The 244491-nt window shown below is 40.6% G+C and overlaps 12 protein-coding genes and 3 long non-coding RNA genes across 42 annotated transcripts; 7 read left to right on the forward strand and 8 right to left on the reverse strand.

Annotated features, from left to right (window-relative positions):
• Positions 1–3504: 3504 nt before the first annotated feature.
• LOC141777071 (potassium/sodium hyperpolarization-activated cyclic nucleotide-gated channel 2-like) lies at positions 3505–44533 on the reverse strand. Its single transcript, XM_074651008.1, has 8 exons — positions 42216–44533; positions 38822–39245; positions 36020–36181; positions 26312–26530; positions 12753–12899; positions 11320–11560; positions 11058–11222; positions 3505–9565 (listed from the first exon to the last, which is right to left on the reverse strand). Exons 1-8 carry the CDS (start codon positions 43514–43516, stop codon positions 8613–8615), a joined length of 3612 nt encoding a protein of 1203 aa, XP_074507109.1. The 5' UTR covers positions 43517–44533; the 3' UTR covers positions 3505–8612.
• Positions 44534–47266: 2733 nt separating this feature from the next.
• On the reverse strand, positions 47267–55677 carry rnf126 (ring finger protein 126). 2 transcript variants are annotated; one of them, XM_074651036.1, is made up of 10 exons: positions 55486–55677; positions 51659–51717; positions 51496–51556; positions 51170–51408; positions 50616–50684; positions 50460–50529; positions 49948–50041; positions 48982–49056; positions 48548–48663; positions 47267–48388 (listed from the first exon to the last, which is right to left on the reverse strand). In XM_074651036.1, exons 1-10 carry the CDS (start codon positions 55558–55560, stop codon positions 48236–48238), a joined length of 1011 nt encoding a protein of 336 aa, XP_074507137.1. In that variant the 5' UTR covers positions 55561–55677; the 3' UTR covers positions 47267–48235. The 2 variants fall into 2 exon arrangements, with proteins under 2 accessions (XP_074507137.1, XP_074507138.1); XM_074651037.1 differs by lacking the exon at positions 48982–49056 and having other exon boundaries at positions 55486–55661.
• Positions 55678–58134: 2457 nt separating this feature from the next.
• On the forward strand, positions 58135–68369 carry sugp1 (SURP and G patch domain containing 1). Its single transcript, XM_074651005.1, has 14 exons — positions 58135–58291; positions 59554–59722; positions 59933–60030; positions 60473–60724; positions 60874–60997; positions 61092–61192; positions 61764–61887; positions 61973–62286; positions 63254–63360; positions 63564–63741; positions 63880–63986; positions 65358–65503; positions 67584–67713; positions 67910–68369. Exons 1-14 carry the CDS (start codon positions 58273–58275, stop codon positions 67934–67936), a joined length of 1896 nt encoding a protein of 631 aa, XP_074507106.1. The 5' UTR covers positions 58135–58272; the 3' UTR covers positions 67937–68369.
• A 1762-nt stretch (positions 68370–70131) lies between these two features.
• stk11 (serine/threonine kinase 11) lies at positions 70132–90985 on the forward strand. Of its 3 annotated transcripts, none has more exons than XM_074651033.1 (11): positions 70135–70359; positions 73353–74305; positions 80568–80651; positions 80837–80926; positions 81264–81396; positions 82158–82294; positions 83179–83306; positions 84700–84757; positions 84903–85096; positions 88218–88462; positions 89216–90985. In XM_074651033.1, exons 2-10 carry the CDS (start codon positions 74022–74024, stop codon positions 88424–88426), a joined length of 1317 nt encoding a protein of 438 aa, XP_074507134.1. In that variant the 5' UTR covers positions 70135–70359; positions 73353–74021; the 3' UTR covers positions 88427–88462; positions 89216–90985. The 3 variants fall into 3 exon arrangements, with proteins under 3 accessions (XP_074507136.1, XP_074507134.1, XP_074507135.1); XM_074651034.1 differs by lacking the exon at positions 70135–70359 and adding an exon at positions 72617–72761; XM_074651035.1 differs by lacking the exon at positions 88218–88462 and having other exon boundaries at positions 70132–70359.
• Positions 90986–92377: 1392 nt separating this feature from the next.
• On the reverse strand, positions 92378–105431 carry cbarpa (CACN subunit beta associated regulatory protein a). The gene is made up of 11 exons (XM_074651009.1): positions 105273–105431; positions 104910–105085; positions 100854–100925; positions 97100–97245; positions 96854–96915; positions 96593–96755; positions 96325–96505; positions 95894–96037; positions 95008–95206; positions 94669–94873; positions 92378–94584 (listed from the first exon to the last, which is right to left on the reverse strand). The coding sequence occupies exons 3-11, from the start codon at positions 100899–100901 to the stop codon at positions 92775–92777; spliced, it is 2958 nt and encodes a 985-aa protein (XP_074507110.1). The 5' UTR covers positions 100902–100925; positions 104910–105085; positions 105273–105431; the 3' UTR covers positions 92378–92774.
• Positions 105432–110491: 5060 nt separating this feature from the next.
• LOC141777078 (midnolin) lies at positions 110492–118733 on the forward strand. Its single transcript, XM_074651032.1, has 8 exons — positions 110492–110571; positions 110691–110942; positions 111820–111907; positions 114901–114963; positions 115700–116254; positions 116439–116544; positions 117286–117522; positions 118068–118733. Exons 2-8 carry the CDS (start codon positions 110695–110697, stop codon positions 118229–118231), a joined length of 1461 nt encoding a protein of 486 aa, XP_074507133.1. The 5' UTR covers positions 110492–110571; positions 110691–110694; the 3' UTR covers positions 118232–118733.
• A 2296-nt stretch (positions 118734–121029) lies between these two features.
• Positions 121030–126672, forward strand: cirbpa (cold inducible RNA binding protein a). Of its 5 annotated transcripts, XR_012595841.1 has the most exons (8): positions 121030–121172; positions 121878–121984; positions 122127–122233; positions 123055–123193; positions 123289–123457; positions 123540–123598; positions 126156–126247; positions 126331–126672. XR_012595841.1 is itself a non-coding variant. In XM_074651046.1 (7 exons), exons 2-7 carry the CDS (start codon positions 121885–121887, stop codon positions 124141–124143), a joined length of 588 nt encoding a protein of 195 aa, XP_074507147.1. In that variant the 5' UTR covers positions 121031–121172; positions 121878–121884; the 3' UTR covers positions 124144–125064. The 5 variants fall into 5 exon arrangements, 4 of the variants coding, with proteins under 4 accessions (XP_074507147.1, XP_074507148.1, XP_074507149.1 ...); XM_074651046.1 differs by lacking the exons at positions 126156–126247; positions 126331–126672 and adding an exon at positions 124130–125064 and having other exon boundaries at positions 121031–121172; XM_074651047.1 differs by lacking the exons at positions 126156–126247; positions 126331–126672 and adding an exon at positions 124130–125064 and having other exon boundaries at positions 121032–121172; positions 123055–123181.
• On the reverse strand, positions 122267–122663 carry LOC141777090 (uncharacterized). The gene is made up of 2 exons (XR_012595843.1): positions 122605–122663; positions 122267–122497 (listed from the first exon to the last, which is right to left on the reverse strand). It is a non-coding gene; the product is annotated as an uncharacterized LOC141777090 (long non-coding RNA).
• Positions 126673–127532: 860 nt separating the features above from the next.
• On the reverse strand, positions 127533–133480 carry ndufa13 (NADH:ubiquinone oxidoreductase subunit A13). The gene is made up of 5 exons (XM_074651052.1): positions 133329–133480; positions 129223–129301; positions 129044–129115; positions 128858–128927; positions 127533–127762 (listed from the first exon to the last, which is right to left on the reverse strand). The coding sequence occupies exons 1-5, from the start codon at positions 133420–133422 to the stop codon at positions 127643–127645; spliced, it is 435 nt and encodes a 144-aa protein (XP_074507153.1). The 5' UTR covers positions 133423–133480; the 3' UTR covers positions 127533–127642.
• A 1130-nt stretch (positions 133481–134610) lies between these two features.
• On the reverse strand, positions 134611–155315 carry LOC141777073 (transcriptional repressor p66-alpha). 16 transcript variants are annotated; one of them, XM_074651019.1, is made up of 11 exons: positions 155059–155315; positions 145154–145695; positions 143218–143347; positions 141979–142107; positions 141780–141857; positions 141557–141676; positions 141053–141235; positions 137501–137756; positions 136626–137038; positions 136270–136528; positions 134611–135810 (listed from the first exon to the last, which is right to left on the reverse strand). In XM_074651019.1, the coding sequence occupies exons 2-11, from the start codon at positions 145690–145692 to the stop codon at positions 135671–135673; spliced, it is 2247 nt and encodes a 748-aa protein (XP_074507120.1). In that variant the 5' UTR covers positions 145693–145695; positions 155059–155315; the 3' UTR covers positions 134611–135670. The 16 variants fall into 16 exon arrangements, with proteins under 16 accessions (XP_074507120.1, XP_074507113.1, XP_074507126.1 ...); XM_074651012.1 differs by having other exon boundaries at positions 141053–141259; XM_074651025.1 differs by having other exon boundaries at positions 136405–136528; positions 141053–141238; positions 155059–155314.
• On the forward strand, positions 141146–160703 carry LOC141777089 (uncharacterized). Its single transcript, XR_012595842.1, has 3 exons — positions 141146–141308; positions 147617–147732; positions 158096–160703. It is a non-coding gene; the product is annotated as an uncharacterized LOC141777089 (long non-coding RNA).
• Positions 160704–162819: 2116 nt separating this feature from the next.
• Positions 162820–169480, reverse strand: mau2 (MAU2 sister chromatid cohesion factor). Its single transcript, XM_074651054.1, is given in 14 exon segments — positions 162820–165142; positions 165993–166083; positions 166200–166254; positions 166256–166303; positions 166414–166569; positions 166794–166879; positions 167454–167522; positions 167678–167935; positions 168076–168093; positions 168096–168224; positions 168461–168505; positions 168507–168617; positions 168729–168754; positions 168851–169480. Coding segments are annotated over 14 exon segments (1464 nt in total). The 5' UTR covers positions 168858–169480; the 3' UTR covers positions 162820–164777.
• A 1174-nt stretch (positions 169481–170654) lies between these two features.
• Positions 170655–174268, forward strand: armc6 (armadillo repeat containing 6). Its single transcript, XM_074651055.1, has 7 exons — positions 170655–170816; positions 171836–171912; positions 171997–172567; positions 172689–172834; positions 172929–173060; positions 173233–173370; positions 173476–174268. The coding sequence occupies exons 1-7, from the start codon at positions 170696–170698 to the stop codon at positions 173686–173688; spliced, it is 1398 nt and encodes a 465-aa protein (XP_074507156.1). The 5' UTR covers positions 170655–170695; the 3' UTR covers positions 173689–174268.
• A 180-nt stretch (positions 174269–174448) lies between these two features.
• Positions 174449–183450, forward strand: slc25a42 (solute carrier family 25 member 42). 4 transcript variants are annotated; one of them, XM_074651056.1, is made up of 8 exons: positions 174449–174842; positions 179470–179628; positions 180415–180526; positions 181458–181483; positions 181774–181940; positions 182070–182186; positions 182600–182751; positions 182878–183450. In XM_074651056.1, exons 2-8 carry the CDS (start codon positions 179554–179556, stop codon positions 183201–183203), a joined length of 975 nt encoding a protein of 324 aa, XP_074507157.1. In that variant the 5' UTR covers positions 174449–174842; positions 179470–179553; the 3' UTR covers positions 183204–183450. The 4 variants fall into 4 exon arrangements, with proteins under 4 accessions (XP_074507157.1, XP_074507160.1, XP_074507158.1 ...); XM_074651059.1 differs by having other exon boundaries at positions 174450–174842; positions 179470–179616; XM_074651057.1 differs by having other exon boundaries at positions 174478–174573.
• Positions 183451–203413: 19963 nt separating this feature from the next.
• Positions 203414–223274, reverse strand: LOC141777096 (uncharacterized). 3 transcript variants are annotated; one of them, XR_012595847.1, is made up of 3 exons: positions 223041–223274; positions 211603–211691; positions 203414–204218 (listed from the first exon to the last, which is right to left on the reverse strand). It is a non-coding gene; the product is annotated as an uncharacterized LOC141777096 (long non-coding RNA). The 3 variants fall into 3 exon arrangements; XR_012595845.1 differs by lacking the exon at positions 223041–223274 and adding an exon at positions 218659–218973; XR_012595846.1 differs by lacking the exon at positions 223041–223274 and adding an exon at positions 214177–214412.
• Positions 223275–244491: the final 21217 nt, after the last annotated feature.

Raw genomic sequence — 244491 nt, forward strand, 5'->3', positions numbered from 1 at the left:
CGCAAAACAATCACAGCTGAAACAGCCTAAAGACCACGAGGAGATTAAATGTTTTGCAAACGACACAAAGTGCTCTGAGAAAAAAAAGGGTAATAATATCTGCCTGGAGCTTTTTTTTTTTTCTTTCTCCATGAATCACATTTCCTGTCGCTCGCATATCACTGCTTTACTTTCATCCTTTTTCCCTCGTCTTCTCTTGGCCAGAGGGTTCATGGACGTTTCTGGGTCGTCTGTAATGGGAAGTGTTTAGCAGAGCAGATGTATGGAGAGCTGCTCAGGCCAGCTGCTCACAGAAAGCCTGCAACCTTTCAGCTCCCCCTCTCTCCTCTGCTGCTTTTCTTACTTTATTTTCAAGAAAACATTTAACAACAAAACCCGTTAAGTTCAGAGGAAACAGTTGCTGCATTATCATTTCACTTTGAAAACAGTATTCAGGGACTTTTCTCAGGAAGACACATTCAAGCGGTCCATAATTTACATAAAACATTGTATGTATGAGCTGCATACTGCATGCAGGATGTGCCCTTGTTACTGCTGTTGCCCTCTTCCTCCTCCTCCTCCTCCTCCCCAAGAGACACACTGCTCATTACATAATTTGTTGCTGTAAGCACATTTACAGCGCTCGATAAAAAATGTTACATTGCCGACTTTAGCCGCCAATTTTATACCTTAAAGCTTTGCATCACTAGTCACTAGTCAGGAACAATATAATGGATTGTGTAAATCTAAGGTGTATAACTTGCACTGAATTATACAATATTGATGAGAAAGTAGCCATAATCATGAAATAGTTAATAACAACGGAGCTCGGCCACATTTTATAGTTGGTTAGAATCTTTTAATGAGTTGTTTGTTGCCCCAATATAAGAAACTATATTAAACCTGCAGTAGGCAGAATATTTTTGGCATCATTGGGCAAAACTTCCATAATAACCATAACCATAAAAAGTGTTCTGAGAGAAAACGAGACCTTCGCACCTCCTCATGGCTCTGTTTTCAGGCTTTAAAAATTCTAGCCAGGGACGGGAGACTTTGGCCAATCACAGGTCAGTTCAGAGAGAGCGTTCCTATTGGCTGTGCTCCGGCTGGCGGGCGGTGCTTGGTATTTCCTCAACTGATCTCAACATGGCTGACGGGTCACAAACTTTCTCTTTTTACAGCTAAACAGTACACTACAAGATGTTTCTGGAAACATTTGAGGAGAGAAATAGGCATTACAGTAACAGAATATTGATTCATATTTGATCAGCGCTGCCTAGTTTGACCGTTTGATCGGAGATCGCGAGTGATTGGCAGCTGCTCAGAAACGGCAGGCTCCTGCTCGGCTCTGATTGGTTGTTTTCCTCCGGTCTGTGAAATCTTGCAGATGCCATTAGGAGCACCGTAGGACACAGAGGCACAGGATTTTTTTTCAGATTACCTGTCTCATGCACTACTGTCAGGATATAGTGACTGTTCATATTTGCTCCATTTTTACCCACTGTGGCTTTAACTATACAAAACAATCATAACACAGTTGGATGTACAGTATATGTATAGTGGTTAAAAAATGTTGCCAATAAATGACCAGAGGTTGTACATACACACGTATGCTAATCATAAATTCTTGGATTACTGGACTCTTTGCCATTTTGATGTATGTGTGCAGTAAGTGTGCCACTGAATGGCGGACTGAATTACAGCCGGGTTGGAGACACGTGATTTATAGGCCATGTGTCCTTGGGTGAAGGCTGCATTGATCACTCAGAGGAACATCTCTCTTCTTCTTTTTTTCTCAACGAGGAATAAAAGTCAAACAAACCCCCTCAGGGACCACAGATAAGAGGACCAACAAATGAAATTTAAATAAGATGACATAGCTTGTGGAGGATCACGTGACCCTTCCCTCCTGTCTCACACTGTGTGTTTTTCTCTTGATCATTTAGGCCTGACGCACTTCTCACATCCTCCCCAGCCCACTGTCCAGCAACTGTGATATTACTGAGGCCGCCTGCGGCTGTAAGATGATTTACTGTATCCCTCTCTCTCTCTCTCTCTCTCTCTCTCTCTCTCTCTCTCTCTCTCTCTCTCTCTCTCTCTCTCTCTCTTTCTGTGTCTTGCTCACTGACTCATTCATGGACTCAGAGCTTGGACCAAATGCTAATCCTGGCATTCAGATGTGAGCTGTGCTCTCTAGATGCTCCCTGGTTCAGGCAGACGTGGCCGAAGCGGCTTCAGCAGAGAGGAAAATGTTAGGGCAGCATCTATCTTCTTTCCATACACACACACTCATAGAGTTTCCTGTGCACATCCACACCTGCAAATGTTACAACAAAAACAAACCACACCTGTGCTCATGAATCACAGTTGCTGAATATGCATGATTTTGCTGGGGGGAAAAAACCCGGGGGACACAAATGTTTAGCTTCTAATGGGAAGTTTTGCGTCCAGTCAAGGAGCGGCGCGAGGGGAAGGAGATGGATGGGAGGGGGGACGAGGATCCCAGTAAGCAGCTAAATAAGCAAATTGCCCTCTAGAGGTAAACCTTGGGGGTAGTGCGGGAGATGCTGATATGATTAATTGAAGTAGGACAGCCAGGGACACAGTAGAGGTCCGGCACTGCAGAGGAAACCAGGTAGAGGACAATCCTCGGCCATATACAGGATGAAACTATATACTCAGACTACATATAGCTTCACTACTTGGTGTAGTATCTGCCTGCAGCCACTACCAGTACATTGCTTCCTCATTGAATTACAATGAAATGGATAGAGAGAGCGAGAAAGAGAGAGAGAGAGAGTGTGTCAATAGAGAGAGAGGACATTATGTCACGCCAAGGTAAAACCACGTACGCGCACTGCGGATGGCCTCACCCACATTTGTACCGGCCGCATGTAGACCTGCAACATGAATGGTGTGAAGCTCTGTGTCGAAACCTCACCTTGCATGTGATTTTAATCTTTCTATCTCAGTGTGCCATGCATAATCACTGAGGATCCAGACAGCAGTGTGTGTGTGTGTGTGTGTGAGGGAGAAAGGAAATAGGAACGGGTGGTTGCTGCTCCCAGGCTGCCAGAGGAGTGTGTCCTTGGACTGCCCTCATCTCTGACGCACACACCCACCCACCCTTTCACACACACACACACATACACTCCTGCCACTGGTTCATTTACTCTCTCTCCGTATCAGACAAATACAAAACTAGGGCTTGCATGTCCACGCACGCGCTCTTAGGTACAGGAATAAACACACTTGCTGTGCTGTGTGTGTTCACGTACACACAGACACAGTGGAAAGCTCTTAGACTGAGCTCAGACATCTCATCAGGGATGCAGCAGAGCCCCTGTCTGCAGAGAGAGAGAGAGAGAGAGCGAGAGAGAGAGAGAGATCTCATCTGATGTGGGGAAGAATGATGGTGGAGGGGTTGCTGGCTGATTTACAAGGTTGAGGTGTGTGCATTAAATGTTCCACAGCGTGGCGACCAAACAAAGACACGCCGATGAATAAAAAGTCCACACACAGATGTTAAGTATGCCAATGCGCTCATCTTTTTATTGCACAACAATGTATCGTCTTTTTACGAACGCTTAAACGACATTGCCACTGACTGACAGACCAGCTTATTGAGAGAGACCAGGGTGTGGCTCTGTGTTCTCGGGCCAGCAGAGGTGGTGGACAAGACAGCCTTTTTGGACGCAGGCTCAAATCAGCCCCCCCGTCAGCCGCCAGCTGTGCATCTCAGTCTGAAAGGACTGGACGGCGACAAATATCGCCAGCATCCCAAGTTAAACCCCCCTTGATCCTTTTTAGATCGTTTTGGAAGCGCTGCGGCTCGGCCCGGGGAGCTGATTTGTCCCCGGATTGTAGACATCAACTTAGACAGAGCTGGAGTTCTGAAATACTTATTCGTTAAGAGCAGAAGCAGAGCACAGCCTGAGATGGTTGCAGATTGACCTCCAGAGAGAGAGAAAGAGAGAGAGAGGACACGTGCTGTGTCAGATATCTGTGCTGTTGTCTACATGGTGCTGGTAGAGTGTGTCTGGATGCCCACACCGAGCTGCTCGTGCAGGCTGTGGAATGCTACTAAGTCTAGGGATGTGCCTTTTCTAGGAGCATTACAGTGTTTTTTAGAACAAGTGGAGTCGTGACCGTGTAACACTTTTCCAGCTTGTGCTGGCGTCTCTCTCAGCCTCACATGGTGGGTTTCAAACCCCTAAAATGGCATCATATTCTCAAGTGGGACCAACATTATAGAAGGAAAGGCACAGGAACACACACACGCACACACAAACTCAAGCACACAATTACACAGAGTCCTGAAGCAGAGAGAAGGCTTAGGTAAGCTAAGCAGGCTACAGTAGCTACGACACAAAGGTTTAACTGTTAGACTAAATAAAATCATTGTACAGTAGTTGGTACACAATAATGTCTACGTTTGAAGGTCCCACTAAGAATCGCACACAGAACTCTGCTTAGATAAGAAAAATACAAGCATGCACTCTGCTGTTATCTGTCAAGTAACTCGACCAGGGAGTTGTGACTGCTGTGGCTCGTGAGCCAAAATCAGCCTTGGAGAGATCTTTTTTCTTTTTTTTTTTTTTGTAATGGCAAACCAGATCAGTGTGCAACCAGTATCAGAGTTTAAAGACCTGTGCAACATTATGGTTTGAGAGGGTTTCCAGCATGTCTAGTTTTGTTCCTGTGTTTCTATTGTGCAGGCATCTCCACAGTTTTATTTTCTTTTTTTGGCACTGCGCAGCGAGCAGGTCATCTAAGCTAACGTCTAGACTGCCGATATCCACCAGAAGCCTATCAGAGCTCACCCTCTCACTGTAGAAAATGTTTCTTATACAGGAGGTCGTGGTAAAACACAAACAATGTGCCCCACATCTCTGTGTATACCATATGTACAGAACATGAAAGTACAGAGTACAGCGCGCATGGTGTTGGAAGGCTCAAACCAACAAAAATGTGCAATTTTGTGTTTCCCCAAATCAGGGAAAATTATATATACTGACATTGTCATTTTAATTCAGCAATACTAGTCATCTAATGTTTTTTTTTTTTGTTTTTTTTTTACATATATTGCAAGTTGAAAATAAAAACACATATTTGCATTTTTACAGGCACATACATACCACAAAAATAGACTATGTGGAAACTAGATATACTAGGCACAAGGTATATACAGTCCGTGTGCATGGGGCACATTGCAAAAAACAATAACCAAACAAAACATAAATCAAAAGACACTTTTACAAACAAAAAAAGAATACCCTGATTTGCTAACATATCAACACCAAGGCATTCAGTACCCTTAATATCTGGTACAGCGAGAATGAGAGGTTTGAAACTTAGATACTCTCAATACTTGTCAGTCAGTGTCAAACATGTATGAGGGATTTCAGTCCCACTTCACAGCAAGGTCCAGGAGAGGAACCGTTAAACAATCGCACTTTGAACCCCCCGTCATCAGGCAAATACAGCGCCATATCTCACACACACACGACCCGACGGCGGCGGCGGCCGGAAGCCGACTGAATGAACACACTTGTGACACAAGACAGACAGCTGACGGAAGTATGTGCTTGGCCGGGGCTGTATCGGACTCATGGCTGAGGGTTGAAACAGAGTGATCAAAGTGTCTGGTACGCCATCCTTTGAGTGGGAGTGGATTACACACTACAGCATCCTACTGGATGGATGCAATGAAGCAGAGACGGTGCCTGATATTGCCTGAAACATTAGCTCTTTAACTCTCCCTCCCATCTTGCTTTTACTGACTGTGGAGTCATTCAAATAATATCAGCACAGTCCTGATAGCAGCTTAATAGGGCAAACTCTGGTATTAGCACAAAGGAATATAGGGAAGAGGACCAATTGATTGCACTGGAACAGTATTGAAGCACACAACAGCTATTGACTCAAATGGACTTGATTCATTCACAATCGTGTTTTGGCATGTACCTTTCCCATAGGAAAAAAAAAGCAATACAAAGTTTCCGTGTTGCAGCACTGTGACCCGGGTATGACAATGAACGAGGTTTAGAGCATGATGAAATGCAAAGGGGAAATGTGGCTGCTCTACATTACAGTGACAATGAGCCAGGGGTTTATATAATGAAGCCCTTGGATGAAAACAATCACTTACACCTTGTTTCAAGATTTAAACAGCTCTCAAGTGATCAAAACAAAACGGCAGCGAGTTTTGTTAATAACAATCCGAGGGTTACGACTCCACTCGATAGATCCTCGCATTTCTGGGCCAATCAAAATTCAAGGGGAATCTTTCAGCGCGGTTAAATCAACACGTTGATTATGGGAGGATGGAGAAGTCTACATAAATCAATGGACAGCCTAGCTGCGGCGATCAATACATCTCTCTGAAAAGGTAGCAAACCTGAGTGAAATGTCCATCGCATCGACTTTACAGTTTGGCTCCTGACCGATGCTCGGAGCTGAAAAAGTTAGGACGCGGATGTTTGTTTAACACATTGAATCAGCTGCCTGTTTTCTTTCCCAATTGGATTCACTTGTCGTCCTTTACAGTTTAACCAGATAATGGGTCGGGGAGAAGTACCGCACCCGTTTTTTAAGAGAATAGAGCATCGATTTTCATTTTGATTAGAAGGTCGAAGTGCATCACACAAGGTGCTTAAACTGAATGTCCTCAGTGCTCGCTTTGGACCGAGGAGTTCAAAGTGGTCACGACTCGCTCTTGTTCACGCCGGCCTCAATAAATGAACTTAAAAGACGGATCCTCTTGTGATAGATCTGGGGATAGGGTGCGGGGGGGAAGAGGGGGGGGGTAACATACAGGTTAAATACAGCAACGTCCTACCCAGAGAAGCATCATCAAACCTAAAAAGATCACACAGACAGACACTCAGCAACACATACGGCAATGCCCACAACCCCCTTGCATCATAAAAGCCTCTTTAAACCTCCGTCCCTTGATATTTACATGGCAGTTTATATCTGATTAGCTGTCTTCCTTCTCGTATGGCATACATTCAGCAAGAGAAGGCTTTTAGCTTCAACAGGATCAGGATATTTAAAACAAAGCCTCAACCCCAATCCCCAAAATTTGAACAATAGATTTGTTTTGTCGAAATGTCGAGACATTCGTGGGAGTTTTGGGGGCACGTAGAGACTTCCATATGGAGCAAAGAGTTTTTACAAGTGAGGCATTTGTGCCCCATATTGCCCGTTCAATCTTACAATTTAATATCTTCAAATGGGCTTTAAAGTGACGTTTTGGAGGATCTGACTTGCTGAACTGAAAGCGTGGATTCATCCTGTGACTCTGAACCAGTTTGTCCCGTCTGTTTTGTACGAAAAATGACACTCTCATTCCCACCCGACATTTTTGGTTAAGGTAACAACATGGTCACTGGATTACAATACTTCAAGTGAAGCCACAATAGCTGCTGGATTCTTTAAGATTTCACATTAAAAAGAAAACGAAAGGAAAACTTTCCTGTACAGCATATGTATAGATATTTATATTCATATATATTTTTATATATAGGCGGGGTAGAGTATTGCAGAATTATATTGCATGTGTTAATCAATAAACCTAGACAAAAACAAGCAAGTATACAGTATGGGTTGTTCACAAATGTTTCCTTGTCGATAAAGCTCAGATTATTTAACCACCTTTGCCTTCAGGGTTACAATCAGTGCGCCGACCAAAGCTGCTGACCGCCTCCCCAGATGTTTTCGTGAAAACAGGTCAGCATGTCGAACCAACCGCGCTTGACGAAGCAAGTGTAGAGCGTGTGTGAGTCCATTCTCTGAAAATAGAACCGAAACGTACCGACAAACTCACGCGCACAAACTTACACCCACATATATACATACACACGAACCAAATATATGGCTTCTAACGTTGAATCAAGGCAGTTAAATAAATGGCATTTTCTTCTATGTTTCTTTTTTAGTTGATACAGACACAACCAGACTTTGTGTTCGAGCTCAACTTTGGTTTGGGTAGATACAATGAATATAATATCCCTCCGTACTTTTTTCACCAACTATGTACACATCGATGTAAGATCGACCAGCGGTCTAAAACACTATTTTCACTACTATTTTTAAACAATATGAAGAGCAATGTGTTCTTTTGCTACGACAGCTTATACGGAAAAAATTACACTCAAAACACTTTTTGAACGCTTAAAATGTCATTGTCATTTGACCTCAAGTCCCTGATTTTCATTTTTAAGTCCAGCTCCTGCTAGATTGCATTGCATGGATTCTACACAGTATGCAATAGTTACATGAATCATACGTTTCTTCATATCTTTACAGTAAAGACAGCGATATACAGTAGGTGTTTGGAAGCAGAGTGTAAGGGGTGATACTAAGACTAAAGGTGCTGGCGCAGTAGACTAGACCAGTTCAACCTTAAGTTATACTAGTTTAATTGTATAGACTCCTCCTAGCCAAAGTTTCTCAAGACTTTGAGTTGCTCTTTTTCCTTCCGCTGACACCAGCGCACAGTGCATCCTGGTCGAATGACTGGTGGCGCTGGCGGTAGCTGATTGGTCATTTAGCAGGCTGACAGATCAGCTGGACTGACCTAAAACAAACTCCTACAAAAAAGGCCTCGTTCCTGAACTCTACCAGGGTCACAAGTTGGAAGACAGCCGGGATCTGGCAGAGTCTAGCTCTGGAAGGCTGACAATTGAATCTTTCTTGGGAACTCCAGAGTCTGGAGGTCCTGATCCAGCAGCTGCTGCTACTACTGCCCCCATTCCAGCAGGTCCACCGGGAGGGGTTGTGGAGGCAAAGGCCACCCTTTGTTGAGCTCCTGACGATCTCACCACCCCTGAGGGCCCTGGCAGGTTGGGGTGAGAGGGCTGAGGGGGACCGATGGAGTTGTTGGAGGTGCGGGTGGATTGTGGGGGGCTGGGGACTGCAGAGGCAGCTTGTTGTGTTCCCTCCTGGGGGAGCGAAAGCTGGGAGGCAGACATGACCCGGGTGTCATGGCTCAAGCTACCTGTATGAAGGGAGTGGGTGCTCTTGTGTGAGGCAGGCCTCTGCTGGGTCTGTGTGGGGCTGGGTGCATGATGCTGTACTAGGGACAACTGGGAACCAGAGGGTCCTGCGCTCGCCATGTACTGGAAAGTCCGTCCTGAAGCTGCGAGCGGGCTTTGGACGGGCGGGCTGGAGATTGCAGATCCGAACGACCCTCCGAGCGTCTGAGGGGGTTGAGACTGAAGAGGAGACATGGAGACCGGGCTGGCCAGGTTCTGCATCACCTGGAACCTTCGCACCATGCGAGGAGACTGCAGAGTCCCTGGACCCACCAGGGAACTCGCCATTTGAGGACAAAAGCTCATAGCCACAGCCTGCTGGAGAGTGGCGATAGCAGAGCCTGACTGCGCCGGGCCAGGGTGGGCAAAGATACCGCCGATGGAAGGGGTCATCGACATGGCCCGCGGCCGCTGCAGGTCCACCAGCTTCACCATCTCACGGTCGTACTTGACAATCTCCTGGATCATCTCGTTCTCCTGGTTGTTGAAGACGCCAGAGTTGAGATCATGCTGGACCTTGTGCAGCAGGATGGAGTTCTTTTTACCTGCAGAAATAAATAAATGGATTGATTATTAAGGACGGGGCAGAGAGGACGAAAAGCTGAACAAAATGGAAATGGAAACAGGAGGATTTGGAAAGGGAGAACAATATGAGTTAGATATAGCATGTGATGTCCTTCACACCAGGTACATCCTCTAGCAGAAAGAGCCCTGAGGAAAATGGATGTGTCACCCTGTACTCTCATCTACTGTTACAGTGTCCCGTGTCATTTTGAGGGAACAGCACGGCTCATTTTACTGCCTATTTCAACATTAATATTCTGGACACATTTCCTAAGCACAATATTATTTTATTCTCTGTACATGGGGTTCATTTCAGATGTTTTTATATTTAAAAAAGAGCTGTATGCAGAGACTTACAATAATGCAATACAGATGTTACATGCTTTTGTACCGCTACTCACACGTCTGACTGCGTCTCCTGACGTCTAAAACTATCAGCAACTTTTGGTCATGCGGACAAATTATGTATGTCGTTCCTAGAACCTGCAGCGTCTTTGGTGAAAGTGCTTTTAAAGTTTTTGCACTCTCATCTTGGTGTGAGAGTCACTCACACCAAGTCACTTTAAACTAGAGTATTTTAGAAGCATGCACGATTTTAAAAACAGGATTATGGATTATTTGAGCACTGAATGCACATGTCTTGTTACTGAACAACACTGCTAGTTCATTGGTTGATGCAATTTGCTGTTTGTTTGCCGTCTGTTACTTGTTTCTGTTATGATCAATTCAATCAGTCCAAAGGGGCTTATTGGCATGGGAAACATACGTTTACATTAGCAAAGCAACAGTGAACTAAAAATACAAATCTTTTCCTCTCTAGGTTCTATGGTGAAGCGGAGGTTACTCAGGCTAAGCGAAAGACAATGGATGGATGGAAGGTTACTCTGTACACACGACATCTATTGCACGTCTGTGCAATAGACGTCTTATACTAGCTTGTCGGGAAGGAGGCTAAATAACGCTCCAAACTTACGTTAAATTTTGGAGAGGAAAAACTTGCATGGCCATTTTCTCTGGGTACCGACGAGTCTCCCCATTGCAGACATGCCCACCTTATGATAATCACATGCAGTATGGGGCAAGTCATAGTCAAGTCAGCACACTGACACACTGACAGCTGTTGTTGACTGTTGGGCTTGAGCTTCAGCTTATTTTTTTATGCTAAATGCAGTACCTGTGAGGGTTTCTGGACAATATTTGTCATCGATTTGTGTAAATGTATACAGATGTTTACATAAAGCAAACATAATTGCCCACTCCCATGTTGATAAGAGTATTAAATACCTGACAAATCTCCCTTTAAGGTACATTTTGAACAGATAAAAAATGTTATGATTATTTTGCGATTAACTATGGACCATCATGCGATTAATCGCGATACATTTTTTAATCGATTGACAGCCCTAGTTAAATGCAAAATAAAAATGCAACCATATGTCAGCCATTAATCACATGTATGCATGCACTTTTTACCTATGCGGTCTAGACGGTCAATGGCAACAGTCTCGAAGGCGCGTCTCATCATGGGATATTCTTCCAGCACCTCATTGAAGTTGTCAACAGACAGAGAGTAGAGTCGACAGTACGTCTCCGCTCGCACGCTGGCTGTTCGCCGACCCCTCGTTAATAAACAGATCTCTGTGACGAGGAAGGATAAAGTGCATCAGCTTTAAAGAAAAGAAAAAAGAAGCTAAAAATATCACCACCAGAAAAAAAAAACTGAACTGTGACCTACCTCCAAAATAAGAGCCGTCAGAGAGCTTCATTGCCAGAGTGCCTTTAGTGATGACGCTGCAGACTCCATGCTGAATGAAGTACATTTTCTTTCCAATGGTGCCTTCCCTTATGATGTAGTCATGCGGCTGGAACACCTCAAAACGCAGCTTGGTCAACATGGCCGTCACGAAGTACGGCTCTGCGTTGGCAAACAGCGGCATGGATGCCACCAGCTTGCGACAGTTGAAATTTACAATTTCCTAAGAAAAGACACGTTATTTGGTGATAAATATAACTGAAGCACCACACTGCAGTCAAGTGTCTCCTTCTGCATGCATGAATGGTGAGCTCAGGGATTTAAGTATAAAAGTTCATCTTGTGAATATATGTGATAACAAACTACAAAATAAAGGCTAAAAACAAGTGTTTTTTTCGTATTTTCAAGATGTCAAGAACACAAGAAAGGGACTTTCTTAAAAGGGACTGTATGTTACTTTTTACACGTGTAAATCGTTTTTTATTGGCAATGTGTGAACAGGTTGTAACGTAACCTAAAAGAATGAGACCTTTTGCGACTTTCTGGGTTTCCTCTATCAGCCTATAGACTGCTTTTAATGTGAAGAACCCGGACCCGTTTTTCCGGGAAAATCTAAGAGATGTGATGTCATGCGCGTTTGCGAGTGGCCTTAGCTGTAGCTGACGTTTGGTTAGAAATGGAGTCCGCTAATGCATCCACCACAACTCAGACTCCAACACAAACTCCAAGGAAGCACAAAAAAACACAGTTATATCTAGTAAAGCCTGTATTGCAAAACAGGAATGTGACCGATGTCGGGCAAAAACTAATGTTGTGGGAGTGTGTGTGCACGTGGGAAGTGAGGGGTGAAGCAAGAAAGAGAGAGCGGCGGCGAAACAATCCAGCAGCGGAGCAGAAGAGAGTTAGTTTAGCTTTGAGAATATCAAGGAAATGTACAGTAGAAATTGCAGTTTGTGCAGAAATGTGTCTTGTTTCCCTGCTGCAGAGTGACGTGACTGGGCTGCGGAGCGAGTAACGTTATCGACTCCGGCCCAGGAGATCAAAACTACAGTGTCTCCCCTTCGCCTTCTGACCACGGTCGGGAGGTTGAAGCAGGAAAAGTTATCAGCCAGGCCTTGGATTCATGGAAGGATCTTCGTTTGGTAAGCTAACATTACTGCCAAGCATGTGAAATAATACAGTGATGTTGTGGTTTTAGCTTCTAATGTGCCTAATATTCATCAACATGATGCCTGTCAATCACGTTCAGTCTCGTGTGTGTCGCTGGCTGTCGTTGACTTAACGGCCACAGGTGTCACTGTTAACAAGCAATTTCTGATTCTTACGTAGCGTCCCTTTAAGTATCTAAAAACAAAAAAATGATCTTACAGTTAGTCTTCATATGTGGAAAGTCTTTCTGTGCGTTTATGTCTCACCTCTCTGAGGGGCTCGCTGAGTTCTCCCAGAATGCTCTCCTCGTCAAACATCTTGCCCTGGTATCTGTGCTCGTAGTAGTCGTGGATCTTCTGTCGGAAGTCGGATGGCAGCTTATGGAAGGACATATACTGCTCCACTTGTTTGTACTGAGAGGACAGATATAATGTTCTGTTAATGCAGTTCACACAATAATAAGTCTGACAACATCTTGTATACTTTTCTCACTGTAACAATGTTTAATTGTATTTTATTGTCTGTTGAAGGGAAACTCTAGTGTTTTTCTTATTGTCAGAAAAATGAATGAGGAGGATCCCGAACCAACAATGCATTGATCCCACCAACAAGTCCTGTCTGTGTAGTCAAAGCCTGACTCGTCTGTGCCAACAAGCTCCATTGTTGTCCAAAAAAAATATTAAAAACGCATCATTGAGCCACACTGTTGCTCTTAATGACATGTTGCCTCATTGTGATGAAAATGGGCAATGTGGTTTATTTCAACTTAATCCCACAAACACCATCCTGCTGCTGTTAATATCCCACCACAGAACCACATATGTATTCCTCCACAGTTGAAAATATCCCCAAATAATGCATAATTTACTCCTGTTTGAGTAACATTTGCAAAAAACGACAGAGTCCTGCAGTTTGAGGTAATTATTTAGCCTTTTTAAATGAAATTATATTTTAGCTATAAGCGCTATTAGGGGTGTAAAGATACATCGATCTGGATCGATATATCGATTCAATAATCAACGACACAAAAAACATCGATAAATGTCATCATCTGTGTCACCATTTCCGTCCAAGCGCACCTCCTTCCTGAAAAACTCAATAATAAAATTGTCAAATCCTATTTTAGCTGCTTTTTGTGAGTAGTGATTGTGTTTAATGGGCATATAATATTGTCTCATATAAATCACAGGCCCTGAATCAAATCAAAACCATATCTAATCGAAACCCTATATCGTCTTTGTGATATCAGCAAATATCGTATCATTATATAATATATATAATATCGCATCATGATGAAAGAGCTATAGACAGGGTAAAGAAGTAAAAGAAAGTATTGAGAAACAGACACATTCTTGATTTTGTCCCTTTCATGGAATTTGACAATAACAAATATATAGACTATTGGCAGCTTTATCCTTTAAATACACTAACATAAACAAAAATCATTTTAAAAAGATATGAATAAAAGACAAAGTCACCCACCAACCTTGAAAAATATGTGTAAAGTTATGATTCAATTGGTTGCACATGTTTTACACACTTCTGTTTATATACACGGCAGGAATTACAATTCACACACAGATAGTAGTACACAGTATCTTTAGATAAATGTTTGTATGAAGCCACCTCAAATTCACAGCAAAATATATTCTTTGATATGGACATTTATTAAGCCGTTACATGTGTTTTTCAACTACACTGATATCTACACTCAGTTGGCAGTCTAAAGCAACAGCCTGGCAGTAAATCTTCATGAAGGTTATAATGTTCTGTTTATATTGAAACAGTTCTAGAGAGGTGCCTGATTTCAAATTTATGGCCATTTTGGAGGCTGTAGTTCAGGGTGCTCTTCAATTGTATTTTATCCTCACAGGTTTTTCTAATATTTCATCTTGACAGTATAAACACCTCTTATTTTTTGACGCAGTACAATTCAACAGCCACCAAAAGGGATGCAGCTTACAATGAGAATAAACAAGGTGTCTTTCGGGGGATGACGCAACAGCGTTTTACCCGTATATTTCTCCCAGTGAGTCAACAAATACAACACAAAACGGTGCGAGCACATGCCCTTCAGCTGTCCACTGAAATGAACACACTCGCCCTTTTAATCAATGCTACCTAGAAGTTAATCAATGCAAGTGAAGGGTCCAACACGGCAACAGCACAAACAATCAGCTCCTATTGTTGAGATATGCTAATCACAATCCATCCAAAGTGACCACTGAGAAACCAAAACTACGCAGCCGTGGCGAGGGTGATGGTGATGGATGTGGCGGTGAACAGGACAGACGGTAAACTGTGGAGAGAAAAAAAGATTTCTCCTCGTACTTTGCTGTCAGACTGTGTGCACAAGCTCAAATGGAAAGCCTTATAAGATGCACAGCTCCGCCCTGCACCTATAAAGCTGTCCAAAACACAATTTTGGGAGGCAGTGAGTGACAGCTCAGCGGGCAGGAACGTGCTGCGTACAACTCACGACTTTTAAGGGCTGACGTCATCGTCCAAACCGCCTGTCTATCCCATCGGTCCTAAAACTGTGCAGCGGATGAGCGCCACAAAAGTGACATCTCCTGACAATGTTTTCAGCAGGTTTGCTTCAGAGTAGCGAGACCGCCCAACAACTGGTCCCAGTTTCACTTCTGGTGATGTTGCATCCTGTCGGAGGCCCCGAGCTAAAACAACGAGGTCCACCTGCTCACACGCTAAAAGCTCTGGATCCTCAACAGCATCAGATAAACGCCTAAATTGTTTGTACTCTGAGACAGACAGACTGGCTCCAAAAGAGAGACACATTTGGCAAACAAAGATCTCTAGTTGTACATAACTGGATACTTGTGTACACACGGAGAATCCTGCAGTTCAGGGCAATGAAATCCCCACTATCTTGACAGCAATACACTAACCCACAGCTACAAAGCACCCCGCTATAATGTAATTCTACCTGAGACTAAACAGACCTGACCCTGTGTGTACCATTTCATATAACTATGGTCACATTAGCAACCTCAGAATTGACATACAGTGTTTACAGTGCAGTATTACATTTTGTTGCATTGTTTGATTTGATATGAAACTTTAAATGTATTAATTAGTTAAAGAGGTTTGATTTGAGTGTGATTACATTCGCATTAGATGAACTGTGGAGGAACTACAGCGTATTTATGTACAGTCATTCCTTTTTAGGAGACAGAAAGTTAACACAGACTTGAAGAAGGTCTTCATATTTCAAATTTGCTGGCAATGGCTGGCTGGACTCTATGACCCGAAGACATCAGCAGACTCTTGGCATCCTCTGCAGTGATGCTCTGCCAGGTTTGTACTCTCCAGTTCTCGCTTATTTCAGGCACTTTTAAAGTTCAGTCTGGTGTTCAGCAACAGAAACACGTACTCTGGGTTGAGGAACAGTATGTTTGGGAATATTATCCTGGTGCATTGTCCTAAAATTGGGGGAATATAAAAGGCTGCAAGTCCAACATTGCTCAATCCTTACCTAATCAACACCCACCCCTCTTTTGGGGATGGTCGACCTTAATTAAAACAAATGGACCGTTTTTGTTCGTTAGACCCTTGTGATGAATTTGGACAAACATTTTCAAAGATTTAATCTTTCAGTTGAGTTTAGTCGTCGAGTGTGAGATACTTTTGTGCTTTTAAGGTAAGAAGACACCATATTTTAAGTTTTTTCTTACCTTTCATGTCCCCCTCTGGATGATCAACAAGTTCTCATCCCAACTCGTCACATACTGACACTTTGTCAGACCATTTGGCGTCACTTGTCGGTCTCAGTAAACACATGCTTAATGTTGTGATTTAAAACAAAAAACACTTGTTAAGATTTAGGCAACAAAACCACTTAGTTAGGTTTAGGAAAAAACAACGTGGTTTGACTTTAAATTACTACGTTTGTGCCGTGAATAAACAAACGGAAAGCTGATTGTAAAGTGAAACGCACGGGACACAAACAGCGGTCTCCTGGATGAAAGCCTTGTGTTTGTCTGACTCATCTACCTCACCTCCCGCCTGGTGTGTCTCTTTTGCTCTTTATAATACGTCACCACAGCACTTTCCCTGAGCGGTTACTGTTGCCATGGATGGGTTTACATTGTAGTTAATGGAAAGCTCAGTGTGTCTCATACAGGCGCTAAAGGGTGTCTTGTGTGGCGGTATCGAACGCCGATGGCTGTGACAAAGCAGCGGTTTTTGACGCCCTGGTAATGAGAACGGGCTGGGAGGATTTGTAATAACTCAGTATCCTGACTCACCTCCTGACTTTTTCATATTTCTAATATGTTTATGACCAAATACCTGCAAAAGTAATGACATCCTACCAGCCTCAGCTGTACTTCCTCCTTTTGCGCTAATTACTAAATGTTAGCCTGCTAACGTGCCTAAGGATAGCCTCACAGAGCTGCGAGCATGGCTGTAGGTGTGTGTGACTGCTTCCACTGAAAAGCCAAGAGTCTCTCATCCACAAGAAATTTTCATAACACTAGCAGTCTGTAAAAATGCATCTCACATAAGGAACAGTAGGTGGTAAAATCTTAAAGTCTCAGTGTCTCTATTCTATTTCAAATCCAATGTGCTAGATTACAGACAGAGCCAAAACAGTGAAAACAAATACTCTCTGACCTGTATGTAGGTGTTAGAAAGCGTTCATGTCTGCCGTTCCACAGGCTCACCGGTGCTGTTTAGACAACTAGGCACAGGTGAGCTCAATCTACATGCAATCAGTGCTCCTATAACTGGGAGGGGAGGAGGAAGTCTTCATCCAGTGCGTCTAAAGTGAGTCATTCTTTAAGTTTTATCACTTTGATAATGCCATGTCTTTCTCTGTTCACTTTATGTTTAACTGGAATATTGTTTGTGTTCAAATACTATCTGGCTTTCAGTTGACAACTATGATTACAGTGAGTAAATGTATGTGCAATGCTGTTAATGTCATGCAACTGTTCGTGTATCTAATGCACATACACCATTTGATGAGGTTAAAGGGGAAGTTCATATAAAATAAAGTCCTTTTTTGGTGGAATTTCCTGTCTCTCTGTCCCCTGATTCTGGTTACTTCATGTCCGACACTTGAGTGTCCCTAGACTCGCCGATTTGGTCACCTAAACAGTAGGTTTAATGCTACCATGTTCTATTTCTGCAGAGCGGATGTTGATATACAATGACCCCACATGGCAAGAAAAGCATTGTCACTCAGCCCAGAAAAAGCAACGCGTGTTTCTGACTGATACCGTCATCACCCACGCTGCTTCCTTCTGCCATATAACATAAACATAAATAAACCAAACATGCAACATTTGAATTATTCAGCGTCTATGTAAGGAAAAATCTCTGCTAAGCTCCTCTGATGGAGTTACACAACACAATGTCTCACCTGCATGAGTGACTCTGCTTCCTGACATCTGCAGATGGAGAGTGGCCTGAAGAAATGACCTCGTGTCACAACTCTTTACCCGGCGCGTCAAAGCTAACGCTCCAGCTGGTGAGCCTTTCATAGAATAGAAGTGCTGATTGTGAACAAAGTGTAGGTGTGAGACGGCGAGGGGGAAAACCTCGCACTCGCCTGCAGAGATGCATGCGGCGACCACGCAGCTGTGGTTTAGATTGTGGCTCGGCTAAAGTGTGAATGAATGATGCGGCAAAAGCCTAAATGGTGGCATTTGATGACTTGACTTTGAGAGCCATGTCACAGTGCGGCGTATCGATCGTCACCAGGCCAAACCTGAAATCTCTCCAGTGTCACAGAGGAGAGGGAGCGAGCCGGTGCGTCACAGCGCCCGTGGGGAACTGACAAACCCCCAAATGAGAGTGAAAATGACATCCATTTTCTGTGTCACTTTGATGACAGTGTACTTGGCAGCAAAACGCTCCACTGACATTTCGTTTTCTAAATTGCTGCTTCTGTGAACTCTTTGCATTTTGTGATTTAGGCGAAAATTTATGGAGAGTTTTGTCTTTGACTTTAATTATATGTTTCAACTTTTAAGCCCATTAACTGCTAACCTAATATACTGTAGCTATCAGCTGTTTATCATTTCCCCTCTCCTTCCCCTTCTTCTCCTTTCCTTTACCTTCCTCTCCTCTCTTTTCCTCCTGCTCATTCATCCCACAACCTCTCTCCATTGGAAATTCTAATTTGGGTTCATCCCAAATGGCCATGCTGGATGTATAATTCCTACTTAATTCCCTGTTAAATCGCCTCATTATATTATGCAGCACATTCACCAAAGAGAAGAGAAATCAGATAGTGGTAAGTCAGAGCTCGTCTTGTCGTTCTTCAATTCAGAGATGTGTACACAGGGAGGAACAACACACTGTGGGGTCTCACACAGTACAAAGTCTCATTAAATGAAACGAGGCTTCTAAGGAAACACTGATATTCCTACAACTCAGTCAAAGGGAGTGACGACCAAAGGAGACTGATAAGGGGTTTGTTCATCAGACGCACTTTATACCACTAGAGTAGTGAATATCATCTGGTACGACTAAAGGGACGCTGTTTTTTTGTTGTAGACGTTGGCGTAGGAATTTCTTTGGCCACTATCTTTGCAAAGTCTGCCCGGTTCTGGATAATTGGAGGGATAATTGGAGCGATCAGTGACAAGCAGTCTGGCTAAAAGAAGACAGATCACTGTTGTTGATGACAGCAGCGGCACGAAGAGGGAGCGGAGGAGGAGGAGGAGGAGGAGGAGGAGGAGGAGGAGGAGGAGGAGGAGGAGGAGGAGGGGGAGAAGGTAGAAAACAATCTTGTATCCTGTGTTGTGCCACATCATGGCAGAAAGCTCAGACTTATGTCTGCTCTCTGTCTTGCTGAGTGAGATTAGTCTCTATAACTACAAGAGAGGAGAGCTGAATCAATGTGAAACCCCATGTGAGGCCATTAGGAGCTGATTATTGATGCAAAAGGTGTAGAGTTATATGACTAGTCTACTGTCTGCTACATGTTTATCTATTTATGTCACATGGTGCCTTCAAATGAAACTTGTGAGCTCATGTTTACAACATGGGAAGTCGTGTACACAATATGCTTGGCGTTGAAGTGGTTAAGACGTGAGAACAACGCTGCGAAGCAAACGGCAATATTGACGTTACTGTTGGTGTCTAGAAGCCAAAGAGGTTAACAACTTAGCAAGCGGATAACATAATGTAGTAAATGCAAAGGCATAATGACAGAGGAACAACATTATTGGGAATATCAACATTTTCCTCAGACATATTATAAAATGACGAAGAAAAACAATATACAACTAAAATTACAATAAATCAACTTATAAATCGAAAAATGAGCTTCGATGGCCTCCGCCATTTCTGATACAAACAAGTTACAATTCGTGAACTTGGAGCTTTCAGAAACTTTCCACTTACGAGTTTGTGAATACCACAAGAGGGGGGCGTTCATATGGACTCTGCTCGTGAACACGGTAAACACGACCCCATTTGAAGGCACCAACAGTACGAAAAGCACAGGTGTAAATAATATATTTAATTTTGGCTGCTTCAGTTTCAGGGTCCTGGTTTTGTGCATGTTGGCTCGTTAAGTTTATTAGTAACACCTGTGCTTTTCCTGCTACGACAAGTTAATCAACAATGTGAAATCTTCCTAACAGATTTTGTTCACACTTCATCAAAACCACAAGTGGTGTCACATTTTCTAAAGCATTATCATGTTAATCAAACAAGATATCTTGTTTTTTTGCCACCAGAAGTGACACGAGAGGGTGGAGCGAAGTACAACCGAACACTGAATAAGACATTTTTAGGTGACCAAAATGTTACAATTAACTTTCATGAAATGAAAACACACCGTGAAAGGGTTAAAGTTGTAAGACGAAAACACGGATAACTCCCAGACCGGACAACGCCGTGGTAGCGACCTGTCAATCACAAGGTAGCCACGCCCTAAAGCATCCCCTGCTTTATGGTCTATTTGACTCTAAATGGGACCATAATTTACTAAATGAACATCATGCTGTATTGAAGAAGACTTGAAACTAGCGATTGAGACCATAAACTCATGTTTACAATGTTTACTGAGGTAATAAATCAAGTGAGAAGTAGCGTCATTTTCTCATTGACTTCTATACAGAAACTTCTTTTTGCAACCAGAGGAGTCGCTCCCTGTCGTCCACAAAGTTATAAATTATACAGTGTTTGATCAAACTTCATTAACCTCAGTCACTGCAGCCATTCATTGGAGAGCCCCGTGATTCAATCAGATTGAACTGGAAGTGAATGTGTCTCGCCCCGTCCCACACAGAAATGAATGAGGAGCAAAATCTGACTTCACCATTACAAGTGACTGTTAAAGCCTCTGAACACCCACACAGGTGTTCTCAGTTAATCTGGTAGATCAGACCTCTTCTCAGGACTGTGTGGGCATGTATAGACTAATTGATTGGTATCTTCCTCAGTCTGCTCTTAGCTTTGTTGAACCTGTAACGGCGGAACAAATTACACCTTTATCATTCTTATTGGTAGATGAAGATTTGTGACCAAATAAATTGCCATCAAAGCTCCGGCCCACCTTCAACCTGAGCAGAGGTCTAATCAGCCAGGATAACTGAAAACACCTGTGTGGGTGTTCAGAGGATTTAAAGGCCCTGCACACCTACACAGGTCTTTTAACTTATTCAGATTTATTAGACCAAACTTCATGAACCAAGAAGAATTACAGGTTCATCCTCTTCCACCCAAACAGATACAACAAAACTAATGGTGCCTTCGAACGGGGTCATGTTTACCGTGTTCACGAGAAAAGTCCATATGAACGTCTGAGTTTCATATGGACTCCTGAGTCTGAGTCCATATGAAACTCTGAGTTCACGAGTTGTGACGTGTTTGTTGACGTTGTCGGAAAATGGTGGAGCCCGTGGAAGTTCATTTTTGGGTGCATAATAAGTTAATATAATGTAATGTTTGTCGTATATTTTTCTTCGTAATTTTAAAATATGTCTGAGGAAAATGTTGATATTCCCAACGGCCTAATCTTTTTCCTTTGTCATTATGCCTTTGCATTTACTGCATTATGTTATCCACTCGCTAGCTTGCTAAATTGTTAACCTCTGTGGCTTCTAGACACCGACAGTAACATTAATATCGGCGTTGCTTAGCAGCGGTTTTCTTAACCACTTGAAGCATCGTGTACACGACTTCCCATGTTGTAAACACGAGCTCACGAGTTTCATTTGAAGGCACCATAATACAAAGGTCAGAGAGATTTCAGTTAAGCACATTGCCCACACAGTTCTCATGCCCATTCACGTCATACTGTTACACCATAATTGCAAGTAGCCTTCTGGAGTCTGAAAATCCACTAACGTCAGCCTCCGAGTTGGAGATATTTCCTGAATTTCTGACAGTGACGATATCTCCCACTTGGTGAAAAGAGCTACAGAAGTGTCATGTGACTGCAAGCAAAACAGCTGCCTGCAAAACCACCATCCCTGGGTGTTGCATCTAAATAAAATCCAATATAAACATTCAAATGAAGAAAAATGTTTCTTAATAAAAAGGATTTTTATTTCACAATCAGAGTGCCTCGGATGTTTTCCAGACTGCCAATCTATACCAAGGACTTCCTTTCAAAGTAAGCTGGACAGTCAATGTTTTTTTATTGTTATAAACACTAATATATTGGATTCAGCTGATTTAAGAGGAGCTATTCACAGTTTGTATCTGGATCACTAATTAAGTAGCGGTGTCTTGGAATGTGAGCACTCAGGTCTGAATAATGGGAGGTTATCAGGTTTCTTATTATTATGCCGGCAGTGCCTGAATGCAGCATGAGACAAAGCCTAATCAGGCAAAATAAGTGAAAACACCTGTGTGTGTGTCTGCACCATGGAGTGTGAAGGGCCTTTTAATGCTGCATTTTCTAGTGACCTCACACCGGATTACATAAAACAGGGTAATGTCAGAATCACAAAGTCAAAATCACAGAATATAATGCACCAAAAAAGAAGCGTTTCTTTTCTACTGGCCAAACATGCGGGTTTGAAAGGTCAGATATCAACAAACATTAATTCTGACATGCAAATTTCCAAGAGCTGCGATCACCAGAAACACATCATTTGCATTGTTTTCAAAGGTGCATTAAAGGTGGCACAAGTGAGACTGCTTCTATCTATTGTAGGTCTATGTGCCCGCTCTGCTGTGTGTCAGAGTACACTATGTATAAATAACTCATGGGTCTCTGCACCAAAGCCACCAAGCCAGATTCTGCCTAAATTTAACCAGCATGCATTGTGAGTGTGACATTACTGCCAGGCTGAAATGGAAACCTCCACACAATGCTAGCTGGAGCCTCACTGGGGCTGTAACAGACTGCCAGCAGACTTGTTTTCCTAACACTCTCCAAATGACACAAATGTCACTCACAGTCCTATCCGGAGGCGTGGCGAATTCACCCAGCAGCATCGGCATCATTCTCACTGGCATGGCTGGCACTTTTCTGCTATTTTTTCTCTTTTCTTTTTTTAAATAAACTCGACTTCAGCTCAGCTCAAATACTAATCCTCACAGAGCAGCAGAAAAAAAACTTTGCAGCAGGAAAAAAAAAGAGAAAATGTGACAACTGGTCAGAAAAGTGGTTTTGGGGGAAATGTACTTTCCTGCCCTCCGCAGAAAAAAAACATATATTCTGGGATGTGATGAGGATGCATTAAATGTCTAAATATGAGTGAATACGCACAGAGCACATAATTATCAATTTATCCTTAAACTGAATACAAATACAGGCTGTTTGAGGATTACACACACTTATACAACTCATTGCAGCTCTTACTTACAGAACACGCTACTGCTGGTGGTGCAAATTTAACTGGATATTTAAAACTAAGGTGAAAACCATCAACCATCAGCAACAGGAAAAGAAGGCAGAGTAACAGTCTTTTTCTTGTTTGTGTTTTTGTTTTCTTGGACAGGTTATGTGACCCCCCACTGTGGAAGAAACCTATCCTCGCAGATAAAACACAATGGATTTCACTCTATCCTTTTAACTCCCATCATCCAGGATACACACCGTAAAGAACAGGAGCAACAGGAAGCACTCAACTTGCTGAATCGTTGTCTTCTAAAGCATTTATTGGAAATGATTTATACCCAAGCGTCCAGCCACCCTGTGGGGAGTTCCAAACAAAGCTAACCAGACAAAACGCAGACAAAAGCACTCCAAACGATGTGAAAACAGACGGTGTTTAATATCTCGCAGTGCACCAGGACCTGTGTCGACAACAAGGCCCTACCGTCTCCCACAGGTTTCCCCTCCCCCCCTCGCTTTGCTCCCTGTAGCAGACAGTTAGCAGTTAGCACTGCATCTCTCAAGGACACCACCACCAGAGAGGATGGAGAGAGGGGAGGAGAGGAAGACAGAGAATTCAGATCAAGAGGGATAAAGATAAGAAGCAGATGGGAGACACGGCAGGAAATCAGGTGGCGATATTTAAAAGGCGGATGGGGAAGAAAAGAGGGGATGAGATAATGTAAAGAGGGATAGTTAAAGACGCATAACAGATGATACAGAGTGCAGGTAGAGTGAGAGCCAGTGAGTGAGTGATCAGGAAGTGAGAGAGAGATCGGCAGCCATGGTTGCTTACGTCACCTTCAGGATGACATTGGCAGGACACACAGGTCTGCTGCCTCATCAATTCTACTGCTGCCCAAGGGGACATCATATCTCACACACACACACACACGCACACACACACACACACGCTATGTCTCGTTCTCTCTCTCCCACATCAGACACACACACACACACATACGCCCAGCCCCTGGCGACGTGGCTCTACCTGGCCGAACACACCCGCAGCCTCTGATTGGCTGCTGAAAGCCAGCAACACTCCCCCTGCTCCCTAGCCAGCGAGACTCTGCTTGGAAACAGAGAGGCTGCGCCGTTACCACTACAGGCCACTGCTGCAGCACTGCTCTGATCCCCGTCCTTGTTTCAAAAGACGTCTGATTGGCAAAGAAAAACACTATCTAACGACAACACACGAGTGGTTAAACAGTAACGTGCGATGAAGGTCATAACCCGAAGGATAGTGGTGTAGCCGGATTCTACACTGTGCTGCCGCGTCACAATACAGCTACAACTTTTCCACTCATGGTTATCAAATCCTGCATTTTAAATGAATGAATGGATAAGGCTACAATATGATACATTTCCATTTAATCAGCAGCAATAATGTGCAACCAGCTGCAGCCGATGGGTAACAAAGACACATGAGGAGAGAGAGAAATAATGAGCAGTACCAATTGTTTCGATAACTAAGATAATGTTTTTTAATTGACCACTTTAATTGAGCTCTTCAATCGCACTGAGCCGGGTCACAAAACTCCTGAAGCCACACATAGTTGAAACCGATCCAACTGAAAAGTGAAGCCAATGCTGAAGTGCCTTAAACTTGCATTCTTTCTAATAGCCAGCAGGGGGCGACTCCTCTGGTTGCAAAAAGAAGTCTGATTGTATAGAAGTCTATGAGAAAATGAGCCTACTTCTCACTTGATTTATTACCTCAGTAAACATTGTAAATATAAGTTTATGGTGTCAATCGCTAGTTTCAAGTCTTCTTCAATACAGCATGATGTTCATTTAGTAAATTATGGTCCCATTTAGAGTCAAATAAACCATAAAGTAGGGTATGCTGTAGGGCGTGGCTACCTTGTGACAGGTCACTACCACGGCGTTGTCCGGTCTGGGAGTTGTCCGTGTTTTCGTCTTACAACTTTAACTATTCCACAGTGTGTTTTCAATTCATGAAAGTTAATTATAACCTTTTTTGGTCGCTTAAAAATGTCTTATTCAGCGTTTGGTTGTACCTGTTTCCAAAAATGTCCAATCTGTAAAATCCTTTAACATGAGGCTGTAACTACACATCAGTTCTTAAGATACGTTCATAAATCTTTTTAGGCTTGTGCAAGTCATCGTTAATAAGATATAATGTCAGTCCTCGTTTTCTGAGCCTCTCTCCCTCATCAAGCTTTGTTAAACATGTAATAAAATCCACTTCATTCTTGTTGCAACCTTTCAAAAAGACCTAAATGTAAAACTATATGGAGTTCATCTTTGGTAACATTTGCTAACCATGCATGTCACTGTCAACTAGGGCTGTCCTCGATCAAAGAAATTCTTAGTCGACTAACATTTACATGATTTTGTCAACTAAACGATTTGTTAATCGACAAAACTGAATTTCTCCATAAAGAATCAAACAGAAGCACCACTCTAAATTTTTTTTGTTTACCAGAGATGTGCTCATAAGTTTCTTAAATAAGTTATTCAGCATGAAAAAAGCATAAAAAAACAACTAAAGAAATCTTAGTCAACTAAGACCAAAACGACAGATTAGTCGACTAATCGACTATTGGGGGGAGCCCTGCTGTCAACACTTCCAGTAAACACTTATGTTTTTCGTCTTGGCCAAGATATAGTTCAGCACACACACTTTGGTTATACGGATTAAACCTACAAAGATATAACGTGTTAATTAAAGAGCTTTGAAGGTGCTGCTGCTAAGCTAAGTTAGCCAGCTGGTGATGGTAGTTTCATATTTACTTTTCTTTACTTTTACTTTTCTTGCTGAGAAATCAATACAACTCTCATGTCTTGTACAGACATGAGAGTTGTATTGACCACTTAACATCCACTCTTATTTCCCCTAAAAGAAAAAGTTTGACATTTTGGAAAAGCAAATATTTCCCAAAATGTCAAACTTATTCTTTTAGGGGAAATAAGAGTGGATGTTAAGTGGTTAATAGTAAACAGAAAAAGCGTTGAGAACATGGGACAGAAAGGTGATTTAATGAAGTTCCTTACCTTTTCCTGATACTGCCGTCTGGAGGAGTCCAGGGACTGGATGAGAGCTGTTGCATGGCCAATAAAGACAGCATAGCAAGTAGCTCCTACAATCATACTCAGCATGGTGAGCCAGATGTCTGATAGACTCTCTGGGGCCTGTCGGCCATAACCAATGCACAGCATGTGGCTCATCGCCTTGAATACGGCGAAGGAGTACAGCTCTGACCAGGTATCATTCTGTGGAGAGAGAGAGAAGCAAACAGTTAAAGACATCAATGTTACATAAAAAGCCATGTTTTGAAGGAGAGTGGTGGCTCTCTGGTAGGGAACCAGGGGAGAAGCTTTGGGGACAGCGAGGTCGTGGAATAGCACTTATACAAATGAGAACTCCAGAGACGGAGCTGCATTAGAAGGAAAGAGGGAGGAAGTTGAAACGACATCAGCGGAATCCTCCGAGGCCTAATCAGTAATGTAGAGACAGTTTGGAAATTATTTCCTCAGAGAGAAACGATAATGAGAGGTCATTAAATATGCCCTTTCAGAGCTGTGTGAGTAGGAATCCACGACAGGCAGCGGCCACCAGGCTGCTTGTGTTGAGACTCATGAAGGGGCAAACCTCAGGTCGCAAGTTACAAAAACATCAAGGGGCATTAGTCATGTCGTTCGATCGCTTTGTGAACATCTCAGTATACTTTCCTAAATTTAAATAGTGGCTCTGTGTTCTTCCATTGCGGCTTAATGCCAAAACTCCCTTCGTCACAAAAGAGAGGGGTGAATGAGCAAGCCGAACAAGCTCCATTGATCTGACACTTTTGCCCACCAGCTTCCTTTGTTTCCCTTTTTGCTTTCATTAGCTCTAAGTGGTGACTGTGGTGACCTCGACCCGAACAGGCTGCTGATGCCAATTAATTCAAGGTAAAGCCAAAAGCCAGGGTTGAAGCCCAGGTTTTTAGGTTTAATTTAAATCCTCCTACCAGGGGGAACTAGAGTCCTGTGTAATGAAACATAGCTTCTGTCCGTGGAAAAATTAAGTTTAGAACAGCCTCCTGAAAAACCCTTAGAGGCTGGCTTCAAAGGCAACAAAAAACAACATCTTCTATCATGGCTCCTCCTGACACACACACACTCCTCCTCTCTAAACGTGAACACAGAGGTTACAGTCTGCATTCAGCACAGGCAATCAACTATATCCTCTCTAACTCATAGAGGTGCATTAGCAGTCTATTAGTGCATGTGCCAGCACATTATAAAAAACACTTTCCTTTCCCTGGCTTATTTAAAAATAACTAAATCAGCCCCGTCACCGTCCTGTTTAACTTTTCATGAGCTGAGAAAAGTTGCCATGTCATTTTAATTGAGTTATTTTTAGGGTTTTTACACCGTGGGCTCTGGGAAATTGCAACAGGCATTTTTTTTTCTACAGTTTTCTTTTCAATAATTAAATGAATCATCATAGTTGCAACCCTAAAAGAAGTGAACTAGAGCAAATGGACAAAATACATGAACAATAAAACAGCACGTGTCATCTAAGAGACACGGCATTAAAGGGCCACGCACACAGTGATAGATGGACTCCTCCGTCACGAGCAGAGAGAAAATGAAGACTCCAAAAATAAATACAGCTCCACCAAGTGGGCTGAGGCTAAATGGTGTATGTGAAAACAGAAAGAGAAACAGTGGAGTGAAACAGATTGAATAATAGATGAACGATGAGCACTTTGATTCTGAAATAGCACAGGCAACAGAGAGGGAGAGAGAGACTCCATAGCCTCATAAGTCTCAACAGACGTCCCCGGAGACTTCAGTTTGGGAACCATCCTTTGCTTTGTTGGTAATCACCGTCTCCATTAGCTACAGATAGTCTGTTTCAAGTTGGCTGATAACGCAAAGGGATTTTAAATGTATCTTCCAGTGTCCTAAAATGCCTCGTTGTATACACTGCTGCGACCTTGCTGTGCAGCAGGCTTCATATATCTCACATTTATATTGAAAAGTAAATTTCACCTGCCAGATGTTAGTCACGTTTCTTCCAGAAGTGACAAAGTGAACCAGCATTTGGTTTAGGGTGTCTGGCAATTTCAGAGAGTTTATAGCCGCGCTATAGCTCTGAGGCTGTAAAGCTCATGTGAAAGAAAAACAAAATGCTAGATAAAAAAAAAAAAATTGCAGTCGTAGTGAAGTAAATTGAATAATTGGACGGAGGTGATGTCAGAACAAAGGTCTTTGGTAACAAATATCAGAGAGGTTCATCAAATGTTCATGAGAATTAAAGTGTTAAGATAAGTGTGTGGCAGTATTACAAAGTTCACAAAGATGCAATTTGAGATCATTATTTTTATAACAATTATGCATAAAGTGTGTTTAAAATCATCAGTGTTTTCATCCATTTTTCCTACCGTTACCACCTTAGTTTAGCATGTCAGCATGCTAACATGTGCTAAGCAGCACAGCTGAGGCTGATGAGAGTAGAAGGTAACATCTGGTCCAAATTGTGTGGTAATCCATCCAATGGTTGTCAAGACCATAGACTGTATATAAGAAGTGGACATAGTCACCGTGACGTCACCCATTGGTTTGTGGACTGACGTTTTGAGGCCTCAAGTTCGGCATTTTGTCCGTCACCATCTTGTTTTTTTGCAGCCAGAAGTGATTCGAGAGGGTGGAGCTAAGCACAACCGAACACTGAATGAGACATTTTAAGGGGATCAAAAAGGTTATAATTAACTTTCATGAACTGAAATCACACTGTGAAAGGGTTCAAGTTCTAAGACGAAAACATGGACAACTTGCAGACTGGACAACGCCGTGGTAGCAACCTGTCAATCACAAGGTAGCCACGCCCTAAAGCATACCCTGCTTTATCGTCTATTTGACTCTAAATGGGACCATAATTTACTAAATGAACATCATGCTGTATTGAAGAAGACTTGAAACTAGCAATTGAGACCATAAACTCATATTTACAATGTTTACTGAGGTAATAAATCAAGTGAGAAGTAGGCTCATTTTCTCATAGACTTCTATACAATCAGACTTCTTTTTGCAACCAGAGGAGTCGCCCCCTGCTGGATATTAGAAAGAATGCAAGTTTAAGGCACTTCAGCATTGGCTTCACTTTTCAGACCTGGGGGTTGCCCACTGGTCAAGACATTTCCCTCTGAACCACAAATGTCATCCTCATGGTGGCGCTAGAGGAAAGGTCAGGGGATGACCGAAAATCAATGGGATTCATCCTCTGGGGAACAATGAATGTCTGTACAAGATTTCATAGCAATCCATCTGATAGTAGTTGAGATATTTCAGTCTGGACAAAAGTGGTGGACCGACCCAGCGACATTTTCATCCCTAGAGCTAAAAATGACGAAAAGTGCACCCAGAGACCAGCACAAAAGGTGAACTTTTGCCCTGCTACCAGCCTCATCAGTTCACACCTCCCTGGCTGAAGGACTGATGGAATAAATGATAGAGACAGGGAAGAAGCAGATAGTGAAAAATGTCGTTATATGAGACTGAATGACCGATCAGTATGTGTCTGACGGCCGATAAGCTGGACAAATATCAAAAGATAATCGACACACATGTAACAAAGCCTCTGCACCGGCCCTGTCACACACACGCCAGGTTTAGTTTACAATGGCTTATCTGAGTTTATTGTACAGTCAGCTCTGTCTCTCCTGCTTCCTTTCTTCTGGTCTGCCTCAGTGAGCGTGTGAGGGGTGGGCAGGGTTGCTTGGGAATGTGGAAGGAAAGACATCCTCTGCTCCCTAACAGTTCATTTTAAGGCCAAAAGAAAAGTGGCATTCAGTATTTTATCCATCAACACGAACACTGTGTGATGGCTGCCTAGAGTGCTGTAGATGGTTTCGCTTCATTAATTTAATGAACTGCCTAATTCATGTTTATAGTTCAACATTTTCGGAAGTATGCTTATTAGCTTTCTTGCCGACACGAGAGGATTGATACCACATGTCTGTGGGATAAGTGTGGAGCTGCAGTTAGCCAGCTTGCTTAGCTTAGCAAGACTGGAAGCAGGTGGAAACACAACTTGACATTTGTGTAACAAGATGTGACTTGTTAATTAGGCTCTAGCTCCATGCTCTCATCTAACTATCGGCAAGAGAACAAATAAGCATATTTCCCAAAATGTAAAACTGTTCCTTTAAAGGTGCTGTGTAGGACCTGGCGTCATCTTGCGGTGAGGTTGCAGATTGCAACCAATTGAAACTTCTTCTGTGAGGCATGTGTGTATGAGAACTACTGTGGCTGGCGCAAAAACGTGACTGGCCCTCTCTAGAGCCTGTGTTTGGTTTGTCTGTTCTGGGCTACTGTAGAAACACGGCGGCCGGCTCTGTGAAGAGGACCAGCTCCGTATGTATAAATAAACGTCTCATTCTAAGGTAACGAAAACACAACGATTCTTATTATCAGGTGATTATACACTAAAGAAAACATACTTATTAATATTATATTCCATTTCTGCCAATAGATCCCTCTAAATGTTACACACTGTTCCTTTAAAAGCTGTTGTATTCCTTGTATTCACGTCTACTATCAAGCTCCAAAAACATAGTATCCTACATTTCCCATAATGCAACTTAATAGCTTAACTGCTTGGTAGATGTCCATATCTTTCAAACTCCATGACCCCAGTTTCTAACACAGGCTTTTAGTTGTGAATATGCAGTCTCCAAACCCAAGCCAAGATAACCCCAGTGACATTATGGGGTTATGTTTTTTTTAGACTTGACAAAGCAACAGAAAACACTACATGATTGTTTTCACAAGCTGAATAGTAATGACCTTTTAAACCGACCTTTATGTGTAAAATATGTTCCTCTGTTATTTATGTTTGTCTCTGTTGTTACATTTTCCCCTCGTGTGTAAAGTCTGTGAAGATTTTTGATGAATTTGGTTGCATTTGGTTCAGATCTGTTGTTGTGGCACAGTCTTGAATATGTACCACTGAGTTTGCTTGGAACATCTTCTTTCTTATAAGGTGATCTTTGAAGTACATTTCTCACTAAGATGCAATGATGACTACTAGAGTGTCACTTAACTGGAGAGGGCTTGGTTGGCAAGATGTAATCATTTTGAAATGATCTAAATCAGGATGGTGGCTATATGTCACAAAGTCTTCAAAACAGCAACATTTGCATTTCTGCTCGAGTAGTTTTCACTATAATACGCTTACAGCTTGAGATTCTTCAGAACAGAAACACAACGGAGTTCCTCTGGGACTGAGATAATCGCATCCTTTCTCTCATCCTCGCCTGGAAAACAAACACCACCTAATTTCTAGTCCATTTACAGAGGTCAGACAGCAGCAGCAGCTTTCACTTCTCATGTTTACAGTATATGATGTTACAGGCCTAGTTTAAATCCAATTTGCACCGTACAGCAGTTTAATTTGCACCGTACAGCAGCCAGACCTGTAATACCGTTTGGTCAAACGAGGTGCGGTGAGTAAATAAAGTGATTTAACGCCATACGTAGTAATTACGGGCTTATCTTCTTCGAGGGAGCAGACCAGTGTACTGCAAAGCCCCCTCCTGCTGATGGCAGTGGGGGATAATAAGGAAGAGACGTCTCTGTGATGTGGATACAGTAAGGGATGGATACACACACAGTTGTAATTACAGAGTTGAAACTGTACACCCTGTGTCTGTCTGGTAGCGCTGCTGTCACTATTATTACCCACTGAAGCAGCGAGGCTTTGCCACCACTCTACCATGGAGATTAACTATGTGGCTGACAAGGGTGCATGATGCTAAATATAAACTAAATGAAATGAATGTATGGAAGTTGGGGCGCACTGCAAAAACAACCCATGTTCCCTGAGGTATTACAAGTTCCACTGAATCCAATTACTGGTTCGTGGATGTCATCCGGAGTTACAGAGTGTTCTCAATGCCCTCCATGGGTCCTGCTGCCTCTGGGCCCAACACCACCAGTGCCACTCTAGGGTGCGAGGCATGATGGATGGCCTGGCTGCCACACAATAGCTAATGTTACAAGTTGTCAGCCACTCAATAGGGGGGCGGTCTCAGGTGGCTGTAGGCAGCCTGTACCATGCTAGCGCGGCCCTGTAGTTTTGAGAGTGACGGCTCTCTGGGGACCGACTGTCTTTGACTATACAGCGATGGAGAGCAATGGAGGAGTCAGTGGCCTGTCACCCCCAAACTTCATCATCCTGGACTTCAAACTCTGCACGGCACACAGCACAAGGTTGTCCTCTGGTGAGTCATGTCAGTTTATAAAAGCAGAGATATTATCTTGAAGTTAAGGTCGTTGTGCTTGCGGCGCTTTACAGGGAAGGTCGGCAAGGTTTACGTATTTTTTACACTCCATACATGAAAAAAAGGAAAGACCATATTAATAGTTGAGACTATAGCTGCATATCAGTATATTGATATTTATATGAATTATATCCATTTATTATATTCTGGATTAACTGATTAATTGTTTAAAGGTGCTAAATGCAAGATTTCCCTCCACACGGCTCTCAACATGGCGACGGCTGAGCCGGCGGCTTGCAGCTAACGTTGCTAACGGTGCTAACGATGCTAACGGTGAAAACTAGGACAACAGTGCTGACAGAGCTAAAAGTGTTTACCTGAGGGGGAACCGGAGGGTGGGTGCTACATTTCCGCAACGGCGCCTTCGGTCCGGACGACATTATCAGCTGTAACCGCCGTATGAGAGCAGCGCAGAGTGCTGGCCATGAGCTAGCCAGTGATGCACGCTCACATGCACTAAAAGCATGCGCGGGTGGCCCGGCTAATTTCAACAAAGCACAGAGAAGCTCTGATTACAACACACACAGGGAGAGCGACTTCATTCTCTGCTCAGGTAGACTTACTCCTCTATATCTTTACCTTGCTGTTTGCTGCTATATTAATGCTCTGGATATCGTATTGAGCACATTTAATGTACAAAATGTCAAGAAATTGTGAAAAAATGCACAATTTCACAGAGCCAAAGTCTTCAATTTGCTTATTTTGTCTGACCAACAGTCCCAAACCCAAAGATAAAGAACTGGTGAATGTTTGGAAAATGACTGAAACAATTAATCAATTATTAAAATAGTCGACTAATCGATTAATTGATTAACCATTTCAGCTCTGATCACATCAAGATATCTCTCAGCCGTGTGTGTTTTTTTAAAGAAAATACATGGATAGAAGGATTCAGTATTTGCTTTGCTTTGTAACATTCAGAGGTGTTCGTGTGGGTTTATTTCAGCGGAGGGCAAACGGTCGAAGGATGCAGTTGAAGTCAATGCTTGATGGAGCTTTTGATAGTTTATAACATCAAAGACTTGGTTTGGATATGGTCAAGAGTCAGCCTCAGGGAGAGTGGACACACACCGGCTCTGGCTAAAGTCTCTCAATGTCTGCATTCGTATTGTTGTAACATTGAGGTACATGTAGCTTGTACATGTTTTATCACTGTAGTGATGTGAATGTACCCGTCTTGAGTGATAGCACATGCCTCACCTGTTTTGCCACCATAGTTTTTTTTTCTGAGATCATGTCACCCATCAGCTAATTTTGATTAAATATCACACAAAAGCACCATTAATCAGAGCCAAAATACCCCTCATTATTGATACTGAGATCCTGAGCCAAAATTGAAATATGATTTTGTCAATACTGTCCAGCTCTACAAAATAGCTCCAGTAAAACTGCAGTATGTCCGTGTCTGACACATTAAACCTCCTTCCCTTTCAACAAGATGAAAGACAGCACAGTCATTCTCATTACCAACTTGTTTTGACTGGAATTACTTTTGTACAGCTATAAAAACAAGCGCCGTTGCTGTCATCCATGAAATACTTTGAATCTGAAATGAACAAGTAGCCTTGGCGGGCCCTGAAAATGTCGGGGAGCTGGACGCAATCTGTTTAAAACCCCATTTGGACCTGTGCCTCATGTCTGGGTTAGTGTGGTTTCCCCTCACTCAGTAAAAGGCTCACAGACAGGACCTATAAACAACCAGCTTTTATCTCTCTGAGAGAGACATGGCAACAAAGAGCCCAGCTGCCAGGCCGTATCCCCCCCCATCCCTCTGTTTTCCCCTTTTATCTTTCCTGTCATCACCCCACCATGAAGAGGAGGCACGGAGGGATCCAGAGGTGTGCTTGAATCTCTCTGGTTTCTTTTTCACAGCTTCTTCATTGGTATCCTACGGTTGTTTTGTCTGGCACACCGGCTGAATGCTGCTACAAAGGGCAGTGATATGAGTAATTTTCTTGATTCGTTGGAAGGAAATGCTGACTTTTCCTCCCGAACCAGTAATAGCATAATTGCAACAAACATTATAGGATAACAATGGTTGCCTGAAGAGGGTAGTGCACCGTTTTCAAAGTGGACCAAATTGATCCAAATTACAGTATATATATAACTATTATCGCCAACCTAGAGAACCCTTCAATTGCTAGCAGCATGACTCTAAGGATGGAAATGTCGGCCCACCACTTTGGTTCATACTGAATAAAATGAATGAATGTCTTAACAACCGTTGCGTGGATTGCCGTGACATTTTGTACAGACATTCACGGTCTCCAGAGGATGAAGGCTGCAGACTTTGCAGCCCGTTCCCATTCCCAGGGCGTCAAATACCGACACTTTGTCACAGCTGTCGGCGTGTGATACTGCCACATCCTTTAGCACCTGTATGAGACGCACCAGGTTTTCCATTAACTACAATGTAAACCCATCCACGGCAACAGTAAACGCACAGAGAAAGTGTGCCTTTCATCCAGGAGACCGCTGTTCGTATCCCATACGTTAAGTTTCACTTTCACGTTACAATCAGCTGTTGGTTCGTGTCCCGTTTTCATAACGTTCAGTTTCATTTTCACTGTACAAACCTAATTGTTTTAAGCCCAACCATGTAGTTTTTTCCTAACTAAGTGGATTCGGTGCCAAGTGGTGTGACAAAGTGGCGGTTTGTGATAAGTTGGGATGTTGGATGTTCCCCTGACTTCTCATGTACCATAATCAGGTCACAATGTAATTGGTCCAATATTTTGGTTTATGCTCAAGTACCTGTAAAACTAATTGACTGATTATGTTTAGTGCTAGATAGGAAGTGTAAGCATGCTAACACACCAAGCTAATATAGTGAACATGGCAGACATTATACCTGCTAAGCATCAGCATGTTAGCATTGCCACTGTGATCTTGTTACCATGCTGACGTTAGCATTAGCTCCAAGCACCGCTGTGCTGCTTCACAGAGCAGCTAGTGCGGCTGTAGACTCTTAGTCTCAGTTTCAGTGACCAGAAGCTATATTCATTACTGCTTACCCTTGTAAAGAAAGACTCAATCTTTAACAAATTTCCAATCTTTGCTGAATGCCTCCATTATTACAAGAGACTAAGCTACCAACAGATTTAATTTTGTGGCAACAGAGATGAGTTAAGAGGAAAATAATCCCATTTAAATGAAAAATAAAGCTCTTTCAAATGCAAAAGTTCACACAGATTTGAGGCTTTCCACCATCCTTACTAGAGCACTAGGGTTCCTGTTTTAGTAAAGACAAGAAAGAGTTTATCATAGTCACAAAATATTGATTGACACTCAGCCAATATTTTCTGATGGCGGTCAGGAACTTCAATCAATATGTCTGTGACCACCGTTAGCTCTTTCCCAATCAACTCAGATTAAAGATGCAAATCTGTTTCCGGGGTGACATATGTTGACATGATTCCCCGTCACATACCTCCATCTTGTTGAGGGACACCCAGCAGTCTGAGGGGAAGTCCTGCAGCATGGGAACCAGGAACTGTAGGCAGCCGTCCCAGTGACACAGCAGCAGCATCATACCAATCAGGTTAAAGATCCGCATCACCGCACTGGCCAGGTCATAGGTCATATGGAAGATCTGGGGCAAGACGATAAGACAGGGAGGGGAGTTTGAACTGGGCTGAGACATGTGGAGATGTTTGGAATATGAACTCTGTGAATATGGCTTTGCTATATATATGTCACTTCATATCTTAGTGGCAGGACTGGCTTCCCACTCAGCTTCACAGTCTCCTTTGGATTCTACCAAGTTTGATTAATGAGTAGGGGAGACAGGTTCCCATCAGTCCCACATCAAACACAGCAGGAGCTGGCAAGACATTTGTTCCACAGAGACACATGACATCAATCAGAGGCTCAAACATGCACATAGAGCACACGAAACACTCACGCAAGCCTGCAGGCACACTGATACACTAACAACACGTGCAGACTGACATGCCAACACGTACACACAGTCCCAAATTCATACACACAGAGTGATGGACAGGGACCATCATGATCCTTAACAACTGATAGTCCATGTCGTCTCACACATCAATCATTCTGAGTCACTTGTCTGTCACTTAGGCCAATCATCTATCACCTGACTGACCTCGAGAAACCACCCTTTGTCGGTGCTTAATGGCTGCATTTAATACCACAATAATCATTTTAATGTCTCAATATGTCGAAATTAAAAACTGTTCGTACAGTAAGACATGTAGAAAGGTCTGATAAGTGGGTCATTTCTTGCTCAGTACAGCTGAGGGAGAAGTGATACACTGTGATATGGGAGTGATGAGGAATGAGACTGGACATGAATCACACGTGCTGATCTTTCTAAATGCCGCTTTAACCTTTATGGGGTTTTTACTGTCAGTTTTCATCAATCAGCAGCTGACAAAATAGAGTAATTTGACATATCTTTTCACTGAGGATGGATGAGAGAAACTGTACTGTACCCAGGCATGTTGTGCTGGCTGATAGACGTTCAGCACCACGCAACTGTACCAAGCCCCCAGGAAGAGCGCCAAGCTGTGAAGCAAATTTTCATAGCGGCCAAACTGTGGTACTGCAACTTCCACATACGTCACTTGATGCCATTGGGCCCAAAAATACTTTTTCCCCATAGACTTACATTGGGAAAGAGTCATATGTAACTCAGCGGATCATTTTTTGAGGTAAATCTTCCCATTGTGAACACTTGAATAGCCCTTATTTATATCATTAGGTCCTAAAAGTTGTAAAACGCACTAATAGCCGAATCCAGAGTTATTTTTCTTCCTCTGTTCATATGAATGAGACCCAGACCGCGGCTGGAGCGAGGGCTGGGAGGGAGGGCTGGGAGGAGGCGGAGTTAAAGGAAAACCCTACTGCGCCTGCTCTAGGGGCCCAATGGATGCGGAAGACCGCCGTATTTTATCACTCAGCAGTCGAGCCATTTTGGCTTCATGTGCTACTGAGCAGCTCTCATAGGAATGAACAGGAGCCCGCCTGCAACGCAGTATCCAGTTCTCTTTAAACATCCATGGACTGTACACAGTCGTGTTGTGCTGGCTGATAGAGACGTTCAGCACAATGGACAGCTCCAAGAAAGTTACACAAACTAAAAGTAGCTTAGGGTTGAGATTCTTGGATTTTCAAAATAAACCGTGACAGATAACGTCAAACAGACTGGGCTTTTGAAACTGGGCATTTCCTGTGTCAGTGTCTCACTAGTCTCCAACACATCTCCGCTCTTATTCTCCATGCATGCCAAGTATCACTTCCCATCATGCACCACTGTGTGTGTGTGTGTGTGTGTGTGTGTGTATGCGTATCACATCATATCTTCAGAAATCCAATTATCCAAAGGTCAAGTAAGCAGCCGAGCCCCACTGCGCTGCTGCTCACCACTGCAAAATGCCAACACCAGGCTGCCAATACTGGCATGAACGAAAAGTCGAGTGATCTTATGACATTGTTGGACCTCCCTGTCTCCTAGGCTGCTATCCTTCATTCGAGGAAAGAGTCCGATGGAGAGGCTGGAGCAGGGTCCCGACAGAGTGCTCACGGAGTATATAAAAGCTGAGTGGCCAGGAAGGGCAGGACTGGGTCATTGAGTTCAGTGTAACAGAAGCGGAGACTACCTAGCAACAGCACCCATACTCACATCCAAAGTCTTACCAGTCAGGTGTCGGACGAAATGCCAGTTTACCTATCCTCTCCGATTCCTTAAAATGAACAATTAGTGACATATATAATCACAATCAACAGCCCCCTAGTGCTGCATATTATCATCACCCTCTACCCCACCTGCTCCTCCTCTGGCATGTTAATTGATTAACTGTGTTTGCTGTGGTAATAGGCTGCTTATTAGACCGCCTGACGCCGCCTGTGGGACTACCAGGTCAGACAGGCAGACAGAAGGGTAGGGGGGCTTGTGTGACAATAACAGTAATTAGAATGCAAAGTTTGTTAAAGCTCAAACACCCTGCTGACATTATACATCTCTCACCAGGTGGCAGGTGAGAACATTAACATCGAGCCTCCAGGCGGAGGAGAGCAGGCCGCTCGGAGGAGACGGGGAGGCAGATTGTTGGTTTGGTCATGAGCCAACATCAGCATACTGGAGGCAAATCAGTGACCTTTTATCACAGACTAGATTGGGCGTTTCTTCCTCTGTGGCTCTCAGAGTTGTGTGACTAGAGTTAATATAATATTTACTTAGGGACAGTCATGGAACGTGTGCTCTTACCTCTTCCCACTGGTGAATGTAGCGTATTAATCTGGAGAGCCTCAACAGCCTCAGAAGACTTAGGATCTTGGTAAAGCGGACGATCCTCAGGGCCCGAGCAGTCTTGTACACCTCCGAGTCTATCCCTTTCTCCACTATGAGGAATATGTAATCCACTGGGATGGAGGAGACAAAGTCCACAATGAACCACGTTTTTAAATACTTCTTCTTAATGGTTTTAGGGTCCAAAATGATGTCCGAGTTGTCCTCGATGATGATTCCAGTGCGAAAGTTGAGCACCAGGTCCATGAGGAAGAAGGTGTCGGAGACCACGTTGAAGATGATCCAGGGCGTCGTGGTCTCCTCCTTGAAGAAGGTGATGCCCACGGGGATGATGATCAGGTTGCCCACCATAAACAGCAGCATTGTGAAATCCCAGTAGAACCTAGCAGGCATGTGTGTAGTTGTGGTGTGTGCATGACAGTGTGTTAACATGTGTGTGTGTAGAGTACAAGAAGGGGAAAAAGACAAAAATAGAGTCAGATAAGAAAAAGGAGTTGCTGTGGAAAGCCGATAGGCACAAGAGATTTCCTAACTGAAGATGGAAAAGTAAACGTGTGCAGGAGCTCCACTGTGCCTGCCTGAACATGCAGAAAGTAATGAGATGCTGGATTTACATAGTCAACAGAAGGTTCTCCATGCTTTAGCCTTATAATGCAACAAAATTGATCTTATGATTGTCTCTGCTCACAGCTGATGACGTTTGTTTTATTTTTGGGGGGGATTTCTAGACTGAAGTGAATGTAATCTTCAGGCTGCATTTTCAGGGTTTAAATGATGGAAACAACCTTCAACCTCCTTTCTTAACACTTCTGTTTCGTTGACATTGGCTTGACTTACACTTACCCTACTAGTGACAAACTGAAATATTTAATGTTTCCTATGACAAATGGGCCTATGTTTGTTATATAGTATAAACAGTGGTGTAGTGGAGGGTATACGGAGCACCTATTTTCTGGCAAATCAGCCAAAAAGCCATTGGAATATATAGGAGAGTACTTCCTCCTCGATAACGTACTACCCATCTACCTAGTAGTACACCCACCTCATCAATGACCACTACACCACTGAGATATTATCCTACATAGTGATCTTACTTATGTTTAGGGTAAATTAGACCTTATGAACAAACTATTGCAAAGCGTCAATAAGATCAAAGAAGTAGGGCTGTGTATTGGCAAGAATCTGGCGATATGATACATATCATGATACAGGAGTTATGATACAATATATTGCGATATTGCAATTAAAAAAAAAATTAGGAAAACTGTGTGATAGTATAAAGAACACTCCACCATATGCATAAAATCTGAGTAAAAAAAGTTGTCTTTTTTATGCAATCAGAACAGTTGGATCTACATTTACATGAATCTCTGTAACATCACAGCACTACTTTGAGAGAGCACATACACTGAGAGGGAGCATTATATATAAATGAAATAAAGTATTGACTGAGATAATCTTTACATATAAACTATTAATTAAAAATCAATACAGTGTTATTGAGATACAGTATCACAAAACATAATATCGCCATATTTTCTTACACCCCTTACCAAGAAGCTGCATAAAAACTACTGTCAACATAAATCACAGATATTGAGCACAACCATTGTGTTTAACCATGTTTTACTGCCAGGATCTCTGACCCCAAACAGAAGTCATGAAGTATTAAGCTGATAAAAACATGCTAAGTAATGATTCTTGAGCTGTTAAAAGGGGACCATGCAGGGTCTCCAGGACCCCAACCAGAACTCTCATTCATCAGACTGCATTTATCGACCTTGCAGTACACCTGTGGGATACCAAGAAGGTGTTTGTCTTTGCTATTTAGTGCCAGTGTGCTGATGTGGCAGATTGGGTGACTGGGACAGACACCAGGAGTAAAAGTAGTGATGTTTGAGCCCGTCAGAGGAAGGCTCTGCAGGACAGGTGCAGCGCTGAGTCATTACACTGCGACTTATGCAACAAGCTCTGACTCCTCCACTTCACGGTTATAACAATAACCGATGATGATGATGATGTTTGATGCAACTTTACTGCTTTCAAATCATGCATTCATTAGCATAAGAATGGCGGAGGGGTGTGTGCAGCTACAGATTCACAACGTGTCTGTGACCTGTCCTGCTGCTGAAGACATTATTTAAAGTTGTATTGGTCTTCAGACTCCTGCGTTATGTGATACACATGGGGCCAAACATGAATGAATACTTTGGCTTTTGAATGTACTTGAATTGTGATTACTAATTGGCCTTTCATAATGCTCATTATAACAGTCTTTTACTCATGGATTTTATCTTGGTCTCTGTCTGTGGATGTGTGAGATTTTGTGGTCTGCTCTGTTGACCTGTTTTAATTCTGCCTATGTCTGTAAAGCACTTTGGTCATGCTCATGTTGTTTTAAATGTGCTATAGGAATAAATTTGACTTGACTTGAATGAAGGAGGCGCTCACAAAGCTGACTCCAGATCAGCCGAGGAGCTGTCCACTCCTAGTGGTGCTGAAACCGAGCAGCCCAGCCAGCAGAGAGAGAGAGAAAACCTGCTGGTTTTCTGACCCAAATTGCAATTTCAGCCACTGATACATGTCGAAGGGGAGGGGAGGAAAAAAAAAAAAGGCTAATTCATCCATCTTCTAAAATATTTGCATGACAAAATATCTGCTGAATGTCCATCTTGGGTTTCTGGGTGTTTTAAGCCGTGCTAAACGGAGCGCATCCGTCATTAACATGCAGGATCCGAGGAGTCGTACAGGCGGATGTGTCTCCAGTGAGCATGCTTGAGGTTTTCGCACACTTGGCTCAAGGTGACATTCCATTACTGAGTGCATCACACACACACACAGACACACACATGCATATATAGCCTACATCCTGCACGGCTCTTATCGCAGAGCACATTATATATAGCTTATATACAACGAATATTAACCATTATCTTTGAGACATTTTTTTTTTTTTAAATGAATGTTGTTAAATGTGAGCGATGCTGCAACGCAAAAGTGGAGAGATGTGTTAGCAGGCCTGGCTTTGTTGGAGCATCTCAGACATGCTATACTGTATACATGTATAGACTGGAATATATAGGATGTTTGTTTACAACCTTGAGAGGACACTCTTTTGCTCCAGCCTCTATTTGCACGACAAACAACAACAGGTTGTTTAATGGGCAGCACGTTGCAATGCATTCATTCAAAATCTCCATGGCTATACAATCATAAGGGGATACGAGATGGACATTCAGCAAACCTGTATAGCCTTGAACAATAACCAGTGCATGTGGAGTCACAGTGGTTTCCTCACTAGAAAGGAAGTTGTACAATGAGGGATTTCAATGGCAGCCCCATCAGCTCTTACCTGAAATCGCTGTAAGGGTGGATAATCCAATTTCCAGCTGATTTGACCCTCTCCTGCTCTCTCTCCACTGCTTTTTGACTTCCATACATGCGTAAGGAGAATTTGTTAACTCCAGGCTGCAGCATGCTGCTGAATTGCCGCTGCATGAAGCTGGCTTGGCTGTCGCCAGGCTCTCCATCCTCGGCGGCGGGCACAATCGGCGGTCCATCCTCCTCCGGCTTCAGGAAAGTGACAGAGTTCCTCGGCTGGCTCTGGGTCTGAGTCGGGCCGTGCAGCAGCGAGGACGAGGCTTTCCGGCTCGGCGCGTTAGAGAAGGACACCTTGGAGTCCCTTTTCTCCGGGATACCACCGGTCTCTCCTCCTCCTCCGGTCAGAGACCCACCTGGGGTGATGGAGCCGTCCATGCTGGCTGTGGTGGAGTTACAGGCTCCTCTCTTCATGGCGCTCCCTCCTCCTCCTCCTCCTCCTCCATCCTCGGCCCTCCCGGACCCTCCTGTCTGCCTCTCCCGGTTGGAGATGATCGAGCGCAGGCTCCCGGTACCGGAGTCCCTCCTGCATTCTCCGTTTTTGTTGCATTTCATGCTGGAAACTGGAGCTTTTGCGCTTTTGCAACCATCACCATCACCCGCAGCTGTCGCGTTTGAAAGCTCTACTACCGATGACGCCCCAGATCCAGATGCTCTGCTGGTGCTGATGCTGGTGTCGCCGCCGCGCTGGGCAGCATCGCCCGGTCTGGGTGTCTTCTGGGTGTCGGTGGCTCTGATGGAGATGGAGGAGGCGGCAGCAGTGGTGGTGGGCCGTGGAGCTGCAGGAGCGTCCTCTGCGTGCATATGGCAGGTTGGCTCCTTGTTTGAGTTCCTCCTGCTGGAACCCGAGGACGAGGCTCCCCCTCCTGGCGTAAAGTTCTTCATCCTGATACTGCCGCCTCCTCCTCCTCCTCCTCCTCCTCCTCCTCCACCGCTCCCACCAGCTCGGCGCAACCGCGGATGCTGGAACCTGGACTCCTCTTCTCCATCCTCCGTCTCGTCCATCATCTCGTCGACGTCGTTGCTGGCCGCAGCACCGGGCTGCTTACCATTTACCGGAGAACCGGAGTCCTGCACACAGTTCTTCTGGCTGCTGCTGCTGCTTCTTCTTCTCGTGCATTTGTTCGCTGCTGCAGCCTTCGGTGGTGCGCTGATGTTGTAGCCGCATCCACTGCCTCCATCCACCGCCTGCTGCTTCTTCATGGTGGTGGTGGTGGTGGTGGCAGCAGCAGCAGACGCCGGAGAAACCTCATTCCTGTCCATGACATTGAGCATATCAAATTTTGCCTCCAATTATCTTTTGGAGAAAACCAATCAGGAGACGGATGGAGGGGGAGATGGAGAGAAGAAGAACAAGAAGAGAGAGGAGGAGAGAAAGGAAAGGAGAGAGGGACAGAGGGAGGGGTGGACGTGACTTCTTTGCAAAACTACTGCGCTTTTACTTGTCATTGTGTCATAGATGCTCAAGCATCACGCTAAACTGAGCCCTCTGACTGCGTGTCAAATATCATTAAATGAAAATGAGCTTATGCTGCTGCTAATTCAAGTCAAGCTGCTTCTTCCAGCTGAGGCCTCTCTCTCAGTCAGTCAGGACCTGCAGCCTGAAATTGCCCTCAAGTAGCTCTTTTACAAATAATCACACTGGAAATAGACGCTTAATATGTTGTCAATCACGGTGTAGTGACATCGAGTTTAATTACCACGTGCTAATGGGAGACTCAAATGATGTCATGTGTTTCAGAAGGTGCTTTCAATGACAACCTCCCTGAACTGATGTCACACATAGTTGGAGTTTAGCGCACCCTAGTGGCCACACCAGGGAGGCACAGAGGGTGGAAGACAATTGTTCAATGCTATGTGATTCTGACATAACAGAAGTGTCAAATGTTGTGTTCAGACACAGGAACAGGTACATAGTTTAGGTTGATATATTTACAAAAAAAGGTGCAGTTATTGTCCGATATATCGCCTAAAAGGTGCCTGATCCTTTGGGTGCTCGGGGCTGGGTTCACGCCTCTGAGGGAACATAATGTTCCTTCCACTTCTCACGAGGTACATTCTTCACTCTTAGATTTCTGCCCCTTGGAGTCCAGTCTTTACAGAGTCCAAAGGCTTTTTTTGTGTATTGAAAGTGCACAATCCAAGCGACAACAAGAACAATACATTCTTGGTGCTTATTTTCTAAAAGTGTGAGTATATGAGAAGCACCAAAGATTCACTGAGGAGAAATCTGTTTGCTATTCAAGTCAGGTACTGCATAATCTGTGCAGGCACTGCCTGTAACAAGGGTCAACAAGTACAGCAGAGGTATCCATCTGCAGTGATTCTCATGGGTATACCAGGGGTCTGTGGCACTCTCTCAGGGGGTCCACAAATTATTTTGCTATAAAATTGTGCTGTGTCATTAAAAAACTGCATATCTACAGATGGGGACCATTAAAGACACCATATTGTGTCCATTACTTCACACCCACGTTAGCTTTGGGCCAATAGAAACTCGGATATGATTGTGACATACAGCAATAAATTTGTTCTTTTTAAGTTGAAGCACTTACTGAAAGTCAGCTTTAGACTGGTAGGTTTAAAGGTCTGGGTTTATTAGGACTTGCAACTGTTCAATTACTCGAAAAGTATAAATGCTGTCAAGTTGAGTCCAAATGCAATGTGAATAAAATCACCCTGTTTAAAAGGTATAGCCTGCTGTATATAAGTGGTATTAACATTCAGTAATATTGCACATTTTTCCACTGTGGGACTAATAAAGGATTATCTCATCTCATCTTATCATGTTTCAAATTGAAATGTTTCTGTTTATCACTGGGAAACAGGTCTGAAATATTTAGGTTGAAATGTTTAACTAGTTCCAATGGCATCTAAGAGTGCAAATGGTAGTAAGCATAATCTGTCTTACGAGTAAGAGGGGTTCCTTGGAAAATATTCTCCCATATAAGGGGTTCCTAGCCCCAAAAAGTTTGAGAACCTCTGATGTAGTGCAGACTGACGGATGCAGGCTGAACATTACTGATGAATTATTTGGTGCTCTGGTTTAAACTGCATGTGTAGTGCAGTAGTTATTACATTTCTACAGCATCTCTGTTGGAAGGAATTACACTAGTATATAAAATAGCCTGAATGCATGTTTGTGCCAATTACCAGAGCTGTAGAGCATTATCCCAACACATTCAGGATATGGTCCATGATAATCAAGTGTAGTAGTTTCTTTGTTCTAGTATTGGTTGAGTCAAATATTGGTCAAATATGTGAAGGATAGCTTGGATTTTAACACTCACATATATGCCTGCTTAAAAGCAATTTAAAACTGGTGCCAATCACTAAATTTACACATCATCCCTGCTACATACTGAGTTTTCTTCCTGCACAATTCTTACCTTTTGACATCAGTGCTGGGAAGCCATGAGCGTCATCACTCTCTCTTCTCTCCCCTCCCCTTCTTCTTTCTCTCTTTGTCCCTCTCTCTCTGCCATCCTCCCTCCTCCACGTCATTAGACAAAACTCTGCAGCTGCACCAAGGTTCACTTTAATTTCCTGGTGGGGTGACGCAGCGGTTGTGACGCTCTCTAACTGTTTTCAACAAATGACAGAGATCAAGAAGACGCAGCGTTTAACAAACTCCAGACAAGTATGCAAGTGGTGGTGGCATGAGTGGCCCAGAAACATGTTACAGTACTACACAGGAGCTAAAAGGGTTTTATCCATTAGTCAAAAGGAAGAGTGTTAACCCATATAGGGAAGATTAAGTGATGACCTTATTGGTGTGGAGCAAAAGACACACACATTTCCTGAACCAGTAAAAAACAAATGAGAGGAAAATTAGGTGTCTCTTCTCACAGATTTACAACCAATCAGCATTTCTCAACCAGAGACTCTGTTCTGCAAAGTCATGTAAACAAAGCCATTAAAACCAACCTAAGAGCATTTTATATTTGCAGTGGGTGGCAACACCTCATCTCTTTGCTTTGGTAACTTTGGGACCATCAGGAATATGAATTGTTATTCGTATTTATTTGAATATGAAATCATCTTGTCTGGTGACTCAGCCACCACCTGTTTGTTAATTATACTAAACAATTCCTGGGCTCGCTGTGAACGTCTGCGAAACACGATTGGCACGCTGCCTAGTTCCATAGAGGTACTGGAAGACTTTTGAGTAATTTTATCAACATTACTTTTGTCAACAACACATCCACATAGGACAGATTGCAGTGCCTGTAAAAAGTATACACCCCCAGTGGAAGTTTTCATGTTTTGTTTTTTTAATGACTTGGAAATGCCCTTTTATCTGTTAAGCCAGGCTTCGCTCTGGAACTGGCTCACCTAAATGTAATGCGGCCATCAGCATTAATGTTAACAATTATCCTGAATTGACAAGTCAAAATAGGGCTATTGGCTTCACCAGTGGTGATTTAAAAGGTGTGAATACAAACAAGTATTTAGTATTTTATATTTGTAATTTAGATAACTTCGTAGCCATCTTTCACTTTGATATTAGGGAAGGGTATTTTTCTGTTGATCAGTGTAAAAAAAAAAAGCCACATTAAATCTACTTTGATTCACTGTTGTGAGGCCATAAACATGAAAACTTCCAAGGGGGCGCGGGGGGGTTATCCTTTTAAAAGGCACTGTAGACTTTTGTTATTGGGACCTGGCAGAAAACAAGCTGTAAACAAGAGGCTGCGTTATGGTTGATTATCTATCATTTTACTACACGATCAGTAAAAGAAGTAGACAAGGCTACCTTTGAAATATCACGGGTTAGATTTGTAAAAACATTGTTAACGTGTGTTCATCTACTGACCTTAAAGCAAAGTAAGTTTCATCAAGAGAAAAGCAGGCGGAAAAAATATTTGAATTGTTTACTCTTTCCTTGGCAAGTAAATGGCAAATTTGATCCTGATTAAAAACAATTGGGGGTTTGATCGATACTTTAAATGTGTAAAATTAAACGTCCTGCAATAGCACCAATATAACATTTTGAAACTGTTCATTATCAGCAGAAACTCCAAATTTGTTTGTTTTAGCACTTTATTGCGACTGTACGAAAAATCAGTAAATAATATAATAAACACTTGTTTTGTGAAACACATTTGGCCAGTTTCATAGAGGTAAGATGTTCCCATGCCTTTTTTATGTGTCTTTTTTTTTCTTTTACATTGCTGAATTTGTGTCTTGGGCAAGGGTTCAATAAATAAGCAGGTTTGTGGGGTTTTTTCACTTGAGGAATAAAAATGTGTCCACCGTTGAGCTGTGAGGATCTTTACCTTGTCAAGATGCACCACTGGATCAAAATCTAATAAAAAGAGAATCTAATAAAAACAAAAAACAAGTCCTGAAAGACTTATTCAATGCAATTAATATGAAAAAACTTTTTTTGTTCAGTAGTTTTACCCAAATTCACAATCTCAACATCAGACAAAATTTTGTGCAAATTAAAAAAACAAGGTGCAAATAAATTAAAAAAAATCAAATGCATATACTCAGTTTCCTTTCCACAAGGTTTTAGTTTGATCCATTAGCTGTACGGTGGCTGATCGTTCAAAATTAATTTTCTATCTACACATCTATGGACTCTGCACCACCACAGGCTATGTTTTTTTTTTTTTTTAAAAAGAGCATTCTGTCTTTTATATATAAAATGTGCCCCAGCCTTGTGGCAAAGACATGTCTCCATCAAAAAGCAGTCCACTCTGGTTCAAACTCCGCTCCACTTCTGGTCACAACCCCACTTTTATTAATATTCACAGCCTCTCTGGATCCTCCTTCAACACAGCCCAGTCCCACCTCCTCAAATACTCAGCAACAATAGCAGCAGGAGCTGGACCCGGTGTCCGTTCAGCACAGGGGGAGGAATGATGACTTAAAGTCTGCAACAGATTCAGAGTTCAACTCGACTCGTATCGTCCCCTATAATTGAAGTCGTTGGGTCTCGTTTGACGTATGTTGTGAGGTTTTCAGATGTGCGGTGACGGTGAAAATCTATGAGTTTCTGGCAGCATTCTCATTACTAGGGGAGCTGGGGGAGGAAGAGGATGAGGAAGAGGGAGAGAAGTTCATTCCTGATAACCCTGGTGGGTCTGTGGCTGTGTTCTGTCCGCTAAGACTCTTCCTGCACACAGGACACGTATCGTGCTGTTGGGAACAAGGATAACAAGGATACATTAACAAATTCACATGACAGGTTTGGATGAAAAACAATTGCATCCACTTCTGCTACAGATGTAACTTAGAAGAAGAGTCTGATATCAATCTTTTTTATCTGTTTGGGACATCCTTTATAGATATACGTACCTGTTCCAGCCATGGTACTATACAGTCATTGTGAAACAAATGATTGCATGGCAGTTGTCTAACATTCTCCTCAACGCTGTAGTCTTCTTTGCACACAGGACACTCTAAACCAGCACCTGCACAAACACAAAACAACATACTGTCTGTCTGTCTGTCTGTCTGTCTGTTTGAGACACCCACAGTCACATGCATCAGCTGCATGGAAAATAGTGATAACACAGATTATGTTTATTTGAGTGTTGGCCATGTAATATTAAATTCAAGCACTTCACTACCACTAATCTTCCCGCATTAGTCTGTGATGATAAGACAACATTTTCAGTGTCTTCTTGTAACAGAGAAAATACTTTTATTGAATTGGCTTACAGGCCTATGCAAAGAGTCCATCAACTTATTTCACTCAACTAACATGTGCATGTGAGTGTGTTACTCACCGAGAGAAGTGATCCCCAACAGCTTGCAAGATGATGGAACAGTGCTTTCCCTATATTCATTCTTTAGCAGCGCTGCTAAAATTTAACACGATCATTGATATCATCTGCTTTCGGGGCGCGCGCGCACACACGGAACGGAGCAGAGAGGTGAAGTGAAGATAACCGACAACCGTTGTCATTTGAGATGCAGTTAACACACAAGTCATAATTTTGTTTCAATGAAAACTCAACTCCTGATGTACTGTACGTGTTTATTTGTATATAGAGCGGGGAAGTGAGATCCGATCACAAGTGGTCACTTGAGACGCATTCTAATGCCAGGTGTGAACTGACATAGAGCTGTCCACTTGTGATTGGATCACCCAAGAACACCCGGTTATGAACCGGCCCGTTCTCATTCCCAGGGCGTCTATATATAATATCAACGCTTTGTCGCGACCGTTGGCGTTAGAAACCGACACACAAGGCACCCTTTAGCTTCGGTATGAGACGCACCGGGCTATCCATTAACTACAACTTAAACCCATCCATGTCAATATTAAATGCTCAGGGAAAGTGCTGTGGTGATGTAGTTTAAAGAGTGAAATAGACACACCAGACGGGTGGGAGGGGAGGTGGATGGGTCCAACAAACACAAGGCTTTCATCCAGGAGACTTCTGTTCGTGTCCTGTGCGTCACGTTACAATCAGCTGTTTGTTCATGTTCCCTGTTCACAACATTCAGTGTCATTTTCACTGTACAAACATAGTAGTTTTAAGCCCAACCATGATGTTTTTTTCCTAAACCTAACTATAATGGTTTTATTGCCTGAACCTAAGCAAGTGTTTTTGTTTAATTCACAACATGAAGCATGTGTTTACAGCGACCTAAAAGTGACACAGAGGGGTCTGACAAAGCGTCAGTATAGGACGAGTTGGGATGAGAATGTGTTGTATGAACAAGGCCAGAGAGAGACGTGGACTTACCCACATGTTCCTCTGTAATGGTAACGGTGGGTAAACTCTTTATCCTTTCTCTGTCTGCAGGAGGGGGACCCGTGTTTTCAAACTGGTTCAATAACTACAAATGAAAAAGAACAAAATAACAATAAATGGCTGTGAGATCATCTGCATGACAACAAGGCTGTTCTGTAAATGACAACTTAAGACATTCACTACCTAGCTAATCTATATGTCTGATTTAAAGGATGAATTCTTCACAAAGTTTGAGTGCTATTTGTTTAGTGACAACAGAGTACCATCCATAAATAATTCCTTCTAAAAAAAAGGCTTCTTTAAAATGTAGAAATCACTTTTAGGACTGGATCCTGGTATCATTATATTGCTATGAAATAAATTATACTATGGATTATAATATTAGAAATAGCACTATTCCAGGGGATCTATTGAACAGGTTCTTGGGACACTAGACACACTGTAGCTGCCTAATTGATATGCAGTTTTAGCTCCACTGTCATGTAAAACATAACTTTTTATACCTGTGTAATGATAGCATCAAGACCATTGGCACCCCAGGCGTAGTCCATTGGATTGGAATGTAGCATGCCCCTGCAAGACAAGATGGTAGTCAACAAAAATATAATAATTTTACTGAAACAAGTAAGCAAACATGCATCGTGGTTTCTTCCACTTACCATGGTCCCATTCCGATATTTGGCATGGCTGTCGGTGCTATGATTCCATTTACTAGCTGCTGGATAATTCTGTGTCCAGAAAAAACATCACAAACAAAAAAAAAACCACTTTCAACTCTTGAATCAAACTGGGAACTTCAATTTGTCTTCTTATCTAAATGGCACAAATATCTTTACATATTAATAGTTTTGTGGTTATAAAAATATATTCATTCTCAATACAAATAATAAATAAATAATAGATATCTGCTGTTTGGTATTTATAGGAATAGTGTATCTTTGTTATGGATATTTTGTTTTATACTATTTGTACGAGGTAATATGTTTGTATTAAGAGGCATAACAGATCACTTAAGTTAAGCAAAGTTCTACATTATATTTAGATTAATCTAACACATTATGTCACCATATTCTAAAAATGGAAATGATATTAAGTGTTTTTTACCATAACATGTGAAGCATGTATTACACACACAAAAGAAGCTCTTTTTTTTACCCGTATCCTCGTGTCCCACAACAACCTCCAACACACTCTACTGCTGAAAATGTCTCACCCCTCTAATGTGGGCACTCCCTCGTGGCGCGTACCCTGTCTTCGAGGAACATGTCGACCCCGCGGTTGCCGCGCACTGTATCGTTGCCGTGATGCCATTTCCCTTTCTCTCCTGTTTTCTGTCTCGCGGTTGTCCTCTGTGGGTAGTCGCGTTCGAAGGTCAAAGTTCTCATCAAAAATCCCAAGGGCGAACGGACCGTACCCAGAGGGGAATGTGAACAAGTGCTGGTGATCCATGCTCTAGTAGAAAAGAGAGAGACAATGTCAAATCGTGGTGCAGGGTGAAAAATGGATCCTGGATCAGCTGATTTAACAAGTCGCACTGACCTCAAAGGCTGGGCGGTTCTGATCACTGGTGGAGGATGTGGATGCGGACCCATTTTCAGTGCTGCACAAAGACAGTGGTAAAGAAAGTGAAAAGCTAAGACTCAGAAATTCACTTAAACATCTAACTGATCAAATTCATGAGACACAAAATAATTTTCCATACCTTCTTTCCTCAGACAGCTCCTCAATGAAACCAGAATCACAGCGTGGACAGGTGTAGTCCTAAAGTGAAAATATAAATGTGAATATCTAGAATGTATACTAACGTAGACATAGTTGTCTGTTTTATTAGGTACACATAGCTAAAATTAATGCACTATAATTCAACAGCTCGGCAAAAAATGCTACCCTCATGATGGTTATAAAGTTTACTTTATGGTCATTTTGGAGGCTGTGTGCTGCTGTTGAATTGTCTTGTGCTATACTGAGGGGGTGTTTCTAATATTTAGTCCACCACCACTGATATAAATGGGGTGGACAAAAAATAGAACTGCTTCTCGCAATACAATTCAACAGCCCCACAAACGGTTGCCTCCAAAATGACCAAAACACAGTTTCAACAAAAACTGAATATTATCGCCTTCATACAAGTTGAATTTATTGTAGGTGGGGTGTAAGAAAATATCGATACACGATTATCGCAAGATTATGTTGTGTGATACTGTATCGATTGCCGTTAGGCTTGACCGCTATTCGATCTTTCGGAGGTTGTACCAGGCTCAGTTTCAAAGCTAGAGTGAAAATACTGGCATCATATGAAACTAGAAAATCCATTGGTACCAACCACATCATGCTAGCTTGTTGCAAAGGAGACTAAAAATAACGCTCCAAAGTTACACATTTTTATGTTTTTAAACTACATTTTAGTCTCGTCTTTTTTTGTCACCGATATTGCATGTTTGATATCATCACTGTTAGTGTTTAATAACATATTAATAATAATAGTTTTCGTTAACAAAATTAATACTGGTTTAAGCTAACCCCATGCAGTTTGGGGCAAAAACATGCACTTATTTGCATACAGCATACATTTGTTGATTTGCCTATTCTAAAATGGTGTATTTCTGGTGTGTTCTTTATACTATAACAGTTTTCCTAAAATTAAATAAAAAAAAAGAATTGCAATATATCGCAATATATTGAATCGTTACCCCAGTATTATGATACATATTGTATAGCCAGACTTTTGCCAACACACAGCCCTAATTGCAGGGCTTGTATTAGACTGCATTAGTTTTAGCTACAGGTCTATGTGTACCTAATAAACTGGCAACTGAGTTTATGATGTCTAATAATGGAAAATATATACTTCCCTATAAACATGTGTCTATGTAAAGCGCAGATTATGCCAATGTTTATGTAGACCATAAGGTTAATAATCAATACCATCCATCCCAGATGTCTAACTGACAATTAAGTCAGCTTGTGGTTTGTTATATGCTGATAATAACACATTGTGAGCACTTCCAATGGGAGTAACGTTACGCTGTCACAGGTAAGCAGCTGGCTGACTGTCAATAAACCTAGTACTGTAACATTCAAGAAGCTTCCCATGAATGGCGTGACAACAGACTGCTGTGGCAGGCAGGCGGGCAGTTACTACAATAGTAATATTGACTGTCTTTATCTGAGACTTGCTTTGGTTAGATATTGTGAAAGTTGTACTTCTGTTTGCGGTTACAACCGCAATAAGGTAACAGCAAGACTCATGGGAAAGACATTTACAAGAAGAGTTGTTATATTAGCTGACTGGAAATCAAAACCAAAACATTTGGTAAAGTCCTGACCAGGCTCACCATCAATCTGCTTCTTATTTTAGGCTGTGCATATACAGGTTATGGCTTCTTTAGTTTTTCTCTTATTCTCTTATGTTTTAATAAACCATATTTGTTTTTGGAATGGACTTTGAAAGCTGCAAAAAAATGGAGTTCTACACTTTAGCCAGTATATTGTGATATTTGTCCATGTTGCTCACCCCTATTTTGTGCCTACTTGAATCGTATTAAGAATGTAAAGATGGAGTACATTTTCTAGTCCTAAATCGTGCACAACATTGTACATGCAGATTCAAGTTTCACAGTGCAGGCAGTGTATGTGATGGAGCCTCTCTGGGCTTTACATGGTCTTCATTTGTTACAACAAAAGCCTCACATCCATACAGTTCCCCATTCACCACTCCTGTCCCCCTTGCTCCTGACATACGCCCCCCCTGACAGACTCTGATTTAGAAAGTGAACCTTTCCTCTGTTAGCTAACGTTAGCTAGCTGACCGTTAACCGTTACCATTATGAGACCTGCAAAGCTGTTAAAGGTCCCATATTATAAAAAGGTGAGATTTTCATGTTTTTTTATTATAAAGCAGGCTTAAGTCCTATATAAATACTGTGAAAGTATCAAAACACTCAATCCACAGGGAAATACACACAGCCCGTATTCAGAAACTCTGCATTTGAAACAAGCTGTGAGGATTTCTGTCAATTCGTGATGTCACAAATATACAATATTTAGACCCTTTACACAGATTTAAACATAAACATTCTAAATGTGTCCCAGTTTATTCCTGGTTGCAGTGTAATGTGAATGAAATCGGCTGACAGAAAGTACACATGGACCCAAGCTGTTGCCTAGCAACGCAATTCTGTTGCAATTCCGTCACAGTTCCGTTGAAATTAACTAAAACGGAGCGTTTCAGACAGAGGGGTGAATACAGGCATATTCAGGCTGACAGTATGAGGAAAATAAAGTTTTTCTTTTTAACATTACAGCATGTAAACATGTTCTAGTTAGAAACACAAAATACAAGTATGAACCTGAAAATGAGCATAATATGGAACCTTTAAGATGGGCACTAATGTTATGTAGCTACTATTTACATACATATATACAGTCCTTCATGCTGGTAGTCATCAGGCTCCACAACCAAGGCTGACACCCATATGAGAACTATGAAGACTTTAAGAACTTTAAACATGCACTATCTGCAACCATCTTGGACTCTAACCACTGGCACACTTTACACTAACTTTACACTATACATCCTATAAGCCACTTACTTTACACTATACATCCTATAAGCCACTTACTTTACACTATACATCCTATATACCAGTTACTTTACACTATACATCCTATAAGCCACTTACTTTACACTATACATCCCATATACAACTTACTTTACACTATACATCCTATATACCATTTACTTTACACTATACATCCCATATACAACTTACTTTACACTATACATCCTATATACCATTTACTTTACACTATACATCCCATATACCAGTTACTTTACACTATACATCCTATAAGCCACTTACTTTACACTATACATCCCATATACAACTTACTTTACACTATACATCCTATATACCAGTTATTTTACACTATACATCCTATAAGCCACTTACTTTACACTATACATCCCATATACAACTTACTTTACACTATACATCCTATATACCAGTTACTTTACACTATACATCCTATATACCACTTTATAGACTGCACATATGTACATATTACATTTATTTATTGCACATACTACATGTATTTATTGACGGACTGTACACACTATGTTCACCCATTCACTCTACATCTTTTATATCTCTATTATTGTTTTTATATTTATTGTATACCTTTATACCTCTCCTGTGTTTCACTCTGTTTGCTGATGTTGCTGCTTTGACACCTGGATTTCCCTCCGGGGATTAATAAAGGTTCATCTTATCTTATCTTATTAAACCACAATAAAAACTGACTGTATATGTTTAAAACACAAGAGCATAACGTTATTAACGTTACTAACACTTGACTGTCACTGTGGACCGTTTGTTGCCTATGGAGCTAGCTACCTAGCCTAGCCTAGCTAAACAGCAGCAGTGGGTCGACGTTGACTGGCTGTTCAGCCATAAAACACACATAAAAAAACACAAAAGCCCAAATATAAATCCCCCATTCTTCAAGGTAGGTTCATATGTCTCTTACCGGTAAACGCGGACTAATTTCTGCTGAACACCGGTGACAAAAAAACCGGCAGGGCCGTGGAGGAGCTTCAGCCATTTCTAAAGCAGTTAGACCAGTTCAGACGACAACCAACGGACGGCTAGCAACAAGGGACAATACAAACTGAGTTTTTGCAAAAGGGAAAGACTCGGGAAGACTCGGGAAGACTCGGTGAAAAACGGAAACATACGAGCGCCATCCGATTTAACGTTGCCATGGCAGCTAGAAAATTTCCAAGAAAAGGACTTCCGGTTGAATATTTAACTTGAAATAAAAGCGTATGTAATTATTTTATTTTATTATTGGGGTTTTTTTGTGGTAAAACTGGTAAAAACCTGACTTTTGCAAAGGGAAATACTCGGAAAGACTCAGTGGAAAAACGGAAACATACGAGCGTCCGATTTAACGTTACCATGGCAGCTAGAAAATTACCAAGAAGAGGACTTCCGGTTGAATATTTAACTTGAAATAAAAGCGTATGTAATTATTTTATTATTTATTATTTATTTTTAAAGTCATGGAAAAAAAACAAAAATGCTTTGAAACTTCTTAGTATAATAAAAGAATATGAATAACAGGTACAGACTTAGCCCTTAATTTAATTTATTATTATTTTCATGTATAATTTTACATATTTTATCTGTTCTTGTTCTGTATGCATCTTGTCCTTTTACTTTAGTGAAATAATCTATGAGCCATGTTGTTTGTAAATTTTAATTTATTTAATAAAAAAACACTAAAAAAAAAACTTCTCTGACCACTTGAGGTCGAGTTTTTTTTTTGGTTTTTTTTCAACATTCTTCTGTATAACGTGCTGTATGATGGTGTACAGTAGGTGACTCGGAAAGACTCGGTGAAAAACGGAAACATACGAGCGCCAACCGATTTAATGTTACCATGGCAGCTAGGAAATTACCGAGAAGAGGACTTCCGGTTGAATTAACTTGAAATAAAAGCAATATGTAATATTCTATTTTGTCATTGTTGTTATTATTTTTTTTAGTGGTAAAACTGGTGAGTAGGTAAAATACTGATCCACACTCCATATCAGTTTTTATTTTTTTTTATTGCTTTTATTTCACAAACTGGTCATACAGGTTCAATTACAAAGACGTGCAAAACTGTAAAAGGAACAACAAGACAAAATAACAGATACCAGGGGATAAACAGCTTACGAGTACAAAGCCAGGGGAAACAAACATTTAGATAAATATATTAAAGGAGGTGCATAAAGTTAACGTCTTGATAGCTTTTTTGTTTTCGGAGGAGAGAATCAATTTAATGTATTGTTTGGATTCATGTTCAAATACAAAAAATGAAGGTTTAGATTTACTAAATTTGGATTTACGTATATGAAATTTAGCTAAGAGAATAATCAGATTAATAATATAATGTTCTTTGATTTTACTGTTACCTTTATAGAAACCAAACAAAACATTCTCTAGACATAGAATAAAATCAGGGTCAATATTATCAATAATGAATCTACTCAAGTCCTTCCACAGCCTTTTGCTATGGTCACAGTGCCAGAATAAATGAAGAAGAGTTTCTGGGAGTACATCACAGAATGAACAGTTTACATCAATGTCATGTTTAAACTTAACAAGATAATGACTTGCTGGATAATATCTGTGAAGTCCATAATCAGTTGGTGGCGGACGGTAATGCACCATAAAGTTGTTTGCCAATGCCATAAAACACCAAGGAAGAAGAAGAAGAAGAAGAAGAAGAAGAAGAAGTAGCCGTTACAGGCTAAGAAAGTACACAATCTTCTGATTTATTACTTAAAGGGACTATTTGTAACTTTCAGAAATGCTTCTTAACAGCGACACCTGTGGCCGTGAAATCAACGAAAGTCAGCGTCGGGCTCGCGCTTGCTCGCTCTCAATATACCTGAACGAGCATCGCTCAAAACAGTGAGGCGACACACGTCAGCTAAAACCACAATATCACTCTATATTTCAGCTGCTTGGCAGTAATGTTAGCTGACCAGACGAAGGTCTCTCCATGAACATGATTTAGATCTGATCCTAGTGTTGGCTTTTCCTGCCTAAGTGCAGGCTGAGGCAGCGGGGCTCTGCAGCGTGTCTCCTCTGCTCTCTCCGCCCGCAGCCGGAGAGAGCAGAGGAGACAGGCACCCGGTCGGTAACGAGAAGACAACGTAAAGCTCCGTCACTTCACAAGACACGGAAAACCTCTGTTGGTCTGGAGGACCTGCAGCAGTTATTTCTGCACAAACGTCCCCTGTGCATTCACTAGATATTCTCAGAGCTAAACTAACTCTTCTGCAGTGTGGAGTGAGCGCGCGTTCACGTCTAGAGGTGGAGCGAGCTGAGCTGTCTGAGTGAAGGCGAGCAGGCAGAGGAGGAGGGTACAGCGACTACACGCATGTGTGACGACCCGCTACATTTATGCGCGTACAAAGTTACAAATAGTCCCTTTAAGGGCAACAGGAATAATGGAGATAATTTAATTATTTGTATTAGTATTTTATTTTAGTTAGTTATAATTATTATTATTATTATTACTAGTATTATAATTATTATTCCGTTTTATTTTTATTTTATTTATTTATTTATTTTCCTGCCACTGTACTGCTCCACACTCCAGTCCAGTAGGTGGCGGTATGCCCCTTCAACCTGTTAGTGATCTATCATTAATACTGAGAGAAGAAGAAGAACCAGTGGACTCAGCGTACAGATCAACGGAAGGCCTTATTGTAGTCCGTGAGCGTCGTTTTCCCAAATATATTTACCTCCTGCTACGACCATGGAGCCTAGCGATGCAGGTACATCTTTACTGTGAATATGACTGTGATTATAACGTTAAACACGTCGCAGCTGGCCTCAGTAAACACGTGAAGTTAGCCAGATTAGCCGTTAGCTGTTAACAGGAGCGCTCTCTAACTGGCGTCACAACGTTAGCTCGCGGTCTGGTAGCTAAGGCTGGTTAGTTACCAAATGTTACAGTTTGAATTATATATATATATGTAAGTTAACAAATACCCGAGTTTCTTTAAGTTCTGCCAACTGTAACATCCACATTTAATGACATGAATGTCGCTTTTTTGCCCCCCAGTTTCTTAGCAGCCTTTAAAAGTAAAGTTTTCTTGTATGCTAGTCTGCAATGCAAAGTTAGATTATTACATATAATATGTTACCATATTGCCTTTTGGAGATGAACCCTTGTATTGTCAATTATATAATAAACTCAAATTTACTCCAACATAATTTTCTTTTCTTTTAACTTTAGTCAAGTCAAATGTATTTCTATAGCACATTTAAAACAACATGAGCTGACCAAAGTGCTTTACAGACATAGGCAGAATAAAAACAGGTCAACAGTGCAGACAACAAAACCACACACATCCACAGACAGAGACCAAGATACAATCCATGAGTAAAAAGACTGTTATAATGAGCATTATGAAAGGCCAATTAGTAATCACAGTTCAAGTACATTCAAAAGAGGTGGGTCTTGAGCTGTGCTTTTACATCACAAAGGGACTAACGTTACAACTTGCATTTCGTTGTTGTAGAATCAGTTAACCTTGAACCTTAATTGGGTCAAATTTCATAGGATGCATATCAGAAAATGTCACTTGCATTTGCTACCTCAACTGCCAGCTCCACAGCTATACAGCATGCTTATTGTTGTGATGTTTACACTGTCACTAATACTGCATTTATATTGTACATTTCAAGAAATATTCTTATTTATACCATTTTTGCATTTATATATAACACACTTAATAGATCCCACTTCTTAGCATTTTGCCTTTACTTATTTACATTGTGGTTATACAGTATATTGCGTGTCTTAATGCAAATATTTGTACATATTTCTTATTTTCTTATTTTTCTTATTTAGTTATATTTCTCTACATATATTGTAGCATTAATTACAGGTTACATACACCTTTATTTCTATGTTTCTTACATTTCTTTATGTTTATATAAGAGCCGTTGTAATGCCCCAATTTCTCCCCCGAGGATCAATAAAGTATTTCTGATTCAGATATATTGCATTTTCCCTTTATTGCTGTTTTAGGGCGAGGAGGATGGAAGTCGAAGCCTATCCAGCCACAGAAAAACAAGATGAACATGAATATTCTCCGTCAAGAGAAGCTGATAGCTCAGAAGAAGAAGGAGATTGAGGCCAAAATGGCAGAGCAAGCAAAAATGAATGTGCAAACCCCGAGCAAACCCCTGCCTCCAAGGTAACAATATGCTCATTATGGACCTGGTAATATGGCACAGACACAGCAAACTTAAAGCTATGGAAATCATTTTATTTTTAAAGTACAGTGTGAATGTCTGGTCCTGCCAGTCAGTATTGTTATGTTTGAATGTTTTCTTTGACACCAACATTGGCCTAAATTATAACAAAGTATATTTAAACATATTTAATTAATTCTGAATCCCAATAGTTCTCCCAGTCTTCAAGGACCTTCTTCAAACAAGTTTTTAAATGATGGAAGCTTCTTACAGCAGTTCATAAGGATGCAGAAGGACAAACCCAACAATGGTTAGTACTTTGATCTGCACAGTTTTGACCAAAATATTTCTCAAGTTTTTGTCATATCCTCATCACAATTAATGTATTACTGTGATGTTGTATAGTGAATGTCGCACAGCAGCATGAACGCTGGAACACAGAATAATAGCCATAACCTTACTTTTGGCTTACATAAGAGACAGACAAAAAGGCTCAAGGCTGTCTACTATAAGTCCTTGACAGCAGCACAGTTTGTGGGAGGTAGAGGTTTTTAAAGAGGGCATCCTGACCTAAGGAAACTAGTCTGGAATAGGGACCATGAACATTACCTCACATTACATACTTGTGTTGCTTACCAAATGTTCTGGTTCAAGAACAACCCTAACCATCTATAGCAGAAAGATTAATACCCTTTACATGAAGGCTTGTACTAGATTTTTAAAAAATGTGTCCTGTTTTATACTCTTTCTAGGTTCCACCAGTGATACCAAAACTCCCACAACCTCGACTTCATCACCAGGAGGAAATGCACAGCCGAAAAAGAGCATTCTTGTTGGCAAGCGGCCTGGCCTTGGAGTCAGTAGCATGCTCAGTCAGTTCAAGAACTACTCACACTCACACAAGAAGAATCCTGTTCTCAGCCAGAGGCCGAGCGTGTTTTGTTCTCCGGATGATGAAGATGAGGAAGAGGAGACAGATTACTCCAGATTCTTAGAGATGAAAGGTAATTCAAGGCCTGTGTTTTTCAGTGTATCTCTGGACAATTCCATGGCTTGGACATTTTCAGTGCATCTTCTTCATACTCCAGTGCCTTGTGACTGGCATTTTGTCATAGGTGCCCTTAGAGTAAATGTACTCATAGCCTGCTTAAAGTCTCTCCCCCAGAGGACTCAGACACCAGACTCATTATCGACAAGATGGCCTCTTTTGTGGCGGAGGGAGGAGCTGAGCTGGAGCGAAAGGCCCAGGAGGACTACAAGGACAATCCAGTTTTCTCGTAAGTTTTAAAGACAGTGTAGCACATCCAGATGTATTTACTCGTACAGTATATTCACACTAATCTGATTTCAAATGGTATCCTTGCCTTTCAGATTTTTATACGATAAGAGCAGCATGGAGTTTCTCTACTACAAACACAGAGTTGCCATTTTGAGAAAGGATTTGCTAAGACCTGAGAATACGTCGGATAATGGTAAGATTACCTCATCTCACACTCTGTCTTTTGTCTCTAATTTTCTAGTCCAGGTTCACCATCAATCTGCTTCTTATTTTAGGCTGTGCATATACAGGTTATGGCTTCTTTAGTTTTTCTCTTATTCTCTTATGTTTTAATAAACCATATTTGTTTTTGGAATGGACTTTGAAAGCTGCAAAAAAATGGAGTTCTACACTTTAACCAGTATGTTGTGATATTTGTCCATGTTGCTCACCCCTATTTTGTGCCTACTTGAATCATATTAAGAATTTAAAGATGGAGTACATTTTCTAGTCCTAAATTGTGCACAACATTGTACATGCAGATCCAAGTTTCGCAGTGTAGGCATAGTGTTTGTGATGGAGCCTTTACATGGTCTTCATTTGTTACATCAAAAGCCTCACATCCATGCAGTTCCCATTCACCACCCCTGTCCCCCTTGCTCCTCCTCCCTCCTTCCTCTTCTTATCCCCCTATTGGCTCTAGACTGGTGGAGTGTGAGGGCCAGTTAAGTACGGTACAGTAGTAGAGTGTGAATTGAGTCACAGTACTGATAGGCTGCTTAAAGTCTCCCCCCCAGTGGACGCGGAAACCCAGCAGGTGGCTGAGAAGCTGGCCAGGTTTGTGGTGGAGGGTGGCCCCGAGGTGGAAGCCATCGCTGCTGAGCGTAACCGAGACAACCCAGCCTTCAGGTCAGTCACTGGATAATATATGTCATTGTGTTTCTATACACTTTAAGTCTGGTTTTACACAAAATATCTACTGTCCCTCCCTCAGTTTTTTATATGACCACCAAAGTCCAGCCTACCACTTCTTCAAAGAGAAAGTACAGAAGTATCGTGCTGCTGCCTCTCGGAGCTCTTCACCTCCAGAAGCAGAATCGAAGACAGACTTTCAGCGACCAGCTGCTTCGCCATTATCGCTGAATGCCGCTCCTCCACCATACATTCGGGAGGCAGAAACTCCGCCTGTCAAACGGAAGAGAAAGAGTAGATGGGGGTCTGAGGATGACAAAGTCGAGTTGCCCATTCCTCCCATCATTGTTCCTCCGGAGCTCACTGTTCCAGACCATGACACACCTTCTCTCTCTGGTACATGAACTGTTTTTCTACATGCTATAAGTATGTGTGCATACCAAGGTTATAATAGTTTAGAATTTTCAGTTAGTGTTTATTTTATTTTATTTTTAGCTTTGACCTTTCAATTTCATTTTAGTTTAGTTTAAGTTAGTTTTCAGAGTGCATTTGCTAGTTTTAGTTTAGTTTCAGTTATTCAAAAAGGTTTACTTTATATAAATTTAGTTAGTTTTAGTTTTACAGTAGTTTTAGTTTGTTTTTGTTTGGACCAGGTATAATGTATCAGACGTATGTAGCTATATATACATATAAAACAAGTTTTGAGAACTGTACAGGAATGGCCATAATGTTTAATTGTCACGCTACTTTAGTGAAGCAATTGCAGCATAGCACCATTTCCTGGAATGTCAAGTCCGTTCAATTTCTGTGGTTCAATGTCACAAGAGTTGACAACAATTCTTGCAGTCTCGTTTTTTCGGTAATGATATTTTATAGCTAAAAAAACTAAAACTGAAATGAACTTATGTTCATTTTTATTTTATTTTTAGTCGTTTTTTAACAATGCAAAATCATTTTCTGAAAGGATATAATTTTTATTAAGTTTCAGTTTACTAACAATATTTTTCTCTGCTTATTTACATTTTTAGTTTACTACAATAACCTTGGTGCATACACATTTTGTTCTTGTGGGGATTGAAAGTAATTAACAAAACATAAACTTGGTGCAACCTTTTCAGAAGCCAGTGTCAATATGTTTTTGGAGCTGATACCTTTGTCTAACATTTTCCAACCCATACATGCTGATATTTATGTGCACTTTTGGAAGAGTCTTAGAAGATAACAGTGCAGTTATTATTATACGTATTGATAAAATGGCACTAAGTATTGTTTTTTAAATCACATTTTAATTTGCTATTTTGGCCACACCATCAGCCAATGATTAATTTATGAATATATAAGTTTGTGGTAACGTCTGTTTCAGCCCAGGACCTGAGAGGTCTCGGTTATAAGAAGGGAAAGCCTCTTGGTCTGGTAGGAGTCACGGAACTATCTGAGGACCAGAAGAAACAACTCAAAGAACAACAAGAGGTATGAAAGTGAATACTAAATGTACGCTGCATTTTTAACTATACCAATATTTTATTATTCACTCTTTGTCTATTGTTTTTAATTTAATCTGTCTTTTTTAGATTAGTCAGAAGGACCGTTGATAACTCGGCTTGATCGCACCATAAATTCCGGATAATTAGGCTCTAATCTCTTATCTCATCATTTTCTCATGCACTCTGTAGATGCAAGAGATGTTTGACATGATTATGAAGCACAAGCGTGCGATGGCAGAGATGCAAGTGATGTGGGAGAAGGCCATCAGAGACCATCAACATGAATACGACAGTGATGAAGAAGTGGACCAGCAGGCAGGCACCTGGGAGCATCGTCTCCGACAGATGGAAATGGAGAAGACTCGCGGTAAGGCTGACCATCAGTATGGATAGTTGGTCTTGCCTCTGCAACACTAGCAGCTGTCCGTGCTCGATAATCAGTTCTCATAAAGGTGAAAATGATCAACTGTTTAAAAAAAGAACCTTCTCGTCTGTACTTTTCCAGAGTGGGCAGAATCTCTGACAGATATGGGGAAAGGGAAACATTTTATTGGTGACTTCCTGCCCCCTGAGGAGCTGGACAAGTTCATGGAGACCTTCAAGGCCCTCAAGGTTAGTTTGCCTCTGAATTCACTTGTTCCCTCGCCTAATAGGGAAGGATTTCGATGTTGTGCAACTGCTAGGAATGCACATATCCATTAACTTCAGTTTTATAGGACTGCAACTAACGATCATGTTGATTGATCTGTTGATTATTTTCGCGGTTAATCAATTAGCTGTTTGGTCTATAAAATGTTGATCAGTGTTTCCCAAAGTCCAAGATGACGTCCTCAAATGTCTTGTTTTGTCTACAACTTAAAGATATTCAGTTTACTGTCATAGAGGAGTAAAGAAACCAGAAAATATTCACATTTAAGAAGCTGGAATCAGAGAATAACTTTTTTGACCGAATAATTGATTATCAAAATAGTTGGCGATTCATTTAATAGTTAACAACTAATCGTTGCAGCTCTACAGTTTTAGAGGAAATGTAGATGACTCCTCCTTTGAATCGGAGAAGGAGGCACCAAACTAATGTAAATAATTGTTTTTCAGACATCATACAAGTCATTCAATGTTTTGAATGTGTTATTTTAAGAGGTGTTTTGTGTGTTTAGAGAAAATAATTTCACCTATTCTCTGCGGGATCTCTTCAGAGTATTGTAAAACTTGTTTCATACATCTCTAGTGTACTTTGTGGTAGCTTTTAGCCGTTAAATGTCTGCTTTGCCACAGGAAGACCATACACAATTTAGTAGGGCCACGGTCAGTTGGAAGTGTCTGTAAACAGGATTGTAATCATCCATCCATGCCTCTGTTTTCAAGCTGCTTATCCAGGTCAGGGCCTCTGTGGCAACAGCCAGCAGAGCAACGCAGACGTCCCTTTTGCCCGCAAACTCCTCTCGTTCCTCCTGAGGGATCCCCAGGAGGAGACTGTAATTGCCACTTGTCTGTTTAACTCGATTTGGCACTGTTGTGGAAAACACACTTTTTTAAAATCCCTTTTTAAAGGTTGAAATACAGCAGACTATGTCAATAGAGATTTTTTTTCCTAACGCAAATTCTCAGCTAGAGTCATGAAAAGTTAATGGAAAGTCAGCAGGCACGTAAGACCCAGAATGTAACACCGTTTGAGTGTAACGGCAAATGAAACTAAGAGAGAAAATGCAGGTTGTATTGAGTGAAGACCACCAGTGCAGAGTAACACCAACCCCGCTGTACTGAACAGTCTCAGATGACAGGCATCGTTCATTCTTTTCCAGTTAAATCAACTGAATAATAGAAGGTCTTGCCTCACCTACGCTGAATTAGTATTCAATAATCTCCCCCACCCTCCTCCTTTTATTTTTAGAAAGCGACAAAATGGTATTGGAGGCAGTGACATGGTGCAGCACTTCAGTGTGTATGGCATAAATGCACAACTCTTGTCTTCTTGGCTTGCAGGAGGGCCGGGACCCGGACTACTCAGAATACAAAGAGTTTAAGTTGACGGTGGAGAATCTTGGTTTCCGAATGCTTATGAAGATGGGCTGGAAGGACGGTGATGGCCTCGGCAGCGACGGACAGGGCATCAAGGCTCCTGTCAACAAGTGAGCATTCATCTTCAGTACATTTGTCTTTCATTGCATTTCTTTATCATTCAGGGTACACTTGTAAATAACCGAAAATCTTAAATGAAGCAGCACTACAGTTATTTTTAAAGTGTGAAAAATACTTTTTCTAGTTTCCTAAAATAATGACAAGACAACAAGTCAACAAGACAGTGCACAGAAGAGTACACAACAGAAACCGTTTGAGTGTTTATTTCCACCAACAATTGTTTTTTGTCCACTGAAATCTTTTTTTTGTTGGCACAACATGAACATACATTCCTGACTATCTCACACAAGTCTAGCGGTGTTACTAATAACATTGACAACGGCTCCAGCAAGTGTCCCAGTAAGCCATGACGGTGAGCCGGCATGTACAATATCAGGACCCTGAAAGCCTGTGTTCACCCACACAGGTGTTTTCAGTTATTCTGGCTGATTAGACCTCTGAACAGGTTGAAAGTGGGCCACAGCTTTGATGGGAAGTTATTAGGTCTCAAATCTTCATCTGCCAATAAGAATGATTAATTTTTTTAACAGGTTCAACAAAGCTAACAAGAAGATGGAAGTCAGTTAGTCTAATGGCCACACGGTCCTGAGCAGAGATCTAATCAGCCAGATTAACTGAAAACACCTGTGTGGGTTTTAACAGTCACTTGTTATGGCGCAGTCAGACCGGATTTTGCTCCCCATTCATTTCTGTTTGGGACGGGGCGAGACACATTTGCTTCCAGTTGAGTCTGATTGAATCATGGGGCTCTCCATTTGACTTCTCATTTATGAAATATTGTCATATATTGTTGTTTTAGTCTTGTTTTATAACTGTATGGTAAACTAAAACCAGCAGCAGAGAAGGAAGGACTGAGCGACTGAGGTTAATGACGGTGAAAGGTTTGATGAAACGTTTTATAATTCACAACTCTGTGGATGGCTGTTGTTAGCCTGCTAGCCATGTTAGCTCCAGCAGTTTAGGTTTACAACCCTACCCACGCTATTTCCTGTCGCCTCTGCTTTTGGCTACACTCCGCCAGTAAATTTTGTCAGGAAAATTTCTGTGACTGCTGTTCAGGGTGGATAGCTAGTCAGTGCCATTTGAGTTTGCCTGAACAGTGCTTTAGAAAATGTGACACCACTTCGGGGTGTTGATGAAAAGATGAAAGCCGTTTTTCACAGTAGACGTTTTAACTTGTCGTAGCAGGAAAAGCACAGGTGTTACTAATAATATTAACGAGCCAGCGTGCACAAAACCAGGAACCTGAAACTGAAGCAGCCATAATTAAATGTATTATACCTGTACCTGTGGTTTTCATACTGTGACACGTCAACATGTCTTCTGTGGAAAAAGCCTATTGGCATGCTTCTTTTTTTTTAACGATATACATTTTAGATAATCGGACTTCCCTTTAAATCACAGATTGTGCCTTTAGCACGTGCAGCAGACAATAGACTAGTCATATAACTCTACACCTTTTGCATCAATAAAAAGCTCTTAATGGCCTCACATGGGGTTTCACATTGAATCAGCTCTCCTCTCTTGTAGTTGTAGAGATTAATCTCAGTGAGCAGACATAAGTCTGAGCTCTCTGCCATGATGTGGCACAAGACAGGATACAAGATTGAGGTAATTGGTAAGCATTGCTCCCGGGGTTGTGACTCGGGTCATATCTAAATTGTCATGATCAACCCGTGTTCGCTGGCTTGGTTTGAATTGACAAAAGAAGGGTTGAACATGGGTCAGATAACCCTGGTCCGACCCTGGTCATCCGTGTGAAAGAGGTAATAGTCATTTATTAGTTTATTAGTTAGAGGTATGCACGCCGGCACAGTCCAGAGAAGAGGTCTAGTCAGCCAGATTAACTGAGAACACCTGTGTGGGTGTTCAGAGGCTTTAAAATGAAGCAGCTAAATAGGATTCAGACGTTATTTTTATTATTTACACCTGTGCTTTTTCTCCTATATTTGAACTATTATGCTTTATCCAGATGGACTGAAAGTAACACTAATATTGTATTGGCTCTTGAATTACCAAACATGCATGAAAAGAGATTTTGAGCATCTCCTTCTCTCTGTCTCACTCCAGGGGTCAGACCGCTATGAACGGAGCCGGGTTGGGAGTTGACCGTCCAGCCTCGCTCACAAAAAATGACGATGAGTACGATGCTTTTAGAAAGAGGATGATGCTGGCTTACCGCTTCAGGCCAAACCCATTGGTAACTTCTGTTTCACATTGTTTTCTGTTTGTTGTAACACTATTCTGTGAATTTGCATTGAATATAATGTGTAATAGAAATCCATACTCATTGTTTAATATTAGCTTTAGAAACGTAATGTTGCTGATCCATTCATCAGGGTTAAGTGTCCTTTGCTATAATATTTTAATCAAGTATTTCATTTTTGTTTCCACAGAATAATCCACGGAGACCATATTACTGATGTAGAGGACTGTTTCTTTTGTTTATACTTGTTCATGTTTATCATAACTTAAAAAGCTGTTTTCTGCAGCTGCCACAGCTCTGCTCGGTTTGTGAAATGGACTCTTGTTGCAGAAATTTTAGTACGTGTGTGACGAGTAGAGAGATTCTCAATTACGTTTGAAGTTTAAAATGTTTCCTTTAAATAATGGATCACCTGTTTTGTTACATTTCAATTTAATACTGTAACGACTTAAAATATATAAACTTGCATCGCCTGGCTTCCAGAAGGAGTTCACTCTTCAGTTTGTGTTACCATTTTGTTCCCTTTCAGAGCTTGACTCGACTATGCATTTCCAACTATATAACATTTTCCTCACTGTGTTATAACTGATTTTTGATTCCTGTCATTATATGCTTCTGTGATCACAATAAAAAATGGCCACTTGCTGAAATGTGGACAGATATGTCTTTATAACTACTGTACGTATCTGTTTATTCACTTGTTTATGAGGAAATAAGTAGGAGCTAAGTTTATGGTACACTTGTGTGCTGAGTGCAGTTATCTGTTCAATCATGTTCCCATCAGTATTCATTTCTGTACGGCTCTGGGCACCATTGAGCCATTTAGCAGAGCTGACCAGGCTCAAGCAGCCAGTGGCCAGGAGGAGGAGGAGGAGGTTGACAGATCAGTGAAATCAGACCTTCAGTTTGCCATTCCCCAGAGTGGGTTTACACGGGATAAATATAACTCCGAAATCCCAGCTAAGCAAGAGCCACTCTGGTGTTGGCCAAAGCATCAATCAGAGGCAACTTGAGCCATATTAGAAAGGTAAACCAAGATTCGGTTGGTTAGTGGCATGGTAAAGTTTAAAAAAAAAAATCAGAAAATCAAACTCTTGTTTAAAATGTAATCAATTTACAAACTTCTGGAAAAAAATCATTTTTTGAAGACAATGGAGTAGAAGCGCTGCCTCTGTGGTAATCACATACAGGTGCTCTTTGGATCCTTCAGGTGTATTGGGCTCATTCAATCTTGTGAAGGGCTCATTGCATGGGTGGAAAAAAGTCCAAAATGCAAGTCTCCCTCAAAAATAATCCAAAGCAGTGTTTGAACAAAATTAAAACGCCTTTATTTTACATGGCAATAATTGTTTATGTAAATGACCAACGCGTTGCGACCAACATAGGTCTTCATCAGGGTCACTGTGAGCATTCAGCAGTAGCTCGCACACCAACACTACAGTGTGCCTTGGATTATTTTTGAGGGAGACTTGCATTTTGTACTTTTCTCCACCCACTCAATGAGCCCTTCACAAGACTGAAAAATATTTTTTTTTTATTTGAGAAGTCAGAACCTGGGAATGTTGGACATTTTTGATGGGAAAATAATGATTAAAATTGTTGAAAAACTTTATTCAGTTTATAAAAAAAGGTACTATTTTCTCAATTACCTGGTGTATATGACACAACCTTGCTCTCATTCCCCAATGCCCTTAGTGTAGAGTGCATTTAAATTCATAATGTTTGCTTTGAGTTTACTGAACACTGACAAACATGGATCAAGATCGGGACTTGGCCAATTATTTTTCTTCCTATATTATATATATATTACACATTTTATATATATATATATATAATATATACATATAATATATATATAATATATATATAATATATACATATATATTATATATATATATATACATTTTATATATATATACATATAATATATACATATATAATATATATATATATATATATTATATATGTATATATTATATGTGTAATATATATAAAATGTGTAATATATATATAATATAGGAAGAAAAATAATTGGCCAAGTCCCGATCTTGATCCATGTTTGTATATATATATAATATATATATGTTTTAATATATATATAATATATTATATATATATATATATATATATAAAATAAACACCTTGTGGAAGAACTACTGCAGTTGTCAAAGAGTTATGGTGTGTCCCCTCCTGCTCCTGCTCATGGGGATATCCATCCATGGTAAATCCCCGCATATATCAATGGGATCAGACTACTAAATTAAATGTATAAAGCTGAGTAGCTTACAATTTAAAGTATTTATTGTCAGCACTGGTTGCCATGCTGCTTTGCCAGTTCCTCCTTCAGTGTGTGGGAGGAGAAGAAGTCTTTGATTTGACGCAGTAACGCATGGAGCGGAGCGGCGCGGGGCGCGCGGAGCGGCTGTCAGTGAGGAGAGTCTGAGGGGGAGGAGGAGAGGAGGTAAACAAGATGGCGACAACCTGAGTAGCAAGAAGAGAGTAACACGAAGAGGCAGAAAAATTGTAAGTGATATACCAGAAAGACCCCCAAGGGAAACGTTTCGCTTCAGCCCAGGACCAGACACACACGGACGGAATAAAAAGAAGCTGCAAACGGCAACAAGATTCGCATGGAAACAGGTGAAGAACCCGGTAACCAGGAGTTACACAGTTAGCCTGTTAGCTTAGCAATTTACGTTGGAATCTCAACGGCTCAGCAACGGCTAGCTAGCTAGCGGTTAGCATGCTAGCTAGCTAACGGTTAGCTTGCTAGCTAGCTAGCGGTTAGCTTGCTAGCTAGCTAGCGGTTAGCTTGCTAGCTTTTTTTAATTTTTTTTTATTTTATTAAACAAATTCAAATTTACAAACAACATAGCTCATAGATCATTGCATTCAAGTAAAAGGACAAGGTGCATACAGAACAAGAACAAATAAAATATGTAAAATTATACATGAAAATAATAAATTAAATTAAGGGCTATAGGGCTGTACCTGTAATTCATATTATTAATAATAATAATAATAATAAATTAAATTAAGGGCTATAGGGCTGTACCTGTAATTAATATTATTATTAATAATAATAATAAATTAAATTTAGGGCTGTACCTGTAATTCATATTATTATTATTAATAATAATAAATTAAATTAAGGGCTATAGGGCTGTACCTGTAATTCATATTATTATTAATAATAATAAATTAAATTAAGGGCTATAGGGCTGTACCTGTAATTCATATTATTAATAATAATAATAATAAATTAAATTAAGGGCTAGGGCTGTACCTGTAATTCATATTAATAATAATAATAATAATAAATTAAATTAAGGGCTAGGGCTGTACCTGTAATTCATATTAATAATAATAATAATAATAATAAATTAAATTAAGGGCTAGGGCTGTACCTGTAATTCATATTATTAGTAATAATAATAATAAATTAAATTAAGGGCTAGGGCTGTACCTGTAATTCATATTAATAATAATAATAATAATAATAATAAATTAAATTAAGGGCTAGGGCTGTACCTGTAATTCATATTAATAATAATAATAAATTAAATTAAGGGCTATAGGGCTGTACCTGTATTTCATATTAATAATAATAAATTAAATTAAGGGCTATAGGGCTGTAGGGCTGTACCTGTATTTCATATTAATAATAATAATAATAAATTAAATTAAGGGCTATAGGGCTGTACCTGTAATTCATATTAATAATAGTAATAATAATCATAATAATAAATTAAGGGCTATAGGGCTGTACCTGTAATTCATATTCTTCTATTATACTAAGAAGTTTCAATGCATTTTTGTTTTTCATGACTTTAAGGGCTTTTATGTAAGAAATAAACTCGGAATGAAACACATTAAACCTGTATAGGTTTTACTTTCATATACTTGGATTTGTGCAAATAAAATTTTCCAAGAATGAGAATGTTATTCACCAGAAAGTCATCTGTGTTATTGTCCATGACATGACCATAAACAATGTCCTTTTGAGAGAAGTTTCCCAGATGAGAAACTTTTGGGAAAGCCAGTCATGTTTATCATAAAGCCATAAAGCTCCAGAATACATACAATGAAAAGATAAATGATCAGTAGTTTCAGTATCATCACAAAATACACAGTTGTTGGTTTTCAATTCCAACTGGATATTATTTTGCTTTAGGAGTTAAGGGGAATTTTAGATATTTAGTCCGTAACATGTGAATAGTTTCTTTCTGATAGATTTGTGAAATTGAGTTTCTGTAATATACCATTGGGTATGAGATGTGATTAAACATATTTCTAATTGTTTTGTTTGGGATTTTGATTTCCCTAAAGTCACAGCCACCAACTAAAAGTTGTGTGATTTGTTAAAATTCCTCTAATCAAGCATATAATAGAGTTGGGGATGGCTTTAGTTATGGATTTAAATATGTCACGATTGCCAATTAAATTAAATCTGAGACAGAAATTCTCATATGACCTGATACAGCCACTTCTATCAACTAAGTGAGTCACCGACCAAATGCCTTTATCCATCCAGTCCTTGTTAAATAAGGATTTGTTTTTAACCACAACATATCTATTATTCCACATTGGTGTGTGTATACATAGATATTTAGTTCATAACATGTGAATAGTTTCTTGTTTCTAGTTTTCTAGTTTCTAGTTGCTTGCTAGCTAGCTAACGATTAGCTAGCGGTTAGCTTACGTTAGCTGCATGTATCTGGGTTGTTTCTCCGCTTTTAAAGGCTAGTTTGAGTGTTGGATCTGATGTTGATTTGACTATTAGGTGAACATAACGTTAATGCAGTACAGTCCGAGAATAACTCCCGGTGTTGCCGGTGCTCCACCAACCGGCAAAATGAGGTGAGGTTGGCTAATCTTAACGGCTAATGCGAGCTAGCTGCATACCCGCCGTTAGCTACAGTTGTGTGACGACGTTTCGGTTTATCCTCCTCCAGTTAGTCCACAGTTAGTCCATCATCCAACATTAAACTGGTTGTTTTAAAGCAGACTTCTGAGTTAAAACCTGAACTGGTCGCTAAAAGGTGTGTATAAATATCAATGAACAAGAAAGTGTTTGTTGGCAAGCTAGTTTCATTCAAGCAGACTATGCTATGTTAGCTTACCTTCAGGCTAATAGTTGATTTATTTTTTATTTTTTTATTTCAATTGATCAATTTCAGTGTCAATCAGTGCCTCTGTTTAATTAAAGTAGGGTGCTAACTAAATGTGTTCTGGCATAAATTATAATATTTTCGTGTTGATGTGCCTGTGCCTTAGCTTACAAGCTAGCTAATAGTTGATTTTTATTTTATTTATTTTTATTTATTTCAACTGAGCAACTAAAGTGTCAAACTTAAATCACACTGTTTAATTAAAGTAGGGTGCTAAATGTGTTCTTTGCATACGTTATAGTATTTTCATGTTGCTGTGTGTGTGTGTGTGTGTGTGTGTGTGTGTGTGTGTGTGTGTGTGTGTGTGTGTGCCTCACATCACAGATTGGAAACCCAGTAAGGTTAACCAGTCATGTGTTGATGTCTGCACAGATTGTTTACCAAAGAGGGCTAACTTAGGTCAGTGAAAGTCATGATGTGTGCATTTTCATTAATGTTTTAAATGGTTCTTGTTTTTTTCAGGCACCTGGCAGTAGGAATCCGTGCTGTGGCATGGAGGACACCTGAGCACGGTTTTGGACACATTGGATGGCTCAGTCGACCTCCAGGAGCCGGGCTGACACTGCGTTTGGCTGTAGATCTGTGCTTGGATCCAGTCCAGCTCTACACACTTATGCATCCTGAGGAAAGCTATGATTTGAAGCATGGACCTTTGACAAAAATGCTGTGCTGCATGGCCTTGAAGCAGGACTGGTTGCCTCTACCTTAGGCTGTATGGTATTAAATTCCTTTAGAGGATATTGAGAGTTGAGCAGAGAAGAAGAACATTTTAGAATCACAATTTTTCTTTCATTTCTGTCACAGATGTAGTACAAAACGCACAGTATAGAGCACTAACTTGGCACTGGACCCAACAGATCGTTCACCTCTGTTCGCACCTCATTGAGAGAAAAGAGCCCTAATGTTTACAAATTGGGATTGATCCCCCACCTCCTCCCTCAACTCAGGCCTGATTATTCTCTCTCCCATGTTCAGTATTTTGTAATTCATCTGTATTCCCATCTTGTGGAATTGAAACACTCGGCTCAGTGCTGAAAGGTTACCAGTGGATTACTCTCCAGCAGCAATCATAGCTATTTGCGAACGTTTTTTGCACAGGAGGCTTAAGTTGTGACTGCCGAATCATCAGTCATGAGTGTCGGCGAGCTGCATCATCTTGACTATCTAAATGAAAATGAACTGATGGAGATGGATACTTTCATTCACCGCATTGACTCTACAGAGGTGATCTACCAGCCGCGGAGGAAGAGGGCAAAGCTGATAGGAAAGTACTTGATGGGGGATCTGCTAGGGGAGGGATCTTATGGCAAAGTGAAAGAGATGCTGGACTCAGAGACACTTTGTCGCAGGGCTGTGAAAATACTGAAGAAGAAGAAATTGAGGAGGATTCCCAATGGAGAAGCCAATGTGAAAAAGTGAGTTTGTCAACCTGCTTTCTTTGACCCTTTATATCCCTCTTTTCTCTGCACTCTGACAGTTTAACCAGTGTCACTGACTCCTCACCTGTGCAGTGTGAGGGATAGTTTGTTATCATGAGATACAATAGCATTGACTTGACTGTTATGCTTTATGTTATCTTAATATGAGTTAATTCATTTGAATCACCCTAATGAAAATTTAATGACAAAAGTCAACTTGGTTTCTTATGACTGTGCCACAATGAGAAAGGCCCATCATGCCTGGCCCACTTTATTAACCATCCCTCCCTGTGCACAACTCTTAACTTTCATTTCAACCTGCAATTCAAATACTTCACTTGAAATCTCCAGTACCTTAGTTTCAGTACAAATACCCAAATAATACCTTTTTGATGATTTACTTCACTTTCTACAAAAAGCCAAACTTGTCAAATGCATAAGCATTTCACACACTATAAAGAATAATTCATGCAGCCATTCTTCTCTGACCTCTTCTGGTTGAAGTTCTCATGTCTTTTGCACCAACAGCATGGCCGTTGAGTTTGGTCAGAAGAAGCGTGCTCTGTTTCACCTGTCATCACACCCAACAGTGATGTGAAGTTGCACTCAGCAACACACCCTAAATACACTTCTGCACCAATATACGAACTTCAGTCAGTGGAGGTCAACAAAATACTCCTTTAGCTAGTGTTTCAAAAACGTTCCCTAAATAATAACAGTTTTAAATGGACAAAGGATGATTTAAATCAGAAAACATCTCCGCTTTCAATACTCATTGCAGCAGATGCCTTTTAGTCAGTACTCAAAGGTTCAGTACCTATTCTGGGTATGAAACTAATGTGACAACATGCATAGAGTCTTAGCCTTTACACACACGAACGTAGAGCTGTGTCAGTATTTAAATGTACAACAGTGATAATCTGACACAGAGTTAAAATGTCCATAGTGAAGGAGGGCACAGAGGATATACCTCTGCTTCATGCAGTGTGTTTACATGCACTTTAAATGGGTCAACTTTTTGCAACAACCCAGTTTTGTAAACATTGCATTGACAAAAAATGTTGTTGCTGTAATCGAGGTGAAGGAATAAGAGAAACGTGGTTAACGCAGCTAGACATTTACTACAAAAACAGCCACCGTCTGTAGTGACGGAGCGTGTAGCCTTAACCAGATTTTTCTCAATAAGTTGGTTTATTGTTTGCACATTAATGTAGTCAGTGCTACTAAAGATCTTCTTTTAAATTAATGCAACTCAAGAAAAATTACCATGTAAAACCAATAATTTAGGCTATAAGAAAACAGTGATGTTTGTTGCCAGTGATTAACACATTACAAGGAAATGCATCACAATGTATTACTTCATTGATTATTTGTTCTACCTTTTCTTAGTTGCGTGGCTAGTAATACATATCAAAATCAGGCCGTTATCTAATTAAATATCTTAAATAGATTTTTAAAAAATCGAAAATGTTCTTGCCTATTTGTTCCCATCTCTCTGCCCGTCTCTCTTCTGTCTTGATTCCTCTGCGATTTGGCTTTCTAAATATTCAAACTTTTTTTTCTGCATCCCCCGTTTGCTGATGAGTATCAGAAGTTTTAATCACACAGTAGTTTATTAAATATTGCTCCAGCCTTTCGCTGCGGGCCTGTGCTAATTATAGAGGAAGCTTTAGAAAAACTGTCAAAATGAGTTCACACAGAGAGAAAGAAGAGCTGCAAGATGTTTTTAGGCTGCAGAAGAATGATGAAAAGCCTGTGTTGACAGCTCAGTAAGAATCATTTTGTTGGGATTGTAGCAGCTTGTATATTTATCAGATATCCAGACTAACTTTACTAAAGTCTATCACAGAATATTGTGTTTACCATTCTCCTCAGTCTCCAGTTAGTTGGGACTGAAAGCAGCCTGTCAGCAGCTCGATGGCAGCAGCTGCAGTTCTCCATCAGTGTCTACACTGGATCCCTTCAGCCATAGTATTGCCTTGCTTTCAGAAGTGTTTGTTAACATGCTGAAGTTGGGGAAAAAATAGACTTGAAGCCTAAAACGACTCTTCATGTCGTATTAAAGTGTATGCCTAGTGTTGCACTGAATACAACTGAAGTGTATCTCTTTCTTGAGATGGCCTCATAGAAAAATTTAGCTATTTTAAGAAGTTGACCAGAGATGCATTTAATCAAGTAGTGGTTCTAGATTAAATACACTTGCATATGCAAAGTCCAATCGCTGATGTCAATATCCTGGTAGAAACTACATCATGAAGACAAAAGAATATTTCAAGCGTATCTGTAATGTTGTTATGTAAAAATACAAAGGGTGAGAAGCATGCAACAACATAAGCAACACTCTGTAAGGTCAGACATTAAAAATTCCTTGTGAAAAGGCCACTAAGAAGCCTATGACGGCTTGAACGGTGCTGCAGGGCTGCATGGCTGAGATGGTAGACACTGTGCATGCTACTGTTGCCCAGGGTTGAAAAAATCTCACATGACAGCTTGGTTAGTGTTTGCTGGAATTGAAGGCAGAGGGTAAAAGACAGAGAAATCTTGGTGGAAAACCTACTGCTGTTTGCAAGAGAAGTGAGAGTGGGGAGAGGCAGAGCTACACCGAAATTACTTAAAAACAACTATATTAATGTCCTGGAGTGGCCAACTCTAAGACCGGGCCTCAGTCAAAGCAGAATTTGTGGCGGAACTTAAAAAAGACTCTTAAGACACAGTCCCAATGTTACTTGACAGGTTGAGCAGTTTTGCAAAGAAGAATGGCGGATATCTGTCATGTTCAGATGTGGGAGATTAGTGATTAAAAATGTCAAAAATATGGAGACAAAATAAACAATTTTAAGAGGTTGGACACATTGTACTGCAGATTGAAAGTTACTCAAGTTTAAAATCTGGTCCCACTCCCACCTTTTCTTACTGTTGCCATATAATGATACTGAATACCTTTTGTGTATCTTCCTGAAGTTGTCCCAAATATTTCTCATACCATAAATGATTTTTATCTTCCCCTGGGTGACGAGATAGTTAGGCGGGAGCTCTGTTCTCGCTTTTCTTCTTTTCAACGGTGTTTTTTTTAATCCTGGATATATTTTTATTTTTAGGACAAAGCTGCAGCGGTAGACTACATGGTTGTGTCACTCTGTTAATAAGACCACAGCAGTGTTCTTTGATGTGTGAAATTAATTTGTCCTGTGGGTGTTCTTCTTCTCCATCCGTCTCACTTGGTGGAGACCTTATGTTTTCCAGCCTGAGGAAGCTGGATCCTCGAGCCTGTGAAGGCCTGTCTGTGTGTGGATGCCGTAGTAGCTCTTGGCCTCCCCATTCAGCCTCTGTTTAGCATTCCTGTCTGCCAAACACTTCCTGCTTTCATAGGGTTGCCACGGGAATGGGCATGCTCATACTGGCATTGATTGAGCAATTGACCACTCCTGTTTCTACGGCAACACCCCAAAAATGCCATGCCCTTGTTTGGAATGACAGGAGCGCACATGGATGCACATACACACATTCCCTAAACTAGACACAGACTCGGGACCAGCACAGTGAAGATGCAGATTTGGATCCGTTGTTAATGTTGCCACTGTGTGCCAGAGTAGCTGCTATATCGCTGAGTGCTGAAATCCTTTCAGCTCTGCAGCCTGCAGGCCTTGAACACACAAGGTCCATCGGCACACGTTGGAACTCAGAGACTGCAGATGGACTGCAGCAGTCACTGTGCCTTAGTGGCAGCGCCGCCTCGGTTTTATGATTTGTTTTATGGAAACAAGCAGCGAGGCGGATGCAACTTGCTTTGCTACATTTCAGACGTGTCATCTGCGCTCGCTATGCAGCAGAGATGATGCATAGCTTAAAATGATGCTGTTCATTATGCTTCAACATATTTTTTTGAACAAAGTTTATTTCTGAATTTCGGTTAACACAACTTTGGCAATTCATTCTTATGATAGACATACCCCTCTCCCCCCACTGATGATAACATGATAGAGAGTATACAACTAAAGCTATGCAAGGGAAAAAAGTAAACAAATAATGTTAAATAATAAATGTACAAATAATATAAAACAATCAAAGTTAAACCTGCAGTAGGCAGAATGTTTTTGGCATCATTGAGCAAAACTTCAATAATAACCTTTCAGCATATTGTAATTCAAGTTGTCTGAGAGAAAACTAGGCTTCTGCACCTCCTCATGGCTCTGTTTTCAGGCTTTAAAAAATCTAGCCCGTAACGGGAGACTTTGGCCAATCACAGGTCATTTCAGAGAGCGAGCGTTCCTATTGGCTGTTCATTCAACTGAGGCAGCTGTCAATCACTGTCAATCAGCGAACTCTGATTAAACAGTCAAACTAGGCAGTGCTGATCAAATATGAATCAATATTATGTTACTGTAATGTCTATTTCTCCTCAAATGTTTTCAGAAACGTCTTGTAGTGTACTGTTTAGCTGTAAAATGAGAAAGTTTGCTCCCGCTGGTGGGCGGTGCTTGGTATTTCCTCAACTGATCTCAACATGGCTGTCGGGTCACAAACTTTCTCACGGCAGGCTGGTGGTTCTAAGGATTTATCAGTAGTTTTGGGAAGCATATCAAATATTAACTGCCAAAAATGTTATAACTTAGGACAATCATGTGAATTAGAGTGGCTTGGTTCCCTTGTCACACATGGGGTCTATATTGGATGTGAATTGGGATGTCAGTGGAAAATTTCAAATTGCATAACAGTATTCTTCATATGTATCGAGGATGAATATATTCCCCCCATCATCCTTGACCAAATGGAGGCTGCCTTGGCACCAGAATACCCATTTGTCAGTAGTGAGATTGTGTATAAGGCAGAGGACTGACAGAGCTCATAAACTGCAGGCTGATAAGGGACAGAAAAGCTCCAGAGTGTTTGTCGTGAGATTGTGTTAAAGTAGAAAAAGAAGAACAGATGATGCGTCAGCACTGTAGGGGCTTTATTTCTTTTTGGCACAGACGCACTCCCGTTATAGCTGTGACTTGTCTGTGCTGTTACACATTAAATCACATTTATTCTATCTAAATAAGAACCATATCTTTTACAAATCTAAATATATTCACACAGACCAAAAACGTATTTGGTTTTATTTTTGTCAGTGACACTGATGTCTTTGACGTTGGTTATATTATGGTTTGTCCACTCTACATATGCAATGATGATGAAATGGACAAAGCTGGGGTGGTGCTGCTGATTACTGTATGACGCTATGAAAGAGGGGAAATAATTTAACCAGCGCCATCTTCAATGACGGCAAACATTTTGGATTTTATGATCTCCCAAGGACGGAGGACGAGTCCACTGCAACTGGCAGACTGGTGTCATTGTTTGACTGAAGCGTACAGCGAATAGCACGTTGGTTTTATTCAATATTCACTGCTGCTAATTAAAAGACATTACTGGCTGTGTTATGCGGTAATATGAACAATGTAGCGGTGAGACAAATTGAATCTAAATCTAATCACAAGATTCCCCTCCTTAATTGTTAATGAAAACATTAGTGTTTCCTCTGTGTGTGGATGTGGGTAGCAAGTCTGTGGTTTGTACTTTGTGTTCTTCCTATCCAGATCCAAATTCATTAGTGTCCCCTCTCACAGCTCTCTGATGAATGTGGAGTCTCCAGGGTGTATTGCCATGCTGGTGATTTAAACCTCTTCTCCTTGGGTAGCGCAGCGAACTGTCAGGTTATCTGTCTTTATGAGACTACTGTAATTGACTGCTGCTGCACTCAGACAATATCAAGTCTTGCAGTATCATTCCTGCTATTCTGTTTTCTGTGAATCTCACCTTTTTAGAAAAGTCTCACATTTGTTTTTACTTTTAAAGGACCAGTGTGTAACATTTAGGGGGATCTATTGGCAGAAATGGAATATGTATTATATATATTGCAATTGCGGTATGATTTGTGATATTAGAGGGAATGACTGTTTTTCACTGAAAATCATTAAAATGATTATGATGTGATTTTTGCGGGGATCTGTACCAAACAAAGATGTTTTATTAAGTCTGTAGAATAGGCCAGGTCATCTCTGCAGCACCGCACTATTTAATTTAAAATGGTATTTTTACAAACATTTCATCTTTAACAAATATTGTGCCTCCTGCAATTTGAAAATTGCAGTAAGCCATATCGCAATTTCGATAAAATTTCGACAAGGGCCAGTACAGTGTTGGATTATTATTTTCAATCCCTATACATTTACTGAATTAATCTTTTGCATGTTTTTGTTCTTGTGTCCGTTTATAGGGAGATTCAGCTGCTAAGAAGACTCCAACACAAGAATGTGATTCAGTTGGTGGATGTGCTCTACAATGAAGAGAAGCAGAAAATATATCCTTTCGTTGTAAATGTTTGCATGTGAGCAATGCTTTTAGATGTTAGATTTTAATGTTGCTGTTCGTGAGGGTTATTTCTATGCCTAAATATTTCTATTTACTTATCAGCTTTGTAATAGGCTCACTTTATTAAAGGATCTGTTTGTTTTGTTTCGCAAATCCCCTTGACTGCTGACTTACGTATATGGTGATGGAGTATTGCGTTTGTGGGATGCAAGAAATGCTGGACAGCATCCCAGAAAAAAGGTTTCCAGTATTTCAAGCTCACGGGTAAGAGTCTGTTTTTCTCTCCCCTCTCTGCTCCCTCTCTCCCTCTTTCTCTCAGTCTCTGCTATATTTAGATTAAGCCTCTCTGCAGCCATCGCTCCAGGCCTAAGTTTAGATCCAAGACTGCAGGGCCTCTACTGTTAAAATAACTGACCATAGATTGTGTGAATGCGTAGTCAATGCTGGAAAGCCACTGACGCTAAAGAAGTGATGAAGGTTCATGTGACCATAGTGATAAATTGTTTGTTAAGCCAGTTGTTTTTTTACAACTTTCAGTGTGGATCACTTCCATTCCTTTTTGAGTTGTATCCATCAACCCCTCTTTTTCTTTTTTTTACAGGTACTTTTGCCAGCTCTTAGATGGCCTTGAATATTTGCACAGCCAGGGAATAGTTCACAAAGACATTAAACCAGGGAATCTGCTGCTGACCACAGACGGGGCACTTAAAATCTCCGACCTGGGAGTAGCAGAGGTGAGCTCGGGCTGCAGTGTTGTCTACCATCTAGGGGGAATGATTGTTTGTTTTTTTCACCATTAGATTTCAGCAAATCAAACATCTACTAGTCTAATTCCCAATTTCCTTTCATTTCCACACATTTCAGCTAATTGGTAGTTAGTAAGTGAAACTTGAAAGTTATAATTTTGTGGACACAGGCAGCTCAGATATACACAAAAACACAGTCAGTGGAAAAGTACTGTTGATAGGGATGCTTTTAAGCTTCAATACACTTAAATTCATTGTGTAGAAACGGTTACTATGTTTGTGTATCTTACTATAGATACATGCCGACTTAAGTGGATGAATCTACACACATTACTGTAGATTTTGTATTTCATTTGTAGTTTCACTGTTTTCCTCATGTGACAGAAGTGGATGAGTGTAAAATAGATTTTGCCTACAAGTGTCTCAGTCTATTCTGTGTTTTTAGTTTTAAGGTTTAACACTAGTTATGGTTCTAATGTAGACAGTGTTGCTTAAGAAGCAAATGGAAACAAATTTCTCCGTAATTTCTAGGGCTGTCAATCAAGTGACAGAGATAGATTTAAAATTGAGCCCACTACAAACTTCGAAAGATCGATTGTGTTACTGCGTTAAAGAAATTAGTGGCGTTAAAACACGTTATTATGCATTAACTTAACAGCCCTAGTAATTTCATAATTCATATTTTTGGTTATAGATATAGAGAAATACTAACTCAAAATCGTACTAATCTTATTCACTCTATTTTTCAGGCCCTTCACCCATTTGCAGAGGATGACACATGTCGCACCAGTCAGGGCTCTCCGGCCTTCCAGCCTCCAGAGATCGCCAACGGACTGGACACCTTTTCAGGGTTTAAAGTGGACATTTGGTCTGCTGGAGTAACACTGTGAGTAGTTCTCAGAACGTTTTAAATATCATGGCATTTTAAAGGCCCAATTATAGACGGAAGACCTGCTAAGTTGTATTAATATCTGACAAAATTAGTTGCTCATGGTACTTAATTGCTTGTCATAGAAAAATGCTCTTGCTTGTCCTCTCTTAGGGAGCTCAAAGGGCAGAGCAGCAGAAGCTAATAGAGAAAAACACTTAACAGACATCCTTACTGATTCTCAGTCACCTCTCGATGTACTTTTCATACATTGGCGTGCGTGCTGTTTATACATTTACACTCTGTTGTCCACCTGTAAGGACCTCAAAAAGAGTCTTTCCTGCCACTGGTCATTCTGTGTAAAGCTTAAAGTGTAGGATTTAGGGGAATGAATAGACACACTGCTTACAAGATATAGAGAGGATTGACAAGTAAGGTGTATGTAGGCATGTTATAAAGTTAAAGAGGACATATTTTGCTAATTTTCAGGTGCATACATGTATTTTGGGTTTCTACTAGAACATGTTAACATGCTTTAATGTTCAAAAACTGCTGTGCTACAGCTCCTCTTTTCACCCTCTGAAACACTCTGTTTGAGCAAGACATTTCAGGCAGTTCAGGAGCAGTGGGGGAGAGTAACTCCTTTTTTGGCGTGGACTTTGGGCTTTGTAACTTTGCAGACCTTTTACATGCACAAAAAACTATATAACACACTAAAGGAAAGGGAACAAGCACAAGTCCAATAAGTCCTTTTTAAAAAGTGCACCTGTATGGTTCTATTAGATTTTAAAGAACAGTCAACACCAGAAAGGTCTATCTAAATTCATACAAAGAACATTAGATGTGTGCAAACCATTTTGACAACTGTTAACAGTACCCCAAATTTACTTCCATTCATTCAGATACAACCTTACAACGAGTCTGTATCCGTTTGAGGGGGACAACATCTATAAGCTATTTGAGAACATTGGAAAAGGAGACTACACTATTCCCGAGGAGTGTGGACCCCTCCTGTCGGACCTGCTGCGAGGTGAGTGGGGTATATTGCAAAATGTTTTTACCATAAGGCCAAATTATACTTTTTCATCAAGGTGTTGCCGTGGTTACATACCAATGCCGTATTGGATGATTCATACCTCAGCGTAGGATTAATCCATTGAGTGTCGTATTTTTGTCATAGCAGTAGATGACTGTGTGTCATGCATCATCAGGTACGCATTTATTTTAACAATGGTAGTGAAAAGGTTTGCTTTTAGTATGTTTTTAATGATTACTAAATGCAAATTTGTGAAGCATTACAGAAAAAGGTTCTATTGGAAGTAAAATCTTTGAGCTTTTTTTGTTGTGAGAGCCGTAGTACATCACAAAACAAAGTCCCCTCCGGTCGCACTATGATCTTTTATGTATCCGTCCAGTAGGTGGTGCTGTGACACTGAAAGTCACTGACTTCTCAGCATGAGAGGCTTCCTCCAAACTGTAGAAATCCCTCCAGCTGTTGACGTAGTTTCCATTGATCTGGAGCCAGCAGCAGAATACTAAACACTTCATAGTCAGGCGTTGCTTTTCCTCGACTGGAATGCTGCAATGCTTCTGCTCCTTGTAAAAAACAAATAGAGTCAAGGGTCTTTTACAGTGAGACGTATAATCGGCTGAATGGATGTAAAATCCATAAAGAATGTTAGGAAGATTATGTTTGCACCAACTAATGAAACCATGCAGCTGAATGCCTCGTATTCTAGCTTGTTATCCAACTTATCTCATTATTGGTGTCACATGGAGGGATTTTGAACAACCATGAATAGAAGGCAAAAGCTGCCACATTCTGGTGCTGTTATAACTCACGTTGCCTCCATCCCCCATTTTGTGTGAGCGCGTGTGACGTCTGTGTGATGACGCAGCACCTGGGAGATAGTCAGTCCATAATTACATGGTCTAAAATAAGCCTAGTGCCACAAAAGGTGTCCTTCAGCAGGCGCAGCACTACTATCAGCACTGCATGCTGCCCCTCTCTGCCTGCTGGGAGACAATTACATTAGGTCTGGATAGGCACTGCATCACTGCTGCCTTATCACGCTGACATTCTGCTTTTCCCACGGATTCAGCCCACATTATGATAATTAAGGGACAAAATCTTCATTACATTGGTACAGCTGTTTCGCCACTCATATTGTTGTTTCCGTACTGTACCTCATTGACTCCTTAAGCTTTGCAGGATGCCGTGACACACAGTGATGAATGAGATTATTATGTGCATTAATTAATGTTCCTTGGATGAGTTTATCATCTGTCTGTCGTTAGCTCGCCGCTCGCCGCTGCGGCCTCCCACCAGCTTATGTTAAACACTTAACAGAAATAGGATGTGAGTGGAGAAATTGTTCAGGATTACTGTGATTCAATTGACCTTTGTAATGTTTGTTTTTCAGGAATGCTTGAGTACGACCCTGCGAAGAGGTTTTCCATACAGAACATAAGGCAACACAAGTGAGTGATTTAATAAATTGCATGTATCATGTATCCCATGTAAAATTATGTTAAAAAAAATGTGTTATTCTCCTGATTCATACACTTAAGTGTTTAGTAAACATGTCATTTACTTGTCCATTTTCTCCGTGCCTGTCCCTCCTAGCTGGGTGCGTAAGAAACACCCTCCGTCTGAGCCCCCTGTGCCCATCCCTGCTAACGCAGAGAGCAGGGATCCCTGGCGGAGTATGACGGTCGTGCCCTACCTGGAGGATCTGCACGGCTACACAGAGGAGGACGATGACGAGCTCTACGACCAAGAGGACGAGATCATATACACTCAGGACTTCACAGTGCCAGGTTAGTGTGAGCTCAGACAATTCTCACAGCTGAAGACGGATTTAAATATGTGTGTTTTGTGGTGTGAGAGCAATCAGTGTTATAAATGTCTTTTGTGTTGTTTTGTTTAGTCTCCTCCTTCTGTTTTGGCTTTGAGAAGACGAGGAACTGTTTGTTGTCTCATTGTTTGCTGCTTCCTCCTCTTGTATGTCAACGCTGAATCGTCCTTCTTAGAAATGCGTTACAGAAAAATTGCAGTAGTCTTTCCCCCAGTGATTGTCATGCACTTTTGTTTTAGTGGTTGAAAACAACTTGAACCATAGGATTCTGACGGGCATAAACTGACCATCAGATATGTCTTTAAAAATTCAACACCATCAGACACGGTTCATTATATCCTGACAGTAGTACATGAGACAGGTAATCTGAAAATAATCATGTGCCTCTGTGTCCTCCATCCGGTGTCCTGCAGTGCTCCTAACGGCATCTGCAGGATTTCACAGAGCGGAGGAAAACAACCAATCAGAGCCGAGCTGGAGCCTGCCGTCTCTGAGCAGCTGTCAATCACTCGCAAACTCCGATCAAATGGTTAAACTATGCAGCACTGTTTAGTTGTAAAATGAGAAAGTTTGTGACCCGGCAGCCATGTTGAGATCAGTTGAGGAAATACCAAGCACCGCCAGCCAGCCGGAGCAAACGTTCTCTTTTTACAGCTAAACAGTACACTACAAGATGTTTCTGAAAACATTTGAGGTGAGAAATAGTCATTACAGTAACAGAATATGATTTAATTTTTGATCAGTGCTGCCTAGTTTGACCGTTTGAATGGAGTTCACGAGTGATTGACAGCTGCCTCTGTTGAATGAACAGCCAATAGGAACGCTCTCTCTCTCAAATGACCTCTGATTGTCCAAAGTCTCCCGTCACGGGCTAGATTTTTTAAAGCCTGCAAACAGAGCCATGAGAAGATGCAGAAATCTAGTTTTCTCTCAGAACACTTGAAATACAATATGCAGAAAGGTTAATATGGAATTTTTTTCGCAATACAAAATTCAACCGTACATTAGACTTAGACTTGAATGCCCCCCCTGTGGTACAGCACAGTAAACAATAATCATAATTTAGACAATAGAGACAACAACAAAGGTTCATGATTACCAATAAGACATATTTTGCACATCCATATGTATTGCATGCCCCTCTCCCGACCTTATGTTGCACATTGCCCTACTACAGCTTGTTAAAATGGGTTATTGTATTTGCATGTTGACCTTATAACAACTTGTACAGCTGCTTGTCTCATCCACGCTTGTTGCAATATTTCTGTATGTATGTAGGTAGGTAAATAGCTAGCTACAGGTATGTAGGAAGATGAAGTCCCCACTCTTAAACCCACCTACTAAGCTCTGATCGGTTGGACCTATTGATAAACAAGACTTAGATGTGGGCATAGATTCAGAAGTCCGGAGCATACTACACTTGTGTCAATTATGTTTCTTGTAGTGTACAAACTTTATCAGAGTGTTTACTCACTTTGGTGTGAATAGATGACGATAGCATCTTTATATTTGATTTAATTTGTTCCCCAGCTCTTCATTCATCTTTTTCCCCCAGAATTCAGACCCTTTATCCGTTGCTAGGCAACAGCTGGTAATAATAAATGCAGGAGTCTGTGTCAGGTATCTAGAAGCGGTGCCCCACATAGGAACCAAACAGAGCTGGAGACTGAATGAAGTGATCTAAAAATAGTTCAGTTGAAATGTTTTTTTGGTGTGGGAGTATGAATGGTTTTTCCAGGGTTCACTCCCACACATGTTCAGCACAGTTTTATAAGATGCTTCACATGAATGAAATAATAGAGCGTATGGTAAATTAAACTTTAAAGCAGTAACTACATCTCACCGCTTTAATATTTAATTTAATATTCTCCTCGGTGTTAAATTTTTTGCAGTGTGGGAAGTCATTTAAAGTTTCTCACGGCCCTGCCTACACACACGCAACGGTTTTACGCTGCACAGACAGTAACGCTGACCTAACAGCAAGCGAGCGCTCCAACTATCGCGTCGCATCGCGTAACATCGGACGCTCTCTGTCCACACTGAATCCATTAAATATGGACGTCTGTTTTTATTTCCAATATATCCTGCAATGTATGGTTTTTAAAAAATTGCTAAACAAAAGATATGTACTTCTGTTACATCATATAAACAAACCGCGTATATATCAGACTGGAGACATGACCACTTAAAAGATGGGTGCGTAGCCTACTTGCGTTCTTCCTGGTTTGCACTTTTTAAATGGAAAATGCACGTTTTATATTGTGATATTTACTGGAAATGATATACATTATAGCCGACGCCAAGTAGGTCGTTGGTAACAATCTCCCTCCAGCCAGTTGTAAAACGTCACAAAAACACACATGAAGTCATCAGTGTGGAAGTTTTGATTTAAATGACATTTGGCATGTTGTTTTATAGATATGTTGCACCCATTTTCTTCTGGGAAAGTAAAACATGTTAGATAAAATGGGATATACTGCAATTCTGAGAATTCTGAAAAACTGAGATTCGTTTGAGTGAGAGAAGGTCCTGTAACTTGGTGCAGTTTTGGAGTAAATGTGCGTTATTCAATAGTCAATGTTTTATTATGAACATACACAATTGAATTTCAATTCTCTATAAAAGTAAAGACTCAAAAATGTTTGTGTATGCTGTCAGTTATAGTTCTTAGAAAGACCGAAAAGTCAGACCTCGGCAAGAAAACTGCAGTCACTGCATCTCTACACACACACACACACACACACACACACACACACACACACACACACATCTGCACTTGAAATGAACAAGTCACGTTAAGGTTAGGGCCTATTTTTCACTCAGCTGATTTCCTGTTGTTGTAAGTGACCTGACATTTAGCTGGTGCTGCTGACAAATGAGCTTTTTAAAGGTCCCCTCTTAAAAAACAAACATGTTTACAGTTTTTTACAGCAGCAGGTCTGTTGTAATTTCCATCCATGTAATCACTCGCAGTGTGCGCCCTCATGCTATTACCTCACGCTTGCTCAGTGAAACAGCGGTCAAATCGGCACTTGTGTGAAACTGTGATGGATTTGTTTTGAGCCTAATGTGCATGTCTTTAGGACAAGTGGCCGAAGAAGACGGGGATCAGGGGCACGCAGACCACAGTCCAGCTCTAGCCAAGCCAGTTTGTGTGAACGGGACAGAGGGGGGGTCTCTGAACAGCAAGGCCAAAGCCGAACGCCGATCCTCCTCTTCATCCAACCCCTCGCGTAAAGGAGTGTCCACAGCCAGCAAGATCCGCAAGCTCTCCACCTGCAAACAGCAATGACCCACTCCCCTTCCTCCCTCGGCAACAACCCACCTGGTGAGTGTGTTAACAAAAGCTCTGATCAGAAGTGCTTAGAGGACACCTTCTATACAGTAAGAGGAGAAAGATAAAGAGATGAAAAGATAGGTGGGATGAGATGAGAACCGCGTCGGAACAAATGTAGAGATTAGTATCGGTGAAGGAGGAAGAGTGGAAAAGGAAATCAGGGAGGAGAGAGAGAGAGAGTCTGTGTTGATATTCAGAAAGCAGCGCTCTGACTCACCACCACTCCCCAGGCAAAACACATGGTCTGTTTCCTATACAGTCACAAAAACTAGATCTGGACTGGTCCGGTCTTGGAACATCACTTTTCTATTCTCCGTTAGGATTCATCTGGACTATAAAAGCCTTCCAGGGGTTCGTCATTCAGGCGAAGAAGTGGGGCAGATTTATGCTGCAAGCGTACGCACCAATTTAACAGGTTATCCTCCTCTCTTTCCAGTTACCACCCACAGTTTGCTCTTTCAATCTCTCTCACGTACAAACCAGTCACAGTGTGAGGCTGTTTGTCATGAGTGCAGTGCAGAGGAGATGCTGTGTATTAATTTGTTCAGGCGATGACTCACCCTGGATGAGATGAAGTGGGCTGTGGGATGTTTCTGTCTCTCTTCCTCCCCCTGTGGACGAGTCTTTCCGTGTTAACAGCACCAGTCGGTGCTTTATTGTTGTAATTCTGATACTTTTAACTAAAGGGGAACTTGCTCTTTGTCGTGATATGTGATGAGATAAACTGTCCTCTGTCCCTCTCAGGTTGATCTGTCCCCGTCCTTCTGTGTCCGGAGTCCTCACAGTTGTGAGAGAAACCTGCTGACGTTAATGCCCCCCATACCTCCTTGGACCACTGGCCTGCAGAGTCTTTTGAAGATGCGGTATGAGTGACGGGGAGGAGGAGGACAGCATGAAATGTTCTTTTTGCTCTGAGACTGAGGCACTGGCTGTGAAGATTTTTTTTTTCCTCCCATATTTTGGCTCCAGTTCTGTCATCTAGTCATTTCCCCTCTCCATCCTGTCATCCTCTCAGGAGGGCCACCGGACGTTAACGTTACAAACACCATCACCCCTGTACCCCACCCATCCACCCCCTCTACCCCACCTTCTGTTTCTTTGACTACCTTTTGTTTTTACAGAACCCTAATGGCAGTTTTTAAGACACATTGTGATGTGTAAAAAAAAAAAAATTAAAGAGGAAAAAAAAAGATAACAAAAGTTATGAATAATTCTATATTTAAATCTATAATGCGAATAATTATGATAGTGTTATACTACCACCAACATAAAAAACTGCATGCTGTACAGAGCTGGAAGAAAGGGAAAGTGCTTGGTTTATGGACAGACTGAAGCTTTGAGATCCACCGCTGACCTGTTGGGGATTTTTGATTTCCATTTAGGTTTTTTCTTTTCTTTTCTTTTTTCCAATGAATATTTTTTAATTATTATTTATATAAAATATGTCCCAAACAGGCTATTTTGTTGGATGATCCTTTCTATCATGCACCTCAGTGGTTTATGTCCTGTTTTTTATAATTTTTTCCTTTGATGGGAATACATCCGTTTGTAGTTAGATCCTAGAATATCAAGAGCCGATGCCGCTCAGCTGCAAACGGTGTGCCGTTGCAATCGCCTGTTTTCCAGCGATGCTCTTTGTTGCGCCGCTCACATCAGTGGGAGCCCCCCCCCCTCTCTTACGCAGCCAGGCCCATCATCAGCCCCTCGCTGGGAATAGATCAGAGAGCAGGTGAGTCACAACTCTGAGGGAGGGAGAGAGCAGCGCTTCCCACGTCAGCAAGGTCGACGGAGAGATCCTCTGTTCAACAAGACACACGAGGAAGGATGAAGAGATGTGTCGCGTTAACAGGCTGAAGGATATTTCAGCGGTATGATTAGCATGTCAGGGCCACCTTTTCCTTTCTCTTCTCATGGTAATGATTCTGCCGTCATGACAGTTTCACACACACACACACACTACATCAGCCTACATGAATCATATTACAACAGCATAACATCACAGGGTTGGGGAGTCCATTTTTTCTGTTTTTTTTTTTATTCAGAAAAATGTTCAGTCCAAAATGAATATGTGCCTCAGTTGGTCCCACAATGTCTAGCCTTTTGTCAAGGCTGCGAGACATTTGAATTTTCTGCACTACTCGTTTTACAATAAAACAGATGGTTCACCATGAATGAGGACAAAGATATGAGTTTCATAACATGCACACATACATGTACCGCAGCTCAAACCCAAGTCTGTGTGAAAGGAAATAAGGGACGAGCTGTACCTACCATCGCAGTCTCCCAGGTGGCATCGCACATGATAACACGCAGCAACGCTCGTATGTTGAAGAGAGGCAATTTGACACGAATGCAGAATAATTACATTTTACATCCATACTGGCAGAGAGCGAGGAAAGAAAGCTGTGATTTTAACATGTAACGACAGGATATTTGCAGAGTATTACTTGACAGGTAGGGCTGCCTATATTGTATATTTTTCTCAATGTCAACAAATAAACAAAAAACCTACAAGGTGTTAGTTTGTCTCTCTATACTTTCTGACTTCCCGAGTTGGTCTGTGGGTTTCAACCCCAAGCCTGCCACTCCAGAAATAAGTTAAAAAGACAAATAAACAATCCATGCAAGGTGTTTTCGCTTGCAAGATGTATAAAAATCTGCCAATGGAACACGGGAAAATTCTCTTGATAAGATTTCTTGAGATAAAATGTAATATTTAGGCCTTTCAAGATAAAAAAAAAGATCCAGAAATTAGCTGGGAAAACTCATTTTGAGCTATATTTGACTAGTATTAGGAAGTGCTGTGTGTCATAATAAGCCTGCAATGCTCAAAAGTTGTATTTTGTCACTTCAAAATGCATTGTCTAAAAAACATTTCTCACTGAAATGTTAGTTGTTAGGTGATTGTGTCTTATATTAAGTGTTATTTGACTAGTAATTAGACAAATATACTTGGTAAGATTTTGCATTTTTACAGTACTGAAAACAATTCTTAAGACGGGTGACAAATTTATGCTTTTATTTAAAAAAAATGCTAAATAATTTCCTAAAACAGCTGGGCACTCTGGTTTTTAGCAACTCTTATGGGAGTAAATATTGCATTTTTGGGGCATTATTTTCAGCTGTGGATTAGCACACATTTCATGCTCTAGCAGCACAAATTTAGGATACATGTGGGATTCACAACAGCACACACAGCAACGTGGCTCACCTTTTATCGGGCTTTGTTTACACAGGTAATTCTTGACAATAGGATGAATTAATTGTTAATTTTGGTCTTTTTCGTGGTATTTGTTGACAATAAGAAAAATATAAAATATCACCAGACTTCTTTTTTATTTAGTAATACTGAGTGAGTATATCCTGTGCCACTGCTATTCAGTTTCAACCTCCACTTTCACAGCTTCAACTCTCTGTCACTGGACCATCTGTCTAAAAGCCTGAGAGGCTCCTGTGTCAGTCACTTTAAGTATCATCTGTCAGTCTCCCCCTCAGCAAGCAGTGATGCCACACTTCGCTCGCGGAAGCTCCTGGATACCACCTCCTTGATTACGATGAATAACGGGGACAAATGACTAACAAAAATCCTATAAAAATAGATGAAATATGAGTATAAAAAATTCTTGATGCAAGCACCAACAGCTGTGTTGGCTGTATAGATTGGGTATCCCATCTGTTTTTACTTATGATATAGTGTATGTATTCTCCAGGTCTGCTGATATTAATGAGAGAGGGCTGCGAGCACTGAAGAATTATGTTTTTCTTTTACACCGTCGGTGTTCTTTACAAGCTTTCACGGAGACATTTACCCTCGTGGTGATCGAGACAAGGACACTTGAGGAGGATGTGGTTTTAAAATGAGAGAAATGGGCGACAGAAACTCCATCATTATCTTTCTTCCCATCAAAGTGCTTTTTGTTTTTAAAGTTCAAACTGTACAGTATTAACATAAACATTGTTTGGACATACAGTAGTAGCATGCTGAAAATTCACAGTTAAGTCTGAAAATATTTAATTTTTCTAAAGATGGGTCTATATTTTCAAAGCTATGTAATGAGTGCATTTGATTTTAGGAATGGTTACCAATAAATAATAATAAAAAAAAAAGAAGGGGCATCACGTGTCACATGGCGTCACAGTGGAAATTAGAATGGAAACGCCGGAAGAGACTTCTTCTATATCTGTGTTTTGATGCATCAGTTACTGTAAGGGACGCATGATGAAGTGCCTTTTGTTCAAGTCTGCCATCTATAGATCATGGATCTGAAATAAAGTTGATGAAGAAGATGGGATTTTGAACAGGCTATATGGGACTGAAGCCAGGTGCGGCTGTGCGAGACACAGTGAGCACGCGCTCCGTTCCTCCCTGGCCGAGCTTCTCTGCACTGCGCAGGCCGCCGTAGAGCCTCTCTTCCACCGACATGACCATCTTGTCTGTCAGGCTGCTCTCGGATAGAATAGCTTGACTGCTGTTGTTGTTTCTGTTGTTGACTCTCGGATCCATGTGGCTCGTCTGTGTCGTCACCGTGGTCAGGCTAGTTGTGCTTTCTGTAGAGACCTCGCAGCCGTCACCATCACAACTCTTAGTCGCATCGGTACCCTCAGAGGTTGTACTTCCTGTGGCTTCTCCCGCGGTTCCTCCGCTTGACGGATCTTTGTTCTCTGCGCCGTCTTTGGCTGCATCCTCGCAAGCCGCAACCTCGCTGGCTTCTTCGTCGGCGGCGCTCGCAATGCGCGAGAGCGTGCTGTGATACCTGGTGTCCAGAGGGTAACCGGCGCTGTCACCTCTCCGCAGCGGAGTGAACCTCTGCCTCTCCAGAGATGGCGAGTACCGACCCCCGGCGCCTGAACCCGGGTCGCTGTATTGCTTGTGTCTCTGCCACTGTTTCCGGAGGTGAACTCTGGATCGGTGCCTGGAGCGCAGCGGAGAATCCGGCTGGTCGAACCGCGGATCGTGACGGAGGAACTCGTTGAAAAGGGCGTCCGTCTTCTCGTCGATGCTGTAGTCGCGGCGGCGGAGACGGGGTTTGTGGGGACTAGATTGCTGTGGGATTGGCTTCGTCAGCGGAGACATCAGCTGTGATTCTGGAGCTTTCTGAGGATGAAGGGATTTCAGAAGCTGATATGGTTCTTGAAGGGTGAGAGACTGGCTGCCAGTTTGAGATCTCTCCTTTGATTTCTCCTCCATCTCTGTGGTGTCGGTCATCTCGTCCTCCAGCTCCTCCTGGAACAGCTTGGCCTCGATGCTCTCGCACACCGAACCTTTTCTCCCAGAGTTGGTAAAGAACAATCTTCTCTCAGACGCCGTCTTCCCTCTTGGAGCTCCAGGAGGCCCAAAAAGCCGCATTTCCTCAGGGTGCCTGGACGGTGCTTCAATGGAGGCGTAGCCGCTGTCCATCTGGAGGAGTTTACGGTTCCCTACCTCTCCTTCTCCCCCGGCTCCACTTCCCGCCTCACTGTCCCCGCCTGACGCCCCTCTGATTCCTCCCTCCAACATCTCTCCCTCCCCTTCTCCTTCTGGCTCATCGTCCAGGTCTTGGGACAAGCAGCTGTCCAGGCCCGAGCGAGCTCCTGTACCACCGAGGGATGAGACGCTGTCGGCATCGCTGCGGTTCGACTCCCGATCTGTGCTGCTCTGGTCGGATGAGGCGTATTGCTCCAGAGAGGCTCGCAAGCTCCAAATGTCTCTGTAAAGGGAGGGGGGCGCCTCCAAGCTCTCCCGGCGAATCATGAAGGAGGGGGATGAGCCTGAGTCGGCCCTTCGTCTGGCTTCGGCTCCCAACACCACCTCGTCTCCGTCATCTGCCTCACTGTTTTTCCTCACGTCTGATGTCTTTGTGTCTTTAGTTGTCCTCCACATGTCTTCAAAGCTTTCCTGCACAGCAGCTCCTTGTTGTGCCTCGAACAACTCGTCATCTTCTATCAAGTCCAGCTCGACTCCCGCTGCTTCTGTTCTTATAACTGCGCCGAACTGTGTTTCTATTTCTTCTCCCGTCCCGTTGGCCGTGGCCTCTTCTTGCCTCTGGTTGCGACAATCATTTGTTGGCGAACAGAGATCCTCTCTTCTGGCGCCATTGCAACCACCTACCTCCACCATGACCTCTAGCTTTAACCTGCACAGATGGAGAACAGTCAGTTAATCAATATATGTGGGAATTTCATGGTGCAAGTCGTGGGATTTTGGTGAAGGGATGTACCTGCTGAGGAAGACTGAGGATGTGGGTGCTGTGTCGGGGTGAGACAGAGACTCTGCAGAGAGGGACTGGAGGCCGCTGGTCTGGATGGGGGACTGTGGGAAAGAGTCAATGACCTCATCTCGGAGAGACGAAGAGTCGTCTTCGGTGTGATCGGTGGTTTCACTCGCTGCTCTCTGTCTCTGGAAGGGCCTTCTCTTGGGGGATCCTGATGATCACATGAAAAGATAAAATGTCTACTTGATGTTTTTCTTCAGATTTTTTTTTTATTGTAGCTATTTTTTGCATAGTTAGACAAAATCGAATCTCACTCATCAGACCATTTATAACATTTATCCAAACCTTTGGCATCCAGGCTGGCAGCCCGGTGACTGCTGTCAAACTTCCACCTCCGGAAGTAAGGCCCTGCCCCCTCCAGGCTGGCATGGCGCCGCAGTTTAGAGAAGAAATGTAGAACTGAAGTCTGGCCCGGAGCTTGAGTCGACTCTCCTCTCATCCCCCTTTCGCTCTCAGCCTCTCCCCTGTCCCCGGTAGCCTCCATCTGACAGAAGAGATGAAGGGAGAGGAGGATGGAGGGAGGTGATGAGACATTAAGGAGGGGTTGAGGCAGACGAGCCGAGGCGAAGCCCTCGGGGGACGGCAGTTTGTCATATTGTCACTCAGCTGCAGCGATGACTGATGTCACGGTGCATCAGTGGGTCTGAGCCTGTGGCAGCTGCTTTTCACAGCTCTGTTAATATGTGATACAAGTGGATCAATCCTCACCGAGGAATCTATCTGTGCAAAATGTGCTTCTGGCCAAAGAAAGCAAGCTCACAATTTCACTGTAAAGAAAACATTTAGGGGTTTACGGATTTCTAAAAATGTGAGCTGGCATTCCTGAGAGTCTGACCCTGAAATGTTGACATTTCGCTGACGACGAGACGCCAGGATGAAAATATTAGTTTTGCCTGAGAACCAAAAACTCAATAAAAATACTGAGCATGTTGTCCCATGATGATGAAGTGATAAAAAGAAGAGTCTACAGCTGGTGACTCTGTGAGGCTGTACTTAGGCACAGCCTCACTTTGAGCTGGTCTGGACCAAAGTGGTTGACCGACCAACCAACAGACACATCATTGCCCTCCAAAGAGTCATGTTTCTATAGTGGATAAAAATGTATTGACCTGTATTATGAAATGACCATTTTCATAACTGTCAATACAAAGTGGTGGAAGGTGAAACTCACTGTCTGGGACCTTGTGTGCTGTGCGTTTATGGCTGATGATGCCTGTCTGAGGCTCTGGTCCAGGATGGTGGAGTGATGGGGGTCTCCAGGCAGACCTCCGCTGAGGCTCTGTGCCAGCCAGTCAGGGACTCTTCTCTCAGTGGGCTGGAGAGAGAAATCAACAAAGATGAAAAAAACAACAGTTGTAAGCTGATTTACCTAACAGATTGTTGTCATAGCAACAAAACTCTCACATCAGGCATAGCCAGGGGGATCGGTGGCTAACTTTCCTACCTCAAATGAAGTCAGTCTTAATATTTATGCAACAGACAGGCTTAATTAGACTAGTCTAACACCATTTGAAGGCCAAGATTAGTCTTTAACTAAGTTTATGCAACTGGTCCCAGATTTGGTGACATGAGTGAGATTAATCCCAGCCAGTGTAAAGTTACCTGGTAGATGGTGAGGGGCAGTTTGGGCGTCGCAGCTTCAGTGATGTTGACGGTGCTGCTCTCCGTTGAGTCACACTCCATGATGGTGAGGATCTTCAGGTCACACGGGGCGGGAGGCAGGTGAAGGTGGGTCAGCCGGGCCTTTTTCAGGTGGTGGAAGTCTCCCTCCGTCAGAGTGTACCTGGGAAAGAGGATAAATCATCAAATCTAATTCCACCCAGTGCTCACCTCAATGATAATAATGTAAAAATCAACTGTTGAACTGTACCTGCGTCCTTTGTCTTGAGTCGCCTTCTCCTGTTCGTAAAGCGCCGATTCATTAAAGGAGACCCTGCGGCCAGTAGACCCGGTGGAGACGAATCGTTCTGACTCTCCATCGTGACAGCTCGTAGCGGAGAAAGCGTCTGAGTCATCCAGATGAATGGTGATCTCTGAGTGACAAAGAGAACAAGGACGGGAGAAATAACGTGAGTGACGACAGTGGACCAGAAGACGTGTGTATGTATGAACTTGAGAAAATAACTCTGACCTTGGGTGGGCTGAGAATCCTCAGCATAAGTGGTGTTTGTCTTCTCGGGGTCATCGCTCGCTCTGAAAGGGGGAAAAGATTTTTACTCTTTGTCCCCTTTTCACTGAAAACACAAATGTCTCATCACATCACAGCTTTAATCCACTGCTGTCACAATCACGTTGGCTCCTGTAATCCCGGTGTGTTTGCAGACAAACTACGCCTGTCGGTCCAACACAGTGCGTCACTGAGCGAGGCGGCACCCACCTGGAGTAGCGTCGTCCACCCATGCAGCAGCGGTGACAGAAGAGGAGCAACAGGGAGAGCAGGACCAGCGTCCCCCCGGCAAAAGCACTCAGCAGCACCAACAGCAACACATAGTTGTCCACGTGGCCCGCCGACACAGGCACATCCTGATCACGAGCAGCAGAGAACAGATGTTAGCTATATTCAGGCAATACAATGCAATTTTAGGGTACTTGAACTTTACTTCATGCTGATTTAATTCACTACATTTCAGAAGGAAATATTGTACTTTTCACTTCAATACATTTGACATACAAATTACAGAATGTAATCACTTCTTGAAATTAAAATTATAATAAAAATATAGTGGTTGAATGGTTGAATGAACCAAAACAGTAAAATCAGGTAATAACTCTCCCTGAGAAGAAGCAATATTATGAATGCAGGACTTTTACTTGTATTTTCTCTGTTAATTTTTTTCTTTGATTACTTCTTCCACCAGTGGAGTTCAGTTTATCTATCAAATACTGGACAATGGAGCTTCTTTGTCCAGCTCATTTGCAGTGTATAAAGATTAAAAAAAATCACACACCAACCAGTTTTCCAATCCCACTAGAAGATTAATCGATTAGTTGTCAACTATTAAATGAATCGCCAACTATTTTGATTATCAATTAATCAGTTTGAGTATTTTTATTTTATTTTTTATAAGTAAAAATTCTCTGATTCCAGCTTCTTAAATGTGAATATTATCTGGTTTCTTCACTGAATATCTTTGAGTTGTGGAGAGAAAAAGACATTTGAGGATGTCACTTTGATCTTTTGGAAACACTGATTGCCATTTTTCACCATTTCCTGACATTTTATAGACCAAACAACAAATTAATTAATCAAGAAAATGATCAACAGATTAATCAACAATGAAAATAATCATTAGTTGAGGCCCTAAATCCAACCCTACCTCCCTTGGATCAAAGGACACCACAAAAAAAGATATATCCTGAAATATAAATAAAGAATTTACCTTAAAAGTTAAAAATATAACTTTTTCTTGCTGACAGGAATAAAAATCTAATATTGACAGAAAATATCATGCGTCACTAAAAATATCCAACTTCAAACCCTGGTACTCTCTGTACTGTCACTGTCAAGGTTGCACATCATCAATTTAATTCCCAATACTGTGTTCACACAGCATGGCTGGAGCTCGTAACTCATTCCTTTAACAGCACAATAAGGCAGAAGCGTACATATCTCTGTTGTCATGTTTAGTTGCTGTGAGCTTGCTGGCTGTGTTCGTCCTGCTGGGACAGTAATTGATTCTTCTCCCTTTGAGCTTTGCAGCAATGAAGAAACTCTTTGTCGCATTACGCTGCCAGCTAGGCGCCGTGATATTTAATAAGGAGTGGAATTAACACTGAAAGATTTCCATGAGTCCCTGCCTCCTCACAGTGATTCTTATCCACACACACACACTCATATACATCCTGCCTGCGTACACACACACATACAGAGTCAACTGCTTTCTACTCTCTGATTAATACTCTCATTGTTGGCTGAGTGAGCTTGGGGATGCTAATCGAAACGTCAGCGAGACCCTTAATTCAATCTCCCAGCTCTTCTCAATGAGGGGGAAATGAGGCCTCCGCAGGCTAAAAATGGAAATCGGAGGAGGATGCAGACACACATGAGCAATCCCCACACCAGACTTTCCTGGCTCTTCTTCCGATATCAGTTTCAAAAAGAGAATGGAAATAATTGGCCTCTTTTCGCCGTCACAAAGGGAATATTCATCTATTGCAACATTTAGCATTACATAATATATGAAAATGTTAAAGGTTGTCATCGTGCGCAGATTTAAAGGAGACCGTGGAGTGGAGAAGCTCCTCACTGAGCAGAAACCGACCTTTAGATGATGATGGGAGCAGCAGCAAGGTCATTAAAGGTCATTTGAAAGTTGGTTTGTCCTCCTGATACAACCGTAGAAGGGAACATTGGTACATTTTTCTTAATAAGGCCAAAATTACACGAACTGCCTCCTTATCTATGTTCTCTACTGACTCCTCAAACTATCAGAAGCTGCAACCCTCGGTCATGCGGACAAATTATGTGCTCAAAAGTGGAAGTGCTTTTAAAGTTTTTGCACCCTCATCTTGGTGTGAGCTACAGAGTCTCTTTAAACTAAATGATTTTATAAGCATGCGAGATTTTAAAACAGGACTATTTGAACACTGAATGTAGACTACATGTTACTGAACACTGGTAATCAATTGGTTGATGCAATTTGCTGTTTTTTTTAAGTCTGTTACTTGTCTCTTTTATGGGAATTTTGTATGCTGAAATTTTGGCCAGGACGCCCTTGTAAAAGAGATTTTAAATCTCAATGGGAATAATATCCTGGAAAAGGTTAAATAAAAAAATAATTAATGAATAAAAAAAACAAAGTCTGCTGCTGACTGCATGTACAGACACTATAGGGCTGCAACTCATTATTATTTTCATTAATCTGCCCGTTACTTCGATAGGATAGGATGAACTTTTATTAATTCCTCAATCAAACACTTTGTCTATAAAATGTCAGAAAACGGTGAAAATTATATTTGTAGGTTTTTTCAATTTCTAGTTTGCTTTCTCCAACTTCCTTGTTTTGTCTGACAATCAGTGCAAAACCAGAAAATATTCAGTTTACAGCAGCAAATCCTCACAAATGGAGAAGCAGCAAACAGATAACGTTTGACATTTTAATTGAAAAATGACTGAAACGATTCATTTTCTGTTGACTAACTAATGCAGTTGGATTAGGAAACAGAGGGCGCGTGTGTGTGTGTGTGCGTGTGTGTGTGTGTGTGTGATAAAGAGTTGGTTTTGGGTTGACTCTGCTTTACTGTAAATAGTAAAGGCACTTCTGTGAGACAAAGCATCAATCAGTCTGTGTCAACCTCAACCACGAGCTCAATCCAACAGCAAGCCAGTCACGAGAGCGCTGCTGAATAGAAGAAACTGACATTTTCTACTTATAAAACCAGAAAAGGTTGATGATGATTATGTGCGTTGGTGCGAATGAGAACACCTTTTTTTCTTGAAACCTCAAACCTGCTTCAGGCCTGAACGTGTTAAACTAAGTCTCATGTAACACACACACATTCATTAGATGCTGTAGTGTACAGTATAATGTGTTTGAAGCTGAATGTATGTGTGTCTGTGTAAGAATAACGTCTCCATCACAACATGCTTTGATACACCCCCAGTTACACACACACACTCAGTCACAGCGTCTGTAGCTTAATGAAATCTGCTGTTTTTACCAGCTCAGCCAAACAGGAAGAACAACACAATCAATCAGCTTGAGCAGCGAAGCCTCTCGCCAGTCTTTAGACCATGTTTCTAACACACACTGTCGAGGCAAACAACAGTCAATTCTCCCTCTGCACAGACAGCTTTAACTGTCCGATAATCACCGCCGCTGGCTCAGATATCCCCCCCTGGCCTCCGGGCTACATGGCACACACAGCCAGCTGCACACTCAGTCCGGTTTTTGAGTCCAATCCTCTTTGGATACAGATCAAGCTGTCCTCCACTACAGCTCCACCTGGGATATAATACCTGTTACTGGGACATTGTGGTGTGTTTACTGTGTCTACCTATTGGTCTTGGCTGAGGTCCAGTTTGATCCGTATAAAGTATAGTGGATGAGTTGTCACGTAAACACCAGCTGATGTGAAGGTGTAGAGAGTGTTGAGTGTTGATGGTGTCGGAGACGTAGCGGTATACTCACAGTGGAGTTCTCAGTCAGACTTGTCAGAACAGGCAAATCATTGCTCATGGTCCAGGTCAGCGTGTGTTAACCCTGCAGAGGATGGAGAAAGGGAAGTCAGACAGAGCTGCCGCTTCTTTCTAGACAATAATACAATTATTTCCTGCAGCAAAGTAAAAGTGCAGGTACTATACTATACAGTATCTTATTCCTCTGACCACCATTGTCGTTTAAAAACTATTAAAAACACATCAATGAGCCACACTGTTGCACCAGGTGACATGTTCCTTCATTACAATGCATGTGGTGACTGTAGTTTATTTTGACTCAGTAACACACACACGTCCTGCTGCCATAAATAAGCACCAGATGTGTATTAATCCACAGCTGTAAACAGTCCCCAACAAAAACACGATTTCCTCCCGTTTGAGTAACATTTTCTAAAGACTACAGTGGCCAGCTGTTTCAGGAAATGATTTAGCCTGTTTTAGAAATGTAAGTGTGCATTGATTTAAACCTGCAGTAGGCAGAATGCTTTAGGCCTCATTGGGCAAAAATTCCATCATAACCTTTCAGCATGTTGTAATTCAAGTGTTCTGAGAGAAAACTAGACCTCTGCACCTCCTCATGGCTCTGTTTTGAAGGCTATAATGTAATCTAGCCTGTGACGGGAGACTTTGACCAATCACAGGTCATTTCAGAGAGAGAGAGCGTTCCTATTGGCTGTTCATTCAACGGAGGCAGCTGTCAATCACTCGCGAACTCTGGTCAAACTAGGCTGATCAAATATGAATCAATATTCTGTTACTGTAATGCCTATTTCTCTCCTCAAATGTTTTCATAAACATCTTGTAGTGTACCGTTTAGCTGTAAAAAGAGAACGTTTGCTCCGGCTGGTGGGCGGTGCTTGGTATTTTCTCAACTTTTCTCCACATGGCGGCCGGGTCACAAACGTTCTCATTTTACAGTTAACAGTTACAGGCAATAGATGTGCTCTGAATTTCGAATTAACCTATTTTAGTCACTAGCTTTACAATTTTACTGGTTTTTTTTGTCAGAAAAGTTACACCGGTGTATCTTCCTGGTAATGTAAATGATTATTTGAAACAACATTTATCAAGAAGTGAGATCAAATTTACAGAAAATATAACTTTAAAAAATGTTTTAGTCAAACATTTCATGGGTCTCTTGGGTTGCACTGAGCAATTTTAAACTCATGGATTCAGTATTTCTAATTTCCTGGCTACAGCCCTGGCTGGGGCAATGCTTCCTATTTATATATATATATTTGCACTTCCATGACATTGGAGGATTTGCAACGGACAGATGGTCAAAATCGGTACAACAGAGGCTAAGATATCGTCACTTTTTGTCTAATATGACAATGTCTTTCATTAGATGTTACAATTTTGACGTCATCCATCTCAAGCAAAGTTAACCCTGATGACATCACTAGAGCATCAGAAAGCATTACTACACAACAGGCTGAACCGTAGCTGGTCCTCTTGTTTAAAATTGGTGTAATGCCCCTTTAACACACTGAAATGACATAAACCTAACACTTGTCTGGATTGAGTGCTGTACATTAAACCCTACTGATGTGTCTAAAGATTTACTGACATCTCCTGACGATGGACCATTATACACACACACAATATCAAATAATACTCAAGAATCTCTCATCTCCGTCTTTAGACTACAGTCTGTGAAATGAGACGTGTGGTAAGAGAAGGAAAAAAAGCTGACAGATCATAATCATTTACACCGAGTGCAGCTTGTGTAACATCAGTCCATGGTTGCATTCCTTACACATAGTGGTAACACTGCTGCACATTCCCTCTCCATGTGAGAGTCATATTTTATGTAATATCTCATACAGCTCAAGGTAACAATGACGAGGACGAAGCTCTGAATAGCAAGAGCACACCGACAATAGAGAGCCACAGACAAATCATGCTGAATATTGGTAACACGTTACTTTAATATAATAAATTATTTAACACAGTATGATGTAGTTGTAAGCAAATACAAGGTTTTTTTTAATGTTTATTAATGTACGGTATTTGTTAAAAAATTTAAATATGTTGTATCAACATTTTATATTACAGCTGATTTAAACTATTATATATTTACTGATTATACGTGATAAATAGAGGACTGGGGACTTAAAGTAACACTGGAAGTGTATTAATGAAGGATTACAAGTTTCTGCCTGATATTTTATTTTTATTTTGACATGATTCATTCTCCCTCGAGACAGATGTGTTGAAAACATCTGTCCTCTCTTGGGACTGAAAAACAGTTAAAATGATTTAAAGCTACCTTGCAGAAGAATTAAATGGTCTTACGCATTATATTGTCCAAGGTCTCAAAATGTCCTTGCTGGTGGACTTACATTTTCCTTTTCTTTCTTATTACAGCCAAGATAATACACTAAACCACACTTAGAGAATTGGCTTTAATTTTATTTTTTCAAAGCAGAAGCCCATTTAAATCATTTTCATATAGTAACTGACCTGTTACAGCAAAGAACCTGCAATTAATGCTGTCAGTCCAAACTCATTAATAGCGTCATGCATCTCTGACATGAAATAGTATAATATATAATGTTGATCCATGGTGTGTCAGTCTTGACAAACTCATGCTGTGAAGCCAAACAGTGTTCAAACCAACACAAAACTTGATTTTAATTCTAATTGAGGTGCCAAAGTTTCCCAAAAAATACCAAATATATCCTGCTGAATGGCTTTATCCTATACTATACATTTTTCCTATGCTGAACATTTGTGTTCTAGTAATTAAATGGTGCAGCCATGAAAAAAAAAAAATGTACCGTGATGTAAACATCATCAATACACTATTTCACTGTCAGATTTAAAACTGCCCGAGGGGAAATAAAAGGAGGAAAGTGTGGGTTAATGGGTTTTTAATATTTGAATCATCATTATGCTACTTTTGAGAATAATAAATGTATCATAATTGCATTTTTTGTTTGTCACATTATTATTATGATTATACTTATTAAGAAATACTCAAAAATGTAATTAATAAAATATATATTTATTATTTAATCATTTCATTTAATTATGTATTCATCAATTAAGAATAACTTTTTTCCTATTAGTCTAATTCGTCATTCTTAAAGTTGTAGATATAGGGATGCACCGATCTGACTTTTTCAGTCACGATACCGATACCAATACCTGGGCTTTGGGTATTGGCTCATACCGAGTACCAATTGACTTAAACATTACTTTTTCTAGCTTTGTAAAAATAAACGTAACAAATAAATACATAGGTATACATTTCCTGATTGTTATTTATTATTGAAATTATAAATCGTACACCAGCAACTTGGTAAAAATCTTTAAATTATCAAGAATTCCAGTATGTAATGTATATAGTATATAAACATAGAATTGAATTGAATAGATCGGCCTCATTGTCACCGATACCCTATCCAGCTATTTGAGTCAGTATCGGCCCGATATCCGATCCGGTATCGGTATCAGTGCATCCCTAGAAAAGTAGTAGTAGTAGTAGTGGTAGTAGTAATAGTAGTATAAATGGCCTCATCTGGCTCTATACACTTTCTCCTCTGCTGAACATTTGTGCCCTAATAATAGCAGGCTATAACTAATATTAATTAGGCTAATAATGTTTGACTTCTTTGCATCATAATCATCTGATTTTAATAAGTATAAGTAACCAGAATAGAATTGAAAACACTGACCCCGACTGGTGGAGAAAAAATACATCCAAAGTGTGTGTGCGTGTGCGCGCGCGCGCGCGCGTGTGTGTGCGCGCGCGCGTCAGATTCCAGGGTCTCATGACATGTTACATCCTCACATCATCATCATCTCTGGCTTTAACAGCAGGCAGACAGACAGACAGACAGACATACTTTCATTCCATTAGTGGATTGTAGTGATGCTTGTGGTGTTTACACCCTTATAAGCACCATCAGGTTACATGGAGGGAGGCGGAGGAGGAGGAAGAGGAGGAGGAGGGGTCATATCACCCTGACGTGTGTGTGACTGGATGCTGATGTTGTCCAGATGTGCTGCTGTATCTTACGGTCTATAGAGGCGTTGAGGTGTTGGAGCAGCTTCTTCCTCTACAGCGACCCGCTGCAGCCGGCGTTGCTCAGCAGCAGCAGCCTCATCAGCATCAGCAGCAGCATCTTCCTCTCTCCTCCGAAAACCCGCCGATCAGAGCTGTCCAGCATCATCTCTGCGTCGTCTGCTCTCAGCCTGCATGCGGGGAATAAAATCACCATCACAGGATGTCAACCCACATGTGCCTGGGTCAAACATCTCTCACTAAAACCACCACGATTATCTTTGAGACATCTTATATAATAAAATATAGTATAGCACATTGTAGCCTGTATAGGTCCGTGAAGTGGTGCTGATGAGAGCGGGATGAGATGTGACTCACCCGGCTGTAGACTCGGTGAGAAGCGGCGGTCCGGTCCACCGGCAGCCTGCTGCTCCGTCTGCATACTTTAATTTGGGCTTCAAATGAAGACTGTAGTTATGAATGAAACCACACGCGATTAGACACACCCACCGCCCGCTCCCTGCGCACCACGTGACCAGCACTGACGACGATGATGGTGGTGGTGATGATGATGATGTGAGATGGAGGAGAAAACCTCATTCAGTTGCTCATGAATGGCAGCAGCTGACAGAGCGATTGATTGGTTGGCTATATGGGATTTCTTTTTTTTTCTTTTTTTTTTTTGGTATTTATCCAAGACATTCTAATAATGAATATCTTAATATTTTTCAATTTGCTGTGTTTGACTCTGTTTCTCTTTGTTGCGCGACATAATGCAGGGAGACAGCTGGATGTTGTGGATTTTGTAATCTCACGTTTCTCCACCTGGTGGCAGCGTTGCACTGTTGTTTTCACTGTTTGTACTTCAGATGGAAGTTCTTCATGCAGATTTTTTTCAAAGTCAGATCCAGTCCAGACTCACAACTAAATAAAGAAAAATTAATTCAAATTCAATAGAACTCATCCAAATTAGAGACAAGATTGTTCTCTCAAACGAAAGGTTTGATCCTTAAATATTGTTATCTCAATTCAAGTTTCCAGCATCACAGTTCCACAGTGCAAAACATGTTAGTAAAAAGGCAGTAAAAAGGTTAGTAGTGCAAAGTACAAATGGAGATGAAGAAAACTGTTAAAACTGAATATAGTGCAGGGTAACAACTGAGATACACGACTATTAAAAAAGTGAATATAGTGCAGAAGAAACTGTTAAAAATTAATACAGTGCAGGGTAACTCCAGTAGCTTAGTCTATGAAAGTGCACTGTGTGCATTATTATCTGTCATGCAGACCGTCCTCCTTTGTCCCCCCCCCCCCCCTCCCTAGAGAGGTGTTGTACAAAGCAGCAGTTGGTAGAATTGATGCTATAAATAACTATGATTAAAACAAGTTATTTTTATAAAACGGTCACTGTATCCTGAAAGTAGTGCATGAGACAGTAAATCTGGAAAAAAAAATCATTTGTCCTCCGGTGCTCCTAATGGCATCTGCAAAATTTCACAGAGCGGAGCAAAACAACCAATCTCGCCTCAAATGTTTTCAGAAACATCATGTAGTGTACTGTTTAGCTCTAAATGAGAAAGTTTCTGACCATGTTGAGATCTGTTGAGGAAATACCAAACACCGCCCACCATGCTTGATGATTGATGCACCTGCAGTTTGGGTGCATGTTTAGGCCTCTTTGATGATTTATGCCCATTAGAGCTGCAACGATTAATCGATTAGATGTCAACTATTAAATTAATCGCCAACTATTAATAATTAATTAATCGGTTTGAGTAATTTTTTAAGAAAAAGACTGCAGCTTCTTAAATGTGAATATTTTCTGGTTTCTTTACTCCTCTATGACAGTAAACTGAATATCTTTGAGTTTTATACAAATACATTTGAGGACATCATCTTGGACTTTGGGAAACACTGATCAACATTTTTACCATTTTTTCTGACATTTTATAGACCAAACAACTAATCGATTAATTGAGAAAATAATCAACAGATTAATTGACAATGAAAATAATCGTTTATTTGCAGCCCTAATGACCGTGATAACCCTCCTTTCTTAAGAGTGTTTGTAATTCGGTTCAGTGTTTAAGTTTTTTACATCATATGTTTACATTATTTTGTCTAAACCTTGTGTATTTTTTTTTCATCACAAATGTTTTCTACACTATTTCACACTCATTTTCTAATCCAAAAAGGCTTCTTGCAATCATCCCCTCTGCAGCGTACATTCCTGTGTGATGTAGACATGAAGGAGCAGCCCAAATGGAAAATGCGTCAGCTAGAACGGGGCAGGAGGTCTAATCTGCGCCTGTGTGATAACAGAAAGCTGGAGGACGATGTCTGAGTTAGAAAGTCAGAGTCAGACATGTGAAGAACTCATCTCGTGTTTCTGCACAAAGACTTTCCCCCCAAAACTTTAGCAAACTAGACCAAAACTCCAACAGCCGGTTGAGTGACAGAAATAACAGCACACATGAGCAGTGATTACTTTGATTCGACTGAGGGAATCAGTTCAGAGCCAACAAAATGACCCACATGTATTTTACCCACTGGAGTTAACCGACATAATGAAGTCTGTTTTAGGAGTGAGGTGTCACATTTTTTGGTTAGACGCAGAAGAGATGCTGTTGATGCAGGAATGTGACCACATGACCTCATATGTCACGTCTGTGTAGACTGCAATGACCTCTAATGTCTTCTCAGACTATGTGTCTTACATTCCAGTAGGTTTTTATAAGCTCCTCAGTCTCTTTTCCGTTTGTTTAAGAGGATCTAATTCACCCTACGAGCAGAAAGACAGCTCTTCAAACATCTGCAACATGAACACAGCATATGGTTTTCAAGGACTTGGGACATGTTTATACACTTTAGAAGAAACAAAATGTTGCCACTGTGGGCACAGTTTCTGAGATAATTATTAGGGCTGTCAGCGTTAACGTGATAATAACGCATAAAACGTTTTAACGCCACTAATTTCTTTAACACATTAACACAAAGGATCTTTCAGAGGATGTTGCTAGAATGCTAGAGTGAAATTACTGGTATCATATGAAACTAGAAAAAAACTAATAAATCCATCGGTACCAACTATGTCATACTAGCTTTTTGCGAAGGAGGTTAAATAACGCTCCAAACTGACGCTAAATTTTGGCGGGGAAAAAACTATCATGGCCATTTTCAAAGGGGTCCCTTGACCTCTGACCTCAAGATATGTGAATGTAAATGGGTTCTATGGGTACCCACGAGTCTCCCCTTTACAGACATGCCCACTTTATGATAATCACATGCAGTTTGGAGCAAGTCATAGTCAAGTCAGCACACTGACACACTGACAGCTGTTGTTGCCGGTTGGGCTTGCGTTTGACATGGTATGATTTGAGCATATTTTTTTAGGATATAAAGTAATGCTTTTAAGATCAGTGAAGAGCCTTAAGTGCTTCTGTATTTGCAGACAACGCGACAGCCATTTGGTGATTTCCTCACTTTATCAACAACACTCTTGTTGAAATATTCGGGACTTGATTCCTCCTCACATGCAAATGTTTTCATCTCTGAAATTCCATCGACGCTAAGGTGTAACATACCAGAGAGTTGAAACATCTGGGAAATGATGCCAGGAAGGGCTGTATAGGGGGAGTGTTTCTCTGTGTGTGTGTATGTGTGTGTGTGTCTGGGAGTGTGTGTGTGTGTGTGTGTGTTGCTGGATGTTTGACGTCAGAGCTGCGTCTGTGCATGCTCTGGAGAGCAGGACATCCTGTGGAATTGTTCTCAGCGAGGCCCGAAGAATGTAAAGCAGCAACCTCTCCCTTTCTCACTCGTCTCGGCGAAACGTTGGAGTGGCATGCTGCCATAGAAATGTGGGGGAGGCTCAGGGAGGGAGGGAGGACGAGATCTCCATCCCAATCTCACTGGGACATCGAGTTCATTAAGTCACTTAAAAGGAAAGGAAAACAAACGAGTATGGGATTCCTTTTGAATTCCAGTGAAGATTAAGAGGAAGTTATGGTTTCAAATGTTATTTACTGTGTGTATGTGTGTAGCTCTCATATTTCTGGAGCATATGAATCATTAGAGAAAGAAACAGATGAAAATACTCCACGGAAACAGCTATGCAACACATAAAACAGAACAGACAAGGAGAAGATTGATAGTTGCTGTTTTTCCTGCACATTCTTCACAGACAAGAAAAGACACCGTGAGGCAAACATGTCTGCATTCAGGAGAGGAGTGAGTGTGGGGGTGAGGAAGAGAGGTAGGTGATATGGGAGTGGAATGACGCAGGCTGGACAAAGCGGGGGAGTTGTGGGTGCAGCTATTTTTAGCTACAGTGTGGAGACACATATTAGCTGCATTTCTCTGCCCTATCCAGGCTTCCTACGTCACTTTACTCCAAGCTGGTCCTCTCTCTGCTGTGAGTCATGTGACAGGTGCAGCCCTGAGATCCTGCTGTGGACAAGAGGTGGGACACGAATACTAAACAGCAGAGGATGAAAAAGACCGCAGAGAACAAAGGCTGGATGCTGTCTGCCAGCGTCTCCTCCCACTGGCTGAGCAGTGAGATTATACCGCATCCATAGATGTGCATGTAGGGTGTTTCCTTGCCTTCAGCCAATGCAGTGCATGCTGGGACAGGTGTCAGCTCCCACTTTGAAGAGGGGGAAAAAGGAGGAATGATTGAGTATATTAAACCCTCTTTGTATAATACTGAATTTTAAAATAAAATAAATGTTATAATTCAAATATGTGATTTTGAGCTGTTTAAATACTTGCTTGACTTGACTTTGCATTACACACCTGGGCTTATTTGTGTAGTTGAAAATCACTATATGAAACTACAAGCTTTTCTTTATAATTTACTATCTAAAGAATGTGCAGTAATTATTATTATTGTGAATTATACAGTGAGTTGTAGCTACACAAATGTGCCTTGGAGTTGACAGGTGTTTTTTGATTAAGAGGCAATCCAATTTGATTTAAATAGCACAAAACCACACATATTTATCTCTGAGGGCTTTACAATCTGTACCACATATGACCACATCTATTTTTAGACCTAAACAAATAACAAATATGAAAGTGAAAAAGGAAATTAAGAAGGCTGACTCATCTAAAGAGTGATAAGCAGTTTAAGGTGTGCTTATTCTGGTTTTATCATCACTGTGTTTGTAGGTTGCACAATACAGATGAGTTCGTGTTATAATGTCATCCAGCCTGGGATTTATTTTTACACATTAATATAGCACCATAGAAAAAAACCTAGTGTTATAATAGGAGGTAAAGATTTGTTGGTGACTATTAGTCATTTTTGGACAAGCACAGAAATAATGTGAATAATCATTTAAACTATTACAACAGCCTATTACAGTCTGTCTCTTTTGATATGGAAAAATGAGACAAACATGTTGACATTCTGTACAAAATGTTGTGATGCTCTGCAGATTGCATCATTTATGAATGGCGAGTGAGGCACAGAACAGGGTGGAGCCATGTGAGAGAACAGACGCTTCTGATTGGACGACGCAGGCAAGACTGGGTCTCGGGGCTCTTTCTGATTGGCTGTGTGGGTCTGAGTGGGCGGAGCCTCCACTGACAGGGCTGTGGTGTTTTACGCTCGGTGGAGTAGTGCTGCTGCTGCGTCTGTCAAAGCCACAAAGAGGAACTGCTGCTATACTCTGTTGTAGTTAAACCTGTTAAATTCTGTTTGTTTTTAATGTTCAGAGCTTTTCTTCAGAGCTGTCTACTGAGGAATGAGAGTAGAAGCGACTAAATTCTGGTTTAAAATTGGATCTTTTACAGCTGAATGGAGCAGCAGCAGCAGCAGCAGCAGCAGCAGCCGGGCCTCTGTAGCTTCACCCCGGGAGAGTCTGCAGGCTGCGGGGCTGCAGGCTCCACCGGTCAGCCCAACATGCGGCTGTCCATCACCTCCACCACCGGCAGCCCGGTGGAGCTCACTGTCCTCCAGGGAGAGACTGTGGAGGGACTGAGGACACACATCTCCAACAAACTCAGACTGCAAACAGACAGAATCGTCCTCCTCTATAGAGACAAGTGAGTTCATGTGTAGAGAATCAAACACATGTGGCTTCATCACCACTGTTTGGTATTATTCATGATATAACTATAGTACACTGTAAACAATTGCTGTTAATTTACAGCAGGATTTCAACAGTATTAACCTGTTATTGCTAAAAAAAACAGTGCTTTACTGTTAATACAAAAGAAAACCTGTTAAATTACGCTCATAGGCCGTTTTTTAACTGAACTATAATGCATTCTTAAAAAACAGCACTTTACTGCTGATCAACTGAAGTATCATCAGTAACAGTTTCATGCAGTATTGTTTTAATTCTGGGACCTGATCTGCACATGTGAGGCTTGTACATTGTACATGATTGTAAAATCAGTGAATTAGCTTTATTGTTCTTCACTCACATGTTGTTATGGTTTGCATTCTGTGCTTGTAGCCAGCTATAGACAGACATTTTTGGAAAAGTGTCAACAAGTCTATTATAGCCTTTTTCCTAACAAGAGCCTTTAATTGTATTTAGTGTGATTATTCCTATGTCTGTAACCTGCTAAGTCTATTCATCTAGGCAAACAATAATGTTTATTAAAATGTATGTAAAAAATACAACCTAAATAGTGCATTAAAACAAATCAGTAAGATAATGTAAAAGAAAGGTGAAAAACAGCTATATAATGTATCTTTAAACAGTAAATTAACTGTAAAATACTGTGAAATTAATAAAAAAAAGCACCAGTTCAAACTGTATTTTTCATTAACAGTACAAAGCTGTAAATTTCAGAGACAGTATAATAATGTTAATTTTACAGTAACATAAAGGCAACCCTGCTGCCAGTACTTTACTGTTATTTTACTGGGACATTCTTAACAGTGATATACTGCTGTGTGTGTGTTTGACAGGCAGCTGACTGCAGGCAAGCTGGTGGAGCTGGGTGTAACAGATGGAAGCAAACTGACCCTGGTCCCTGCCATTGAAGCTGGTTTAGTGGTAAGTAGCCTATACACCTTGTACACTGGGGGAGAAATACAGACAACACTTGTAATGGAAATCCTGTAAATTTGCCTAGATGAGTCCTAATGAATGTGGAAATCAAGATCTCAAACAGATGAAATGTCTTTGTTGTATTTTATTCTTATAAGAAGAGGCACTGGTTATACTCCTCCTTGCACTGGAGGAGAAATACGATACGATACGATAGCATCCATAGGCAGCTCAGTTTGAGAAAAAGTACACATCCAATAGACATACTGTTACCATAGAGAGACAGACAAGTAAGACAAAAGCGTTCTTTAGCCTGATGCGGTTAAATGTAGGGACTCCGAATCGCCTCTTGGAGGGCAGAAGTTGAAATTCCCCATTTAAAACATGTAAGGGATCAGAAGAGATGCTGTTGGCAAGTCTGAGCATACTCTTGTTGTGAGATGCTTGAAAGGAGTAGAGGCTGTCACAGGTCGGCCAAGGATCTTTGTACAGATTTTGATTTGGCTATAAAGTTTAGTTTTAAGGTTTTACAGTTATACTACTGAGCCAGGCTGTGCTGCAGTACAACAGGACACTCTGAATCACTGAACTGAAAAATAGAAAAATAATCTGGCTACCGGCTCAAAATGATCTGAGTCTGCGAAGAAAGTAAATACAGACAACACTCAACAGGAGGCCCTTTTCACAGCAGACTTGTTGACTTGACATAGTAGTAAAAAGCACAGATGTTACTAATAACACTAATGAGGGCTCTGTTTTATAAACGTGTCCCATGTGAGGGTGTCAGTGAGCCAGCATACACAACACAGGATCCTGAAATCAAGGCAGCTAAATGCAATTCAGTCAGTTTGGCATCATTTGGCCAAAGCCAGGTGTATGTGTCATAGCGTATTGCGGTATGGGTATTTTATTGTATTTCTATATTTTTTGTGCATTGTGGTTTCATAAAGAAAGCTGAATATTTTAATTACACTACATGTAAAAGCCCAACTGGGGACAAGAGTTGAAAATTAGCTCTAGCTATACACTCTGTGCAGCACATCAGTTTCATGCCCTGTATTGGAACTATATGTTAAATGCATCATCCCTGTCAAATAAAAAATCTAATTATTTACACCTATGATTTTCCTACTGTGACATGTCAAAGTGTCTTCAGAGAAAAGGCCTATAAGGTAGGCCTACACAAATGACTAACTGCTAGTAAACCATTAGTTAACAGCAGTTCTTGAGTAACTCCTAATCTAATTTTATTAGCTAATGATTATTAAGAAAAGCCTGTTAGATTGTATGTTAATCAACTTAAATGTTCATCTGTGAATTGTTATATTGGTCCTTTACTTAATGCATAGTTCTTGAGTATTTCTGAATAATGCTCAAATTCTGAACCCAGAATTCGAGGGGTTGCCTTCAGGTAGACGGTTCAGAATGACAATTTGCCGGCTAAATCGTTATAAAAAATGAATTAATTCCATTGTCCATCAAAATATTAAACAGCAACAAGTAGGTCTAGTATTATATGATATGATTTTATTGAGAACCAATATATTGTGAATTGATTATTTATTATCTGGTATGATTATACCTGGTTTTAGTATTTAAAACTATTGTCTTTTATTACCTTTTATTATTTTAAAGAACTACTGTCTCACACTCAACATGTGAATTTAAGCACATTCATGCATGATCCATGTTTTATGTGTGTATGCACATTGTGACTTTGGTATGTTGAGTGATGCAGGACAAATTTCCCTGTGGGACAATAAAGTATATCTTATCTTATGTTATCTTAATGCGCTCAACAGTACTTAACCAATAACACACACATAATGTGTGTGAATGGGTGAATGCTGACATGAAGTGTAAAGCGCTTTGAGTGGCTGGGTATAGATGCAGGTCCATTTACCATACTGAGCTGCAACTGAGTACTGAATCACTACTTCATGATTACCTGTCCATTAGTTGTCAATTTTGTGCCCCCTCTCGAGTGAAGTGGAGCATCATACTGAGTTGTTGAGTACTGAGTACTGAATCAATCATCTATCAACTGTAGGCCTCCTGTTTTTCCCCTCCTGTTCTAGTCTTCTTAATTTAGTCATGCAGTTGTGATGTATCACAAATGATTCATACACTATGGATTGATCTAAACATGAAGTAATGATGAATGAATGAATGATTACTTGTGAAATCTTTGTCCACAAGGGTAAGATGGTAACTAATCAATCATTACGTATTGATGAATTTCTAGAACTGTAATAAGGAAGTAGCTATTATTTGTCAGTAAGGGTGATGCACCTCTTCACTTAGGGGGAGGACTTGGTAACTAATGTACAGTTAACTCGTGATGAAGTAATGATTCAGTGCTCTGTAACAACTCGGTGGTATGATGCACCACTTTACTTGAGGTAATAACGGACAGGTAATCATGAAGTAATGACTTTGTAACAACTCTGTCACAGATGGAGCAGATAGGCAGCAGAGGAAGGAGGACTCCGGTGCAGACAGGGACAGCTCAGTAATTTAATGAGTACCTTACAGGTGACAGGGAAACAGTGAACTGCTGAGTGACTGATGAGATAATGAGATGCCGGTGAGGAGGTGGGCATGGAAGGCCAGGTAATTGCAGAGCATATGAGGGAAGTGGAAGCAGGTGTGTAGATGGGTGTAGCACTCGGGTAAAGGGGAATGAATAGTCCGTGGAAGTGGGAATATGACTGAAGCTGAAACTGAAACTAATATTAAATAATTGTTTTTTCTAAATAATCATTAGCTACACTATAAAATTAGATTAGGAGTTACTCAAGAACTGCCCGTTAACTAATGGTTTAGCAGTTAGGTACTCGTTCGTTCCTCATTTCATTTCATTTTTAGTTCCCTTGTAACTACTCAAAGTTCTGTGTACCTTTTTATATATAAAGTGTTACCGAAACACATTTCCACTCACTTCCATGCACACATTTAATCACACTTGACGTAGAGATGTCATGTTTTTACTTCCACAGTGCTCCACTGCCAGAGCCGAGAGAACTATGATGGACGTCTTGGAAAGTTTAACAGAAGTCCAGGTAGGTTTATTGTCTTTTTAACTCTATGATGTAAATAAACACACACTTGTTTAACTCATGAATGAGGTGAGAGGGGAAAATGCAGAAGTGCCTTAAACTTGCATTCTTTCTAATAGCCAGCAGGGGGCGACTCCTCTGGATGTGAAAAGAAGTCTGATTGTATAGAAGTCTATGAGAAAATGAGCCTACTTCTCTCTTGATTTATTACCTCAGTAAACATTATAAACATGAGTTTATGGTCTCAATTACTAGTTTCAAGTCTTCTTCAATACAGCATGATGTTCATTTAGTAAATTATGGTCCCATTTAGAGTCAAATAGACCATAAAGCAGGGTATGCTTTAGGGCGTGGCTACCTTGTGATTGACAGGTCGCTACCACGGAGTTGTCCGGTCTGGGAGTCATCCTTGTTTTCGTCTTACAACTTTAACCCTTTCACAGTGTGTTTTCAGTTCATGAAAGTTAACTATAACAATTTGGGAGCCTTAAAATGTCTTATTCAGCGTGTGGTTGTACTACTCTCGTGTCACTTCTGGTTGCAAAAAAACAAGATGGCGACGGCCAAAATGCCAAACTTGAGGCTTCAAAACGGGAGTCCACAAACCAATAGGAGAAGTCAGGGTCACTCCGTCCACTTCTTTTTTACATTCTATGATTGTAAACACTTGCTGTTACCATGCTAACCATGAGTGTCACCAATTTTAACCACTGAAGTGTCTTTCCTGACTATCCTGCAGATCAGTGACTTCCTGTCTGGGCGCACGCCTCTGACCATTAACCTGGGAATCGGTGCCCACATCATGTATGTGCAGCTCCAGCTGTCCGCGCAGAACGTGGCAGATCTGCAGCAACACCGGGACCTGAGAGGTGGGAGCAGCGGCGAGCTTCCAACCGGCCTGCCCACCGCCGCCCGGATGAGCCGCCCTGACTCCTCCACCACCAACGCAACAGGATCCACCACCTCCTCACCTGCTCCCCATACCTTTACTCCAGCCCTGGACTCTTCAGGCTCTGCGTCCTCCATCCAACTGAGTGCTCAAAGACCCAGAACTTCCTTTAACTCAACAGCTCCCACCTCCCACTCACTCACCACCGCCACCACCGCCCCTCCACATCAGTCCTGTCCTTCCCGCTCTACGCACACATCTTCTCTTCTTTCAACCCCTTCTTTGCCTTCTGGTTGTCCACATCCCAGCTGTCCACTACCAGCAACCACACCAGTCTGTTCACCTGCTCCCGTCGGCTCCATTTCTGGACCCCAGAGCCCAGCGCCAGCTGCAACCTTCAGCGAGGTTAGCCTTACATATTGTAATGCAAAAGTAAATCCAAATCATTGTCATGATTTCACCACTATGTATCATTGGCAACCTATAAAAAGCCAGTTTAGAGTTCAAAATGTCCTGTTTTTAACAGTTCTACTTGTTTTTATTCCTCATAGTGGATGGTAAAAAACATCTTTTCCTTCTCGTTTTACAGAGTAATGTTCATGCCTCATCCGGTGCAGAGCTGTGCAAGCAGCCAGGAGCAGTCATAGAAAGTTTTGTGAACCACTCACCCGGTGTCTTCTCCGGGACTTTTTCTGGTAAGTGTGAGAGGCCTGAATACAATATCTTTTGATTAGTTTAATTAAAATAGATAGATGGAGTTTTTTATTAGTCCAAAGGGGCAAAAAACAAATCCCAATTATTTACAATAACTAAAATACACTAAATAGAAGATAAAAATGGAGAATAGGACTAAAGATAGACCATAATCTTGATTATAATATATATATATATATATATATATATATAGAATATACACCGTACAATAATAGTGCCATATTGTACATTAGTACTGCAAATCTAGTAGATACTGTTATATGCTGTACTGCAAAGTGCAGGATTGTTCCTGGATATTAAAACAGGATTAACTACACAGAGAGTTCATTAACAACAGCTCAGTTATGTTTTCTTGGGCTGCAACTAACTATTATTTTCATTATTGTTTAATCTGACGATCTCGATTAGCTGGTTAATCACTTTGTTTATAAATGTCAGACAATAGGGAAATGCTCATTATAATTTGGCATTTTATTCGACCCAAAGATATTCAGTTTATGACACAGAAAAGCAGCAAATCATTAGATTTGAGCAGCTGGAACCAAATGAACCGATGGGATGTTTGCTTGAAAAATGACTAAAACCATGGCTTTTACTTTATTTAGATCTACTACTTTATTGTTGTAGCTTTAATGTCTACTGTCTCAGCTTGTAGGCTACTAGTTCCTCTTTTTCATCCACTATTATCCTCCTCTCCCCTCGCTCTCTTGTTCACGCATCAGGCACTCTGAACTCTTGCAGTCCGAGCGGCGTCAGCCATCCTCGTCGTGGCATCGGCATCATCCTCCAGATCCTCAACGACCTCCTCAGAGCTGCCTGCCACCACCAGGGGGCTCAACCTGCCCCTCCTCACATCCGCTGTCCTGATTCGAACCCTCCAGCCAGCCCTCTGGAGCCAAGCAAAGCAAAGAGCAAAACTCTGGCGACCCAGAGGGCAGAGGGCCTCAGTAAAACTTCAGGTGAACACTTGATATTATACACATGTAGACTGGAGGAGTTACTGAAGATTGCATTCATGAGACATTCCTTATGCAAATATATATATTTCAGGAACAAGAATGGGGGGAAAAGGGGGAATATATTTAAAAATTGGGAAAGAACATGGATGCTTACAATAGAGCTTCAGTTGTCTTAAATGACGCAGACCAAACATTTGGTATAAAGGCCATAGTCTGAAGTCCTTCCCTTTTATTAGGCTACATCTGGCATGTGTCAACATTTCTTTGCTTCCTGTTTTGACTTACTCTTGTTTTTCTGGACTTCCCTTTGACTGTTTGACCTACAATTGTGAACTCAATTTGTGTACTTGCATGACAAATCTGTGTTTGACATCATTATATTCTCATTTGTCAAATATTGGAATATAAAGAAGGACTCTTGGCTTTATCATTACATTCTTGTATTGAGTGTATAGAGCCTTCTTCCCTTTACACTTCTACTCCCTCAACAAATACTGAAAATATTTCTACGTCTAATATGTTGTTATCCCTCCCCTTCCCTATAGGTGAGGAGAGTCACCCCAACTGCTCACCCACACAGGAAAATCAAACATTGCACTGTAAGCTGGAGCGCCTGCAGTTTTTGATGCATCAGAGGCGTGCTCGCAGGCGGACTCGCAGGAACTCACAAACGTCTCACCCGTACCAGCATCATCGCCATCGTCCCTAGTCTCCTATTGATGATAAAAAAAGATCCTCTCACTGTGATAGCAGTAGCAGCTTTCTGGTGACCAGAAGGAACCGTCGTGGAAACCAAAGCTGAACCTCTGAACTTGTGGAGCAGTTGAGACAGCAGCGGAGTGAACTCAGATGCTTTGTTGCTATTTTTACACTACGAGCATTTCTCAAGAATGTAAGCCCTGAAGGCCCGAAAAGTCTGATTCCTGTGGCTGTCACTGTGCTGAGCATGTTATTTCATCGGAGTCCGTCTTTAAGTGACTCATTGTTATGTAGCATATGCCGCAAAAGGTTCCAATGTACATTTTCATGTTCTACATCTCGGTGTTTTGTACAAAGACCTCGTATGTTTGTTTATGTATTCCAATGCCTTAAATGTACATGTCTTGAATGTGTGTTTTGTTTTGTGCAGAGGATGTTAAAATGTTTTACTTATGCAATATTAAAGTGTAAACACAAAGAAGGAAAAAATAATAAAGGAAAACATTTAAAAACCTGAAGATATTTCTGTGTCAAGGCCCTTTTGTCATTCAGACTTTCACGTGAAGTTTCCTTACATTCAGGCATGACGGGACATTTACAGAAAGAGCCATGAGGCTCACATGATATTTGACTGTGAGGAGATGGACCAATGAGGCAAAGTTGAAGTTAAAGGCCTACTTTAACTGCAGTATTTGGAGTGTTTTTTAGGGCTGCAGCTACAAACCTACATGAACTCACAGACACTGTGACATCTTACATCAACTTTTGTGAGGAAGTGTGTGCTGACTGAAACTTTCTGCAAATACAGCAAATCAAGCTAAACTCTTTGTCTGGCCAAGAAGGAGGCCTGAGTGAGGCCTGTGAATCAAGGCCAGAAACACACTGACAAAGGAGATCAGAATAACAAAAGAGAAGCTGCCCTGAATAGCCTTGCAGCCGACGACCCTGCAGGACATCACCAGCTACAGGAAACCATCCCCCAACATTCACACCCCTCACCCTCTCTGATTCAATCATCACACAACGAGTTTCAACCCCTGCCAGGCCCATCACCTGTACTCCTCAGGATGAATATGAACTGCTCTTCACACTCTACACCAACGACTGCACCTCAGGAGACCGGCTTTTAGCTCTGTGTCTTTTCAAATTCAAATCCAATGGGGCTTTATTAGCATGAAAGTTTCAGGAACAATGTTGCCAAAGCAGCAAAATGTAAAAATACAGAATAACAGTAATATGAATATAGACTTAAAGCCTCCAGCCCACCTACAGATACTGGGCATTTAATTGAAGGAGACATTTGGTGCCCAGTAGTTACTTTTGAAAAAAAATTATGTTTGCATATCTAGATTTGTAGGATTTGTTTTCAGTGAGGGAGAAGGAGTTTATTGTCAATACTGTATATATTGTTCCTATTTAAAATATTTCCAGTTGTTTATATTGTTCCTATTTTTTTGTGCAAAGAAATATCTTATCTTTTCTTATATATAGATTTGTAGGATTTTTTTTCAGTGAGGGAAAAGGAGTTGATACAGTTTTAAATTAAATAAAATATTATTATCATTAATAAAATCTTGCTTTTTGTTTTTACTGATGCTTCTAGTTTCTGCACTATCCCCTTTCAATTAAATTAAATTCAAATCACTTTATTTGTCCCCGAGGGGCAATTGTAGAGGCTCGTAGAGTAGTACAATTAACAACACAATACAGGAAATTTTGAAACATCTTGAAAGTTAAAAATAATGATACTAACATAGTACTAATTCTAGTAAAACACTTAAATCTTAAACTTAAATACTACTAAAACTACTTGCTGTTATACACTGCAAAAGAATGTCTTATCTTATCTTATATATATAGATTTGTAGGATTTTTTTTCAGTGAGGGAAAAGGAGTAGATACAGTTTTAAATAAAATAAAATATTACTATCATTAATAAAAATGTAGCTTATTTGTTGAAAAGCCATATCAAACACACATTGGGAGTTTGCCGTCAATAATGTATATATTCAGTAAAAAAAATTCTTTTTTTTACTGTTGTATCTTGCTTTTTGTTTTTACTGATGCTTCTTGTTTCTGCACATTTGCTGCTATACACTGCAAAGGAATATATATCTTATATCTAGATTTGTAGGATTTTTTTTAAGTGAGGGAAAAGTAGTAGAAACAGTTTTAAATTAAATTAAATATTATTATCATTAATAGAATCTTGCTTTTAGTTTTTACTGATGCTTCATGTTTCTGCACTACCCCCTTTGCTGCTATACACTGCAATGAATCTTATATCTAGATTTGTAGGATTTTTTTTTAAGTGAGGGAAAAGGAGTAGAAACAGTTTTAAATTAAATAGAAATATTATTATCATTAATAAAATGTAGCTTATTTGTTGAAAAGCCATATCAAACACACATTGGGAGTTTGCTGTCAATAATGTATATATTCAGTAAATTTTTTTCTTTTTTTTACTGTGTTGTATCTTGCTTTTAGTTTTTACTGATGCTTCATGTTTCTGCACTACCCCCTTTGCTGCTATACACTGCAAAGGAATATATATCTTATATCTAGATTTGTTTTTTGTTTTTTAAGTGAGGGAAAAGGAGTAGAAACAGTTTTAAATAAAATAAAATATTATTATCATTAATAAAATATAACTTATTTGTTGAAAAGCCATATCAAACACACGCACATGCTATTCAGAGTGCTTTTTGTAAGTAAAAAAACATGGCCTGGAGCTGGAGAGCTGGACCGTTACCATGACGTTCCACCACCATCCGGGTCCCGTCAACAGGTGGCGCTCTGGAGCCGCCGTGTTGTGCCGTTGACGTCCAATAGGCGCATGAGAAGAAGACGTCATCGCGCAGAGCGTGTAAAAGCGGAGCGCTCCTCTTCTCCTCTCTCACTCCGACCTGCAGCTCCGCTCATCAGCTTCTCTGCTCCTGCTATTCAGAAAGGTAATCTTAACATTTCACCGCTCATTTTCAACCGTCTTCAACTGTTATCTTTAACATAACACATGTTTACATACCACTGCATTTACTAGGAATGCTTAACTTTTATTATGGATTTAGATATTTAATGCTACGTTTTTAAAAAAAAATAAAAAATACGATGTTAGTATTTTATTTTTATATATTGCTTGTGTTGCTGTTTTGGTGCGGTGGGAATGTGGGGAAACTGTATTAACCGTATTTATTAATCAGAATAATGATGTAATCGAGCTAACATGGCATCCTCTCCGTCTCTTCGTTGTGATGTCGGTTCAGCGAAACAAAAGTGAGGCGCATGATGCTACAAAATGGCGCCGAAAAGAGAAATGATAGCAACCTAATCCGCTAACCGCTAACTAACGGTCACCACGTTTATAGGCCTCGAGGCCTAGCAACGAGCTCATAGCAATTAGCTCAGCCGTTAGCGACGAACAATAGCACTGATTGATTTCAAACACAATGCGTGTTATTTATATTAGTTTAACCGGATTTATTTGGTTATTTAACTCCTAAAAGGAGGAATTAAAGCTTTAGCGGGATTTTTTTTTTTTATTACGCATGATGTGATGGCCGCTGACCTACTTTTTGTTCGCGGTATTTATTAAATAAAAGGTTATAAAAGAGGTTTGTTTTAACAGATTTGTGTAAACACGTGTGTGTTTGTGTTAGTTCAAATATGTCGGACGAAGGTAAATTGTTCATTGGAGGTCTGAGCTTCGAAACCAACGAGGACAGTCTCGCTGCGGCCTTCGGCAAATATGGAACCATCGAAAAAGGTAAAATCCAATCCAAGCTTTTTAACTTTATATTCTTTTGATATAAATCATTTACTTGTTGGTTTAAAGCATCATTTCTTTCGACGATGGAGATTTTATTTTAAAAATGTGTTTTTTTCCTTTTCCCTCCTCCGTCCATCAGTGGATGTGATCAGAGACAAAGAGACGGGGAAATCTCGTGGTTTCGGCTTTGTGAAATACGACAATGCAGAAGATGCTAAAGACGCACTGGATGCCATGAACGGGAAGGTAAAAACAACATTACACTATTAATTAACACGGTTATTTTATATTTTGTTAATTTCCTAAATTATTTACATTTTGCCCCAAACGCTTGTTTATGCACAACAATGTGCATTCCTCATTGAGTAACTATATTATGAAGAAAAACAAGATTAAAGCCATATTATTAATTCTTGATCACTTGCTATATGCTTGATTATGCACATTAATGTGCATTTCTCATTTGAGTAACTATATTATGAAGAAAAACAATATTACCCTATTAACTACCTTTTTTTTTACTTTTCCAAAATTATTAGCCTTAATTTTAACCTTTTGCCCAACACACTCATTTGAGTAACTATTATGAAGAAAAACAATATCACCCTATTAACTACCATGTTCACATTTATTATTTTACATTTTTCATTGTTCATTTTCAAAATTTATTAACCTTAATTTTAACCTTTTGCCCAACACACTTGTTTATGCACAATGTGTATTTCTCATTTGAGATACTCTATATAATGAAGAAAAACAAGATTAAAGCCATATTAACAAAAATTAGAATATTGATCCTTTGCCTGATCACTTGCTATATGCTTGTCTATGCACATTAATGTGTATTTCTCATTTGAGATACTCTATATAATGAAGAAAAACAAGATTAAAGCCATATTATCAACAAAATGTTTTTAGAATATTGATCCTTTTCCTGAGCATTTGCTATATGCTTGTCTATGCACATTAAGGTGTTCTTTATTATTTAACAAATGTATAGCCTTTGGCAGATATATCAAATATTTACTTTTTTATTATTATTCACAATGTCGGTCTTTGTGTTGCAGACTCTGGATGGAAGGTCTATTCGTGTGGATGAAGCAGGAAAAGGAGGACGCTCCAGGGGAGGATTTACAACCCCAAGAGGATCAAGAGGTGGAGGATTTGGCGGCGGGCGTGGGAGAGGTGGACGAGGTTATTCGAGAGGTGGACACTAGCTGTCCATCTATTAACCCAAAATAAGCCCTTTTGGCTTGTCATGCTGCATGCCCTTTGGTTAATAATGGTCTTTGTGATTCTAGGTGGTGGATACAACGGAGACAGGCCATCATACAGTGATAGAAGTTATGGCGATAGAAGCTACCATTCTGAAGGGAGGTTTGCTGGTGGCAGCCAATACAGGAGCGGAGGATACAGCGGCGGTGGTGGTGGTGGCGGCGGCGGCGGCGGCGGCGGATACAGAGATAATAGGTAAGACAATCTGATACTCTGACAAAGTTGCTCGCCCAAAATTTAATGCAATTTTACTAAATCTTGTTTGCCTCATTTCCAGGGGGCAGGGCAGTTACAATGACCGCAATCAGTCCTACCGCGATCAGTACGACAGCTATGGTAAGCATATATGATGTGTATTTGTACTGTGTATGTAGACTTATGTTGGGGCTGTCATTTTTCAAATTTTAAAACATTAAATTAACTCTTTAATTATTTACAGTTTAGTGGATATACCAGAGCATTACACTCATTGAGTTATACATATGAACATATTTTATCTGTGCTAGACTGATTAATACAATCGCACTATGCGTCAGAAAAACATTTAATCAAAATTAAAACCTTACAGCCCCAACATATGAAGACTTGTATAATGTATGTCCCTCAGTTTTGTACCTGAGCCCAGCTTGATGCCTCTATGCGGTTATCAAATTTTGCTAGCCCCCCCTTCCACAGTCCCACTCTGATAAAGAGGCTGGCAAACAATTTGAAACACAAATGTTACTCATTCTGACTCGTATCTCGGCGGATGGAGCTGAAAAACTGAGGGAGGGTTTATGGACTGTCTGGTGGGTTGAGGGGATATTGTGAAACTCCAGTGTTGGAACTTTCAGTGTCTTTACCTGTGTGCCCACTTCTTATCCTCAGCTGCAAACGAGTAAACATCTCCCTGATTCAAGATCATCACTTGGCTGGCTGTATTTCAAAGATGCGCTCCTCAAGAAAAATGTCCACGTGTTATTGCTGACCTTAGTTTTGTAGTTCTGTTGTAGTAGCTCAAGCATCTTAAAAAAAAAAATGTAGCCATGAGTTTTGGTCATTCCTTAACAAACCATGTTACGAATTACAGTTCAAGACTCTTACCTTGCTTGATTGGGCATCTTTATTCCTCAAAGGTCGTTTGTTAACTAAAAGGCATCTGTGTAATCTGATTAGTACTGTAAGTCCCAATTTGGGGACCGATCATCGGCTCTCCACATGGCCACTACCATCGCTGTAGACTTTTTGTCCAGCACGTAAAGTGTTACCTGATTTTTGATTCCTTATTTAGTTTTTTGTTTTTTATATTGAAATATCCGATGGGCTTGTATTTTTTTCCTTTACTTACTTCCCCTCTCAGTCTCTGTGGCTGACCTACCTCTTGCCAGGTTTTAAACTGAGTGAGGAAAGAAATCCAATTACTCTTAAAACAGACTTTTGGGGGATTTTATGCTAAATTCCTTTTACTATTAAAAAACTTAGTCTAGCTGAGGCTCCTGTGTGTTCAATTTCCCAAAAAGAGTGAATTCCTTTCAGACTGGTGAACTACACAACCGAAGTGGCCGGCCGTTCATGAAGTTGCAAATTGCAGCATGCTACAGTCTGTCCAAGGTATCTTCTGTGCTCTGCTCAACATCTGCATTTTAAATGTGCTGTAAAATGGACTAATCTTGTTTAAGTGATCGAAAAATGTAACTTCGTTTCCCCAAAGTAATATCTCAACCGGGAACAGTTTTGTACTTTATGTTCTTTGTATGATCAACATTTTTTTTTCTTTGTCAGTTTGGCTTCATGGAGCCTATTAAACAGACTGTGGAAAATAATCTTGATTCTTTTGCCTTTCAAAACTACCGCATGGGGGAATAGCTGAGCTGTAATCTCATGTTACTGTAATGCTGCGTGAGAAAGTCAACTGCTCAACGCATTGAAATTACACATTTGGAGGGCAATTTATAAATTGGCAGTCAACTCTAAATTATCTTAAAACGATGGGATAAACTGTAATTTGGTGTCTTTTTTTTTATTTATTTTTTAAAAGTCCACTTCCAGTCCGAAAAGCTGCCGTCTGGTCGCCTAGTATTTTCCAAAAACAATTAAAGATGGTTTTTGGCCCAGTGCAACCTGTACACGTCTAAAAACCATCAATTTGCCAAATGTGTTGGGCAACTTTATAGTGTATGGACATCAAACCTCTAGTGAGGTTTGAGGAATAAACCCCTAAAAGTGGCACATGGGAAAAACAAGCTGCTGTCTGGTCATGTTAATCCTTCATTACGTTCAAGCGGTCAGCTACTTCAAAAACCTACAAGTCCTTGGAGAGTGAAGTGTTGCGCCTTCCAACAAGTGCTCCTCAGAGATGAAAGCTGCTCTCTTGCCTAGGTCATATGTGGAGAAAGTAGGCCAATGCACGTGAGGTAAAAATCTACTTTTGCTTTGCTCACATCCTTCAAACTCAGTTCTCATTGTTTCCATGAATACCTTCAAGTTAGTCGTTGTTTTTAGTCCTCTGCTTCAGATGTTCGCCTACAACATGCCATGGCCTCTCCCCCCCACCCCCACCCCCTGATTGGAAAAGTCCATTGAAAATGTTTCTGTGATGCTCCTCTGGATTGTAGTCCTCCACCTCCCCCGAGTCCACCAAAAAAAGCATTGGCCTCTTAAGTCATGGGTAGTATTGTGCTCAGTCCACTTCTGTTCACTGCACTAGTCCTCAAATTTGCTCCAGTAATGTCCCACAGCAGTCCTAATTGACGTCTAAGGTGTCTAGACTGTATTCAGTTTTTCGTTGTACCCTTGCATATGAATAAGTGGTGAGTTTCAGACTCTAATAGGGCTGCATGCAGTTATATTGTGACTTGACTTGTGTCAAATGTTAACTGCCAGGCTTAATCCAACTCTTGATCTTTCTCTTTAGAGTGAACTGCCTGTCCGAGGCTTCAATGAATCTACTCGCAGCTGAAGTATCCAGCTTTACATGGCAGTGATGGACGCAGATCCAGTTATCGGGTAAATTCTTGTGTAATTATTGTAAAACAGATTGGTGTTACTAAAATATGCCTGGCTGATTGTGATCTCTTACTGCCCTTCAGGTCCAACGTGCAGCAGCGGTGGTGCAGCTGTAAGCGGTGGCTCCATGGGAGGTACCGGCCGGGATCGGGCCAACTAAGAGATCGTGTGGCCTTTTGTGAATATCAAACATTAGCTGACCTGGAAAGATGCATTGTTTAAATGTAATGGCTGCTACTGAAAAGTCCAAGAGAACAGCTCACAGCTGTAAGCCCTAGTGCCTGAACATGACTCGTCAAATGTAAAAAGGTGGCAGTGGGCCTACATTTGAGACCGTTGCTAATGCTAATTCATTTAAGACACTTAAGCACTATTCTGATCTTTTTGTATTGCAATTTCCAAAATAAAATTGTGGCAATCATAAATGTCAAACTCTTTCTTGTATCTTTTTATAATTGGTAATGTATTTTACTGGAGTTAATGTACATTCTAAAGCCTAAGAACACCAGATAGGTTGTCAGTTTTTCTGACTAATTAGACCTCTGCTCAGGTCGGTGTGCACGTGTTAAGACTAGTTTACATCCGCATGAGTGTCCTCTGTACAGGGCAGGGACAATGTAACACGTTTATCATTCTTACTGGTAGATGATTTATGTCACAATAAACTCGTCACGCTCTGGCAGATCTTCAACTTGGGCGAAACGCCTGTTTGGGTGTTCCGAGGCTTTAGTGTGCTTACTAGATTTTGGGTAAGACTTACAAAGTGTTTGATGCAAAGTGGGAGCAATTTGGGGCAACACACCCCTAAACAGGGATACTTCCTTATTAGGTTAGATCCTCAAAGAAAATGTACTAATGCAATGCAAACATATTAAAGTTTGCAAGCATTTCATGTACATGTATCATAAGTACTCATTGTGAACGCCACCTTTCAATGTGATATGTAATTGATTTTATTGCATCATTATTCCTGATGCATTTGTGTAAGCAGCATTTTAATGTAGCTCTTTATGGTGGAGCTTATTTTACCAACTTTATATACTTTTGTGTAGCTTAATAAAAATGCATACAATACATTTTAAGCTCATATGCTTGAGATGTGTGTACCTTAAAAGTAACTAGTGACCAAACTCTAAATTAAATGTAAGAAGTTCAATATTTGCTTCATATGTGAAGTAATATAGCATAAAATGTAACTCAAGCAAAGTACAACTACCTCAAAGTTACAGTAAATGTGTGTTCAACCACTGGGAGGTAAAAAACAATTTCAACAGGTAAACCAGGATGAGGTACAGAAAAAAGATACTTTAATATTGAACATTTACAAGCTGAATTGAGTGAGGGCTCAGGTCCACGTCGTGCTGGCGTTGGAAGGCGTGGCGTCTTCGGTGGCGTTCACACGTACCACAAGAAGCCGAAACGCTTGTGCAAAAGCTCTTCGCGGGGCCGGAGGTTGAACAGCTCCTCGGACATAGGGGACACCCAGCGGTCTGTGTGGAACACGCTCTCTCCGACCTGCACGAGTGTTAACGGACACACAGTTTAATACAAAGACACCGATGTTAACCTGCATCTCCATCTGATAATTATCAACTTGGATTATTACTCCCAATAAATTAAATACAAAATAAGTTCACAGTGCTACTGATAGGATGTTTACTAAGAGAGTTCATGTATTATTGGTATTTCAAACTGCCAGGCATCTTCAGTATGTAACAATTGTTTTATATACTTACAATATACACTCATTGACAAATAAACAGATTATATTGATGGCCAAAAATTAGTATTTCAAAATATATAGGTTTAGGTTATCAAAAATCTGTATCACTGCAGATGTTCATGCATTCTTTTTGGCATCTGTCTTGTTTTTTCAACATCGGTTGCAAATATTCACTAGTAAACTAAAATGAGTTGCTGCAATGCATGGAACGTGCTTTAACAATAAAGCTTACTATAATTGTTAACCAGATACATGGGTCATTGGAACCTCTTCTGTAAGTTGGTCAAAAATTAACTGTATTAGAATCAGTGTTTTTAATGCGTTTTTATTTGCTCAAAATAATTATTTTAAGTCCACACAAAAATAAAGTTTGTGTTTGTAACACATTTTAAAAACGCAAAAAAGTTAAAATTATGAACAAGGCAGTTACACAATTTAGTTCATGTGCCCCTCACTGCATGCAACTTAATTAGCTGCTTCTAAATTGTGCCAACAATACATCCACAACTACAGCAATGTTAGCCGGCTATATAGTGAAAAATGTAGTGTAAAATAGATAATTACAAGAATTTGCACTGTCATCTTGACGGTGTGAGCTACAGAGTCATTTTATAAGCATGGAAGACTATAAAAACAGGATTGAGGGCTGTTAGAACACTGAATGCACATGTCTTGTTACTGAACACTGCTAATTCATTGATGTAATGTGCTTTAAGTCTGTTCTTTTAAGTGAAACATTTTATGTTGCTGTCTTGGCCAAGGACTCCTCTGCAAAAGAGATTTTGAATCTCAATGGGAAAATATCCTGGTAAAATAAAGGTCAAGTCTGTGATGTTGTTGATGCTAAAGTGTATTCACAACAAAGAGAAATCACGGCAATTCTTTACCTTCCAACCAGGAACGTCCTTCATGACAATCGCCTCCTCTTCTAGATTTTCCCTCAGCATCCGTAGGGACCTGGCCAGACGGGAAATTCAGCTGTTACATAAAGACTAGCATGAAGGGAGTAACCATATGTTAAAAAACTACACAGGTTTGTGTGTGTGTGAGATTTGTTTTGTTGTTGTTGTCACCTTCGGTCTTGCTCTGCCTGCAACAGGGGCATCAGAGCTACCCTGGCTTCCAGCTCCTCAATCTGCAAGCGCCTGCAATGCACAAACACGTCACCACTAGTTCCAGCCTGACTGTGAAATATGATACAGACTTTGACCAACATTTGTAACCTAAAGTAGAATCGCAAGAGTGATCCTACCTCCTCTCTCTGTTCCAGCCAAAAAGCCTCCAGTAGCCAAACACCATGATGCCAATGCCGATGCCGAACATGCTGTATCCTGTTGATTAAAGAACGGATTAGTGACAGCTTTTTAAGGGAACATTGTATTTTACCACTGATGGTTAATGTTGGGTTTTGAGTTAAATCTTATCAAGTTTCAGTGTACCAACATTAATAAAAGAGAAAAAAAGAATAAGTTGTACTTTCTAAAGTTTTCTCTCTGATGTCACAGAGATAGTATAAATTAATATTGGCTGCGAAGCTGTGTCTTTAAGAACAGCGGCTTACACTATCACAAAGCATCAAGATCCTGCCAACTGTATCTTACCTTCATGTCAAACCGGTTTGCCACACCTGATTATACACCATACATTACTCTGTACATTTCAACCTGGATCCTATATTTGGTCCAGTATTGATCGAGAGCGCTGCAGCCGCCGGGCCGCAAGGGCAATTGCGCACTGTCAACGTAATGTTACGTCCACTAAAAGTGCTAGTTTTTTTGCCACTGACACGGCTCAGATTGTTATAATTAGTGTCTGACAACATTATGGAAAGAACCCCGCAGAGAAGGAGGAGAGGAGAAGTCCATTTTGAAATCTCGTGAGAGGTGACAACGTGTGAGTGAGAGTTGGGAGGTTTGTTGTGTAGCTGTTATTTAAAAGATTTTCAATGTCATGGCTGAATATTTAGATGATTGTGGCTTTCAATGGACGCCCGTATTTATTTGAGGCAGAGTATACGGATGATGAGCTCCTACAGATGGAAGAGTGGACGAGGCCCTTTTCACAGAAGTCATCTTGACATGTCACTGCAGGGTAAACACAGGTGTAATTAATAGCATTAATTAAGGCCCGGTTCCATTTCAGAGGCCGAGGCCCTGGTATTGTGCATGCTAGCTCGGTGGAGTGGCTGTGACACTAAATTGAATGGGAACATAATTAATGTGATCATTTCCTCCTGTGTTTAACCGGCATGTGAAATGTGAAAATGGCTGCCGTGATATTGTCCTCGCAGCTTGTTTCATTTTATTTGTCTGGCAGTGCAGGTCTCCTACGCACCTATCTATTTACACTGCCTGAACCTGTTGCACCAGTTGAGGTGTAATTATAATGTGCCAAAACAAAATAATCGATTCGATGAAAGTTAATGACATTAACTAGGGTGACCAGGTGTCCCGCTTTACGAGGGACTGCACAGCGTTTCTATCCCATGTCCCGCATATTAAGACGATGTCCCTCATTTTCATTGTCTGTAGTTTTTCAAAAGTCAAACCACTGCAGGACAGACGCTTTTTAAAAAAAAAAAAAAAATCAGTTTTTTATCCAATGGCTGTGAAGAAAGCAGGGAAGGCTGTCATCATCACGGGGCTGTGTTTGCTGTCAAACTGTGCACACGTGGGTCAAGTGCAGGTTGACCTGTCACCGTCTTTCCCCAACGGAAAAATTGAGATTTTTCAATTTCACACAGTTCATGTGAGTCTCACAAGAAACGTGCAGCTCAAAAAGAGATGTGCCGATCTATGGATGCATTCAGGCAAAGCATAGAGATGTTTATTTTTAAGGTTAGATAGACATTATATTAAAATTGTAGACTACTTCTCAGCCGTAGTAACGTATCCCACATTTGTTTTGTTGGGATCTGGTCACCCTATTAATGACATTCAACCAATATGTTACTGGTTGTGAATAAAGCAATGCATCCAATGGGTTACAGCTTCTCACGTGTGAGGATTTGCTGTTTCAGACCTTACATGTAGAAAGCCTCAAGCATGAACTCTGTTCTGCTCTTACAAATCTGTGTAATTGTTGACTTGCAAGAGACTGTGGAAAGATTAGTTCCTTTTATGGCTTAGCACTAGCACAGAATCTGATGGGGGGGGGGGCAGATTTAAGTGCAACACCATTTCAGGTGCATTTAGTTTAATAGAGGTTGGTCTCAAGATTTTTCACACAGCAGCTAAACTGTATATGTTTACTAAAGCTGTGGGATGAAGTGCATCATATCAAACATCAAGGTCATTTCCCTTTTTAGAACAACATCATTTGAAGGACCTGCAATGAACCAGGTGTTAGCTAGTTAGAAAGAAGTTATCATGTCATTAATAATTAGCACAATCTTTAGCCCCAAACAATGTTACAAACTTTCATATTACATTAATCATATATATATATTTTTTTATATACTTTATTTTTTCCTTTTTTCAAGGCTGTTTTCATATATGCAACCCACTGTTCGTAATTACAGCAGTTTATAAACCAACTTTTAAGTAGATGAGCTTTACAGACAAACCCATCAAGTACACTAGAGAAAACAACCTCAACACTCAAAACCACAACAAAATCAAACAATAAGAAAGAATAGAGTTAAAGGGACTGTTTGTAACTTTTTAAGCATATAAATGTACCGGGTCAGGATCCCATGCGCGTTCGCATATGCGCGGCTTGCGTGTGGCCGGAGTCACTGCTCCTCTGTCTGCTTGCCTTCACTCACACAGCGCGCGCGTTCTTGCGTTCTCGCTCCGCCTCTGGACGAGCATGCGCGCTCACTCCACACTGCAGGAGAGTTAGAGTGTGTTCCAATCCACGTACTTCCAGAAGTACACTTCAATGTAGCGCACTCTGTACTCACTTGAGCAGTGCGTAAATTTCAACGGGGTAGGGTCGTCTCAAATCGAATACTCTGCGGCGCACTGACCGGAAATGACAATCGCAACATTTGACCGCAGCTCGCTACCCGCCAAAATATCTTCTGAAAAAACACGAAAGCAGAGTGGAAATTACGTTTCCAACGTCGTCGCCTACGCCTACGATGTGTCCTCCTGTTGGCTGAAAATGCACCGGTATGTTTACGTATTGTATTGTTTTATTCTGTTATCTACGTCTGTTTGAATAGCGGTCGCGGCTCCGCCCCTTCCGCTACGTAGCCAAGATGGCAACAGTTGAGTGTGGAAAGTGTCCAGCGTTCCACACTCAACGATTTGACCGTTTTGAGTACAACATCCGGGTACTTTGAGTGCACTGCATTTTGCCGTACTTCCCAGTGTGAACGCACTAATGCACTCAAAGTAGTAAGTGTAAGTACAGAAGTACGCGGATTGGAACACACTGTTAGTTTAGCTCTGAGAATATCTAGTGGACGTTTGTGCAGAAATAACTGCTGCAGCTCCTCCAGACCAACAGAGGTTTCCCGTGTCTTGTGAAGTGACGGGGCTCCGCAGCGAGAAACGTTATCGCCTTCGACCAAAGCTCCGGTGTCTCCCCGCGGGCGCAGTCGGGAGACGATAACGAACACTAGGATCAGCAGTGATTCATGGAGAGACCTTCGTCTGGTCAGCTAACATTACTGCCAAGCAGCTGAAATATAGAGTGATATTGTGGTTTTAGCTGACGTGTGTCGCCTCACTGTTTTGAGCGATGCTCGTTCAGGTATATTTAGAGCGAGCAAGCGCGAGCCCGAATCTGATTTTCGTGGACTTAACGGCCACAGATGTCGCTGTTAACAAGCAATTCTGAAAGTTACAAATAGTCCCTTTAAAAAAAAAAAAAAAAACACCAATAATAATACAAAAATAAGAGTAATAATAAATTAAATCAACAAATAAGTTAATAGAAAATAAAAAGGAAATCTATAGTAATATCATTTACATGGTTACATACATGCATCCTCCTTCACATCAGGTCACCTCCAAACCAATCTATATGAGCATGGTGTTAACCCATGTTAACTATATGTTTCCTTCTGTCAGACTCAATCTCTTCTCATAAACATCCTCCATATTCATCATTTAGTGAATTCCCTTTTCCATAACTTTTACTTCTTTAACCACATTAATCAATTTACTACATTAATCATATTATAGGACAAACAACATGTATTGTTCCCTCATATAACAGGCATCAACTGAGGAGCATCCAACAACTGTAACACTTGTATTTCAGTAACTACATGAGTGTAACTGAGGCTGAGCTGGTAGCTTTAGCTGCTGTTCTAGTTAGCAGCAGATATCATGTGTTCTGTTGTGTTATATAACAGCTCCTGTGTGCATCTGTATATTTCACTAACTGTGTATGTGATGTAAGTACCCGAGAGTCCTCGTTTCGGCAGGTTTCTCTTGTAATCAAAGGAAGCATATCCTCCCGGAGGAGGCATGTCCTGCTTCACCTTGGAGCCCGCCATCTTCCTCCAGCCTGCTGTCCACAAACACGCTGCTGACGTCACCGGATGACACTTCCTCTGTCGTGCTGCAATGAGCTTCAGTGGCTCTCGAGCGCCCCCACGTGTCTGGAGGACAACTGTTATACAGTTTATTATAAACCATACCACCTTTCTTCTTATCAATTTACTAAATGTAATACAAACATAATATCAAGAATACCGCCGCTATTGTTTTTAATTTGTTCTTCTTAGCTTCCAGTCAAGATAAGATAAGATAAGATAAGATAAGATAAGATAAGATAAGATAAGATAAGATGAACCTTTGTGGAAATTCAGGTGTCAAAGCAGCAACATCAGCAAACAGAGTAAAACACAGGAGAGGTAAAGGTATACAAAAATTATAAAAGCAATAATGGAGATATAAAAGATACAGAGTGAATGGGTGAACATAGTGTGTGCAGTCCGTCAATAAATAAATGTAGTGTGAAGAATAAATAAATGTAATATGTACATGTGTGCAGTCTATAAAGTGGTATACAGTGTAAAGTGTGCCAGTGGTTAGAGTCCAAGATGGTTGCAGATAGTGTGTGTTTAAAGTTCTTAAAGTCCTCATAGCTCTCATATGGCGGTGAGCCTTGGTTGTGGAGCCTGATGGCTACCAGCATGAAGGACTGACCCAGTCGCTTTGTGTTGTGCCGAGGGGGGATGAGTCATAATAAAGGTTCATACATGTATTTTGTGTTTCTACTAGAACATGTTTACATGCTGTAATGACCAAAAAAAAACATTATTTTCCTATTGAAATGGACAACATGGTTGCTGGCACTTATATGCAGTCTTTTATTTTTGTTTCATCATCTGTGATCTCACCAACCTGTCTTTCCTGTTTTCACCTCACTCCCCAACTGTTATCTGATCCGCCTTTATGATACATTCCTTCCTCCTTGCTTGCATTCCATTTGCTTCAGTTTCTCTTCGACTTCGGGCCTTCATTTGCTTTGGACACACACTGATCTGATAACCTCTTTACACATCACTTCACTAGTTGAAATTTGTAAAGACGCAATACTGAATGCTAGAGAATAGATTCAACAACCCATGCCCTGATCTTTTGACAAAGAACACTGAGTCAACCCCATAAGGTTTTGTTTGAAGATGAAATGTCAAACTAGTGTTATATCATCCACACATAATAAATGAAAACAAGTGTTTAAAATGTATATTTTTATTTCTTTATGAGCTAGGAAAAAAGTAAACCAAATAAGTTTGTACAATGCAGAGGAGCAGAGAAATGATGCAGTATGGTGAGGGGTACAAGATGAACATATCTTGTGTATTCCAGGCTCTTGGTAGCTGGGAGATAGTCCCTTTAACAACTGATTCAGGCCGTGTTGTTGTTTGGATTATAGTTGACTAAATCTGAAGCAAGATCTCTGCTTCAAGTGTGGCAAATCCAGCTCCTTCAGAGTTTGCATTTTCTCAGCAATGACAAAACACTCAAATTAATCTTACAATGTTGACATTAATATAAAATAAGCAAATTACAGATGGTAATTACAGATGAATTGAGCAACGACACCATGCTTCTTCAGCTAAGGTGTGAAATGAACAGAGGGGTTCGGGGGAAGGCATGCTGTTAAATGGGAGGAAAAAAAAGCTAGAATAAACTCTTCATTTGTGGAAACCACCATATACTGAAATATAATAATAAAAAAAACAAAATAACTTACTGTAAATACAAAATAAATTCAAACCTTTAACTACAGGGCTGTGCTGGAACTTTTACAACTCCATTATTTTGTTTTTGCTTAAAATAAATGTGTATGTTGTTGAATGTGAACTCTTGGGTATGACTATAACCATTCAAGTGTCAAAAGCTTGGGTCAGTTTAACCCACATCATGGCAGAAAGGGCATATAAGCCCAGAACAGAGTACTCAATGCACACATAACTTCTTATCACACTATCATTTAACCACCCAGTCTGGAGGACAGAAGTACCCAGGGGGAAGCCCTTCAAGTATTAGTTTTTTCTTTGCCCCAATCCAATCCAAATAGTTTCTGCACAATTACCAAAGAACAGCAAATCTCAAAATAAACGACAGGAAAAAAGAAAACTCAAAGAACAATCATACAAAGGTAAGGAAGGAACGTTTCTTCATCTTTGAGAGATTATATTTGCTTAACAGTCCTCCAGGGGTTGCTGTTGACCATATTATTGGAACTCAGGAACTTGGACAAAACAAAGTAGTACTAGAGTAGTATTTAAATTATTTCCATGTGTTTGCAGTCTGCGAGATCGACGAGCGAGAGGGGATCATGTCCAGCAGGTACTCCCTCTGACGAGCGTCAACGGCGGCTGATGTCTTGTGACCTGTCAGGCTGGGGTTCACGTAAGCCATAGTGACTCCTGTGAACATGCAACAGAGAAGCGGGTCAAGGTGTGGAGCAAGCTGTATGCTGGCAGTTTAATGCCTTTGGAGTTGAATAAGAAAAAAGCAGTATGATTTCATAGCAACCCGTGTCCCCACAACATACAGACAGAAAGGAAAAATTACGAAAATTTCTACTCCAAGGTTTAGTAGTGACACCCAGGGAACCAATACACCACCAAACTGAGGGATTAAAGTAGGAAGATTGAGATCACTGGCAGCGGGAGAACTGGGGAGTGGGATTGCCTTGTCCGAAAACATTTCCTCCTTAACTGTATTATATTTTTTATGTAGTGTATGAGATTATACGAGAGGGCAACTTCTGTATAAGATAAGAAAAATTTGGACGTAGGACGTTCAAGGATTGCTTTTGGACCAGACAGGAATTTGAAAGAGAGCCGATGTCAGCAGGCCGGCTGGTATAAATGTGAGTCTACCTGTGTTGCTGTTGCTCTGCTTCTTCCATGCAGTGGATGAGGCACTACCTCCGCTGATATTCCTGCCGCCGGCGATTCCACTGCTGCTCACCTTTGAACTCTGGACAGAGCGGTGGGAAAAGTGGGCATGCTTACCTGGCCGACTGACCAAAGCTGCAGCCGCCACTGCACTCTGCAGCTGGGAGGAGGAGGAGAAGGAGTGGGGGGTGCCCCTCATCCCCAATGATGAGATACCATGGGACAGCTGGCCCTGGGAGCTCTGAGGGGGGAGTTAAGAAACACAGAGAGAGGGGTCTTGAGTTACAGTTGCATCAATTGCATAAATGCTTCCCTTTAAAATAAAAAGTGATTCCAACCTGCTTGATGGAGTGATGGTGAATCATGTTGGCTCCTCGACTGGCCTGGTGGAGGTGCTGGAGGGAGGCCGCTCTGGCGTGAGCCTGCTTCAGCTGCTGAGACACCAGCTTCTCTACTTTCATCGACGAAGAGGACGAGGAGCTACTGTGGGAGACCGGTGAGGACGTCTGCTGAAAAATACGCTGCTCTATTTCCTGCTCTTGTTGCAGTGCTTTGACAAACGCAGCTTTCAGCCTATTGGTATGCTCAGCTTTCAAAATCTTTTTCTGATTGGATGACATGCAGTGTTCACAGAGGAGTGCCCCGCCTTTGGTCTTGTCGTGCCTCCAGCGGCAGGTGAAGTCCGTTTTGCACTGGGTGCAGGTGAAGGGCTCTCTGGTAATGGTCTTGGACAGTGCTAGACCCGTCTTCCCTGGATGGAGAGAGATGGGAAAACCAGACGCACTGATTGAAAAAACGAACAGAGGTGCCTTTATGGTGTCACAGGTAGACAGATATTTAAACCTGGGTGAAAGTGGGGATATCCTGACTACATATGGACAATATTTCAATTCCATAAAAATGGACAGGTCAATTGCTAACGCTTTAGCTTTACCCTAACGTCTTAGACTGAAACTAATGACTATTTTTTATTATTGATGAATATAACAATTATTTTCTCAATTAATCATTGTATTAGTTGTGTAAAATGGCAATTACAGTTTACTACCGCCCAAGGAGGGATCACAAAATTGTGTGTTTAGTCCAACCAGCAGTCCAAACCTAAAGATATTCAGTTTACTATCATATGTAACAAACAAAAGCAGAAAATCTTCACAATTTAGAAGCTGGAACTAGAGGACGTTTGGCATTTTTACTGGAAAAAGTAACACACCTCTGTGGATGGTATCCAGCAGATTCTGTACCACTTCTTCCAGTCCCACCAGGTAGATGAACTCATTATTGGCTGCAGAGGGCAGGAAGTTGAACTCTGGTGCAGGGGGCTTGGGTGGGGGAATCTCCAGTAGGGTCTTCTCCAGTTGTTTGCGCAGGGCGAGTTTAGCTGCAGCTTGGCGGCTGGCTGGAGAGTCATTCACGCTAACCACGGACACACCGCTGCTTCCTGAGGAAGAGCCCTTCAAACTGGAGACCTTTGAAAAACAAGCAAAGACAGGAAAGAAACCAGACAGGTGTAAACATCCAGTCAAGGTCAGAATATGTTTGAATTGTCTGAGCGATACAGAAGTTACCAAAGAGCTGTTAGTGTTGATTAATTGCAAGGATCAAAGAACACTGACCAGACAGTTGGAGCCCTATTTAAAGGGACTGTTTGTAACTTCTAAATCACCCGGGTCGCTCGCATATGCGCGCTCGCTTGTGCGCGCTCGCATATGCACGCTCGCGTGTGGCTACGCTGTTCAGACAAGACTCCAACACAAACTACACAGAGGCACCAAAACTGCAAAGTTCTATCTAGTGAAGCCCGTCTTGCAAAACAGTGTTGGCCGCGGTCGGAGGACGCGGGGGAGACCGTAGCTTTGGTCTCCAGGGCCAGAGTCTCTGCTGTACTCTGCTCCTCTGCTCGCCTTCACTCAGCTCGCTCCACCTCACGTGCATGCGAGCACACTACACACTGCAGAAGACTTCGTAGCTCTGAGAATATCTAGTAGGATATTGGACGTTTGTGCAGAAATAAATGCTGCAGCTCCTCCAGACCAACAGAGGTTTTCCGTGTCTTGTGAAGTAACGGGGCTCCGCAGCGAGAAACGCTATCGTCTCCGACCGGGTGTCGGTGTCTCCCACTACCACTGGGAGGCTGAAGCAGGAAAAGCCAACACTAGGATCAGCATTGATTCATGGAGAGACCTTCATCTGGTCAGCTAACATTACTGCCAAGCAGGTGAAATATAGAGTGATATTGTGGTTTTAGCTGACGTGTGTCGCCTCACTGTGTTGAGCGATGCTCGTTCATGTCTATGTAGATCGAGCACAAGCTGCCCGACGCTGACTTTCGTTGACTTAACGACCACAGGTGTCGCTGTTAACAAGACATTTCTGATTCTTACAAACAGTCCCTTTAAGGCTTCTGTGACCATATAACAAATGTGCAAATATTAAAGAAAGCCACTTCTTGGCTAGAATTACACTGCCATACACAAGTGTAAAATCCAGTGGTTAATATATAATTATTAAAGCTTATAATACATTTATAACTATGGACCAGTTTTGCTTTGTTTTCATACAGGGGTTTGTTAAAGCTTCTTGTTGTACATAATGTCGGTTAAGTATAGCCTTCAGTGATTTATGTTCAGAGAAAAGCATTCATTCAATTCAACAGTCAACTGATGATTTAATCCACAGACACCTCCTGCCTCAGACAGTCTTCAGATAAACCACCTGCTCGGTCAACCAGTGTGAAGCTATCAGTCACTAAAGTTAGCCAGCTACTTCATAATGTTACCTTCACTTCAGTTTCCCAAAAGGTAAGGTCATTAGTAAACTCTATTTAATAGGTAACGCACTAAGATGACGGTCAGGCCACTGAAATGTTTCGTTATGTTAATGTTAGCATGTTCAACAGTTTAACCGAGCTAACTAACGTTTATGTTATAAACTAATTAGACTGGTAATTATATTTAGTTAACTAGTTTAAATCTGTAACATCACCTAACGTTTCTTCTGTCCTTAAATAATATAATAAAGTCCAAGCACCCTGTCAATTTAACGAAGACGTTAAACGGAATCAAATCTTAGTTTCCATGATTTCTAACGTTAGCAGCACATGCTAACCTAGCCTAGCTAACCTAGCTAGGTGAAGCACTTACTGCAGCTTCGTTACCAGGTTCAGAAACTCTTTCATGAACCTGAACATCGGGATGAACCCTCGAGCGCCCAGACCACCGCTCTCTTCGCTTCCAACGCCGATATAAAAGTAAAATAGCCACAAGTTTCCTTTTTCTGTCATCCATTTCTTCAGAGTTTAAACAAAGAGAACAGAAGCAAAGAGGCGAAACTCTTTTTTACAATGACCGCTGCGGTGGGGCTGCCGCCATTTTGGACTGAAGATTATAATGAGTCCATAGTCATGAATGTATAAAGAGATGTCAGTTATGGCAAGAGGTGGCAACTGAGATCCATAAAATAATGGGAATATAGTTAAAGTACTCATTCATTACACTATACTTTATGAAATTGTTTTACACAAAGATAAATATTTACTAAAGATTCTCTTGACAAGTAGTAAGAAAGCCATTACTCGAAAGTGGTTGCAGACTGATCCTCCAACATTAGACCAATGGAGGGGTATTGTAAATCAAATATATTGTATGGAAAGATTCACATTTATTTTAAGGCTTAAATTGGAAAAAAGTATTGAGTACTGGGTAAAATGGATTGTGTATTTAAACCATTGATTGAGGGTGTGACATTGTATATTAAGATGTATTTACAAAAATGTAATGTGACCTGACATTGTAACACCCATGATGACCTCATGTTCTTTGTTCTCAAATAAAAAAAGAGTTTAAAAAAAAAGGATATTTTTTTTAGGTAAATCAACTTCCCAGTACAAACACCTAAATATAGCCCTCATTTAAATCATTATGTCCTAAAGTTGTTAAATTCACTAATAGCTGGATCCAGAGTTATTTTCCTCAGCATAATGAATGACATCAGACCCACAGGACTGCACTGCCCTGGACGTTCATATGACATATACGGTTCTGTCAGCTTCCTGCTAGCTGTATGCGGCTGTTCTTCTAATACTGTGAGATTTCTTATTTTAAAATCAATTTAAAAGCGTTAGCATAAGGGATTTATGAAAGAATGTCAAATATTAACTTAATGTAATATTTTGAGATTGTGCACTTTTGTTACACCTCAAACTTGTAGAATTAATCAAAGAAAAAAAGAAATAAAAGAATTGCAATTGAGTACCAATTACCGGCATTAGTTTGTTGTTTTGTTGGTTTGTTTCTTGGTTTTTCCGTTTGGACGATATCTCCAAAAGTCCAAGATTGATTTGAATGATTTTTTTTGGAGGGGTGGATTGTGACGCAATGAACAATCCATTCGATTTTGGTGGCGATCCAATCATGACCCGGCTTCGGGAATTGTAATTGTAATAACTCAGCTCAGCCTGTGCATTAGCACCACAGGCCACCACAGGGGGGCAGCGACGTACATGAAACCTGCCTGGGTGGAGGTCTGCGCTTCCACCCAGTGCACTTCTAGTTTGGTATATGTTTCTGTAATTGTACTTAAAGATTTTTGACTGAAATGTAGTGAATTGAATGAAAATCCTTTTTGTACATTTTCTCAACCTGAACACAAATACATTTAACTGTAAACACATACTATTCAGGCAATACCTCTACCAGTTAATTTAATTGGATATTTTAGTCTTCCACCCTGGACTTTAACCTGAAAGCACCTGTGAAATACTGACCAGTGTGTTAGCACTATTGCCAATTCTGATGAAGCCTGAGTTGACCATGCCTCTCTGGATGTGGGTTACAGGGGCTGAGTTCCTGGGGCCCAACAGCAGAGGAGGCGGTCCTGAGCCCGAGCCTCCAGAGGCGGCCAACTGCTGCTGCTGCTGCTGCTGCTGCTGCTGGCGGAGAGCCTGGATCTGCTGTGGAGATACAGAGATGGGCTAACCAGGACAATGAGAGGGATGACACGGAGGGACATCACAGACAAAGGTAGTGGTGGACAAGGGAGGGGCATCAAAAGCACCAAGGCAAAGGGCACACACACAGAGAGAGAGGTGCAAAGAGAGATCATAAGTCTCAAGTTTAAGTGTAATTATTTCCCTGCAGATTGTCCCAGAGTGAAAAACAGCTGTAAGCTGCTACAACTCAGGCTATCATTGCCCTGACAAAGATATCTTTAAATATAAAAATACAATATCTTTGCGTGGTAATATTGTTAACATCTCCCCATGACTCACCTGCGCCCCTCTGACCAGAGGTGGCATTATAATCTGGGAGCCATGTTTGGACGACACCAGCTGCCCTCCTCTCACCAGCGGCGGAGGGATGACCGTGCCTGAACACCTGCCTGTCAAAATCTGGTCAGAGAAAAAACCCATCAGAAACGGCATCAACTACAGTATGAAGTTGCTGTCACACAGATACGCTGCCTGAGTGCATGAGTCATAGTAGAGCATTAACCTGCTGAGAGCCTTTATTGCTTGTAATTGTTCCACGAATTAGAGGAGGAGGAGCAGAGGAGCCGGACAGACCTGAGGACTGGAGAGGAAATGGAGAACGATATTAAACAACAAACAGGATGCTTGAAGTGGAAGCCTGTGTTGTGGGGATGTGCGACGCTTCGTGTGACCCTGTGTTGATGCGGGTAACAACCGTTTACCTTCTGGAGAGTGTCCTTCTGTATCTGGCTCTGTCGAAGTTTCTTCAGCAGCACCAGCTTGGCCTCCTCCAGTCTCAGCTCCTCCTTCAGCTGCTTAATGATGCGCTCCCTCTCCGCTGGGCTGCTCTTCTACAGATGACAACATCAGTTACACCACTCGATTTACAAAAGACAAAAGTACTTTCCAGTGACTAAAACTGTCCACTTACAGTCATGCATCTTGTGGGACATTGAAGCCCCGTCTACTAACTAATATTCAGTTGCTCTGAGTATCAATGACATGCCTTAAGTATAACTTAAATCTTTCAGGTTAGAAAATAACTTGGTCACACCATGGCCCAACTATACCAACTTGTCGTGTCCATTAGGGCTCTGCAATTAATTGAATTTCAATTTCAATTACGATTTTGGCTTCCAACAATTATGAAAACAAGATAATCGTCATAAAACAGTTATTGTGTCGCATTCTGATTCCTAATGACGCTCTCGTTTTGTCTTGTGTTATAAATCCAGCGCACGCCTTTCCTTTACAGTGGTGCGCTTTTGCCCCGCTCTGAGGGTCATAGATGTCTGCTCGGTGTGGGAGGATCCCCTTGTGTGAACTCTCCCCGGCGCTGGCTGGCCCTCGCCGGGCGTATTTCCTCCATGGTGGTGCGCGGCGACCGGCTCTAGGTCGGCTTGGAAAGACCCGGGGTGAAGGTGGCGCTTTACAGCAACCCTCGCAGGGCAATGGGTCGGACTGTCCTCAGTGTCGGCAACCTGCCCGACCCGTCTTGAAACATGGACCCTGTCTCGTTTGTCATCACTATTCATATCTATACAACCAATGTGTTTATGATTAAATTGTTTACCAGAGCACAAAGTTCTTCATAGATCTATCTTCTTGATTTTGCTCTCAAAGTGCATCAGACTGATGCATTTAACTTTAAAACGTGAGATACAAGATGTCGTTTCTAAATGCATGATATTTCCAAAGTCTATGAGTAATCACGACAAATAATCGTGATCTTAATATTGACCAAAATAATCGAGTAGCCCTAGTCTCCACATTTTTAAAAAAAATCCAAAAAGCTAATAGCCAAGGCCTAGGTTATGATTCAAACGTGTCTCAGGATCCATCTCAGTAGTAGTAGTAGTAGTAGTAGTAGTAGTAGTAGTAGTAGTAGTAGTAGTAGTAGTAGTAGTAGTATAGTAGCATGAAATGCACAACTTCTAACTTTGTGTATACATGTTTCTCACCATGAGCAGGTCTGTGTCCAGTTCCTTAAAGTGGCTCAAGCCGTTCATCTGTGGACTGGGGGAGTCGTTATCTGACAGGATGATGACATCGTCATCTTCAGAGGACGGAGGGCGCTTCTCCCTTTTTATACTGCTGGACAGAATAAGAACAATGGCATTCAAATTTAGATTCCAGTATTTTATAAATCAAGCACTAATACTGTATACAGTGGACACAAAACAGCATTACCGGTATATCGGTTATGGCAAAACTATTACTCAAATAAACTGTCAGGATGTAAAAGAATATATTAACATTTTTCCACAATGGAAAAAAGGTTATTTAATCAATTTCAACCTCTTAACATCCCATTTTCCCCTTTTATTTCCCCTTAGGTAGATGTAAGGTTGTCAACATCATCTTATTCCACATTATCTGACAGTATCACAAATATTCTGTTTCAGCTTGTTCCAGCTCTTTACTGAAACTTTATAAAATGTAGGACTTAATGTTTTGTGCAGTTGCACCGAAGTGTTCAAAATGCTTTATGTCTCATTTTATACACATTTACACAAAAGTTAGACAAATTAAGATATATTTGGTATTTTTCGAAAACGCTGGGATCTCCACTTGAATTTATAAAACTGTTATTTGGGTTTAAACAATGTGTAGCTGCACATTATGAGTTTGTGCTGACTTATCCAGTGGGGTTGAGGTTAAGAACATTTTAAGGCTGTTTGAGGCAAGATGAAGAAGTACACCTTCAACTAGCTCAAATATTAGAATCTATTAGTAACGTCTGTATTCACAGCGATCTGCTCCTCAACCACAAACATAATTTATGACTGGAGGTTAATCCGCTCCACTATAATCTAAAATCCAGACATCTCTCCTCCACACAGCTTCTCTTCATGTTGATGCTACACCAACAACAGAACCGTCCTAAATGCAGAGGAGGAGCCAGGTGGGGCTTAAAGCTCCAGTAAAGGTCTTTTAGCCACAATAAGACGGCTGTTTGAGAGCACCTATTTCCTGTTGAAACAGGATATTGTGGCAGCGCATTACAGTCGTCTGAGTCATTTGGGGGTGACCTGTATCAGGCTACATACGTCATTCAAAATGGAAATGAACGCATGTGGGAATCTTGGAGGCAGTTTGGATCAACCTTTATATATTACACATGTAGCTTCTCCTGCAAAGCGACTAGTTCAACTACGGGCCAAATGTGAGAGCGGATGACCTAAATTCTTTAACTAGAGGCATTAAAAAACTGAAGATCATGAGTAATGTTCCTCTAAAAAACAAGGATGGACTTGTGATTACACAGATTATGTGTTTTTATGAAGTCGGTAAAGTCTGTACACGACAACGTGAGGCCTGTCTCTCCTCGCCGGCCTCCTTATATGTGTGTGTGTGTGTGTCTCCTCAGGGCTTAGCGCCATCATCACTTCCTGTGGATTAATCACTACTCTTCCAAAGAAGTCACATGACCTCAAAGTCATTATCACGTGACACATTCACTTTTCCTCCTCCCCCCCCTGCCCTCGCTGTTCCTTCCACTGTGGAAACCATGGCAACAACCGGCTGGAACCGGTTTGTGACACACGGCTTCATTTTGTGTGAGTGGAGTTTTTAGGGTTCAGGTGCTGAGTCGGGGGAAAATGGAGGTAGACTAAAAGACAAAGTTAAACATCACCTCTGAGGACAACAACCCACTCACCCCCTCTACCCTGCATTGTAATTCAGGAGCATAAAAGTAACTTTAAACATTTTCAGTCTTTTTAGATTCAGATAAAGTGTAATACATCCTTTTGTACACTCTTAGAAGTGAGTTTTTCCTAACAAGAAGCCTGCAGCCTTTCTGCTCTCTAGATAAAGTTTCCATCATTACTTCTTTGACATATTTTTCATGTGGTTGTCACAGCTGAAGAGAGTTTACTATAAACCGTTTCTCACCCTCTGGAGGTGCTCATGTCCACGGGCTGCTCTCCCGTCTGAACTTCCACTTTAATGGTGGCCTTCACCTCGCCCGCAGCCATCATGCCACTGGACACCTTTGGCTCCGCCGGTCGGTCCTGGCTCTTTGTGTCCATAGCTGGCTCCGTCCTCACCTTGCTGGCTTTGTCATTGCAGTCAGTCCGATTGTCTGAGCTGGGTTCAACCGTCATCTGTTGTATCTGGGTCCGCTCCTGATCGTCCTTCACCGGCTTAGAGGCCAAAGGTAACGCTAAAGATAACGGAGACGGGCTCTGCCGTTCCTCCTGCTCTTTCACGTGCTCTGATCCGACCATAGTCCGGTTGTGATCCTCCTGTGCCAGTACAGAGTCAGGTTCAGGTTCAGGTTCAGTTTGTTCCTGTGTTGTAGTTTCAGAAGGGTCCAATTTAGGCTTTTTGCTTTCATTTTCATCATCAGAGGGTTCTACAGACCCCGGAGCAACATCCTTCTCCAGCGCCCTCTTCTGGCTGCGCGTCTGGCGGACAGCCTCCTCAGACATCCCCTGCAGATATAGGAAGAAATAACTCAATTATCTGTATTATTTTATATTTTAACATTTTTTATTAAAAGCAACAAATAAGACAGAACTACAATTGGCTAAATTTTCTGGAGAAAAATGTTAGGCGTGCTTGCTTAAGCCAAGTTCACACTACATAAGTTTCAAAGTCGTCAGATCACTGTACTGTTCACACTACGCAACTTGCTGTCTTGTATGAGGGGTGAGGACTCGATGAGGTCTCCAAATTGCGTTCCATCACAAAAACACAGGCGAGAAGTGACGGGCGTAGTCATGCTTGTTAATGTTGTTGTTGGCACAGGTGTTCAAAGAAATAGCCTGTTTCCACAAGTCTTTACTATTTCCCCTATGTAGATCTGATTATGTGTTATGTTCATTCTTGCAAACATCCAACACCCTGGGGTGCAACAACAACTTTGGTCCGTGTTGCAAATCCCTCCACCAGTTTTGGTTTCTTCTCAACCCGTGTCTCGCGTTCTCATTATCTGTAGCCCTGACAGACACCCAGACAGGTCCAGATACATAGCATGCTAGATATCTGGAATGTGTCTGCGAGGCACCGGCGAACCTCTCGGCTCCCGTCTTTGAACAGTTCACACATGGCGCTCGAGCACCCATGTGCGTGTGACAAGCTAACGCGGACCTGCCTCTGATCTGGGTCTTTTGTATAGAGAATCAGGGCTAAAGTCAAGTAGTATGAACGAGGCATTATGCTGAAAAAAGCAGGTGTAAACACCATAAATACGATAAAATGGCAATTGTTGAAAGCAGTGGAAATGTCAGCTGAAGTAGTTGAACCTGGCTAGCCATTGCAGATGTAAACCAATAAACAGGTTAACACGTAGGCCTAATGAAAAATGAATCTTTGCTTGTGAAATATTGTGAGTTGCAGTAAAGTTCAAACACTTAAAAGGAGTTGAAGTGTCAGTTTAAGTTAAAACATAAAACTTTTGTTTACAAGAAAACTCCACAGGGCCCCTTTAAGGTGTCAGTCCAAGCTAAAAACAGTTGCAAGTTTAAACCCAACAGGTAGTTTGGCTCCAACATTTTTCTATGTAAGTCCTGAAAGACGTTAGAAGAACATCTGAAGAGTAAGAGATGAAAGCAGCTGAAGTGAAGGACAAATACAAACACATCAACAAAAGTCTATTCATTTAGCTCTCCGCGACTAAGGAACCTCCTGCAATGTGTTCACTGAATTAATTAACTTGAACCAATACATTTGGTTAAAAATAAAGTTGATTACAGATGTTTGAAACAACAGCTGCACTGCACAATGTTTAAAAAGACAATTTAAAGCTCTGATTGTCACAATTTATTCCTGTGATGTTGACATTATCTGACAAACATACAATACAGAGCTATTATAATAATAAATTAAGTTGTGGTTGTGATTGTGGGCCTATCATTCTGAACTTAAGTAGACAAAACTGACCTTGAGTCAGCTGTAGGGGACACAGGGTGACTAAAATGGCGCCCAGACAAAACATGTGGGATAAGAAAGGTCACATGACCCAGATGTTGACTCAAGTATAATTCCAAAACATCCAATTATCCAAATGTCAGAGCAAACCAAAAACCAAAAGAAAGAAAAACTGAAAAAAAGATGGGAGTACTAAATAAGTACTCGATGTTCAGTGCAAAAAAAAAAGAAAAAACAACTGAGGATCACTTCACTGTTTTTTTTAAGAGGGATAACAACAAAAAAGTTGCTGCCATGCTGCGGTGAGACATCAAACAGCTGGAAAAACATGACAACGTCGTAATCACATCAGAGTTAAAAGGGACTTGGGGAATATCCAAAAATTAACTGGAGCATGAATTCTGTTAAAATATTCATAGTGACACATTAATCCAAGTATTTTAGTAATTTATGTAAGTGAAATTATTTTTTCATTCATTTCAGAGAGCTTGTGCACCAAAGAGCACCGGATCCATTACCGACTGATGTGCCCCCTGTACAACAAATTCTATCCCACCAGATGTTGACATGCCAGCAGACAGAAAGACAGAAAGTACATGGTAGGTACATACGGACACACACTATACCCCTACAGTGGCTGCTCTGAATCCCTCAGTGTTAGGTCAGAAATGAGAGGAGACACAGGTAGACCACGAGTCAATACATGTTTATATTTATGGTTTTGATAATCACATTGTATTGTGTGTATAAAGAACACCCTGCCTTTATCTGCACAATAACAAAAGAAATGTGTACTATAAGAGAGCCAACCTTACTATTGATAAATCAGTGGACTTGACTACCGCCGACTGCTGGCGTGAAGAGATATTTCCTCTCACGCAGACACAGAACGTCCGTGCTATCTGGCCGTCGGGTGTAGTCTTTGCGGGAAGTTCGGGATGCAACTTGTTGGCCAAAACAAAGGCGACATAAGACGACGAAACAGGCGGTCTTCGTCGCCACAAGTTCTCTGATGTCAGGTTGGTGTGTCCCCAGCTTTAGAAAGGGAAGGGTGACGGGGGGGTTACTCCGTTGGTTGCAATCTGCAACCTCACCATAAGATACCACTAATCCTTCAAACTGCTCCTTTAAACATGTACAGAAAAGAAAATGACTGGTCAGTCCAACACTGAGTGTGTTACATGCGCAATACTATCCCAATTATCATCAGAATTTAGGGAGTATCCTCATTGCGCAGTTTAACGTCCTACCATGTTAACACTTTACCAGGTTTCCTGTTACCTTTTGTAGACAAAAAACATGATGGTAAATGATGTAATGATTGTCAAAACGCTGAAATAAAGGGAAAGCACAACTGTGTTTATCCTCAGCTGCTGAGGTAACTCAGTAAGTACAGAAATGACACAAAGTGGTTCAGATGTCAAAGGATCAAGACACACCTGCACGCAGATGGTCAAAGACTGTTATGACCATGTAAACAGGGAAGTGAACAACCAGGTTTTTAATGTTCCAACTTCAACAAAACCAGGATAAGACTAAAAAAAATGGGCACACTATTGTGCAATCAAATCAAATATGTAAAAAGGTGAACACGTGCTGGCCCGTGTGGCATGCTGCAGGAGACGACCTGTGCTCTCAGTTCAGAATCCCAAACAGAAAGCACAAGTGACATTCAGAGACCGACTCAGACCGCCGCTATTTACGGGACGACCACAAAGAAGAAACACAGCACCGTTACGTCCTGAATCATATTCATGAATGTATGTTACAGAATCGAGGCCCGGTCCTTCCAAGTCTGCTGAGGCCGTCAGTCTGCCCAGCGACACGCTACAGGAAGCTATGGTTTTTTTTAAGGAGAAAAAAAAGGACTACAATTAACCCTTACAACCTACTACTTCTCAGTGAAACACACTGTACACACAGTCCTGCCCCCTCCTCTTCCTGTTCTCAGAGTGGTTATGGCGGCGAGCATAAAGCACACTCAGTGTATCCATGATGTACCTATATAGACTATACATGCAGAGTCCCAATGCAGCATGCAGAGCAATCATCTGATAACAGAGAGCCGACTAAGTTTTTTTTTTTTTAAATACTCTGACATCACTGAGACACACATGACATGACCCTTCCCAGGATTCAGTGGGACACAAAGCACTTTTCCTGAGAACTGGTTTAAACCGGTTGGCTAGTGTGTGTGTGTGTGTGTGTGTATGACTGAGAGAGAAGCTTGTTTTAACCCTTCAGGTGCCAGAGTAGACGCCGTGCTTCCACAGTGACGGCCATTACACGGCGTGTGTGTGTGTGTGCTGAGGAGAGCTGTGATGGCGTTTTTAATTCTCATGCTGTGAAATGATGCTGGGGGAAGAAGTTAGACGCGCCAACCCCCCCGACCTCATGCAGACACCGACCCTATCTTTGTAACGGGGTATCTGAATGGCTGACAGGTTTCACATTTCATCTCCATGGCAGTTTACACACATTTCCATCAAGCCCACACACACACACACACGTATGTCGGATCAAACCCCCTACCACTCAAGAACCTGACATCACATGCAACCAGTGCAAAGGCTCTGAAGGCATCCAAAACTGAAAGGAAAACTCAACTTTACACTTTAACTCTACGTATGTACACAAAGTTAACATACAAGTAAACTGACTGTGCACTAACACACATATTAAAGAGCCACACTGCCCATTTCAATATTACATTATTTCTATCAATGTGGTTTTAAAAGTTTCAGAGTATGATTATCAGAATTATCTCGCTACACAATATTATCCTGATAAATATTCAAATAAGATGGAAATCCTCGAACAGCATTTAACGACACTGTAAAGACGCCATTGTACTGTGTGTTTGGTGGTGCGTTCATGGTGATGTGTCCTTAAGTTTGTTGGGCTGCTGCCTTTGGCTGTCACTCTCATAGCACTAGTTTTCCATCAGCAGTTCTTTCTGGCATTATTTCTCTGCCTTTTCCCAGCATGCTGTTTGGTCTTCCATTGTAGGAGAGGGCGTTATTTCTGTAAAACGGGAATAAACGGCACACTAAGTTGAGATACGTGCCATGATATGTATTTACAGTAGGGGTGTAAGAAAATATCAATACACATGAGTATCACGATATTATGTTTTGCGATACTGTACCGATTCTCCAAAATGCTGTATAGATTTTCACCAACCTCTTAATAAATCTGACGCCCCGTCGGCGGACCCGGACGCTATTCTGTCTTTTGGAGGTTGTAACGGTCACTTTTAAAGCTAGAGTGAAGACACTGGCATATTATGAAACTAGAAAACCTAAGAAATCCATTTGTACCAACCAACCAACCATTTTGGGGAGGAAAAACTGGCAAGGCCATTTTCAAAGGGGTCTCTTGACCTCTCACTTCAATATATGTGGATGAAAATGGGTTCTATGGGTACCCACGAGTCTCACCTTTACAGACAAGTCCACTTTATGATAACCACATGCAGTTTTGGGCAAAAAACATGCAGGTTCTTGCATGCAGTATAAATGTGTTCTTTTTTACCATGTTTGTCATCTTATCATTAAGCTATGACAATTAATTAGAGTTTATAGGGCTCTAATATACAGTACATGTAATAATTCTTAACCAACAGCACGTTAACTGTAGATACTGCTTACGTTTTTTATGCTAAAAAAGGTCTGATCTAATATCTCATTATTGCTCTATTTGGTTAACTGATAGTACAGCCTGTTTGAAGACTTTTCAAAAGTTCTAATCTAATCAAACTCAAACCTCCCATTATCATTTGCAGTGTAATTCCATATATCCATAACCATATTATTATATTGCACTGTGCAGGTACTTGACTCTTGGCGAGTGTGGCTTTCACCAAGGCAGAATACTTGTACTTTAATCTGGTATCAGGTTGCTACCACTATCAGGGCGCCGCTCATCCGTATCCACAGTTTATCTACACCGGTCTTGTTTTCTGCCGAGTGTCTTTTCTTCCTGCCCCGCAGTGGTTATTTATCTAGTCACTCGTGGATCATGTCAACCATCAGTCACTCAATCATCCTTCATTCATGCTGGCAGACTCACTCTCAACCATCATTGATGTCTGGCTGCACATACAGGGTGCATTCAGCATGTTATTTACCCACTGACCGACCTTTAACCTGTGAAAACATATTTCTACACTGCACCGGGTGTTCAGAAAACTGTGCCCGGTCATTGAACTGCTGCACTGGCAAATTATTCTTATCAATTATCTGATTGGATCTGTCAGAATAACAAATGATAGCGATGATGATGATGGTCTCCAAGCATCAACTAGTAACAAAACCTTCACAATAAAATTATCTAAGCTGGTTTGATTGAACAATCTAACTTTGGAGCTGATCACTGGCTTGCTCAATGACATAACTTGAACTCTTAACAAGTCAGTGCTTTATGGAGCAACTAGCACCACTGTCTACACAAAACAGGCAGAAAAAGGCAATCAGTGCTGCTGCCTATATATTTGATGAAGTCATGGAGGCTTGACTAAACAGCTGCCCTGTGACCCCTGCAGTCATGTGCAGCAGCTTAAAATGTGTCCAGCAGACGACCATTTCCAGAACAGTGGCTGATTACACAACTCTGCTCTGGATCGCTCTTATGTGTGATCACCGGAACAGTGATTTCTGGAAAACAAGGCAGAAACTTCTGAACACTTTCTGACTCACACTTTGTCTTGTAATTTTAATACTATGAATACACTGGGTCATGAGTCACCCCGGGATGGTGGATAGGACTACCAGTGGATGTACAACTTCAACACTGTCTGTCATAACAGGTAGTAGCTAGTGGGTATTGCCGTTGTCAAAGCAAAGCATTCTCCTCTCTTCTGACCTGTGTTAGCCAACCCTTTTCTCTAAAGGCAACCTGTATTTTGTTCACAGTGACAGCTTATAAACAATGCAACAGGTTTTTAACATGCAAATAACACTTTTCAGGGTCTTTGTCCACATGGACAACTGACTGTTTATTCCAGATCTCCACAAAGAGGCAATAAAGTCTCCTCACTTTACCACCATTCCAGCCTCAGTCCACATGGCAGGCACAGTACTTGGTTTTAAGTGGCTTTGTTGTGCACAGGTCCTAATTAACCAATGGTCATTGATTACTGATAAAGATGTTAAATATATTTGACAAAAGCAACAGTTAGCTGATTGACAGAAAATTAATCCGCAACAACTTTTGATAATCAACCGATTGTTTAAATATTTCAGACAAAAATGGCCCAAATTCAAAAATATTGTCTAGTTTTCTTATACTTCCATAATAGTGGACTTAATATTTTGGATTCTGGACTGTTTTGGTTGGACAAAACAAGACTTCTGAAGATGTCCCCTTGAACTCTGGTAAACTGGGATGTATCACAATTTGCTATCACCTTATAAACCAAGCAATTAATATCGTGACTGAAAAAGTCGGATCAGTGCATCCCTATAAATAATCAGCGCATTATTAAGCGATATTGAAAGTGATGGTTTACTGCAGCCCAAACAACAACCATAATCTCTGAAATATATAACATTAACCAATGAAAGAAATAATTAATGTAACAACTTAAAGCCATTCATGTGTTCATCTACTTACTCCTTTTTTATTAGTCTGATTCTGAGCATACTTCAGATCGAGTTGTAGACTACATTATTATGATTGTCAGTGAGAATATTAATAATAACAGTAAGGGCCAAAAACATCATCAAGGACATCACTCATCCCGGACACAAACTGTTTAAGCTCCTCCCATCAGGCAGGCGCTTCAGATCAATCCGCACACGCACAAACAGCTTTTTCTCCAACTGCCGTAAACCTCCTGAACTCTGACATCTCCTCTGTCTGAGCTGAACACGTGCAATGTAAATGTGCAATAACACGTTGGTCACTTTTGTGTCACTTTTGTGCAATGTAAATACTGTAAATCTACTGTTACGGATATGTGCAATAACATATGCTGATCACTCTGTGCAATAATTATATAATTATCTGACGGACACTTCGTGCAATAATCTGGCAAAACTGTCATCTCATACATATTGTATTTTTATCTCTTTTTTTATTGTATTATCTTTTCATTAACACCTATGGAATTGTCATAATCTAATTTCGTTGTACTACACAATGACAATAAAGGGCTTGAATCTTGAATCTTGATACTATGTAATAAAACCGTAGCAAATCTAAAAAAAAAAAAAAAAAAAGTTTAATTAAGCTTGAAAGTCTTAAACTATTACAAATAAAGTTAACAGCATGCAGCAGCCAGTGCCTCCATAACAACACCATGCAAAATGCTGCATGTACTTTTGTATCAACAAACCGGCTTCCGTCACATCCAATCATTAAATATTAAAAGCTTTTAAATGCATCCGTACAAATAAACAGACAATGTAGTATAAACTGGTTTGATGGCCACAGCTTTTAGTCCTGAAGCGCTGCAAACTGGTGTGACTGTGGTGATTGTATTAATATTGCACTATCTCTTTTTTTTATGCATTATCTTTTATATTTTTAATATTTATATTGTACAATCTCTTTTTTTATTGTATTATCTTTTCATTGGCACCTATGGGATTGTCACAATAGCAATAAAGGGCTTGGATCTTGAATCATGATACTATGTAATAAGACCATAGTAAATAAAAAAAATGTAAAAAGTGAAACTATTACAAATAAAGTTAACAGCATGCAGCCAGTGCCTCCATAACAACACCATGCAAAATGCTGCATGTAGTTTTGTATCAACAAACCGGCTTCCGTCACATCCAATCATTAAATATTAAAAGCTTTTAAATGCATCCGTATAAATAAACAAACAATGTTGTATAAACTGGTTTGATGGCCACAGCTTTTAGTCCTGAAGCAAACTGGTGTGACTGTAGTGGCTGCAAATGTGAATGTGTGTGCGTGTCTGTCTGAGAGACAGAGTGTGTGCGGTGTGTGTCAGTGTGTGTGTGTGTTCAGCTTTAAGAGGAGGAAGACTACGGTTGTCACAGAGAGAGAAGTAGGAAGATTAGCTACCAGATAGCAGAACCAACACTGGTGCCAGGGGGGCTTAAAGCAGCGTCCACCACCACCATTAACTAACATTACAGGCCACCCCAGTACAAGCATCCAAACACACAACTCAGCCCCTTTAACAACACTAAACCCAGCCCACACTACATGTGCAACTAGCCGGCTTTTTTTTAATTATTATTATTGACACCGCCGCCTCGGAGCTAACATTATAGCTAACATCGACACAAACACAAAAACACGTAACGTCTGTCTGTAGCGGTTAACGTCTGTAGCCGTTAACGTCAACGGCTGGCTGGAACGTCAACGGCTGGTACAGAAAGTCAAAGTAGTGAAACTCCTCCATCAACATTGACCCACAGAACCGAGCCAGAACCGTTGACCTGGTTTGCACCCCGATGCGGGACAACCATCGGGCTCAAAAAGCAGCCACAAACTTTTACCCTACTGCCCTAAAAAAGTGAGCCTGTATATGGGGCTCATTTAACGTTACCTGGGTGTCCCCTCCCGAAGAGAGAATCTCATCGACCGGCCCGGAGGACTGAGCGTACCGCCGCCGGAGAGGAGAGGAGAGGAGAGGAGAGGAGAGCCGTTGGCGACGTTAACGTTTATAATCCTTACCTCATTTAACCACTTCTACCGCACATAATCAACATCATAGGAGCTGAAACGTAAAATAAAATGATCTTTTTAGGCGGAGAGAGCCCCCCCTCCTCCTCCCCGGTGCTCAACCTTTGGCTCTGCGGAGAGAAGTGTTACTTTTCAACAGCCCATCAGCTTCTTTATCGTCACAGATAGGTGGTGGTGGTTGAGGAGGAGAAACCTGGCTCCTCTCTCTCTCTCTCTCGACGAGATTCACTCACTAACAAAAACTTCTCCAGTCAACTTACTCGGTCTCTTTGTCGCCCGTTCTTCGCCGATGGTCGACCAAGGAATGTTTAATCTGCAGTTAACCTCGATAAATCGTTGCCTTTTTTTTTTAAATCCAGGGGATATCCTCTTTTTTTTTTTCGGCCCTCCCCACTGCCGCGTCTGTTGCCAAATAATGCGCCTCAACACACACATGGAGCCGCCGCTGCGTCCTCTTTAGTGGGCATGCGCACCTCGGCGTACCAGGACGACCGGATCACATCATGTTAAAACCACTGACCACCAAAAGGGCCAACGCAGGACGAGCATGTCAGGGGGCTCCTAGGGGTGACCCATCACTGTACCAGCAAGTACAGAGATCCCCTCCAACACACACACACACACACACACACACACTCATCTTGTAACAATGAGGAACTAGAAACATTTAAGGCATCATCACACATTTCCCCCAAAACAGCATCGCCTCCTAACATACAATAAAGAACCAACCTCAGGTCAGGACTCAAAATCACTTTATAGCCAGTATGATGAGCACACTGGATTTAGTTATACCAAAAACATTAAAGGGACTGTTTGTAAGAATCAGAAATGCTTGTTAACAGCGACACTTGTGGACGTTAAGTCAAGGAAAGTCAGCGTCGGGCTCGCGCTTGTGTTCGCTCTACACAGACATGAACGTGCATCGCTTAAAACAGTGAGGCGACACACGTCAGCTAAAACCACAATATCACTCTATATTTCACCTGCTTGGCAGTAATGTTAGCTGACCAGATGAAGGTCTCTCCATGAATCACTGCTGATCCTCGTGTTGGCTTTTCCTGCTTCAGCCTCCCAACCGCGGTGGGAGGGAGACACCGGCACCCGATCGGAGATGATAACGTAATTCGCTGCGGAGCCCCGTCACTTCACAAGACACGGAAAACCTCTGTTGGTCTGGAGGAGCTGCAGCATTTATTTCTGCACAAACGTCCACTGTACATTCACTAGATATTCTCAGAGCTACGAAGTCTTCTGCAGTGTGGAGTGTGGGCGCATGCACGTGAGGTGGAGAGAGCTGTGAGTGAAGGCAAGCATGCAGGCAGAGGAGCAGAGGAGCAGAGTACAGCAGAGACTCCGGCCCTGGAGACCAAAGCTACGGTCTCCCCCGCATCCTCCGACCGCGGCCAACACTGTTTTGCAAGACGAGCTTCACTAAATATAACTTTGCGGTTTTGGTGCTTCCATGTAGTTTGTGTTGGAGACTTGTCTGAACAGCGTAGCCACACGCGAGCGCGCATATGTGAGCATGCATGGGACACCGACCCGGGTGATTTATACGTGTAAGAAGTTACAAACAGTCCCTTTAAGGCATCATCACACATTTCCCTAAAAACAGCATCGCCTCCTAACATACAATAAAGATCCAACCTCAGGTCAGGACTCAAAATCACTTTATAGCCAGTATGGTGAGCAAGCTGGATCTGGTTATAACAAAAAACATTAAGCATATGACGATCGGAAAAACATGCAACATGCAGATCAAAACCAATTTACACAGTAAACAGTGGACAAACATGCCGTGCACAGAGCATGCAGCACTAACAGTGCACAACTGATATAGCCAGGAACCAAGACTGGTCCCTCGACCCCCAGAGGGCCCTCCAAAGTTTTTTTTTTGGTAATCTGATTAAACCTGCAGTAGGCAGAATATTTTTGGCATCATTGGGCAAAAATTCCATAATAACCTTTCAGCATATTGTAATTCAAGTGTTCTGAGAGAAAACTAGACATCTGCACCTCCTTACGGCTCTGTTTACAGGCTTTACAAGATCTAAAAACATTGGCCAATCACAGGTCATTTCAGAGAGAGTGGTTTCTATTGGCTGTGCTCCGGCTGGTGGGCGGTGTTTGGAATTTCCTCAACTGATCTCAACATGGCTGCCGGGTCACAAACTTTGTCATTTTACAGCTAAGCAGTACACTACAAGATGTTTCTGAAAACATTTGAGGGGAGAATTGGGCATTACAGTGACAGAATATTGATTCATATTTGATCAGCTCTGCCTAGTTTGACCGTTTGATCAGAGTTTGCGAGTGATTGACAGCTGCTCAGAGACGGCAGGCTCCAGCTCGGCTCTGATTGGTTGTTTTCCTCCAGTCTGTGAAATCTTGCAGATGCCATTAGGAGCACCGGAGGACACAGAGGAACATGATTTTTTTTTCAGATTACCTGTCTCGTGCACTACTGTCAGGATATAGTGAATGTTTTATAAAAATAACTTTTTTTAATCATATTTGGTCCAATTCTACCCACTGCAGCTTTAACTGCTAATTTGTTTGGGAACTTGCACCACCAAAGCACAATATTTTCAAATGTGGATCCTTTATTATTGTATAATCTTGTATAGTAAATCTAGGTTTAAGATCTAATCATTTAGTTTATATTGAGCTCACATGTTCCTAAATAAAGATGTGTTAAAAGGGACTGTATGTAACTTTTTACACGTATAAATCCTTTTTTTTTGCAAATGAGGGAGCAGGTTGTAACCGTAACCTAAAAAAAATGAGACCTTCCGTGACTTTCTTTGTTTCTCTATCAGCCTATAGATTGCTTTTTATGTGAAGGACTCGGGTCGGTGTCCCTGCGTATGTGACGTCATGCGTGCTCACGAGTGCCTACTCTCTTCAGCGCAGCTACAGGGATAGTTAACGATAGCTAACGGTTGGTTAGAAACGGAGTCTGCTAACGCAAACAAACAACCGGCCCCCATCACAACTCAGACTCCAACATAAACTCCACAGAAGCACAAAAAAAAAGTTATATCTAGTGAAGCCCATCTTGCAAAACAGGAATATGACCGACATCGGGCGAATACTAGTGTTGTGTGGGTGTGTTTGCACGTGGGAAGTGAGTGGTGAAGCAAGAGAGAGAGAGTGGCGACGGAAAAAACAGGCAGTGGAGTTAGTTTAGCTTTGAGAATATCAAGTAAATGTACAGTGAAAGTTGCAGTTTGTGCAGAAATAAATGCTGCAGCTCCTCAAGACCAACAGAGGTTTCCCGTGTCTTGTTTCCAGAGTGACGTGACGGGGCTCCGGAGCGAGTAACGTTATCGACTCCGGACCAGGAGATCAGAACTACGGTGTCTCCCCTTTGTCTTCTGACCACGGTCGGGAGGCTGAAGCAGGAAAAGTTATCGACCGTGCCTTCGATGCAGGGCGGGACCTTCGATTGGCAAGCTAACATTTCAGCTAAGCATGTGAAACTTATAGTGATGTTGTGGTTTTAGCTGCTAATGTTGCTAACGTTAATCAACATGATGCCTTTCAATCACGTTCAGTCTGGTGTGTGTCGCCTCACTGTTTTTGACCGATGCTCGTTCTCTGACTACGAGCGCCAGCAACAGGACGATGACTGTCGTTGACTTAACGGCCACAGGTGTCACTGTTAACAAGCCATTTCTGATCCTTACATCTGGCCCCATTAAGGAAATTACTCCCAATAACTGACACACCGTAACCCTGAGGCCATGTATAGTCTTCTGTAGGCATTATACTGGATGAAAACACTGAGGATGGGAGGTGGGGAAGTCATTACCTCCCACACTCAAACTTTTTTGAAGCTTCATGAGCACAGGCTCTCAACAGGGACCTGCATCATCATCACATTCGGATCCTTATCCCAATCTCAGCATCACATAATTACCTCATGTCTCTTAAGGAGCTACGCTAGCATCACATATGACTCCCTGACGCCACATAAAAATCCAAACCATCAACCCCAAACACAGTATTTACGTCTGACGCTATCATAGCGATTAAAAGAAGGGGTTCCATTAATAGCTTGCAGTTACAGTCAGATCCATACATGCAAGTCCAGAGCACACACGGCAGGGTTACTACGTCAGAAGTGTCAGAATCGGCTCCATAAAGGATCCAACTGGCTGCCTCTTTCATGGCATCCCTTCAAAGCATCCCTGTGAACTGAACTAATCCTCTGTCATCCACACAAACACCCATGGAAACGCACAAACACACACTATGTGTTTGAAATAGTATAAGTAATAGACTGAAGTGGGTAGGGGGCTGCTGGTCTCTAACAGGTGGGGGGTTGATGCTTTGTCAGCGTTCTTTGTTGCTGTTCTTTAAATGACAAAAACAAGCTCTCTCTAGATGATGCTGTGTCATCAGGTCTGATTGTTTCCGTCCTCTCATCCTACCGCTCCATCTCCTGAGACTACAGATCGTCTCATATAAATGCAATCAAATCTGCACCAAGGGGTCATCTTCTCATAATCACCTCGCCCAATGCAAAAATTAAACAACACTCTGGAGTTTATAGGTAATGATGAATCTTTCTGTAAATATTGTCACTGGTAGATGTTACCTCAGCCAGAAATAACTGAATCAGAGCCAGCTTCATTTGACACTGAGGTCATGTCCTCAGTATCTTTTCTGGGATTTATGGTCATTTTCAGCAACCTGAGGGGAGTTTACATCATAGCAGAGTGGAGGGTGTTGTATGATGACCCTGATGAAAGCCACAAGTCAGTCACGGAAGTTTACAAAGACCAAATTGCATGGCAACCCATCCAACATTTGTTGAAAGGGAAAGTCAGGGGATCACCAAAATCATCAGGATTTCCTCTTCTGGGGTACGGGAATCTTTTTGCCAATCTGAGACATTTTATTAGATAAAAGGTCATTAGGATCTATCCTCTGGGGAACATGGGTGACTGTCTGTACAAAATGTTATGGCTATCCATCCAGTGGCCGTCAAGACATTTCACTCAAAAACAAAAATGTCCGAAATCACGTAGTGGCGCTAGAGGACAAGTCAGGGGATCAGTAAAGTCATCAGGATTCATCCTCTGGGGGGCGTGAAAATTTCAAAATGTCCTGTAACTATTTCCTCACCAGAATAGGATTCCTGGTTTTGTAGGGAAGGCTCTTAAATAGAATTGAAAGGTCCCATATCATGCTCATTTTCAGGTTCATACTTGTATTTTGTGTTTTACTAGAACATGTTTACATGCTGTAATGTTAAAAAAAAACTTTATTTTCCACATACTGTCAGCCTGAATATGCCTGTATTTACCCTCTGTCTGAAACGCTCCATTTTAGCGCATTTTGACGGAATTGCAACAGAATTGTGTTGCCTGGCAACAACTTGGGTCCATGTGTTCTTCCTGTCAGCTGATGACATTCACATACATTGCAACCAGGAGTAGACTGGGACACATTTATAATGTTTACGTCTAAAATTGTGTCAAGGGTCTTAATATTGTATATTCGTGACATCACGAATGGGCAGAAATCCTGACAGCTTGTTTCAAATGCAGAGTTTCTGAATACGGGCTGTGTGTATTTCCCTGTGGATTGAGTGTTTCGATACTTTCACAGTATTTATATAGGACTTAAGCCTGCTTTATAATAAAAAAACATAAAAAAATCTTTTTTATAATATGGGACCTTTAAAATGTAATATTGAGAAATATTTACAGAAATAATTACCAAGTCTGTCACAGTTAACACGCTAATAACGCATTAATGCAAATTCGTTTTAACGCCACTAATTTCTTTAAAGCATGAACTTGTGATTTTTAGGTTGTAACCTTAGGTACTGACATATGAAACTAGAAAACCTAAGACATCTGTTGGTACCAACCTTGTCACACTAGCTTGGTGTGAAGAAGGCTAAATATATATATACAGTATATATATATTCTGTATATCTAATGGGACAGGCCAGAGTCAGTGAGCAGGTCCTGACCAGGTGAAGGGATCAGCAGCTCTGATCAAATGAAACAGAGGTAAGATCATCCTCCTCCAGCCAGCCTCTCTGCTCTCTCCTCTCTCTGTGTGGAGGAGGCCTAATGGCCGCCCGTTACGACATGACAGCTTCAACTTAATCCTCATTAAGTACTGTAACAATGCAGGAAGTAGCTGCTGCAGTCACGATTAGACGGGCTCACTATTTGGCAGGAAATGACTCCTTTCAGCTGCGTCCGAGACACCTAGAGCGTCCCAAAACTTTTCTCCTCTCACTAAACCTCCTCCTGGTGAAGGATAGTTTACCGACAGCAGCGGACACATACGAGAGGAGAGAAGGAATATTATAACTTCATATAATTATGTTTAAAAAATAGTTATTTGCATGGTTTAAAATAGCTTTGCTCTCGGAGGTGATCTCTTTTGAATGCCGATGAGCTGCAGAACATCATGTTCATTTATGATGTCTTGAGGTTCATAATAAGATATTTTTAGGCTTTATGAATCAAGACAACCAACACGTTTACTTTTGCAATTATATTGTCAAAATCGGGTCTCATAAGGGGGATATTTTCAGTTGTATAATTTAAATAAAAGACATCTTAATCCTACATATTAAGGTAAAATATTACATGTTTAAAACAATGTAATGACTTTAAATCACTTTGCCTCCACAAAGTCCAATTATATATAATTAAGACTGTTTTTTTTTTTTTACAATGTGTGGGCTGTTTTATTAGTGCTGCAAACATCTTTGGATTTTTAATTTATATAAGGGCTGTCAATCGATTAAAATATTTAATTGCGATTAATCACAAATTAATAGCACTTTTTTTTTTATATGTTCAAAATGTAGCTTAAAGGGAGATTTGTCAAGTATTTAATACTCTTATCAACATGAGAATGGGCAAATATTTGCTTTATGCAAATGTATGTATATATTTATTATTGGAAATCAATTAACAACACAAAACAATGACACATTTTGTCCAGAAACCCTCACAGGTACTGCATTTAGCATAAAGAAATATGCTCAAATCATAACATGGCAAACTGCAGCCCAACAGGCAACAACAGCTGTCAGTGTGTCAGTGTGCTGACTTGACTATGACTTGCCCCAAACTGCATGTGGTTATCATAAAGTGTGCATGTCTGTAAAGGGGAGACTCGTGGGTACCCATAGAACCCATTTACATTCACATATCTTGAGGTCAGAGGTCAAGGGACCCTTTTGAAAATGGTCATGCCAGTTTTTCCTCTCCAAAATTTAGCCTAAGTTTGGAGCGTTATTTATCGTCCTTCACAACAATCTAGTATGACAAAGTTGGTACCAATGGATTCCTTAGGTTTTTAAATTTAATATGATACCAGTATTTTCACTCTAGCCTTAAAACGCAGCCTGCTACAACCTAGAAATCACAAGTTGCGTTAAAGAAATTAGTGGCATTAAAATGAATATGCGTTAACGCGTTATCGTGATAACTTTGACAGCCCTAGTTTATATGTTAGATAGATAGGGAAATAAAAACTATCCCCCTGAATGACCTTTAATATTGTAGGCCTACTTTGGCCTGATGGGTCATCTTGTGTTCAAACAGCAAATGTCTTGTTTTCCATTGAGGATATTGAGGTTTGAATATATTAATAAACACACCACACAGTCCTCTTTTTCACCTAACATGTGCTGCGTTTCTCGGTATCTTTTTAACTCAAACAGTCATTTCAACTCCCATTTTTTAAAGCTTGGTAAAATCTCTAGACAGTTAGAGGCCAGTGGTTATGATCTAAAAACATTATGATGACCTTTTTCTAAAGCGGTGACCTGATCCTCGCCTCCCTCGCGGTCTTCATGGCCTTTGCATTCAATACAAAGGTCATGTCCTTCACAGTTTACTCAGTTGTTCCTCTGAGGTCGGAGTTGTTGTTTATTGTTGCCCTGAATAAGGGGGGGGGGCTCCCTTATTCAGAGCAACAATATCCACATCAATCTGAGAACATGTACAGTTACCCATGTTTGTTGTTATATTGGTTCTATATTCCAGCACACTGCATATGAAATGAAACAATGCCAATTAACCTAAGTCTGATCACTCTGCTGGTCTTATGGAATATTAATTCTCCTAAATCTCCTAAATTTGGCCTGACAGGACCATTACAGTATACTTTATATCACGTACACATTATATTTTTACTGACCATTTTTAAATGACTGCTATGTTTCAGCGTTTTAGATGCATTTTTCTATTGTTGCAAGGATCCATTCATTTTGCCATAAAAATGAATATGCAAACACTTGAAACTGAGTTGTGCAACCCATCGCTGTGTGGTAATGCAGTGTATAAGTGCAGATGGATCTTAAAAGTCTGCACTGCATTATCCAGACAAGAAAATGCAGCAACTTCGACATAAATTAATGCAGACTGCAAGAATCAAAAGTCTGCATAGTATGTACGGAAATAAACGTAAATGTCTAAAATACAGCAAACATGAAAAAAAACATGGTATGGTTCTTTCAGTCAGCACTTAGATTTTAGTCATTGTTAGAAAACAATCAAAAATAATCAAGTCATTCTATGTTTACATTTTTATTTATAAAAAGTCATAGATGTGTCATAGAAAGTTGAGTACAGTTAAAATTATAACGGAGAAAACACAAATAAAACATTCTACTGTAAAAAGTCAAAACAATAAATGGCATCCATAATGCAGTTTTTATTGCAGTAATTACTTTGCAAACGACCAAACTCAGTAGTTTATTTCGAAACTACCACAGCAGAAATCTGTAAACAAATATCTTTACAAGATAAAACTAAACAATGTACCCTTAGCGTAACTAAATCAACAGTCCTACCAGTTATTTGATAATATATCAAATGGTAATCAGCAAACAACAACTGCATCTGCTATAATGAAAAGCAACATTAAATAAATAAGGTATTTAAATACAGATTTATACTGCCATCATCTGGAAGACATGAGTAAAACAGGAAAGGAGAAAAAAAAAGATAATTATTCCAAAATGCTTACATGGAAAAGATAAAAATGTGAGTTTCATCGTGAAACAACATATGTGCAAACATGTAACAGTCTTATTATTATCCTATTATTACTGCTATCCACGCAAAATGTGCACAGCATATAAACATAGACCACACTGAGAGAGTAAAAATCTAAAGGTCAGGCTGAATAGTGTCCAAAATTATCCAAATACTTTTTGGATGCATCTCAAAACATGTTTAAAGTACACTTTTTATACCTTCAAAACATGGATGTGAAGCAAGCCAATATTTGCCTTTATATAAAATGGTCAGCTGGTTCCACTGTCTAGTTAATCTAATCTAATCTTAAATTGTCTTTAATTTCACATTTGTTCCTTTTCAGTGAATAAACTACATATGCAGCTGTCAACCCAACCAGCAAGTACATATCACACATACTACTACACTACAGTAAGATCATTACAGATATAGAGTATACTGTATATCCAAATGTACCTAACAGTGTGTATCAGAACTAGCCAACAAGTGTTTTGAAAAGAAAGATATCGAATTCGTGCACAACTAGGACTACTAATTAGAACTGAATCACTGAGTTAGGTTGAGTCACATTTGACCGTCTGTTTGGCTAATGGATGGTTTAAATTAAACACTAAAGGCGATCCCAGCTGACATCGGGCGAGCATATATTGGGGTATCATATTTTCAATATATATATGAAAGTGGTCTTCTTATAACTTTTCCTTCAATTTGCTTTTGGTGTGGTAGAACAAACTATTACAGTGTCAGTGTAATTACAAATGTGCCCTAGACACCTTATGCTTTCCAAAAAACTTACATTTCTTAAAATCCATTAATGATGCCCCAGTGCCCCAAATAGGTGAAGGGATGCCCTGAATAGATGCCTACCAAATGACACAATTTCATCGACCTGCCTCCTGTTCCTCTTATCCCTTTAAAAGCTGCTTCTCCTTTTTTCTGTTCATCTTTTTTTATGTCATTTTCCCTGCAATAGCTCTTCTGTGTCTCCTTCTCCCAGTCAGTAAGGGGTGGGATTTAGTTCTCAGAGCAGGCTGGCCATGCTGGTAGCGGGTCCGTTCTGAGGCTGAAACTGCACAGGAGGGAGGCCATCTGTCCACTGAAACACAACACATTACAGTTTCCTTGAAAATCAAAATCCAGGCAGCGTGGATTGACTCACGGTTTATAGGTTGATTGATTATCTTGTTGCGCTTGAGGTTGTGTTCAGGGAGGCTGCAGGCGGCAATGTGTTCCTACAGGAGCTGCTGGGAAAGGTTCTGGTGCATTCGAGCTGCCTCGTGGGCGTCCATGGTGTTTCCACAAGCCTTGTTCAGATCTGCTGGGAGAAGATCACTGTGAACACTGATAACCACAGCTGCAGTTTTATGTTTAACGATTTTGGGTCCTAACGTCAGATCCACCTTTGAAGATGCTTACACTTATCGAGTTTCTGCAGAGTGATTAAGTGTTTCTTCAGTCACTTGTTGTTTTCTCTAAGCCATGTCCACTTCTAATTCAGTTGTGGCTTCATTACTCTGTGGTGCAATTGTGCTACTACTGAATGAGAAGTGGATATGTCTGCCTCCTCTGCAAGGGACCTCTACTTATTAATAATATATTAAATGCTACACACTGTACCTTTAAGAGGTTGGGGGCATGTGATTGACAGCACTACTTGAAAAGTGATATTATTAATTAAAAAATATGAAATAAAAACAGAGTTTTGAAAAGGGCATTTTGAAATAATAATTTATATTAAAAAATTAAAAAACAAACTCTTATGAAAATAAGAATGATGAAATAATATTTCATAATAAAGAGTTGAATTTAAATAATTTCATGAATTATTGTTTCATTTCTATATTTTACACATTTTTTATACTGTTTATCATATCCAGATGATATATCCTAATGTTTTTGGTGATCCCCTGACATTTGCCAACATCAGACCAAGATGTCCACTGGTACACAGAAATCTCAATTGAATGGGCAGCCAGCATTTAAGTTCACTGATCACATTAATATATTCTTGAAGCCATCCCATTTTGGGACACTACATGACTTTTCCTCTTGTTCCTCCAGCAGTAAACGTATCTTCTATTACATCCTTTAACAGCTAAATATTTCCTGTAACATAATATCAACATAAAACCTCACTGTGACTTAAGACTGTGTGGCCGCTGTACCTTTGAGCACGGCAGAGGACCAGAGCTGCACAGACATGTCTGGGATCTTGCTGGCCAGCTGCATGGCAGGAACCATCATATTGTTACTTTCCTGAAGAAAATATAGACCCAGACATGTAGTCAAGATCACATCTGCAGCCCTAAGATACTGGTACCACAGTGTGTTGTCTAATGGATAAGAGGATATGTGGTAATATGTAGACTCACCCTGTGGTTGCCCAGGACAAAGAAGATGTGACCCAGCAGGACCAGCGAGCAGGCAGTTTAGATCCTCAGCATTAGACATCTTCAGGGTCTCCCTTAGAAATCTTCTGTTGATGCAAGTTCACATGTTAAACCCTCTTGCTCTAAACATAAGGACAGAAGAGTAAATGTAACGTTTAAAGTGCACATATTAAAATTAAAGGTAAGGTGTTCTTACTTGGCCACGTTGTAACGTCCCTGGAAGAAAGACTGGAGCCCCCTGATGTAAGACGCTGCGGCTCGTAGACAATGAGAGCTGAAGAAGTCAAAGTTATATTATTTTAAAATTCAACAAAACGCATGAAACTTACATGCTGCTACATGAAAGGAGACACTGAATCATCTAAGCGTCACATAGCCTTTTATACCCCAAGCTATCCTCTTGGGAGGAAAATATATTACATTTAGCGCTGTCACATGATCATGACCCTGTGTCTTCAACACTGTTAACTTCTCATGAACCGAAACAAACAGAATTGTTAGCGGATTAATTCAGATTTGGATAAACCCGGGAGGTCAGAGAGAGTTCACAATCCACAAGGGAGCTCGTGATCTAACAGGGACGATATGAGACTCACCTGTAGAGCAGCAGTGAACTGAGCCTCGGCATTATCCATGCAGTTCACAGAGATACAGTAGAGGCCCTGACACACAGAAAAAGAGGAAACAGGTGTGAATGCTTCAGATTATCTGGGACAGATGCATCTTGTAAAGCTTGCAAACTGTATTTCATTGGAATCTGGCCAAAAGGCAATTGTTGGTGTTGTTGTTCTCACAAATATATCTTGTCCCATTTTTCTCATCATAAGAATGCCTGTGTTTCCTTTAAGGCTGCAACTAACAATGTTTTCACTGTCAATTAATCTGTTGATTATTTTCTCGATTAATCGATTAGTTGTTTGGTTTATAAAATGTCAGAAAATGGTGAAAAATGTCAATCAGTGTTTCCCAAAGCCCAAGATGACGTCCTCAAATGTCTTGTTTTATCCACAACTCAAAGATATTCAGTTTACTTTTCATAGAGGAGTAAAGAAACCAGAAAATATTCACATTTAAGAAGCTGGAATCAGAATTTTGAATTTTTTCCGTAAAAAAATTACTCAAACCGATTATCAAAATAGTTGCCGATGAATTTAATAGTTGACAACTAATCGATTAATCGTTGCAGCTCTAGTTTGCTTTATCGTAAGGGTGTGTTTTCCATGTGTGTAGACCTACCAGTAGTGTGTGAAGCTGGGCAGCATGATTTGTAAACAGCTTGGGAGACTGCTGGCAAAGCTGACAAACCTGAGAAATGTAAACACAGAGAGCATGTCATCACAAACTTAAACTACAATCAAAAACTCTGGACAACCTCCAGAGTAAACTGGTTTTATAGAATATGTGCTTTTATTCATAATCAGCAACAGTCTGGCAACATACATATGAACTGCTACTGCTACATGACGTACCTCTTGTAAAGCCGTGGCCTTGTGTCCAGTGACCAGCCGGCACATGATGATGTGCTCCAGCAGGCTGACTTAGAACGTGGACAGGATGGGACTGCTGTCCAGCACTTTGAACACATACAGATGGATCGGAGTGGTGTCGTCATCTAGGGGGAGATAAGCAGTGAGCGTATCCAGCTGCATTAGAGCTTTGTCTGTGTACTTCCGGGCCTTCTCCAAGTAGCCTGCCTGCATGGAGTGCATCCCCGTCACCTTTTGCACAAAGAAAATTAAAAAATAAATCATGTTGCAGCTGCATCACACAGAATATATAAACAATGACCATCATTTCTGAAAGAGCATATGCTCTTTCAGAAATGATGGTCATATTTTTAAGGATAACAAAACCTCACCAGGTACACAAGCACACACACATGTGCTTTTTGGGCTGCCAGTGGAAGAGAGCTGCTGGATTAGTGGGAAAGATCTCATCGTCGTGGAGAGTGGAGATGGTCTGAATTCACTGCTGGAGCTGCTTCTGACACGGCTTCACACTCTTTACCTAAACCCAACATATAGATAGAAGACTGACCATTATATATACATTATAATCCATTGATTTACTCAACAACACAACCTAACTACTAGTTAGGGTTATGGAGCAAAAATCTTTCACTGAATGAGTCTTCTTTTCTTTAAAATTTGCGAATGTTACAAAAAAAATCTACTTATTTTACTTTTAAATTCAGCGCCTGACGTGGGATTTCAGTGATTTTCCAGTAGTGGATGTAGCTGTACCTGTCCATCATCCAGGTAGTGTGTGACCTGCAGCACCATGAAGAAAAACCCTGAGGGACTTCTTCTAAATGGGGTTTCCCTGCCAGTTTTCTACGATGGTCCCACACAGCGTCAGCAGAGGGTGCAACTCTTTCAGCTTCTGCTCCATCATCAGCAGCTGCAGAGCCACAAAATGCATGTGCAGTTTCTAAGATTGCAGGTGAGGGGAAAAAAAAACACAACTAATATGTGAAGTGCCTTTAATTAACAGAGAATTCATTATGCTAACCATTCCTTTACTTAGTAAAAACAGAGCTCTGCAGGAAAAGAAAAACAACAAGACTTAATGTGAGATAATGACAATTAAACCAGAGTTCACACAGATGTTCAAACATAAATGTAATCTGTTACCTTGCATACTCTGATCCCTTAACTCTTTACTCTGATCCGACTCCTAGGAGATCACAGGCAGCAAGAGTAAGAACAAGTTCCGGTCTTTTTTCCCCAAAATAAAACCACTTGAGTAAAAGTTAACTCATATGTTCGTGTAATTCAGGTTATGGTTGTGACACACAGCTACAACAATAAACTATTTATATCGAAAAAGACATTCCACGATATATATCCACTGGACACGGGAGTTTACCACGCGAATGTTATAAGTTTCTCAAATGCTTCCTTTATTTTGAAGGGGAAAGTCGTCAAAATAAAACGTTCACTTAAACGTAGTCGTTTGTGCCCCATAACCAACGGATAAACACTCTTCTCGATATGAAACTAAGCTAGTTCATTTGTAATTTTATTATTAATATTATTATTAAAATACAGGTTATGGTGTCTCCAGGATAAACCGGTTTATAATTGGTGGAACTAATGTATTGCAGTCTGTGTTCCAACCGAGAGTATATATCAGTACTGGCGGAAAGTTAGCAAGAGTAACAACAAGTTCCGGTTTTGTTTTTCTTTCTTCAAAATAAAACCACTTGAGTAACAGTTAACTCATATTTTCGTGTAATTCAGGTTATGGTTGTGACAAACAGCTACAACAATGAACTATTTATATCGAAAAGACATTCCACGATATTTATATCCACTGGACACGGGAGTTTACTACGGGAATGTTATACGTTACTAAAATGCTTCCTTTATTTTGAAGGGAAAAGTCGTCAAAATAAAAACGTGCACTTAAAAGTAGCCGTTTGTGTCCTCCATCTATGTTTGTGTCCCATAACCAACGGATAAACACTCTTATTGATATGAAACTAAGCTAGTTTATTTGTAATATTATTATTAAAATACAGGTTTTGGTATCTACAGGATAAACCGGTCTATAATTGGTAGAATTAATGTGTTGCAGTCTATGTTCCAACCGACAATATGTATGAGTACTAGCGGAAAGCTAGCAAGAGTAGGAACCATGGTAATAACAAGTTCCGGTCTTTTTGGGGTATTTTTTCAAAATAAAACCACTTGAGTAACAGTTAACTCATATGTTCGTGTAATTCAGGTTATGGTAGTGACACACAGCTACAACAATAAACTATTTATATCGAAAATACATTCCACGATATATATCCACTAGACACGGGAGTTTACAACGGTAATGTTAAAAGTTTCTCAAATGCTTCTTTTATTTTGAAGGGGAAAGGCGTCAAAATAAAAACGTCAACTTAAAAGTAGCCGTTTGTGTCCCATAACCAACGGATAAACACTCTTCTTGATATGAAACTAAGCTAGTTTATTTGTAATTTTATTATTAATATTATTATTAAAATACAGGTTATGGTGTCTACAGGATAAACCGGTCTATAATTGGTGGAACTAATGTGTTGCAGTCTATGTTCCCAACCGAGAATATATATGAGTGGGACCCTGTTGCGGAATTTACTATTCACTTAAACTGTTACGCACAATTCACGCCGTGACGTAGAGCTGCTAGTGGTAGAGCACAACGGCTACTTAAAGTGCGTAACTCGACAGCGGTGGTCGGCTCATCGATATCAGTGATCAGGTTCTGTCTTACTTGGCGGTTCTTAACAGTTAAGTGATTTAACTTAATGTGTTTTATTATATATTGTTCTAAAGCAGTAAAAACATGACATCACAACAGCTTAATGTAACGGTAGCTTTGTGAATGTCAACATCCAGTCTGCATCATGTATTAGCTAACGATAGCTGTTATTACTAGCTCTATTCGATCAAACTGAATCAATGACATTTATTCTCATTACATACTTCATTTCAGATTTGGTGAAAATGGCGACGCGGAGGATCACACAGGAGACCTTTGATGCTGTTGTCAGGGAGAACATGGAGGAGTTTGATATGGATCCTGATGAGGCTCTGAAGGAGGCTGTGGTGCAGTTTGAGTCTCAAGGTAACGTAGCTAGAAGGGACAATGACTGATTAGATTGATTCATATACAGGTTTGTTGTTGACTGTTGATGGTGAGGTTGCGTGATACTTGACCCCGCCCTCTCCCTTGAGCCCCACATCCGCCAACTTGTCAAAATCTCCCTCTACCACCTGCCCAATATTGCAAAGATCCGACCCTCCCTAGGACCCCCTGCTGCCGAGAAGCTCATCCACGCCTTCACCTCCTCCCGCCTTGACTACTGCAACTCTCTCCTCTATGGCATCAGCACCATCTCCATCAATAAATTCCAACTGGGCCAGAACGCAGCTGCCCGACTCCTCACTCACACCAAATCCTGACATCACATCACCCCAGTCCTCAAAGACCTCCACTGGCTCCCTGTTTCCCACCGGATCACCTACAAAGTCCTGAGCCTCGCATACAAAGCCCTCCACCGACTTGCTCCCCCCTACCTCTCTGACCTCCTCTCCCCCTACCAACCCCCTCGGTCCCTCAGATCCACCTCAGCTAGATCCACCCCCAAGTCCAACCTCCGCAGCTTTGGGGACAGAGCATTCTCCAGGGCAGCTCCCAAGCTTTGGAACTCCCTCCCACAACACATTAGAGACTCTGATTCCCTCACCCTATTCCAGGCCCGCCTCAAGACCCATCTCTTCTCCTCTGCATGTATAAACATCTCTCTACCTTAATGGAGAGTTTAAGTATTAAATAGTAACTTTTCCTTCATCCCTTAATTAACTGGAGTTAATTGTCTTGAATAATGTTCCACTTCCAACCCACACACAGAGTCCGTTTTAAAAATCCTCCTCGGATAGTTGATATTCTTGCATTCAGATTTTTGTCATCCCTCCTTAAAATGTGCAGTTTTGAAGAAGAGAGAACACTCATACGCACCTGCCTGGCTGCCTGCAAACTTAGTTTTGCATGCTTACTGAATTATGTTTATTTTTAATCGTTTCTGTTTTGTACTTGAGATTTTGTTGTGTGTCAAAGCATTAACCCTAATCTTATATGTGCAGGTGTGAACCTCAGTTATATAGTAAAAGCTGCGCCATCTGATGACAAACAAGAAGAGCAAACACACGAGATCTTACAGGTAAGTCCTGTTTTGTGAAAAGGAATTGATGGCTGCCATAGTGTCAAAATCTCACTTTTTTTTTTTTTTTTTTTCCACTTTCAGGCTTTGGATTCTCTCCGCATTGGAAAAGACTCTGTCGGTGTTAAGGAAGTTACAGCAGACATAAAACGCTTCACTGAGCAATGCTCACTTGGGTTTGCCCAGAGGTACCTGGCTGCCCAAAAAGACGCCTACCCTGTCATCCTCTCTTACTGCAAAAAGAGCATGGAGGAGCAGGAAGCTGTGTTGACCGCCCTGTCTGCGCTGGTTGCACTGACAGATAGACAGCCAGACTTGTTGGATGCAGAGGGCCAGCAGTTCCTTATGAATGTCCTGAAGAAGTACAAGGCGGATTCCTCTGTGACGCGTGCAGCCATCTGCGTTGTGCGTCAATGCTGTTTGAAACACGAACAGAACAGGCAGGATTTGATAAAAGGTGGCGTCTTGACTCTGCTGACCGGTGCCGTTACACAACACAAAGGATGTGCTGAGCTGGTCAAGGAGGCCTCTGCAGCCCTCAGGGTCATGACCTTTGATGATGACGTCCGAGTTACGTTTGGGAATGCTCATGAACACGCCAAGATTATTGTTCTTGAGCACAACGGACTGAAGGTTTTAATTGAGGCTGCGAAAGGTAAGGCCTGCTGATGGCTGAGGGTGTTTAGCATAATAGCTCCAACTACTTCAGCATCTTCTAAATCAGATTGTGATTTCATTACTGTAATTCCTTTATCTCCTGCGTTCCTCCCTCACAGCTCACCCTGATAATACTTCTGTTCTGAGTGACCTGTGTTCAACTCTGTCCCATCTGGCTGTGAGGAACGAGTTCTGTCAAGACATCTGTGATCTGGGAGGGTTGAAACTCATCATGACGCTGCTTGCGGACAGCTACGAGACAGCGGTAGGCAACTAAAAACAAGGCATTGTGATACAAACTGATTCAAGATTCAACGTCCATGTTTGTCATGTTCAATGAACTGGTTTTCTCCTTGCAGGAGTTGGTTCGGCAGGTCCTTAGTGCAATACGAGCCATAGCAGGAAATGACGATGTGAAAGATGCAGTTGTTAATGCTGGTGGAGTCCAGCTCATTGTCTTTGCCATGAACAGACACATGAGCAACTCTGCTGTGAGTTAAATGTCATACCTACACGCGAATAGACTGAATGGGTTTGATCTAGCATTTACCACATATTTAATATACACATTTTAATATACATTGGTTTTGTTGTATAAAAATTAATTTCAGTTATAAATAAATTCTGCAAATTTCCTAAGATTATGTTCACGTTCTGCTGCAGGTGTGTGAGCAGGGCTGTGCATGTCTCTCTGTCCTTGCTCTGCGCAAACCCAACAACTGCAAAGTCATCATGGAAAATGGAGGTGCCTTGGCTGCTGTGCAGGCTATGAAAACACATCCTGATGTGCTCAATGTGCAGGTAATATGAGGTCATTAATAATAATTGATATGCTTACTTAAAAAAAACAGGCCGTGTGACAGTCTGCCAACTCTCTATGTCCCTGTTTTCTTTCCTTCTAAACAGAAACAGGCGTGCATGATGATGAGAAACCTGGTTTCACATATAAGTGACCTAAGCAAACAATTCCTGGAGATGGGAGCAGAGGCCCTGATAACCCAGGCACTACGGACCCACCAAGACTGTGATGACGTGGGTAAAGCAGCCCTCAGAGATCTGGGATGCAAGGTGGAGCTCCGAGAGCTGTGGACCGGCAAACATGGCAGCCTCACCCAGTGAAAGTAGAGGAGAGCAATCACTGTACACTCTTACCATGAGTTTGCCTGACATGCTTTAGATGAAATGTTATGTTGGTATACATGGCCGAAGAGTTTAAGCAGATGCATCTACCCAGGCAGACGTATTTGTTAAAAGTAGTTGATGTAGAAAAGGCTTGTGAGCAAGCCGAAAGGCCCACACAACACCTTTGAGAGGTTGAATATGCTTTCCAGTCCTTTTTCTGTTTCTGACAAGTACAAAAAAAGGTCATTGTAGTACTTCCGTGTAGTTTGTGTTGGAGTCTGAGTCTGAACAGCGTAGCCACATGCGAGCGCACATGGGACACCGACCCGGATTGATTTATACGTGTAAGAAGTAACAAACAGTCCCTTTAAGATTCCTTTCCCATGTTGGCAGAGCCAAATTTTAATTTTATTGAATGCCTTGTACTTGTACTCAATCTAAACATGTACTTTTTATGTTTTTTTAGTTTGTATATGTATTATTACAGTGTAAAACTAAAATACCTACCCCAATCACTGACATTACAGTATATGTTGCATGATTATGATAAAACTCACTCTTTGGTGCCTCACCTTTATGTTGCTGTGTATGTGTATATGTGTGTGGCTGTGTATATAGATAATCACACACTGTATCTGGTAAGACGCCAACTGTGTCTCCTCCTGTTCACGCCCCTCTAACCGACCTATCCAAACAAGCCCCTCCTCGTTCAGACTTCATTTCCCAGAATGCCTCTGTTCTCGTCCTTGTCAAACCCCAGAGTTCACTGTGGTCGAGCTAACGTTAGTGAACTGCCTCGCTGACAGCAGTTGGTTGTAACGGCAAGAAAACAACACAGCATGGACGATGCCACTCACTTAAAGTCACCGCAGAGCTGGTGAAGTATGAGGAATGTGTGGAAGACAGTGCCTTCAACACCAGGAGACATTTATATATATATATATTTAATATAATATTCCCTTGAACGCTGTCGACGAGAGTTACATTAACGGTAATGTAGCAACGAGCTAACAGCTAGCTAACGTAACTTAACCTGCTGTTTGGTTAACTTAGAAACAGCTTCAGACCAACCTGCCAGCGACTCCAAACAAAGCACCGAGTTAGAGATATCATAGCATCGGAAACCTTCGTCCTGGTGTCTAATTAGTAAGGTAAGAATGTAATGTTTGTAACTACTGACAGCTGGCTGAATGTGTTTAGCTAGTGGACAAGTTTCAACAGGACTGGTGATGAGAGCACCGACCGGTGTGACAGAGAGGGAGAAGCATGGTGACTTGTTTTATGAATGAATATCTAGTTAATTTAACTCCAATACTTATGTTTTATAACCATACCCTGTTTGTAGTTATGCAGTGTTAGTACTGGCACACATAACTCGAAAATAATAATATTAAATGCCATGAAAAATAGTGGCTTTATGGGATACAATGCTGTTACAAAACTATTGCTGAAAGGACAAAATACCAGGTGATGGACAAAATGACACATAATATAATGCATGTCCCCTACAGTAACACCACAAACTCAGTATTATTATTGAAATTTGACATATTTATTTTAGAGCTGAAGTAATCATCCCCAGCTGTTGTGATGATTAGTTAAGCATAAATGCTAAATGTGAAGATTTGCTGCCTTTCTCTGTTTTATAATCAGCGTAAATGAAATATCTTTGGGTTTTTGAGCTACAACCAATATGAAGATGTCACCTAGGTCTGGGCAATATATCAATATTATATAAATATCGTGATATAAGATTAGATGTTGTCTTAGATTGTGGATATCGTAATATAATATGGTATAAGTGTTGTAGCTTCCTTATGAATTATAACCATACCCTGTTTGTAGTTATGCAGTGTTAGTACTGGCACACATAAGTCGAAAACAATAATATTAGTTACATGCCATGAAAAATAGTGGCTTTATGGGATACAATGCTGTTACAAAAGGACAAAATACCATGTGGTGGACAAAATAACCCATCCTAATATAATGCATGTCCCTCACAGTAATACCACAAACTCACGATAATTATTGAAATTTGACATATTTAATTTAGTCAAGTCAAATTTATTTCTATAGCACATTTAAAACAACATGAGCTGACCCAAAGTGCTTTACAAACATAGGCAGAATAAAAACAGGTCAACAGAGCAGACAACAAAATCTCACACATCCACAGACAGAGACCAAGATAAAATCCATGAGTAAAAAGACAGTTATAATGAGCATTATAAATGGCCAATTAGTAATCACAATTCAAGTACATTCAAAAGCCAAAGAAAAGATGTGGGTCTTGAATTTAAAGCTGAAGTAATCATCACCAGCTGTTGTGATAATTGATTAATCATTTGTTAAGCATAAATGCCAAATGTGAAGATTTGCTGCCTTTCTCTGTTTTATAATCAGCGTAAATGAAATATCTTCGGGTTTTTGAGCTACAAACAATATGAAGATGTCACCTAGGGCTGGGCAATATATCAATATTATATAAATATCGTGATACAAAACTAGATATTGTCTTAGATTTTGGATATCGTAATATCATAATATGGTATAAGTGTTGTCATTTCCTGGTTTTAAAGGCTGCATCACACTAAAGTGATGTAATCTTCTGAAGTTTGTTAACTTCAGAAGTCTGTTGACTGTTCTTGTTGTTCCATCAACTGCCATCACCCAGTTAGTCATTATATCTAAAGGTGACCAGATCCCACCAAACAAAATGTGGGACAAAGAGTATGTTTATGCAGGACAGTTTGGGACACGTTACCAAGGCTGAGAGGTAGTCCACAATTTTGATATAATGCAGGGTTGGAAATTAGCACCAGCCACCGGCCAATTGCTGATAAAATATGCAAGTAGCAGCTAGATTTGCTTAACTCACCAGCCAAAAAAGACAACGGTAATCTATTGAGATGCTGGTAAATTTTGGAATCCACCAGCCACAGTGGCAGGTGGACAAAAAAGTGAATTTCCAACCCTGTAAAATGTCTATAACTTAAATAATAAACATTTCCATTCTACCCCTTATCTTGTAACATCTCTATGCTTTGCCCGAGTGCATCCATAGATCAATAGATAGGCACATCTCTTTTGGAGCCATACTATGTTGCTTCATGTCATATTCCCCCCATGTGAAATAAAAAAATAACTCTGAGAATCGCCTTCCACCGGCTTATAAATACTTTATAAGTAGTTTCACAGTCTTTGTTGTAGCTGCTCTTCCTTTTCTTTGTGGTAGTTTCCATCATATTCCGCCTAAATCTGCATAGCTTGTGACTTTGCGGTAACTCTCAATTTTCCCCGTTGGGCATAGCGTAACAAAGACGGTGAAAGGTCAACCTGCACTTGACTCACGTGTGCACAGTTTGACAGCAAACACAGCCCTGTGATGACAGCTTTCTCTTTCTTCACAGCCACTGGATAAAAGATAGATTTTAAAAAAGCGTCTGTCCTGCAGTGGTTTGACTTTTGAAACCTAGAGACAATGAAAATGTGGGATATCGTCTCAATATGTGGGATTTCGTCTCAATGTGTTGGACGTGGGACAAGGGATAGAAATGCTGTGCAGTCCCCTCGTAAAGTGGGACACCTGGTCACCCTATTATATCCACACATTAGATGATTATTTATCATAAAAAATATCATTGTCTAAATATTTTGTGAAAGCACCAACAGTCCATCCTACAATATCTATTATATTATAGTATTTGGTCAAAAATATTGTGATATTTGATTTTTTCTGTATCGCCCAGCCCTAATGTCACTGGGATCAGGAAAATTGCGAGCACTATTTTCTAATATTTTGTAAATTAAACAGTTACAGATAGATTATTTCGCTGATCTCACTCAGCTGAAAGGACAGGTTGTTCAGAGGTTTCTCACAGAATCATCTCACACACAAGAAGGCCCTGCTGTGTACTTAATTAACACTATTAATCCACAGGGACAGCTCTACCTCTCCATTGCTGTGTATATAGCATGGGAATGGTGTATTGGATCATAGATGACAAGTGGGAAAAATCCACACCAAACAGGCATAGCTGGCCTTCAGGAACAAGGAACTATAAAAATAAAATGTATGGGGAAGGAGGCTGCTGGGAGGGGTGAGGGATGGCCCCTTAATAAGGACATTGGGTGAGGTGAAAAGGGACGCATTAGGGGTCTAAGTGCTCATTTGAGGGTCTGGCTTGAAGCCCTGCTGTTCTGATGCCAATATTAGTTGCCCATGACTACCCAGCATTTCAGTAGCCTCTCTGTTTGCTCTCTTGTCCCATGGCTTTTCTCTCTCCATCTTGTTTTGCTCGATTCTCCTCACTGTTACTTAACTCCTCGGACTCTGATGTCTCTAAGGGGAATTTCCCCCAATAATCTTATAAAATATTGAGTATATAATAGTTCTGGTGTTGAAGCTGGATCTAACTTATATCTAGTGAGGTATTGAAACTAAAGGTGCCAACTTAACGTCGCTGCACTGTAACATTCAATGGGATAATCTAGTACTGAAAAAGAAAATCGGACTACAATAATCATTTATTTATATATTAGATATAATAAAATTAGGGATATACCGGATCGTATATCGGCCAACACTGACTCAAATAGCTGGATCAGATATCAGTGACAATGGGGGCGATCTATTCAATTAAATTTTATGTTTATATACGATACATACATATACTTAATTCCGGTTCAAGTTTTGACCAATTTGTTGCTGCATTGATCGGTACTCGGTATCGCTGTCGGTATCAAGACTGAAAAAGTTGGATCGGTGCATCCCTACTGTTTTTGCTGTTATTTAGAATAGCATATACGTATGTATGTTACAAAGTCATTAATTAAAGAAGTAAATTGTAGGTTAATCAGTTCCTGAAAGTAATTGTTGCTGCCCTAAAAGAATACACATGCCAATTTTAAACACATTCTCCTGCAGTTCAGATTCACATATTTGACAACTTTTGAATTGTGATTGTGGTTTAAAAGTGGTGTTGGTTTGAGCAATACTTGGCTGTGGCACGTGTCCACTCTGTAATAATGGAGCTAGTGAGCCTGTGGGGGTTGAAAGTTGCATGAATAGGTGATTTGTCTAGTAAAATGATTAGCTCATTGTAGAACATGCAGACGTCTTCGTTTGTGAAGGTAGTGAGATCGCCCCAGATAATGTTCTCCCTCTAAAGTTCATCACATGTAAGTCTCCATTGACCACATAGGCAAGAATGTCCTGATTGTACAAAGATGTGCCAAAACTGTTATCTGATATGTTAGCGAGGAAGGGGCTTCAATGGTGTTCTTGTATCTAAAGCTTTGCTCAGACACCTTTCACCTACAAGTCCTCGACTCTGCCCTCCAAGAGAGACAGTGTGTTTATATAGCCTTCAAAGGAGTGTCAGTTTGCTAAAGGTAACTGGATTATTCTTTAAGTAAGTATTTACTTGAGTTGGTTGAGACAACCCCCCTTTCTGTTAGTCATCACATGCTGACATGACACTTATTTACTCAGCAGGGGGAGTGCAAAGAAAGTACTGAACTAGAATAGATTCCTGTGCCTACAGGTTTACACTGGACTTGACTTGAATACTTTGGTGCTCATACATGATGAAGCTAGCTATACTGCAAAGACTTCATTTGTAGAAAGTGTTGTCATTGTCAACATGCTTGTCACCTGATCCTGACACAGAAGCTTAGCCACCGAAATATCTCATCAATTGTTTTATATTTAGGTTAACCTAAAACTGACCTCTAAAACTGTTTCTCTCTCCGATTTCTTCCTCTCCTCTGCAGCTCTCAGCGCCTGGTGTTGCTGCCACCCCTACTGTGGTTGAATTCATGAGCACGGCCAGTGTCAGCGGTGCGTAGTCCTCGGGGATGGGGAGTGGAGTACAGGAACAACGGGCATCACTCACACAGGGAGAAGTGCTGAAGTCGGAAGTGAGCTATGAGGTGACATTTTATAGACATGATCCTTCCTTTAATACTTAAAAACACACAAAAATATATCGTTTTTTTTGCAGTTCAGTTTTAATCTGTGAATTTCAATCACATTGCTGACAGTGAGCAATCACTATATTATTAAGTAGAATAAAGAACATATGTGTCATTATCTGGTAATCTTAAAGGAACAGTGTGTAGGATCTGGCGGTATCTAGCGGTGAGGTGAGGAGATTGCAACCAACTGAAGTCTCTCCCGTGTGCCCAGCGCGTTGGAGAGCTATGATGGGCCGACGCAAAAATGTGAATGGCCCTTTCTAGAGCCATCTGGAGCAGAGCCCGTGTGTAGAGTGTGTGTGCGTGTGTGTGTGTGTGTGTGTGTGTGTGCGTGTACGTGGGAAGTGAGTGGTGAAGCGAGCAAGAGAGTAAGAGAGTGGCGGTGACGGGAGCAAGTAACGTTATCGTTTCCGGCCCTAGCAGGGAACAGGCCCTGTGTACGGTCTTTATTTGGAGGAAATTCTCTCTGCTAGTTGCTTTGCTGTATTTGTAGATGAACTGAGCTGAGCTTAGTAGCTTCATGGCCTCTTCTCGGTCTTCGGTTCATTTAAGGACATCTGCTCCCATTTGTAATGTTTTGGGAACTGGTTAGTCAGATGTGATCTATTATCCTTACACAACTCCAGTTTAATGATCAACAGCACCTCAAACTCAACTTTGTTCACATAAGGAGGCAGTTTTTGCAGGATTCACTCTGTTGGTGTTGGTGACCCTAAATGTGATTCCTCCATCGCTTTGCAGGGCCTTAAGCACACTCGGTCTGTCCTCAACTCGCTCTTCTCTGGGGCTCTAGCGGGGGCTGTGGCCAAGACAGCTGTCGCCCCGTTGGACAGGACTAAAATCATCTTCCAAGGCAAGTTGGATTCTCTGCTGACCTAAAAGTGGAAACTGTTTTTAAATTAGAAATGACTCACATGGATGCCATGGAGTTATATCGAGAACAAATGTTATGTTTTGAAATCTGGGTAAAGCAAAAATAAATGTGGTCTGAGTGTGTCACACAACAGAAAAAGCCGTAATTAACCACCCAGCCACATTTGAATGATTAAAAAAATTGCCAAGTATATAAAATTACATTTCAAAATCATTAAAAAAATATTAAGGATTCTCTGCTCAGAAACACCGGAGGGGGGGGCGTGTCAGCTGAAGGCTCTGATACCATGCCAAATCGCAGTGAGGGTTGATAATACATATGCAGAGTTACAGTATATACGACACGACTTGTTGGCCATCTTGCCATCTTGCAATATGCTCCAAAACGCCGGGTGGGCGTACAAACGAAATATTCTGTGGATAAGCAAGAAGTCAACGAGTGTTACCAGAAAGAAAAGTAGGCTGTCTGACAACAGTAGTAAACATCGATGTACCACCAAACATTGCATCTGTTAACTGTAATTATTACTCGCTTACGCTCGCTCCAAGTCAAAATGACTTTCTGTCTTCTGGTGCTTCCCCTCGGGATGCCACTCTTTACATGAGACCTTTTTTTTAGCTTTTACAAAACAATCTCTCATATTCTTTCATAACCTGCAGCAAAAAGCCTCTTCTTTCCCCAGTGTGTTGTCTATTTCTTTCCAAGAAATGAATGTCATGTGACTGTAAGCACTTATTTTCTAACATGTATAATGTGTTTTGAAACAAATCTCTGATTGTACTTTACCCAGACTTTAACGGCGTTGCTCTTGAAAGTTGCATTTATATTATTGAGAATATTAGAAAATGTGCAATGACTTACAGAAACACTGGACATGTTATTTATATTGCACATATGTTTTGTTTTTTAGTGTCTTCAGCAAGATTCTCTGCCAAGGTAAGTTTGATCACATATTTAATATCAGTTTCTTTGTAAAACAACTGTCTCTGATTTTCATCCATACCGAGAGATTAATTCACACCCATTGCAGTTAACATAAGCCACACGTTTAGAGTTTAATTCACAGTTCAAATAAACTTGCATACAATTTTCATGTTCATTTAGTAACATATTAGTTTTCAGTCCGACCTTCAAAGAATACATCACAGGAACAAGTTTAAAGACAAAAGTCTAAACAAAATAGATAATCATCAATCAATCATGAATTTGTGCACACTACATTACAGGAGGCCTACAGGTTGATCTACCGCACCTACCTGAAGAATGGCTTCTTCAGTCTGTGGAGGGGGAACTCTGCCACCATGGTGCGAGTCATCCCATACGCTGCCATCCAGTTCTGTGCACATGAGCAGTACAAGAGGCTGTTGGGAGGCTACTATGGCTTTCAGGGGAAGTAAGTGTCAGTTTATGGTAGAACTACTCCGGTTTGTTGGCTCATCTACTGACTTTTATCTTGACACTTGTGTTTGTTTTGAGACTGAATTTAAGCTCATTCAAGATTTTCATACAATTGTTGTTCCAGAGTCCTGCCTCCATTACCGAGGTTACTGGCTGGGTCTATGGCGGGGACCACGGCAACCATGCTGACCTATCCTCTGGACATGGTGCGAGCTAGGATGGCTGTAACGCCAAAGGAAATGTAAGGTCATCTTTAACTTCCAATGCAAAGTCATCAGTATGTATTCAACACGTATACACTCTGACAACAACACTACAGCAAAATAACACAAGGGGCTGTAGTAGAGTGTGTTGCTACAAGGTTCAGGGTTAAGATGAAATATGGAACATTTGGAAGGCTTATCAAAAGCCATGACACCGCAAAGCAATTCATACATAGATACAATTGTTATAGTACAACCCTGTAAGATAGATATCTAGACATTGAAACTGTGGTAATGTCACTCAAACTGTTGTTTTGTGGATACGGTCTCCACAGTACAGGCATCTGAGGCAGTTTGTGTTCCTGTTTAGCCTTGAATGGACTTTACACAGTGCTTCTCACCCAGTTTCATGCTCATATTTTTTTTTGTTTTTGGTGCCTCCACTGTTTAGGTACAGTAACATCATGCACGTTTTTGTGCGAATATCCCGAGAAGAGGGCCTGAAGACATTGTATCGAGGCTTTACACCCACCATGCTGGGTGTTATTCCCTATGCTGGTCTCAGCTTCTTCACCTATGAGACACTGAAGAAATTACATGCAGGTAATGCACTACCACTGCCAAGTCTACATGGAATTGTGTATTTATCCACAACCCCTTTCTTTGACACCTAATGTTAATGTTGCATATATAAAATGGCACTTCTTAACATCCTCCTCTCCCCTGTAGAGCGCAGTGGGCGCCAACAGCCCTACTCATATGAACGTCTGGCGTTTGGAGCCTGTGCAGGACTTATTGGCCAGTCAGCGTCTTATCCTCTGGATGTGGTACGACGTCGCATGCAGACTGCAGGAGTCACAGGTCACACGTACGGCACCATCCTGGGCACCATGAGGGATATTGTATCTGAGGAAGGGGTCGTCCGGGGACTCTACAAAGGTCTCAGTATGAACTGGGTCAAAGGGCCCATCGCAGTGGGGATCAGCTTCACCACCTTCGACCTTACTCAGATCCTCCTTAGGAAGCTGCATCAGATGGGCTATACGGCTCGATAATAGCGATACAGAGAGAAGAAAATGGGAAGAGTGGGATCACAAGTTCCCCACTCACCCTCTGGAGAGAAAGGAAGTGAGTGAGTGTATCATTGTGTAGAAGCAAACACACACTGGCTCAGGATGTGTGATATTAATGCATTCTCTCACTTCATCTGCGTGCAGCGGGGGATGTCCAGTCACTGTAGGCATGAGGTATGTTGGATGGTACGGAATACCTGTACACACTGTTGTCATGTACAGCTAAGTGCAATATGCAGAGTGATTTTCTGTGTTTTTGTGTACACATAAATTATAACGCTTCTGCCCTCGTGGACCAGGCCTGTGAGTGTCAATCTGACAGTTTAGAGGTTCACACACACACACTGAGGTCTCCCAATTGCCTTGTGTGTCCGCTTAAAACTGACACCTTCCAATGCAATGCAGGTTGCCACTCATTTATTATAAACTTTTTAAGATGCATTTGATTAAATAACAGCAAATTTTGAGCCCCTTTGAGATTAGTTTTGTTGTGAGTCAGTTTGTTTTAATGAATTATACCAAAGGGTCAGAAATGAGCTAGTGCGAGATTATATGTTTGTGGTGTTTGTATATTTAAGCACAAAAGTTCACAGAATACCACCTGAGAGCAAAAATCTTGCCCAGCACACAGGTAACAGCATTGTTACTGCGGTCAGATGTTTGAGTAGAATATATTGAAATCACTATGAGTCCAGTATCTATAAGCGAAGTTCCTAAAGAACCGTTATTTGTAGTTCAGCTACTGTGCTGACAGCAGACGAATGAGCTAGATATTATGCCAGTGCCAACATGTATGAAGTGTAAAGAGTGCCCATATGATTTGGTTTGTTTTCACTGTGATCATATAATGGGCTTTTTAGAAGAATATTGTCAATTGTGATAGCCAGTTTTATTGTTTGAAGTATTAATACACATGATTAGACAGATTTCTGTAGTTGAAAATAACCTCCTATGGACATACAGTCCCATTTAATGCACATCAAGCAATTCGATAGGTCATTTTTTAAAATGTGAGATCACTAATTTAACAGTTTAGGAGGAACTCATGTACAGTCTAATGTAACCCAATACAACATCCCTACAAGGAATTCTACCTTTATGAAGCGCACAATGGTCTGTTGTTGTTGACGCTGTGTGAGAGTTGTTGCTTTAACTATTTTAGCCGTGTTGTTTTGGATTACAATATATTGAGAGGTGTTTCTAATCCAGTATGTCACTGGTAATGGACGCACACAGAGTCACATATACATATACAAATGTTGTCTTCCATTTGCTGTTGGTTTGGCAGCTGCAGAGGGTTTTGTTTGAAACTTGGCACACAAGTTGTAGAGTTGGACCAGTATTTACTAATGAACTAGCTTGACTGGAAATATGCACACACCTAGTGGAGAGATCATTTGAGTTCTCTGTTACAGGCATGATTTAGTACATTTTAGTGTCAGTATTGTACTTTACCTCAGCACATAATAATGAAATTCTCACATGTCAATGTGTTGCGTGGTTTATTGTCAAAAATGGGACTTGGTGCTCCGTTTTCATTTGTGTGTGAGACAGTTTGAAGAGTATTGATGCAGGGTCACAGTTGTTGAAGAGTGTCAATAGTTTCTATACTTAGACCACAGACATACCGAGGCAGGATGGTTTAGCTGACGGAGCAGCTGGGTGCAGTGCCAGGTGGAGCAGAGGGCAGGAAAGTGTCACCTTTACCAGAATAAAGCAGGACGTTTTCTCTGTGAAATGGGTCTGAGGATCTCCACTGAAACTAAAGCCGGGTTTCCACCAAAAGTTCCTGTGATATTTAGTCTCTAGAACTACTTTTCAAGGAACTAAAAGGTTCCTTCAGCCCATTGTTATCTGCGTTTCCATAGCGATCTAAAAACAAGTGAAGATTAGGCAAGCAACATGACATGGGACAAGTGTTGCTGGTGGTCACAGCGGTAAACACACTGCAGCCTGCAGTTCAGTGTGTCCGCCCGTTTCATCTAAAAAACACGCTGAAAAGAAATGTCTCACTGCAACGATATTTACTGCTGCATATATTTACTGATGTAATGAATGAAATGCAGCATAGGAAAATGAAAGTTCTGGTAGGACCAGGGCCTTTTTTTGGGGTAAAAAGGCCTCGTAAACTGTCCCCAGAATTTAACCTAGACCCTGGACCCTGCAGTCGAAACTTAATGAGTTCCTCAAAAGGTTCTTAGTTCCCGGGGAAAGTTCCTGTGGTGGAAACGGTGCTTAATATACTTAAAAAAAACAATATTGCAATGCTGTATTACTAAAATATTGTAATATTGTATTTACACTCTACTAGGGCTTCATCAGCCAATGTTTTGTGTTTTCACTATTTAAAATTGTACATTAACTAATCAATTTATCGATTGATTTTTTTATTATGCTCTAGGACTTTTTATGCTAATGCTGATGGTTTTTGCACCAATATCACAACAATACTTTTCTTGATACGTTACTTTAAAGTGGCGATAGACAGGAGTTTTGCTTTAACTTATCATTGTGAAGTAAATGTTGAATGCACAATGTAATGGCTATAGAATAATGACACCATCAGCATTTAGTTTGGTTCCCAATAAGCCTCGCTTTCACTATGCAATTCAGTCTGCCACTGGGTACCATCTCCCTGGAAAATTAAGGCTCGATCTACGGCGCAAAGGAAGTGCGTCAACCATTGTGCAACCATAACAGGAAGAGGATAGCACTTTTGTTTTCCCCCGGTAGCTATCCCCAGATACCAAAGAGTATCAATTTAAGTTCTTTGGCGTTACTATCCCCAGTAGTGGAAATGGTGGACCGTGGAACAATCGAAGTAATTGTGGAAAACAAAATGCAGTCCTGTGCACTGTTGCTAACTCTTTTCCAATGAAAGTAGCTGCTAGGGGTTGGGGAAGTTGTCTATTGACACTTCTTTCAGGAATACAAAAACATTTTCAACTTTTTTTTTCATTTAACAAGAGGCCAAACATCTCAAATGTCAAATATGTCTAAACTAGGGCTGTCAAAGTCAACGTGATAATAACGCGTTAACGCCACTAATTTCTTTAACACATTAATGCTATCGATCTTCTGGAGGTTGTAGCGGGCTCAGTTTTAAAGTTAGAGTGAAGATAACCAACCATATCATACTAGCTCGCCGAGAAGTAAATAAATAACGCTCCAAACTTAAGCTAAACTTTGCCGAGGAAAACTGGCATGACCATTTTCAAAAGGGTCCCTTGACCTCAGAACTCAAGATATGTGAATGAAAATGGGTTCTATGGGTACCCACGAGTCTCCCCTTTACAGACATGCCCACTTTATGATAATCACATGCAGTTTGGGGCAAGTCATAGTCAAGTCAGCAACACTGACAGCCGTTGTTGCCTGTTGGGCTTGAGTTTGCCATGTTATGAGTAGAGCATATTTTTTTTGCTAAATGCAGTACCTGTGAGGGTTTCTGGACAATATTTGTCATTTTTTTATGTTAATTGATTTACAATAATAAATATATACACACATTTGCATAAAGCAAGCATATTTACCTACTCCAATGTGATAAGGGTATTAAATACTTGACAAATCTCCATTTAAGGTACATTTTGAACAGATAAAATATATGTGATTAATCTCGATTTAAATATTTGAATCGATTGACAGCCTTAGTCTAAACACAAGCAGCATACAACAACTTTGCCTAAATAAAATAGTCTAAAATTGGTAAATTCATGATTGAAATCAGAAAGTATTTGATCGAAAGTAAATAATAATGTACATTTGGGTCAGTACCAAAAGAGTATTGAGATTTGATGCCCAGCCCTGTACTGGATAGGCTACTACACTTTACCCCCATTCACTAGTCAACTCCCCCCTGACCTGCCTGTCTGACCATCATCATTTTATCTGTCTGTTCATCAATGTTGTGTTTGTTTTACTCATTGTTCAGTGAATCAGGAGGACTGTAGCAGCGATCTGGTGACCGACACCTAAACCCAGTCAGATATTATTCTAATCAGAAAACAGCGGTGATGCATTAGTGTTAACAGCGGATGCAAGTGTAGTCTTTTAATATCGGTGTGTGATCTTTACCCCTTGCCTTCGTTAGTAGGTGGGAAATATGTGTAGCTGAGTTTTGATCAATGACGGCGTGAAACCTGCACAAGTTCTGAGCTGAAGCGTGCAAGAATGCTGCATAGTAGAAAATATACAGTAACTGAAAGCTGAGTGAAGGTTTAGTTACTGACTTTTAAGTGCCTAGCAAAGAATAGTAACATTTTTACTATGACTGAGCTACTTCTACTAACCTTTTTGAAGGTCGCTTCCATTTTCTAGCCTTTGCTTCGGTCTTGAAGTTACGAATATTTAAGGGGCAGCAGATGGTTTGAAGTTTGGGGATTGTTAGACCTCTGTGACTGAATGTATTACTTCAGGTCCAGTTTTTGTATGTGAATTTTGTAAAACCTTCTAAACTGCCTTGCAGTGTTTTGCTATCTAGGGTGAGATTCATGATCCTAAGCTCCCTAGCAGGCTCGACCAATCCATTCCAACCAGTCTCGGACTAATTTAAAAGTACATTTAATGGTTATTTGTACCCTGATTTTATTTGGAAGAGCATTGTAATGCATCTCCCCATTGATCTACGCATAGCATCAAAAGAGGTAGGTAAATACATGATGAAATGCACAGATAGGGAGAGTTGACAACAAGTTTGGAAAAACCCCAGACAATCATGAAATGCCAAAAAAGTTTGTTTTAAAATATTTTTTTTGTTGAGGACCTGACAGTGGCTTAATGAGGAATACGGAAACACTACAATAACGAAAAACTGAAAGATGTGATTTTTATTTGCTCTTGTAAAAGCAAATGTAAGTTTTAACCCTATTTGTGGGTAATCCTACATAGACGTGCAGACATACGACGCTACTGTGTTTGCATGTTTCAACAGATCACCTTGTGTTGTTTTTGTTTCAGTGCAGCAGTGAGACGACGGCTGTTTTGTAAATCCTAGTGATTTGTGCCAACTGAATGTAAACGTACCTACTAATACCGCACCCTGTGTTCAGTCTCTAGTGATGATGGTGTGTCCGTGGCAAACTTTTGAAATGTCAAATTCTCAAATAAAACTGGATGTTAACAACAGATTGATGCTTGTTTAGTTGTTGTCCCTGAATGACGTCTTTTTGTACTTGTAGAGTTACTTCTGGCATTGGATTAAAAACTTCAGATTCTAAAGATTAGGTACAATATTTTCAGTGTGATCTTCAAGAACACTTTAACACCTAGACACATCCATTGTATCATTATTTTAATCTAAAAAATAAATGAACAAAACAAAAAATTACATATATAAAGAAATCAATAAAAACATAAAACTAGCATTTGTTATTCATTTGTTTATTTATTTATGGCAAAATTTGTATTTATATTCTATTTATCTTTTTTTCTTATTATTAATTTAGTTCCCGTGTCACTTTTTGGCCCCCATACCTAACAAAGAATAAATTATAAAATAAATGAACAAAACAAAAAATACATATATAAAGAAATCAATAAATAAAACATAGTATTTGTTATTCATTTTATTTATTTATTTATGGCAACATTTTTATTTATTTTTAATTTATAATTATTTTTTCTATTTATTCATTTAGTTCCTGTGTCACTTTTTGCCCCCCAAACATAACAAAGAATAAATTATAAAATAAATGAACAAAACAAAAAATACATATATAAAGAAATCAATAAATAAAACATAGTATTTGTTATTCATTTTATTTATTTATTTATGGCAACATTTTTATTTATTTTTAATTTATAATTATTTTTTCTATTTATTCATTTAGTTCCTGTGTCACTTTTTGCCCCCCAAACATAACAAAGAATAAATTATGAAATAAATAAACAAAAAAAAAAAAATATATAAAGAAATCAATACATAAAAATAGCATTTGTTAATATTCTAGTTATTTATTTATTTCAGCAAGGCCTCTTTGTTTAAGCTGAAGACACATTGTGTGTAATGACATTTACTGACCATTGGAGGACGCTCCATCCCCATGAATGAGTGACCTCCTCTGGCTGTAATTCCGCAGCAGGCCGGTAGGTGTCGCTGCAGCCCGACGATGGCAGCTGAGTGAAGGTGAGCTGGGTCAGATGATGCTGCTTCTCTGCCCGAGGCCTCCTGAATTCAGCTTTGAACTTGACCGTGAACGCAACACTGCAACATATGAATAAACTGAGCAAACTGAAAAAATTGTCCTTATTAATTAAAAAATGCCTGATATTATCAAAATATATAGAAAGAAAATACATCCTTATTTTATTCATTAAAGGGTATTTTTACTGAGCATTTGTTTTCATTGAGCGGCTCTTTAAAATGAGGTGAAATATTTGGTTTGGTCCAGGTTTTCTTCATGAACTCAGACCAGACTCTTTGTGTTACAGATTTCTGGGAACGTGGGAGAACAAAGCAGCAGAAGAAAAGAGCTATAGGGAAGATAGAGGACTAATTAGAGAGTGAAGGAGGGAGGGATGGACGGAGGCTGTCAGAGGATGTGGTTGCTATAGATACTTGGCATGATGCCAGGTGGAGGCAGAGCCAATTTGCATTTATTCAGATGATGGCTGCTCTCTCTTTCTCTCTCTCTCTTCCTAATAAAAGCAGCAAAACAAACATTTCTTCCATTTCAATTGTATTCTAACCCGATTTCCTATTAATTTGAATGCAATACCCAGGGAAACCTGATTAAAAAATACAGCCTAATTTAAGCTTGATGAAAAATACACGTGCTCTTCTGATTGTGGCACAAAGCAAAATTTTATTGTCACAAAACAAAAGAGGCTTTTTTTTTTTTGCCATGTTAGATTTTTATTTGATTTTGAAGTTGAAAGATGTAAAGAAAGATGCATTTTTAAACAAAACACAAAACCTAACCATTTTTCTGTTTTCTTTAATTGAAAACACAAAGAATACAATTCTGCACTGTACTCTATATAGGCCTGTGGATAGTTTCATGTCGGCCTGAATTTGTTCCTCAAGTTAAGCTTCAAAAAGAAAATGCTGCATTTACTATTCGATACAAGGCCCATAAAGAAAAAAACTATTTTACCTATTATATAACAGTCTATTCAATATTAAAACCAGGGATATAGGGTTAGCAGACATTTCATATTAATTAGCCTTCTGGCCTGTACAGCTTAGCCAGTTAGCTTTGGTTGGGCCTGTATGGAGTAATAGATAATTAATTCTTTATCTTTATAAATAAAAGGAAAAGAAACACGAAAAACCCTCGATCACTAAAAATGCTGTAAATGCATCAGAATCCGAAGAAAAAAAATCAATTGAAAGAAATCTATTATGTTATATAACTCTTTGTAGTTTTTATTTTTACGCAATTAAAAATGTCCCCTTTTTACAATTTCCACCACTAAATGACGAGGCCGGACCTAAATTAATTTAATAGAAGCATGTAAATGTCTAAAAACAAGAAACAGTGATACACATTAGTCCTGATTTAATTATAATTAAATGAAGAGCAAATTCAGAGCTTTTACTGAAAATATATTCAATATGAAAAACTGAATAAATTCACTGGAGAAAATGTCAAATTCAATGTTTTCTTTATTGACCACATATATATTTATATATACACACACAATGTTTTACAGCACACTCACATGATTCAAATGACGCAGTGGGCACAAAACAAATATAAAACAATTCCAATGACTTTTCCAGAACGCACAACAGGATCAGTTATAGCAGTTAAACCTGGATGGATGTATTTAATCATTAGAATTATTAAAATAGATTTAGTAAAATAAAATCACTTTAATTATTATGCATTTTAATATATTAATTATTAACCCACAAAACACGGATGCTTTTTCTTTGTATAGATAGGCTGTATTTATTGAGAATTTTCAATGTGTAAAATACACAAGTGCACATTCCCGTTTTTTCATTATAACAATTAACAACGTAGGTCAATCATGAGGGTCTAACAGTGGTAGGAAATATCAAGAAAAGGGGCCCAGATACAGTCAAAGTTTGTGTGTTTTTAACCTGACTGTACAGTATTTTCTCAGGGGTACTCTAGGATACAGGTTCATTCATACACACGTGCTTATGGTACAGCTGGTGGAAAAAAAATCAACTTTTCTTTGTCAGTGGAGATTTAGTGGTTCACATTTACGTAGTAGTGACTGTCCATCACAAAATATTTCATGTCACAAGGTTTAATTATACAGCAGAAAAATCAACAAAAATTGGTCCGATCTGGGAATCAAAATCCTTTTCTTTGGGTCAAAAGTTGTTCCACCGTCACCAGTCTGCAGAAAGACCAGAAGACAGAAAGAAATTAGTGAAGAATTAAAAACATAGAAAGATTGTGATATGTTTTTTCCAGTCATAAAGGCCAGTGAGTTTGTCTAAGAAGAAGATACACTGGAGCTTTCATGGTGAATAATCGTGTGTCACGTCACAGGGCTGACGCAGCAGTTCGGGACTAAAATAGAAAGTAGAAGAGGGTTTGAGAGGGGAGTGGAGATACAGAAGGGACTCCCTCCTCATGACTACCAATATCTGTCTGTGTTTGAGTATACGCTCGTCCACCTCTGACCTCTAAAGTCTGGAGCGTCGAGAGGACACACAGTCAGCAGGGAACCCCACAATTATGCCCGGAGGAACACACACACACACACACACACACACACACACACACACACACACACACACACACACACACACACACACACACACACACATTAGACACACTTCTGCTGTCTGGTTTTGCAACGTCATGACTGAAGAAGATAAGGATCCCACCAGCAGAGATAAGGGATTTAATCCTAATTTGTCCAGACGTTAATCGTGATTATAAATGAAAGCGGACAAACCACTTAATGGACTTCTATAAAACCTAAAATGACTTCAGGTTCATAGGTTTTTAAATGGCAATTTCTTATTTCTATTAACAGTACAGACTGACGGACAGTAAAAATGAAGGTGGGTTGTGACGGAGGAAGGAGAGGGTTGATTGAGGGAGATCAGAGCTGGACGATACAGTCAGCAGTGTTTCAGACGTTGGGCAATTATGAGAGGCCTTCCTGAGCCTGAAGGGCTCTCCAGAGGGCTCCTCTTCTGCCCACGCTGTCCCAACAACTCGCTTAATGTATGCAGACTGCAGTCCTGTCTCCACACACATAGGCTACCTTTTAGTAACTTGCAAAGAGTGCAGTATTGTAAAGTGTAATATTATTCCTCTGTACACTGTCACATAATCCTTAAACAACTATAGAACGTTTCATATCTGTGTGAGTAAATTAGATCTGTGTCTCCTCCACACAAGAAGTATTTGTTGTCCCTATTTCAACTAATTTCTAACATGGAGAACACGTCAAAATTAAAACTTCTCCGTAATTTATTCATCAAGCACTTGCAGCTGTCTTGCCTTCATTAAAAGCTATTTTAGAAACACGATGGTAATGTTGTTTTGTCTGCACTTTTAAATGCTACACTGAGCGACACTGTCACTTACTTTTACACACAATCCTCATTTTCATATCTATATAGTACGATATTTTTATTCTATTTATGTCATCACTTTATCTTATCAATACAATACAATAAATCAAACCAAAACCAAACACAGGAAACAACAACATAAAAAAACAGACACAGACAGACAGGTTATGTTACACATTAAAACAGTTCATGTCAGTGTCTGTGGTTTAGATCTGTTCAGTCACTTTGTTGAGTTGAGAATATTGATGGCACTAGTAGGGATGAAGGACTTTTTAAACACATTTTAGTTGCTCTATAGCACCATTATGGGTCTTATTAATATTATTATATCTTAATATTGTCATTTTATCTTGTCTTTTTGCTGAGTTGACCCTTTCTCTCATCATATACCCTAACGTTGACCCTGCGTTAACCTACGTATGACAAATACAACTGAAACTTGTATACTTAGTATCTGAGGTGATTCACAAGTCACATGACTGATTAATGGACTGTATTATGAAGATAAAGTAGCAGCGAGCACGTCTCCAAATCTTGAACAGTATCGGGTCGGTGCCAGGTCTTAGTAAGAACAGAAGAAGCAGATCACAGATAATATATTTCTCTAGATATTTTTCTACAACATCTTTCTATGATATTTTTCTATGGCATTTTCACTGCACACTCCTTAAAAGGTTTTTACTGTATAACAGGGTCATATAGCTCTTTATTATCCTTTACATGCGATTGATTCCCTCTATTTTTGGATTTTCTTCTGTGCTTTTTGGTAGTGCTAGGTAGTTTCAGCCCACGAGCCACTGAGCATTCATGAGGTTATATTGTACAGTTTGTAAGCATAGATTCAATTTAATAATGTCTTCCCTCGATAGAAGCTATAGAAAATGTATATCATTAATGTGTTATGGTTGAGTGTGTCTCCATTCATCAATTTTTATGATGTGGTTCTTGTCATATTTTTACGGTCTTGGGCTTTGAAGATATTTTGTATTGTACTGCTTGTTGTTTCTGACTATTGTGGTCACGCCTCCTTTGTTGTGAGAGGCGGTGTCCTCGTGGTGCATTCACAGATGGATCCTATTATGTAATCATATTGTCTCTTTCCTCACCTGAATGTTTAAAACTATAGCATTACTGCTTGAGTGATCACGCTGATGATGGCTTATAGCTGAAACGCATTCGTGTTTTTGCCCAGTATTCTCTGTGAGTGACGGTGATCTGTTTCTTCTGTATAAAGATAGACTTTACTCAGATGAAGGCGAGAATCATTTGGTGAATAAACCGTCATCGTGTTGTGTCGAGTTATGGGACATGTTCTAATTTTGATTTATCCAAAATGTATTTCAATCAGAGCTGTAGGCTTCACTGCTGCGAGGCTCGGTTTACTGGACGCTTGACTCCCTAAAGTCTTGGCTTGGCTTCATAATTAAAGCACCCAAGTCTCAAGTTTGGACAGGCTTGATAGGAGAAGTTTGTCATTTTAATAGTCAGTAAAAAGACTTTGCTTTAACTCGTCCTAAACGTCTCTGATTTTAACTCTTTTCCCAAACAGAGAACAGACGGTCCACCAAACTCTTCCTCTCTTCCACTCGACAAGGTCAGTCTTCAGATGATATTGTCATGGTAACGAGGTAAATCTTTTCCCGCGGATCAAGAAGGCACAGAGACGGAGAAAGAGTGTGAAAGAGTCGGAGAAGTAGGAGAGGTGTAAATAGACGCAGAAAAAAGCTTGAATTTGTATCCAAGAGGAGGGGGGGGGGGGTCTACCGGACTTTAACCACCCTCCCCAACACACACACACACACACACGCACGCACACACACACACACACACTCTTATGCTGACATTGTGTCCGCCCAACAAAGACGTCCCCGAAGCCCCCTCATTATAAATACATGTCATTGGATCACAGCTCGTCTGAATCCCTGAGTCTGCTGCGCTCTAAGTGGCCGTGACTGAGCCCTGAATGGGTGGCCGAGCGACAGCTATACCAATAGAGCCAACAGTGTGCGTGTGTGTGTGTGTGTGTGTGTGTGTCTGTGTGTGTGTGCGTGTGTTTGTGCGTGCGTGCAGAGACGACCACAGCCCCCCCAGCCTATGGGAATGAAAGCTTCTCAGCAGGACAAGGTCAGAGGTCAGGTTGTCTGTTACATACACATGTATACACACACACACACACACACACACACACACACACTCGTAGCTTACTGGATATTTGCGATAAGAGGTGATGTGGAAAAGAAATAAAAAAGGGATGAAAATATGATTAAAATAGTTTTGAATTCAGTTGAAGTGCGGTAACAGTTAACGGCTGCATGTGTGTGAAGCAGGTTCGCTTAAATCTGGGGCAATAAGTTTCCTGCTGCCTCGACAACAAAGCTGCATGAATCTAGTCCGGGCTCACTTAGAAGGAGGAAACAAGGTGTGTGTGTGTGTGTGTGTGTGCGCGCGTTAAAAAGAGCTCATCCTATCTCGTTTTGCAGGGGAAAGTGTCTCTATCCCTCTGGAACCACAAACCAGGCCACAGTATGTACTCTCATTCCTCCTTCTCTGTCAGCCTCTCTCTCTATTTCTGAGTCAAAGCGTGCATTTCTCTACGGGTATAACAAACTTTCTCTCACTCTACTTTTTTCCCAGTTTTGAACCACCGGAGATGTGACCCGGACTCGACTGGAAATCAATAATTAAAAGAGTGACTATTATCACCATCAGCGGGTGAGTTAAATATCCACAAGGAGTTATCATTCACTAGGCGACATAATTGTATGTTACAAAAAAAGAAGCTGAATCTGAATAACAGTGTTTTATTCTACTGTATGTATAGCCTTTGAGAGCATACAGTAATGTGTGTGTGTGTGTGTGTGCGCGTGTATGTGTGTGTGTGTGTGTGTGTGTGTGTGTGCGCGTGTATGTGTGTGTGTGTATCATGAACAGATTGTCTCATTAATGCAGCACTGCAACAATGAGCAGAGCTGGCGATGGCGGCTGCCCATGCTAATCGTCTCTGCTAGCCCGCCACCTTCCAGCACCTTTGCCTATACGAGTGTCTCCTCCCCCTCCTCACTATAGACGAGGACCCAGAATAGCTGCCTGCACACACTGCCTGATGGGAAACGGAGGTGCCATAGCAGGGTTTTTTGAGGAATAGTCTCCCATCTTCTCCTTGACATCTCTGTGTTTCTATTTCATTCAGATTGAGCTTTTAGAGACGGCTTTTAAGCGCTGTGTCAGCTCTGAATATACTGTCCATCACAGTTAAATGACAGATGTGCAGCTAAAGATGTGCATGTGCCTTAAAACAACATAATAAGGTAAATGTTACAGTTCTTTTTAGATACATTCTCACTATAGAGTAGTGGTGCAATGGTTCAACAAGCAGCACGGTTCGGTTTCTATCGCGGTTTTTGGTTGCCGTTTCGGTTCAGTATGTTAGGAAGAAGAAGAACAGAACCATTATGTTTGAACTCCTAAATGTATAAATAGATTAACTGATAGTAATGAATGATATTTCTATATGTAGCCCAGTTAAAAATATGCATACATAAATACGTGTCTGTGATAATGAATGAATAAATAAGGTTTGATTTATTCATAAAACATATTTTTCATGGTGTGGTAAAATGTTGAGTACACGGGTTAAAAAATGTTAAGAATGGTAAAAATGCATGTATCTTTATTTTATTTTGATAAAGCGTTTAATTTGATAGAGTGGTATCTTTCTGAGTCACTGTTTTGCTTGTTGATTGGCTGAGAGAGAAGGGGGGGGGGGGCGGGAGCGGAAAAGGAGTTAACGAGGCGACCATTTTGAGGTCGAATTCTGAAGTTGTGCAGGAAAAGTTTTTATATTTAAACATGTCTGAGTTTGTCAAGAGAATCTCCAAGAGGACATGCTTTTCACAGTGACGGAGTTACAGAGAATTTCAACCTGAAGTTTGCTGAGCTGTAACCTGTATGAGGCCGCTCATTAACTAACTTTCCGACCTGGAAGCGAGAGACGACACCCAGACAGCGCTCTGAGCCACCCGGGAATGTGATCAGAGTTCCTCTGGCAACGCTGGATAACCACCAAACTGCTGCTGCCCTCCTGCTCATGGACACATGCCTCTATGGACTGGTAACATCTCCAGACGACCACATAACTACAAGAAAGGTACCACTCTGCTTTATTTAGTTTTTGCTCCTGTTTGAGTGAAGTGACCGCTGAGTTTTTGGTCCCTGCGGTCACAAGCAGTGAACCAGGCCTGCAACGATTGTATTCGAAATTTGACTTCATTTTGTTTAGAAAAAAAAGAAAAAAGTAAAATATACTGTGACTATTGTTTGAATACACAGTGTGATTGCTGTTAAGTTGAAACACTTGTTTAAGAAACAAAAGACACTTAAAGGTAATATTGTTTTATTTATTTTTTACTTTCCAACTAAAGTAAGAAAAGACTTGCTTCTATTTTAAAACGGTTTCTTGGTGTGTTTATTATTTCAGAGGTTAAAGGAGCCTAAATAGACTGTGATGCTTGCACAATGTGCTAAAGGGTTAGTGCACTCAATTATTTGCTATTTTGTGGTCTCCTAATATTTATTTATATCCAGGATGTATAAGGTTTAATCAGAGTTACCCTACAGAAGTTAATTGGGGTAAAGAACTCAGGGCCCCATCTACATACATAGAGGGTAAGACAGGCTACATATATTATAAAAAGACATAACACTGATTTTATACATGAAATAAGGCAGACTACTTAATGGTCAAGTAGACCTATGTTCAGATATTTGCCTCCTCTTTGTCTCTGGCACCTCATCAAATAATTAGCAGGCCTGTATTGTATAGTGGTGCAACGGTTCAACAAGCTCACAGTTCAATTTGTACAGTCACTGAATGTTTCATGTTTTTTTTACGGTTCGGTTTTACATTTTCCCTACTAGAGAATTACCTCAGTGCCCCTCCTGGATATAACATAGAGATTGATGAAATCTGCTTTTTATGACAGACTCTACTGTAAGCAACAACATGTACTGAATTTATGTCCTCAGTTATTAGAAAAATTCAGAGTAACTTCTTCATGCTGCTGCGTGTTGTGAACTCAGTTGGTCTTTTGGAGTCAAAGATCTGCCGATTAATCATCGCAAATACAAATACAGTTAAGGGCGGTTGTTCATCGTGCAAAAATGGTAGTTTAAATTACTTCTCCAGGCCTTTTTTTTTTTAATGGGTGTAAGAAAACTTTAAAAATAAATATATACAGTCGGCCTATATCTCAGCATTTAATTCATTTCTGTGAAAAGAACTAAATGAAATTGTTGTTTTTAAAGTTTGGATTATTATTTAACATATAAACAGGATAAGGGCACCTGAGCAAAATATATATTCACAGAGCCTTCCCTCTCTGCTAAACAGCCTCGTCCTGCATTAGAAAACATGCGCAGTTAAAACAACCAAAGCCTCAGGGAGAAGAAAACATTGAATTTGTCAAAAGCCCATTAAGTATGTCTGATTGTTAAAAATTCAAGAAAATACATAACACAGACAGATAATTGTATTAAAAGTTCCTAAAAATATCATCTCTGATGCTACATTCACAGGAAATAATCCACTCAAAATTCATCCAAATCAACGTCCTACAGTTATTGGGTTCACTATTTGGGTTAATTGTACAGTTTATCTGTACTGTTATTGTTATGCATTGAATATATAATGAAATATCCATAAAATATGTCACTTAGTCAGGGGTCATCAGTTTACTCGATGATAGAAAAGGGGTCCTTTAAGGAAAAAGATTGGTTTAAATAATGGCGAAATTAAATTTTTAGATGCAAGTTATTCTTAAAGGATATTGAATTGTAAAACCCTTTTAATCTCAAATATAGGCCATAGAGTGGTATTTATTTATACAGGAAAAGTTAAATGACATAAGTCAAGAGAAAACCAGGAAAACGAGTCTGAAAAACCAAATCTGCTGTACAACTGAGTACAACAGTCTGAGTCCTGTACAGCATATGGTCCTTTTACTGAATGTCCAGTTGTGTGAGAGATCTGAGACATAAAGTAGATAAAGCGACTGAGAGGGAAAACACAATGAGGAAAAAAATGGTGAAATGGAGAATAGTGGAAAGCATGTGAGAGAAAACGAGAGAGAAGGAGGGACAAAGAGAGATGTGAGTCTCAGAAAAGTGTCAATGCCAGGCTTCCTTTAGGCATGAGTGAGAAACTATGAGGCCTGGTGGTGTGTGAATGGTTCGAGAACACACACACGCAAACACGCACGCATAACGCAGGCACAAACACACACACACACACACACACACACACACACACTCCCCACTGAGCCAGAGCCTGTGCCAGTGAGACAGGTCTATGGGTCTATTGAGGGGACTGGGAGGGAGCTGTCCCTTTCTGTAGAGCTAATGAAGCCTGCACCCACAGGCATAAAGGAGTGGAGAGAGTTAGCACTGCGCTCCTTCACCCATTCACCCACTTCCTTCCTTTACACAGCATCCTGATGAGGTAATGCTTTCTCTCTTAAAGGGGACACCATAAGTAATGCACCTTTACGCATGCAGCTCTTTACGACTATACGGCAGAAAGAAAACGGTTCGCATGCACGATCCCGCTCAGGATATGATCTTATGACCGGAAACAAACGACAGCTGTCTCCAATCTGTTTAAATACTGTATGTTTAAAGTGTAAGGCTGGAATTATTCTATATTTTTCTCATTGTCAACAAACCCAATGAATAAGACCAGCTGTGCGTCAGTTGGTTTCTGGTTTCCCACATATGCTCTGTGGCACTCAAGTCCATTTGTTCACCCTAAAGATGTAAATCTTTAAAAATGAGTCACAAATCGGGCTGCAACTAACGCTCATTTTCATTGTCGATTAATCTGTTGATTATTTTCTTGATTAATCGATTAGTTGTTTGGTCTATAAAATGGTGAAAAATGTCGATCAGTGTTTCCCAAAGCCCAAGATGATGTCCTCAAATGTCTTGTTTTGTCCACAACTCAAAGATATTCAGTTTACTGTCATAGAGGAGTAAAGAAACCAGAACATATTCACATTTAAGAAGCTTGAATCAGAGAACTTAGACGACTTAGAAGTAATTTCCTGAAACAGTTGGGCACTGTAGTTTTTGAAAAATCTTACTCAAACAGGAGTAAACTGCAGATTAATACACATTTGGTGTTCTGATAAGTGTTTACAGCAGCAGGACGGTGTATGTATTGAATCAAAATAAACCATGTTCATTGCAATGATCATCCAGTGTAACAGCGTGGCTCATATTGCTGTTTTGTAGTGGAGGAAACAGGCTTCTTGTTATTAGGATCAATTCATTATTGGTTACTTCTTTTTGTGGGATTTATTGACATGAATTCAAATATAATATATCATCAGATTTATGCTTTAAGATGATGATGTTTTATAAGTTTGATATCACAGAAATTCTAAGCTATAAATCTGAATGTACGCTCTTAAAACAACGATTTCCTCCATCGTGGAAATGTGTAGCCTCCGCTACAAAGCTGCCATCAATCTACAGAGAAACAAAAGGCTGGAGACCGGCGTGTCACTCAGAGAAGAAATGTCACAGAAAGCTGAGATGTGGGGAGAAAAGGCTTCCAGACGACACAATCCCACTTTCAGCAGGGGAGGTCTGACTTTACGCTGCCTGTCTATCTGCCTGTCTGCTACTCTGCAACATGATGAAGGAGCTCTTGTCCGAGTCTACACCCGGTCTAGGCCTCTCTGAACAAACCAGACTGAGCTAACAATAGACAGCCGTGCTTATCAAGCAGCCTGGCAACTTCATTAGCATCCTGCAAGACCCAGACGACAATCAAAGTGGCCCTACACGCACACACACACACACACACACACACACACTCATGGGCCAGACAACCCCTTCACTGGCCTTGACCCATGAACTCTAGGGTCCTCTTTCACCTGCTGCAACAGCATTCATGCTAGCGGGGCTGTCTCGCCAGCGGCCGACTGTTCTGCATATGTTCTCCTAGCATTCCCACGCTCCGAGCTCAGACCTCAGACCTCCAGCCCGGATCACACTTTAAACACAGCAGTATTCATTTAGGACATTATGGAGATCTGCATTGTGTCTGGATGTCTGACTTTTTTTTGGGCCTCATGACGACCGCCTCATCTTCATGACTCCTCACTAGAGGCGAGGCTTTTCTTTCCCTTCTTCACCCTCAAATTCATCTGTGAATATTCTACGAACCCACGTCCGACTGGCGCACAAAGAAAACGCAACACAGTCTGTCTTTATTTCCTATTTATTTTGTGCTTTATGTTTGGAAAGCAATGTCGGCTTCATCACGTATACTGTAACGCTCTCATGTTGTTTCCTCCCCTTCCCACTATCCTTCGCTTCCCTCTCTTCCCCTGCTGAAGCTGTGTTGTTGACTCTCTTTTCCCCGGCACATCAAGGGTAAACTCATGACTCTGCTCGCCTTTTTCCTTCCTCTTCCTGATTCTTTACCGTTCGCCATTGGCCGAAAGCAGCCTCGCATCTCCTCATTGGCCGGCGTGTCGGACAGAAACAGTGATGCGGCTAACATGAGGCTTTCAGTATAGTAGGAGCGTTTAAGTGTTATTGTGAGAAATGGGGTAGAGCGTGTTCCTGCTCTCCGACGGATAATGTGACTGTCAGATGTGGAGGGGCGCAGCACTCGGCGGGTTTTTCATTCAGATCATGTGAGAGAGACCTTGAGAGGCGTGCAAAAGACTGTGACTGAATTTGCCTCGCCGCACGGCATATGGACGCCCTCGTCGCTCTATGCAAATGGCCGAGACACAGACACATGTTCACAAATGCAGACAAACTACCCCCCTCCCCTCCAGTCCCTCATTAATTGTTCCTCCTAAAAACCAGACACCCCCCCCCTTCTCAAATAATAACCTCTCCACTAACACCCCCCACTCCATCTTCCCCTTATGAGCGACCCCCCACCCCACAGTCTAGACCCCGCAACCCTCTTTCTAACTCCAACTAGACGCCCCAAAAAACCCTCCCCCTCCCCTCCTCCTCCTCTCCTCTCCTCTCCTCAGCTCCCACGACCAGCAGACAGACCCTATGATTCGCGTGACCGCCATTTTGCTGCCCACAGTAGACCTAACTGTACAGCGCAGCAGCTGCCTTGATGGGCGAATGCAAATGCGAACGCTGCTTTGTTACTCGGCCGCTCAGACGACTCTCATCGCATGAATTAACGCCCCCCAAAAAACAAGACCTGCTCAATCAAATGAAAAACGACGCACTGGCGAAACGCAGAAACGTGAGATATTCATTTATACATTGCTTCAATCCCGACTACATAAACGTTATTATGCCGAGTTATACAATCTGCATGTTCAATATTATTCAGGTTATTTCAAAGACTCAAAAAAGATGACAAGCAGTCTCTCATTTTCCTCTAACTGGTGTATTCTGGGAAATAGCACTGATGTGATACTTCAAAGTGTTCTTCTGGCAGCAATTTTTTTTCTTACACCGCCTATTTATATGTTTCATGTGCAGCCCCTTTTCTAGCGAAATCAGTCACCCCATGATTTGTTCAGTGCCATGGTAACCAGACACCTATGTGCATGAAAATGAGACTATTATAGTCTGTCTGTCTGGAGTTTGTTGGGCCTATGGATCCCTTTTTAATTAGAGTCTGTGTGCATGTCTGAGCTCCTCTGTTTGCTTAATGCCTTCATTGGTGCATTATGTATGTCCGTGTGTAAAAAAACACTCTGTGCATGCGTGACAGAGCGCTATCTGATTAAAAAAAAAGAGAGGCTCGACTTAATCTTTTGTACAGTGTCACATTTGCATGCGAGGGAATCGCATGCAAACACCATATGGCACGGTAGGACCGGACTCTTGATCTTGCACCGAACACCTATCAAACACATTTCAGGGGTGCGAATACTCACAACCCCGAGAGAAAAAACAAAAACGGCACCAGATACACTTTAAAACATCACATCACTCCTGCCCGCTCGCCGCTGTACGCCGCGTGCATAGGAGCAATTATCAGCACACGCCAACGACCGTGATGTTTGGAGGTTATGCAAATGCAATTAGCCTCAATTTGCATTCGACAACAGCTAACGGACGCACAGATGGCAGACAACGGTGATGCGCCCGCCATCTTTGGCAGAGAGAGAGAGAGAGAGAGAGAGAGAGAGAGAGATGTAGCGGCCATTTTGTCTGAAGCTGTGCCCATCTGGATGGAAACAACCGCGCTGCATTACTGTGACGACGGCAGCAGTTTGGGAGCTGTGGGTGCACAGTGCTGCTGCTGCTGCTCGCTGGCTTTCAAGGCCGAGCGTATACAGTCCATTCATACACACAAACTGAGCTCTGTAGAGAGCAGCTCTCAGGTGGGATTCAAAATGTTCAGATTTGAGTGGCATCTTATAGACTTCACAGAAACATCTTAATTAACCCGTTAACTTCCACACACTTCTTGGAGGTAAAGCATCATCTTTTGCAGCTGTAATCATCATGAAATGATCTGACACACACACACACACACTGAGAGGTAATGAGAGCACATTGGGAGTTGTTCAGAGTGGAATATGTGGAGTGCTAAAGAGAGATACTTGCCATTTTACCATCTCCATTACGAGGTGGGAAGGTCTCTCCGCTCTGTGATCTTCTGCCCTCGTTGCTATTCAGTCTGTTTTAAAAAAAAAAAAAAAAAAATCTGGAATTGAATAACCGAAATCATGGAGAAAAAAAAGCTGATCATGTGCCAGTGTTTCTGGTTTTAACAGACACATGTCTACGGCTCACCATAGTAACAGCAAAGCCAAGAGCGGAGGAGAAAATAAAGATCGTACTGTCTCTTTGTCAAATGTAAAAACCGGTTGGGGAATAAACAACGGGCGAGTTGAGGATGGAGAGTCGAAAAGCAGTGCTCCCAAACTGTTTTTTAAACAGCCAGAGGCAGAAGGTGGGGGATATGTCAATCTTATGAAGGGGAAAAAAAAAAATCAAGTGAAAAGGAATATCCCTGTCGGCGGTCTCTCAGCATTCTGGGTATTATTTGGGGAGAGATCCCCTTCAGCGGAACCACACACAGCCAGTAGAGATTGGGTCCGGTCTGCAGAGCCAGAGCTGCAGCTGAGAGGGCCACGCAGGGCCTGTCCTTTGGAGGTCTGCGGGCCTCGAGGCCACAGACTAACACAGGAAACCCCACTCAGAGCTGTGCCGGCTCTGTGTTTCGTATTGATTTCTCCTGCATGCCGGTAGCTCCAAGGGTGCTTGGAGCCTTCAGGGACCATCTCCATCCTTCCCAGCCCACTCACAAGCTCCCCACCTGGGCTTCACCGGCTCTGCTGGACCCCTGGATGGAGGTGTGGGCCACAGGAGGAGAAGAGGAAGACGAGAGCCCGTGGCGATGATGATGAGCTGCGCCGGGTCTCTGGGTTCAGTCATCTACCAGCCTTTATCCAGCCTTCCAACCACCCACCCTTGTTTCCAATCTGAAAAAAAAGGGAAAATAGAGTGTTTTTCAAAATCTCACCTTTGGCATTCAGCATCCCTCTGCTCAATGCAAATGCAAATGTAAACACTAACACTTTGATTAAAAATATGTGGGAAGAAAACGCCAACTTGCTCTTTTGTAACCTGCCCCAAGGCGCTCGCTGCTATACAGAAACAAATAAAAAACACTCAGCATACTGTATGAAACACAGACACATCTGTTCATATTTTTAAATGTTTTTTCCCCCATAAATATAAATCATTCACATTAAAATCATTACACGTAACCTACACTGTTTTGGAAATGCTATTGACATTCATTATGTTTAGTCATTTTTGACCATGCCCTATAAATAAAACAATGATAACGGTTTTGATACTAAACGAATAATTTGCATGGATTCCTTCACTGCATCTTGAAATGTTCTGAAAGCATTCTGAATCCTGTTATCATGCTAATACAACATCGTCCTTTATGTGTCGCTTTGTTCTTTTCTATAAGAAAAACGAATTGCAGGGGCCTCCTTCAGTCACCGTGCACCCACTGGCCCCCATTTCAACAGCGGAGACACATTCAGCTCCGTGTGGTTTGCCCGAAAATTAATAGGACGCAGAAAGTAACGGGTTAAAGCGGCCGAGGTCAGTTATGGGATGGTTTGTTTGTGGATTTGAGTTCGCTGTTATGTGCATGTTTTCATCACATAATGGGGGAAGCACCCGGAGTAGCCCCTGGCTTGGCCTGTGCAGGGGGAGCGACGTGGGGTGAGATTGGGTGAGCCGGAGGAAGATTCAGACACAATGCCCCCATTGAGAGGGTTCAGACATGGGTGTTAACTCCCCATTCCTTCACACACAATAGGGCCCCCCCACTAGAGCCGGCGTAGGGGACAATGTTGGTTCAGGGCTGCCCTCCACCCAGCGAGGAAGAAAAGAGCTGCATTATCAAGATGGGAGGAGAGGGACGGATGGACGGGGGGCAGGAGGAGAGATGGAGGGATATGTTTGTGTGTGAGGAGGGGAGCAGAGAGGAGCCCTGGCTGTGACCCATGGCTTTGGACTTGAGGGACAAACACATCGCAGCAGCATCAGGCATCTACGGCCTCGAACTTTAAAGAATTATTAGCAATATTCATTTAACAAGAGAGTCATCAACAGCCTGTTCGGCCCATATGGTCAATCTAGATGTTACGTGGTCGTCTGTTTTCTCTTGGCTTGGTTTTTACATGTTAATTCAACATTTGGCCGAGAGACAACAGTTCAAAATTAGCCATTTTGCTTAAACTGTCATATTTATTTATAAATAAATAAAATAAGATAAAACACAGATGGTTAATCACGATATCCCTAACCACGTGAATCAACATTAAGGCGTTAATTACTATTAAAGACAATGGCAGATGAAGCGACGGAGCCTCGTTGCTCTTATAGCGTTTAATATGTTTTGGTTTGTTTCGAAGGAGAAACGTTTTCAGTAAAAGAATGAGACGAAGAACGTGGCGTTTTATCGAAGCACGCCTCGACTATATGCTTGGACTCTATTGCTTAAGTGAGATTTTTCATGAAATAGACAGAGCCACACTAACAGACCATATAGTCAAGTCAGTTTTATTTGTATAGCCCATCACAAATCACAAATTTGCCTCGGGGGGCTTTACAATCCATACAGCATACGACACCCTCTGTCCTTTACAGTATGACCCTCGCATCGGATGAGTAAAAAACGTAACCCCCCCCACCACAAAAAAAACCCTTTTAACAGGGAAATAATAATATCCTCATATGAAACTTGAGAGAGTCAGAGCTTGACTCTGCAAACTGACTTATTTGATAAAATAACACACATTACTGAGTACCAATTGCTGCACACACACACACCATATAACCAGTATGTTCCTGGTTTGATTTCGATCAGTGACCTTTGCATGCAGCCCTCTCTCTTTCACCCAGTTTCCTGTCTGTCTCTGACACTGTCACTAACCAAAAACGGCAAAATGCCAGAATATAAATCTAAAAAAAAAAAAAGCATGTTGACTGCAGTAGACAGGTGAACAACTTTCCCTCTTAAAGATGAAATACTATGAAATACCAAAATCTGCTTTTGTACATCTCAAAGTTTCCATTGAAACACAGACATCTGATGTACACTCTGAATGAAACGACAGATTGAGGAGTTTATCTGCAGACTTTAATGTTTGCAGCAGAGAGCAGAAAATCGCATCCTCCAATGACTTCAGCATTTTTTAAACATCTTAAGCGTTCCTCCGAAGACCTTATAACAAGCATTTGCTTGTTCGCGGCTGCTTGTTATATACTCTGCGGTTGTAAAGGAACAGTGTTTTGGGAGCGAAGCTGACAGCGTTAACAAGCCGTCGGTAATGTAAGTATAAGCTTTTCTTCTGCCTTCCTTTCCCAGACAGGTAAAATCTCCCCTGGCTAAACAAAGAGGGGGCTTCTGCTTAAAATGTATAAAGGAAGCTATCAGTTAAGCCGTGTTTGAGGCCGTGAGGCGGTATAGGTGGCGAGGGCGGGCGGTAGGGGTAGCTGGAAAATGTTTATGGAGATCTGTGTCTCTCTGGGAGCCTAATAGAATCCTGTGGCTGGAGTGAGAGCTCATTGTGCCGGTGTAAAGGATTACACTGGTAAACTGGTAAAACAGGGGAAAGAGCCCAAACACTCTCTACCTCCTACGGAGAGGCAACGAACCGTCGAACAATGAGAGGGGAGAGTATACTGCGAGCTGACTCATTCCATCAACGGGGGAAAAAAAAAAAGGACAGACCAGGAGAAAGTGGAGGAGCTGCGAGAGGGAGACGATAGAGGAAATAGATCAGGTAGTTCATATGCATGCATGTGCAAAATAAAACCACCTGGAAGTGGAGTGAAGGATGGGAGCAGAAGGGGCTGCGTGGACGACAGTTTCAGTAGTAGAAGGTAATGTGGGGAAATGATGTCTGTCTTGCTTGTCTGTCTGCATCCTGAGTGACAGTTTACAATCTCTGAGGCAGCAGGCAGGCCCAGCAGGTCGCCTCTTTGACTCCATACAATCCCTCATTTCTCATTTCTCTCTCTCTCTCTCTCTCTCTCTCTTTCTCTCTCCATCTACCCTGTTTCCAGCCATCTCTAATCTCCACCACCACCACCACCTCTGCATTTTAAAATATTTGTTTCCGCTCACTGTTCACAGATCACCAATTATTTCAACCATCATCTTCTTTGTCCTTGTGCTGAACGTACGACATGAGTCCTCATTTTTTAGGCTTGAAAGAGAAAAACTCTGTAACAAGTATTAGGTTGCCTAATGCTCAAAAGCTGCACAATAATGATTCCTGACAGGCCGGCTTCGACTCGTAACCACAAATGATGAGCTGAATCACTCTCTCTCTGTCTCCCATTCATCAGAAAACTGTTAGCCGAGTTCCCAAAAGTGTCACCTTCTTTCATGTTAAACCAGTAGATGAATCTTGAGCTAATATTTCCTAGAAAACAGCATTTTCTAGCTCCAGTTTCTCTACTTTAGCATCTGTTGAGAACGAATCCACTACAAAATTTCGAGGCGAGGAAAATCCCCCCGATGAGCACGATGACCCGCGTATATTTCCCACCGTTTACACGAACAACACCCAAGTAAAGCATTATTCTCCTCTCATCTGCTGTTCAAATGGAAACCACACTGAGCATAATGCATCATCTGCATTCTGCGACCTGCCACGCTGCCTGAAAGACTCCTCTTCTCCTCCTCGCTCTCTTCATCTCTCTTCCCTCAAAGGCTGCCGAGGGTGCATTCAAACAGCAGGATACACACTCAGCTAACAAACCTCATTAAGGGCCCATACACACTTTCTCAATACTAACACTGGCTGTCACACATCCCCTCTCAATGCACACACTGGTGGCCACACTGGCCGCGGCAAAGCATCTATACAGAGCTAATTAGAAGGGTCCCCCTCTCTCTATTTGAAGCTCATCTGAATAGGAGGGAAGATGAGGGGAGAAGGAGATAGAGAAGGAGGGACAGGCAGGAGAAAGGAGGGAGAGAGGGAGAGAGGAAGAGAGGATGCTTGCTAATATACTCAAAGAGATAGCAGGCGTGTCTTTCATAGGGTGGAATTAAAAGCAAGGAGCTCAGGCGGGCAGGGGGACCTGAATTAGTGTGACACCGCTCTGGTGCAGCGGGGAACTGGGAGGGAACTGCACCGATTTGATTGGTGTGCCAGTATCTGAGAGAGACGGAGGGAAGGAATGGGTGTGACACCAGCTTCGTGGGGAAGGCAGCAAAAGAGCAGCTGGACGGCGTTTCAGAAAGAAACGCTGCTCTTAAACATGAACGAACGGTTAAACAAACCGCAAAATGTAGATCTACGAGATGCAGCTGAACACCAGGCACGCAGCAAATAAACGTAATAAATGTCTGACGCTTTTTTTGTCTTTGTTTGCGTTTTCTTTTCATGATAATCATTGTTGCAAAGCACTCGGCTTTCCTGATAAAAGAGATGGCGATCAGTGTCCTCGGTCTGAAACATGGCTTTGTATTTCAGCTCCTTATTTAGATAAGGACAGAAGGTCACACTGAGAGTTCACCTCCAAAAACATTCCTCCATAGTTGCCATATCTTCCTCCAACCCTCCTCCGTTTCATGTTTAAATTTTTCTTTTGTGTGTCCTTGAAGCAAGCTGTGTGTGTGCCTGTGTGTGGGTGTGTGTGTGTGCAGGCAGACAATGCCAAGTTGACAGTTAAGGTCTTGGACCGAGCACAAGGCCAAGTTTGTCTCCACAGACTGAGTGAATGGACTTATCAACAATCGCAGAAGTAAAATATTGCATTATTTCACCAAAAAAAGCCTCAGTTTTTTTGCATTAAAGCATAAAAATAAACAATTAATATGCTTCAAAAATTCATGAATAACACTTTTTTTTAAAAAAGTGATTGTTTTTTAGATGTAACCACAGAATATTCTGCGTTAACTATTTAAAAATGCACAAAAAAAAATCATAATCCAGCCTCTTTCCAATCCTCAACAAAATGTTAAGTTCAAGTTGAAGTTATGACCTAATTGTTGTCCCATCAAGCCCAGTGGCCCTTGATGAGAGTGCAAAGCATTCTGGGAGAATAGCAGGTGTCCCCCCACCATGTCACAGAGCTTCCCAGACAGCTTGTTAATTTGCACAACTTTTACACACACACACACACACACATCGCTCCTTCTATGTGTGCGTGCATGCATGTGTATGTATGTGTGTATATATTAGCGATGGGACTTGACCCTAGCGAGCTGCGGCAGTGTTTCGCGTCTTGCTGGGCGTGGGAAAAAGACGGGACCCCTTTTCACAGCTGCCTCGGCCGAGGCCTGGGCTGTTGGGGGCCCCTGTACCCCCTCTACACACACACACCCCCGTTCCCCCTTGTCCGACTCCCCCCCCCCACCTCCTCCTCCTCCTCCCTCCATCCCATTCAGGCTCCGGCCTACTGGCTTTCAAAAGCGGGACCCCCTTCCCAGCCCTTCATAAATACATCTCATTATTCAAGCCCTAGTTTGCATAGGGATTCCAAAGAGATCTCCACTCTGCTCGTGAGGCCTGAAGCCCCTCAGCCTTTTGGACCGCACAAGTGCAAATTTCGACTTAGTAATCTCCCTGTGTTAATATTTGTTTTAAAACGATGTGTGCACACTTGCAAAAACCAATATCGCAACTGTCTTAAAATTTCTATTTCTCAGCATATCCCTCTTCAAATTTCTCCTTTTCTTTCTCTAGAAATGTGGCAGAAAATCTGTCGAAACTCAAAGCAGTGAAAAGAGCTAGTTTAGCATGACTATTAGCAAGTGCTTTGCTAGTCTGTATTCCATCTGCCACCGGCTATTGTACAGTACCTCTCACACACGCACACACACACACACACACACACACTCTTCAACCCCCCCTCCACCGCACCCCCCACCCCCACCTCCCCATTCGCTGCAATGCATTACTGCAGAGATTTATCTCCTATCAGCCTGTATAATACTGAGGTTATAATTTACATCCACTTTAGAAAACAGCAGCACAGGCCGGCCCTTGCATATGCTAATATAAAGCTTGGGAAAATCTGGGCGACTCAAAGAACTCCACACAAAATTTGAATAACTGAGCTTTATATTGAGCTTCAAGGTTGTGGAACCATGAAGATTTGACCTTGCTAACAATGTGTACTTATTGTTTAATTCCTAAATGCTGAACTATTAAAAGAGGAATTGGAGGGAACATACTGACAACGTTAAAGGGAGGAATGTTTCTGTTTCGATCTTGTGAAATAACTGAAGTAACATCTCCTGGGCTCAGGTTTTATATTTCTCAGAAGCCTTGAATTTGAATGTGAACTGATTGTAGAATAGATTTCCTTTGCAATTTATGGTATTTTCAAGCGTTGTGACTTAACGCCTGCCGTTTGCTAAATTATGCATGTGCTTTACCTTTATGCAAATCGACACTTTGCCCACAATAATCAGGAGACTTTGGACAAGGGGAGGGTGGCTTAGGGCCGAAAAGGACAGAGCCACCCAAACGCTCTTTCCACATGAGCAGGTCCAAACCTTCGCCTTCGCCTCTCCTAACGGGATAAAGAACCGCAGCAAAGATTACACGGCCACCTCCCCTGCACCTACCACACACTCTACCTGACAAATAGGATCACAGTGTTTAAAGGGATAAAACGCTCAATGTATGTGAATGAAAGAGAGAGGTGTGTGTGTGTGTGTGTGTGTGTGTGTGTGTGTGTGTGTGTGAGGAGGATGGGGGATGATGTGCAATGTAAAAAATGTTAATACTTCAAAGGGATGATGGAATTCAACATGGAGGTCTTACTTCACTCGCTCAAATCACCGTTTACTCTCTGTTGCTGTAGGCTACTGCAGCTCCACACTGTATGTACACACTCTGATGTATACATGAATGATGTAAAACTGACATTTACACTGTGCGCAAATAAAACCGGCAGTAAATGTCCCCCCTAATGCCCCTTTTGGTTTGAATAAGACGGTGAGGATTACTACAGTGCTGCACACTTTAAAAATCATCCTTGATGCAAAATACTAAATCCTCGATATTACAAATATTCAGGCTCAGCCTGTCTCTCCTTCTCTGTCTTTTCCACACCCCCACACACACACACAACCATCCTTACAGCTCTGCAAAATATGGACAACAATCAACCACCAGCAAACACAACTATCTGCAAGCCTCCAGCATCTTCAAGTTTGACCTGAACCTCTGAACTCCTTATTGTTATACACAAAATATATATATGAAGCAGAATAAGCAAACAGCTTTTGGCAACATCACGGACTGTTGCTTGTATGAAAATGACAGCTGAACCTTCTCTACATGTGTTCTTCTTACTTAAAATATTTACCTGCAAGCTGACTGCTGCTCCTCGTCCTGTCTGGAGGCAGTTTGTCTTCATTGTGAATTGATGCAAACTTCAGAGCTGGCAGCATTTTCCTTTTAAGACAAAAGAAAAGAGAATCAGTGTGTGTGAAATCACATTTTTAATAAAACCACATATTTCAGGAATAAATAAGTGGCTTGCGAAGGGAGTGGAGGGAAATATAAAGAGGGGGGGAATAAATGCAGCTTTGTTGGCCTTGCAGCTAACAGCCCTCCACCGAACTTGTCTGGTGTTTTTCTCCCGTGCACTTCTCATTATTTTTGCGAGGTTAAACATATTTTCTGTTGCATGAACAATAAGTCAAGCTTGATGAAAGTGTTTGCAAAGAGCCAAATTTTTAAAATGTAATGGAAAAGCCACACTTAGTGGAAAACTATATCACAAAGCAAAGCTTCATCTGGGCAGCATCCCAGTTGCTAAGCTACTGAAATACAGGATTGAACACGAACGATGTTGCATACAAAACAAATAAATTCTAAAAAGCATCACATCAATCAATCAATCAAACAGAAAGATAGAGAGTACACAACATAATATTTTAATCCCTTTGTATCACTACAAGGTGGAGATCAAATCGTGGCTCAAACTGTACACCGGCTCTCAAACTTCAACAACACACAGTCACACACACGATCCAAGCTCTCTTGTTTAACGGCGCACGTCAAATATTGTCAGTCATGGTCTAAATAGAGCATGCTGGGACTTCAGGGATATTCAGTCATCTCCAAAGCTCGCTGATTCTGCTCTAAGAATAGATCAAACTCCGAGCCCATGTCCTATTTTGTTCTTATCTAGCAGGCAAAAATAATCCACCCAGCGAAAAACACAAATTTGAACACATCTGACTCGGATTCAGTGATGAAAGCATGTTCGTGTACAAAGATTGTGTCTCTTTTGCTCTGATGCAATATGATTTTGATGTGTTGCACCCTGCAGGTTTTGGTTGGGTAGCAAAGAACCAAACAACCCACATATATATAGTCGACACTGAAATGGTGCAAAAAACACAGTTTCTGTGTTGTTATCAGGCACAGAGTCCTCCCTAATGTCTGTGCTTTAATAAGGCTTCATCTTGCACCAAAGTGATGTACATGTGCATCCAATTATACATCACACTCCTAATGTCAAGTAAATTACAGCCGGGGGACATCACTTAGCGTGCACCAGTCATAAAGGAAATACACTCAGTAGTATGAGAGGAGTCAGGGAGTCTGCACCATGTAGCTAGTGGATGCATGCTTGGCTTAAATGAAAACTACTAGCTAGGCCTACACTATATAGGAATCACCATAACCAACATGTGAGATCTTAAAAAGCCATCTGATGCTGCCCAACACAGTCACGTGAGTCCTGGCTCGACCAATCGCACGAGTCCTTTAACTATTTCAGTCTCAAGATGTTGAATGTTACACACAGTTATGACAACTACACAACAGCACATGCCGTGTGTGTGTTTTTACATTTTAGCATGTTTCCTCTCATGCATCACTAGTATTGATCCTCAATAGGCCCCAGCAGCATCACTGCGATTCTTCCAAAAACACGAGAAAGCAGCAACACGCAGGTGGCTCCTCTTGCACGTGCCAACACCTGTCCAGATGAGCAGCACTAAAATCAGCACCACCACTCCTCCTCATCATCATCCAGCCGCGGCGTGCAGCCTCCCTCAGCATCCGACCCTCCTGCTTCCTCCTCCAGCTGCTGATGCTGATGCTGCCGCCCCAGCATCTTCTCCTCCGCCTCCTCCTCCTCCATGCCGAGGCGAGAGGAAGCCCCTTCGGCTCCGAAGTGCTCGGCGTCAGTTGGTACTTTCGGTTCTCTAGCTTTATGAAATTAAAACTCATACAGCTAGATAACCAAAGACACAAACTAACCCGTCGTCTCTTAAAGGGGCCGCCTCTCCGATACAATACAAACAGAGAGAAGAAGAAGAGAGAGAGAGGAGAGAGAGGAAGAGCCTGCCTATATGGTCACATTGCACGCACACACACACACACACACACACACACACACACACACACACACACACACACACACACACAAAATAAAAAAGCTTTTTTTATAGGCTATTTATCATGATATGGAGGTGAGAATAAAGTTAAAACACGCAGGGTGTGTTGTGTCTTCCATGACTATAGTTTGACCCCCTCACCACCACCACAGTGATGCTGTAAGAGTATCATCATCAGGACTACTTTGGTGCTAAATCAGCATTTTGTTTTTACAAAGCATCACAAGTGCATGCAGCTATAAAGGTAAAGCTTTTGCAACCATGTCAAAAAAGCATTTAGTAATATTTATTTTTTAAGGAGTTGCCTTTCAACAACACTGTGGCTCTATACACACTGCTATATTTGGCCATTATTGTACCGCATCAGGCCTATAACAGACAAGCAAAGTTCAGCATCACACAGCCTTCAATCATGGCACATAGCTATAGTTTACATCAACCACAATCAATGTGATGGAACTACACAACAGCCTTTCTTAATCACAATTATTCCCACATCAGTCACATAAAGCCAGCATCCCACTTACTTGCACATCAGGCTATAACTCCACTCCACTATAGTCAAAAATCCTCCAACAAAATCTAATCCTTCGGTGTTATCAGAGTGGACTGATGGTGACCGATGAGAGGAAATAATGTCAAAGAGCAGAATATTAAAAGCTAGAAAAGTGTCCTACATGTCTCTATAGACTACTGCACGTGTCCTCTCTCTCACACACGCGAGCTGCGACTGACAAGTCAGAGAGTCCACCCGGTGAGAGAGAGAGAGAGAGAGAGAGAGAGAGAGGATAAACTCCTCCTGCCTCAGAGAGAGAGAGAGAGAGAGAGAGGAGAGAGAGAGGGAGAGAGAGAGAGAGAGAGAGAGGAGAGAGAGAGAGAGAGAGGATAAACTCCTCCTGCCTCAGAGAGAGAGAGAGAGAGAGAGAGGAGAGAGAGAGGGAGAGAGAGAGAGTGGATAAACTCCTCCTGCCTCAGAGAGAGAGAGAGAGAGAGAGAGAGAGAGGAATAGGAATAACCAGATTTTTTAGGCTTTACTAAAAGAATATTTCTGTTATTACTATTTTCTGTTCTCTAATAACATCAAAATGTGCCCTTCTCTTATTGAAATATAACCATGATATCCAATCACTGTGAATTAAAAGATAACATAAATAAAGCCCAAAATGAACATGTTGTACCTACATTTAGTGTCAAAAGTATACTTACAGTTTTACTTGAGTTCAATCCAAAAAACTGACGTCCTCATAATGAAAATACATAATTTAGAGTGAGAGAGAGAAAGAGGGAGAGAGAGAGAGAGAGAGAGAGAGAGAGAGAGAGGAGAGAGAGAGAGAGGGAGAGAAACAGAGAGAGAGAGAGAGAGAGCGAGAGAGAGACAGAGATGGAGAGAAACAGAGAGAGAGAGAGAGAGAGAGAGAGAAACAGAGAGAGAGAGAGACAGAGAGATGGAGAGACAGAGAGAGAGAGAGAGAGAGAGAGAGATGGAGAGTCAGAGAGAGAGAGAGAGAGAGAGAGAGAGAGAGAGAGAGCAGAGAGAGAGAGAGAGAGAGAGACAGAGAGAAACAGAGAGAGAGGGAGGCAGAGAGATGGAGAGACAGAGAGAGAGAGAGAGAGGCGGGAATCTGGAATCATTAAAGCCAATTGTAAAATGAATGCAGGTTTGAGTCAATCAGGACTTTATTCTCACAGTTATCCTCACTAGAGGCTCTAAAACACAGAGGACTGTGCGTAAAACTGTGCGTAAATGGAGCTGGATGGATCAGGATGTTTTGGATGCATTTTTGAGAAATTAATCAGAGATTTTTTTTTTTTTTTTATCTTTTAGATTTTACTCTCACGTTTTCACGTTTATTGAAGCGTTCTCTTTTTAAAGTAGTCTTTATACTACTATACTACTATAAAAGGAGCACAAACTTCATTAAATCATTTTAATTCTTAATAATATTCTGCAACAACAAATCTTCTAATCTTTTGATTTGGAGTTGAAATGTTACTAGTTAGAAATCATTAAGCCATAAAAGCTCATTACATTATAGGATACATCTGTTTAATTTAATAATTTAAAGAAACAAAAAAAGGCAAAAGCACAACTGTTAAAAAGACCTTTAAAAGACGAATGTTAGCTATATGGGATATTTTACTCTCATCTGTGGTGCACGTGTTACAAAATGCTAAACATGTGATGTGACAATTGCATTTCATAGCGAAATAAGTGCCTACATTCTCCATACTTGTTAATGTAACCTGATTATGCTGCTGAGGATTATTGTTTGCCATGATTGTTACATTATTATACATATAATAGCTTCGTTAGAGCATTTAACAACACAATAGTAGGCTACATCTTCTAATAAATGCTGTTTCGAGGATGCAGAGCCTCCATAAAAGAGAAATGTTGTGTTTTTTTATTCTAATATTTAGGCTACAGTATATAAACTGGCTGCTGAGGAAACCCAGCAGAGGAATTCATGGTTTTCTGTCCTTGTTTGCAGAAAAAGGCCCATGCAGCACGCCTATACAGCCAAAACCCCTGATAGCATATTCAGGCAATATATGCAGCCTCCTTATCGATTGTGATTATTATGATATGAGTGATATCTGGGCTGAGAGGAGATGAGATAGTGAACCAGATAACAATCACACACTTTGATAAAAAGAAGCCAGAGACAAGACCCGAATAGCAACTTGCAATATCTCTCAAAGTTTGAAAGGATATTTTAAAAAAAGGTGTGTGTGTGTGTGTGTGTGTGTGTGTGTGTGTGTGTGTGTGCAGGTAAACCAATAAAAGAGCAGCCAGCTACAGTCTCTGGTTTCCAAACGAAGCTGGCATCAGATAGCAGTTACATATCTGATTATTGCGCATGAGCAATGTGTTAGTATCATGGAGGTGCAGCTCTACTGTATGAATCCTCTTCTACTCTGCATCATCATCTGGAAGCAGATGCAATCAGCTGTGGCCTCTGCTGCTGCTGCTGTCAGCCTGTAATTGAACTTAACGCCACATTGTGCTGTTGTTATAACCACGTTGTTGTTTAACAAGAGAAGGGGAGGAAGGAAGGAAGGCCCATGCACACGATTCTTATAAAATAAAAATAATAAAAATCATTGTTGCTATACATGAGAGCTGCATGTGCTCATTTTCATTGGATGCACAATCCTCATTGCTGCTGAGCATGCGCCACCAGGGCGTTATAGGGTACACGTGCATCCCTTTCATTGTAGCCTATTGCATTGCATGCCAGCTAATATTCATTGCAATCATAAATAAATAAATAAATAAAGTGATAAAGTAAATGTTCCTGCCAAGCGTCACACACACAATCACCAGTGTTATTAAAATTATAAAAATGTATTTAAAAAATATACTTAATATTACCTTAATTTCGTCTCCTACATTTGATGCATTATTTATTTATTTATTTATATTTTTTATATAAATTAAATAAAACATTTGCACTTCAGAGTTTGTAGCCTATTTGCTTGCATGCCAGCTAATATGCATTGCAATCATAAATAAAAAATAAATAAATAAATAAAGTGATAAAGTAAATGTTCCTGCCAAGCGTCCCACTCACAATCACCAGTGTTATTAAAATAATAAAAATGTATTTAAAAAATATACTTGATATTACCCTATTATTTCATCTCCTACATTTGATGCATTATTTATTTATTTATTTATATATTTTATATAAATTAAATAAAACATTAGCACTCCAGAGTTTTGTATTAAATTAATTTTGGACATAATTTAGTTGTACTATTAGCTGTAATATTACACTAAAATGCTATTTAATTGTGCGTCCAGTCAACTGTATATACTGAAGGTTTGACCAATCTGTTGAAGGAGGTGCGTGTGTGTCTGTGTGTGTGTGTGTGTGTGTGTGTGTGTGTGTGTCCTCAGATGGATTTTCCCACAAACAAGTGACAGGGAAAATGTAACCCCCCCCATCCTCCAAAAAAAAAAGAAAGAAAAAAAAAAAAGAGAAAGAAGTCAACATCAAGTTCAACAACGTGCCGGAGAGAAATTAACATGACAATCCGGTCTGGGATCCTCCAGGTCCCCCCAGCCAGCCGGCTCTACAGAGTCTGGCGTCAGTCCTGCTACACTTTCCCAGGCTCACAACAATATCTCCCTGCTGAACTCTGCACTGCAGCGCTGCCTGGGGCCTCCTCCTCCTCCTCCTCCTCACCTCCTCCTTCTACTACTACATGAATACTTCTCACATGAGCACATGGCTGCAAAGATCCTCATTAAATATTCTGGAGTTTGCATAAACTTGAACGCAGACTAATTGACATGCAATGGTGAGAAAAAGATGTGTAAGATGTGTCTGATGATTTGAAGTCTGTAAGGCCGTATACTGTTTTTCATGTGAAAAAATATTAGTAGCAATATAGGGATAACCAGATTTTTAGAACATTTTTTAGGCGTTGCTAAAAATATTTCTGTTAACATCTTCTCTAATAATACAACACATCAAAATACGCCCTTCTCTTATTGAAATATAACCATACCTCCTCCTCCTCGTCCTCCTCCTCCTCCTCCTCACCTCCTCCTTCTACTACTACATGAATACTTCTCACATGAGCACATGGCAGCAAAGATCCTCATTAAATATTCCAGAGTTTGCATAAACTTTAACGCAGACTAATTGACATGCAATGGTGAGAAAAACGTGTAAAGATGTGCCTGATGATGTGAAAGTCTGTGAGGCCTTATAGTCTTTTTAATGTTACTATAATATTACAACTTGCTTATAGTCGTGGAAAAAATATTAGAAGCAATATATCATAAATAATTATAGGAATTACCAGATTCTTTAGGCTTTGCTAAAAATATTCTTCTATATCTATCCATCTATCTATCTATATCTATATCTATATCTATATCTATAGATCTATTCCTCTTATTGAAACATAATCATTATATAAAATAACTGTGAATTAAAAGATAACATAAATTAAGCCCAAAATGAACACCTACATTTATGTCAAAGTATACTTACATTTTTACTTGAGTTCAATCCAAAAAACTTACGTCCTCATATTGAAAATACATAATTTAGTGAATAAATAATTTGTTCCAAAAATGCGTCCTTTTCTGCACCCCATCCAAATCTAGACCTCCTATATATCCAGCGTGCAAAAAAGTGCACCACAACGCCTGATGATGTTATAGCAGCAAAATTCCTTCAAAATCTTACGTTAATTTTATACCTGCTGCATTAACGGAGAGATCGGTACAATATTATGTAGAAAAGATCCTCTCTTACCGGGTAAAGCTGGTCAGACAGGAGGAGTGAGAGAGGAGAGAGGCTGCAGGCAGCGAGAGAGGTGATGATGATGATGATGAGGAGGAGGAGGAGGAGGAGGAGGAGGGAATAGAGCTCAGGGCCTATCAAACAGTGCCAAACAGGCCCTGTGATATTTGGGGGAATAAATATAAAACAGCTTGAAAAGTAGGTTTATTTTTATTTTTTTTAATAGAAATCTCACAATTATTAGACCCTCAAATCTGTTGATGTGGTGTAAATAATAATAATGTTAACCTCGAGGTTATATTCTCTTTAGAAAAAACATTAACTGTAATTTGTGTTACTGTTCTCAAAATTTTGTTTTGAAAATTTAGGCTATAGTTTATAAATCAGAACCCTTCATTATCATAGTAGACCTCCTGTACAGTAATAATTTACATTATTTTTATATAGGAGAAGCTTGATATCCTTTATTATTATTATTATCCAGGATCAATCGTTTTATTCCTACATTCATAAATAGTGAAGGTAAGTAAAGACTTCACATCACAGACTATATTGTTGGCTTGTTTCAGAAGAAGAATACTTTATGATGCAGCATATATAATCGACATATATGATCGACATAGTGAAGGAAATGGACATATATGATCGACATAGTGAAGGTAAGTAAAGACTTCACATCACAGACTATATTTGTCTTGTTTCAGAAGAATACTTTATGATGCAGCCTATATATACTGTATATGCAGCCACTTTACAATAATGCATGCTGGGTGTGCAGCCTGTTTATGATGCTGACAGGTCTGTTATTTACATTGTAATAATAATAAATGCAGTTACATATATTATTCTCACCTGCAGAGCAACAGATTGAGGCGGTTTCAGGAGCAGGAAACATTAATTTTAACGGTTTAGATCTTAAAAACAAACGATGTGCTGCAAGCCTCGTTTACAGTTTATACAGTAAAAGGCATCTACAGGATGAAACAGCGACACACGTTGGTGAGAAGGAACAGAAACTGTTTACAGTACAGAGACACTATATATAATCTGGTTTTATTTACTCATTGCACAAAGCCTGCATGTGTTTGCACAGAGATAAAAAAAAAAAAAGAAATAATAAAATAAAGTAGGAGAACTCATTCTGGTGCAGACAAAGTATATCTATTTAAATGAATACAAGTTATATTCAAGTCTAGTATTTAATAGCCAAACATCTCCTCATGGAATATTAATAATATTCACAATTAAATAAGAAAATGTTACTTATTATAGAGTTAATTTAGACCATTAAGTAAACTATGGTGTTAAGAAATTAAAACCATAATCAGAAAACAGCTTTGCTGTGTTAATAAAATAAATGAATGTATAACAATGTGGGTAAAATGGTGTTTGATATGTTTAAATTATTTAGTCTTTATATTTATTTATCAGAAGTTAACCTGTTGAAAGTAAAACTGAAATGAGAGGTCGAAAGGTTAAAAGAGTGACTGAAACAAGTGTTAAAAGGAAATACTTTATATTGTAAATGCTTCAGTATTATTATTATTATTATTATTATTATTATTATTATTATTATTATTATTATTATTATTATTATTATTTCACACCACAGATATACAACACAGGCTGCAGGCTGAGCAAACTTAGATGATAAGTGTGATGACGTTTATTTCACACAGCTACAAAATTATATATTTATAATCTTTCTGGTCATTTAATTTCTAACACAACAGTTAACAATAAGTCTGTACTTGAATATATTAATTCATTAATAACTGAATTCTTATTATCGTTTATTCTTTTCCAATGCCTGTGAGTGTGTGTTTTAGCTGAATTATTGTACTCTTTATATATATATATTTTTAAAAATTGATATTTCCTATAATTACAAAATGTTGGTCTACATGTCCTCTAGTGTGTCTTCTATGAAATGTAAACTAAGGTACATTTTGCCTGAATAAAAGACACCCTTATCTATCCAACACACTTTACCTGTCAAATTCAACAGCAAACCACTATTTTGATCATTCAGCTGACACTGTAAATTAAACCTTGTTAAATACTGTATGTCTGAATAATTAGTTTACACATATTCAACTTATTTTGATGTCTGAAAATACATATTTTGACAATAATTGATAGGATTTCATTTTACAAGTGTGTTCTAGCAGTTATCTCTGAATGTTTATCATTTAATTTGCTTTTATATCTGATTATTATACACTTTATTCCTGATACATGATCAGACAGGTGTATTATTATAACAACACCATATTATTTAGAGCAGAATAAATGAATTAAAGAGTACCTGACAGTGTGTAGCACACGTACATTTAAAGCACTTTTGCCTGTTCATTTAGAATAAATGTTGAACTCACTGAATCGGTTAATATTTTGTGTATATTAGTGAAGTTGCAGGATTGTGCTGAAGAGAAAATTATCTGTATTATCTATCTCTATTATCTATCTATTAGTTTTTTTCTAACTTTATCACTCACAAAGAAACTTAGCAGAAATAATGTATAACTATTTTATTTTCCAGCTTCTAAATATGTGAAATAAATGTGATGGTTGTTTTAAAGAACTATTGTGAAGAGTTTGGTCTTAATTAGGAGAATATTGAGCACCATATTCATTTTTCACTCATTATCTTGATATATTTTTCACAGTTTGTCTGCTGTTTGAATTAAATGTAACAAATAAGGTAAATGAGAACAATCTGTGTCAGAAATATATGAATTTATGAACTGATCTGTTGATGTTAATGTCTCACGTTAAAGCTCGCAGGCCTCATATTAGACTGAAAACTCAAGATACAGCATCAGGCTCAAGTCTGGCCTGTGAGAGAAGAATTTAGTTTAAATACACATAGATGTGTAACTTTTATCATTTTAACAATTACCTGATATTAGGCTACTAGCATTTTCTAATTAAAATCTTGTTTGTACATTTATTATATACTGTGTTGTTGAATTTAAATTTAATTTCCAGCACAATAAGATTGTACTGTTGGATTTTTAAAAGACAGAGACAGGAACTTGGTAAATACAAGATTAAGAATAGATTAATAAAATATTTCAGTTACCTTTTTTGTTAATTCAAACAGCAGACAAACTGAAAAAAACCTGAATACAGCCCATTCTCTTTATAATTTACAATAATAAAATATATATATTAAATGAAGAAATGTTCCATTATAACACACAATTCCTCAATTTTCTGTAAATGGCAATACTAAGATTAGATTTTGAAAAAAAAAGAAGTTATGTATGGTTGAGACCAATATTGTCACATTTACACCCTTTCAACAAAGAGACAGCATAACAAACACAAGACATTCACACAGTAGTGTTTTCTGCATGAGGCAGTTAATGAAATAAAATTAGATATGGTGATGCATTTTTTCAAGGCTGTTTTCATATGTGCAATCCACTGTTTGTAATTACAACAGTCTATAAACCAACTTTTAAGTAGATGAGCTTACAGACAAACCCATCAAGTACACTAAAGAAAACAACCTCAACATTCAAAACCAAAACAAAACCAAGAAAATAAATAACAATATCAATAATAACAAAAGGAAAAAGTACAGTTAAAAAAAAAAAACACACATAACAAAAAAAAAAAAACTTGAATATTTTAAAAACACATTCAAACAAAAAATTTATATAATTTATTTGAAAAATAAGAAATTTTTAAAATGATATAAAAATGTAATAATGGTGAAACTTAAACAGTTTTTTTTTTTAGAAATGTTTAAGTATATCTTTAGAGAGGACTGTGTGATACACTTTTCTGTATATAAATAAAATATAAATAATCTATTTGAAAAATAAGAAATAATCATTTTAAAAATGATATAAAAATGTAATCATGGTGAAACTTAAAAAAAAAAGTTGTAGAAATGTTTAAGTATATCTTTAGAGAGGACTATATGATTAACTTTTCTGTATATAAATAAAATATATATAATCTATTTGAAAAATAAAAAATAATCATTTTTAAAATGATATAAAAATGTAATAATGGTGAAACTTAAAAAAATAATAATTTAGAAATGTTTATCTTTAGAGAGGACTGCATGATGAACTTTTCTGTATATAAATATAAAATAGTAAACTTCTTACCTCCAGCAGGCTCGTGCAGAGAGACCTGTTAATTCCTCCTCTGCCTCGTGAGAAAGAGGCAGAGCGAGCCGGAGCCCTCGTGCCTTAATTTGCAGCAGGCTGGGTTTTATGATAATCAGAGCTGACACCGACCTGTGCGCCATGAATAGAGGAGGGCACCCTCGAGCTGCGTTCCCACGAGCCGCATTCCTCCGGTCAAGTTCAAGCTCAATGCGCGAGCCACCATTACTATGCGAGGCGTGCCGCGTGGCTAATTCCAAGAAGGCGCGCACTCCCCAACGTGGGAGAGTTCATCACCTTGTATTCAAATACAGCAGCACACATAGATAGATAGATAGATAGATAGATACACTTTAAACAATTGCTGTTAATTTACAGCAGGATTTCAACAGTATTAACCTGTTATTGCTAAAAACAGTGCTTTACTGTTAATACAAAAGAAAACCTGTTAAATTACGCTCATAGGCCGTTTTTAACTGAACTATAATGCATTCTTAAAAAACATCACTTTACTGCTGATCAACTCATCAGTAACAGTTTCATGCAGTATGTTTTTAATTCTGGGACCTGATCTGCACATGTGAGGCTTGTACATTGTACAAGATTGTAAAATCAGTGAATTAGCTTTATTGTTCTTCACTCACATGTTGTTATGGTTTGCATTCTGTGCTTGTAGCCAGCTATAGACAGACATTTTGGGAAAAGTGTCAACAAGTCTATTATAGCCTTTTTCCTAACAAGTGCCTATAATTGTATTTAGTGTGACTATTCCTATGTCTGTAACCTGCTAAGTCTATTCATCTAGACAAACAATAATGTTTATTAAAAATGTATGTAAAAAATACAACCTAAATAGTGCATTAAAACAAATCAGTAAGATAATGTAAAATAAAGGTGACAAAACAGCTATATAATGTATCTTTAAACAGTAAATTAACTGTAAAATACTGTGAAATTAATAAAAAAAAACAGTTCAAACTGAATTTTTCATTAAAAGTACAAAGCTGTAAATTTCAGCGACAGTATAATAATGTTAATTTTACAGTAACATAAAGGCAACCCTGCTGCCAGTACTTTACTGTTATTTTACTGGGGAATTCTTAACAGTGTAGATAGATAGATAGAATAACTAAAAAAAACATTCATTTAATTTTCTTATTATTTACTCAAACGAAAAAATTACAATGATCCTTAAATAGTTATAAGAATGTTTCTTTTTGTGTCTCCATTTGAAGATTTATTACACATCTTTTATCACTCTTCTATAGTGTAATAACCTTTTTTTGTAGAGCAGGCCTACATTTTTGGAGTTGACATATTGTGGGCCCAAAAATGAACAACAAAAAAAAGATTAGGCAAGGCAGCTTTATTTGTAGAGCATATTTCAGTAACAGGGCAATTCAAAGTGCTTTACATAAAAATTCAAGAACAAAGTGCAATGAACATTAAGACATAATTAAAACAGTTATAAAAACATAAAAACAGTAAAGATTAGAAAATAAAAACAAGCTAAAAAATATAAGCTAAAATAGAATATAACATATAAGAGTAAAAGCTCTAGTGCAGTATATAAGATCACTATCTGATTAATAGGCATAAGCATGCTCATATAATGCATATTAATTGTTGTCTCCCACTTGATGTTTTTTCTTCTTTTTAGATGGTGACTTATTGCAGCCAACAACAATGAGCATGTACAATCTTTGCAGCAATTCAATTGAAATGTACTGTCTTCAAATAATAATAATAATAATAAAGATAATCAAAGTTTCTACAGAAAACATAAAGAAAACATTGAGAATATTGTAATAGTGTAATTGTTTACATTTTGGCACACAATTATTTCCACATTTCTATTTTTTATCCACAAAGAAAAAAATTCCTGAAAAGGACTGGAGGAGCAAGAAAGAGCTCTTTTTGGGCAGTTAATTACTGCAGTAGTGCTGCTTATGGACGTATAATAATGATACTTATATGCTTATAAAAATACTTTATGTTCAGCAATGTATGACTGACATTATTTGCTTTCAACTCCACTGACAAGAAATACAATGTTGCATATTTCTGGTAGTTACAGCACTGTATTTCATGAGAGCTTATGTGGTATTTTTAGTTTACAATATGTTTTACATGTTTTATTAGATTTTTATACACAATGTTCAAGTTTGTGTGTGTTTTAGTGTCAAGTTAAATTTCCCTTTGAGGACAGTCAAATTTAAAAGTTGAAGAGTTTTGTTTGTAAAAGACAGGAACGCCATCTGAGGAAAGTTTGAGCTGAGGAATTAAAAAAATATATATATTTTGGTATTAAATGAGTGTTTATTATCATAAGAGTGATATACTAAATATCAGGACAGCAGATAAGTAACTAGTGTTTAGACGTCATAGCTTGATAACTCAAAGGCTATTAAAGACTTATCATGGGCTTATCAACAACTTTTACTCTTTTACATTTATAATAGTTGCATTATGATGACTTTAAGTTAATTCACACACACAAACACAAGAAAAAAAATTATCATTTATCTTCAAAAAGTCCAGAGTAGTTAAAAAAAGAAAAGAAAAACATAAACCATATTTCAGGACGCTCATTTATTTTCCTGTATTTGCAAAAAAACACACAGGAAATAGTCTTTGTTGTAGTTTAAACTGCTTGCTGAGCTTTGTATATCTACCAAATTTGTTTAATTATTTATATTTTACACCATTCACATAAAATTGTTTGAATCAGCTTTTTAAATGTTCTCCAGTTCTTCCAGAAGCAGATGTCCGTCTGTCTGTCTGTATACATGAGAAGGAGCTCAGTGTGAGTTTGATGTCAGAGGCAGAAGATTCCCACACGCGTGACATGTACGTGTGATGTGTCTAGCCAGAGTATAATTGGCTGGTTCAGCCCCAGACGGCCCTGTCCCACCTCCCCGTGTTCCTGCATTTGAGGTCCCATAAAACGGTGTCTGGCTCGCTGATCCCACGACCCCTGAGGGAATAAAACCCCTCACTCACCATTTGGACGGTGTAGTTCTGTCTGTGATCATGAAGGGTTTCATATCAGGAAGTCACTCCACCATTATCCTCAGTTCACCTACTACACTACTATTTTGTCTACTTTGTGTTATATCATTTGTAATGTTTGGTCACAATACTGTACAGATTTCATCACAATCCTGCAGCTAATAACACAATTAAACGAGTGACTGAACCTCTCTGCATGCAGCTTTGCTGTTGTTCCACTTTTACAAGGCCATATACCTTTTCACTGGCCTCTTTACAGACCTCTTCAGTTCAGCTTTTAAAGGCTGAACAACCCATAAAGCGTTTATTTTACATGCAACTCTCAGAGGTCGTGCAAAAAAAGAAACAGATTCATCAGCGTGGAGGGAAACATCTTATTATGTAATGACGACAAAGAGGGCTGGCCAGGTCAGAGGTCAGATGAACCCCTGACCCCCTCTGAGCCCGCGGAGCGTGCCGGTGACCACGGGGCCGATGATGAACTCGTGGACTCGCGGACAGTGCATTTGGTGACCTTTGGTGTCACTTGCCGGACAGCAGACGGATGTGTCTTTAACCTGATCAGCACTGATCAGTTGACCTGTCGAGGCGGGAAAAACCACAGGTACTATCATTGAATCTGATCAAAGGCTCATAGAGCAAGAAAACCAACTGGACTTTTTCATTATATACTCAACGTTTGTAAGCAGTACAGGCACACTTTATAAATAACATACTATAATTTCAAGTTTTTATTTGTCACATATATTGTGCAGTTAAACGCTTTGTTGCCCTCTCCAGTTGTGCTTGACATAATAAATAATACAATATATATACACCGAAAACATATATACAACAAAGATAAGATGATATGTGCGAATATTAAATATTAAATGTAGTGCAGTGCAAATAAAGGGTTATGGTGGATAAAATGTACTTGTAAGAAAATGTATAAGGATTTTTTACTGTTTATCAATGTATTTGTTAATAACTATAATTCCTCCCATGAAGCATTCATAACTGGTGTATAAACATTTAATACTTTATTGATAACACAGTATAACATAGCTGTAATCTTATCAACAAATCCTTACACTGTGTTGTAAAGCAATAACTGTTTATATAGTCGTACAAATGATTTACAAGCGGGTTTAAAAGTATTTATATACATCCTTTATTGAACCAGGTAAAAGTCTCATTGTGGTTAAAATCTCTTTTTCAAGAGTGACCTGGCCAAGAGGGCAGCATACGCATCGTCACAACAATAAACACAAACAATACAAGCAGACAAATACAAGTTGAATGAGCACAATATCATAACACAAAAAACAGTTAAAATGCATAAAACAGGACGATTTTAAAATCATTTAGGTGAATTCTTTTTAAAAAGTGTTTATAAATATAGTATATTGTAGTAGTTTGAAAAAGAAATCTTAACTCAAGGTCCACTTTCTAGATGTCTTCCAGAGCTTACAGCCACACGTCATGGCCTTCATAAGCAGATGTTTGTTCAGTTGTCTCAGAGAGTGAAGAAGTATTTATAGATAAATAAGGAAGACATATTATAACTTAGTTACTAAGTTTACTGATGCTTCATTAGAAGAGTTATAGTTGTTGACATTAATAAATACCTGAAAAATGCCCTTATAGCTACTTATAACTGCATTGTAGTGCGTTATAAACATTTTTATTAATAGTTTATATGCTGCTTGTAAATGATAAATATGAGGGGTTAAAATAAAGTGGCTTTTCTGAACTTTTTCTTAACTTGTGTGTGTTATTTTTTAATGAATCGTGGTCAAATTGCTAGTGAAATGATTGATGTACAAAGGTCTGATATATGTGTGTTACCAAGGTCTGGTTGTTTCAGTGCTTATGGAGATTTCTGATATGGTCCCTCCACGTCTTTAGGTTGGATGTCTGAGAGGACGAGATGCAATCTCATCCTCAGCCAACCGTGTCAGCCAGACACCCAGTCAGTCAGTCAGTCAGCATCAGAGACAAGATCACTGACTTAACATATATTCAATGGACTACACCTAGGTGACTTTACAAATTATTTAACATATGTAGCCTTATAATGATTTCATATGAGCTTCGTTGATGAAAATATATATTTTTTACTTGGTTCGTAGCTGTTTGGTTTCAGTTTGACTTTTGCATAAATGACACATTTTTTATTCCTTGAGTGTAATTTTATTTTAATATTTTGCCACAGCATGATGGTCAGTCTTAAGCAGGATCGGGAAGATACTGGTGGGCAGTCATTACCCACCCCCTACACACACACACACACACACACACACACACACACACACACACACACACACACACACACACACACACACACAGACACACACACACACACACACACGCACACACCGCAGGGCAGTCATTTTTCACCCGGCCCTATGGGCCCCTGACAGGTCTGGGAGAGGGTCTGCCTCCATGTGAGGCAGACTGGCAGGACTGACACCTCCGTATAGCTACGTTAATTATGGGCATCTGCTTGGACGCCCCAGTCTGGGGGTCTTCCAGGGTCCTCGGCTGTTGCCATAGGGACAGTGGAGAACCGTTGGTGGTTTTGGGGGGCAGACAGAGACCCCGTTATTCTCCTGAGGGGTGGCCAGACATGACCCCCCACGACTCGCCCCCTTTTGATTCGGCTGGGAAAGCCAGGAGAGAGACAGATCATTTCAGGTTCATTTTGCGGACTGTGGGTGCGGATCCTGTGAAAGGCGGGGAGTCAAAGAACAGTTTGGATTTTGGTGCAAGAATACTGTATCACTGGATGTGTGCTGACCCCTGTTTCATGAGTCCAAAATGTAGGAACATATTATTCAAAAATAAGTATTTTTTTATTTTAAGTTGCAGTTAACTTATAGGTTCATTTGCATTATATTTACACAGATGCAAAAATGCAAGAAAAAGGCAAATAAATCATAAATGGGCTAACATATTAGTTTACACACACACACACACACACGCACACACACACACACACACACACACACACACACACACACACACACACACACACACACACACATGGGCCTACACACTGAGCGCCTGGACTCTCTTTATTCCCTCTTTGCATATATTAGCTAAGTGTTCTGAAATGCATTGTTGTGTTTTCCCGCTCCTCCCTATGTGATGTCTCTTTTGTCACTGGGAATAAAAGAAGATTGATGAATGGGAGGACTGGGAGAGAGCCACATGAAGAGGCAGCCACAGAGGCAGCGGGTGACCTCTGTTGGACAAGACCTGAACAGCAGAGCAAACTCTGCTCCTCATGACATCAACCTTAACTGAAATCTGGAGCTTTTATTTGTGAGTTTCAGACATGTCTAGAGGATTTTCACCAAATGTTAAGACTACCTGTGTATTCATGGATAAGAAGTATATAATAAAGCAGTAAAGCTATTGTCATGTACTTGAAATAAACCCCTTTCAGATTAATTTAAATGTTATTTATAATATATTATTATTATTATTATTATTATTATTAATAAATAAACAGCATTTTATTGTTTGTAGAGTTAAATTGAACCCTAACCCTTTATATAGGTCTACTGTTTACTAGTTTAATCTATAACATTGTCCATCATCAAACAGTGCAAGTATTCAGATTCTTTACTTGAGTGAAAGTACACCGTATAAACCAAATTAAATGTCAAATGCCTGTATTTACAATAGTATTGTTGAGTATTGTTGGCAAAATGAATCAAAAGTAAAAGTACTCATAATACAGAAAAATGCCCCCTGTGATTGTTATATTAATTTTGCAGACACATTAATGTATAAGCAGCATGTTATTGTTGTAGTTGGTCAAGGTGGAGTTGGTCGAGGTCGATTGTGTGTTTTGTATGGAAAATCAGTATAGTGGAGAACAATGTTTTCTTTTGAAATATAGTGAGTACAAATTACTCAAGTAATGCAGAAAACACCTTAAATTCGAGTGTGCAGTAGTCTAATAGGCTGCTTGAGTATAAGTTACTTCCCACTACACAATAAAAGTAATAAACTGGCTGTGTAGGGGGTTGAAAATTACATATATGTAGTTTTTATTAAACTGACAACCCCCTTATTTTTGTTAATTGAACAATTTTAACACTCTTTACATCAATGTAATACACGTTCACGTCAGTAGATGGTGCTCTGGTGCTGCTGTGGGTCCATTAGAGAGACCATAGGTCTGATAAGCGGTGAGGCCGACGGCCACTATCTGCTTTAGTTTTTTAAATGATCGATCCTCAGCGATAGAGTAGCTGGTTTTTCTTCATGTAAACTAAATTCTAAATTCTAGACCTGACCGTGACACATCTATTATACTTAAACACCGAACATGGTTTGTATTTTATGATTCAGCTTAAAATATGGATTCATAGCATTTATCCACACAAATGTATACAGTCAAACAACTACAGTTCACCACTATAAAGATGCTTTACAAACCTCTTTTCTCTTTACAGCCTTTACATCAAGGTAAAACACTTTCATGTCAGTAGATGGTGCTCCAGTGCAGCTGTGGATCCATTAGAGACCGTCGGCCTGAGCAAGAGGCTAACTTTGGTCCTCTGTCGATCCACAGGTACTGAAAAACTTGATCTTTCGCTTGGATTAAGATCTAATTTGATTGCAGTATTAATTGTTTTGTAATGTTTTAACATGATTTTGAGATGTATGTTAAGTGTAGCAAGCTTCATTTTGTATCTAATGTTCTGACGAGCTTTGTCATGCTGTGTCGTTCTTTCCTTTTCAGGTTTACACAGTAGTTTTGTAAGTGTAAGTAACTTACATTATAGCATTCTGTAGCATAAGAAAATGTGTTTTACATGTTAAGAGTATTAGCCAGCCAACAGTTAGTAAATTGTGATAAGAAAGATGCCACATACAAACTAGCTTCACATTTCCAGTCACTCGCTAACATGTTGGGGTCAGGCTGTAGCTCAGAGTGGTCGACCTTGAACCCCAAGTTTCTCCCCGGCGCTTTACAGCAGCCCACTACTCTAAATGCTTAGGATGGGTTAAATGCAGAGGTCAAATTTAATTTATGTACCTCTATGTATGTAAATGACTAATCTAATAAAGTTCAAGTCTGGCCTAACTTTGTTTCTCTCTATTGATCACAGATAAACTGTATATGTAGCTCTTGCTGCCGACCCAGATTTCCCCTACTGTAGGTCTGGTGCCGGTAAATAAATTGAGCATTTAAAATTGAATGTCATCTCAGTTCATTGTTCAGTTGCTCATTTTTATTCCAGTGCGTCTCTTTGGGACCAACTACAGTTCATAATCAAAAACTGATCATGTATTTGATCCAGTGGCACTTCAAATAGTACAATAAAAACTGCTAAAGAGAAAAGGCATTTGTTTTCTTTGTCTTTCTCTTAATTTTATATATATATATATATATATTTTTATATATATATATATATTTTTTTTCTCCTGCTTTCCACTTAAAGCACTTTAACTTCTGCTTCTTCAAAGTGCTTTGTAGAAAGGTTTGCTTGAATTATCAGATACCATGTGACACCAATTATGTCCACTAGATGTCCCTAAAACATCACCATCTGAGCTGCTACAACATCATCCAGGGTTTTCTCCCCTTTTCTTGTTCCTTTGTGTGAAAGATGAAACACATTAAAACACCTCTCCTTCGTCAAGGGAGGAAGGACAGAGGAGATTTTTTATTTTATTTTTTAAACTCGGAGCAACAACAAAAATGTTCAACAGCTGGACAGCATACCAGAAGGTTTATTTACCTCATTTAATACCTGGTGACATCGAGGTGTCTTCAGTGTCAGAGGTGTTACAAAAAGTTTGAGCAACCTTCCTCATCGCTTTCTGCCAGCCGGGTCAAACTGACCCCCGAGGTGTAATTTACTGGAGCACCGAGGACAAGCGGCAGCAGCAACTTGGTGTCCTTACAGAAAGTTCCTCCAAACATTTATTAGCACAGAAGTGACTACAGAGAGAAAGGGAGCTGTGGATGTGAGGAGACCATTAGCGGCACAGTGCTGCGGAGGGAGGAGACAGAGGGCAAAAGGAGGTGACCTGAAATCAGGACTCAGTGAATGTCACAGTTCAGCTCTCCTGAGGCTACAGAGGTTTAAATTAGACTGACCTTTTTTACCCAGGAGGTTAAAGACCAGTGATCAATGGGATTGTTAGCCAGCTGGCCAGGTGAATAAAATGTGTGAAAAATAAATGTAGGCCTTCTGTTCTTTTGCTTTAAGGTATGAGTCAAGGACGATAAGATGCTGCTTTGATTTGCAGCACTGTGAATCCTGACTATTTCTGCTGCTGCTGAAGGATTTACAGGCCTGTCTGCGTAATCCTCACAACACGTCCCCCTCACCTCGCCAGACAGACAGCAGCAACACAACAGAGACAGAAGAGAGAAAGATGTTGAGAGTCTAGTGAACAAATGAAGGACGACCAGGTTCCTCAGAATGACAATGAGGCATGAAGGGCAAATTTTAGAATTAATGGTGTGTGAGTGAGAGGAAACGGAGCATTGCTTATTCTCTAATCGCTCATCCTCAGCTGTTCATCTGCAAGAAACTAAAATTACACGCAGAAAACTGTTTGTTGTGATGTAACTTGTTTCTCTCATGTCTGTCCGGTAAATACTGTATAAGGCTATGCAGCAGTCGGTTAGCTTAGCACAAAGACAAAGGTTACACATACTGTCCAACTTCAGTGTTTGTATGCGCAAAATACCGGCGTAATACATTATCAACTGGTATTACTAACAATGGCTAACCTGGCTGGAGCAAACCCAAATCAATTTTCAGACTTGTACTGGAATGCGGTCAACTCAGGTGTGACGTCATTCCCAGCTCCGACTTCCGAGGTAAATGGAACGCAGCAATATAGCTGCTCGGCAGAGGATTGTGGGTCAGAATTGCCTGCAGCATTTACTGTTGCCGCTGATGGTTTTAAATTGTAGTAAATGGAAAGCCTGGTGCGTTGCATACCGACGCTTAAGGGTGCTTTGTGTGGCGGTATCAAATGCCGACGGCTGTGACAAAGCGTCAGTATTTGACGCCCCGGGAATGAAAAGGTCCTGGTATCCTCGTCCATGGCTCCTCAGAGATCCCTCCTCGCTCCTCAGAGCAGAAATAAGAGCTATGAGACGCCCTCCACGATGGCGGACTTCTGGTTCAATTGCGAGGAGTGAGGAAATGTCAAATAAGAGACTTGGGGATGCACCCATAGAAGCGTTTTCTGACCTGACGCCTCTATCGGCAGTATGACATCTTTTCTCTGTGCCTTAGAAACATTTTGAAAAATCAATCAGTTTATGATGTGACATCGCTAGAGGTTTGGTTCGGCACAAAAATGTCTTGGTTAGGTTTAGGGAAAGATCATGATTTGGGTTAAACTCCGTCCCATCCACCCACCTCCTACACGGACCTTGCCGCTCTATAACGCCTGACTTCCTCCTTTGCTCCCGTCATAATTCCTACGAATGCAAACAGATGTCGTTTTGCTTAGATGCTGCCGTGCTGTCGTTCTCCTCGGGAGGACAGTCAGCAAATTAGCGTTATTCCTTAAAATGTTTAACGATTCCTTTAAGGATACTCCCAGATTTCCTGTTACATCAGCCTGACTACGCAAAGTCGGCGTGGGATTATATAGCACTAATTGGCACTTTACCAGTCGCCTGCCTTCGATGCACAATATTTCCAGTGGAGTTATGTGCTTTAAAAAATATGTTTGATTCACGCTGTGTTAATGTTCTGACAAGCCAAATGTGTTGTAATTAGGAAAAACAAACAGATGGGCATTTTCATTAGAGGCGTTAAACGTGGGTGTGTGTGTGTGTATGTGAAAGAGAGAGAAAGGATGAGAGGGAGGGAGTTAATTTAAGTTTTCAGAGTTAATTTGCTGGGTTTGTGAAAAAATCTAATCAACACCACCAACAAAAACTGTTTAAATGCTTCTCTGTGATGCTTTTTTTGTTATTCCAAAACATTTTTATAGAGAGTGCCTTATTTCTCAGTGCTAAATACTGTGAAATTATCCTTTATATCCAATTTATTTCACCATTAATCCCCATGCCAATAGGTCTGCTGTGCAGGAGAGTGTAGCCTCTAGAAGCAATCTGTTATGGCCTTTATCATTATAATTTGATCTGATTTGCTTTTTCACTCGTGGGCTGAAGTGAACACCCGCATACCTCAGCAGTGCATTACATGCATTTCTCTGCAAAGCATCCTGTGTTTGCAGTAATTGGAAAAAAGTTGAGGTCCATGTTTTCCATTTCAATAGGAAGCAGTAGAGAGAAGGCTGATAACAGACAGGGAAAGGCGTTTACTGTGTTATGAAATACAGTCTTGAACATACTGAGATGTCATTGGTCGGCACAGAGAGAAAGTGGAGCATGTTTTTTTAGCAATTTGCTTTCAAACAGAATGATGCTGAAAAAACAAACACAGATTGAAGACCTGGGTGATGAAACAGGGTTAAAACTGTAGTAAAGTAGGTTAAGGAGTGAGTGTGCAGATCTATGTGATCATTTAGTCAGATTCCCCTCAGTGTCAGGGAGGCAGAGTGAGGCAACGAGACTGAAACACACTCTATTATCACACCAACTGGGGCGAGTCTTACCTGCAGCGATGAGGGAAGAAAGAGCTCACCTACTTGTTTCATTCTTTCATTATGTTACAGTTTAGTTACGATAAAATATAGCTGAGTTACAGGAGAGAGGAGTAATGATGAGCAGAGGAGAACAGAGTGAAGCACTAAAGAAGATTTATAGCAGAGTAGAGCAGAGAAGACTGGAGTTGAGTTACAGCTGAATAGAACAGTGTAGACTAGAGTTAAAGGGGCACTTCACCAATGTTTACAGAATGAAGTTAAAGCAGCAGTGAGTAGAAATGGAGCAAATATGATTAAAAAAAGATATTTTTATAGAACTATAACCTGACAGTAGTGCATGAGATAGGTAATCTGAAAAAAATCATGTGCCTCTGTGTCCTCCGGTGCTCCTAACGGCATCTGCAAGATTTAACAGATTGGAGGAAAACAACCAATCAGAGCTGATCTGGTTGTCCAGCTGCCGTGTAACTCCGAACTCCAACCAAACGGTCAAACTAGGCAGCGCTAATCAAATATGAATCAATATTCTGTTACTGCAATGCCTATTTCTCGCTGCAAATGTTTTCAAGTCACAGCCGTCACTCTGTCCTCACGGCTTGCTAACTCCGCCTCCCAGCCCTCGCTCCAGCCTCAGTCTGGGTCTCATTCACATGAACGGAGGAAGGGAAATAACTCTGGTTTCGGCTATTAGTGCATTTTACAACTTTTAGGATCTCATGATTTAATAAGGGCTATTCAAGTGGAAGTTGATTTACCCTAAAAAAAAAAAAGATCCGCTGAGTTACAGATGTCTCTTTCCCAATGTAAGTCTATGGGAAAAAGTCTTTATGAGCCCAATGGCATCACATGACTGACCCGGAAGTTGTAGTACTGCCGTTTGGCCACTACAAAAATTGGGATTAACGACCAGCGCTCTTCCTGGGGGCTTGGTTGAAGTACTGAATAGAAAAGAGCAGCGAAAAGTGTCTCCAACAGCAACATATTGTTACACAGTGGAAAACAGTAGAGTACAGCTGAGAAGAGTTGAGTTCCAGTAGAGTAGAGTAGAGCAAGGAAGAGTTACAGCTGAGTAGATGTAAGAGTATGATAATGTTTTTCTCTTGGGATATATTTGTCATGTCGTCTATCTGGGGCGATGTTAATGAACACAACAAACCTGTGTGTTTGTATCTGTGTGTGTTTGTTTCTCTCTATCTCTATGTGTGTGTGTGTGTGTGTGTGTGTGTGTGTACAGGATAGTGTAATAAGCAAACGCTTTGAGAGCAGAGCTTCCTCTTTTCAAAGCTCTGTGTTTGTTATCTGCTGCTGTGAAGACAGCGACTGCCACAGATGAAAGCAGGAGGAGGAGAAGGACGGAGGCTGAGTGCGACACAGACCACAGATGCTGCACAGGAGAGCTCATTAGAGACACACACACACACACACACACACACACACACACGCACACACACACGCACACACACGCAATACATAATTTCAGCCATAGCTACACACTCCAATCATGCCCCCAGAATGTACACAATTATACACAAAGACACATGTGCACAAGCATCAACACACACACACACAGCTGCTCCTCATGACCTCAATTTTAACTGCCAAGGTAGATCAGCACTTAATTGAGCATGTAAAAGGTTTTTTTTTTTCAGCGTGTGTGTGCTTGCTTGTGTGTGTGTGTGTGTGTGTGTGTGTGTGTGTGTTGTTGGGGGGTTGTGGGTGTTAAAGCTGTCATCCAGTCTGAACAAAAAGCCCACACACATCAACCAAACTGTAAGACAAGCTCAGATACGCACAAACAAACCGACTCTGAAACTGAACAATCTTCAAAGATACAAAAAAAAATAACAACAAAAAATAGTCTGGTTCTGTCCCAGAAGCGTGGAGCTCAAACATTTGTATTATCACTGTAAAAAAAAAAAGCAACGTTTCTGATTTGGGAGTTTTGTCACTTCTTTTGTTCTCTCCTCCACCAAACTCTCTGTTCCCTTGTTTGGTAATAGTCCCTCCACTGCTGCCTATGATCTTTTCCCCTTCATTTCTGATCTCTTCCGGGCTGCCAAGACCTCTTTTCTCTTTGATTTCCTGACTTGTATTCCTGTACTTCTATAACGTATCAACTTACAAAGCTACATTTAGGCCTCAGGCTCACTGACATGCTCACTCAAATCTCACTGTAAGAACAAAATATCTGATTTGACAAATAAATCTTGAGTCATGGTCGACTTAGGAGTTTTTTCCGGAGCTTTCAAACACGTCTCATCAGCAAATGGAGTTTGCTCAGTTGTCATGGAGATGGTTCAGTTAGGTAACATTTAGGTAACATGAGGTCAGGGTTTAGTGTATTACTAAAAACTGAGTTGGCGGAAACACAGAATTTCATATGACTTTATTTAATGTGGATCAACGCCCAAGCGTCAGGGAGAAGAAAACACTGACACTATTAAAGGACCAGTGTGTAACATTTAGGGGGATTTATTGGCAAATGGAATATGCTATTAATGAGTATGTTTTCTTTAGTATATAATCATCAGATAATAAGTATTGTTGTGTTTTTGTTACCTTAGAATGAGCCGCTTATATCTACATAGGGAGCGTGTCCTCTCCACAGAGTCCGCCATGTTGCAGCACCATGTTTCAACAGTAGTCCAGAACGGACAAACCAAACTCTTTTAACTTTTCCTGATTGGGCCAGAGTCGATAACGTTACTCAATCCCGTCGCCGCCGCTCTCTCTCTCTTTTGCTTCACCACTCACTTCCCACATACACACACACTCTTCACACTGGCTCTGCTCCAAAATGACTCTGGACTGGACCGTTCGCGTTTTCGCGTCGGCCACCGTAGCTCTCAAACGCGCTTGGCACACAGGAGCGGCTTCAGTTGGTTGCAATCTCCTCACCTCAGTGCTAGATACCGCCAGATCCTACACACTGGACCTTAAAGTATGTATGATTGTTAAAAATTAAAAAATACATAATACAGTTGTATTAAAAGTTCCTAAAAATAACAGGGAAACTCATCTTTGATGCAATATTCACAGGAAATAATCTGCTCAAAATTCATCCAAATCAATTGTTTTATACACAAACTTCCTGCAGTTATTGCGTATTGACTATTTGGGTAAATTGCAGAGTTTATCAGCTGTTCTGTACCATATTATTGTATTCAATAAAAAATATTCATAAAATATCACTTAGTTAGGGGTCGTCAGATTATTCAATGATAGAAAAAAGGGTCCCTTAAGGAAAAAGGTTGGGAACCACTGGACTAACCGACCAACATAACCATCCATAGAGCCCACCGCCAGCATAGCTGGAAATTTTAAACAGTGACTTCATGGTCACTATGAAGATAGTCTTCCTCACTCTCCTGAACTTTCACTAAACTGTAAGTGGACCTTGAGTTAAGTGTTGCTGAACTACAGTAATGAACTCTCACAGTAAAGTTCACAGTAAACAACAACTGAAATAAAAGCCTCCCTTTCCAGTAACGCAGAGCGAGCTTCAAACCTTGAAAGGAAAATCTCCCAACTTCTACTGTGCAACTAACAAAGGTTGAAATTATGCCTGTAATGACTACGTGGTCCCACGAACCTTACAAATTAGTCCAAAGCAAACATTAACTGGTCGGCCTGTGGTTAGACAGTGTGGAGGTATCCCATGTGGTTGTCATCGGTGCCCAACACGTCTCCCAGACTTCCTCCATAACTGCTCTGATGCCGCCCAGATGGGGCCTCTCGGCTCGCAAACACTTAAACACAGCGTGGTGGCTAAACCGAGTCTGAACGACTGCTGAGTTTATAAAATCCAATTTAGTTTAGACTTCTCTCTACTGGGATATATCCTGTTTCCTCTCTTTTTATGTGGCTTGGTTACTGGCTTGTTTGATCTCCTCACATTAACAGCATCACCATAAAAACAAACCCATGAAGACGGAATCTGTCTATAAGCAAACACGGGAGCCTGAACACACCACACACATCTCCATCAGTGTGGAGAAATCACGACGCTACTGAAAGCCTCATTACGTTTCTTATGTTTCCTACCAAGGGCAACGTGTGTTACTTGTTGGCTGTCTTATTTTGCTCTCGTAAAGATGCTATAATAGCTTTCCAAAAGTCGTTTTTGTGTCATCATCCTCATCCGGCCTCCCTTGTGTATTGTGTGTTCTCCATTGTGCGTGGATGGCTGCTCCCTTTGCTGGAGAGTGATTGACATTGTTTGTCTCTTTGGCGAGGCGCCTGACATTTCTAAAAGTCACAGCTCACATTAAGGCTGAGCCAAGCCTCCTTGCATGTGTGTGTGTATGTGTGTGTGTGTGTTTGTGTGCATGAATTAGTGACTATGTGCGGTGCAGTATGTCATCCTGTAAAACTGTGTAATTCAAAGTTTAATCTCATAAACATTGGACAGAAACACGCTCAGATTTCCCGCTTTCACATCCTGCAGTGAAATATATGTTTAATTTTCAGATTTGAGAGTATTTTCTATTTGATCTGCTGCAGCTTTCTCTCAAACATCACACAGCTTCAAGGAAGAGCTGGAACAAACTCAGAATATACTGTCAGACAGTATGAAATGACATACATTTTCTGACCTTAAAGCAACTTAAAACTGCAATAATTGATTTTTTTTTTCCACCTAGGGGAAGCAACAAGCTATTAAGACAACACAAACATATTTTTACATTATAAAGTTGTCATGGCAAACGTATTAGCAAAATTAACACATCCAGTAAACATGGAGCTACATCAGCATTTATTTGGCAACGTATCCTCATACAACGGATCGCAAGAATTATCTTGCGAAAAGTTATTCCTCATTTTTCGTACGCTTTCCTACGAATGTCCAGCAGCCCAATTTCAGGCTCCAGTCTTTTCAAAATAAACTTCCGCTTTCACAGGAAACAACTCAGTTTCGGCAACAGAACTACTTAGTTATGTTTAGGAAAAGATCAGGGTTTGGGTTAAAATAACACCAAAGTTAGTGGTTTCACACAGGGTACGTCCACAGTTTAACAAATGTAGTCATTGTTAGCCAAAACATGATGTTTTTTTTACTAAACCTAATGAAATAGTTTTGTTGTGTTTTTTATTTTGCTTCATTTTGTTTCAATTTACAATGTTAACTACGTTTAAGTTTCCCTCTTAATGTAATTGAGAATGCAGTTTAGTTGTATGGGAATGCAGGGTTGATGAGGGAGATTACACATAGTCTTTTCATCCATTTCTAATATAAACATATTAATTAGAGCAGTTTTAATGGGAAATAATGGTAAAATTCGACGTTAGGGGATACAACATTCATCATGTGAATCTTTAAAATGTGCTGACGATGGTGTTTCCTGAAGCCTGCGATGTTTTGAGACATTTGAAGGCATACGGAAACACATATAGCCACTGGTTCGAAATGTGATGCAGTGTTTCGTTTATAAACTCAGAAAGCGGAGACACTGGCATAAATATGACACATCTTTTTGTTTGTGTTTGTTTCTGGGTACTCGTAGTTCTAACACCGAGGAGCTGCCTGGAGGGGGTGGATAAACAAGGTCGACTCTACGTACCGGGATAGACTTGATGTAACTCAGATGGAAATTGATCCTCTGGAACTGAAGCTGAGGGCAGATTGTCTTTCCACAGTGGCACGGATCTCTTTCCACTCCACAGAGGCATGGGAGTTTCCAATAACAAGTATCGATCCAGTCCATTACTGTTATTGAACGGTGTAGACTTACAGGTTGTGGTCTTCTGACATAAATATTACAGAGATTGATGGACGTTGTCTCGTTCTCTGTTCTGGCCAGCAGAACTGACAATGAAGTACAAATATGAATAAGTGCACCTCAGGTTAACACGAAAGCTTTTTCTTTCTGTCAGCACATAAATCTACAGGATGGTGGGTGCAGTGCTGAGTGACTCGACGAGACACACTATTTGTGACAACAAGGCCTGAGCCAGCTAAACATCTTCTGGGCAAATGTCAATCATCTAAATGCCTCATAATGCTCTTTTGGTGTTTGTGTTATTCTTTGTTGCAGAAAATACAAAAATCTTCCAAAAGAATTCCATTTTAAACGCAGAAATTCAGATTAATCAAAGCTGTTTGATGTATCAGAGAACATATTTTAGTCATATTTAGTCATATTTAGTGTGTAAACATAGTTGAATTTGGGTTTGCCTATAATCCTGTTGCAATCATTAGTTCTTGGCTTTTGTTTTGTTGGTATCCAAAAAGCAATGGCGTGTTTTGTAATACTTTTGTGAGACAGAAGGAGAATACTAGCAGCGGTTACCACTGATGCCCCTCATCCAGTGAGTGTGTTTGTTTTACAAGCAGACACATTTACAGGCCATGTTGGTTGACGGGACCCTCATCACCGCTGTGAGACACAGTGATGGGGAAAACAGAGACAAGCAGGGCAGTGGGGGATTCAACCGGCTCTGACTGCGTCTCTGATCCCCTCTGAGCACAACAGGAGGACGACTAAACTCTGAAAGTTTTACTGCACAGGCCTCTGGGAACTGCTCCGGGGAGCTCTACCTGAACAAAACACCACTGTATTTATGGCTGCACCATCAAATGGAAGTATTCTTGATGTCCTGTGTGTGGTGGGGAACGCTCCCATAGTGCAACTGAAAATAGGCTTGTTTGAGATGAACTGAAGGAAAAGTGGCATCTTAGATATCCGATCATAGGCTACTTGTAGTTTTCAGACCACGCTGGGATTTCTTTATATTTGTTTGTAAATATATGTGGAAATGTGGGTGTATCTGGCATTGCATTCTATACTTTATTATTTTTATGTCCGCCTTGTAAAGCACTTTGTAATGAGCACTCTTTTTTATAAGTGCTATATAAATAACACTCATTATTATAATTATCAATGTTATTATCAACCACACCAGATGTGTTTGTTAACAGATGAAATCTCCATTGCACAACATGAGACATTGTACATAATACATTGCTGACAGTGAGTAATATCTCAATCTGTGTTAGTATGATATCCTTTTTGAAATGTTTTGAGAGATTCCTCTGCAAATGAAACCAAAAAGAAGTGGCATGAAAACAAGAGGAAGCCTTGGATAAGGCCCCTGTTGGCCTGTGCTCTCTCCTTTGTTTACTGTCATGGCTGGTAGTGTTTGGTGTTACAGGTATGTAGTTAAAGTGATCACTTTAGCATGCACAAGTCAGCCATTTTTCACTTTTGCAAACTTAGTTGACTGTCTTCTGTTCTAGCTTTGGTCTGATGTGTTGGCTGAGCACATTTTGTGTTGGAACCCCGTCTTCCTTTTTAGAGTGATCCTTGTGTTAATGTCCCAGACCAGAGGTGGTGAGTAGGGTCATAACAACATTTATCATTTTAGTATGCAGCATGGTGAACCCTGATAATCCCTGTTTCCCCTTTGTAGGTTCACCTCCTTCTGTTTTGCTTTTGTAGCTACAGCTACCTTATTGTGTTGCTGTAGTTATCCTTCTCTTGCCTGCATTGTCAAACCACCTGGGTTTTGTTTTTGATTCTTTTTTGCATTGGTTACCTTTCTTTCAGTGAAGCGGAGATTGTTGGGAGACTATGCACCAGTGGTGAGGTCAGTAAAAACCACTGGGACATGAATGTAGATTGCACCATTTTTGCTGCGAGGATTGCTGTGTTGCACCTGAGGTGAGTAAGCGGTAGCACCCCTGGGATTCCTCCTCAGCGTATAGTCTGCCTCTCCGCCACCACTTCCCCATTTTGCTTAGTTTATGTTGGACTGTCAGTTTTAGAGGCTTTAGGGTTGTCTTATGGTTCCACATTTTGAATTGTATTAAGGCCTTTTTAGCTAAAAATTGTAAAAGCACTCTTTATTCCCTTGCTTCCCCTGGTTTCAGTAATTTTCATTTTAGCTATTAATATCCCTCTCCTCCCCAGCAGCGCTAGTCCCTGCATGCCCATTTAAATTTTTCAATAAAACATTTGTTCCATTCTGAAAATGCGTCTCTTTCTTGTGTCAGTAACCAGTCTTTGTGTGCCTTGTCAATTTTCGAAACAGTATTGTGGCAATCTAGAAGAATTTCATTTAAATAAATATCTGTTAGGTCTATATATCCAAAGGAGGTAACACAATTGCTGTTGAGCCTATGGCCCACTGAAAGTATGGTAATTTATTTGCATTATTAGAAGTGTCTGTGATGATTTTCTTGTGGAGAATGCTGTATTTCTTTTCCTCTGTTGTCGCCTACACACACCAAAAATGGAACTACGGGCACAATCACCATTGTATTACCTTTATCGGCTATAGATGGGGACTTAACAGACATTTTTACATTAATGAAAATGTTCAATATTGCCACTTTTAAGGTTCTTGAGGCAATATTTTCTGGGGTGCAATTCCCCAGGTGGCGTTGTTTATCCCTGTTCTCCGTTTATTGCCCTCTCCACATTGAAAACTAGAGCTTCACTAGAATTTGAAATACAAGTTTCTGATGACTGACCCTCAGGTGGGTCAGATGGGTTAGGGAGGTTAGAATAAATATTGCAAAAAATTCAACCAACAATTCATCACTTGCCTGAAAGCCAAAAGAAGTTCTCCGACTTATTTTTAAAGTGTTATGTCCACACTGACGAATCAAGAATTTGGAGGAAACATTTCACCTTCATTCTCTGAATCACCGGTTATTCTCTAAAATGCCTCGAATTAAAATTACTTGCGGAGGCATTTTCCTCAAATGAAGATTAAGTTTTGAGTAATTATGATTTCCATGACTCCTGCCTCCATTTCACAAGGCTATAAAATGCATAATTCAAAACTACTTTGAGCAACAGACTGCAGACGTACAGTATGAATGAATCTTTTCTGCTACTTACTTTATCATTGAGTGAAATCAGCGTAGGAGCTGAACAAACAAGCTTTTCTTTATAATGAAGACTGACTGACTGGTGTGTTTATTGACCCTGCTGCTGCAGCAATGAGATGTTGGCTTAATTGTGTTTTCACTCGGCAGTCATCACAATGACTACTGCTCAGCATCAGTCCCATTTCTACATACCTGCTTGGCTATAGATATAGAGTACACTGTAAACAATTGCTGTTCATTTACAGCAGGATTTCAACAGTATTAACCTGTTATTGCTAAAAACAGTGCTTTACTGTTAATACAAAAGAAAACCTGTTAAATTACGCTCATAGGCCGTTTTTTAACTGAACTATAATGCATTCTTAAAAAACATCACTTTACTGCTGATCAACTGTCTAAAGTATCATCAGTAACAGTTTCATGCAGTATTTTCTTAATTCTGGGACCTGATCTGCACATGTGAGGCTTGTACATTGTACAAGATTGTAAAATCAGTGAATTAGCTTTATTGTTCTTCACTCACATGTCGTTATGGTTTGCATTCTGTGCTTGTAGCCAGCTATAGACAGACATTTTTGGGAAAAGTGTCAACAAGTCTATTATAGCCTTTTTCCTAACAAGTGCCTTTAATTGTATTTAGTGTGACTATTCCTATGTCTGTAACCTGCTAAGTTTATTCATCTAGGCAAAAAATTATGTTTATTAAAATGTATGTAAAAAATAAATAGTGCATTAAAAGAAATCAGTAAGATAATGTAAAAGAAAGGTGGAAAAACAGCTATATAATGTATCTTTAAACAGTAAATTAACTGTAAAATACTGTGAAATTAATAATACAAAATAAAAAAAACAGTACAAAGCTGTAAATTTCAGTGACAGTATAATAATGTTAATTTTACAGTAACATAAAGGCAACCCTGCTGCCAGCTCTTTACTGTTATTTTACTGGGGAATTCTTAACAGTGATATGATTACACAAGTTGAGTTGATTAATCAAAGGTGTGTGTGTGTAGA

This window comes from Sebastes fasciatus, chromosome 11, assembly GCF_043250625.1.
Source record: "Sebastes fasciatus isolate fSebFas1 chromosome 11, fSebFas1.pri, whole genome shotgun sequence".
In the NCBI taxonomy this organism is placed as follows: Eukaryota; Metazoa; Chordata; class Actinopteri; order Perciformes; family Sebastidae; genus Sebastes; species Sebastes fasciatus.

Coding starts and splice junctions, on each gene's coding strand:
- LOC141777073 (XM_074651010.1), bottom strand. CDS start 145,692: ATGTCTGAGGAGGCTGTCCGCCAGACGCGCAGCCAGAAGAGGGCGCTG. Junction 142,108..143,217: donor TGGACACAGACCTGCTCATG/GTGAGAAACATG, acceptor TGTCATCTGTAG/AAGAGCAGCCCAGCGGAGAG. Junction 137,039..137,500: donor GCTGGATACCATCCACAGAG/GTGTGTTACTTT, acceptor CTCTCCATCCAG/GGAAGACGGGTCTAGCACTG.
- ndufa13 (XM_074651052.1), bottom strand. CDS start 133,422: ATGGCGGGCTCCAAGGTGAAGCAGGACATGCCTCCTCCGGGAGGATAT. Junction 129,302..133,328: donor GCCGAAACGAGGACTCTCGG/GTACTTACATCA, acceptor TTTAATCAACAG/GATACAGCATGTTCGGCATC. Junction 129,116..129,222: donor GGCTGGAACAGAGAGAGGAG/GTAGGATCACTC, acceptor TGTGCATTGCAG/GCGCTTGCAGATTGAGGAGC.
- LOC141777071 (XM_074651008.1), bottom strand. CDS start 43,516: ATGCTCAATGTCATGGACAGGAATGAGGTTTCTCCGGCGTCTGCTGCT. Junction 36,182..38,821: donor ACATTCACCAGTGGGAAGAG/GTAAGAGCACAC, acceptor GTCTTGCCCCAG/ATCTTCCATATGACCTATGA. Junction 11,223..11,319: donor TGACGGCTCTTATTTTGGAG/GTAGGTCACAGT, acceptor TCCTCGTCACAG/AGATCTGTTTATTAACGAGG.
- cbarpa (XM_074651009.1), bottom strand. CDS start 100,901: ATGAGCAATGATTTGCCTGTTCTGACAAGTCTGACTGAGAACTCCACT. Junction 96,038..96,324: donor TGCCCCTCACCATCTACCAG/GTAACTTTACAC, acceptor TTCTCTCTCCAG/CCCACTGAGAGAAGAGTCCC. Junction 94,874..95,007: donor TGCCAGCCTGGATGCCAAAG/GTTTGGATAAAT, acceptor TGTGATCATCAG/GATCCCCCAAGAGAAGGCCC.
- slc25a42 (XM_074651056.1), top strand. CDS start 179,554: ATGGGGAGTGGAGTACAGGAACAACGGGCATCACTCACACAGGGAGAA. Junction 180,527..181,457: donor GACTAAAATCATCTTCCAAG/GCAAGTTGGATT, acceptor TTTGTTTTTTAG/TGTCTTCAGCAAGATTCTCT. Junction 181,941..182,069: donor TACTATGGCTTTCAGGGGAA/GTAAGTGTCAGT, acceptor TTGTTGTTCCAG/AGTCCTGCCTCCATTACCGA.
- armc6 (XM_074651055.1), top strand. CDS start 170,696: ATGGCGACGCGGAGGATCACACAGGAGACCTTTGATGCTGTTGTCAGG. Junction 171,913..171,996: donor AAACACACGAGATCTTACAG/GTAAGTCCTGTT, acceptor TTCCACTTTCAG/GCTTTGGATTCTCTCCGCAT. Junction 173,371..173,475: donor CTGATGTGCTCAATGTGCAG/GTAATATGAGGT, acceptor CCTTCTAAACAG/AAACAGGCGTGCATGATGAT.
- LOC141777078 (XM_074651032.1), top strand. CDS start 110,695: ATGGAGCAGCAGCAGCAGCAGCAGCAGCAGCAGCCGGGCCTCTGTAGC. Junction 110,943..111,819: donor GTCCTCCTCTATAGAGACAA/GTGAGTTCATGT, acceptor TGTGTTTGACAG/GCAGCTGACTGCAGGCAAGC. Junction 117,523..118,067: donor GGGCCTCAGTAAAACTTCAG/GTGAACACTTGA, acceptor CCTTCCCTATAG/GTGAGGAGAGTCACCCCAAC.
- stk11 (XM_074651033.1), top strand. CDS start 74,022: ATGAGTGTCGGCGAGCTGCATCATCTTGACTATCTAAATGAAAATGAA. Junction 82,295..83,178: donor TGGTCTGCTGGAGTAACACT/GTGAGTAGTTCT, acceptor CCATTCATTCAG/ATACAACCTTACAACGAGTC. Junction 83,307..84,699: donor CCTGTCGGACCTGCTGCGAG/GTGAGTGGGGTA, acceptor TTTGTTTTTCAG/GAATGCTTGAGTACGACCCT.
- cirbpa (XM_074651046.1), top strand. CDS start 121,885: ATGTCGGACGAAGGTAAATTGTTCATTGGAGGTCTGAGCTTCGAAACC. Junction 121,985..122,126: donor ATATGGAACCATCGAAAAAG/GTAAAATCCAAT, acceptor TCCGTCCATCAG/TGGATGTGATCAGAGACAAA. Junction 122,234..123,054: donor TGGATGCCATGAACGGGAAG/GTAAAAACAACA, acceptor TTTGTGTTGCAG/ACTCTGGATGGAAGGTCTAT.
- sugp1 (XM_074651005.1), top strand. Junction 59,723..59,932: donor AGCAAACCCCTGCCTCCAAG/GTAACAATATGC, acceptor GAATCCCAATAG/TTCTCCCAGTCTTCAAGGAC. Junction 62,287..63,253: donor TGACACACCTTCTCTCTCTG/GTACATGAACTG, acceptor CGTCTGTTTCAG/CCCAGGACCTGAGAGGTCTC.
- rnf126 (XM_074651036.1), bottom strand. CDS start 55,560: ATGGCTGAAGCTCCTCCACGGCCCTGCCGGTTTTTTTGTCACCGGTGT. Junction 49,057..49,947: donor CATTACAGAGGAACATGTGG/GTAAGTCCACGT, acceptor GTTAAATTTTAG/CAGCGCTGCTAAAGAATGAA. Junction 48,389..48,547: donor TAGTACCATGGCTGGAACAG/GTACGTATATCT, acceptor TGTTCCCAACAG/CACGATACGTGTCCTGTGTG.